This window comes from Cryptomeria japonica, chromosome 3 (assembly GCF_030272615.1).
Source record: "Cryptomeria japonica chromosome 3, Sugi_1.0, whole genome shotgun sequence".
In the NCBI taxonomy this organism is placed as follows: Eukaryota; Viridiplantae; Streptophyta; class Pinopsida; order Cupressales; family Cupressaceae; genus Cryptomeria; species Cryptomeria japonica.
In genome coordinates this window covers 815,013,241-815,301,598 of record NC_081407.1, presented here as the reverse complement: position 1 = coordinate 815,301,598, position 288,358 = coordinate 815,013,241, and the positions used below count along the sequence as shown (strand labels likewise).

Sequence of the window (288,358 nt, the reverse complement as noted above, 5' to 3'; positions counted from 1 at the left end):
CTACTAGGCCTCCACTTGAAGGAATCAGGTGATAACTTTGGACACCCTGAGGATCTAAGAAAAAAAATTATATTTTCAAATAGCCTTTTGGGAGTTCTCAACAATATCTCATTTTCCGATACCGGACCAACTTGCAGATATCCCAACCAATACTGCACTAGCAGACCTAATCGGGCTTTTAGACCTATTTGACTGAATGCCTTTCACAAACTGGTTTGGTTCTCCTAATGGGTGACCATCACTAACCATGAATTTTTATGTAAACCTCCAAAGTACTCTTCTACCACATTCAAACCTCTTTCTTGTGCTCTACCACTCAATTCTCATGCACTGCACTCATCAAACCAATATGTCACATAGAGATACCAGACTTAGGGTTAGTTCTCCATCCTCTTCGCCTTGGTGTATCCTCTTAATGGCTTTTGGAAATGACATATGATAAAGTGGCCTATCATCTCCTATAATGGCAGAGTGTTCAATTAAGGGTTGATAGGCCAAAAGCCATTATTGCAGTCAAACCCTAGGGGTTTAAAGGTTTAGGCTACCCAATAGAGATTTTCTTGTAGAATGGGGCAAGGATCACCTCAAGACTTCACACTGAAATAAAAACAAAGGCAAAACAATCTAGTTACAGGAACTATACTATGAGAATTCTTGCCAATCTACCTTCTGTATGCAATCAATAGAATTTAGACAGTTTTTGGGGTTTCCAACAGTTCTTGATGCTTCAATTTCCTTTCCGAATCAACCAACTTACTACTAGTCCCTACCAATGACAGAGAAGGGGGGTGAATCAGTTACCGATCGGTTATACAGAATTTAAATCTTTTACTCAAGTCTGCACTAACTTAATATTCATCAATACAAACAGTTATTGTAGGAGAACATGCATGCATGAAAAGATACACAATAACACCAAGACTTATCTTGTGGAAACCCAAATGGGAGAAAACCACGGTGTGAGTTGATGCTCACAAAATTTGTACTCTTCTAGAGAATTCTCTATAAGGAGCCATCCCTGTTAGGAGATTACAAAAACTCTATTAGGTGCCACCCGGTTAAGGGATTTTCTTTAAGACCTATTAGTGCCTTTACCCTGTTAGAGGTAGCCTTGTTAAAGGACTTAGGATCATCAATTAAGATGTCACCCATTTAAGGGATTTTACAAAGGACCTATTAAAGTCCACTTGATTAAGGGATTTTTAGTTGCAATGGTTAGAAAGCAACAAGAAGTTGATCTACTGGAATAGCTACTAATAGCTTGATTAGATCATAATGAAACTCATACTCTATATGCACCAGTTGTGTCTTCTTTGTACTTTGTCAGTGTACTTCACACACACTCTGCTCTACTAAATCACTTAGCACTTCCTCGATCTTCAATCTGCACTTTGGATCGCCTCTCATAGGATTTGCACTTTGCAAATTTTTCAATCAATCATTTTGGTTTCGCCCAACACGTACCCATTGATTCCTCAATTAGTTTACACCTAACACTCGGTAGATTTAAAATTTAAATCTTTCCAAATTTTCTTGCACTCTCTCTATGCGCTCTCCATCAATCTCACAAGCAACTCATCCTTTATTGCCTCTGCAATTCATAATTTCACCAACCTCTAGGTCATGTCTATCTTTTTAATGCAAACCAAAAAATCTGCACAAATCTCACCTTAACTGGTTGTTAACTATTGTATACTTCACTATCTATTTGTTTGATAATATCTCACCATGACTAACTCACCTTTGGTCATCGCATCCATCTTACTGGTCACTGCTCTGAGATTCCCGGTGGATATCATCCTTCAACCTGTATCATTGATTCACTGGTGTAACTTTGTTATATTCTGGCACCGGTCATTGATCACTAAGCACATTGATCACATGTTTGTCCAGAGAGCTTCGGTCATGCATAAGACTACTAAACTTTAGTCTAAGTCAACTCCTATGACCACATCATCATGTCAACTACTTATGATGACTGCTTCTTTATCCGGTGGGAGTCCTATTGTTTCTTATCCAAACATCCTTCAGCATATCGGTTGCCAGTAGACACTAACTCACTTGTCAGTTGGAAACAATGCACTGTCAGCATATCCTATACTGCTCTACAGTCCTTGCACAGGTCAACACTAACTTGTGTACTGGTGACTCCAAAGGTCTTTGTGTTGAATGACATTTCCTCACTTATCGATGAATATCAAAGACATCTCATTAAGTGTGCAATAATAACAGTACCACACAAACATTTCTTATACCAGTAACCATCCTATACCGGTTGACATCAATGACAATCACAATGCCAACACTTACATCCATTTGTGTTTGGGGCTTTTAAAGGTGTTTCTCAAATGACCACAACCTCCTCCAACTATTTTTCAAATTGAAACTGACCGTTGGAGAATCCTGACTTACAAAAGGTGCAAAATTGGCATGGCAACAAATTGACAAAATGACAACTTTTGCATAACTCAACCAACTTAGACTCCTAAGTATCATAGTCCCCCAAATTTATTATATTTGATTCTAAAATATAAAAAATGACTCAAATAGACTTGTGGTCACTTGATCCCTCAATTTAGACCAGTGTGACCCTTATTGACTCAATTTGCTCTATAAGACCCTAGATGACAATTTGACCCAAACATGGAAAAACTTGTCACACTCCTAGGACATTGAAATACAAAAAAAGACGCATAGGATCTTATTACATTCCTTCTAGGCTAATAGAAAATCATCTTTTTATTGGTTCATTTTTTCATAGGTAGGTGCTTCTACATCATAATCCCTCGGTGAAATTTATCTCAAGTCCTCTTAGAGACCAATTACTACAAATCACCACCTTTCTTTTTGATATCTTTTTGCAACATCTAGGTAGCTTCTGAGTCAAGAAGGCCTTGCCATTTAACTAAGTGCTCAAAATAGGTCATGTGCCTTATTTTATTGGCTTCCCTAATATCCCAAATGCACTCCATCTTATGTGTCTCCTTATATGGTAAGTGTTTTATCCATTCCTCACTTTCCTGAACAGATTCACCTGCACATTCTCCTGCAGTAGGACTCCTATAAAATGTTATATCAGACATAGTAAATATAGGTGAAATAGAAATATCATCAAGGAGTTCAATTTTGTAAGCATTAGGACCATATTTATCCAAATTTTACAGGGTCCAATCCTTCTCATCATCAACTCGCTATGGCTTCCCTTGGGCACCTTGTCCTTGCTAAGATGAACCATGACCATGTCACCCACTTGGTACTACACATCTCTCCTTCTTTGATCCACTCTTACTTTAATCTTTTGACTGTTATGTTGTAAGGTATCTCTGACTTGTTGGTGCACCTCCTTCATAGCCTCTACAAATTCATCAGCATGCCCACTCCTCTTGTCCAACCCCTAGACATCTCTCAATTCAAAAACTCCTCTTGGATGAATACCATACACAATCTCAAAAGGACTCAGACCTATACTTCTATTTGTTGAATCATTATAGGCATACTTTGCTTGAGGTATCACCACATCCCAACTACTGTGATGATCCTTTGTCAAACACCTAAGAAGATTTCTCAATGACCTATTCACAACCTCAGTTTGGCCATTGGTCTGAGGGTGATAGGCTGAGATAAAAGACAAATTTTTACCCAACCTTTTCCAAAAGGATCTCCAAAACTTCCCTACAAACTTGTTGTCCTTGTCAGATACAATACTCAAAAGCAACCCATGTATTCTAACAATCTCTCTGAAAAACAATCCTACAATATAGCTAGCATCATTTGTGGTTTTACAATGAATAAAGTGAGCCATCATGTTGAACCTCTCTACCACAACAAACACACTGTCATGACCTATCTTTTTCTTGGGTAATCCCCATCACAAAGTCCATACTCAAACTTTCCTATGGTATACTTGGTAGAGGCAAAGGTTCGTACAACCCTTCATTGGTTGAGACCCCCTTTTCTCTCTGACACATAGTAAAACTCTCCACAAAAATTTTGATATCAATCTGCATCTTTGGACAAAAGTAAAATCTCCTAACTAGGTCCAAAGTCTTATTTATCCCAAAGTGACCTCCTAAACCACCACTATGTTTCTCCTTTACTACATTATCCCTCATTGAACACCTAGGGATACATAACTAACACACCTTGAACAAAAGACCATCCTGCAAGGTGTAGTCAGAAAAATATCCATGAAAAGAATTTGCAAACTCACAGCATACCTTATATATTTCCTTGAAATCTTGGTCCTCTTCATACAATCCCTTGAGTGCTTCAACACCCATACTCTGCAACTGCACTTCTTGCACTGTCAACACCCTCCTACTTAGAGCATCTACAACCTTATTGGCTACCCCTTTCTTATGCTTGATGATGAAGGTGTATGCTTGAAGAATTTTGACCCATTTCATATGCCTATGACTGAGCTTCTCCTATCCATTCAAAAAACTAAGAGCATGATTGTCAGTATATACAATAAACTCCTTAGGAAGCAAGTAATTCCTCCATGTTTTCTGAGCTTGTACCATGGCATACAACTCTAAATCATATGATGAATACTTCCTCTTTGCTTCATTTAGTTTTTCACTTAAAATGCCACCAGTCTCCCCTCTTGGCTCAATACTCCTCCTATAGCCAATCCACTTGCATCACATTCAATGGTGAAGACCTTACTGAAATTCGGCAATATTAGGACTGGGTACTTGGAAACTTTTTGTTTTAAACACTCAAAACTCTTATCTACTTATTTGGTCCACACAATCTTCACCTTACCACCACCCTTGATGGTTTCTAACATACGTGCACAAATATCACTATAATGTCTAATGAATTTCCTATAAAATGTTGCCAAACCATGAAAACTTCTAACCTCTCTAGCTGTCTTAGGTGTAGGTCAGTTCAAAATAGCCTCTACCTTGGAAGAATCCATCTTCAAGTCACCCTTAGATATGACAAATCCTAAGTACACTAACTCTTGCTTCATGAAGTCACACTTTTCTAAATTTATCATCAACTTCTGCTCTTGCAGCCACTTCAAGACTACCTCCAAGTTTTTAAAGTGCTCCTCCTTGCTCTTACTGAACACCAATATTTCATCAATGTAGACTACCACAAATTTCCGTATAAACTCCTGCAACACTTCATTCATTAGTCTCATAAAGGTGCTAGGGGCATTTGAAAGACCAAAAGGCATCACAAGCCACTCATACAACCCTTCATTGGTTTTAAATGTAGTCTTCCATTCATCCACATCTCTTATCCTTATCTGACGGTACCCACTCTTGAGGTCAATTTTAGAGAAATATGTAGCTTCCCTAAATAATCCATTAGATCCTCTATCCTTGGAATAGGAAACCTATATCTGATGGTTATCCTATTGATAGCCCTAGAATCAGTACAAAGTCACCATTTCCCATCCTTCTTTGGGGCTAAAATAGTAGGTATTGCACATGGGCTAAGGCTCTTTCTCACCAACCCTTTATCTAGGAGCTCTTGAATTTGCCTATCTATCTCTTCATTTTGTTGTGGGGTCATTTTATATGTTGCCTTGTTAGGAAGTACCGCTCCTAGTATGAGGTCAATCTGATGACTAATATCTCTAATAGGTGGCAAGGAATCAAGTATGTCTTCTGCAACCACTCTCTTTGTACCGGTCTAGCAGTTCCCTGACCTCCTTAAGTACTACCTTACTCACACCCTTCTTCCTTTCTTCCTTGGGCTTCACAATCAAAGAAAAGCCTACTCCACCTTCCTCCTTTAGTGTATCAAGGAATTATTTTTCCCCTACCATTATCACACTAGATCCTACATGTTGTCTATCCCCTTCTACCACTGACTGTATCCTAAAAGTCACACCATCCTTTTGGAAAGAGTAGGCATTATTTTCTCCATCATGATGAGCCTTTATGTCAAACTACCATGGTCTGCCAAGCAAAAGATGGCAAGAATCCATTAGAAGGATGTCACACAAAATTTTATCCTTGGACTCCCCAATACTGAACTCTACCCATGCTTGTTCATTGATGAGTATGTGTTTCCCTTTGTTCAACCAACTGACCCTATATGGACAAATATGGGGTATCCTTTCCAAGTTAAACTTGTTTACTGCTTCCAAAGATATAATGTTATCAGTAGACCCTGAATCTATGACAACTTTACAAACCTTATTTTGAATCTTGCAGTTGACTCTTGTAGTATCATAAAAGTGCACACCTTGCAATTTTGACCATGTTTTAGGCCCTTTACCTTGGAAAAATCATCTCCTATGCTTGATCGAGACCCACCTATGCCTCCACCATGGAACTGGGCCTCATTTCCACACTTTGCAACTTGTTTTGACCCTGTTTTGGGCCCCAAAAATGGGAAGGACTATGGTGTGGTACCCGGGTCCTCCTTGGGACCACAGTGTAGCACCATGGTCCTCCTTAGGTCCATGGTGTGGTGCCTTGGTCCTCCTTCCGAGGGTTTCCCCAAGATAGGTACCCCCAACCCTATCTGCACTTCAGGATCCTAAATCTCCCCAATGTCGATCTTTGGTGAGATGAGTTAATCTTCTAAGGCATGTATAAAATGGGATGTAGTCTTCTCATTTGCATAAGTGAAGATAAGGAGGAAGTGGATAATAAGAAAGCATAGGAAAAGATATACATCATTAGGCATTCAAGCATTCAAATCTTCTTCATTCATCCATTGGAGAAATATTTCAACATTCATTTGCAAGCATGTATATGTGTTAGGGTTTTGTCATGTTACATGCCATTCCACGCAACACTTGTGATTACATTCAAGAAGCAAAGTAATCATCATCAACAAGTTGCAGATCTACAAGGTGTTATCACTGTTTAGGAAATGGGTTTTCTTTTCCCATAATTGGCCAAGTTTTCAAAATTTTGAGTCAGGCACACTATCAGCTACTTCAAATCTATGTTAAATCTTTAAGGGTTTAGGGTTTTTGGTTTTAAATCGCTCAAGTGTCTGATCAAAACCCTCTGGTTTCTATTCATACATTACTTTAATTCACTTAAGTAATGGGTCTTGGGGTCATATGAAGTGTCCCCCCTTGTCATTTACCTAGGTGGTCGTTGAATAATTGTTAAAAATCTATGCCTTATGCCTTTTTCCTTCTAATGTTGTTGGGCCCAATAAGTGTCACACAACTTCCAGATGAATCTACAACTTTCGCTATTTCGTTAGGCGAAGTAGCGGGTGTGTTAAGCTATGTGAAATAGCGAAAGGGAAACGCATGTTCAAATGTGTGCATTTGGTCTAGTTTAACAAGACTCCATCTCGTTCAAGATCTAACGGCTGGCGTTGATTCGCAACCGAAACTAGCAAGTGAAATACCTTTCATGAAATGGAAAAAAGGCTTGGTCGGACCTGATGGGGAAGACTTTTCAAATGGCTAAAAGGTGATCAAGTTCAAGAGAAATCGACGATTCATGTTGTTTTGTAGCCAATAGATGCTCATGTGTTATGCCCTGCGAAGCAGCGAAAGGTTTTTTGGCCCGGGAAAAGGGAGTTTTAATAGGATCATAACAGATGCACAAGTCTCATCTGATCTTATGGCTAGCGCAGTTTTGCAGGAGGAAGATTCTTGAAAGATAGCTTTCGCGAAACAACCAAATGACATGGTGTTCCAAGAAAGCAGTCTAGCTGGTTGAGATGGCGAGTAGGATAATGGCACGTGGCCAAAAATCAAAATGGTCAGCGAATCAGATTTAAGGAATAAATGGTGGGTCCAAGAAGATGAGTCATGTTGCAGGATAAGAAATGACCTGGAAGATACAGGTGGCAAGGAAAACGTGGATCTCGATGTTTCTTCTCAGCAAGTAGAAAGTTGACACGTCAGCTCAGGAATGACTAGATGTCAGGTGGATAATGTTGAGTCAGAAAACCCATGTCGACTGGATTTGAGTAGGTTGTTAAGCATCGAACAAGTTCGATATAATCTAATGGCCCGTGTGTGTTCACAAGGGTAAGATGCTTGTATTTTAAAGCCCACGAAATGGTGAAAGGAAAAGGTCAGCCCCAAGAACAGGTAATGCATAAAGGTAAAAGGGGATCAACTCTGTTTTGATCCAAGGGTTCTCGTCATTTCGTGACTGCAAATCAAACAAATGTTAAGGCCTGTGAAATGGTGAAAGAGAAAAAGAGATTCTTCTTGGCATGACGTGGAGCGAAAGCTATTACTTCTGGTAAAGCTTGATGGTGATGTGTCAGTTGACACGTAGTTTCAAAAGGTGATTTAGGACCCGCCAAGGTGTAACCGGCAGTTATGTAGGAAATAGGACACGTAGTTGATTCTGAACTAAACTTGAAGAGTTTCCCAAGGCTAATGGCTAAATGCCACGTGCCATTTGTTAACCGGTGAATAAGTGGGGTAAGCAATAAAGGTCTCACTTAAAAGGTGGTCATCTCAAGATTGATCCAACGCTTCTCATTGTTTCGTGGCCCGAAGATGCAAATGGATTAACCCCTGCGAAATAGTGAAAAACCATTAGCCGTCAAGATGAGGCGCGGTTAGTGAAAAGGTTGACGGTCCCGGTAAGGATTAAAGGCCGAGCGGTTAGAGTTCCATCTAACGCTTGGCGTAGCTTCGCAAAAGGAAAGTGCTCGCGGGATAAAGCTTGCGAAGTGGTGAAAAGAGGTAGGGCCCGATGCAAAGGTAGAGATGTTAAGACTATTGGCATTTTTTATGTTTATGTTGTGATTGTCATTGATGGACACACACTTGTATTGAGATCCCCTTTATATGTATGAGCTAGAGCTCAATCGGTATTTGTTCCAACTGGTATGTAGTATTCTAGTCTTTAGACTAATGATTTTGCAGAATGTGTTTCCTAGTCTGAAGTGGCATAACGACCCCAAGCACTTCATAGATCTCAACCAGTACAAGGGAGAATAGTGGTATAACACATTCTTACCAGTCTTCATTTTTGCCAAACCGGCAACCGGTAATTTGTATGAACCAGTAATACTCTATGATGAGTTACCAACCGGCATTTTTTGATGAGTTACCAACCGGCATTTTGTGATGAGTTACCAATCCACTGATTGTTTGATGGTGCCGACACATTGACGGTGCTTTTTGTGTCATGTTACTGAGTATGTCTAGATTCATTGAACCTAGGAAATTGTAATGTAATCCTATTGGACCGACATGAAATCAAATTCCTTTAAAAGGACATCATGTCTAGGGTTTTAAGTTATTGTTGAAAGGGTTTATGTCGTTCTAGGGTTTAAGGTGGTTGATGAGCTGTAGCAAGAGTGATCTTATCTGAGAAGAACAAGTTGTAACTGAGTGAGAGAAAGAGAAGACTGAAGTAATGCTGGAATGCATTAGAAGCGAGCTATCAAGGATCTAACCAAGTAGTTTGTGTTGTTTGATAGATCATATACTTGTTGATTACTCACATATTTGACAAGTCTATAGCCCTTAACCGGGTAGGCCTCAAAGCCTTTGTAAAATCCTCTAACAAGGTGGTTCACTTTTGTGAATCTAAAATCCTCTAACAAGGTAGTCTTTAATCAGACTTATCTCCTAACAGAGATTGAGATTCCTAATAGGATCTATTCTGGTGAAGAACATTGTAAGACCTTAACCGATCTAACCTTAACCAGTCTGATTTCTATTCTGTAGATAGTGACTTGTGAGTTCCATCTCACCGTGCTTTTTCCCAGTTGGGTTTCCACGTCAAATATCTTGTGTTATGGTTGTATTGCTATTGTGGGTGAATGCTTTATTTGCATTTTCGTTTGCATGTGTGGTAACCAGTTTGTCTGTTAGACTATTTTACCAGTTTATCTTTAGACTATGTAAGTGTTTTAGTGCAGTGATTTTTGGCATACTAATTCACCCCCCCTCTTAGTATTCATCAATTGGTATCAGAGCCTACCTTTCTATAAGTTTAACCACTTGGAAAGAGATATGGGGGAATACACCATGAGGGAACTTACTCAATGGCTCACTTAGTTTGAGCAAGCCTATGATGATCTTATGGTCAAATACAAGGCATCTCAAGCAAAAAGGAGAGAACATGCAGAGAGGTTGATGGAGCTATCTAAAAGTAGTTCTGAAGATGAAGCTAACATGGAAGCCATGATTGCAGAAGTGGACAAGCTGAATGATTCATACTCCAATCTGAGAAAGGAGTTGGAAGGACTGACTATTTGGTTTAGCCATGAGCTTGAGAACCAGAGAAAAGCTAAAGATCTGGTAAAGGACAGAGATCATGAGATCTCCAAGTTGAAACAAGAGATTAGTGCACTGACTACTCGCCTTCATGAGAGCAGAATGGAAAAGGAAGACATGCAAGGTGAACTGAACATAGCCATCTCTAAAAATGCAAGTCTAATGGAGACAAATACTACTATTTCCAAAGAACTCTCTGAGTCAAAGGAAATACTTGCTAAGTTTGGCAAAAGTACTATCAAGCTAGAGCAAAAGCTTGAGTCATCTAGACCAGCAAAGAATACCAATGGTCTTGGTTTCTCTGGACATGAGGAAGGAGAATCCTCAGGAACAAATGCTGAAGCATCAAAGAAGCAACCGGCACTCAAAGGAAAAGGTAAGCAAAGATTCAAACCTGTTTGCTTTAACTGTCTTAAAGAGGGACACACTGCCAATGTATATAGGAGAAAAGCGTACAATAATTTTCCATATTTTATCAACAATGTACCTAGATCCAATAAGTTCAATGGTCATTGTTATGCATGCAACAAGTTTGGGCATAGAGCATCTGAATGCAGGTCTGACATGAACAATACCAGAAGATATCCTCAGAGGACCCAAGGAGCTGGTCTGGAATCTTTTGTAAACCGGAACCCTAACTGGTTTAATGCCTACAATTATCAGTCAAGCAACAATGGTTATCAACTAGCAAGAGGATGGAGAGCAAATTTTTGGATTTGTCATGGACATGGAAACATTATGGCAACATGCAGAAGGAAGAATGGAAATATGAACAATGGACCTTGGAGAGCACCTGGATTGGTTTGCTATCACTGCAACAAACCGGGTCACATTGCAAGATTCTGCAGAAGCAGAAAGAGTATATCTGATGATATACCGGTCACTCAGAAAGGAGAAGTTGATATTGAAAAAGTTCAAGTGGACATGAACAAAACCTGGAGGAAGAAAACAACAATGTTGGAAGAGGAACCGGTTTCTGCACCTAGTGTGGAAATATCGGAACCAGCAAACTAAGCTCCAAAGAGGCTTAGGGGGAGCTGACAGTGAAATGATTGTGAACCCCTGGTTACACTGGTAAAAAACCTTAACCGGTACATAATACCTGTCACTTGGCAGAAGACCGGAAATGATAAAGGAGGCAAATTAGGATTTTTGCCCTAATAGAGGAGCATTAATGGCGGTTGGTGAGAGACATGTATAAAAGCACATTTCAAATCATTTCTCACTATTTGTTTTCGAGAAAAGAAAAGTTTTTCAAGTGCAGAGCGAAGAAAAGGTGATTTGAGAGAAGATTTCAAGAAGTTGATAAAACTTGAAGGAGATTAAAATCCAGTTTGCAAGCGATCGTGAAGAACACAAAGCGGTGATTTGGCAACCGACGGAGAGTGGAGTGAAGCAGAATCAGGAAGCCCTAAATTCGCGTTGTAAAGGTATTTTTCGTGTTCTTGAAAATACTCAACAATGGCTTCCGCATCTCATACCAGTTCCAGTACATCCATTGAGTCAGAAAGTTTTATTCAGAGGAAGTCCAAATATAATGCCTTATCATAAGTTCCGACTGGAGTCATAGTTGAAGAAGGAATTTCTGATTACATTGATTACAAAATAGAAGACCTAGGGTCTTTAGCTATTCACACCCAGTTAGGTTTATTTTGCGGCAAGGACAAAAACATCAAACCAGAGTTTAGTATCTTAGAGAAGAAGAAACTCCATAATGCAGTATACTTTCTAGAAGATTTTATGGAGGATCACATCAAGATCATTTTGAGCAGAGTCCACGGTGACAAGATGTACCTCGAGAGGACGCATGATATCATGCCTCAGGAAATTCATGCAGTCACCAGTTTTTACGACATAGGGGAAGTGCTAGCCCTAAGAACGGTAAGCAAAACCGAAATGGCCAAGCTCACCGGTTCTACAAGTGACTCACGGGGTATGATAGTTAATCCTATCAAGGATGATCTGGTGAAATACGCCTGCATGGTGATAGGCTACAGAACATTTTCAGCCAGTAGGATCAATTTCGTATCTACTGCAGTGGTAAATGTCGCTTACCAGATGATTAAAGAGGATGCATCATTTGACCTATGCACCGGTATGTAGAGGCAACTCCTGTCTAATCTGAAGTTGATTAAACAGGATAATGCACTGAGATTCAAGTTCAGACAACTATTGATCGGGTTGTTCTTCTATTTTCAAGGCTACTTTCCTGGAGTAGGAGATGTTCAGTGGTCTCTTGACCAACCGATAACCAAACAGATCAAGGAAAGCATTCAATCCATTGGAACTGGTTACCCTGAAGTACTGAACAAATTTTTTGATGAGTTCAAAAGAAAGATGAGTCAAAGGGTAAGGATCTCAGGTGTTATCGTTAAGAAATATGAAGATGACATCTGTTTCACCATTCAGGTGGACAAATGCTTAATGGAGGTTGTTGAGCCTAGAATGGAGGAAGTGGAGCCAATGGGCTATGAAGTTATGTATGATATGCTAGAAGGGTATGCCTCAACCCTTATTGCCTCACATCTTGATCCAAAGGCTAAAAGGATCGAAACCTACTTGGAGAGGATTGCACCAGCTGAAGAACCATCGGTTAAGAAAGGAAGAGAAGAGAAAAGAGGAAGAGGAGAAACGAAAAGATGAAGAGAAGAAGAAGCAAGAAGATGATAGGAAGAAGAAAGAAGAAGAGGATAAGGAAGAAAAGAAGAAGAAGGAAGAGGAAGAGAAGAAGAAGAAGAAGGAAGAGGAAGAAAAGAGAAAGAAAGAAGAGGAAGAGAAGAAGAAGAAGGAAGAGGAAGAAAAGAGAAAGAAGGAAGAGGAAGAGAAGAAGAAGAAGGAAGAGGAAGAAAAGAGAAAGAAGGAAGAAGAAGAACAGAAGAAGAAGGAAGAGGAAGAAAAGAAGAAAGAAGAAGCAGAGAAGAAGAAGAAGGAAGAGGAAGAGAAAGAAGAAGAGAAGAGGAAGGAAACAAAGAGGAAAAAGAAAGTTGAGGAAGACAAGGCACAAGAATAGAAGCAGGAAGCTGAGAAAAAGAAGAAGGAAGAAGCAGACAAGGCAACTAAAGCAATGAAGAGCACACAGATGGAGACCCCTAAGGCAACCAGGAGCCAAGCCAAACCGGCTGATATCTTGAGTCCTATTGATCTCCAGTCTACAAGTGAGTCAAAGCTGATGTAGAGCATCAAGGTTGCCCAAGAGCGCCTTGAAATCATACGAAGGAAAAAGGAGCAAGATATCATTCAAGCTGTTGTAGACACCCTTACTAGTTTGATCCCCAAGACCAATCTTCCTAACACTGAATCATCACTAGCATAGCTCAAACTACTATGTACTGTAGTGGATGATCAGGTGCAGAGCCTGGAAGAAGCAGCTGAGGCCAATGTCAAGAAAGAGCACCAAAAGGCTCTTAACGTTGCTCTGGTGAAAAAGATAAATGAGCTTAGGACTGAACTATTGAAAGACCAAAAGGACATAAGGAATGCCTTGGATGAGGGAAACTTGCTACTAAGCAAAATTTGTCAACCTCATCTGTTCTGCAATGATGTGCTAGCCAAGAAGTAAAAGCTTCAAATGGACTTACAGTCCTACTTGGGCACATTTAAGACACCTTATGATTCCTTTGCAACATATGGGCAAACCGTTCACCGATTCCAGATCCAGTCAGCCAAGATGGAGCAAGAGATCAGTACACGATCTAGGGATTTGCAGGAGCTTCAACTGGTTTTACTTCCATGATCGCAAATTCTTCAGAAGTGTTATCTGAACCTGGATGCCCTGACAGTCATGCAGCAACTGAGCACAGTTGATGCCATGGAGGAACAGGTATCCCAGATGCAAATAGAGAAAGAAGTGGCAACCTCCCTACTTGAGTCCTGGTCTCTATCCATGAAACAATTTTTGCAAGACTATAAATTGGTTTTTGACAAATATTATTCATTGTTGTCATAAACTCTTTTATATATCAAATGGAAACAAGGTTGTTCAGTTGTACTTTGTCATTGTTGGCAAAAGGAGAGAAGTATCTGTTTTTGGTTTTAAAATTTTGATCTTCTGATACAGGGGGAGAAGTACTCTATCTATTTTGAAAACATGTATTTGTTTTTGAAATTTTGATATATGCTATATGCTCTAATGTCTCAATGATTATGCTCTGTATGCAAATTTTCTATACATTGTGTTGATTAAGGGATAGTGTATATGCTTAAGGGGAGCAATTTTGTTAATGGCAACTTTTTGTTGTAAAACACTTAGATGTCAAAATTTTATTTTCCTAAATGTTGCCATCAATGCCAAAGGGGGAGATTGTTGGCATTTTCTATGTTTATGTTGTGATTGTCATTGATGGACACACACTTGTATTGAGATCCCCTTTACATGTATGAGCTAGAGCTCAACCGGTATTTGTTCCAACCAGTATCTTGTATTCTAGTCTTTAGACTAATGATTTTGCAGAATGTGTTTCCCGGTCTGAAGCGGCATAACGACCCCAAGCGGTTCGTAGATCTCAACCGGTACAAGGGAGCAAAGTGGTATAACACATTCTTACCAGTCTTCATTTTTGCCAAACCTGCAACTGGTACTTTCTATGAGCCGGTAATACTCTGTGATGAGTTACCAACCGGCATTTTGTGATGAGTTACCAATCCACCGATTGTTTGACGGTGCCAACACATTGATGATGCTTTTTGTGTCATGTTACTAAGTATGTCTAGATTCATTGAACCTAAGAAATTGTAATGTAATCCTATTGGACCGACATGAAATCAAATTCCTTTAAAAGGACATCATGTCTAGGGTTTTTCAGTTGTTGCTGAAAGGGTTTATGTCGTGCTAGGGTTTAAGGTGGTTGATGAGCTGTAGCAAGAGTGATCTTATCTGAGAAGAACAAGTTGTAATTGAGTGAGAGAAAGAGAAGACTAAAGTAATGCTAGAATGCATTAGAAGTGAGCTATCAAGGATCTAACCAAGCAGTTTGTGCTATCTAATAGATCATATACTTGTTGATTACTCACATCTTTGACAAGTCTGTAGCCCTTAACTGGGTAGGCCTCAAAGCCTTTGTAAAATCCTCTAACAAGGTAGTTCACTTTTGTGAATCTAAAATCCTCTAACAAGGTAGTCTTTAATCAGACTTATCTCCTAACAGAGATTGAGATTCCTAATAGGATCTATTCTGGTGAAGAACATTGTAAGACCTTAACCAATCTAACCTTAACCAGTCTGATTTCTATTCTGTAGATAGTGACTTGTGAGTTCCATCTCACCGTGCTTTTTCCCAGTTGGGTTTCCACGTCAAATATCTTGTGTTATGGTTGTATTACTTTTGTGGGTGAATGCTTTATTCGCATTTTCGTTTGCATGTGTGGTAACCAGTTTGTCTGTTAGACTATTTTACCAGTTTATCTTTAGACTATGTAAGTGTTTTAGTGCAGTGATTTTTGGCATACTAATTCACCCCCCCTCTTAGTATTCATCAATTGGTATCAGAGCCTACCTTTCTATAAGTTTAACCACTTGGAAAGAGATATGGGGGAATACACCATGAGCCAAAAGCTCCTCACCTAAAAATAGGAGAGGGATTATATGACAAGGGTAACTGGCTAAGAGACCCTCAAATTGGGTTGTCTAGGTTGGGACTATTTAAAGTTGGATTTGGCATGAGAAACTCCCCAGCTCCGTAGAACAGTATCTGGGAGTTGGATGTAGGCAAATTAGTGGTCCCTGGAGTATTCATGGATGTGGATCTCCTAACTCAGATTGCACACAACTATGACCCAATTACAAGAAGTGTCAAGGATATAAGTGGGAAAACTCTCATTGAAATAAATGATGAGGAGTTCAGAAATGCTTTTGGGCTTAGTGAATTTACCAATTTTTTAGAGCCTATTAATTTTAAATCGCTAGCTCAGGTTTACAGTGTGCAGAGGAACCACCTTAGAAATGGGCCTCTTAAAGAATTCTTTGTGAAGATAGGCGGGTTAACAGTTGTAGGACCTAACACTGAGGAACCTTTCTCTTTAAATTTGTTTACCCTTAGGGCCAAAGGATTATATTGGTCACTCTGCCAAATTCTAGGAGAGGATGTTGAGGCAAATATGCCAACTCATTACATGCTAATGGTTGCTCAAATTTTGAATCCCTCTTTGGCAGTGACCTTTCACTATGCTTCCTTTATCACTGATGCTATCCATGAAGGATTGATAGGAATAAAGAATGGGAAAGTGGATAGGCCTTTTGGGTGGTATTCCCTCCTCATGCATTTTTTTTTATTCAAAGGTAGTGACTATTTTGCAAGTGGGATGGATATTGTGAAAGAGAAAAATGGAGAGAAAATGCCAGTGCAGTTATGGAGTACAGTGTTGTCATGGGATAGAGAAGATGCAAGCTTCTTAAAGTTTGATAAATGTTTTGCATATAAGATTAGGACTCTTATCTATTCAGAGAATCCAAGAGTCCCTAAGGTTCTTTTGGAATTCATTAGGCCAAAAGAGTTTGTTGAGAATGTTAAAATTGTCCGCAATTGGGGTGATATTTACTTATACCCTATCTCCACAGTTTTCATAGTATATGGCTTCAAAGGCACTCCATTTTTGTTACCCTATCAGGTCCCTCTTAAAGTAGGAATTGCACAGATCCTCTGGCAGATTGGTGGTGTGCAGGAGGCAGAGTTAACAGGCAGAGGTAAAGGGACCATTTTCCCTATAGTTACCATAGCACACCAATTTGTGATAATTAAAGGAGGTTGGAAGTGTTTTGAAGATTTCCTTAAACCATACCATTTATCAACTGTAGTATCTCAATGTACTGACCTGAAGACTTCTTGAACGACATGTTCAGAAAGAGGGCAATATGCAGAGGTAGACCCCACCAATTCCAGTTTCCTGAAGATCTCATTAGGAATGAGTTTGATTTGGATGAACAAGAGCTAAGGAAGGAGAAGTGGCTGGCCTACAAAAAGTCTTTGGACTTTGTACACCAATTTGACACTAACTATGACCCTTTGTCTAGCTTTTACCCTTTTGAGGAGAAGATAAAGTTCTTGATTCTTTGCTTTGAGGATGTGATGCAAACATTGAAAGAAAAGAGAGAAGTTGTAATAAAGAACAACCCTGAGAAAGCAAGACTGGTTCTGAATAGGTCTGCATCTGCCAGAGTAATCCCTCCTGGTGATTACATGTTGCATAAGAAGTCCAATTACAGTGTGTTGATGCCTACAGCAGGGGAGCCCTCTACCTCTAGAGGAAAGAGGAAGATACAAGATGTCATTGACATTCAAGATAGCCCAAAGAAACAAAGAGTGGGAAAAGAAGTACAAAATGATAAACCTTTGTACTCTCCATCTCAATCCCCTATTCATATAGGAGATAAATAGGCAGCAGCTGAGCAACTTTGACACTTAGGCAGTCTTGGAGAGATATCCTACACATATGATGAAGTGGAGGAGGGAATGCGAGAGGAGCCCCTTACTGCTGAAATGAACATCACTGCTAATGAATTCAAAGGCCAAGAGTGGGACCTTGAGATCAAGCAAGCCAGTGAAGATTTCTTGGCTGATAATAACTTTGTCACCTCAGGAGCTTTCCTGCAATTTGTGTGGAAGTAGAACATTGATAAATTTAATGCTAGGTGTGAAAAGAGGAAAAGTGAGCAGCCCCATAGAGATCCAGTTGTGGTAGAGGAAGAGATAAAGCAAGAAATGGTTGATGAGTTTAAGAACATCACTCCTGAGCAAGGAAGAGACATGGTAGCATAGGCTGGGGTACTCATTCTCCCCAAATGGGACATAGCAGATGCCTTAGTTTTAGAGGCAGTAAGAAAAGAGACTAAACCTATGGAGGGAGTCACTTTCAGCAAAGATAATGTTGCACTGGTCATGTGGTCTCTTAAGAGAGATGAAAATAAGAGGAATAAGGATACCCCAGGGTCAAGTTACCTTGGAGGAATGATAGTGAAAAGAGTGCAGAGCACTGGGGTAGAGGAAGCTACTAGCACTGTGCTAGAGACTACAAAGTTTAGTGTTGCAGTAGCAGAAAGGGAGGCCAAGGAAAAGGCAGATCTCCAAGTTAAGTTGGAGATAGTTCTAAAAGCTTACAACAATGCCAAGGAAGAGGTAAGAGGTAAAGATAGTATCATCGCCAAGCTACAAAGCCATTTGGTAGGAGAATACCATCAAGGTGAGTCCTCAACATTGATGATCTCCTCTTCTCCTACAAGACCTCCACCTACCAGCCCCATTATTGAGTTCCCACCATCTCTGACACCTTCTAGTTCTCAGTTGATTGAGATCACTCCCCATGAGTTGGAGAATTTAAAATAGGCTCAAGCCTTATATGCAAAGAAGTATGAAGAGAGGGTAAAGGCTACAATTTTAAGTTTTGCTGACACTATAGGGTCTTCACTAATGTACAATAACATGAGTAAAATCTTGGAAATGTGGAATGAACTAAATGGGGACAAGGTTGTGTTAACGCCTATTTTTGATAAATGGAGACCCAGAGAGCAGGATATAGAATTGATTTGTGTATACTATGATGAGGCAGGGGTTGACCCTATCATTAAATCTACAAATGATATGACTAAGGATTTAGTAAAGTTGGTAGAAGGAGTAGATAATGCCGACAGAAAGACCAATTTGTACAAGAAAGAGTACATTGGTCAGGTTTTTGAATTGCTCCCAAGAGGTTTTGTTAGCCCAAACCAATTAAAGGACAAACAAATATGGCTTAAGGAATTAGAAGCCAAATTGTCATTACGGATAAAAGGAATTGTTAAATCAGAGGATGCCTCCATATTTGTTAAAACAATTGAAGAGATTGAGAAAATCAAATCTCATTATGGTTTCCTGAATTCAAAGGTTAATAAAATGAGAAATTATTGGAAAAGATTAGCCAAGACAAAAGCAAAAGTAATTAACTTCTCATGGCCCACTGATGAGGTGTATCAGGAATGGACAAACAAATATGCAGTGCTTGATGTGGAGCAGTTAGAAGATGTTGCAACAGAGCAACAAGAAGAAGTCGCAGATATTGAAAAAAACTTGTAACCACATTTGTAAAAGATTTTGTAACTTCTTCTTGAAAAGTAATGATTGTAACAAATTGTCCTAGGAAAGTCTGAAGCTTTGTATGCATCCATATTGTTATAAATGGATACTAGGACTAGTAGAAATGGATCCCAAAAGAATTGTAAGAAAACACTACAGAAATTTATTTGGCCTTTTCCAAGTTCTAATGGAGAATATTCGAAGGTTTCTTGTAATACTTTCTTGAAGAAAATATCAATATACAGACCATTGGCTTTGAGTTAAAACTTTGTGTTGTCTTCAAAATATGTTTGCAAGTGTTTACTGTTTCATTTTGAATAATCTAGGGTTATTTCATTTGAATAGGGGTTGTAAGGCAACTTTCAATAGATATGTTTCTTAGCTTTTCTCTTCAGGAGGGGAATTAAATATGCAAGAATCGTCTCTACCAGTAAATTATTTGTGGGATACTTTGAATCTTGATGAGCGCAGTTTAATTTGAAATGAATAAGTTCTTATGTGTGTCAGGCATATATAGGGATCTGCAGAAGCCAAACTAATGGGATATGTGGAGATATTTGATTGTGGGAGTATTGTTTGAACTTGGACGACTTTGTGACCTCGGATAAGGCACTGGTATAGATCAAGGTTGTTTATTACATATTTTGTAGGTCAATACTGAACATGAATACAATTTTCATTCCTTTGTTTCAGTTAGTTTTAAGGTGATTGAATCCACTGGTTTTTGGACTGGTTTGCTGTGGATTTATCTTTTACAAGTGTGGATTTAGTTCAAAAAGGTATACACGCCTGGACTTTGAATAAGTCTGAAGTGTAGAAGGTTAATCAAACCTTGTCACATGTTGTCCTAGAAGTTTCCTTCTCTTTAATGTCTCTTCTACGTACAGAGTTATCATGTCATTATAAGGATGTTAAAGTGAATCAGATTTTGAGAACAACACAAGGCATGCATTACCATTGTTTACATTCAAGCATTTGCAATTACTTTCTTTCAAGGTTGATTCCTCAACCTGGGTTTGATTGAGGTAAACCCCTATCCAGAACCCCCTTTTCCTCTCTTTTCTATGTGTAGGTTACAGGTGCGCAGCTATAATTGTAGGTTTGGGCTTCATTTGCAGAGAGAGAAGAACCCTTTTCATTTCATGAATTTTGTGGAGGACTGTGTACATTCCCGCCATGGTCTTGACGAATTTTCTCCAAATTTACAGGGAAGATTTGTATTAGTCTAATTAGCTCATGTCCAAAGTTATAGAGCCATCCTGAACTGGTAGCTCTTCATTTCGCTCATTTTCTCTCTCTTTTCCACATAGTCAACAAGTCAACTTTCTCATTTACAAAAGAGGGAAAATCATACTTCAACCCTTGGAATCCACTTAGTATTCAGATCCTTGTTTCGCTTAGATTTGGATCTAGTAGATTCAACCCCTCTTTTAAATTTAAATTTCTCCCAAGTGAAAATCATCCTAGTGGCTTCCTTTCTCTCTCCTAGGTGGGGAGTCACTAAGATCCAATTTTCCACTTTACAACTAAACAAATCCTTTCTTTGGGGTGGCTCAGACTTCACTGGTTCCTTGAGAAGTGTCCTCTTGATCATCAGGTTCTCTCCCATCTCTGATGTCAAATTCACTTCAGGAGATGTCACACTCCTTGCATCTTCTTGAGTCAAAGTGGTTCTCCTCTCACCACCATGAGAACTTGAGGCCTTCTTTGGACACTTGTAGGTCGGGTGCCCCATCTGATTGCAATTATAGAATCTCATACTGGAGAACTTGGATCCTCTCCCTGATCCATTTGTCCCACTTCTTCCATTGGGTCATCTCCCATAGTAGCCTCCTCTGCTACTTGAGTCCTCAACTTGCTCTCCTTGTCTATACTCACCACTAGACCTTTGGTTAGGACTTCTTCCTCCAAAACTGCCTTTGCCTCTAAAAATTTTACTCCGGTGACCTCTCCCGACCCCCAACCCCCATACAAACACTAGTGGACCACACCAACCTTTCGAAAGGACAAGATTGGTATAAATCAATCCAAACTTGTCTCTACTTACCTCGGCCCTAAACAAGAACCCAACTGTAAGAGAGGAAACAAAAGATTAATCTTTATTAATGTGAGCTAACTACCCATCACAATTCTTTATATTATGTTATCACATGATTACAAACTTCCATTGAGTTACCCTAGCGACCACTTCGGGTCTCGGTCCCCAATGAAAGCCACTCCCCCAAGATTGCATCTAGGAATCCAAACAACACTAAAATCAAACCGGAAATCACAGGATGATTAAACACCAAAATACCTTAGCAAGGCTTGGCTCTCTTGCTAGAAAAAGATAACATACATGCAGTATCCAAAGTAGGCTAGGAAACACCATCTAGCTACGAACACATGCAAGGCTTGAACTTTAATTCAACAAAAGAGAAGCATGGTTATACAATAAATAAACCATAAACTCCCTCCCTAAGCCTCTAGAAACCAATATCATAGAGCAACTCATCTGAATATCCCCACAAGGATAGAAAAGATTCAGTTGCCAAGGACAAAGAATGTATTCCAAATTACTAAGAAGACCACAATAACACTAAAGGATCTATACCAATCATTAATTTTCCAATAAATCAACTCAAATTCCTTAAGACACATTTTATTCCTAATAATTACATATTAATAAATAAACTCATATTTTAATATTCAAACATTTAAGAAGACGAAGCTTCCTCTAGTAAATTTTGTTAACACAATTTGATTAACAACTAATTAGATCAAGAATTATCTAGTCCTTAAGAAATTATAAATACAATATATATATATATATATAAAATTACAAATATTTACAACTCAATCTGAAATGTGTCTCGGATTTATTTCTTCATAGTCACGTTACATTGAAATATGCATACATACATACATACATAAACACACAAATTTTATTTTGGCCGAAAAATCCAAGCATGTCAAAGGCATGAGGAAGGTCGTGGGGGTTTCACCCACAACTGTGGGTGACTCCCCATAGTCATGGGCTCTCCCACGGTTGTGGGGGATGCTTCCCATGGTCGTGGGCCTTCCCACGGCTATGGGAGATGCTCCCCACAGTCATGCACCTACTCTTGGTTGTGGGTAGAGCCCCAACAGAACAATTTGTAGACACAAGAAATATATTGCACATAGTTGGAAAACAATGAATTTACATTTCGTTAAAAAAATATATAAACACACACACACACACACACATATATATATATATATAATTTGTTTTCATGAATCCATAGATATAGTTTTCTCAGATTATTTCACAAAATGAAATTAACTATTAGCAAATTATGATCAAGATCACAAATTGAAAATCGTTTTTATTTAAACCCCAATTTTTCAATCACCCAAAAAATTCCTACTACCAAATAGTCTATGAGAATTATTCTTTTTCAAAGCAACCACAGACAAAATTTCTTCATGGAAATAGAGAAATATTTTATCATGCAAGCATGGATCTGAAAACCCTACCACATAAACGTTGTCTGGGAAAAAGTGTATGGAGGCAGAAGTAGCAATCTTCTAGGTGATGCTCAGCGGTTGAATCTAGAGGACACTAATTTTTGGAAGCTATAACAAAATTATTTCAAACCCCCTTCTCAGATTCCTTAGCAAAATTTCCATCCAAATCCCTTGATTTCCTAAGAACTAGATAATTTTTCTTGTACAGAGCTCCCCCGCCCCAAAAAAAATTCTTTATGAGAAGAGCTTCCCCCCTTTCCCCCAAAAAAACTAAGAGAAACAATTTCCCACAACACGTAACTCCCAATGCATGCGAGGAATTTCTTTTTCCATAAACCAAGATATTAATTGTTCATAACTCGCCACACACAATATAAAATCAAATTAATTAAATATTAAAATTATATTATTATTTATACTTTTCTTTTATAAAAAGGGTAAAATAGATTATTTAATGAGTGCCAAATATACCAAATAATTACTTTAAAAAATTGATTCCTTTGAGAACAAAAATACCAAATTAAATGTTTTAATGTAATTAATTTAATTTTAGTCTATCTCAATTGCCTTTCTTTAATTAAATAATTAATCAAGAAAACTCAAATACTATTTGATTATAAAATTAATCTTTTTTTGCCATAATATTTAATCAAACATTAACCAACTCTAAGATGACAAACTGCAATTAACATAACACGAGAACACATGGACATGATCGTCAATACCAAGCCAACTATGACCACAAGGATACTTGACAAGAAGGTTATGTCTAGGATCTAACTAATATCTCCATTTACCACTTTACCATTGGGTTGGAGAGCATGCTCAGACCTAAAGACTCAAGTGGAGTCATTGCTCGATACCTGCAATTGCATAAGCAAACCATTTAACATGTGCATATAAATGATATAATAACTCATCGTGAAAAGGAATAGAAGCGACGTAGCTTTCCCATAGAGAGTAATGCAGCACTTTTCCCCTTCACCCAAGCACGTCAGAGATAAAATGTAGTGTATGATCAAAATAAATAATCATCAATAAACATAAAGATTAAATCCTACAATCAAATATAAAATTCATCCCATTAAACATCTGACTAACTGAGTATAAATATCATCATATAATCATATCATAGACATCAACATGAAAAACATCATCGATGCTTAAAGAATATATCTACAACAAAGGTCATCTAGAGTCAAAATAGGTTAAATCAAGTCTAACCAAGGGAGGGGTATTACATCCTCCCCCCCTAGGGTTTGACTTACTCCTGGAAGTCACAAGGCTAAGATAGGAGAAGAAGAACATGTTATTCATAACACGTACATTAAGTAATCCTAAAATCCTCGTTCCATAAGTATTCTTGCAAAACAGAAATATTCTACTGAATTGTTTATCGAAAAGTGGACATATCATAATGTATAAATCTCAAAACTTACACTCTCATAGATGAGAACACTTCCTTAACATCTATGCACACTTCAAAAATATATATATATTCATCTAATTCAACACCCTACACATACACTTCTTCCTGTTAGGAACTGGGAAGGACAACTGAGAGGGGGAGTGAATCAGTTGTCAATAAATTGCAACCCAAAACAAATTATTCCAACTTAAAACTCAGTGTTGGTAAAACAGATTAGCAATTATAGTATTACTGATACAACTTATTGCATGAAACAAAAAGAAAAACAACATCCACAGCACATGACACAGAGATTTTGACGTGGAAACCCTATAAGGGGAGAAACCACGGTGGGAAACCTAACCCACAATCAGATGATACTACTACAGATAGTAAGTGAATATAATAATGAGGTCTACACATGCAGAAAGGCCAACCGCCTAGAGCTCACTACTCAATCACAAAATTAGGAGTCTCATCGACTACACAGTTGGATGGTTAAATCCAATAATCAATGTACTACTTCAATTTATCATTTTCAATGTCGGATTCAGTACCAGTTTAAGATCTATGCATGAGGACCAAACACCTTCATAACCTTTCCTTCAACCTTCAGATAATATATGTGTGATTCGCACAAGGATCTGCTTGTTTTCGCTCTTCACAATAATCTTCAATATACGCACACTTCTTCCAAATAAGATCTTATAATTATTTATACAAAACCTAATACCTAATCATTAGGTTGGCTCCCAAAAGATATTACATTTAAATAATTACAAAATAAGTCTTGGTGCAATACAATATGTCGGCCTTAATACATTTACATATTATCCAATCAATACACCATTTCCAAAACATGTCGTGCAGATCTGGAACATGATTTCTTATGTCGGTTCATAACCTGGACCTATCTATCGATTAAGGCAAATATGTGAACCCGATCAGTCTAATATGCAAAACACCAAATGCAAACATCCAATCCATGTCTTTGACATAACCAAATGATCTCTAGATGATAACAAGTCATCATCAACTTCCTGATTTGTCAGTGAAACATATACCGGTAACTGTGCATAAGCCAATATCCATACCGAGACCACAATGTTGGTTCATCAACAAACCAATATAACCAAAGTGCCAAATCAACAATGTAGACCTCCAGAAAGATAAGTCTTGACATCAATGACAAAATCAATGCAACACATGATGAATTCATCCATAATACCAACAATCTCCCCCTTCGGCATTAATGGAAACTGAAGATAAAGCATTAAAATGCTTGAAGACTTTGAGGGAAACCATTAAAGGCTTGAAGACTTTAAGGAAAACCATTAAAGTCTTAAGAAGACTATAGAAGGAAGCCATCAAGTTTGAAGACTTTAAAGCCATCAAGTTTGAATACTTTAAGGGAAACCATTAAAGGTTTCAAGTGGGTGAGGATAAATAGGATTTTAAATAAATAATTTATTTAAAATAGTTGTGCAACTTGCTTTTGTAGGAAAATACAAGTGGGTGGAGGATAAAGGTGATTTAAATAAATTATTTATTTAAAATAATTGTGCAATTTGCATTTGTAGGAAAATGCAAGTGGGTGGAGGATAAAGGTGATTTAAATAAATTATTTATTTAAAATAATTGTGCAATTTGCATTTGTAGGAAAATGCAAGTGGGTGGAGGATAAAGGTGATTTAAATAAATGATTTATTTATTTAAATGTGAGAGGTGGGATTTTGGGGGTTCTAAATAAATATTAATTTATTTAAATGTGAGAGAAGATTTAATTAAATAAATATGATTTATTTATTTAATTAATGGTCTGAATTTGGTTAAGTGAATTAAATCAAATAAATTGAATAATTTATTTAATTAATAGGAGAATAGGGTTAAGATGAATTAATTAAATATTAATTTAATTAATTATTAATTGATGGTTAAATAATCAAATAAATACTAAGTATTCATTTAATTAAGTGGACAGATTTATGTGACTACAGAAACACTAGATGGAAAAATATCTAAGTGCCAAAAATAGAATGCCAACAATCTCCATTAAACAGATCAACACAAAGTTCTATACCAAAAAAAGAAACAGTATAACCAAAACCAAAATACATCTTCAAAGTACTATGTTTTTCCATAGACATCTCTCCCCCTTTGACATCAAATGCCAAAATAGTTAAAAATCAAAACATAACATACAACTAACTACTCCCCCTGAGCAGTAGCTCTCCATCAAAACCAGAAAAAAGATTTTTTTGTTAGTCCCTATCAGTTTGATGCCAATCTGCATCATTTAAGTCTCTATCAGTGGGGTGATTGGCCTAAGCTTCTCTCTGAGATATTCAAACGTTTCCTTAGGCAAAGGCTTTGTAAAAATATCTGCAATTTGCTCTTTAGTGTTCACATAAACCAATCTCACTTCATTTGCTTCAACGTTTTCTTTTAGAAAATTACACTTTATAGAAACATGCTTTGTTTTAGAGTGAAATATCAGACTCTTTGATATATCTATTGTTACTAAGTTATCACAGTAAATAATTACCGGTTCATTGCATTTTACCTTGATATCCTTCAGCATTTGCTTGATCCATAATACCTGAGTGCAATTAGTTATTTCTGCAACATATTTTGCTTCTGTTGTAGATAGTGATGTACAGGTTTGCTTCTTGCTAATCCATGAAATTAATCTTCTACCAAGAAATAATGCTCCATCAGTAGTACTCTTTTTGTCATCCACATCTCCTGCCCAATTTGCATCTATATATGCACATAACTCAAAAATGTCATCCTTAGGATACCATAAACCAAGATTTGTTGTGTCTTCCAGGTACCGGAAAATCCTTTTTACTGAAGTTTCATGATTTTCTTTAGGATTGCTTTGAAATCTTGAAGCGATACATACAACATTCATTAAATTAGGCTTGGTTTGTGTCAAATACAGTAACCCTCCAATCATAGATTTGTACCTTGTCAGATTTATAAGAGTTGAATCATCCTTTGATGTCAATTTATCTGTTGTAGTCATAGGAGTGCTTACCAGTTTGGAGCTTTCCATTCCAAATTTCCTTCAAGTATTTTGTTTGACAAATGAATATACCTTTATCTGTTTGAGAAATTTGCAAACCTAGAAAAATAATTATCTCTCCAATCATAGACATTTCAAATCTTATTAGCAAAGTCTTTGCATAGCTCTTCTTCTCCTTCAAAAATGATATCATCCACAAATACTTCAATAACCAAAATGTCATCATTGGTAATTTTGTAATACAAAATACTGTCAGTATTACCTTTTGTGTATCCTAGCTTTAAAATATATTTATCCAATCTAGCATACCAAGCTCTGGAAGCTTGCTTCAATCTATATAAAAAAAATCTTAATCTACAAACCATATCCTTATCATCTATTAATGAAAATCCATCAAGTTGCTCAATGTAAACTTCTTCTTCAAGATCTCCATTAAAAAATGCACATTTTACACCCATCTAATAAACCTTATAGTTTTTGTGAGCTGCAAATGCAAGAAACAGTCTTACTACTTCAATTCTAGCTACCGGTGCAAAGGTTTCATTATAATCAATTCCTTCTTTCTGAGAATAACCTATACAAACTAATCTTGATTTGTTTCTGATTACTTCACCATCTTCATTAAGTTTATTTCTAAATACTCATTTAGTCCCAATTACATTTTTGTCTTTAGACCGGGGAACTAATGTCCAAGTATTATTCTTTTCAATCTATTCTAATTCTTCTTCCATTGCTTTTATCCAATGTTTATCTTGACATGCTTCAAGAACTGATGTTGGTTCAACTTGAGAAATTAAACATACCTCTTCATTTACCAATCTTCCTCTTGCCATAACACCTTGATTTGTATTTCCAATTATCTGATTTTTTGAACGATTCAATCTTACATACCTGGGTTTATTCTAATTTCCATTCACAGGCTGTTGTTCTTCAATCACAGTTGAGTTCTCTGATGATGCCGGTGTGACTGGTTCTTCATTTTGTTCTGTTGCAATCCGTGTTGGTTCATTTATAATAATTTCTACTATCGGTTTAGAACCTATAGATCTTGATTCTCCTCTAAAATGTTCATCTATCTTCACATTAGTACTTTCAATGATTTTCTACAATCTTCTATTAAACATCTATATGTTTTGCTTCTAGTGGAATAACTAAGAAATATTCCTTAATCACTTCTAGGATCAAATTTGCCAATAGACTCATCTCTCCTAATATAGAATTTTCTTCCAAATATTATGAAATATTTAAGAGTAGGAATATGACCGAACCATAGTTCATAAGGGGTCTTACCTGTTTCACCTTTGATGCTAACTCTATTGAAAGTATAAACCGTTGTATTTACTGGTTCTCTCTAGTACATATGAGTTAGATTTGCTTCCATCATCATGGTTCTTGTTGCATCCAGTATAGTTATTTTCTTCCTTTCCACAACTCCATTCTGTTGGGGTGTCTGGGGTGTTGATAGTTGTCTTTTGATTCCATTCTCTTCACAGTATGCATTGAATTCCCTAGATGTGAATTATCCTCCTTGATCAGATCTCAAACATTTGATTTTCTTTTTGGTTTCATTCTCTACCATTGCCTTGTATATCTTGAATCTCCCAAAAGCTTATGATTTCTCTCAGAGAAGTAACCCAACACATTCTATAATAATCATCAATTATTAGCATAAAGTATCTATCACCTTGAGGACTCCTTGTTCTTTTTGGACCACATAAATTAGTATGAATTAAATCAAGAATATTGTTGGATTTCTCAAAAATGCTCTTAAATGTTGTTCTAACTTTCTTCCATATTTGACATTCCTTACATACCGGATTATGAGGTTTCATAGTCTTAGGTAAATCCCTTACTACCTTGGTTGAACTGATCTTTACAATGCAATCAAAATTCACATGACAGAGTCTTTTATGCCATAACCAACTTTCATCTATCTGAGCAATCAAACATGTCTTATCGTTGGTATTCAAATCAAAGATATTACCTTTAGTTTGATTACCGATTGCAATCTCCAATCTAGTTTGATTTATGATTTTGCATTTTTCATTCTTGAATTGTAATTGAAATCCTTTTTCCACTAACTGACCAACACTCAAAAGATTATGCTTTAAACCTTCAACATAATAAACACATAATAAACATTGTCAATATTGTGCTTACCATCCAAATATATAGTGCCTCTTCCTTTGATTAAACAAGCTTTGTCATCTCCAAACCTTACTTGAACTCTATGATATTCCTGTAATGATAAGAATTTTCTTTTATCACCAATCATATGATGCGAGCATCCACTATCAATGATCCATTCATCCTTTTCTTCAATTTTTGTTGCTAATGCCTACTCTATTGGTTTAAAAATAGGTTCCAGTTGATCTTCTTTTATTGCAACAAATGCCCATCCACTATCTACTGGATCTTCATCAGAATCATTTGTAACACCTTCATCTGCATAGTAACATGACTTATCTTTGTTTTTCTTAAATCTGTATCTCTGATATATTGAGGGTTATGCTTATATGTTCTCTTTGCCTTATCTCTTAGTCTTGAATGTCTATCAAGAAACATAGACACCATATGACCAACTTTATTGCAATTAAAACATTTGAAAGGTGCTTTACCTTCATACTTACTTCCTGCTGGACCTTTAGGCATCTTCCTTGCAAATAGTGCTTCAAGTTCTTCAAGTTCTTCATTTTCTCTTCTAATATCTTCAAGTTCTTTTTCATAAAGTGCTTTCCAATCAGATTTTTCAGATGATGATGATGATGTTGATGCTTTGAAGGCTATATCAGTCTTGACTGTAGCAACATGACCAAATTCTTCAAGCTCAAATGCTGAAAGTTTTCCAACCAATGTATCTCTAGATACTGATGTATTAGGCATTGTTCTCAACTCATTAATAGTTGTTACTTTCATTTTGTAATCTGGTGGCAAAGCTCTTAAAACTTTAGAAACAATTTCATCTTCACTTAAAGATCCTCCACAACATTGTATTCCTAAAACAATTTCATTAACTCTCTCCATAAATGCAGAAATTGTTTCATCCTCTTCCATTTTTAAATTTTCATACCTGACTCGATAAACTTCCAGATTTGCAATTTTGATAGTGGAATCTCTTTCATTCAATGTTTCTAGTCTATCCCAAATAGCTTTTGTTGTAGATTTGTCTGATAATCCCATGATTTGTTGACCTGATAATATGCTCAGAAGTGCTTCTCTTGCTTTGCAATCATTCTCCAAGTCTTTAGCCAAGGTCGGTGGATTAGGGTTATTCTGATTAGGAGCAACCTAGTCATTCTTTGTAACATCCCATATATCTCTTCCAATACAGTTCAGATGTGTCTTCATTCTGATCTTCCATATACCATAGTTAGTTCCATCAAGTTTGGGACTGTCCTTCATGGAGATATTTGTTGCCATAGGATCTCCTCAAGCTTTTACGCTTCCACAAAAAGGGGACTGGGCTCTGATACCAATTGTTAGGAACCGGGAAGGACAACTGAGAGGGGGGGTGAATCAGTTGTCAATAAATTGCAACCCAAAACAAACTATTAGAGCTTCAAGAAAAAATGATAGAAATAACACTTAACACACAACTAGGGCTAGTTATAACAAACATTCAAAGTGAGCACCAAAACTTTAAGGAGAAAATAATCCAAGACACAAAACTATCAAGCTCAACATTAAATATTGAGAAGAGTTGGCAATTCGACAACCAACTATCACCAAAAACATGACAAGTATCATAAATTAAATTGAAAGAAGAGAGAATTTAGTGGTCATCCCTTTCAAAAGAAATTTCAAAAGAATAATTCTAGCCCCATAATCACAAAACACAATACATAAGCAAGTCAAAGAAATCACAGTCACAACAAAATCTTAATACGAGGTGACCAATTTTGGCCACACTGTAGGGAGCAACTGCTACACAACACCCCAGATCGCATGTCTTGAGTTTGTTAGAGAATGTATAATAAACGCCTTAGACTATTAAGTTATCTACATATATCTTACTACAATGCAATCTTTTCTACACATGAAAGTTCATGTAATTATCCTTTATAATAAGTTATCGAGGATTTAATGTTGGGATCCAAGAACACTGAGAGGGGGGGGACGAATCAGTGTTCTGCCGGAATGGAGAAATTCAACCTTTTTAATATAACAACTCAACAACCAGTAAATATAAAAACATATAACAATAAGAAATAATGCAACCACAAAGATGAACACCATACCACCATAGATTTATACATGGAAAACCTCAAAGAGGAAAAACCACAGTGGGATTGGAGCCCACAATATCTATCCATTGATCAGATGAATAAATATTACAATAAGGGTCCTGCACATGCAGGAAGGGCAACAACCTAGAGCACACTGCTCATCACAAAAGGAGTCTCACTAAATACAGAAAACATCGAACAACAATCTGGAATGAAGATTGAACTGCAAGTATAGCATCTCCCATGCCTGAGTACAGTCCCGAGTGAGCTCAATATTGGAGGCCTAAAACCTCTTCCACAAACCCAATTCGATCACTTATGATTGACCAAATTCTCTACATGAATGATTACAACATTCTTCGCATAGAGATAATACCATATCCCATACCATACACGATCTCATCGATCTACAAAGAGATCTTACATCATATTTATACCAACCCAGGACCTAAACAATTAGGTCAGCCACCTAAAAGATAATACAATAAATTCATAACTTAAACCCACAATCTAATGCTCAACCAAGATGGCCTAAAACCGAAACAATATAATCCAATCAATGAATCTAACCGGTAATGCATTAGGAGCATCAACCTACACGTTACATAAACTAGTCCATAACCTAGCAGAATAACCACCAGACCTATAATAGGTCGCCATAAGCCAAATGAAACACTAGGAACAACTGGAAAACAAACATAATAACCATCAGCATCCTGAATTCTTTCTAGAAGCCGCACCAACACCACTTATGCATAATATCAAAAGATCTTCAACAAAGCTCTGCCAATGAAAGCCTCACCGGATCAACAAACCAGGCTTACCAGCATATAAGATAGCATCAGATGACCAAATCAATAACAACTAACTGAACATGTATCTGAGTAGCATGAATAGAAGATCTAAGCTAATTCCATAAGACAAAGCATATCGGAGTATAAAGGATCAACATGATCTTACCAACCAGAAACCAATCATCCTACCAGGACAAACCAGATACCGGTAAACAACCAAAGCAGCTAGTGTTGACATCAATGACAAATATCATTGCAACACATAATCGATTCCTCCAAATTGCCAACATTTAATACCTCATAAAAGTAATCAAAAGCATATGCACTCATATAACAAGAACTATCATCAAGAAGGCAAGAACCAGAAGTGAATAAACATGTTATACACAATTAGAATCTACAAGAGGAAAGAGGCAAGAGACCCAAAGCACAAAACACACATGACTTACAAGGTCCTATACATCAATCCCAAGCATACTCTAGAAGGAAAAGCATATGACAAGAAGTCTATATAAACCAACCATTCTAAGGGCACAATCTTATCCATTGAATTTCTCATGAAACTTCTAGGGTAGATTCTAAGTAGCATTCTAGTTTTGAATCAATAAAATTGGTTTGCATATGACATTCAAGGGTCAAATTTTCTTGGAGATACTTTGTCCCAATTTTTTGGGCCCACTTTCTAGTCACAACTTCCATTAGTCTTCTTAATCTCTACTCTGTGATTACATCTTTATATCTGGCCTACAACACCCTACTCATGTTCATTTATGTCAATTTTCCATCTTTAACCCTAGATCTAGCATTCAACTTTCATGTTTTCAATATTCAATTCAACCACACACAAAAGAGCAAATTTAATCAACATTTAGCCATTTTCATACAAAAGAGGTTGAATCTATTGATTTCATCTCCTCTTTAAAGTAATGTTGTAGAAATAGGTCTAGGTTGTATGTGTAAACATAGAAACACCTACGTTTCCCCTCATTACATTTTGGTGAACACAACATAGTGCTTGCATTATTTCTATTTTTTCATTTTAGATCTGACTCATATGCATCTAATTCAATTAAATTTGCATCACTTTTTAATTACGTGATTTCTACAATTAATTTACATAAATTTCAAGATCTAATCCAAAACAACCCTAAAATTTTAGATAAAATTCATTTATGGTTTGAATAATTTCTGATTTGTATGCTCATATATGATTGTTATTGCATGTTATTTTTAATTTAGAAGCATTAATTATTCATTTCTTTAGTGCATTTTATTTTTTAATCAATCATTTCTTGGCATGATTGGCATAATTGATGCAGGTGAAGAATGGTCACTGAATCGATAAAGAACTATTAGTGATGACATTGTGATGAAGAAATTGAGGTTGCATGATCGGATGACTTTGATCAGTTATTTGTGTTGTCATTGATGGCAACTGATGTTTACTATGTTGTATTTTGTCATCTAAGTCTTTTTGGTCTACCGGAAATGCCTTACTAGTATTATACACAGTGAACTAGGAATTAGAACCTTAACTGGTAAACGAGGAATGTTTTTATTTTATCTGGTGATTGGTGATGATTGATGTGTTGAGGTTTGGAATGTGAGCTTGTATCATTGTAATATGTATCTGACTGGAACCAAATAATGTGTTGATTATTGAAAATCATGTTTATGATTTCTGTTGTATTTTTTATAGGATTTAAGAAGGATTTAAGGACCGGTAAAGAATTCTCTTAATCGGTAATGATTTTTGGTTTGGCGGTGATCTATATCAAGTTCAAATGATTGGTGATGATGTGGCACAAACCGCGTGAAATGTTTAAAAGATGTTTTGGCGCGTTTGGAGAGTGAATTTCTTGGGAATATGCAAAGTGCTTAGCAGAGTGTTTTAAGGGTTTGACTTTGTATGAGATCGAGATGTGGTGATCATTCAATGGTTGTAATTCATTTGTAGTTGATTGTAATGAGCCATATGATGATCTCTAATGAGTTGTAAAAGATCTATGATGATCTATGTTGTAATTCTTAGGGTTTTGTAACTGACTAAGTTGAAAAGGTTATTTATGTTGGTACAGTTGATGTTTGTTGTGTCGATGGTTTTTAGAAAAGTGTGAAGCCGAACCAGAGTATGAGATCTACCAGAGAGTAGCATATTTGGAGCTTAATTGGATCTGATCAAGCAAGCAGTTAATTTTTGTACCCAGATCATTCACTATTGTTCTCTAACAATTGCAGCAGTCAAAATACCTTAACCAGGTAGGTCCTAATAGGCCTTACATTGTAAATCCCTTAACTGGGTAGCTCAATATCTGAGTGTTAAATCCTCTTGCAAGGTTGATCCTAATAGGTCAAAGCTCTTAACAGGGCTCATCATCTAAATCTATTAACCGGATCACTCCTAACAGGGCATCATTGTAAGATTATAACTAGGCTAGGCTCCTAAAAGGGCACATTCTGAAAGCGTGCACAATTTTTGTGGGTACCAATTCCCACTGTGGTTTTTCCCTATTTGGGTTTCCACGTGAAAAACATGGTGTTCATATGGTGAATGTTTTTATGTGTTGTTATGTTTTACTTTGAGTTTATGCATATTGATGAACACTTAATAAGTTGTTCTGATAAATCGGTATAAAAGTTGGTTATTAGTGATTATCGGTAATGGTAAAGAGTTTATTACTGGTTTATGTTTGATTTAAAGATGTTTTATAAGTTCAAGTTTTGAGTTTGAAATTATTGTTAATACTGATTCACCCCCTCTCTCAGTATTAACCGGATCCTCTAAGTTTAACAATTGGTATCAAAGCATTGGTCCTCTGTGTGCAGAAAGCTTAACAACTTGAGGGACAGATCCTGAAGAAAGATGATGAAGAAGGAGGATCCCAAGTTTACCAAGGACAACTACTAGAAATGGAAAGACCGGATGATGATATGCATTAAAGGATTGGGTGCTCAGTATTGGAATCATGTGTTAACTAAGTATGTTGCTCCTACTACCAGCCCCTTGACACCGGATGAGCTTAAAGAACAACAAGAAAACATTCAAGCCTTGGAAGCAATTGTGAGTACTTTATCTGATTATGAGTATATAGATGTTCATGGATTAGAAACCGCATTTGAGGTATGGGAGAAATTAGAATTGATTTATGGAGATGAACATGTTCAAAGAGCAAAAGAAGAAATTTTAAGAGGCAAATTTGATGACATGAAAATGGATGATGGTGAGAACATTGCACAATATGGTCAAAGGATTAAAGAAGTTGTAGGTGGCATTAAGAGTGTTGGAGGTAAGATTGATGATGATATTGTTGTTAGTAAAATGCTTAGAAGTCTCCTACCACAGTATGCTATTAGAGTTTCTGCAATTCAAGAACTGAGATCTATCTCTAAAGATAAAGTCATTGTTGATTCTCTAATTGGAAAGTTGATTGTGTATGAGTTAAACAATTTTGATAACAGTGTTTCAAAACCATCTGAATCTGTTTTTAAAGCTTTTGTTACTGGTACATCTATTAGAAAAGGGAAGGATATTTGGCATAATCATGACTGCAGGTCTAGTCATGGTAGTAGCAAAGGTGAGGATGATAATAAAGATCATCTAATGGAACTTGAGGCACTATTGGCTAAAAGATTTCCTAGAGGAACCAGTAAATATAAAGGTAAATTACCCTTGAAGTTTTTCTCTTGCAATAAATTAGATGCATAGCTGCTAACTGTCCTAACACTGATAACAAAGGCAAGTTCAGAAAATTTAAAGGAAAAGGACATAAACATTGCTATGTTGTAGTTGATGAAGGTGTGACTGATGAAGAATTAGAAGAGAATGACAATGAGAAGATAGTGTTTGTTGTTGTGAAGGAAGATCTGACTGGTGAAAAGGCATTGGTGTCTCACATGGATAGCAATGATGAATGGATAATAGATAGTGGTTGCTCACACCACATGACCGGTGATAGAAACAAGTTCTTATCCCTTGAAGAATTTGATGGCGATGTGGTAAGATTTGGTAACAACTCACCCTGTATGGTTAAAGGTAAATGAACTATTTCATTAAATGGAAAAAGCAATGCAGATGATATCTTTTGGGTTGATGGATTGAAACATAACCTTTTGAGTGTTGGTCAATTAAATGATAAGGGTTATCTTTTAGAATTTAAAAGTGGAGTGTGCAGGATTCTTGGAAATAATGGAAAATTGATTGCTACTGGAAAGAAGACGAGGTAATATTTTTCATCTGAATACTTATGTGAATAGTTGTTTGGGGGCAAAGATTGAAGACAACTGGTTATGGCACAAGAGGTTTTGTCATGTTAATTTTGACAATTTGATAAAGGTTAGTAAATCAAGTATCCTGAGAAGTTTGCCCCAGCTTGTTAAACCAAATAATGTGTTATGTAAGGATTGTCAAATGGGTAAGATGACTTTTGTATCTTTTAAGAGTAAGTTTTTCTCTTCAAAAAATATTCTAAGTTTGGTTCATACTGAGGTCCTATGAGGACTAAGAGTTATTTTGGTGATAGATATTTCATGATTTTCACTAATGATTTTTCCAAGATGATGTGGGTAATTTTTTTGAGAGAAAATTAAGAAGCATTCAGTAAATTCAAAGCATTCAAAGCTTTAGTTTAGAAAGAAACCGAGAAGAATTTGAAATGTTTGAGATCTGACCGGGGAGGAGAATTTACTTCTAATGAGTTTGTGAAGTTTTGTGATGAACAGGGAATCAAGAGGCAGATGTCAACTCCTAGAACGCCACAATAGAATGGGATAGCAGAGAGGATGAATAGAACAATTGTTGAAGTTGCTAGAACCATGTTGATTCAAGGTGAAGTACCGAAAATGTTTTGGAGAGAAGCAGTTAGCACTGTTGTTTACACTTTGAACTGAGTACTTGTCAAGAGGGGTAACAACAAAACACCTTATGAATTATGGCATGGAAAGACTCCTACTGTAAGTTACTTTAAAAAAATTGGGAGTAGATGTTTCATTAAATGTGATGATTACACTGGAAAGTTTGATGCAATGTGTGATGAAGGTATTTTTCTTGGTTACTCTACAAAGAGTAAGGCTTTCATATGTTATAACAAGAGAACAAAAAAGATCATTGAGAGTGCTAATGTGAAGGTAGATGAACTCTTTGAGAAATCTTATGAAACCAGCAAATTTGAACCTGAAAAAGATGAAGATAAACTTGTGTTTATTGAACCAGAGGTACAAAAGAATGATGAGCAGAACAATGCAAAAATAGGTGCTCAATCGGTAAATGAAGATAGCGATGAAGAAGATGAAGAACGTGAAGCAAAAGGCCCAGCACCGGAACTAGTAATACCAAGGTATGTCAGACTGAATCATTCAGAAGAACAAATTATAGCAGATAAAATGCCGGTGTACAAACAAGAAGGAAAATCAGAGAAAACTCATGTCTGATTTCAACTATAGAGCCTAAAACAATAAGAGAGGAATTGAAGGATGATGATTGGATTAAAGTTATGAATGAGGAACAAGATTAGATAGAGAATAACAAAACATGGACACTTTTGGCCATATGATGGAATTGATTATGGGTTGCATTGATGTTTTGTCGTTGATGTCAACATTTGTTGTTATGGTTGTTTACCAACTTCCGGTAGATGGATTGGATTGGGAAGATAATCAGTTGATTGCCACTGATAAGATCTGGTTGATGGAATATGTTTGTATGGATGGTTCATATGCTTCTGAAGTATGTGTCAGTCAGTTGGTATTGACTTGAAGATCGGATGCTATCTTATGTTCTAGTAAGCTTGCTTTATTGGTCTGGTAAGGGTTTCACCGACATATCTTTATCGAAGATCTTTGATGTAATGCATAAGTGGTGTCGGTGAAGATTCTAGAAGGGAATCAGGATACTAATGGTGATCATGTTTGTGCCTCGTCTGATTGGTGTCATTTCTTTGGCATGTGTGGATCTAACTTAAGTCTGGTGCTATCTAGGTTATGGACCAGTTTGCATGAAACGTGTTGGTGGATTATCTGATGCTTTTCTGGATGTTTCATTGATTGGATGTTGTTTGTTTGGCCTTAGGCCGACATGTGTTATAATTTTATTTCAAGATTATGTAATAGATCTATTGTATTGTCATTTGTATGGCTGACCTAATTGGTTAGGTCTCGGGTTGGTATAAATGTATGCAAGATCTCATTGTAGATCATGTATGATGTGTACGGAGTGAATAATGTAATAATCATTTGTGCAGAGGATTTGGTCAATCATGGTTGATCGAGTTGGGTTTATGTAAGAGGTTTTAGACCTCTGGTATTGAACTTAACTAGAACAGTAATATGATATGTTTGATGCTATCACCAATAGTTCTTCTTTCTGGATTGTAATCCAAACATCTTGAGGTGGTTGACATCTCTGTCGTCAGTGAGACTCCATTGTGATGAGAAGTACACTCTAGGCAGTGCACCTTCCTGCATGTGCAGACCCCTATTGTAATCATATACTTGCTGCAGAAGTATCATCTTACTGTGGGTAGGGTTTCCCACCATGGTTTTTCCTCAGTGAGGTTTTCCACGTACAAATCATGGTGTTATGCATTATGGTTGCATGGTATTGATTCTCTGGTTTTCATTTATGCTTTAATACTTAATCAGTTATATCGGTATAAGGTTTTAAGTGCTTTAATTCATAAATCTGTTAACAAAAGATTCATCCCCCCCCCTCTCAATTGTTCATTGATTATCCTAACAGACACTTGTTCCCAGACCAGAAGACAAGAATATGATTGGCACTAAATGGGTCTTTAGAAACAAGTTGAATGAAGAAGGCAAGGTTGTGAGGAATAAAGCAAGGTTAGTATGCAAAGGCTATGCATAAGAAGAAGGATAAGACTATGGAGAAACCTTTTGCACCGATAGCAAGATTAGAAGGAGTGAGAATGTTACTTGCTTATGCTACATTTAAAGGATTTAAGGTCTACCAGATGGATAATAAATCTTCTTTTCTTAATGGCATCCTTGAGGAAGCAGTGTACATAGAACAACCGGATGGATTTGCTTTAACTGAAGATAAAGATTGTTGATCTTAGAGGATCCAATTAATACTGAAAGGGGGGTGACTCGGTATTAACAAAAACTGAAACTTTCAACACCAAAACAAACTTATCTCAGATCTAAAAATAATCAACACTTAAACCAATTCTTCATAACAAATTTTCTTATCAGATATAGATAATCATTCCCACTTATGCAAACTTATTAATCAGATTACCCATCAACTCAATATCATATCAACAAACACTATTATCAACTTATTAACTGATCAGAATGCTTCATCAACCATTTAACCATCAATACCGGTAACCAATTTAAGATCTTTGATAAACAAACATAAATTGTCTTAACCAGTAATCAGAAATAAAACATGAACGTCACAAGAAAAGCATTCCACGCATGAACACCATGATTTTTACGTGGAAACCCAAATAGGGAAAAACCACAGTGGGAATTGGTACCCACAAATATTTTGTACTCTTTCGGAATGCGCCTTCTTAGGAGCCAAGCCCAGTTAGAAGCTTACAATGATGCCATGTTAGGAGCAGACCCTGTTAGGAGTCACCTGATTAAGGGATTTACCTAAGTCCTGTTAGGAGCTTTGATCTGTTAATATCAACCTCGCAAGAGGATTTTGAACTCAAATATTGAGTCACACTGTTAGGGGATTTTACAATATGAGACATGTTAGGATCTACCCGGTTAAGGGAGTATAGTTGTTGTAATTGTTAGAGAACAATAGTGAATGATCTATGTATAGCACTCAACTGCTTACTTGATAAGATCCAATTAAGTTCTAAGTTTGCATCACTCTGGTAGATCTTCTCACACACTTCTCAAAATCACTGACACTCCAAAACATCAACCTTACCGACATAAATAACCTTTACAACTAAGTTGGCATCAAAAACCCTAAGACTTACTACATGGATCATCACAAATATTTACGACTCATTATAGATCATCATATGGATCATTACAGTCAATTAAAAATCAATATCAATCGTTGAATGATCATAAATCGTCACAGCAAGTCGATCTGGTACAAAGTCAAACCCTTAGCTCATTCCACTAAGCACTTTGCACAATCCCAAGAAATTCGCTCTCCAAACACGCCAAATCATCTTTCAAACACATCATGTAGTTTGTGTCGCATTATCATCAACATGTGAACTTTTTGTAGATCACCGCCAAACCAAAAACCATTACCGGTCAAGAGAATTCTTTGTCGATCCTTAAACCCTAGCAAAACTTCATCAGAAATTCAAAACATGCCTTCTAGTAATCATCTTAGGATGCGATTCTGGTTAAATACTCAAATCCATCATAAAAGCTTATGTTTCAAACCACAAGTCACCAAACATCGCCAATCACCTGATTCCATCAAAACTTATCTGCTTTACCGATTACGGTCCTTATTCCCAGTCTTGCCGATAAACCCTATCAAACTGTCAAACTCTAACTCTGGTAGAACAAATCACTTAGCCAACAAGTCAATCACCGAAAACTATATGTAAACATCATCAAACATCAGTTGACTTTGGTTGCCATCAATGACAACACAAATAAGTGATCATGTCATCTTTCCTCTATTGGTATAGTCATCATTCTCCATCTGTATCAGTTATGCCAAACATGCCAACAATCTCCCATTTTAACATTGATGGCAACACTAAACATCAAAATACTCAACTCATAATGTTTCTCTCTAATCTGGACCTTGTTTGCAACTCTTCTCTTCTCTATTGCACCTCATCTGTTGGTTACACTTTATCTTCAATTAAACATCTTCTCCTCCTGATCATATGCCTTCTCTTATGACTAATCATAGTTCTTCTCCCCCTTTGACAGCAATGCCAAAGGTGCATAAGCATCACAAATCAACAAATTTGTTGCGGTTGTCTTCCACGTATCTGTAAACACATCTAAGTTGCTCCCCCTACGAAGTAGCTTGCATCTCTTCAATCCAAAGTGAAAAATAGTCATGAAGACCACTGAATTGATGCATCTTGCATTCTAGTTCTTTTTGAGTAAGTGTATGACCCCTAATTTACCTCTGAGATACTCAAAGTTTGTCTTCGGCAATGGTTTTGTGAAAATGTCTGCTAGCTGCTCTTTGCTTGTTACATACTCCATTCTAACGTGTTTTTCCTGTACTCTTTCCCTTAGAAAATGGTATTTCAATTCTATGTGCTTTGTTCTTGCATGTAATACATGATTTTTTGAAATATTAATTGCACTAGTATTATCACAGTAAGTAGTTACTAGTTCAGACATATCAAATCTAAATCCTTCAAGCACGTGTCTCATCCAGATTGCCTACGTGCAATTCATTGATGTTGCAGCATACTTTGCCTTTGTTGTTGACTCGGAAACACAAGTTTGCTTCTTACTTGTCCAAGCAACCAATCTGGCTCCAAGAAGAAAAGCTCCACCGGTAGTGCTTTTTGGGTCATCAACATTGCCTGCCCAATCTGCATCAGTAAACACATTCAAAGAAAAAATTCCTTTATAAGGATGCCATAAACTATAATCTATTATGCCTTTCAAGTACTGAAATATCCTTTTCACCGCTACCAAGTGAGTCTCCTTAAGATCCTTTTCAAATATAGCAACCAATCCAACAATATGTGCAATATTCAGTCTTCTATGAACGACATAATGCAATTTACCAATCATAGAACTATAATCTTTCTCATCAACAAATGGTGAATCATCTTGTTTGGACAACTTGCAGTCTACCACCATCGGAGTACCAACCAATTTACAATTTTCATGCCAAATTTTTTCAACACCTCTTTGACATACTTACTCTGACAAATAAAAATTCCACCATCCAATTGTTGGACCTACAACCCAATAAAAAATTTAATTTCACCAATAAGAGACATCTCAAATTCCTTTTTCATCTCCTCAGCAAAATCCATGCGTAAGTCATCATTACCACCAAAAATTATGTCATCCACAAATACTTCAACTATCAATACTTTCTCTCCATCGGGCTTTAGATAAATGTTATTGTCCTCACTGGTACCCTGGAATCCATCTTGATCAGGTGTACATGCAACCTTTCAAACCATGCTCATGGTGTTTACTTCAATCCATGCAGTGCCTTATGTAGTTTGCAAACCATATATTTGTCTTCAATCAAAGCAAATCCATCTGGTTGTTCTATGTATACTTCTTCTTCAAGGCTGACATTAAGAAAATTTGATTTGACATCCATCTGATAGACTTTAAATCCTTTAAATGCAGCATAAGCAAGTAGCATTCTTACTCCTTCCAATCTCACCATAGGTGCAAAGGTTTCACCATAATATTCTCCTTCTTCTTGTGCATAGCCTTTGCAAACCAATCTTGCTTTATTTCTCACAACCTTGCCTTCTTCATTCAACTTGTTTCTAAAGGCCCATTTAGTTCCAATCACATTCTTGTCTTCCGATCTTGGAACAAGTGTACATGTCTTGTTCTTCTCTTTTGGATCCAACTCCTCATTCATTGCATTAATCCAGTCATCATCCTTTAATGCATCTCTTACTGTTTTCAGTTCAATAGTAGAAATCGGACAAGAATTTTCTCTTATTTTCATCCTTGTTTGTACTCCAATATTTTTATCTCCAATTATTTGTTCTTCTGATTGATTTAGTCTGACATACGTTGGAATAACCGGTTTTGGTTCTGTGCTTCATGTTTCATGTTCTTCATCGCTCTTTGCATTTACTGGTTGAGCACCTATTTCTGCAACATTTTGCTCATCAATCTTCTGCACTTCCCGTTCTATAAACACAAGTCTTTCTTCATCTTTCTTAGGCTCAAATCTGTTGGTATCTCCAGATTTATCAGAGAGCTCATATATCTTCACACCAGCACTCTCAATGATCTTCTTAATTCTCTTGTTATAACATTTAAATGCCTTACTCTTTGTAAAGTAACCAAGAAAAATGCCTTCATCACACTTAGCATCAAACTTTTCAGTGTAATCATCTCTCTTAATATAACATTTGCTCCCAAATTTTTTGAAATAACTTACACTAGGAGTCTTTCTATGCCATAATTCATAAGGTGTTTTGTTATTACCTTTTTTGACAAGTACCTAGTTCAAAGTATAAACAACGGTGTTGACTTCTTCTCTCCAAAACATCTTTGGTACTTCACCTTGAATCATCATGGTTCTAGCAACTTCAACAATTGTTCTATTCATTATCTCTGCTATCCCATTTTGTTGTGGAGTTCTAGGAGCTGACATCTACCTCTTAATTCCATGTTCATCACAGAACTTCACAAACTCATCAGAAGTAAATTCACCTCCCCGCTCAGATCTCAAACAGTTTAGATTCTTCCTGGTATATTTCTCAACGAGAGTTTTAAATGCTTTAAACTTACTGAATGCCTCAGACTTTTCTCTCAGAAAAGTTACCCACATCATTTTGGAATAATCATCAATAAAAATCATAAAATACTTATCACCTTATATCTTGGAATCCTAGATCAGGACATATAACGTTCTTAGAATGGCATTATCTTCTGCTCTCCCCCCTTCCTGCTCCCCTCTCCCTCGCCCCTCCCATGACTGCACTATGTTGGACTGATGGCACACCTCTCCCTTCCCTAAAAGCCCAATGCATATACTCTACACTCACTGAGTCCGATTCCATTTTCCTACACCTTAATAAATGTTGGGACCTAAACTGGGAACCGAAGACCTGGAAAGATTGTCTGAGTAGGTTTTGGATGGCCCATAAAGAACCAAAAAAACAATTCTTTGGCTGGTGCCTACTGCTAAATAAACTCCCCGTAAAAAACAAGGAAGGTGCTTTAATAAGTTGTAGCATATGCAGAGTGCTTGAATATGTGAAACATATCTTTTTTGAATTCCATTTTGCTAAAGAAATATGGAGACTATTTGGTTTTAACTTAGAATCTGTTTCTCTTGATTACATAGATTTTATTATAGGCTATATCAAGGGTTGTAGGAGAATTGCAAATGTCTTTTGGTCTTGTTTTTCTTTGGAAGTTCTTTGGCTCATATGGAAGTATCGCAATGATGACATCTTTAATAGCAATACCAGGCACCTCACTAAGTCTCTTAGGAGACTCATTGCTCATTCTATTTCCATGCAGGACATTGTTGTGCTTAAACTCGACTCGGACAAGTTTGACAGGTGGATCAAGGAGGGGGCCACTACGGTGTACATCTGTGAACTATCACACGAATTCACTTGGGAGAGGGATGAACCAAGCAAAACAGTTTTTGAACAAGCCTTGATGGCCTTCATGAGGCGAATGGATCGTAGACAGATGCATATGGAGATCATTCAGGAGGAGGCGGACCTAATCAGTGAGCGCACATCCCATCCTCATAAAAAATATATACTTGATGGTCGGGTGGAAGTGTGGCAGGAAGGAAGTATGGGTTAGGTGGCATGGCTCCCCCCGCTAAGAAACAACAGTTCACCAGATGTTGAAATCTCAATTCCCTAGTTGATGATTAGTATGTTTTAATGTTAATTTTGTCTATAAGTATGTATATCAATTGTAATCATCCCTGATTTTGGAGGTGCCCGTTAACTGTGTATTTTGTATATGCACCTTCTATTGGTGCCCCGGCTACTGCTGAACTCAGTCTTTTTGCTGATGCTATGTATGTTTTTTTAATATCTAATCCAAAAAATACTTATCACCAAAATCGCTCTTAGTCCTCATAGGACCACAAAGATCAATAAGAACCAAATCAAGAATATTTTCTAAAGAGAAAGACTTACTCTTAAAAGATACAAAGGTCATCTTATCCATCTAACAATCCTTGCATAACACATTGTTCGATTTCACAAGCTGAGGCAAACCTCTCACAATACTTGACTTACTAACTTTAATCAAATTGTCAAAATTGACATGACAAAATCTCTTGTGCCACAACTAGTTGTCTTCAATCTTTGCTACCAGACAATCATTTACATTAGTATTCAGATGAAATAGATTACCTCTAGTCTGCTTCCCAATAGAAATCAATTCTCCATTATTTCCAAGAATCCTGCACACTCCACTTTTGAATTCAAGTAGATATCCCTTATCATTAAGTTGTCCAACACTCAAGAGGTTATGTTTTAGTCCTTCAACCCAAAAGACATCATCTGCATTACTCTTCCCATTTAATGAAATTGATCCTTTACCTTTGACCATGTAGGGAGAGTTATTACCAAATCTTACAACACCTCCATCAAACTCTTCAAGGGATAAGAACTTACTTTTGTCACCGGTTATGTGGTGTGAGCAACCACTATCTATTATCCATTCATCGTTGTTATCCATGCGAGACACCAAAGCCTTCTCATCAGTCAAATCCTCCTTCACAACAACAAATACTATCTCCTCATTGTCGTCTTCTTCTGATTCGTCATTGGTCACACCTTCATCCACTGCAACATAACAATGTTTCTTGCTTTTTCCTTTGAATCTCCTAAACTTCTCTTTCTTATTAGTGTTAGGGCAGTTAGCAGCTATGTGTCCAGTTTTACTACAAGAGAAACACTTCAAGGGTAATTTACCTTTATATTTACCTGTTCCTCTAGGGAATCTTTTAACCAGTAATGTCTCAAGTTCCATCAGATGTTCTTCATCATCACCATCACCTCTACTACCGCCATGACTAGACCTGCAATCATGATTATGACAAACATCTTTTCCTTTCCTTGCTGATGTACCGGTTATAGAAGCCTTAAAAAAAGATTCATTAGGTTTGAAAACATTATTATCAAAACTATTTAGTTCAAATATAGTTAACTTTCCAGTTAGAAAATCAACAGTGACTTTATATTTTGAAATGGATCTCAGTTCTTGAATAGTAGACACTCTAATAGAATACTGTGGTAAAAGAGTTCTAAGCATTTTACTAATAAAAGTATCATCTTCAATCTTACCTCCGACACTCTTAAAACACCTACAACTTCCTTAATCTTTTGTCCATATTGAGCTATGTTCTCATTGTCAACCATTTTCATATCATCAAATTTTCCTCTCAAACTCTCTTCCTTTGCCCTTTGTACATGTTTATCTCCTCCATAAATTTAATTTAATTTCTCCCATACCTCATTTGCAGTTTCTAATCCATGAACATCAATATACTCAAAGTCAGACAAAGTACTTACAATTGCTTCAAGAGCCTGAATGTTTTCCTATTGTTCTTTGAGTTCATCTAGTGTCAAGGACTAGTAGTAGGAGCAACAAATTTAATTATCACATGATTCCAATACTGTGAACCCATTTCTTTAATGTAGATCTCCATCCGATCACTCCATATTCGGTAGTTGTCCTTGGTAAACTTGGGACCCTCCTTCATCATCTTTCACAGAATCTTTCCCTCAAGTTGTTAGGTTTTCTGCACAAAGAGGACCAATGCTTTGATACCAATTGTTAATCTTAGAGGATCTGGTTAATACTGAGAGGGGGGTGAATTAGTATTAACAAAAACTGAAACTTTCAACACCAAAATAGACTTATCTCAAATCTGAAAACATTCAACACTTAAACCAATTCTTCATAACAGATTTCCTTATCAGATCTAGATAATCATTTCCACTTATGCAAACTTATTAATCAAATTACCCATCAACTCAATACCAGATCAATAAACACTATTATCAACTTATTAACTGATCAGAATGCTTCATCAACCATTTAACCATCAATAACAGTAACCACTTTAAGATCTTTGATAAACAAACAATAACTATCTTAACCGGTAATTAGAAGTAAAACATGAACATCACAAGAAAAACATTCCACACATGAACACCATGATTTTTACGTGGAAACTCAAATAGGGAAAAACCACGGTGGGAATTGGTACCCACAAATATTTTGTACTCTTTCGGAATGTGCCCTCTTAAGAGCCAAGCCCGATTAGAAGCTTACAATGATGCCCAGATAGGAGCAGACCATGTTAGAACTCACCCGATTAAGGGATTTACCTCAACCCTATTAGGAGCCTTGATCTGTTAGGATCAACCTAGCAAGAGGATTTAGAACTCAAATATTGAGTTACCCTGTTAGGGGATTTTACAATGTGATGTCTATTAGGACCCACCCGGTTAAGGGATTATAGTTGTTGTAGTTGTTAGAGAACAACAGTGAATGATCTGTGTATAGCACTCAATTGCTTGCTTGATCAGATCCAATTAAGTTCTAAGTCTGCATCACTCTGGCAAATCTTCTCACACACCCTGGTTCGGCTTCACACATTTCTCAAAATCACCAACACTCCAAAACATCAACCTTACTGACATAAATAACCATTACAACAAGGTCGACATCAAAAACATTAAGACTTACTACATGGATCATCACAAATCTTTACAACTCATTGCAAATCATCATATGGATCATTACAATCAATTACAAATCAATATCAGTCGTTGAATGATCATAAATCGTCACAGCAAGTCGATCTGGTACAAGGTCAAACCCCTAGCTCATTTTGCTAAGCACTTTGCACATTCCCAAGAAATTCATTCTCCAAACATGCCAAAACATCTTTCAAACACATCACGCAGTTTGTGTTGCACTATCATCAACATGTGAACTTCATGTAGATCACCGCCAAACCAAAAATTATTACCAGTCGAGAATTCTTTGTCGGTCCTTAAACCCTTCTTAAACCCTAGCAAAACTTCTTCAGAAATTCAAAACATGCCTTTCGATAATCATCATAGGATGCAATTCCAGTTGCATACTCAAATCTATCATAAAAGCTTATGTTTCAAACCACAAGTCACAAAACATCGCCAATCACCCAATTCCATCAAAACTTATCTACTTTACCGATTACGGTCCTCGTTCCCAGTCTTGTCGGTAAACCCTGTCAAACTCTAATTCCGATAGACCAAATCACTTAGCCAACAAGTCAATCATCGAAACCATCTGTAAACATCATCAAACATCAGTTGACCTTACTTGCCATCAATGACAACACAAATAATTGATCATGTCATTTTTCCTCTACTAGTACAATCATCATTCTCCATCTGTATCAATTATGCCAAACATGCCAACAAAGATATGGTTTGCAAGTTACATAAAGCACTGTATGGATTGAAGCAAGCACCGAGGGCATGGTTTGAAAGATTGCATCCACACCTGATCAAGATAGGATTCCAACGTACTAGTGAGAACAGTAACATATATCTTAAAACTAATGGAGACATAATGTTGATAGCTGAAGTATTTGTAGATGATATAATTTTTGGAGGTGATGATGATTTATGTATGGCAATTGGATGGTGGAATATTTATCTAACAAAGTATGTAAAGGAAGTGTTGAAAACATTTGGCATGGAAGATTGTAAACCAATTGGTACTCCGATAGTGACATGTTGTAAACCATCTAAACAAGATGATTCACCCTCTATTGATGAAAAAGAATACAAGTCAATGATTGGTAAGTTGCATTATGTTGTTCACAGTAGGCCTAATATTGCACATGTTGTTGGTTCGGTTGCTAGATTTCAAAAGGATCCCAAAGAGAATCATAGCAGTGAAAAGGATATTCTGGTACTTGAAAGGCACAATAGATTATGGTTTATGATATCCTTATAAAAGTATTTTTACTTTGGAAGAGTTTACTGATGCAGATTGGGCAAGCAATGTTGATGACCTGAAAAAGCATTATCGGTGGAGCTTTTCTTCTTGGAGGTAGATTGGTTGCTTGGACAAGTAAGAAGCAAACATGTGTATCACAATCAACAGTAGAGGCAGAGTATGTTGCACCATCAATGAATTGCAAGCATGCAATCTGTATGAGACATGTATTAGAAGGTTTTAAACTTGATATGTATGAACCGGTAACTATTTATTGCGACAATACAAGTGCTATTAATATTTCAAAAAATCTTGTGTTACATGCATGGACAAAACACACAAAATTGAAATATCACTTTATGAGGGAGAGAGTCCAGGAGAAGCAAGTCAAAATGGAGTATGTGTCCAGCAAAGAACAGTTAGCAGACATTTTTACTAAACCATTGCCAAAGACTACCTTTGAGTACCTCAGAAATAAATTAAGGCTCAGACGCCTACTCAAGAACTAAGATGCAAGAGATGCATCAATCCAGTGGGCTTATTGAATATTTTTCACTGAGGATTGATGAAATGGTGGCTACTCCATAAGGGGAGCAACTTAGATGAGATTTGATGACCGGCGATGCATATGCACCTTTAGCATTGCTCTCAAAGGGGGAGAAGAAATATATTAGCCTAAGGAGGAGATAGAAAGGGGGAGAAGAAATGAAGATGCAGTTTCACATGAAGAAGAAAAGAGAAGAACCGACAGAAGAGTGAATACAACAAAGAAGTTTCAGAACTGAGTAGCATGATTTTAGTTGAATATGTTGAAGTTTATGTTGTTGGTGTCATCAACGCCAAAGGGGGAGAATGTTGGCATACTTGGCATAACAGGTGCAAATGAATAATGGTGACTGAACCAGTAAATGATTGTTTGCGATGACATTGTGATGAAGAGATTGAGATTGCATGATCGAATGACTTTGATCAATTATTTGTGTTGTCATTGATGACAACTAATGTTTACTATGTTGTATTTTGTCATATAAGTCTTTTTGGTCTACCGGAAATGCCTTTCCGGTATTATAGACAGTGAACTGAGAATTAGGACCTTAACCGGTAAATGAGGAATGTTTTGATTTGATCTAACGATTGGTGATGATTGATGTGTTGCGGTTTGGAATGTGAACTTGTATCATTGTAACATGTATCTGACCGGAACCGCATCATGTTTTGGTTATCGAAAATCATGTTTATGATTTTTGTTGTATTTTTGCTAGGGTTTAAGAAGAGTGTAAGGACCGGTAAAGAATTCTCTTAACCGGTAATGATTTTTGGTTTGGCGGTGATCTACATCAAGTTCAAATGATTGGTGATGACATGGCACAAACCGCATGAAATATTTGAAAGTTGTGGCGCGTTTGGAGAGCAAATTTCTTGAAAATATGCTAAGTGTTTAGCGGAGTGTTCTAAAGGTTTGACTTTGTATCAAATTGAGATGCGATGATCATTCAACGGTTTAATTTATTTGTAATTGATTGTAATGATCCATATGATGATCAATGATCTGTAACGAGTTGTAAAAGATTTGTGATGATCTATGTTGTAAGTCTTAGGGTTTTGTAACTGACTAAGTTGGAAAGGTTATTTATGTCAGTACAATTAATGTTTGTTGTGTCAGTGGTTTTGAGAAAAGTGTGAAACCGAACCAAAGTATGAGATCTGCCAGAGAGTAGCAGATTTGGAGCTTAATTGGATCTAATCAAGCAAGCAGTTAAGTGGTGTACCCAAATCATTCACTAGTCAAAATCCCTTAACCGGGTAGGTCCTAACAAGCCTTACATTGTAAATCCCTTAACCGGGTAGCTCAATATACGAGTGTTAAATCATCTTGCGAGGTTGATCCTAACAGGTCAAAGCTCTTAACAAGGCTCACCATCTAAATCTCTTAACTGGATGACTCCTAACAGGATATGCTCCGAACAAGGCATCATTGTAAGCTTCTAACCGAGCTAAGCTCCTAACAAGACACATTTCAAAAGAGTGCACATTTTTTGTGGGTACCAATTCCCACCATGGTTTTTCCCTATTTGGGTTTCCACATGAAAAACATGGTGTTCATATGGTGAATGTTTTTATGTGTTATTATGTTTTACTTTCAGTTTATGCATATTGATGAACACTTAGTGAGTTGTTCTGATAAACTGGTTTAACAGTTGGTTATCAGTGATTACCGCTAATGGTAAAGAGCTTATTACCGGTTTATGTTTGATTTGAAAAAGTTTTATAAGTTCAAGTTTTGAGTTTGAAATTATTGTTAATACGGATTCACCCCCTATCAGTATTAACCGGATCCTCTAAGTTTAACATCATTCTATTGATAAATTACATTGTTTAATCATATATTTTACTTGCATTTTCAATTGCATAAGAAGCATTGTGAATACAAATCTATTCCATTAGCTTTGTTGTCTGTGTATGAGTTTCACTGCGCTTTCACTACCCTTTCACCTACATCTAATATATTAGTGAAAAAAAGTTAACTTATGACTTCCACAAGTTCACTAATTGAAAGCCAAAAATAGAAATTTTGAACCTTCTGCACACATGTATTTCTTCGCTATACTCTACCGGGAAGCCACAACAGTTTTTTTTTTCAATCTATCAATGGTACTTTTAGGGTCATGGAAAGAATTACAAGAATAAAATAAAGTATTAAAATAAAATAGAGATTACTTTTAAGATGACCTAACATCAGGATATACAGAAGTTTCATCAAATATAAATCTTTCTGACATGAAAGTACGAATGCTGCTGGGACTTAATCTTTTATATATTGAAGAATTTTTCACCATGGTAACGATTACATTTTTTATCCTATAGGCTGGATAAATTGCATCAGAATGTTGGACTACATAATTGCAAATAAGCAATAATTTCTATGGGCACAACTAAAGATTTTCCCTATAGCCAACAAATATTAGAAAATTGTTTTCAAATGGCTAATGTGAGCAATGCAAGAACAGCGCACTAGATTCAAAATCATTACTATGCTGGTTGCTTCATCTATAGCATGGAACAGGAACCCATTACTGCCAAAAGTTTGCAATTTCCCTTCAACCAAAGATAATTTACTAGCCTGATGGAACTCATTCCAAGGCTAATATAAACATTCTTCTGTCCAATCAATTTAATTTAAAGAAAGCTCACATTCATGGAGGCGTCCAAAAATTTCCTCATAGTATGGCCTAGCATTAGGGTCTTCTGCCCAGCAGTCTGCCACATTATTAAAAATTTAGTAAAATGTAAAACACAAATGAGATACAGAAAATCAACACACATACAATGATATTCATATTGATACCTGAGATCAACTTCCCGATTGGGACATCAGGAATATCCAGCCTTGCCCCTTCATGGGCAACAGCATAAACCACCTAGCAAAACATGCCATAAAATGAGAAAACACATAATACCAAACTTCAGATTTAATCAATGATGTTTACAAATGGACCCCTCACAAATATTAGATTACTTCGATGAAATAATTATCTGTTTAGAGGGTAAATTGATGACGCGAAATATTTTTTCTAACAAATGAAAAAATACTTCTCAACTAAAATTTGATATGGAAAATATTCGGCATGTAAAATATTTTATACTGACTTGCATTGGCTTCACACTGTCCCAAGGGCGCTTTAATGTGCACAGCTCCCACATTATAACACCAAAACTGAATACATCACACTTCTCTGTGAAGGGTTCGTTACGTAGAAGTTCTGGTGCCATCCACTCAGGGGTTCCAGCAGCATTCAAATCCTTGATAGGGGCATTGGTCATTATTCGTGATAGACCAAAATCACATATTTTTACTCTCCAGTGTTTGTCAACAAGACAATTCGCACTTTTCAGATCTCGATGGACTATGTTCATTCGTTGTATGCACATCATGCCCCTTTTATATGGAGAACACGCCATAGGTGGCAATCCACAATTTGCAGCGTAGGCAAAACCAAAATATGGAAGACAGGGTCAGGTATGTTACAAATGAGTTTTAGTCGATACAATGTTCAAACACAATTAGAAAGAATACGACTATAGAAAATCAAAGAATTGGAGACAGCCAACAACCCCAAGCCCTAACACTAAGAAAAACGATATTTTACCGCATCACCTCATAACCCCATGCTCGTCCAGGCATGTAAGGGGAAGGTAGCAAATAAGCGTTGATAAAGCATATTTATGCAGAACATACACATGAAAAAGCACAGGAATTCCCAAAGTTGCATCTCAACAACAGCAAAGAATAGGCAAATTTGAGTATGGAAAACACTACGATGAGTCCACAGTTTTCCTTGGCTCGTAGATCACAAACACATCTATAATGTATGGACAAAAACAAAGTGATGAAATAACCACACCACATACAAAATAAATTTGACTGTTGTATGTTTCAAATACTCCTTTTAATAAATTTAAAGATTTTAGATTTTTGCAAATAAAAATATCATGTATCTAGATACCAGTGTGTAGTGTTTTCAATTTTGACATTTCAAGTCTCTTTTGAGACCTCTTTGAGTCTCCTTAATAAATTGAACACCTGAACTATAAATTTCATCATTAACTTCTGAACTACAATTTGAACCAGACAACAAGTCCTGAGCCAAAGCCTGGACCAGTTTAAGGCATCCTCCTTGTGGAGGTCATGGCCTCTTCCCAGCCCACATTATCAAACCCAAGTGATGCACTCTAGGAAAGGGGGTCAACCAAACAACCACCTAAACCTAGCAGCTTAAGAACACCACCAACAAGTTCTTATGCCACATAACACTGCATTTGCATAATAGTTGAAAATTCACCTAACATGCAATTGGAAAAAATCATCTGTAAATTAAATTTCCAATAATCTCTGATATTAGTTGCAATCTGCATTGATGAAGGAGGTTGAGCACTACGATGACAGTTACATTTGACTTTGGACTCACTAAATACATTACCTTAATTCTAGGTGTTGGGATTGAGAGAAGTTGCCATATCAAAAATGAGACCCACATGAGATGGCTTCTCCACAATGGAACACTATGTGAGGATGTGAGGCATCGGGGAGTTATGAATCAAAGATGCCTTGCGGCTATATTAAGGACTCATGATTGAGTACATGTTATGTCTGTGTGGAGTCATAATCGAATTTACTATTCTTGGAAGATGGTCTCCAAGGTGGACATGAGAATTTTACAATATATCATGGTTTTAATACCTATGGTTTTGGTAAATCCATTTGTGGTTTTGGGTCCTAGCCTATATATTGGAGGTATGAGAGTGGTTTCGTATCATTGTTTATGGTTTACACAGCTGCTGCTGAAATGCTATTAGAGTTCGTAGTGGTAAATCTGGTGATACGTTGATTTTGTATAATGTACATTTAAGATTAATGCATATTTGTCCTCGTTCTTTGGTGGAGTTTTCTTTTCAAGTAGAGATAGGTTTCTCTAAGTAAATCATGTATTCATATGGTTTGCAGATTTCAATTTGTTATTTGTTAATTTATGCATCTATATATAATCTTTATGGTAATCTCATGAAATGAAACAAATTTCAGATTTGCATACACTTTGTAGAAGTTGTTATTGCTATATAGTTTCCCCTTGTTTCTCAATAGAATTTGCAAACACAAACATTGCTAGACTAAACCATATTACAGAGAATAACACGAAATATTACATTATGCTATATTCATTTGGGATTCACTCATAGATTTTTACATTGAATTGGCTTATAAAGATTTATTTTCCTATAACAAGCATTATTTATTTCTAACTATTAAACAGACAGCTATTTATTTAATCCAATGAAGCAATAGTCTGCAAAAAATCGCGATTATACCTGATTAATCCTGAATCCTGGAGCTAGCCAATTTATTCCTCGAAAAAATCGTTGACCAAACGTTGACCCTTTTTTCAAAGATTTTTGCATTTAAATCATGTTAAAAACCCCCAAAATGACAAAAAAGTGAAAAACATCATTGTAAAAACTTGCAAAACCCTAAAAAAACGCGTGAAATTACTGAATTGCTTAGAAATAGGGTTGGTCTGAGACAAAATCAGAGTAAATGTGGAATCAATGTCGAAAAAGTTAGTTATTTTGTCCATTTTCGAGGGGTTCATCATTCCCCACACTTGTTCAAACCCACGAGCTCAACGACCCAACAAAGGTAGAAAGCCCACAAACTCAATGGCCCAGTAGGGGTTTGAACCTTGGTGGCTACCTCACCAATGGAGTTTTTCTACCACAACACTAAACGTTCAGAGACATATTTAATATATGTAGATATGGATATATGATTTTTAATTTATAATTGATATAGTTAATTTTTGCTCAAACAAAGACATACAATTCATTATGTGGGCAATATATCTAAAGTGCTCCACGAAATAAATCTGAATGACAACAAACAAGCTTACATAGTTGTAATAAAAGAGCCTCCAACACACAATCACTAAAATTTGTCTCTACCTAAAATAGTAGTTGCAAGCTAGGTATTGCCAAAATAGTAGTTGCAAGCTAGGTATTGCCAAAATAGTAGTTGCAAGCTAGGTATTGCCAAACCAATGGCTTGCTAGTCTTTTACTTCAGCTAAACAAATGCCTTTTGTTGAATTCTACCCCATATAAAAGACTTCCCAATTGCCATCACAGAATATAAAGCATTGCAACTATGGAATATGATTTGATAAGCTTTCTCAAATATTGAACTACCCCTAGAAAACTCCTTGCCTCAATCACAATGAAAGTCTTGGATCACTTCAAAATGGCTTCCACTTTTACTAAATCCTAACGATTATTGGATCTCTGTCTAATAAATTTTGATCTCAGCTACTTCATAGACTTGGCTAATCTTTGATCTCAGACTTGGACAACTATTTGGTGTATTTGGTGACTGCCCTTTTAAAAAGTTAAATGAATATTTTCCTATGTAATCAGCAATATGAATATAAACAACAAAAATCTATTTTCTACAATTCATGGGTTAAACTCCTTGTCTCAATCACAATGAAAGTCTTGGATCACTTCAAAATGGCTTCCAATTTTACTAAGTTCCTAACAATAGTTCGATCTTTGTCTAATAAATTTTGATCTCAGCTACTTCATAGACTTAGCTAATACCCCTAGAAAACTCCTTGCCTCAATCACAATGAAAGCCTTGGATCACTTCAAAATGGCTTCCACTTTTACTAAATTCCTAACAATAGTTGGATCTCAGTCTAATAAAGCCTTGGATCACTTCAAAATGGCTTCCACTTTTACTAAATTCCTAACAATAGTTGGATCTCAGTCTAATAAAATTTGATCTTAGCTACTTCATAGACTTAGCTAATCTTTGATCTCAGACTCAGACAACTATTTGGTGTATTTGGTGACTGCCCTTTTAAAAAGTTAAATGAATATTTGCCTATGTAATCAGCAATATGAATACAAACAACAAAATCTATTTTCTATAATTCATGGGTTAAACTCTATTTTATTTACTCTCTATATCTCTATGCTATGGAAATGCCCTTAAGTTTTAGTAGTTTGTGTCTATTTTTCTACAAATTTTTACGATTTTTTAAAATCCAATTTCTTACCCATTTTTTTCAAAAATTTTTATACTTTTGGTTTGCCGATTTTTTCCCCAAATGATTTTTGTTACTATGGTATAAAGCATTGCAATTGTGGAATATGACTTGATAAGATTTCTAAAATATTGAATTAACCCTACAAAACTCCTTACCTCAATCACAATGAAATTCTTGGATCACTTCAAAATGGCTTTCACTTTTACTATTTGTCTGTTAACTTTTGATCTCTGTTACTTCATAGACTTAGTTAATATTTGATATGACTTAGACAACTATTTGGTGTATTTGGTGACTGCCCTCTTAAAAAGTTAACTGATTATTTGCCTAGGTAATCAGTAATATGAATATAAACAACAAAAAATTATTTTCTATAATTCACGAGTTAAACTCTATTTTATTTTCTCTTTATATCTCTATGCTATGGAAATGCCCTGAAGTTATTTAAAAAAAAGTAGTTTTTGTCTCTTTTTCTACAATTTTTTATGTTTTCTTTAAATCCGATTTTTACCAGATTTTTTGCCAATTTTTTCAAAAAAAAAACAATTTTTGCTATAAGATTTAATCTATTCACTAACATGAGATGCAATATAAAATCTTCAACAAGAATTGTAGCTTCCTTCACAATTGAAACTTTTGAATAAGTGAAATGATAAATGTTCCTCATTTTTTGAGAAATAAAATTTTATACTAAATATGTTGTAAATCATGTTAGTAAAGAGGAAACTACACTAGAAATCCATGGCATTATTTCTTTTGATGAGTATCGCATGGAGCAAAGTTTTAAAGCGCCCAAATAAATTCAGCTGCAGTGTATAAATTTATTTTAGTACTAAAAGAGGTAAGATATTGCATGGAGATGGTTTCTTAAGTTCATATAAAACAAAACCCTAAACCTCTTCTATGTATCACTATTTAACAATAGGAAAAGTAAACAACTTATACTATCAAATTCCAACCTGCAAATATCACAAAGCATCCTTAATCTCCTTCTCCAACTAAGTGTTTTGCCCTGGCCGCTTGTATGTATTAAGTGATACAAAGAACCCATGTGCATATATTCTGTAACCATTGAAAGACGAGGCGGTGTTGTGCAAGCTCCAAGAAATAATATGACTGGGTTTACATTATCACATCCAAAAGGAAACCAATTTAGCAAACTATTACACTTATGATCCATACTCATGTTAGTGACTAATGAAATTAATTTTGCAGAAGACACAATAAGTTCACAAATGGGACCTTCAGATTTAGCATAATATTTTCAGCCACACCATAATGATAAAAAATAAAAATTGCATACGTTCGTTCAATAAACCAATGGTTTTGTTTAATAAGAAAGTGCAATGCATATTCTAAGGCTTATCCTTTAGATAAAGATTATTTTGAATAAAAAATTCAATTCAGGTCTTCCATTTAACTCAAATGAGTGAAATAACTTAATTAGTGAAACTATTTTTCTTAGTGACACTTGGACTGCATGTCAAAATCTGTTCACAAAATCCCAAAACATGAGTTAAGGCGGGCACAAATCATTCTTCACTACCCACAACACATACAAATAAAAACATTTTACGAGATTGCTTATTTAATCCAAATCCATTGCGTCCAGAGATACTTAAAGTTATCATGAAAAAGCAATATACATAGTAACAAAGAAATATGCAATTAAGATACCACATTTATGGTTGAAGAAAACAAACTAGTGTTTGTACACACCCTCAATTAGAAAATGACATCTTTATTTTTTACTTTCTTCTTTGGTTCCGTCCTTTTGGAATTTGCCTAAAGCTTTTCAATTTGATGTTTTCATTTTTACATCATAACCCCTTTTCAATCATGTTTATTCTTTCATGTATTTGGTCGTTTTATTAAGAATACAAAGTCTAGGCAATATATTTTCCTCCAATTACAGGAAAAAGTATTAATTTTACTCCCTTCTAAATTATATTTTTTACAGATTTTAATCTTCATGATTAAAATAATCTACATATATGAAAGAACAAATGTTATCATGGAAGGATGGAGTTTGACATTAACTAATGTGATGACAAGAGGCCAATAAGACAATTACATGGATTGTGAGGATTGCCTCCTTATAGGTTAGGAACAATGAGAAGATCGCACTCTTGGAACTTGTTACAAATACTGGAAATAGTAAAGGAGATTATCTTCAGATCCTTGTTAATTAAATCTTATCATAACCTGCTACTAATATTCATGATTAAAAAAAATTACATATATGGAAGAAGAAGAGTCATCACGGAAGAATGGAACTTGACATTGACTAATGAGATGACAAGAGATCATAAGACAATATACTGCTTATGAAAATTCCCCCCTTATGAGTTAGGAAAAAGGAGAATGTCATGTCACATTTTTTATTAATTTAATTTCATGGATAAATCACTCAAATCAAATAAGATGATTAGTTTCTTGTCAGGCCTTTAGGGCTGACCTTGTAATAACTTGTAATTTTTAAAATTTTGCCCAAGCACCCATTTAGGATTAGACCAACGGTTTTGAAGTGTTATTTTAATTTATTTTCCCTCCAAAATGAGGCATGGGATTTTGGGTGCCAAAGTTTTGAGTTGCAACATATAAAACTTGTAACATTCTGTCGTGATGTATTCACACATCGTCCCATTGCAAATGGGGACCCCTACTTTTTGCTTTCTAGGGTTTGTTTTTTTTAGGTCTTTTAGGGTTTTGTCTATTAGCCTTTGCATTTTGAGTGTTGCCAGAGGGATCACTAAGATAGCAAGCTCTGTTTTAGCTATAGGTGAGTCAATGGATGCTCCGAGTTAGGGTCATCTTTGAAAGTCTTCCTTAGGATAAAGTTGTGCTCTTGTTGCTAATTGTGTCTTGTTTGAGTTTCAGGAGGTCAATGAAGCTTAGTGAGTGAATATCATCTTTGAAGGTCTGAGTTAGGTCAAATTGGTGAGTGATGAAGTCTGGAATGTCATCCTGATCTTCAAATGTCCTGAAATTTGGCTAAGTCTGGAATGTCATCCTAATCCTGAAATTTGACTACTAAGTCTGGAATGTCATCCTAATCCTGAAATTTGACTAAGTTTGGAAAATTGAAGAATCCTCCAAAAACTAGATTTTGCATTATAACTCTTGGAGGTCCAAAACCACTCTCAAACATCCTGACAGTATATATGGAATATAACTTAAAAGTGTCACTTATACTTAAATGTTATATTCCATATATAAATCCTGACGGAGAGACCAAAATGTCAAATTTCGCCCCTGACCCTTCCAAAGGGTCCAAAGCGAATTTCAATTTCGCTCCTGGCCCTTCCAAAGGGTCCAAAGCGAAATTCTCCATAAGACATTCTACTTTGACAAAAACTTAGAACTAACTCATTCCCAGGCATTATTGAGGGCAAAACACTTGTTTGGATGAAGAAATGTGAGAAATGAAGTCAAGATTTGAGCCTAAATGTGAATTTTGCTCCTGACCCTTCTAAAGGGTCCAGAGCGAAATTCTCCCTAGACACCTTTGTTCTCCTTGTTTGCACTAAAAGTCTTGTTCCTTGGACATGGTAAGGGTAAATTGGTATGTTCTAGCCCTAGGAAGTGAATGAAAGCATCAAAATGTGAAGATTTTGTCCAAGATCAAGAATTTCGCTCCTGACCCTTCCAAATGGTCCAGGGCGAAATTCTTGCAATCACCTATTTTTTCCTTAGAGGAGGTCAAGTCCTTGGTCTTTATGGCGTGGATGGAAGTGAGATAACATGTCTTTGCCTTTTGAGGTGGTTTGGAGTTAGAGAAATGAAGAATAAAGCCTAGAACATGATTTCCGCTCCTAACCCTTCCAAAGGGTCCAAAGCGAAAACCCTAAAATCCATCTTATCCTTCAAATTTTGTGTTAAGTCAGGCCTAGATCTAGGTGAGAGAAACCCTTTGGATTGCCTTTGAATGATTTTTGATCACCAAAAATGCAAATTTTAAGCTTGGACAAGGATTTCGCTCCTAACCCTTCCAAAGGGTCCAAGGCGAAATCCTAAATAGGTCCTATCCCTGGCCATAGTTTTTGGCGAAATTCTCCTTATTAGCCATTTTTGAGGCCAAGTAAGTGTTGTCAAGTTGAGCAATGGATTCAAATGAGGAAATCTAGAGGAAACAAAATGAAAGGAATGGAGTTGAGTGAGAGAAGACAAGCAAAACATGAATTTCGCTCCTGACCCTTCCAAAAGGGTCCAGAGCGAAATTCTTCAAACTACCTATTTCCTCCTTGTGTGAAGCCATGACTTTGATTCCTAGGGCGTGGTTGAGGTTGGAATGATATTTACTTTGCCCTGCAAGATGAATTGAGGTGAAGGAAATGGAGAATTAATCCTAAGCCTTGAATTTCGCTCCTGACCCTTCCAAAGGGTCCAGAGCGAAATTCACAAAATCTCATGCTTCCTCCAAGATTGTGTTGAGCCAAGATAGTGATCAAGGTGGATTAGACTTGAAGATTGCCACGAGCTTGCATTTGAGTAAGTTTTGAGTTCAAGAAGGGTGAATTTTGACCTAAAGGATGAATTTCACTCTTGACCCTTCCAAAGGGTCCAGAGCGAAATTCTCATGATCACCTAATTCACCCATGGTGGAAGCTATAAATGGAATTTCTAGGCTCTGTTGAAATAAAACTAGCATATGCTCACCTTTAAGAGCAATCCGGAGTAAAGAATTGAGACAATTGAGACAATCATGGAAATCGCTCCTGACCCTTCTAGAGGGTCCAGGGCAAAATCCTTTGAAACTCCTATTTTTTCACCTTGTTTGAGCCAGGCAAAGGGCTAGTTGTGAGATTATGATGAAATGAGGTCTAAATTGGCCAGGAATGCAAATTTCGCTCCTAACCCTTCCAAAGGGTCCAGGGCAAAATTCTTATAGGGCCTGTCTCTGGGGAAAATCTTGAGCAAAATTCCATTTTGATGTCTTCTCATTAATGATTTAAGGTGGAAAATGCTATGTTGAAATGAATATGTCATATGTATCCTTAATCATCTTTTGGTTTGTTTTGTAGATGAAAGAAGACCAGGCCAGGACAAAGACGACCTCTTCTAGTCCATCATCATCAAGGACGTTCCACAGGCAAAAGGGAAGACTCAAGGCGCTTTGAAGCATTGGAAGACTCAATGTGTTCAAGGAATTGCCAGCTACCTCCAGAACCTTCACTTCGCCACACTAAGGAACCACAAGATGACAAAGAAAGGCGATGCCAGCATTTCAAGGAAAGGTACACTATCCATCCAACACATCAAAGACAAAGGAGGTCAAAGCAAGGGTCCGTCGAAAAAGCAGATCGTTTCAGAGCATCATCAAATTGAACATCAACCAAGTTACAAGTGTCAAACAAGGTGGCATCCCAGTCATCACTCCTCTAGTCGGATTGGTCCACCTCAGCATGACCAGATTCAATGTACCTAATTTACCGGAGGCGGCACAAACTTCGAGACACCTACCCCTGCTTCCTATTGGTCCTCACTCTTGGAATGTAATTTTCTCATTGGCTAGAGGAAGTTTGTTGTAACAAACCCTAATTAGGGTTTCTATCTTGTAATCCTAGCCTTTGATTCTAAGTCAATCAGAGTCGTTTGTTCGTAAAGGGACTCTCTATATAAAACCCTAGCTCCTCATTTGTAAAGGTTAATAGTTGGTTAATAGAGAATAGATAGTAGTGAATAGTCAGAGAGTAGGAAATAGTTAGAGTAGAATAGAAAGAGAAGGCAAAGATTGTTGCCAAGATGTTGTTGTAAAGGACTTGTAAACTTCATTGAAGAAATGGTGAATTCTATGGGTCGATTCAACAATTTGCATGGTCTCTATACTTCTTAAATTTGATTTCATGTTATTAGATGAGTGGAAGAAATGTGTATGATTGATGGTGAAATTTGTATATCCATACTACTAGCAGTTTGTTGATTGCAGACTTGCCTTGTGTAGTCAATTGGAATCATTCAGCTTAAGCTTAACTTCAATTGTCGCTTCTTCATTGATATGCATCGACCTGATGGTGTCCATGCCTGTAGCAGTGATCTGAACATCATAAAGCTTTCCTCAAAAGATCGCACTAACCTTGTGGAGATGGTCCTGGGATGTCAAAGCAAGACTTAGTTGGAATTTCATCAAAGGTCATTCATTGCTCTTACATTCTTAGTATTAGAAATAGATCCCGTTTCAACCCTTCTCCTTTTTCCTTTTTTCCAAAATCTAGGACCCGTAAAATCTCACGTTCCAGCAATATCCAAAGCAAATCATACGTTCAGGTCGTCGAATGTAAGTCCCCTTGTGATTCCAGCAAAATCACATTGTACCGCAAAGAGCTTATCCACAAGTAGAGAACCTACATAACAAAGCCTTGGAGTTTCTCCGATTGATCCTTCTGTGATATCTTCAGCATTCGGGAAACTTTGTTCAAGAGAGGATAAGGTACCTTAAGGTATTTATTCTGTGTTTGGTCGTGTACAAAAGACACATCAACACATTCCCATTTGGGAAATCATTTGGGAGCACTTTATGTTCAACTGTATTTCCGTGGACAAACCCACAGAGGATTGTGTAAGATCCCTTATCAATTTGCACCCGATCTTTTGCAGTTTTTTCCACTCAGCATTTGGTCAAACACTTGCATACATATTGCTAAAATGGGTTTTCTATTATAGCTTACTGGTTTTTGCAAGAACTTATATTATAATGTAAATTCCTTATTGTTGTAATCAGCTTTGACACTCAACCTTGTGAGAAGTAACTCAGAAATTCGCCCTTTTTGTGGTAGTTGACATAAAACATTGCAGATATCCAATTCCATGTGGACAGCAATGATGGTGTAGTGTCCAGACTCCATACTGACTTTGGGGCTGCAGCCTTTCACGCCAATGCCCAAAATGACCATCCACACCTCCTTCAACACATATATGCCCTCAAGATTCCCACGACCTACCAGGTCAATCAATGGCATTTATATAGAGACCTAGAAATGCCATGTCTAACTTCTAATATCCCTGCTTGGCTGTTATGCATGGTTTCCTTCACCTATAGCATCAATAAAACCTATAATTTATTTAGCATCTTGTCGCCCAGCACAAGACTATTACGATAATTGCCCAACAACTATCACAAACTCTCCAATGGTAATGTTGAATCATCCAAAAGCACTTAAATTAAATGGGAGCAATATTGACATCCTCAATGTTTGTCACCAACACATGACCCCACAGAAATTATTATTGCTCAGCTTTTTAATTCTCATGCCAATTGTATTATTGCATTCCAATACTATCAACCATATTATTGTAAAATATGGCGATCTTATTTAAACAACAATCACACAAATTTTCAAATAATTCCCACACTCAAACAATATAACATGATCAATCAATTTTGTGAAAATAAAATATTCAGCATCACCTAGCATTAAGAGGTGACTAACAACCATTTATTTTACTCAGCAATAGTCTTCAACCACCTCAAGGCAATGAATATATCCTTGAAATTGTTGTCCAAGAACTGAGCAAACACCATCAATCAAAAATTTGTCTCCATAGAAGACCACAAATTTCTACAACTTTCAAAATGTCAACCTGCAGAAAATTATTCTTTGAAAATCCAAGCCTCCACAAACCGATCAAATAAGCTCAATGTGAGTTCTGATGTGAACTCACCCAAATTGGTTGAAATGAGTTCTTTGTAATATGCTGCCCTATTTTGCATTGGTTTTTTTTTTGTTTTGAATGTGTTTTGCAATGGGTTTGAGATGATAAACAAAGTGCACGTAATAAAGTAACTTGTAGCAATTTAACAACTCAAAAAATTGACAAAACTCAAAAATATATGAAGCTGAAAATTCCAGATTTTAGTTTTTGACTTGAAAATACACATTTTCCCAAAAGTAAGAGCAACCCAGATCATTAAATAACATTACATATCTAAATTCAAACATACTCAAAAAATGCAGCAATGAAATAGACTGAACTGGTATTAAAATCAGCTAACTGACACTTGTAGTTTGGACACCAATCTTCAATAACTTCTCCAAAGGTCATGAAATGGATAGAAATGGTAGTGCGAACCCTAAACACCTCTAAACAGCAATTGAAACCTCTTCAAACCCCAAGCACCACTCTCCTCTATGCTCTTGCCACTCCCTACGTTGAAAGGCCAGCAAATATAGGAAATAAGCATTCAAATAATTCTTTCAATCTGCTCCTAAAGACTGTAAATACAACTGAAATCTTTTATGATGAAGCCCAGCTGTGACCTCTATGTGAAACAACCAAGTAATCCTCCGAATTGGATCTTTCACCAACGTAGAAGATGTTCCTTGCAAGGGTTTTCGTCCTCACAAAGCTTGAGCTGGACCAAATTCAACTTAAGAACCCACGTAGGGTTTTCTCACAAAGAAATATTACAAATAATAAACTCAACATACCAAATGAGCTCTCGATTCCCCTCTTTGTAAGCCTTTTAGGGATCTTTTTAAAAACTCCTTTTTAAAATCACTTTATTAATTTATTAAGCCTTTTAACACTCCAAAAACTGATTTAATTTACTTCTAAAACATTCCCAGCACTTCAACCACTTTTACAAGTCCCATCATTTAAAACTTTCCATTCTCTTTCCAGCAAGCTATAACACTAAGGTGCCCGATAAATACATTTAATCAAAAAGGCAACCTTAGTGAAAATAATCGAATATATCTCAATAATGCACCCAATTAGTGACAATGATCAAAATGCATCGGAATTGAAATCTGACTGCATAGGAGTGATCCCAATGATGAAAGATGATAAACAAATTTGACTGGATAACTTACCAAAAATAGACACTCCCTCCAAGAATCTTGGAGCCCAAACCAGAAGTTGGAAATAACATCTAAAAGTGTCATGTGACTCCTCTAAACCATTTCAGCTCATTGGTAGCATTTACCCTTTGATTAACTTGACAAAAACCCAAAAAGTCAGTGACTACACTATTAGAGAACCTGAAAATGGGAACATTACGTGCTCGTCCAATCAACCAAGAACCCAAGGGTTTTCATCCTAAGGGTTGTTGAACCTACAAACACAAGCTCTCAAAGAAACTCTCTAGAAAATAACAAATCAAGGATACCAAAAGGACTTGCCTTCATCTCCTATTATAGTCCAAATTGAATCCTCTAGAAGAATATGATTTAACCTGTTTTGAAACTTCTAGAAGAAATACTTTGTTTAATAAAGTGACTTTATATATTTATTTTGTTTTCACTTAAGTCAATTAGATTGATTAAAATAAAGTTATCCTTGAGATTTAATTTATTAACAATCATGCAAATCTCAAAGCCTTAGAATCATTATATATACTCAAAGTGAAAGGATAAGCTTAACTCATCAAGTCACCAACAATAATCACATATACATCCCAAAAGCTGCTGGTACAAAAGATGATAGTAGTGTCAAATCTGATTTAAATATATAATTACCCCAAGATGCTTCCGCTATCATAAATTATAGTGCCTCATCAACACTCAAACTCCAAAGTGACAATCTTGTGCACACAAACCCGTGAGAACAACCACTAAACATCAATGTGTAAGTTGAAACTATTCAACCAAGTCGAAAAACACTCCCACAATTCGCTGCATACTATTGAAATTTTACCATCTCAGCTGTTATGTGACTTTTTCCCTCAAGGAAGAATGAAGTTATGAAACATTCCTTTAGAATTAAAAGGGAGATTAAAGTAAATGTTATTATGATCCTAAGCTTAAAAGTGGGATTAATAAAGAGAAGTTATTAAAACCATTTAAAAAGGGAGAGGAATAATTAGCTCTATTAAATCATTATTAAAAAGAAACTCTTATGAAAGGGTGTGACTTTTGTAACCACCCTTGGGATATTACTAAAACCTGAAAATAAAAAATAGAGAGGAGACACACAAAAACAAGAAAAGGAATTGTTAAGAGAGGTTGAACAAGTGAGATCTCTAGTTAGCAGGCTATGGGCATTGGAGAAGGGGGCACACAAAGAGTGTGTCCAACTCAAGGTACAAGAGTGTGCACTCACGACCGTCCTGGCCAAGGCTTGGGTAGTGGCACTTGTGTTGAGCAACGTTCCTGATGGAACCAGCACTTGTGTAGAGCGGCAAAGTACACTTATTCCTCCTTTATTGCCCATAAATGGAAGAGGTTGAACCAAGGATCTTCTCTAGCCAATCTATTGGACGTTCTGCATATTAAATTAAAGATAAGTATTTTATGGCATTACTAATGGAGTAATTTATTGTGATGTCTATTCATATATTTGTGATGCTTATTCATTAATTATTTGGTTTGATTGAATGAATGAAATCAATATACTTTTTATTAACTGCATTTTAGTTTAAAGAGATACATTAAATTGCTGCATTTAATTTTGGAAAATAGTTCGGTCACATCAGCAATCTTAGGATATGAATACTTGGTCATTGGCTCGGTCACATCACCAATCTTAGGATATGAATACTTGGTCATTGGCTAAAAATGAATGCAAAATAACAAGTTCAAAGTTGGAAACCATCAATGTCTCATTTGATAACCATTTCAAAAGAGTGATGTCAATTGCAAACCACACATTATCAACATGGAGTGTCATACTTAAAGGTAATCTCTTGGTTACCATGGTAAGCCCTTCAATAAGATGTCTCCAATGTAAGCTATACCTTCTCACTATATCTATGATATGTGAAAACAAAATCTTTACATACATTGTGTCCTTCCAATGTGATAACCAATAGTGATGTCTTCATAAAGCAAAGGATAGTAAATCCAATATGGAATGTCATACCTTGTGTATACACTGGATCCACCAACACTATCTCATACATGGCTATAAATCTTAAATATCATCCACATGGTATTGCCTGTCATCCTGTTGGTGTGTTTTCTATGCACGCACAACTTAAAATAAAATACCGAGAGATATCCTATTCTCTCTTGAACAAAATCTTTTATGTGCTAAACAAATGGACTGTGTGATCACAAAGACGGCTCCAAGGTTCCAGATTCAATGCAAATAGTCTCAGTTGGTTCATTGTGAAATGTTGGTAATCTCGAGGGGGACTTACACAATTGTTCAAGGAGTGAATCAATCAAAGGATTCTATTGATCGCCAACACTTGTAACTTTCTCTTTTATTTGAAATAATTTTTCGATAAGTTCTCTTTTCGATCCTACTTCTATGAAGACTTGGAAAAAAACGGAAAAGGGTGAGGGTTTAGGAAGATACTTTTGATCATAATCTAATCCTATGAACTCGGGAGACGTGTTGATGTGTGTTTTATGCACATGCAAGCATCAAAATAAAATACTAAAGTACTTTACCCTCTCTTGAACAAAATCACCTCAAATGCTAAGGATAAGATCAACTAAAATGATTCCAAGGTTTCTACAGTCAGGTATTGACGAGCTGGTAACTCAATGGTCGATGTGAATTGTTGTTTTCACTTGGGGACTTACACAATTGTTCAAATCAACTTTGTATAGAGTGAATGTGGAATGGGTGTGCTAATAACTTAGGATTAGGCAATGTAGTTTTTGACTTAATTCTAACAAGACATTCTAAAAAAAATGGCAAAAGGGAATAGGGTTCAAGAAGTCTATTCTAAGCCTAGGAATGTAGGAAATGATGAACAAATTTAGTGGAATCAAACTAGTCAAGGTCTCACCATCAAGTCGAACAGATTTTGACACAAGCTTAGTGCAATCATCTAAGGTGTATTTCATAGATTTTCAAATTACTACCATCAAACATTGAGACCATCCAAGATGATGCATAACAAAGGACGTATAATAATTGAAATTAAGCTTGCATAAATTTCCAGTTGACCATGCACGGCGCACTTACAATCAACAAGAGGCTAGTGGTATGGATTAATAGATTCAACACAAATATACTTAACAATTCTTTCATTCAATCTAACAAACATTGAAATTCTAATCTAACTTGGAGGAATTGAGAACCTTGAAAGCAAGACAACACTTGAAAAACAAAATCACCATCAAGTCGAACAATGATTTATATTCAAAAGTTGCAGCATATACAAACAATTCTACAAAATCTCTCCCTTACAAATGAGAGGCAATGAGGTATATATAGAGTCTCATACAAAATGGATAGCCAAGATTCAAACAAAATCAAAAGCCAAGATCATGCCAACAAAACCCTAGAGTTGCCCTAATTAGGGTTTACATCAAAAATGGTGCCACCAACATATGGCCCAATAGAAAGATACCTAGTCATCAAATAGGGAATCTTCTAGAAGATTTTGTCTTGCATCTCTTTCTCTCACAGCATAATCCAAGAATCTAGCCAATACAAAATCTAACTCCATGGAAATGTTGGGTAAGGTATCCTGCTATAAATCAATCACGTCCAATGCATCTGACAAGCATCCAAAGTGTTCTCCCAATCTGGCATGAGCTTCAACGAATTATGAACATGATTCAACAAAGAGACCAAGTCATCCATCTGACTCTTCTTCAAAGAGTCCAATTGATTGAAATACATAAATTTCATTTTGTCTTTCAATTCTGCTAAGTGCAACCCACTGGCTTCACTAACATCAACTCCCAATAACTCCTCAATTGAGGCAAGGATCTTCGACTGAATATCATGAATAGATCCTTCCATCTCTGCACAACTCTTTTATGCACTCTCATAAGTCAATTTCTTCATGGCCAATGAACAATAAAAGCCATGAAAATCGTAACTATCTCCATCGTGTATAATATTCTCTCTGATCAATGTGGACATAGGAATCTTCTTCAAAGCTCTAAGGCGTGGAATAGTATTCTCTTGAATGGGTCGGAATTCTTCCCAAACTCCCTCTAAATATTGTATCCTAAATATAAGCTCGGTTGTCCTGTCAAAAGCCTAGACAAAATGAGTAAGGAAATCATTCGCCTGTCTCTTTGTATCTTCAATCCATTTCTCCACCTCCAAGAGTGCATCTCTCGTTGCCTCATAATGTCTACGTAGTCCATGATCAATTGCAATAGGGGAAATAAGGGTGGGATTCTCACGCCTTATCCCTGCAATATACTCTCTAAGTCTGATATTCTCTACTTCGTACTTCTCTCTTTTCTCTATCTCTCAGTCCTGTCTTGCATTGATTGCCTTGAGGGTATCACCAACCTTCTGAAATTCCTGCTCTTTTGTAGTACGACCAAGGGCAACTGAAGTAATCTAGAAATCCATGGGAGTAGCAATGTTCATCATCACATCTCCAATAGGAACAACCACCTGTGCAATCCGCATCCCTATCTCATCTCTAGCTATGTGTGACAAAATCTCAACTCTCTTAGGTTCTTTCTCCTTGTTGCTTCTAGCTAAGTAGTCATCAATAGGTAGCACCTCTACCATCTTCTTACTTTTCTCCATACTATTCATCAGCCAATCAAGAATAGTGGCCATCTCCATACCATCATCGAGACACATCTCTCAATCAAGCTCTCTCAATGCCAAGATAACATCATCATCATCATCATCATCATCATCGGGATTATCCCTGGTCAAATCATATAAATTCTTCCCCAAACTAACCTCCAAAAGGACAATATGAGATCTCGGCTAATCATCATCCTCATTAGGTGGATCAGATGTAGTTGTGGCATGTAAATCCTGAACATTTTCTGGTAATATCACTATGTTGGAACATTGCTCAGCCTCTTTGTTCTATTCTAGCATTTCAACTTCCTTGATTGATGAGACACTGAGGGGTGGTGAAGGAATGATAGGCGAAGGAATGATAGTCTTTTGCTTCTTCTTCTTCTTGACCTCCTCAATCTTCTTCCCTCTAGCCTTGATTTTTCCAACTATGTTCTTCCTTCATTTGGGAGCTTCACTCTCCTCATCTGCATGAATCCTAATATCACTGATAGTCCTTTGATCATACTCGGAAGCGGATTCTTCTGGTTTCATCCTTTCATAAGTGAAGGTAACACCCATGTCAACTAACTTGTTCATCTGATGGTCTACCCATCCTCTGGGGAAACTCAAGACCTCTCTCATCAACACATTCAAATTTGTTTCTTCTAGTTCTGACCAATTGAATTGCCTTCTTCATTTCATTCTCATATAGTGGATGTGTATGATCCTTATCATCTAATACTTGATCAGGAATGAGGAAAAGTCCACACTTCCTCATGAAATCCACTGACATTCTGGACCACATTCTTCTTTTTACTACCTGCTCGTCCATCAGGTTGGCCCAATAATCTTCTATGTCTACCTTGTGGATGAACTTATCTCCCTTGATCCTTCCAACTTTCTTACCTAGATCAAATCTTTCTCTTCTCTTGTATGTTGCAAATCGATAGAATGCAAGCTCTTCAACTATTGTGCTAGTTGCTACGGTGGATTGGCAAACCTCCAATGTCTTCCCCACTGAAATAGGAAATGACATGCCTGTTCTATGCTTTTCCTTCTGCATAGAATCATATTCCAGAAGCTGTCTCACCACTTCCAACAAGATCATTTTGTCAGTAGGATACCTAGGAAGCCTGTAAGGTTCGGATTGAAATCCATGAATCCTTAGGTATGTAAAAGTGGGGAATTGTATATACCACGATCCATATTTCTCTATCAACTTTGTTGCCTCCTTGAACAACTTCCTGTGGATTCCGCCTTGCAACATTTGTGTTATGTACATAGTGAGTGCATCATTCACTCTCTTATAATCTTCAATTCGATACATGTTCAACTATGGATAGCACTAATAACTTCTGAATTGTCCTTGTCCATTCCTGACTTCACCTCTACATATCAATCCCTTGTATGTAACAAATCGTGCAAGCAAGTACACTAAATAGGAAGTCATGGTGAATGACCTGGATTGCTCCACATTCCTCAGCTGAAAATCTAGATTGTCACTTATGATTTTAGACCAATTAATTAGCGTTCCTTTTAGACAATCCTGGATGAAATAGAACATCCATCCATCGTATATTGCACCCTGCGCATCCCCATCACTCGGTTAAGTAGGAATATTAAATCACTATATTCATTTTTGAAGTTTGTGCACATGAGTCTCTTGGGAGCCTTGGAATGATGAGTCCTACGATCAATCATCCACTCCTTGTTCACTATGGTCTTGCACGCATCCATCTTCTTCTTATATCTTCCTTCATATTCATCCTTAGTTATATCTTTCGTGTCTGCTCCATGTGGAATTCCAAACACCTCAACAATTGCATCCTCAGCAAAGTAGGCAATGATGGCACCCTTAGGAGTCTTGATCATTCGGGAGCGAGGATCATAACATCATGCACACTCCAGAATAAGCTCGCTACACTGTATGGATTGCGGGAATCCGGCGTCCTGATAAATACCACTCTTCATAATGTTCACATAAGTTGGGGAAGGAATATGGCTTCCAACAACGAACATCCGCTATCGCATCTGGCCCATGTTCAGGAAATGCATGTCCGTGTCCCTAATCTCCTTCCATCTAGATGACATCTTGGATTCCGGATAGAATCCCGTCTCAACTATCCTTTGTTGTTCCCTCCTTTCCTCGATTCCGGACTTCGACATCGTACCTATACAAAGCTAGAAGTTAGAACTTCGAAAAATCAATCCTAATAAGCTATTTTCAGAATCAAGAAAGTTTCGATTTCTTAAAATGTAGACAAATTTGGGAATGGAAATCAAGAATTTTGCCCATATTTAAAATGAATTCTAAAAATAGAATGTAAATTCATAAAATTAGGGCACAAAACCCTCATGAAAGCTCATAAAATTAATCATTTTCAGACTTAAGAAAGTTTGAAGACACCTCCTTACACTTAGGAAATTTACCAAAAATAGAGCGCAAAGGAGTATACCAGATCAAGAAATGACTACGGAAAGGTATGAAAAGGATAACTTTCACACGAAAAATGTCTGAGGACACCCTTCCAAAGTCAACAATCGCTGCCAAGAGTCTAAAGACAACCTGCAACTGTGTAAATTAGTCCTTTAAATTATGTTGCAATCACTCAAAATGCAAAATATATGATGAAAATCGATTTCTCAAGGCAAACATGGGTAAATCTGAGTATGTATGTAGGGCTGGAAATGCAAGTTAAGTCTAAAGACAAATCTGAAAATGGAATTTTCAGACCTACCAGCACCCCTAGGAATGAAGATAAACTCGAAAAAATGGCCCCAGAATGAAGCAAAAAATGCTTCCCAAGTGAGATCGCCTAGTTGACAAGTAGCTGGAAATGATGATTTTCTGAAGACAGCCCTTTATCAATGGAGTTTCAGACCTGTAACAGCATGTAAATGGTCTGAAAATACACACAAAACTCCACAAAATCCTTCCAAAAGCAAATCGTCCAAGTTGGAATTGGCTGGGCAATGAAGAATGAAGTCTGAAAATTAATTACCAGCCAACAATGGAGGTCACATAATTCTGAAAAAATGATGTAAATCAGGTCTGAGAACAATTATCAGCAAGTTCCCAACAATGGCGCCACCACCCAAGGAGATTCAATCGCCAAAATGGAGGTAAATCCTCCCAAAACAAAAATCGCCTAACTCTGAAAATGGCACCACCCTCCCAAAATCGCCAAAGTCTGAAAAATGATGCTTCAAACACACTCAAATGGCAGCTAAGAAAAATCGCCTTGGCTGGGAATAGAGGAAAAATGAACAATAAAACCAATCTTCTGTTAAAATAATATTAGTATCTGCTATAATGGCAATCTTCTATTTTTAGTGATCATCTTCTATTTCAAATTGTCGACTCATTTAGCTTTTTAGTTAATTAGCTTTTAAGCTTTATTTAGCATTTAGCTTTTTCTTTTTAGTTAATTAGCTTTTAAGCTTTATTTAGCATTTAGCTTTTTCGTTTTAGTTAATTAGCTTTTAAGCTTTATTTAGTTTTTCTGCTTTATTTAGCTTTCACGCTTAATTTCGTGTTTAGCTCTTTAATCTTTTACTTTAATGTTATGTTCTAATTATAGAACATCGTCTTGTAACCTCTATATATACGTGGGTATATTGTTCAATGTAATTATCTGATTATTGAATCATTCATTCAATTTATTTGTCATGGTATCAGAGCATGGAAATTAAAAATTTCGAAAGTTTTTGTTATTAAAAATATTCGAAATTTTTCTTGATGAGATTTTTTTTTAAACTGTTTTTTTTGGTTCTTTTCCTCTTCCTAGGCGGATTTTTTTTGCAGGTTGAAAATTTTCCTAGGGTTTTTGCAATTTTCGACTAGGGTTTTGAACCTTCAATTCAAGTCAAAATTTTATTCTGGTTGCAGATTCTTGGTGGGTTTTTCGAAACCTCAACTGGGTCGTCATCAAATTTTTCCAGGTGCATCGTTTTTTGTGCCTCAATTTTTGAGTTGTCGGATCTGCATTCTGTTTTCAAATTCTTGGTGGGTTTCAAGAGCTTTTTTGTGTTGGTCTCATATTTTTCTAGGTGCCTCATTTTCTATGCCTCGAATTTGTGCCAACAAATTTGCCTTGGAATTTAAAAACAGTTCGCAATTTCTGCTAATTTTGTGGACGTTGGGAATTTTGTTGTTTTCTGGGCACCGTTTATGTTGTTTTAAGTTTGCAAAAAAAAAATTCATTTCTGGGTTTCTTCCAAACCTCGAAATTTGTGCCTTGGAATTTGTGCCAGAACTCTCCTGTAGGGTTTCAGTTTTCTCAATAGCTGCTTCTATTCTGATTTTTAATTAGAATCTTTTGTCTCATTCTTTGTGCCTTCACTAGGTTGACCACGTTCAACCTCAGTTTCTGTGATGGCATCTTTGACCAACATCATGTTGGAACACAGTCAGAATTTCAACGACCTCAACTACAAGACCTGGAAACAGCGCATGTTATCGATCTTTGAGTATCGTTGCCTTGATCAGCTTGTTTTGGGCAAGGAATCTCGTCCTACAACAGCAGGTTATGATCAAGACAAACATGATGTGAAGAATCAAGAAGTTGTCATGCTTATCAAACTCTTTGTCACAGAAGATCAACTCTCACAAGTGCCTTCAGGTAAAATAGCAAAAGAGATCTGGGATCTCTTGAAGGATCTTCATGAAACGTTCGATAAGAGCCGAGCTTTCTTTTTGAAGAATATGTTGTTTTCTATCATGATGGATGAGAAGTCATCTATCCAGGCACATCTCACGAAGATCAAGGAGATCCATGACCAGTTGGAAGCTATAGGCCGAACCATGGTGGAAGAGGATATGGTAGTGATCACGTTGAAAAGCCTTCCAAGATCCTACGAGCATTTCATTGATACTCTCAATATCTCATCTACTAGTGTTGATATGAAGTTTCCTGATCTCTACAACAAGCTTCTACAGCAGGATCGATGGAAGCAACAGTTTGGAAGCAACGCTAGTTCGTCCACTGAACAAGCCTTCGCAGCTGAAGTTTTGGATAAGAAAAAGGGTAAAGGTCAGTCCTTCCAGCAAAAGGGGCAAGGTCAATATACGTAGTCTTCGAAGAAGAAAAGTGTACAATGTAACTACTATCACCAATTTGGCCATATGAAGAAAGATTGCAGGAAATTGTTGGCATCCGTGCAATCTAGGCTGGGAGGGTCTCAGGAACAAGAGAATGCTCATGTTGCAGAGCATTCTGGAGAGAAGGAGTCAGCCTTCTATGCTTTGTGATAAGCAAATTTCCTGTTTGGTTGGTTTTCACATTTTTTTCCTCAAAAATTGTTTGCAGGGTTTTGAATTTTTTTTCCTTAAAAATTATTATCTATCATCTGCAAAGCTTGCGTGGGATTTCTAGGTTTTCACGATTTTTTCTTCAAAAATTGTTTGCTTGTTTTTACAATTTTTTCCTCAAAAATCATCTATAATACACGAAGTTTGTGTGGGATCTGTGATTCGCGAAGTTCTCTGGTTTTGATTGATTTTTCTCCTCAAAAATCGAGCTTTGTTGTAGTCAGTTTGGGTCGCACCTGCCAGGGCAAACATCTGCAATCGTGGTATCTTGTAGTCAGTTTTGGAGTTGGTACTCTTCTGCAAAAGGGTTTGCTGATTTTTTCCTCAAAATCATTGTTTCAAGATTCAGTAATTCGTGTGTGCCAGATCTCTAATTCGTGTGTGAAGGCTACATTCACTTGGTTGGCTTTTCGTACTCTTGGTCATTTACATTCTGCGGATCCTAGGAGGGTCTCCGTAGCAGCAGAGTGTTCTTTGCATCTATGATCATAACACCTGCAGTGTTTTCTGTAGGGTATTGAGTATGATGACCATTAGGGAGGGTGTTAAAATAATATTAGTATCTTCTATAATGGTCATCTTCTATTTTATGTTGTCGACTCATTTAGCTTTTTAGTTAATTAGCTTTTAAGCTTTATTTAGCTTTTAAGCTTAATTTAGCTTTCACGCTTCATTTAGCATTTAGCTCTTTAATCTTTTACTTTAATGTTATGTTCTAATTATAGAACATCATCTTGTAACCTCTATATATACGTGTATATCGTTCAATGTAATTATCCGATTATTGAATCATTAATTCAATTTATTTTTCATCTTCAGCCCAATGTGTCAACTTGACACCTCACCAAAATTCGCCAGCTTGAGGAAAGATCGCCTAAGTAAGCACACACTTGGCAAATATAATAATATTATAATGCTTGCCTACCTCTTTTAAACTTGCTTTCACCTTGAACTTTCACCACACAAGCAATGTGGAATAAAACATTTGTACTTTTACACACTTGTGGGGAAAATCAACTTGCCTAGGAAATAATTAATTTTTTAATTTTAAATTGCAAGTCATTTATTAATTGTTAATTGTTTTTAATTTTTTAAATAATCGTCAACATCATTAAAAACAATTGAATTTGGGTCACATCATTAAAAAGATTTTAAAATTTTATCCAAAATTGGACCCATGGGGAAAATCGATCCCTATTTGGATTAAAAATCCAAATAAAAAATAATTAAAAATTTTCAAAAAAAAATGCACATTGGGGAAATTTAACCCATGTCTGGATAAAAATCCGGACAAAATTTCATCATAAATTGCACAAAATTGCCTTCAAGGGAAAATCAACCCATGTTAGGAGTCAAAATCCCGACTAAAATCGTCACATTGGCCAAAAAAAACACTCTGGGGTAAAATCAACCCAAGTTTGGATAGCAATCCGGACTTAAAAATCTTCAATTTACACTCGGTGGAAATTCGCACCAAGTATGGAATCACTTTCCGCACTGAAATGCACAAAAAGTTATCATGAAAGCTCTGGTGGAAAATCGATTGTCATTAGGAATCCTCACGTAAGTCATCCGCAACTTCATCCACACTCCCTAGGGGAAATTTAAAGGTAGTCAAGAAAATTCCCAACACAAAATTAAATCATCCTGGTGGAAAATCGTCCCTAGTCTGGAATTTTAATGGGGAAAAAATAAGGCATGTCTAGATTTCAAGGGAAATCCATGTCCAGACTAGATTTTGAGTGGGTAAAATCATGGGTAGTCAAGAATATGTGGAGAAAAGCACCTCTTGTCTAGAATTTTGACCCTTAGAATGTGGATTTTTATCCGAAATATGATGATTTTTCCACTCAAAACAACTAGGAAACTTCAAAATTCAATAAAACTCATCTGGACTTCACCAACATTTGAGTGAAACACAAGGAAACCTATCAGGATAAAGTGCAAAATCCACTTGAATAACTTCCTAGGAGCAAGAAAACAACTCCAAAAGGTCTAAAACACCTTAGTACTTAAGAAGCACCGGCGTAGACGTTCAAAAACACGTTAACGCTCAAAGGGTCTACACTTAGACAAAATTAGGATCATTTAAAATCTCAACTTTGCGTGCTTGATCCTATAACTTCAAAACCCTAAACGACAATTAGGCATGGTCAAAAAACTCTGAGACTCGGGCACGAGAAATCAAAATTGTCCATTATGTTGCCAAAACCCTAAACTAACCAATGCAGAAAGCAGGATAGAGGAGATCCTTGTTTGCAATGGGGCAATGTGTGAAAAGGTCACAACAAGACGAAAATTGCAAAAGTGGAATCCAAAACAAATTCTTGCTTCGCCAAATTCAACAACTACACAAGAACGGTGCAAACTTCTAAGGAGATCAAATATTTTCATATCACTCATATTCACCAACATCTTGAACAATGAATAAAGCAATAGAAGTTAAATTTCATTTACTGGTTCAGGCTAACTTTGAACGATAACTGAAAATCATCCAATTATCAAAACTATGAACACATTATTGCACATTGAGCAATTCTATCAAAATCCTTAATTCAATCTAACAACTTGGAAATGAAATCTATTCTATTGAAAGCCAAGAAACCATGCAAACGTACAAAAGTACACAAAATTCACCAACAGTTGAACAATGAATTATGTCTCAGCACTTAAGTATCACTTCTCAAAAATCTCTCTTTACAAATGAGAGGAGGGATTATATAGGTACCCCATTACAAAGCAATAGCCCCGATTGATTTAAGATCAATGGCCAAGATTAACAGATAAAACCCTAATTAGGGTTACTTGCAAAAAAAACTCCTTTCGGCCAATGGGAAATTACAACACTTTGGATAACCAATGAGAAAATAGGAGCCGCTTGTTGAGTCTGGTTCGTTGCACCTTGACATGTTTGACTTGGAACCCTTGGATTGGTTGATTGATGACTAGCATGCCACCTCAGCTTGCCTTGTAGATTTGATTCTCCATCATGAAGAAGTGTTGACATTTTACTCTTGGATTTTCGAAGGGAATTCAAGATGAATTTCTTCATTCTCATTGTGTATTGAACTTATTGCTCCTTGGCGTGGAATCTTTTGATTTTGGATTTTCAAAAGAAATCCAAGGTCAATGTAGAGCCTTTCATCCTTGGATGACTTGATCTTCTTGAATTTCTTGATGAAGTGTAAGCCCTTCTTCTTTGTTCCATTCATCTTTGGATTCCACCTTGAAGTGTGAATGTTGTCCTTCCATCATTTCTTCAACTAGTTCCTTGTTTCATCGGCACCTTTCTGGAAATCCATCCTTGGGTTGACATCTACCACCTGAAAATCATAAAAAACTTTCTAAGTTGGGGAAATAGGCATGATGTTATATGACAAGTTTCAAAAGATAACTCTGATTTTCTGATTAAATTCTCGAATCAAACTCAAAATCAGACTAGGTAAAGTCTGAGAAATGAAAATCAGAGTTAGAACAACTTTGAAATTATGAAATTTATGTATGCTAATGAACTTAGAAATGCAAACCAGACTTTAAGAAGATTCTGGAAATTTGAAATCAGACTTAGAAAACTTTTGAGTTTGTGAAGCATAGTCTGATTTTATTTTATTTTATTTTCAGAATTTCTGCCTTTGAGATTGTAAAAACATAAAAAGCAACCCTGCTCTTCTAATGAAATTCAAGAATTTTGATGCAAAGAACCCAGGCATAGGTCTGGTAATCAGAATCTAGAAATGAAAGAAGGAGATTTGAAGACCAAAATCTGCAAATTCTGCCTTAAAAATGCTTCAGACCTACAAGAGTTGAAGAAAAGCTTCTGATCTGAATTTGAATGCCTGAATTCTTCCTCAAAACTCGCTGTGAACCTGCAATTACACTTTAAATTGCCTAACAACTTTGAAAAGATGCTAACAAAAGTTCAAACTTCCTAAGGATGGAAGGAAAATTGTGTATAGTGAGTTGCCAAGACTGGTGTCTTATAGGAAATTCGAACTTAAACCTGCATTGTTTTTCTGTTTTAATGAATTTTTGAAGGCAATGAATGTAGTCATGTTTCAAGTCTTGAATCGAATTCTCCTTGTGTTTTATTGTTTTTGTGCTTTAAAACTCATCGGTAATTTCCTTTATTTCCTTCTAGAAGCCTTCATCTTTGGCGAATTCCTCCTGTTCAACTTTTTTGTGGTTTAATTGTTTTTTGCTTCTTTTCTTTTTTTCAAAACTTTACTCCTCATGGGTTAGGCAAATTCCTTCATGTGCCTTGCTTTTATGTTTTAAGTCGCGTTAACTCTTTGCCAAACTTCTCTTCATACTAGGCGAATTGCTTTTCTTGCTTTACTTTGACTTTGCCTAGTTCAAAATTTTCAAATTCCTCTCAAGTTGGGCGAATTCTTTCTTGGACTTGAGCCTTTGACTTTTATTGATTTTTTGCCCCAACACTTAGACGAATCTTACTCTTGCCTTGTTGAGTGAATTGTTTTATTTTTTACCTTGCTTTATTCACCTTTTCTCATTGCCAATACTTTTTTTCTCCTAGGGTGGACTTTGCAAGTGTGCAAGTATGATTGCCCACCTAGAGAGGGCAGACTTTGCACGTGCACACGCAACATTTATATTATACTTGGTCTTCAATTGAAAAATTTGTCCTTTCCAGGCGACCTCCATAACTTGAACAAAGAAATTCTTGATTTTTTATTCCAAACTTGAACATTTCGCCATGATCTTCAACTTAGCTTTTTAGGAACACATCTTCTGAATCCGAAAGATATTTCACGCTTGGTCTGTTCTGGATGAATTTTTCCAACCTAACACTTCCTCTGACTCTGAAACCATCCATGATCAAAAAGGCAAAAAAAAACATTTAGCAAAAAGTAGGTCGAAAAAGCAAGTTCCCGAATTGGCTCCAAAATGCCAAAAACAAAAAAATTTAAATTTAGATAAAAAGAAAAAAAAAGAAAAATTCCTAAAAAAAGCAAGTTGTCAAAATTGACCCTGGCAAATTGCGATTTTTCTCCTTTGACCTATTTGAGCCCATTTGTAGCATCAAAACATCCATTTGACCATCCCTTCTCCTTATTGATTTTGGATGACTCCTCCAAATTCCGAAAAACTTGACTCATTTGCAAAGGCAAGGAATCGGAGACAACACCCTAGGATGTCAAAACACTAACCTAAAAAGAAAAAACTAAGGGGTCCCCATTTGCAATATGGCGATGTGTGAAAACATCACAACATCTAGCGGCAGGTCGAATAAATGTTCCTGAACATTCCAAAGACAAAACCCATTCCAAACCAGGAATCTAAGATTAATTTTAACTAAGTTAGCCATTGGCTAAGAAGGGTACTCAAAAAGGAAGAGGAATCCTAAACTATATCAAGACACTTCATCTTCCAATCACAAGTGTGTGCAAATGCGTTTATTTTTGTCCCATGAGAACAAGGTGACTCTTTGGTTCCATCATGAGGAGTTGTACAGTTTATCTTAACTTCAAAAGCATCTTGGATAGAGCCTCGCTACCAGCGAGCATCCATAGCCCCGGCGAGGTTATCGCTATAATCTCACGGAGATTGCTATACTTCTGCCAAATTTTCTCTTTATACCTGTAGAGATTTTTGCACACCCAAATCCAAGTACTTTTATATTTCATTTCATTTGAATTTTCTCTTTTGTTTTCTTCACTTTATTTTCAATTTTTTTTCTTTTCACATATTTTCACACTTTGTGTAATGTCCTCTTTCTAGGCGATAGGAGATGAGCAGGGGTTAACCTATCATTCAAGTTCCCATAGGTCAACGATATTGTTAGGGGACTCATTCTGAGGGTCATGGAGCTTTGCAGGGGCTCTGTGAGCATTTTTGAACCTTCAAACGACAGTTCCTACTTTTTAGGGAGAACTGGCAGTTGACTAGATGACCACCCAGAGGACCAGGGAGCAGAGCAGGAACCTTTTGAGAAATTACAAATGTTTGGAGAGAGGTTCCTATTTTTTAGGAGGAACTGTCAGTTAGCCTGCACGAATTAGGTAACATCAATGATCACGATGCTTCAAACGGAATTCAGATCTGAGTCTCGGATTGCATTTTATGAATAAATTAGGAAAGTTGGATTAAATAAATAATAATAAAGTAAAATAATATAATCACTTTATATTAATAAAGTGGCCCCTTGACACATTTTCCTATAAGTTATAACTTAATAATATGGCCACTTTTAATGAGGAATTAGACCCTCAATGGGTCAAACCATTTAGGGGAAGTTTTTTTTTAATAAAAAGAAACATTTTAACATGTTTTATGATGCCAAAAGTACAACCCTAACCCCAAATTTGAATTAGGGTTTGAGGCATGTTAAAAAGACATTTTGGAGGCTCATTTTGGCATTATTGTTATTCATTGTTATGGAGATTACTTCTCATCAGCAAGTCTACAATGTGGTTGACAGAGATCTGAGAACAAATTGGAGACGAAAACCTCCATCTTTGGTGACAGGATGTAACCCCTTTCACTAATTCAGCATTTGGAGACACAAAGAACTTCATTTCAAGCCATTAGGGGCCAAAAATCAGAAGTTTGTAAGGTTAGACAGCAATTACAGGACTTTTACATCAGGTCTGAGCATATTTGGATGATCTTACCAGCAATTTAGACATTATTCAAGCAGATTGTACCATTCCTAGCTGAGCCATACATGGAATTCTTACTTCGAGTTTGTAAAAAAAAATTACAAGGGTTTTAACTCAGCCAATTGCACTAAAATTCATTGTTTGCAATTAGGATTAGCAAATAGGAAGTTATTTTGGAGAAATAAGGTCATATGTGATCAGCATATTCAATAATACAAGGAAATTCTTCATTCCTGGAGGGCCATGCCTGGCAAAGAGTTAGAATTCCATCTGAGTCTACTTAGTTCTTCCCCAATCATTTTTGGTAATTCATTTTAGATCCAATAAAGTCTTTTGGAGCTAATTCCACACTGGGAGCTCCTACATCAGATTGTATTGAATTTCAGTCAAATAAGGAGGCTCAACCAAGCAAGCTCAGGACTCCTAGTATGCAAATTTGCACCTTGAGGAAAACAAATTGTCTTTCCTTCCCGAATTGCACTACTGTAATAAAAATCAGAGTGCTGATTTTCAATTTTCAGAATTAGTTTAGTTTTCTATTTGTATTGTATCTTTTGTGCAACATTCTAGAAGTCAATAACACGCAAGTTATCCTCAAAATCTCTTCAAAACCCAAAACATCTACACGCTGGTCAAAGAATTTTATAGAAACCAACCTGTCAAGGTGTGCCAATCAGCTAGTTGGCATCTTTCACTTTGGCTTGCAAACAATGGAGCTCACATGGGTTTGAGAATAAACTTGTTATAATCATCTTTATATGCATTTCATATTCCAAGCATCGGATTGCACATTTCGACACTTGGACATCATTACAAATCTGTCATCGATCGTGCTATGACCATATTTCTTATGTTGTGGTGTGATTATAATTAAGCAGATCAGATTTATGTTATCTATCATAATTGTCATATGATAACACCGATTGATGTTATCATATGATAACTATGATAGTTATCGTATTAAACTTGCTCTTGCTTTGATACCGATATGTTATCGATCTACATTATAATCGTATTACACTTGCATCATACCGATTTGTTATCGGTTATCATAATAATAAAATAGCATTAGAAACATACCGATTTGTTATCGGTTAATATAACAATTAAATAGCATTTGATTTGATCCGATAGTTATCGGTAAACACCTTAATGAATCGGCGCTTGTGAACCAATCAAGACATGTACTGACAATGGATTGGTCCAAGAGGGGCTAGTAGCTCAGTGGTAGAGCACTCCAGCAGCATATGGAAGGTCCTAGGTTCGAGTCCTAGCTGATCCATGTCTCAACATGGTATCAGAGCGAGTTCCTTCCATAGAGCCTAACCGCTTGAAGGTAGATCATGTGCTTTTGAGGGAGTTCAATCAAAGTAATTTGCAGAGTGAGAAATCTAAGTGCACGCAAAAGTCGATTACTGAGCCTCTCAACTCAGTCGTGAGCATCGCATATGCTTTGCAGTGAGTAATGATGTGATAACCCCTACGGTATCACGAGATGTAAAATTATTTGCGTGGATAAGGATATTGTAAATGAATAAATTAAAATAATAATCTAAGTAATCTATGAAAATTAAAGGAAATATATTTAATTGTTTTAAAGGAAATGTTATTTAAATAATTAATAGATATTTAAATGGAAAGATATTTAAATATATTTTGATGTGTAATATTGAATATATTTAATGAAATGTTATGTAATATAAACGTTATGTAATATTTATTATATTTAAAAAGAAATAATATATATATTTAAAATGAAATGTAATTAATATTTAATACATTAAAAGGAAATAATATATAGTATTTTATATATTTAAAATGAAACATAATTAATATTTAATATACTAAAAAGGAAGCAAGATATAATATTTAATATATTATATATAAAACATAGTAAAAGATAATCCCAAATGGGGTTGGGTTACCTCCGCATGAAGTGGTGCGTGGGTAACTGCAACCTAGGCTACGATTACCCCCACACCCTAGGCTGCGATTACCCCCACACCCCTTCATGCAGAAGGGGCCGGTGGAGGGGCACAACCCCTCACGGGTTATAAAGGAGGCAGCGGTAAGACTTAAAGGCAAGGAGGAAGGTGGGGAGCAGACTGCGGAAAAAGGTAAGGAAGAGCAGACTGCGGAAGAAAGGTAAGAAACCGAGTTCCCACTTATATTAAACAATATAAGTATAGTATATGAAATGTCATTCTTACTAATAGTAATAGGTGATGTTAATTATAAAGGTTCATTAATATTAGTTAATATTAATTAATGAGTAATGGATAATGAATAAGGTTCATTAATAGGTGATGTTAATTGTAGTCTAGTGGATATTTATACATATATTAATGTATAATATTCGCTAGTCATTAAAAATACGTAAAAGATAAAATCTTGTTAATTGTTGTATACATAAGTTTGCATATTAAGAAGGATTATGAATACAAGGGTATTCTAAGAAATGTAATGCATATGTAAAAGATGGAAAATCATATTGATATATAAATTAATTTAAGAATACATTAAGAATTCATGTTAACACAAGGGATAGTTTATGAACTGAAACTGTTATGCAAATGTATGGCTTGGTTGACTAAAACTCAACCAAGAAGAGAAGGATCTGGTCAATTCCCTTTGAGGACTTAGAGGATGGAGGCATCACCCAAGACAAGGAAAAGGCAAGGGTCTTCCTTGGATGGCTTGAGTATAAGAGGTTATACCCAAGACAGGACTCAAAGGTCGGGTCGATCTCCTCTGAAGACTTGGATGATGAAGGCATCACCCAAGGCAAGGAATAGACAAGGGTCTTCCTTGGATGGCTTGGGTGTAAGAGGTTACACCCAAGACAAGATTCAAATTCATCTTTGAATTCCTGGAGGGCTTGGGACCAAGGGGTTCCAAGAAGGCGAGCCTCGCGGCCGCCTAAGGACATACTTACATATGGCATTGTATCCTTTTTTAGATGAAAATTATGATTATGTTAATTAAGCATTGAAGTTAGATTGCAATTTAGATTACTTATACATACATACATATATATATATATATATATATATATATATATATATATGTTTGTTATGTTCTAACAATCTGTTTTGCAGGTTAATGATCTCTAAATAGTTGCCGATGATCGCCATAGCTCTGTCGTTAGTGCTCAATGACAGATTCAGTCCGATGCCTTGGCGTTGAAAGTCGCCAAGCCTGGTATCGAAATGTTGATGGTAAGTGGAGTCGCTATAGACATCTTTGTCCGTTTTAACATTCTATATTCGAATTCCTCATTCGGGGAGGAGAACATGTTGTGGAGGGTTCTCTCCGGCAATCGTAACATTTTACTAGCAAATGAAAGTGACGGAGTTCGCTCGCTTCACGGCGCTTGTGGCTAGAGACATCGACAAGGTGGCAGCAAGCATACTGAGGATTCAACGAAGCGACGCGAGTCAGTACGCGTGCTATTGGCTGCTTAGTATAATGGAAGGTTGAGATCAAGCAACAGCATAGTGGTGAGTTTTGTGATGATCACATTAAGCCGTACACAAATGTGAAATGTGTGCGTATGGGGACGAAAGTGAATGGAGGCACCTAACGATCAAGAATGGTGGAGAAGGCCTCCATGCAATAACGCCTTGCAACAACTCTCACATCATCCTAGAAGCTTCGAGAGTCACATGAAGCATTTGTTTCGCTGAAGCCTACATAGGCATCAGATGATATTGCCACTAAAGGTCCAGTTATTCGAGTTCTTACTTATGTCGCTCTTGAAGATCATCTGAAGTTTGTCCTAGGATGGGCACTGCAACTTAGCATTCTAGCACACCCTGCTACAAGTGGTATCAGAGCCAGGTCCAGGCTAGGAGCCCCAAGCACACGAGAGGTGTGGCTTAAGGGGGGATGTTGGTGTTGGAAATAAGCCACACCCGAACCAACAATGGACTAGTCCAAGAGGGGCCAGTAGCTCAGTGGTAGAGCACTCCAGCAGCATAAGGAAGGTCCTAGGTTCGAGTCCTAGCTGGTCCATGTCTCAATAGTAAGATTTTAATTTTTAAATTAGCCACGACTTCACCTAAGAAACTACAATGACTCAGAGAAAATGATTAAATGTGTAAGATATAATGATCATAAAATTCAGTGTCAAGACACAGTAGATGATTCTTTTCACCTACTTTACTCCACTCTCTAGGAACATAGACAAACAATATTGATTCAAAATTTGTGACCAGGAAAAGAATTTTCCTAGCCACCTACCAAGATCATAGAATCTATCGAAACATATAACCCTTTGCCATCATAGCTCATTGGCCTTCTCCAATGCCTTAGTTATTTCCCAAGCCGCCTCCATCTAGTTCCTTCTATGCAATCCCATTTAAGTAGAGAGAAAAAAGTGGACAAAGCCTTCACAATTTTGACCAATTCCACCAATCTCTACTAAACCTCGATTGCCTTGAGCAAAGCCATCTATGTTAATCTTAAAAAAAAACACTAGGATGAGCCCACTTCCCAAACCTATCCGCCTTTCGTGAAGGTCGCATTCTATGACCAAGCCTAGTCTATGTGGCAACAAAGGGGAACAACTCCAAGAGTTTAGCAACACAACCATCTGAGGAAGACAAAGGATCCTCAATGCTAAACTTGAACTCAATATTTTCTTTAAGCCTACTCCTAATCTTATGCCAAACTTGCATAACTATATTCCAACACTCTTGGAAAACGCATCGGTTTTGCTCTAGTCAAATCTACAAAAGGATAAAAGAGGGATCAATATCCAACATTGCCACAAGGAAAGACACAGAAGTTTAGGGTTGGCCCATATTAACCCAAAACTCCAACAAGGAGGTAGATATATGATGCAGAGAGTCTTGGAGCCTTGTTTGTTTCACCTTCTTGAGTGACTTGTCCTACTCAACCCTACAACTACTCAAGTCCTTCCTATGGCACTTGGTAAGGGTTATGACAAAGAGACCTCCAAGGTCTGAACCTTCTTGACTTGCCTCCTACGTATAGCCAATGGTTTCTGGACAATCAACTCCTCCACTTGAGGTTGTCCCCTCAGCTACTCACACTCACCTCTCCCTAGCTCCAACCACTCCTGCTGGGATCTTAACACACCAACTCTCCTTATGGTTTCTCAATGTATTAATAAGGTGTCTTCATTGTGTTTTGAAGTTTAAGACTCACCAATTCTATCGCCATGGTTTTCAAGCCTTCTAGGTCTCTACCGGCACCTAAATAGGCCTAATTGCATTAGCCCTCCTTAAGCGGTTTTTGGGGTTTAATTTGCAAAAGTCCCAAACAAGCCTAGGAATAAATCATGGATTTGGATACCCTTTTGGAAGTTGTAGACAATACTGGAAAACTGCATCTGGGTTATCCGTACAGGTGTGGTTTCCAATGCTGCACTATTTTGTGGGGTTTTAGGCTTAACCAGTGGATTGACAAACTTGGTCTAGAACCTTTCACCAGTCAAAACTCCTACTCTAAACACCTTGGGAACCTTCAAGGACACTCTGAGGGCTTTCCATACATATGCCACTTGGGCCTACATCAATCTCCAAGTGCTCACAAATCGCACTTTGCTTACTGTCCTAACTCACCTACTCCCAGCGGTGAGCCTAGGTCTTCATTGTTTCTCCTCCTCCTGGACCTGCAACATCACACACCCTATTCCAAAACTATATGCAGACCCTAACCTAGCATTCTTAATGATTACAACAAGTGCCATCAAAGAATGCCTAAGCTAAAGCCATTTCTTGCTCTTAAACCCTACTTGCAAGGGTTTTGCTCCTAGTTGCAAAGAACAACAGAAATCTTCACAACCTGGAACAATCAAACCTGCAAATCAACCTTATTGAAAGCAAACACAATGAACATACAAAGATGGCAATGCGTTTACATCATCTAGTCCGTACTGGACCATACAAGCAATGAAAACAAGACAAAACTATCAAAAACCCGATGGAAACAAGATTGTTTCACAAACCAAAAACTTGCTCTTGCATTTCCAATCCTCCAACCCATGCAATGAAGTGAAATTTGGCTTATATCCACTAGTTTAGTCGGTTCAACCAACTACCTAACGCCCGTAACCAAAAAATGCAACTTTTGCAAGAAATTGCAAAATGTTGCTCAGCAACTTTTGACAACTTCTGCTGCAGGATGTAATTTTGTATTCTATTGCATTCTAAGACTCTTGAAGGTCCTTAAACACCTTACAAGACCTAAACACAACTCAATTGACTCCTAATCCATGAATACATTCATCTGGAGTATTTGCCTGTGACCTACCTAAGCAACTCACTTCTCAAGCTAGCAGCACCCTGAGCACAATTGACTCAAACCAAAATTTGGACAACTCAACCATGGCTCTACTGAGTCCTCAATGGTTGGTCCATTATTACATCACACATTAACACACAAACTAAAAGCAAATCAAAGCTTACATTCTTGGAGTGTTAGGTGCCCTGCACCAATATAGTTCCCTATTTGTTCCAAATATTCCACCATAAGCTCCAAATCATTGTGGATTTGGGCAATGACACATGATGTAAGATCTCTACAAATGGAAGTTGTTCACAACAATCTTATGGGCATTCCAGAAATTTGGTCAACAATAGCCTTGCAATGCTATGAAAGTCGTTCCATAACAAAAAATTGTTGTTGCCAAAGTTGTTCTGCAGTGGCTTTCCAATGCTGTTGCAACTATCTATGGCAATGACGCAGTTGTTTCAAAAAGTTGTTCAGTGGTATCCATGCATTGCTGCAAAGCAAAGGACTTCTCTTGATACAAAGGGTAAAGGGTATATGCTCAATAGCAGATGGAAAATCCCCTTTTACAAAAGATATTGCAGGAAGCCAGAGATGAAAGGTACACAGAATTGAAGATAAAAAGGACAGACATTTCTTGGGTTAGTACACAGGTTGTGTTCCTTTCCATTTCATAAGATGCTCTAGTGTGTGCAAACTAAGTCAAGGATACTATTAGTCAAATCTCTTTATAATAATGGATCCTTATTGTCATAAGCACACAATCATGGTTACTACATTCCACATGAAATTTGAAAGACCAAAAAGGCAGCAGTTATATTTGATGGCTTTAGAACACTTTAAATGATTATTGATTCCAATGGCCTAACGCCAAACAACAGTTACATTATCATTTCAACTCTAAGAAGTGGATGAAGGCAAAGAGTCATCATATGGAAGGAAGAAGTCAGCCAAACAGAAAAAAGACAAATGACTGTTGAAAAACTAATCTTTAAAAATGATTCTCAATAGGAAGAAAGGGAACTTCTTCTGGGTTAAAAAGAGAACTATTAGGGAGAAGAGGAGGAAAAGTAAACAGTTTGTAGTAGTTTCTGTATCTACTCATAGTATGATATATAACTGCCTATGGTGATTTTGTTATGCAGCAACAGAACATCAGCCTGTAGTAATCTAGTTTGCAACAAAAATGCTTGCCTATAGCATTTTTATCTTTCCTATAATTAATAAATAAATCTATAAATTTATTAAATGAATCGTGTGTTCATTTGGATCCATCAAGGAACCCAGGACATGGTTACAGGGATGGACCATCATTAACTTGACCCCCCATCCTAGTTTGCATTAAATGCTCTCTGTATTTTCAAATCTCAATAAGATCATTGCCATCCTTCTATAACTGCATGTTATAACGTTTATAAAATAACAAAATGGTAATACTTGGATCTTTTCAGCATCATTTTTTTGTGACTATCTATAAAATGGAGTCTGTTGTCATGGAGCCAGTGCTACACTTTCAATTTGTCGATGCAACAAAATAAATTTCAAGGGTGAGATCACAGTGTCAACAATAAAGTGTTCTTTCTGCAACAAGATGCTAATTTTTTGATACGGGTACGGGTACATTGGTACAACAATTTTTTTCCTTGGGTACAGTGTATATATATATATATATATATATATATATATATATATATATATATATATATATATATATAAAGCTAAATATGTTTGATAGTATGATACTTCATCATTGATCAATGCCCAATGCCAAAATGGTAGTGATAAAGATAAATATTAAATGCCAATTGATAGTTCAAAATTTCAATATTATGTCATATGCCATATAATATATATCAGCTACCCTTCAAAATGCCAAAATTAGAAAAGAGAGAGTGAATAGAAAAAAATGGTCTTTATTTGGGTGAAATGATGCTTTTATGTGATATCCCCCATATTGTGAAATTACAATTTACATCTTCATGTCGTCCTGTAATATAAATATAGCAATTAAATTACAATTAAATTATTAATTAATAAATAACTTAATAATTATTTAAATATAAAATAAATTTTACATTAAAAACTAATTATTTAATTATATTTATTAATAAGTATTATTATCAATTAATTAATATTAATTCGATTTATTAATAAATGTTATTATTAAATAATTACATTTATTGCTGAGTAGTATTATTCAATATTTATCAAATATTTAATTGATATATAATGTTTAGTGGGGCCCGATCCATTGAGGACCCCACGGTCACCTCCTTTCACATGGTAGGTGACTCCTCCCCATGGCCTCGTATAAGGCATGTATGTTAATCGGCAAATGGGGGAAGGGGGAGAAAAACCTCAGCAAGGGATAACAAGGGAGAAGCTAGTAATAAGTGCCACCTCCGCAAGGGATAACCCACGTGGAGGCTTCGTACTCCCTATAGACCATACTGCAAGTATCACAGATTGATATTAGCCAGCCGCCGACTCAATAATGAGGAGTCAACACTAGCATCAAGCCATTGATAGTCGATGAAAGAATTACGGTGAATATAATTATGGAGGTTGTGCGTGAATAATTACGTGGAAGGAATTGGATTAGAACATCTCTGTTATAAGCAACCTGTGGTCTAATACGACAATCTAGTAATATTAATATAGACCGCAGTATGTATGACAGATATATATATATATATAAGTTTGTATATAATATTTGTTACTACTGTCATTATTTAAGAAAGTTTGGGGGGCATTCAGGAAACAGCAGCCAGGAAGATTTAGCAAGTAATTTGTAGGCAATAAGGATCAAGCAATTTGAGATCTGATCTAGATTTGAAAGATCAGCAATTGCAGTTCTGAGCAGAATTCAGAATTGAGACAGCCATCGATAGAAAGCAGATCAGAATTATTATAAGTGGCAGATGGTAACATCCTTATTTTAGTGGTATGCATGGGATGTGCTTAATATGTATTGCTTAATATATGGGAGCCCGATAGTGTTCTTATGCAGGATATTAATAAATAACTACTAACAGTCATATAATAATTATATTAATAACAACATAATAATTAAATGAATAGACAAATATTTATAATAGTATTACTATATTAAATACTGATAACAGTATAATCATTATAATAGATAGATGAATCCTGATAATAGTATAATAATCATTATTCCTATATTATCTTATAAGAACTGTTCTACAGTAAAACATACATTATAATATTATTGAAAATAAATAAATATATAAATATAAATATAGAAATAATGGTTGATCCGATAGATAGATTTTAGAGTGTAAATCAGAAAGAATTCTCGAGTGAATATTAGAAGGAGAATGTGTTTATATACATAAATCTAGTTTAAAGAATATCAGAATGGATTAATTATGGTTGAAACAGGCCTAAACTCGGTAGGGGGCATTACATTTTAGGGGCATTTTAGGGTTTTTGGATGCAAAAGCAAATGTTAGAAAATGTCTTTTTTTGTTATTTTTTGGTACCGCTACCTTTGGGTACCTACAGGCATGTCTAGGTATGCCTAGGTCAAACCTATACCAGGATGCACTCGGTTTGAGTGTGGGATGGGTTTTGTGTGTACTCAGTAACATAGACAAGATGAAGGAATGGTTACTATCATTAAGATTTTTTGGAAGGGATTATGTCGAGAGTGAAACCAAGCATCGGATAAATATTGAAATCTCTTCTATGTTCGTAGAGAATTTATTAATATTAATAAGGAACAAAGAGATGTCAAAAGCTTTGGGAAAAGTTTAGGGTTGGTTTATAGCAAGTGTACAAAATGCCGATTGAAAAGCTTGTCTCTTATGTTCTTGGGTTATGAATTTTGTGACCTCAACTTTGTTTGTTCAATCAGGAGCACTGAATAAAGTTTGGAGAAATTGGTTTGTGAGGTGGTGAATATACAATCTTTATCTCTTTTGGGAAAGGGATGGAGGTGTGCAAACCTAGTTTTGATGTGCTTGATCTCCTCAAACCAGTAAAGTTTCCACCTCAACAATAGAGATTCAATGTGACCTGGGCTGAGAATTCAATCAATTTTTTGGCTAAGAGGATTGCGCTAGTAAAGATGGAGGATGGTTCTTATGTTGTAGATGTAATTGGTCGTATTTAGTTTGTTGTCAATCTTGGTTGCAGTTGGTTTTTGCTTTTTCTGCCTAGTGCTATTTAATCTTTGTTTTTTGAAAGGTATATGGTCTTTCTACTATTAAAAATCAAGGTGGGTTTGTGGTTGGCAATAGTGGTTATCAGTATACTAAATAGAGGTTTATATCTATTGCCAGTCTTTGGGTATAGTTATGGGTTGCTCAATCTCCTATTTTATGGGACATACTATATAGTCTTCTTAAAAAATTATATAAATATATGGGATAGGGCTCAAATCTCTCACTTGAATGATCCAAAACAAAAATATTTGATGCATTCAATTAAGGTTTAATTATAAACATGTGAATCTTTTCCTTTGCAACTAACTGGTGGGTCAATTATCGTGCAAAATCTCCAAATTTTTAAGAGCTAGCCCTTCAAATTTAATCTCAACCTTGCAGCACTTTTATGCTGGGTAAGTGCATAAATTTGGGGACCCAAAAAGTGGTCAAACAAGTTTTAAAACAAAACTTGACATATCTTTAGAAATTCTAATCCATAATTTACTAATGTTATAATGTGAGAACATTATGAACACCTCGAAAACAAAGGGAAATGTTATTCTATACTTATTTTTTAATTTATAACATGTGTGTATTATTGAACAGGCATGTTGCAACATGGACACATTTCATTTGAAGTTTCTTTGGAATCCCACCCTTGGGCTTAGATCAAAGGGTTGGACCTACAAGTAATGTGCCCAAAGATGTGAATTGCACAAAACAGGAAAAAAACGAAAATGTCAAACATGCTCTACATTAGGTTTGGACAATTTTCAGACATTATTCCAGAAAAAATCTATAGCAATGTGAAGCTCTCAATTAACTTTCCACTAGTACATCTTTTTCTACAATTCAAATACAATAAGGTTTTGATCTTCAATTACTTTTGCTAATGTCTTCAATTTTTCCCAAAAACCTATGTATAGCATTTTTGGTATCATTTCTTATGTGCTCATCAGAATTTGAAATAAATTACATTTTTATATTCTAGACTCCATTTCATACATATTCATAAAAATTGATTTTTTTAGTTTCCTCAAAATTAAGGGGGGTAGCATGTTCAATTTTTCACTTTTCAAGATGTGTATTTTGAAATTAGTTAAAAACCATTTATTAAAAAAAAAACAGCAAAAAAATTAGGCATAAACTATGTGATGTTAGGTAACTTTCCACCAAAGGAATTCATGAAATTATGAAAAAACAAATCAAAATTTTAGGGAGAGCACACCTCACACTATGTTATAATATTTGGACAAAAATAGGACCACTTTATGGGCTCTTCTATTTGAACCTCTCAATCTCCACCCATTTTTTTAAAGAATGCGTAGTTCAGAAACAATTATCTGAGCAATGCTAATCTTATTTTATTAGATCTTAAGATTTTGAATCTAGGTTACTTGAATTATTTGTCAAAAATCATTTTTTTTATTTCAAAAGAAAAAAAGGCCACTTTTGACCCCCTTTTGCCCTCCATTTCCATGCACACACCCTATGAGAAAATGAAATAGATTGATATGAAAGTGCCTCAATGACCTCATATTCATGCAATACAACCTTCACCCACTCTCAAAAAAGATGGAGGACTCAATCAGTCATCAGGTGATTGACTTGGATGATACTAAACCATTTAGAAACAAGAGTACCCCCAATAAAAACTCGATGCCTAGACAACATGAGATTGCCAAACTTGAGAAACAAGTAGGGTGCAGCCAAAAACGAGGCATTGGGTTAGAGGAGATTGTAGACGAGGATTAGGGTAGTCCTAAGGAAAGTCATTGCCTTCTAGTTCAAGGGAAAAGTTGGAACAACAATTGACATGAAGGAGCAAGACCCCAACCATCAACAGCATTTATACAGGGAAAAGAAAACACAAATGTTTTTTTTCTTTCTAAAGTTCCGGGTAAACTTGTTGATGTGGTCTTCAACATCTTTTTATTCAGATCTAAAAGAAAACACCATTTTTTGTATTCACATGTTGATGTGATCTTCTACACCTTTTTATTCAGATCTAAAAGAAAACAGTTCCCTGTCATTCTACAAACTCACCTCCCATGCTTTGTAACTATGGTTTGCATGAGATTTATATTTTTTAAATAAGTTTTGAGTATTTTTCTGATTTTGCCAAGTCACCAAGTTAGAGTCAAAATCAGGTATGCTGAACCTTGCTGAGTTGCAAATTTTGAAACATTGATCAAGAGAAATAGATTTTGATAATACTTATAATTTTCTTCAAATTTTAACCACATTTTGCAAACAATCAATTTGGAATAAAAACTTATTTTAATGAGCCTTGAAACCATACAAATCTTATGTGTTGCATTATGTGCTTTTCTACTTCATGCAAGAATTATGATTAAATAATCATAAGCAATTTTTATTTAATATTAATCAAGAAATTCTTATATTTATTTAATAAAACAAACATTTTTAGATGAGATGCATGTAAATTTAAATTGAACAATCATACAATGTAAAGGATTAGTAACAAAAAAATTTAACAAGTAACATTTTAAAGTAGTTTAAGGAAATGTATAATACCATTTGGATGTCTCAATCGGCTGAATAGGATGCACACACAAAAAAAAGTAACATGAGATCAAAATATTGCACATCTTCCAAAAGAGAAAAAATTATTAGCATTAATTTTTATTTCATTATATACCTCAAAAAAAGTAACATGAGATCAAAATATTGCACATCTTCCAAAAGAAAGAAAAAATTATTAGCATTAATTTTTATTTCATTATATACCTCAAAACAGATATTTCATTGCAAAAATCCTCCACATTCTCCACTGTCAAATCTTGCTCAAGCAAGATCTTTATTGCAACTTCTGTTCCTCTCCACACACCACGGAATACTTCTCCGAAGGAACCTTTAGAGAAATAATTAAACAAAATCAAAGACTAAAACTTGATATTAAGATCTTTGAGCCAAACAACTTAATTTCAATAGCTATATAATTCCAAACAAACAATTAGCCACTAAATAAATGATCACCTCAAAACCACTGATATTTGAAAACCTTACAGGATAAGGAATGCAGACCATGACTATACACGTCATTCATTCCTCAACTATCCATTATCTGTGCATATTCCACCATAAATACAGAATACTACATGTGACAGCAACAAAATAAGAATGAAAAACCCCAAAATGCCTTATTAGAGGCCACCGATTTTACAGTAAGCTGTCCAAGTTGACCATTGTCCGAGAGGTTTGGTGTTAACCAAACTGCTACAACCTTAATTGCACCATAAACATAAAAGCAGCATACTTGTCGAGAAATACAGGATAGACAATCAAAAATCCACTTCAAAATAGACATGACTCCTCAAGAAAGGTAATTTGCTTCAAATGCTTCCCCACTAAGTTACTGACCTCTAAATGCAATTGACTTCCCCTTAGAATATCTAAAACTTAGTTGTTTCCAATCCTTACCTGTTTCAAATCTGATATCTAGTATGAGAATGTCAGGTAAGGATGATGATATATTTGGGAAAGGTTGTTATGCCTTGACTATCAATTGTGAAACCTATTTGATCAAAAATGACGAGCCATTGGTCAACCAACCTTGTCATTTATCTAATTGCATGGAATGTAGTTCTGACATCACCTTCTGAGCTTATAAAAATCTTTTAATGTATTTTTGGTCTGTTTATGGGGCCTTCTCGACCATTATAGTTCCTTTTTATGAAGTTAAACTGTTATGCACTTAGAAACACCAGTTGTTCCTAATGAAAGCCAATTTGTAATTAATTAACATATTTGAAGCTGCGAGAATATAATTTATTACCAAAATTCGCAGTTATAAAACGCAGTACCCAGTTTAGGGTGCTAATGGAAATAAACATTGTGGGTATTGAGTGGTCATAAAAATGTAACGAATGAATGTTGAAATTAGGAATACCTGCATGAATTTTATGCCACAGAATGATGTAACTATGCCATTGTGGTTTCAAAAATTGCCATTTTTTTACTAGGCTTATGAACACCCCCCACAACAATGATGTTATACACTATTGTAGGCTTTGTTTTGGATAATTTTAATTAAAGGCCTTCTAATTATATAAAGAACTAAAATATACTAATGTACATAAATGACCAATAATTGATCGATGGGATTGAAATGTACAATAGGTATGATAGCAAAGTAATGGAAAAAAAGACATCCTAGGAAAAAGAATAAAACACACAAATGGGGTCTAAAATAAAAAAGGCAAACCCTTATGCAAGTACAATAATAAAAGAGGAGAGGAAAGACCTGTAAGTTGATAAACAAAAGAAGACCATCTAGGTGAGCAACCAAAATCCTCAAGTGTGTGTGTTCCCAAGTGCATTAAAAGAGCCAAAAAAAAATTCATTGATCGTGGTGAGAATATCAATGCAGGATCTAAGAATATTTGTTAGTGAGAGTCTAAAGTTAAGAGGTATATCCTGGACAATACTAGGAGGTAGTTAATATCGTGTAGAAAACTTGCTAGCAATCAAGGTTGAAGAACTATGGGTAGTGGCAAAAAAAAAGATGCTAAAGTGAGCCTACCGCTGAAATCTGGATTGTGGATGGAAGGTCAGAGAGCGTCCTTAATGCCAAGAAGAGGTAGAGCCACAACTAGAGTGAAACCCAAGATGTCAAGGAGAACTAACATAGCAAAAAGCAAGGAAGAGCACTACCTCACCAATTTGTATTTTACACAAATAAAAATAATGTTGACATATGAAATGTAGTTGTCCATAACATGAATGACAAATCTTACGAGTATAGCTCACTCATAGCAAGTCAATCACAGGTGGCAAGTGGCTTGCTGTAAAAATTATCCATTTAGTTTTGAGTAAGTACTCCCCTATCAACTTCCCAAATACTCACATGTAACCTTGAGCAACATTCCAAAACTTGCCTTCATATGATTTCGACACAATTGCAAGTTAAATAGTAAATATATCAATTTTCTCAACATTTTAACATTTGCTCTTCAGCTCTTATAGTTTTTACTTCATTGCATCATTTTTCAGTTGATTGGAGTAAACTACATCCAAAGTGATGATTTTTTTACTACCTTTAAAAGGAAATTAGCTCTTCTTTTCTCTAACATATTTGCTACTTCTTCATTTAGCCACAGTGGATTGTCATCTGTGCACTTCTGGTGGTTGGAAAGTTGTGTTTTTTTCCCTTACATTGTAGTTCTATTTCCTCAGTGACAATGCAGCAGCAATGATTGTCTAATCTAAGTTTGATATGGGTTCAGCATGTAATTTGGTTGGTTTAAGAAAGTTCTACTATTGTGATATTCATTTGGGTGATTGTAAATTGGTAGACGAGCTTGATGTAACATTTTATTTTATCTTAATTCTCATAGTGATTTTGAATTTTTTTTCAAGGCACAATTTCCTTATATTTATGCCTACGTATTCCTGAATTAAAGATCAATAAATGTTGTAAGACCACATAAATAAATTAATGGGGAATGGTTAAAAATATCAATAGTAACACTCAGGTGGAGGCAAAAGAGCCTTGTAGGATTTTGTCTAGTGAACAAATCAAAAACCCATTACCAGCTTTGCTTTCCCCAAAATAAAACTCTAATGGCAAAATTCTTAATCAAGTTTTGTAATGTCCCCACTGTGGAATAGAATTTAATAATAAATAATAATAATTAAACTAAAAATTAAAATATAACTAAATATAATTAAAATTTAATTAAGTTAATGAAGGGTCAAAAGACATGGAAGGAAATGTTGTGACTCTCTCAAACATGAGATATAAAAGGGAGAAGAGAACCTCATTTGAGGAGGGATAATTTGGAAAAAAGAAGTGCAGATCTAATTTAAATAGGAGGGGCAGACACGATTGTGAAAGGTTGTGTCCCTTTCAAAGGGTAGGAATAATGAAGGGTTCCACTCTTTCAAAGGGTGCTAATGGTGAAAGGGTGTGTCTCTTGCCAAAGGGCATACATGATGAAGAGGTGTGACCCCTCCCTCACATTGAGAGATATAAACGAAAGGCATGAATACGATCCCTATCCCATGGCAGATCAAACAGCATCAGAAGTTCTCATACTCACAGCAGTTAGTGATTACTATAAGCAGATTGCAAGATCTCAAAAAGGAGAAATACCTAAGAAGAAGATCAGACGGAATAAAGAAAGAAAAAAGGAAAGACTTCAAGCAGTAACCTGGTCACACAAACCTGGTACGAATTTCCATTGCTACCATCATGGATATAATAAACTTATGCACATTGGCAAATGTAATATATCACTGCTTTCATAAGTATTTTTGCGCATGTTGAATGTTAGCAAATTCTAAGGAATCCTTGTTGATAATATATTGAATTCATATATGTAGAATAGTACTGTGTATCTGTTCTAGAAAATTTCTGAGTATGATCGAAGGAGAGGAATTATAGTGAGGAAAATGGTGCTGACGTTATCTTGTAGGCACGCCACCTCATGGTTTAAGACCGGGGAGTGCTATGAGGCTGTTGTGACGTATTCACACATCGCCCCATTGCAAATGGGGACCCTTGCTTTTTGCTTTTTAGGGTTTGTTTTCTAGGTCTTTTAGGGTTTTGTTAGTTAGCCTTTGCATTTTGAGTGTTGTCGGGGAGATCAATAGGATAGCAAGTTTGGCTTGAGTGAAGTCCTGATCCTGAAATTTGGCTAAGTCTGGAATGTCCTGATCCTGAAATTTGACTAAGTCTGGAAACTGAAAAACCTCAAAAAACTAGATTTCGCAATATAACTCCTGGAGGTCTGAAACCACTCTCAAACATCCTGAAAGTATATATGGAATATAACTTAAAGTATAATGTCACTTATACTTAAATGTTATATTCCATTAAAATTGTCCTAATTGAGAGTTCGAAAAGTCAAATTTCGCTCCTGTCCTTCACTGAGGGTCCAAAGCGAAAAGCGCTCCTGTCCCTCTCCAAGGGTCCAAGGCGAATCGCTCATGTGCCTCACCAAGGGTCCAGAGCGAAAATACTTATTTGAGCCATTCCTAGCCTTGTTTGGTTAAATTGAGACATCAAAAGCATGATGGAGGACGAAATGAGCATGATAGAGCATCCAAACTTGATCAAAACGATGAAATGATGAAGTTTTTGCCTAGAAGGTCAAATTCGCTCCTGTCCCCCAGCCAGGGACCAGAGCGATTTCTTCCCTAGACAAATTTCTCGCCAAGATGAAACGAATTCCATGTCAAAGGTGAATGAAAGGAAGCATGACAAGTCCGTTGAAGATAGTTTTAAGCATTGGCAAAAAGTGATTGAGCCTACAAATGCAAATTCGCTCCTGTCCCTCAGCCAAGGACCAGGGCGAAATCTTGGTTATTTAGACTTCCCCTTCGAATTTTAATAAATCCAGGCCAAGGTACAAGGGGGCGATGATGTTTGGAACGCTTCGAAGAAGAACAAAGTTGCAAGGACCATGAAAAGTGATGAAATTACCCAAGTTCGCTCCTGTCCCTCTCCTAGGGACCAGAGCGAAATGTCCAAGTATACTTAATTTTGAGATGTCACTTCCATTTCAAACGTTCAAGAAGGAGTAAGAGACACCATTTTATACTTTGAAGACAATCGAAAGTTGATAAGAACAAGGATTAGCCTAGAAATCAGGTTTTTTGTTACCTTCAATGGGGGGAGTCCCCTTATTTTGACTCAATGGAGTGACATACCAATGGCTGCGTTGAAGAGTATACCATACTTCACTGGTGAAACGGCTACTACGCCCATTGAGCACATTCAAGACATTGCAAACATCCGCTCCATCCATAATATCACTCAGGATGATGTTGTTGTCAGACTATTAGCCACATCTTTGAAAGGCAAATCTTAGCAGTGGTATAGAGGGTTGTCGGCTAGCTCCATTCACAATTGGGATGAATTGGGGGAGAGGTTGTGCAACCATTTTGAAGACAAAAGTGATCACTTATCACTTGTGGAGCAGTTGACTACGATCAAGAGGGCACCCCAAGAGTTCATGGGAGATTTCAATTTCAGATTCCATAAGACATGGAATAGAATTCCTGCTCTAGTGAAGCCATCTCCAAATCATACCTTCTTGTATTATCTTAGAGCTCTCAACAGCGATATAGCTGTTATGGTACAATCAATGGGTGGAGCCTCTCTACCGGGTGCGTATGACATAGCCATAAGAGCAGAAAATTGTTTGATTCAGGCTGGAAAGATAGCTCCAAGGCCTCCAATGCCTCTCTTCCCAGAAGCTCCTACTCAACAACCCAACTTGGCTCCTATCCCTATGGCTCCCGCAGGACAATCATCCACACCCTCTACATCCTCCAACGAGCTCCATGAGGTCAAGGCTCTACTGCAAAACTCTGGCAATGAATTGGTGGCACTAAGAAGACAACAAACTTAGTATAGCAAACCTTACCAAGCACAAGGTCAGAATTATCAACAAAATAGGCCATCCAAGGGCAAAACCAATGACGGAATGCCAGGCCGTTGAATAGTGTGAACACCACAACCACAAGAAACTCAAAGGCGATAGTTCCAATGCAAAATAACCTCGCCCAAGAGCAAGATTGGTGTCAACCATGCAATCAACCACACAACCAAAGTGCATGCCAAAATGGAGGGTTTGTCCAAACCTTAGTAGTACAAGATGAGCCGACCACTTCTGGCCAGCAATATGACCCAAATCAGCCTAGTATGGGTACTCAGGCTCACTTACAAGGGGATTCTACCTTTGTCAATTGGCAGGAGGCAGACTTCTGTGGTTTGAGCCAAACAAATGGTGAGTCCATGTTGCAGTATGCAAGGTCAAAGAATAGAGCCATGGAGGCTGCCTCACCTTCAACATCAACCTAAACTCCAACACCCAAGGTAGCTGTCCATGATACAAGCCAAAGTACCATGCAAGGGAACAAGAGGCAGGAGGAGGCCCAAGTCGTCCAAAGAGCAAAGGCAGACCTTGTAACCTCAAAGGGGCCTCTAAAGTCGGTGTTCCTTTCAACATAGTTGATCAGATGAAGAAGGCCAACCTCAATGTCACTATGTCGGAGGCCCTTTCAATCCCATCTCAAATGGATTTGCTTAAGTAGGCATTGAAGGATGTCAATCAATCAGGTGATGAGGCAGCAGTCAGAGAAAAGGCAGTCTCCACCAGTTTGGTGCAACCCAAGGAGAAGGAAGATTCAAGCAAGATCAGCAAGCCTCCCCCCTTCTATTTCTCCTTGATCATAGGAGATAGCTTGGTTCACAATTGCATGATAGATTCGGGAGCTAGTAGCTCAGTCATGCCTAAGAAGGTAGCTTATCTTCTTAGCATAGAATACGAGCCTGTGACCAAAGGGGTGGCCCAATTAGATGGCACTTCTATTAAGATAGTAGGGTTGGTAAAAAATTTGAAGTTAACCTTGCATGCATGCCCTGGTTGCACTGTCTTGCAAGACATATTGATCATCAACCTCCCTGCCTTCTTTGCCATCTGCCTATCTAGAGACTTCACAGCCAAGATAGGTGGGTACCTGTCTTCTGACAGGTCCCATATGCTATTTCGAACAAGGTATGTTACCAAGGTCACCATAAGGGCAGAACCCATTGCCCAAAACCACATAGAGCCCTACACCCCCAGCCCTATAAACATGAATTACACTTTTCACGAAGAGGAGGAGGAGTGTATTGTCCGTGAGCCCGCTACTCTTTTGCAGGAGGTCCCTGATTGCTTGTTGGACGAATGGGCCAATGCTTTTCAGTTTGATCCATTAGCTGAGATTGAAGAGACTGGGCTTGGCACCTATTGTATCCATGAAGAGGATACTCCTATCCCTAACCTCATCAAGACACAAGGAGACTCAGAGGGGTTAGGGAACATGTTTTTTGATGGTTCAAGAAACAAGAATGGTGTAGGTGACGGGGTGATGCTTGTTTCTCCTGAGCAGGAGAAATACTTCTTCTCCTTTAGGCTTCAAATTGGTTGCACCAACAATGTCGCTGAGTATGAAGCCTTGATCCAAGGTCTCCAACTTGCACAAAGCAGAAAGATTAGATCTTTGCAAGTATTTGGAGATCGTGAGTTGGTTGTTAACCACATCTGAACCCAAAGTGTAGCAAAGAACAACCTACTCAAATCATACAAACACAGGGTTTGGGATTTGATTGAAGGATTTGAGGCCTTCAATATCCAAAGGATTCCTAGAGGTCAGAACAAGCATGCTAATAGGCTTGCAGCGGTTGGTGCTCAATTCGACATACCAGCGTATCTTGCAAGTGAGAAGGAGAAACACATCAGGCTTGTTGTGAGGCTGTCCCAAACAATCAAGTGAATTGGCAAGTGTTTGAAAGCAATCAGCAGATCGTCAACTTCTTGCAAAATGAAGCAGAATTTTCTGCTCAAAATCAGTCTAAGCTACAAGACCAGTATGGAGATCAAATCATGCAGCTCAACTCCAACAAGTTGACTAAAGGTCTAGTTACCTTGGAGGGCATTTTCAAGTCAGATGATCAGTTGAAGAAGAAGATGAACTTGGCTGCAAAGAGGGGTTGATTACAAGCCAGTTGTTGTTGCTGAGGGTAGGTCCTTAAACTTGGGCAAGGTGTGTTCCTCAACCGAGCAAGAGGCCTTTGTTGAGCTTTGCCAACAATATGATGACACAGTTGCTTGGACCTACGAAGACTTGAAGGGTTTTGACCTGTTGGTGTCTGTTTTATCATCTACCAAACATTAGGATAGGATACCCGAAGCTATTCTATCCTCTCCTGAAAAATCACTACTGATTCCAAGGTCTATATGTGCGAACAAGCGACTTTAGTGGAATAGCTTCTTGGGTAGTGTATGCTGAAATTTTCAAGGGGGACTTACGTTTGACAAGTATTCTTTTGAACTGCTGAACTTAGATGGATTTAGCAATTTAGGCTCTTCTTTTTTTGGGGGAATTTTCTGCGATTTAGACTTTCAAAAGAAAGGGAAAAAGAGATAGGGTTCAGGAAGGCTAATCTAATCCTACAAATTCGGGAGACGGTATCAACTGGGTGCTCTCGAGAAACCAAACCTTGCTTCGCCACACTAGAGACAACTACACAAGGCCGGTGCAATCTTCAATGGGTTGTGCTTATGATCGAGATGTTGGGATGCATAGGGGATGGGCTCAGACCAACTTTGCACGGTAGAATGGAAATCATCCATTCACCAAAAGTATGAGCGGAAATACACCATCAATTGATACTTATCAAATCCTTCATTCAAATTAACAACAATGAAAGCAAATCTAAGTTAATTTTAACTAAGTGTTGAGGCAATTGAAACAATGCAAATCATTCAAATAATAGAGATTACAAAGCAGCGCACATGCAATATATTATCTGGAAATGACCTTAAGCAATAATACATCAAAAACCTCACCCTTTTCAAATGAGAGGAGGCAACCTTAAATAGTTCAAAAATAAATGAATGGCCGAGATCAAACAGTGATCAAGGGCCAAGATTGAAAGTCCTAAACCCTAATTAGGGTTTCCCGAAATACTATCAGTTCAAGCAAATGAAAGAGTGACAAGTGGCGCAACTACTAATTTTACTGAGGTGAGTGGCCACTTTCCTCTTTCAGAGATTCAACGTATCTGGACACCACGAGCTTGACCTCCTCCATGGTGACACTTGGCAAACAGACAATTTGGAAGTCGACGAGATCCACATCGTCGGCGCATGTAGCAAGGATGCCTTCCCACTCCACTGCTTGGGTGAGGAAGTTGTCATCGATGGAGAGGAAGTTTGCAATCTTAGAAAGATCGCCTTTGTCAATCATCCCTGAATCTCGGAAGAAGCTTGTTTGAATCCTGGCTCTCAGGTTCTCTGCTTGTAAATGCTTCTCCCTTAGGCTTTCCTTTTGCCAGATCTCTGACGCCACCCGGAATACCTTGCCCAGGATCTCTCTAACCCTTGCCTCTGTCTCAAAACACTTGGTCTTGGATTTCTTCAGAACCTCAATCCGAGTGACCAAAGCATAGTACCATGTGCCGAAGTCGTACCTGTATCCTGTCTGTATAACGCCTGCATCCACTAAGCTCTTCTTTGACATGCCTCGAATAACCTTTAGGTGAGGGAGTATTTCATTCTGAATTTCATCCACTTCTTCTCAATTGGATGATAGATCCTGGATACGATCAATTAACAAAGAAGTTGCTTCATGCACTGATACTAAGTTTTCTACCAGGGTGTCAGCACGTATCACAGCATCTGAAATCCACTCCTTTTCTTGAGTGTATGATCCCTTCATCTCATCATAGTCCTTCATTGATCCTTGCTGAAGAGGCTGTGGTGGAGTAGCTAGGACTTCATGGTTGAGTGGGCTGGTAAGATGGAGAACATACTTCCTCCACTACTGATTCTCTTCTTCCACTTTCTTTCTCTTTTCTTTCTCATGAGCCAGCCTTGTCTTTAGAACATTACAGGAGTCATCAAAATATTGGATCTCCTGGTCCTGGGTAGGCTTACCCATCTCTATGGTGGTGATCTTGTAGTCATCTGCGGTGACATTGTCCCTAGTCTTCCCTTCTTTGGGTACTGCTATCTGGACTGTCCTGAATCTGGCACTGTCTCTCTGAATCAGGGAGAACTTCCTAGCTGGTTTGGGTGGTTTAGCTGCGGCGGGCTCATTCACTTTCTCCAGGAATGCTGCGGTAGCCTCCTCGGCTGAGTGGACCTCCTTGGGAACCTTGGCCTTTACCCTTGCTCTCAGCCAATTAGGAATGGTTGATTGTTCTAGAGTATTCCAATCAAATTCATCGTCTGCTTCTCCTGGGTTCGCTGGTATGCCATCCAAGAAAATTGTAGGGGCTTCATCCTGCCCCCTGTCTGGAGTTCGGAAGACCTTCTCCATCACCTCCTCAACTGGCTGAGAAAGCACTCACATAGATGTTAATCTCTTGTTCTCCAATTGTACTTTGATCAGGCGCAATGGAAGCAGCACTTAGGATGGAGTGACTTTCGCTGGATTCTCTTCTCTCAACTACAACCCTTTTCCCTGTGCACTTTGTGGAGCTTCCACCCAACTCCTTTCTCTTTCGAGATCCAACACTTTCCGGATTCCGAGCATCACCGAAAGAGGTACAAGGGTGGACGGACAGAGTATCATCCACTCCCATTAATTCATTAGTTAGAACCATACCTTTGGCCTTCAACTCTTTTGTCTTTTCAAATGCCCACCACCTTGAGTATTCAACCACTGACCTCATGAGGTATGCTAGATCTGATTTTTCTCCCTCTGTCCAATCTATCAAGACTAAAGGTTCATTCTTCATCTTCTCAAAACCCGGCTGCTGAAGTTCTAGGCTTTCTTCCACCTGATTGGCAACTTTGAACACTTCCGTTGCTCTCACCATACTTAAAGGAATTCTTGACCAGAACCTCTTCCGGATCTCAAAACTATCGGCTGCATTAGCCCAGTAGTCTTCCAGATCCAGTTTGTGCTCAAACGTTGTCCCTTCGATCTTCTTTATCCTCTGGAATGGATCAAAATCTTTTCTTGCCTTGTATTGGTAAAAGGGATACCAGGCCAGTTCTTTCTCAGCGGTAGCTGCAGCTTGTGATGATGGACATGTTTCCTACCCATTACCAATTGTAAGTGAGGATGTGCCTGCCTTCTTCTGCTTATCCCTTTGAATCACTATATACTCCTCCCATTGTCTCACAACCTTGAGCAAGACCACTCGGTTGGTAGGGTAAGCTGGAAGCTTGTATGGAGGACCAGAGAATCCCTGAATTCGGAGGTAAGTGAACTTTGGATATTGGATGTACCAACACCCGAACCGACCGATGAAGTCCATAGACTTTTGAGAGAGCCTCTGGTGCAGGCCACCTTGAAGGGTCCGGGTAATGTGCATCAAGAAGGCATCATTCACCCTTTTGAAATGGAACTTCTCCTCCATATGGAGCTGGGGATAGCAATCATATATCGGAAATTGGTTCTCCTTGTTCCCAACTTCTCCTCTACAAGTGAGACCTCTGTACCTGTAGGTCCTGGCTAAAGAATAGAACAAGTAAGAACTCATGAAGAAAGTCCTATTTGCCCCCAGATTCCTTAGCTGGCTGTCTAAACTGTCGCTGATCATACGGGCCCAGTCTATCATTTTTACTCCATTGATTATTTCATTAATGAAATAATACATCCAGGGTTCGAATGGAGCTCCCTGAGGATTTCCTATTATTCTATTGAGTAAGACAATCATGTCCCCAATGTCCTCCTTGAAGTATGCTCGCACTAGGCTTTTTCTCTGGAGTTTAAAGGCGCCCTTCCTCGGCTTGTCTAGCCAGGAATGATCAACTATGGCATCATATTCTTCCAAGTGATCATGGTACAAACTGTCAGCTTCATCCTTGGTCATATATACTGTGTTGTGGTACTCAGGGATCCTGAAGACCTCTCTGATGGCCTCAACGCTGACATTCGCCAACACTCTTCCATCAGATGCAACAATATCCTTACTGATGGGGTTGTAGTGTTTGGCACATTCAACTACTAGTTCATTGCACTGCATGGTGGGGAGGAAGCCGGCAGCGTGCACGATACCACTCTTCATCATTTTCCGGGCAATGGTGGTAGGCACGAGGTTGTCCAGACCAAACATTCGCTTCTTAAACTCCCATAGATTGATGTGTCCGGGGTTGGTGTCGCTGATGTTCTTCCACTTGGAAGTCATCCTTGACTCTGGAGGAGCATCTTTATCTACCTGGAACTTCATGGTGCTCAAGACCTGCAGATGAATGATAAAAACTTTAAGTTAGAAAAAATTCTGCAAAATTTCGAAAAAAATAACGGGGCTGCGAAATGGCCAAGTGTTGGAAAATTTTCCATTTTTTCACCCTCATTACTTAGTCACAAAAGTTGAATTTTCACCTCCAAACCCTCAACCTTGAAGCTGGTTGAAGTCACCATCAAGTGTTAAAACTTTCGAAAATTTTCATACTTAGCCAAAAAAAATTGAATTTTCACCTCCAGACCCTCAGCCTTGAAGCTGGTTGAAGTCACCATCAAGTGTTAAAACTTTCGAAAATTTTCATACTTACCAAAAAAATTGAATTTTCACCTCCAGACCCTCAGCCTTAAAGCTGGTTGAAGTCACCATCAAGTGTTAAAACTTTCGAAAATTTTCATACTTGACCAAAAAAATTGAATTTTCACCTCCAAACCCTCAGCCTTAAAGCTGGTTGAAGTACCCATCAAGTGTTAAAATTTTCAAAAAAAAATTTCATACTTAGCCAAAAAATTGAATTTCCTTTCTCCAAAATCATTTATTAAATTCTAGAAAATATTTAGAAAATTCACAATTTTAATTTTACCTCTGACTTGGATAGGAATAAGGCTAGACTTTTCTCCAAAATATTGAGAAAATTCAAAAAAGATGCCTTTCTCCAGAAATCTGTAAGCCTTCTGCAAAAAATTATCCCACTTCCAACAATATCTAGAATTTCCTCCAGATGATCTTCAAACTGACATACTTTACTAAGCTCTCCTTAGTAATTTTGAACTTCTTGGTGTAATAATGAATTTGATAATGAAGTATTTGTAGACAAGTTTTAAGCAAAACCCCTAAAATCGTCAACTCATACTTCTAATTCTAAAAAAAAACTTTCCATTTTGATTTAAGTTTGAAGATATTCATTAATCCTCCAATATTCCCTTTCAAAAAAAACTTTCCATTTTGAATTAATATCTCAATAATTCTTTAATATTCCATTTTGATGTTGACTCCTCCATGGCCTCCTTTACCTTGGCAGAATTTGTAGTAGGCACCTTCAAGGTCTCCATCATCCTGGCGGACTTTGGAGTTTGCTCCCAACACTTGGCAAGCTTGGGCAGACTTTGTTGTTAGCTCCTTCATAGCCCCTCTTCTTGCTTGGGCGGACTTTAGGCTACACTCCCACCTTGAGCGGACTTTGGAGACATCTCCTAGGGCGGACTTTAGGCATCCCTCCTCCTTGGGCGGACTTCAACCTTAGCACCCATGTGACCTCTCCAACCTTGGGCGGACTTCAACCTTAGCCCCCACATAGCCTCTTCAGCCTTGGGCGGACTTTTACCCTTGCTCCTCCATGGTCTCCATCAAGGTGGGGCGGACTATGGCCTTAGTGCCTTCATGGTCTCCTTCCTCCTTGGGCGGACTTTGACCTTAGCGCCTTCATGGTCTCCTTCCTCCTTGGGCAGACTTCAACCCTTGCTCCTCTATGGTCTCCTAAGGCATGGCGGACTTTGACCCTTGCTCCTCCATGGTCTCCTTAGGTGGGGCGGACTTTGGAGTGGGCACCCATGTGACCTCCAAACTCATGGCGGACTTTAGGCAAGGCGCCCACATGACCTCCATTGGCATGGCGAACTTTAACCTCAGCACCCACATGACCTCCCTTGGCATGGCGGACTTTGAGTTTGGCACCTTCATGGCCTCTTCAACCTTCGTGATGGGGTTTGAACCTGCAGAAACACTTCAAAACCCTTGTTAGCCAGACTAATCTAATTTAACCGGATTAACAGTTTAATCTAATTTAACCGGATTAACTTGAAATTTGAAATCCGTGCTTAGGTGGATCATCTAAAAAAGCAAAAAGCCTAAAATCTAGGGATTTCAGCTTTATAGGTCAAAACTTGGAATTTTCGAGTTCCGATCGAAGCTGGCCAGTAGTACAAGTGTAAACCCTAGGTTTGCATCCCGGAAAAAGCAAAAAGCCTAAAATCTAGGGATTTAGCTTTTTTAGATCAAAACTTGGAATTTTCGAATTCTGGTCGAAGCTGGTCGATGGTGCAAGTGTAAACCCTAGGTTTGCATCCCAGAAAAAGCAAAAAGCCTAAAATCTAGGAATTCAACTTTTTTAGGTCAAAACTTGGAATTTTCGAGTTTCGGTCAAGGCAGGTCAGTATTACAAGTGTAAACCCTAGGTTTGCATCCCGGAAAAAACAAAAAGCCTAAAATCTAGGGATTCAACTTTTTTAGGTCAAAACTTGGAATTTTCGAGATCTGGTCGAAGATGGTCGATGGTGCAAGTGTAAACCCTAGGTTTGCATCCCGAAAAAGCAAAAAGCACACATCCCTAAAAAATAGGAAAAACTTTCTAAAAATAGCCATACCGGGGATCGGGCTAAAAATGCCAACAACGAAACTTCCTAAAAATAGGAAAAAGCAAAAAAGCTACCTTTCTAAAAATAGAAAGCTGTCCAAATTCATCCAAATCAATTGCAATCTTCATCCTTTGGCCTCTCTAAGCACTCTGGTGGTGTTCACACTTCGGAATCACATAACTTGCAAAAACTAACTTTCAATTGTCAGGGCCTGAAATGCTCTGAACTGGACAAGGCTTGGTGAAACTACAGCAAAAGGTCACAGGATACTAACAAAATCCTAGAAAGTAGGAAAAGAGAGGGTCCCCATTTGCAGTGGGGCGATGTGTGAAAAAGGTCACAACATGACCCTAGCTTAGCCTAGCATACCATAGAGCTAGACCCAGATGCAAAGCCAGTTAGACAAAAGCAAAGGCCTATAAACCCCAAAATTGAGCCACTAATGAGGAAAGAGTTGACCAAGCTCATAGAAGCCAATATCATCTTCCCTATTGTTGACGTGTATTTTGTACACTATCAAACACAGAATAAAATACCTAAAGGTACCTTATCCTCTCTTGAGTAAAGCCTCTGAATGCTGAAGATGTCGCAAAAAGGATCAATCGGGATGACTTCAAGGTTCTTGTATGTAGCCTCTCTACGTGTGGATAAGCTCTCTGTGGTATGATGTGATTTGCTGGAATCACAAGGGGACTTACATTTGATGATTGAACGTCTCATCTGCTTTGAATATTGCTGGAACACAGGCTCTTACTAGCTTAGACTTGAAAAAAAAGGAAAAAAGATGAGGGCGAGGAAAGGATCTAATCCTAACACTAAGAATGTAAGAACAATGAATGATCTTTGATGAAATTCTAACTAAGTCTTGTTTTGACATCACAGGAACATCTCCACAAGGTTAGTGCGATCTTCGAAGGAAAACTTTATGATGTTCAAATCATCACTGCAGGCATAGACACCATCAGGTTGATGCATATCAATGAAGAAGCGACAATTGAAGTTAAGCTTAAGCTGAATGATTCCAGTTGACTACGCAAGGCAAGTCTGCAATCAACAAACTGCTAGTAGTATGGATGTACGAATTCCACCATCAATCAAGCGCATTTCTTCCACTCATCTAATAACATGAAATCAAATATGAGAAGTATAAAGACCATGCAAATTGTCGAATCGACCCATAAATTTCACCATTTCTTCAATGAAGTTACAAGTCTTTTACAACAACATCTTGGCAACAATCTTTGCCTTCTCTCTCTACTCTACTCTAATTGCTATTCTATCAATATCCTAACTATCCCCTTCTAACTACTCTCTATCTGTCTTCTAACTGCTTCCAACTATATTCTAACTGCCTATTCCTTTACAAAATGAAGAGTCGGGGTTTATATAGTGCCCTCAATACAATTCGATGGCTTAGATCAATTCGAGATCAATGGCCAAGATTCAACAATGAAAACCCTAATTAGGGTTTGTTACAACCATTACATAACATTTAATGCTTGACCAATGATAAAATTGTATTGCTTGGACACATGTCCTCTCTAGAAAATTCCACCAATGGATAGCTGGGGTAGGTACATCGGAGTTTGTGCCACCTTCCATGAGTTAGGTACATTGAATCTGGAAATGCTGAGGTGGACTACACTGACTGGAGAAGTGATGACTAGGATGCCACCTCGTCTGACACTTGTAACTTGGTAGATATTCAACTTGATGTTGTTGAGAAGCTAGCTTTAATTAATTCATCTGGAACTATCTGCTTCTTCAACGAACCCTTTGCTCTGACTTCTTGTGTCCTTGATGTGCAGGATGATTGATGTACCTCGCCTTGGAATACTGGATTGGAGAAGTCGCCCTTGATGACGTTAGTCCAAAGAAGGTCGTCCTTGTCGATGCTAGGCTGGAGGAGGTCGCCCTTGTCCTTGCTTGATCGTCCTTGATCTGGCTTGATTTTACAACTCCGGGATCTCCATTTGATGCCTACACAAAATATTAAAGTTAGTCTTTTGAGCATCAAACCTCAAAGCATAATGAAGGAAGAGGACCGGATTTTGTTGGGCAAGATTTATAGTCCTTCCTTGGATGAAGTACGCCTCCTCTAGTTTGAAAAAGAATAAACTCCACTAGCCTCTTCAAAAATCTGGAAATTTGCCTTCAAATGTCTTCAAAAAATCTAAAAATTATCCTCCAATCTAGCTAGAAATTCGCCTCTCCAATGGCTTTCAAGATGAATTTTGCCCTCCACTAGCTTCTCCACACTTAGTAGAAATTCGCTCCACTGCTCTGGATTTCGCTCCTCAAATTGCTCTCCAATTTCGCACTTGAAAGGATGATTGAATGATTTGAATTGTGAAACAACACCTCCAATATATAGAGCGCTCACCTTCTACATCTCTCCATAGGCCGACTTGGCAAAATAGGCCAAAAAATAAATAAATTTGTAAAAACAAGAGGCCGACCTAATAAAATAATAAAACATGATACCTCAAGCGCCCTATTTTCAATTTTAATTTAATAAAAATTAATTTTAAATGCCTTCACAATAAAAGTTCGATTTTTTTTAAGGCCTAAAATCAATTTATTAAATGCCAATTTAATTAATTTTTTCAAATATTTCGAAGTTGATGATTTTGGCATTTCATGCGATTTGGAGGATATTAACGCCAAAGTAGAAAATAGTGAATGCCAATAACTTCACTCTGGTCCCTTGGAGAGGGACAGGAGCGCCTTTTCACTTTTGTCCTCAATCCTTCATTTTTTAATTGCCAATTCACGTTGTGGGGCTAGCAATGATCCCTTTCGTCCCTTCAGCGCATGTTCAACTCGTTTTTTGCAAGGCAAAATTGATGTTCTAGAGATTTTCGCCCTGGTCCTTCAGTGAGGGACAGGAGCGCCTTTTGCATCCATTGCGCAAATTCTTGATCATATCAACCTCAAGGCATTTTAAACATCATTTCAAATTTGCGCCTTGGCCTAGATTTGTCCAAACTTGGCAAGAAGGACTGGATTTTAGGCTTTTCGCCCTGGTCCCTTGGAGAGGGACAGGAGCGATTTTGCAAATCCAAGCTTATCCGTCCTTTGTTAGCCTTCCAAATTATATTCAATGGATAAATCATGTTTTCCTTGGTCTCTTCAAATCATAAAATTGTCTTGATCCTGCAAGAACAGTGCAAATTTGAAATTCAAGCTCCGGTCCTTCAGTGAGGGACAGGAGCGAATTTTGTCTTCTAGGTCAAAAAGCTTCACTTTTCACCATGAAATGTCTTGGCTAAGGAAGATATCATCTTGTTACACGCCATGAATAAAAGTTCAAGTCTAAGAAAGGTCTAAAAATGTGTATATAAAGAAAATCGCTCTGGTCCTTCAGTGAGGGACAGGAGCGCTTTTAGCTTTGTAGACAAAAACTCCATCATTTCATTGTCTTTGATCAAGTCTGGATGCTCTATCACGTTCATTTCGTCCTTCATCATGCCTTTGATGTTCCAATTTGACCAAACAAGGTCAGGAATGACTCAAATAAGTCTTTTCGCCCTGGTCCCTTGGTGAGGGACAGGAGCGCTTTGCCTTGGTCCCTTGGAGAGGGACAGGAGCGAAATTCGCTCTGGATCCTCAGTGAAGGACAGGAGCGAAATTTGACTTTTTGAACTCTCTATCAGGATAATTTTTATGGAATATAACATTTAAGTATCTTATACTTTAAGTTATATTCCATATATACTTTCAGGATGTTTGAGAGTGGTTTCAGACCTCCAGGAGTTATATTGCAAAATCTAGTTTTTTGAGGTTTTTCAGTTTCCAAACTTAGTCAAATTTCGGGATCAGGACATTCCAAACTTAGCTAAATTTCAAGATCAGGACTTTCAGACTTAGCCAAATTTCAGGATCAGCACTTTCAAACTTAGCCAAATTTTCAGGATCAGGACTTCACTCCAGCAGGACCTGCTATCCTATTGATCTCCTCGACAGCACTCAAAAATGCAAAAGCCAACTGACAAAACCCTAAAAGACAAAAAAAAACCCTAAAAAGCAAAAAAAAAGGGGTCCCCATTTGCCATGGGGCGATGTGTGAAAACGTCACAACACCTATCAAGCACTCGTCCTAGGTGGCCAACCTTGTCCCTATAAGGAAGAAGAATGGGGAAATCAAACTATGTGTAGACTTTAGGGACCTCAATAGAGCCTCCCTCAAGGATCACTATCCCCTTCCCTCTATGGAGCAGATTCTCCAAAAGGTCAGTGGCTCGGAAAGATTTTCATTCTTCGATGGATATTCAAGCTACAATCAGATCTTGGTCCAAGAATCAGACCAATACAAGACTGCATTTACTACTAAGTGGGGTACCTATGCTTATTGTAAAATGCCCTTTGGGCTAACCAATGCAGGTGCCACGTTCCAAAGAGCAATGGACATGGCTTTCAAGGGTGTATTAGCAAAGTTTGTGCTTGTATACCTTGATGACATAACTATTTATTCGAAGCATGCAGCTGACCATCTTGGTCATCTTGAGCAGGTTTTCATTAAATGCAGGGAGTATGGTGTGTCCTTGAACCCTAGCAAGTGTGTATTCGCTACTAATCAAGGAAGATTGCTAGGACACATCGTATCCAAGGAGGGTTTGACTATTGATCCAGAGCGAGTGGAGGCTATTCTTTCTCTTCCACTCCCCAATCACAAGAAAGGATTGCAAAGTTTCCTTGGTAAGATCAACTTTGTGAGGAGGTTCATTCCCAACCTTGGCACCATGGTAAAACCACTCACTTCCATGTTGAAGAAAAACTTGTCTTTCAGTTGGACCAAGGAAGGAAGGGTCGATTTTGAAGAGATCAAACAAGCAATTGCTCAAGCCCCTACCCTTGTCAATCCTACTTATGAAAGGGATTTTATCCTCTATACCTTCGGAGGAGAATCCAGCATCTCAGTTGTCCTAACACAGCTGAACGATGACAATTTGGAGCAACCTATTGCTTTCTTTAGTGAGGGGCTAAAGGACTATGAGCTTAAGTATAGCTATGTAGAAAAGCAAGTCCTCACTATTATAAGGGCATTAAAACAGTTCAGGCACATGTTGTCCAACAACAGGATCTAGCTCTTAGTTCCACATGCAAGTGTCAAAGATTTCCTTCTAAACAAGGACATCAGTGAGAAGAGGGATGGGTGGATAACCAAGGTCATGGAGTATGACATCAATATCAAGATCACAAAGCTTGTAAGAGGCAGGGGCCTATGTGAACAACTTGTCTCATCTTCTGAGACTACTTCAGAGGTCACCCTTGTGTTACAAGAGGATCGACAAACTGGCAACAACACTCAATTCAATTGGGTAGGTGACATGACCACCTTCTTAATGGAAGGTAGATACCCCCAAGGTCTGGACCGGACCAAAAGAAGGCATTTCAGGTTGAAGTCCATTCCCTATGTCTTGGTGAATGGCACTCTTTTCTGAAAAGACTCCAATGGAGTCTTGCTAAGATGCATCAAACCAAGTCAGCAGACTGTTAGAGGAATTTCATGATGGCTCCTCAGGGGGGCAGTTCTCTGCAAGGACTACGGCTATCAAAATAATGAGGGTTGGTTATTACTGGCCATCCTTATTTAGTGACTCACATAGATGGGTGAAGAATTGCAAGAAATGTGCTCTCTTCTCTGGGAAACAAAGACAAGCTGCCCTACCTCTTCATCCCATCCAAGCAGATCAACTGTTCGCCCAATGGGGTTTAGACTTCATTGGCATGATAAATCCACCTTCCAGTGCTGGCCATAAGTGGATCTTGGCCGCAACGGATTACTTCACTAGGTGGACAGAGGCAGTTGCATTGAGGGATGCCACTGAGGCCTCAGTGTTGGAATTCCTTGAGGGAATTGTGACAAGATTCGGTATCCCCTCCACCATCATATCAGACAATGCCAGGGCATTTGTTGGAACCCAAATCAGTTCTTGGGCAGTGCAGTTAAGCATGGTGTATACTTGAAGAAATCATCCAACTATTACCCTCAGGGTAACAGCTTAGCTGAATCTTCCAACAAGAACCTCATCAGGATAGTTAAAAGGACAACTGAAGACAATCGGAGGGCATGGCATATTAAGTTGAAGACAACCTTATGGGCTGACAGGATCACACCTAAGAGGGCGATTGGTAACTCCCCTTTCATGCTAGTATATGGGAAGGAAGCAAGACTCCCAACTTCCCTAGAGTTACCCTCTCTTCAACTAGCACATCAGCTGGAATTGATAGAAAATGATGCCATGACAATAAGGCTAGCAGAGCTGATGGAGCTAGAGAAGGTTAGAAGTCAGGCTATGCAAACACTTAAAGACTCATCAAGAGAAAGTCAAGAAAGTTTTTGACAAAAAGGCAACTAATAGCGTCTTCAAAGAGGGAGATCTAGTTCTCAAGTGGGATGCAGACAGAACCAAAGTTGGGCGACACTCCAAATTTGATGCTATCTGGAGTGGTCCATATGTCATCACTAGTTGCAAGGAGGCCAATGCATTTCATCTCTCCAAGCTTGATGGCGAAGTTCTTCCAATCCCAGTGAATGGGATTCATCTCAAGCCCTACTTCTGAAGAGGGTGTTGATAAGTATGTAAATATTAGACTAGAAGTTCTTTTGCTTTCATAAGTGCTTATGCACATGCCACATTCTCCTTAAGAGGGTGTGCGCTCTAGTTTCCAGTTTTCCTCCAAGTGATGGCACACACATGTTTGGGTCTTTCGATGACTCAGTGTCCAGTGGATGCTCAAGGCTTCTGGACTTCATACTGAGCAGGCAAGCATCCCACAGAAATCGCCAAAAATGTTGTCATTTTATGACACCTTTGGTCCATCAATAAGAATCGATCAAAGATATGTTTCATCGACCAGTGCTGCCCCAGTTGATCAAGGATAAAAGCAGTGGAATCATGGTTTGAATTGTTGCCTTGTCGGAAGTTCCTAGGCCCTCTATTTCTCTTCCCCCGGAACTTTGAAACCCTGAGGTTCCGAAGTTCTTTGCCTTAGCCGCTTTCTTTCCTGCTCCGAAATTTTGGAACCCCGAGGTTCCAAAGTTCCCTTCCTTCCCTTAGCTTTTCTCCAGTTTCTCTGTTACTTCGGAACACCGAGGTTTCAAAGTTCCCTTCCCTAGCTTAGCCCCTCCGGAACTTCGAAAGAAGTTCCTTCTTTTCTTCTCCCCTTTCCTGGAACTCCGAAACCCCGCGGTTCTGAAGTTCCTTTGCACAATTCCCAGGAACTCCAGAACCCTGAGGTTCCTAAGTTCCCTTCCCTTGCCTTCCCCGGAACTCCAGAACCCCGAGGTTCCGAAGTCCTCTTCCTCGCTTCCCCTTCTTCTCTCCGGAACTCCGGAACCCCGAGGTTCTGAAGTTCCTTCCCCTTTTGCCTTCTCTCTCTAGTTCCTCCGGAACTTCAGAACCTCGATGTTCCAAAGTTCCTTTTCTTCTCTTCCTCTCTCTATCTCAGAACTCCAGAACCCCGAGGTTCCGAAGTTCTTTCCTTAGCCTTTTGAAGTTCTTCGAAACTTTGGAACCCCGAGGTTTCGAAGTTCCTTGCTCCTTCCCCTTGTCTTCCTCACTTCGAGAGTCCAAGCTTCCAAAGTCTTTGGACTTCCTTCCGACTGGCGACACTTCTGGATGGCGTGGTCGACCCTCAAGGCTTTTAATGCTCCGATAGTTTTGGTGACTTGTGCACTTTCTTTTGTGGAGCCACACGGGTGCATTAAATTTTTTTGGCAGGATTTCCATCAAGGGAGGTACAGGGCCATGCTTGGTGACTTATGTCATGTCTGACTTTGGAAGGTTAGTCAATCCACCTTCTCAGAATTGCCCCTTGTAGGTATGGCTAGGTTGCTTGCATGTACAAGTCAAGTGCATGAACTTCCAGACTGACATGCAGGGGTCATGATCACCCTTGTAACCTTTTTATTCTATATAAAGGTTGTTAAGCCTCATTGTAAAGGGTTCTCTCCCTACTGACTTGAGCTATTCCATGCTCTCCCACTTCTCTTGTATTTATCTTGCATTTATGTAACTATAAGTTTTGCCATTGGCCTTATAATTAATTGAAAATCACCATTCTTGCCTTCTCTCAGCCTATGTACGTTGTGTATGTTTTCTTACCTTCATTATAGGTGTATGTCTTGTGGCTTTTCTCTCCATATATACTGTGTTAACTTGTTTTTTGAGTGTGACTTGTGGGAATCCTTCTCCCCTCTTGACACTTAGCGAATTCTAAGCTTCATACATGCATTGGAGTCACTCATGCAACTAAAGTTTGTGCATCTCCTGGGTGTTTCAGTTAATTCCTTGTGTTATCTCGGTGGGAGAAGAACAATCTCTTCTTGGTGCATCACCCCCTTCTATTTCAAGCATTCTCTCTTCCCTTTACCTCTGCAAGTTGTTTAGGTAGGCTTAGGAATTAGTTTTAAAGTGTTGAGTTGGTTCAATACCTGCACCTAATTGAAGAAGGAAGCTGACCTTCTCCGGAGATTCAACCCCTTGCGCAAGGTCCCACACTTCGAGGTTGTTTCCATGTTTCACAAGGTTGCTGAGTTGATAGCTTAGGAAGGGTGCAAGCTTTTGTGATAAGAATTACATTTTACAAAATTACAAGCAACAATTCAATTGTAAACATGACTTCTGACATTACATTGAACTTGTCGAAAACGAAATGCATCTACAAAAAGTATGTGTCAAAGCACATTTTTATTCTTTTTCATTTCTGGTCATGACGGACTAGAAATTGTTGATGGATTTCTGCAATTCATTAGGATCCAAACCCGTTGTATTTCTAGCAATTGCAACAGTCTTGATGGTGACATCAAAATATCTAACTATTGCCTCTTTGTGTTCCTCAAGAGTGGTTTGCATCTTATCCAAGAACACTTGGTAATTCACGAACTTGTGAATCAATGCTACAACAAACTGCTTCAATTCCAACTCCTGACCAAGGTTACACACTAAGTCAGCAAGAATCAAATTTTCAGTGAGCAATTCTCCATCACGACTTAAGATTTTGCAATATATTTTGTCAAAACTGGAGATGATATCCTGCTTAGCTTCATCACTCATTTCAAGAGTGTCCTGCACATCTTTGATGAGATATTTGATGACCAATGACTTATTTGTCATGAGTTCTTCAAATTCTATGTATCTTTCCCTGTTTGGAATTACCATATTGTCGCATAGAATTTCTAGTTTGATCTGATCCATCTCATGCCAATTCTTCAAATCTTTCTCAACTGAAACTAGACTCTGGTTGAAAGTTTCCAAGGTCTGATTCAGCTTCAACTTCGCTACTCTTACATTGCTCAACACGTGCAACGCTTTCTTCACTACTTGAGTACTCTGATTGATCGATTCATCTACCCAAGAATCAATTGCCTTGGCCTTTTGAGCAGCTCTCTCCAATTGTTTTATAGATTCTTTAGAGGTGGACGAGGTCAAAGGATCAACCTACTTTGAAGAATTTGTAATCTTTTGGATCACTGCAATGAGCTGCGAATTCTTCTCTTTGAGCTCATTCTTCTTTGCTAGCATCTCATCATAACTTTGGACCAAAGAGGCTATTGAATTTGTGGCATCATGCATGATACTTGTCTGTGTCTGCTTCCCAAGTTCTATCCTGGTGAGCCTGTAATCTGACAGCTACATCTCTTCTGGAGGTTTCTCAACTAGAGGCTCTACCACCTCCGCATATTTCATTTTGTTGCTATCTACCACCACGTGTGAAACTGCCTTAGCTTTCTTACTGGCCTTTGGCTTAGGTTTTTTGAGCTGCTGAAAATCAAATATGTCTAGAGAGACCTCTTACTTTTGCCTTTTAGGTGTGATCGAACTCAACCAAGGGGGTAGTTCTAATGAGCTCGCACCTGTGATAGTGACTATCGTTTCTATTGAAACAGACTCAACCTGTACCACAGTTGTCACTCTAGGAGGAGCTTTTGTCTGGACAGCAACAAGTGTCTGTTTTGATGACAAATCATGGCTTGCTTCTGCATGAACTTATCAAAACTCATGGCAGAAGTATCAACCTATTGGTAAACAGATTTGTCTCTTTTCTAAAATCTTAATATAAAACACAAAATATGACTCTTATTCACCCTTTGTGAAAAGAAAACAAATTACCAACAGTTGGATGAATTAATTGAAATTCAACCTCTGCATTAGAGGGCAGCTCCTCATTTGATTTGCAATGAATTTATTATATATACTAACACTTTTAACCAGAAAGCATTGAAAGGCTCCAACGTTTATCCATCAACACAAATAAACGCCTTCAAAACTGCAACATAGGTAAATGTCTCAAAGAATATTCAAAGGAGAGTTCACAGACTCTGATTCATAACATTCTTGCTGCATACATTCAAAAACAAAATGGGGACTCAGCAAGAGAAACTAAGAGTTCAATCGAGACTCTCTCATGCCTCACATGGCAAGGGGGATCAAGCAAATCAATACAATCACGTGAGTTGTCCAACATCCAATGGTAAACATGAATTGAAAGGAATTACAAAGGTAACTGATCATCAAATTATATTGTGCCCATAGTCAACTTAAGAAAGATTGCAGATCTAAGAACGCACAGATTCAAAAATAACACAACATTTCATTAATAACCAGTCATTGTATCATCCAGACAATTCATATCAAAATTTTATCTGCCGCTCCCAAAATCACAATTTTCGGAACCCTTTCAAAGGCAAGTTTTTCAGCTTAAATAGCCACCAGGCCATAGTTTTTTTGCATGCTTAACAAATAACATTCACTTTCACTTCGGTGAAAGAAACCGTTGAAATAACATAAAAGAGAACTAAACTAATAGCCACTAAAAGGCCGACATTTCATTGTAAAACAACTAAGCATCCACCGCAGCTGAGGAAGTTACGGGCTTGTCCTGCTTTGTCCCGGATCCACGCCATTCTAGGTGTGCTGCCGAAAAGTTCACGATAACCTGGAAATAGGGCAGGCCAATGCGTATGATCCTCTGCTTCCACACTTCTTTGTCCATATTCACTTGCGTGACCTTCTCCTTATGAACCTCTAAGTGATCCGAACAGACAATGAGCATTGATTCAATCCTTGCTACTTTTGAAAAGTCATCAGTAGTTAAGGATTTTGTGGTCTGAATGGAATGAACTCTGTCTTGAAAGACTTTAATCATGTCTGCAACTTCCTCAATTACCTTGGCTCACTCCTTCATGAGTTGGATATCAATACATTTAAGGTCCTTCTGTATAGTGTCAATCAAGTCAGTCAATCCCCTGAGTAGCTTGGTGGCCTCTTCATGGCCCTGCCCGATAATTGAATTGCGCCATTCCACGTTCTTTGATACGTATAGCACATTATCATCTAGGTTCTCCACCAGTTTCTCAACTAGGAACTTCATCACTCCATACTTTTGGACATCATTCATTTGTGTGAGAACCACTACCCACTTAATTCTTTCCTTTACCTAGGCGACTGTCTCCAGCTCGAGCTCTCTACTCACGGTTTTTGCATCCTTATAAACCTAAACCAGATTAATGATATATTCTGATCCTTGTTGAATTATCAGGTCCAACCACTTGTTAAACATCTCCGTCACCACCCTGTTTCTTTGAACTTGATCGAGCATCTTCTTGTTTGCTGGAGACCTGGGGTCAAATGACACTAGTATCTGCGACAATGGTTGAGGATCTGGATTGTGAATAGCATTGATGTATTCTGCCATTTGTGTGACCATTTGCTTCATTTTTCTCGTCTTTTTCATCTTTCCAAGTCCTTGAGATTATCCTCTTTGAGAGGATTCCAAATGTTTTACATCCACAGCCCTCGATGCAACCCCCAAATCTATCTTCTCCACAATAAAATCTTCCTCTGTGGCCTTATCTACGTCTCTCCCAAGAATGGGCTTGGCCACTTCAGTTGTCCAGTGTCCTGTGGTGTCATCCACATCAAGCATTGCTCGCGTTTTGAGCTTTTTGGGCTTTAACGCTTTTCCTAAGCATTTACTAACCATGTCTTCCAGTGGAATGGTGACTGGCACCACGCTCCTCTTCTTTCCAATGGCGGCTTCCAGCCATCTTGGTGCCTGGGTAGATTCTTTAGGTGGTAGGGTGATCTGTGCATCTAAGGAAGTAACGATTGCCAAGGTATTCATGGGATTCTGTTGAATTCCCACTTCCTCATTTGTATCCATTTCTTACATCCCGGGCTCACCTTGATCCTGTGAGTTCATTGTTTGTTCAAGCTCTTCACTGGGGTCTAAGTCCACCACGACCTGTTGCAAAACAGGCTCCCTAGGCTCCCTACTCTTCTTTTTGCTCCTTGATCGAGTCACTCGAGTAGCTGTAAGACTGGATGATGACGTTCCTGACCTTCTTGGCAGTATTTTCTCTACAGCGGGCTTTGAGACACCTGCAACATCAGCAATTTCATTAGTGGCAAAAACAGGGGATTGAACCACAATGTGTGAATCACTTCTTGATTCGTGTGAGGACATATGAGGACCCTCCTTGAATCTCAGTTTCATTAACCATCTCTCTGTTCTCCTAACAACATTGAAGGTCCTTGCTTGGATGCTATCATCTTCTTTTTTGCTCCAGTCAATTTCTGGAATCGGTTTCCCTTCAATCTTAGTACCAAACTCAGGATCCAAGATGTCTTCCTCAATATCTTCTAATACACCTAATGTATTAATCGGGAGCCTCAAGATAGCTATCTGCCGTAAAGTGAATCTTGACCACAGCCTCTTTCTCACTTCCTGATCATCCTTACAGTTTTCCCAATAATCCTCTATCTGAGGTTCATGGCAGAAATGACTGTCTATATTAAGGTTCTCCCTTGCATAACCTTTGATGTTGAATCTTCGCCTAGCCACATAAGGCTGCAGGTTCATCCTTTTGAACTCCAGTTCCAGATTCAAGGCATCTGATACTGATTTGCAACTATAATACCCAAGTTCAACGAGAAATGCCACCCCAGATTCGCCCTTTGCCCCTAATCTTTTATCTATACAAGCCAACTGCCTGCTCACTTCTGTAAGCACATAGCTATCAAAGGCATGCCTGGGTAATTTGAATGGTTGGCCTTCAAAACCACCTACCCATATGTAAGTAAACCGTGGAAATTGGATAAAGAAACTCCCGTAGATACTCACAAATTCCATAGCCTCAACGGACATTCTCTTGTTTACATCACCCTAAAGCTCAAAGGTTAGTCTTCCTGCAAAGACTCCATTCCATCTATCAATTTGTTCAATATATATTTGTTGTTGCAACAAAGGGTAATAATTGTAAACCCTCATTCCATCAATTCAAGGTTCATTGGGTAATCCAGGCCAATCTCTTGTGCAAGCTAAAATATAAAACAAGTAAGAAGACATGTAAAACCCACTCATCCCCACAAAATTGCATAGTCCTTCATGAAGCCTCTCTGCAATTACCTGAGACCAATCCAAAAATCTGTCACCAGATAGAACCACTTGGACGAAGAAGTACATCCAGTCTTCCCAGTAGAAGGAATGCGAATTCCCCTTTACTCTGTTCAAAAGCACGACGATGTCTCGCACCTCTGTGATGAGGTGTTCTTTGGTTAGGGGTTTGGGTAGTCGTGACCCTCCTTTCCAAACCCTCAATAGCCAATTTCTTGCAATTACACTTCTATATTTGCTCTTCTTCTCAGAGAAATAGCCGTATGAATTTCCAATGGTCCAATCCTCATACTCCTCTTTATGCGGAATGCCCATTGTCGCAATCACCATTTCCCTATTAATGTTGACTAATACCCCACCATCACTATTTCTGATGCACCTGTTCTCAGAGTCATATCTGTTCATGCAAGCCAACACTAAATCTGGACACGGCGCGACGAGTGGGAATGCAACAGCGTCCACAAGACCACTCTTAACTATTTTCTCCATTAATGAACCAGCCTGAGGATTCTTAGTCCTTTCAAGGAAATCCCCCAGATCCACATGAACTAAGGAGGTGTCTTCCATTTCCGGCAAGATACTCACCAAACATGAGGTTCAGTCAAGCTTTGGCAGCACTGGCCTCGTTTTTACTAACTATTTCCTTTACAAAGAAAATTTAACAACAATACAGTATGCTACCCCAACAATTTTCAAATTTCCCCCTTTTCTATACTAATAAAACTCCAGTACACAAAGAAACACAACATAGGAGAAAACAATTGAACTTACCCGATAACACCATGAAAACTGGAAATTCTTCCGAAGAACAGACTTGGATTTACCTTCGGCACCTCCAATTTATTGAAGTATGGCAACTGCGACCTTTCTAAATACGCAAATAAACTCATACATCTTTTCCTTTGATCAGATGAGTAAATATCTATAGGACCACACGTGTTTCATCATGATTTACCCAAGCGTGCGAAGTAATGGTGAAATGACAAACCTAACACCTTCTTAATTATCCATCACTTTTGCACAAGCAATTTAATGTTTGCATGATTGCTTTCCTCATTTAGAATTTTAAAAAGTCGAAAAGGGAATATTCCTTCTTGTCGCGCCGCTTTTATTTCCACTAAAAAGCTTTCGAGTTAGTTGAAATGAACTTATGAACCTTGAACCTCTTTGAACAAAAGGTTCAACGGTTCAAGTTCACTTAAGAAATATAGCAGTAATGGTCGACACATAAACAACACCGAGAACGAGCGGCAAAAGAAAAGGACTATTTAAAGTGAACCTTGAACATCTTGTGCCGCTTGAAATTTGGTTCAAGGTTCAAGACCACATATTACTCAACGCAAAAAGGAAAGAAGACTCACGCTCGTCATATAACAATACATTGCCGCGACTCACAAAAGGGCATTTCGAACCTTGAACCTTGAACCTTTTTTGAAAATTTGGTTCAAGGGGTTCAAAACTTCAATGACCAAAAACAAAACAAATCAACAAAAAACGCGCTTGCTCACACCGTGACAAAGACCAAAACAACTTTCTTTTAAAAGCACGCTTTGAACCTTGAACCATATGAACCTTTGACAAAAGAGTTCAACGGTTCAAGTACGAGGAGAACAAAGGACCTGACAGAACAAAGGCACAAAGGCAACCCGTGAATTGGAATATTTAAACGGGAAAAAATTGCAGGTGGACTAACACAACCTTAGGGAAATAAACACTAGACAAGATGGCATACGAGGGATTCACATCGAAGACATTCTCTAAGCCACCATGAGAGGTCTCAATAGGTAGAGAAAGAATCCACATTCGTATCAATTGGAGACATGGGTACATCCAACGATAATTGAGGAAGGGCTAAATGAGGAGAATCCAAGCCAATAAAAGGAGGTGACCTTGTTGTATTATCCTCATGGGTATCATTGTCAGCATCCATAACGTGTATTTCCCTTCTACCTTTTCCTTTCCTTTTAGTGACACTTCTAGTGGAGGAATAACCAAAGCTATATTAACCCTCAATTTGACTCTTATGCCGGAAGAGGAAGCACCTTCTTTAGAATTAATCCTAACCTCAGACTTTCACCCAACAGGTCCAGCTGAATCAACTTTCGCTCCACCTTTGATCTTGATAGTCTTGACATTATTGTTCTTCAACTGAGCATTGGTGTTTGCAAGAACAGGCTGAGATCTATCAAAGATAGAGTCACATTCCTTCTTTGACCGTTGAGGAGAAGGAAGAGGGGCTTCAGAAACTCTTTGCTCTATAATACTATATATTCTGGGTCAAGTATTTTACCATCATCTACCATGCCTTCTGGAATACTAGTTAAATCAAGATCAACAATTTGCTCCAAGGTGAACCTACTGTAATCCATTCTCCTGATTTCGTCTTCAATGCGAAGATCAATCCAAATATCCTCTAGACAATGGATGTGTGTGCAGGCCCTCTTGATTTTGTCCTTCATCCCTCGGTAATCAAAATCCTCCCTTGCTATGAACTTCTTCAACTTAATCTCCTGAAGTTCAATTTCCATTGCTTTGGCTCTTGTAGAAGTGTTCAAGGAATATTGACCAATTTGCAATAGAATGTGAAGAAATATTGATACCCAACTTATGATTGGCAAGTTGTATTGCATGAACTGCCATCAACTGTCTTGCCAACTCCATCAAAAGGATCTTGTCAGTGGAATACCAGGGTAACATGTATGGCTATACTTCAAAATATCCAACCCTCATGTAGGTGAAAGTTGGGAACTGCAGAAATAAGTACCCGTATTCATTCACTTTCTTCCAAGCCGCCTCAGAGACTCTTGTTCTTGAGTGTCTGGTCAAAGAGGCACATGAAGTGTCCGAAGAACGCATCTTGCACCCTTCTATAATGAATCCTGCTAGGCCTCAAAGTCAGTTGCTCGTAGTACTTCCACACTGGCAACAGCGACCTGTCACCCTTGGTAGAAAGACCAAGAAATTGTCTGAGTGACGCCACGATATACACCAAGTATGAATTCATATAAAAGGTGAGAGCAGTAGGGACATGTGACAGCTGCTCGCACAGGTTATCACTGATGACTTCTCCACAAAAAATGTGAGATTGCCCTTTCCTCATGATCACAATATACTTATACATCCAGATCTCAAACACGTTAAAGTGTCTCACACCCATTATCCTGTTGAGAAGAGTGAATGAAGTCGCATCGATACAACTTGGGCCATCTGGAAAAGCAAGTCCTGGGAATAGTAAGCCACTTGGCATTGATGTGTCCAATACAATCAGATCTTCTCTGATTATAATGATCCAAGGCACTTTTTATTGTGATATCTACATACACAGCAGCTGCGGGAACTTTGAAAATCTTATCAATGGTCTCTGCATCCAACCTGATAATGACATTCCCATCATCATCTCTGATGGTTCTACTTTCTCTATCAAGATGAGATGTGCATGCCAACACAAACTCAAGTTCTATGGCAGCCACTGAGAATGATGAGACCAAATGAATATGACCATTCAGGAGCAACTGCATCCCATGTGTTGGCAAGCCCTCTGTTCATTCCAAGAACTCAGACATGTCCACATGTCCGATTTTTGTGTCTCGGATCTCATCAATGAGAGAGACCACCTGAGTGGGAGCAATCTCATTCTGGTATTTGTCATATTTATATTTCATTTCCTTGTTTGGAGGAGATGTCAGCTCTTCTGACATCGAACAAGAATCTGCAACACTGTGATGAAAACTTAAAGAGGGTGAGAACATCTTCAGCAACAATCGGAGATTCCATAGTCTTCAAGCCTTGAAAACCAATGCTCACACCACAACTTGGGAAGGATTTTATCATGAAACAACTTGGACTGACTCAAAGATGCTTTATGGATGAGCTTGGACAGTGATGGGAAGAAAAATAGTATCTCATGGGGGTGACTACAAGTGGAAAAACTTTCACAGTTCGCACTTGTAATTGGGTCTCCAAGACCCGACTGCAAGTGGAATGGTAAGGTTTGAAAGCAAATGATGATAAATACTTGTAAGCAAGTCATGGAATCTCGATTACAAGTGGCTAATATGTGGCATGACGTCTCGGAAAGCATCTTGGAAAAGTGTTATGACTGCAAATGAAAGGAGCTCACCAAGTTAAGGGGTAATGATAATTTTCATACTTGCAGTCAGGTCTTAAATGTTGATGTAATAGCGTTGGTCGAGATTCTTCTGAACCAACTTAGGCAACTAAATTGTCTAATTGGCCTAATCGGCCTTGGACAATTTAGTTTCACCAATTTGCTTACTTTATGTTGAATCGAACTTGTTATAAAATAATAATTAAAACGTACTTGTAATAAACTGATTAAGATGTGAATCGGTTCTATCATAAAACATGTTAACATAACAATTTCATAATTATGTTCAATAAGACATGTTGATTGGAGCATAATCAATTTGTGTGAAGAGACATGATGTTTTATGTGAGGACCAACTCTTGGAGAAAGTCGTGCTGGTTGAAGGGACTTATTATCGGGTATATATGATTTGTCTCTCCCTCCAAAAAGGGTTGAATCATTGAGACACAAGCAGATCGAACCATCTTCATCCATCAGCAGTTCGGATTCTATAAGCAAATCAAATAACAAATATACTTCAGCAGATCGGGCATCATCATCTAGAGCAGACCAAATCAATACAATCATTCTTGGATCTAGCAGATTGATGATCTTGTTAGAAGATCCAGCAGTTTGTATGGTGTCTTCCATACCTTGCTTTGGCATCTACAGTTCGTGCATTATCTTGTGCAAGCAAATTGGCTTCATCTCCAGCCCTTACATTCTCAGTTCCTATGAAATCAATCCGCCTCCATCTGCAGTTCGAATATTGTGTTTGTCATCAGTTGTTCGGGCATCATCATTTTCAGTTTGTGGATTGACATTTAATTCATCTAAAGGAGCAGATCGATCACATCTCATTATGTAGAGATCGATTACATATTGCATGCTCGGGGGAGACAATAGCAGTATATCGTCTATGGTTGGGAGGGCAACCATGATCTGAATCATTGCCCGTGGTTAATCGAGCACACTCTATGATTACTGTGCATGGTCATCTTCTTGTGATCCTAGTATTGTAAGAAAATCAACATTAGAGACCCGATTGCAAGTATGCAAGGGTAAAATGATGTTATTCAAACTTGTAGTCCGGTCTTGAAGACCCGACTACAAGTGTATTTCCTTTGCGACAAGAGTTTCATGGGCAAATAATATGCAAAAGCTATAGTTGTAGTCAGGTCTTGAGGACCCAATTACACTTGAAGCGAAATGGGGAATGAAAATCCGACTAGCATCTTTATTGCAAAAAAACTAAGGACACTTGTAATCGGGTTATGAAAACCCAACCAAAACAAAACGGAGCAAAGGGAAAGACACGAAATCGACTACAAGACTATGCACAAAAATGAAGCAAGGAAAGCTACTGTCATTCAAACAAAATGATAAATCGCAGAAACCCTAACATAAATCACCAAAGAAATGGCAAGAGATGCCCATACCCGAAAGAGAAAGACGCTTAACCAAAAACACGAACTTTGAAAGAAGAACAATGATTCCTGGAGATGCAACTTCCAAAGACTCTTATAACTGATTTAGAAAGGAAGACTCCCATTAGAATGCAAACTCCTCACTCATAAATGCAAAACCACTCCTCCAATGAAATCGGAATTTGCCATAGAATGAAAAGAAAAATGATCTTTTCACAAATTCTTAGGGTCGGGTTATAAATGACCCGATACAAGTAGATGAAGATTCTACTTTTCAAAACAATGAGATGAAACTCATGATCAGGTTATAAGCGGCCAGATACAAGTGCATTTAGAAACACTAATTTTCATTAAAAAGTGACTTAAATTGTAATCGGGCCATAGGGACCCAATTGCAAGCTAAGCACTTTATATTTAGTAATGCAAAGAAGCACTTGTAATCGGGCTTTGAACCCCCGTTTACAAGTGAAGTCACTTTTAAAACCTTATCTCTAAAATCGGGTTTTAAAAGACTGATTACAAGTGAAGTCACTACAACTTGTTAAGAGGGAAAGACCCCCAACTTGCACTCCAGGACTACAAACCAGATTTTGCACTAAGAGGTGCAAAAACAAGACTTAAAACAATCAAAAACTAACCAAGGAGAACCAAAGGGAAGCACACACTCAAAATAGGCATAATTTGGGACAAATTACAACCTTAGAAAGCGTGCAAAAGGATACGAAAGCATGAATTCTAATGAAAAATTCAGGGGGTTGTCCACATTTTTGAAAACCAAAAATGAGGACAACATCCTGTACATAGAAAAACTTTAAAATTTGATATTTTCATTGTCATCACTTTGTAAGACTGATGTGATGCAAAATGATCATATATGAGTATACAAATGGATCAAAGGTACAGATGAAATGTTTCCATATGATATGTGTACTTTAATTGTGTATGTTCTTATGTCTTCCTGTCAATCCCTCATACAAATTGCATCTCATCTTCCTTCTACCCACACACTAAAATTATATTGCAGCATTCTCTCGCTGAGCCATCTTTGAAGGCAATCAAATGAAAAACAGAGCCACAGTGGGTCTTAAAAACAATTCATCAACATTTAAGGAAAAAATGACACATAAAACAAATCCTTGCACTTAAAATATGATGAAACTAATAAAATAATGACATTTCCCAAGAATTGAATCCTAAAATATAAAATTTCTTGCATGTTCAACCCAATACTACATATCTAACAGAAAATCTAAAGGATACATACCAATGCCAACACGAGCCCCAGTTTTTAACTCAGAAGAATCAATATTCCATTCTGAAAATGGTAACAATGACTTGCACTCAAGTTTTTTAATCAATTGAACTGCCTCTGATGGTACCGAACTCGATCTGGCTGACACACTTCTCTTATACTCTATTGGGCATGACGGTAACTGTGGAGCCTCCTGAGATGATTTTCCAATATTCTTAAGGGAACCAAACTCAACCTTTCTTTGACTAGACATGCTTATTTGGTTGGCAGAGCCAGAAATTGCTACCTGAAGACTTAACAATGTTAGCTCCCCCAGAATATCATTATTATGAACCTGAACAAATATCAAGATAATCTAACTTCAAACAAAGAAATCTATTCATTAAAATCATTTTCTAATCATATTATGTTTTAATAGGGTTCCAAAAGCAGTCATTTTCTCATTCATTTACTTATGTGGGGTTCTAGAATAAAAATCACATCAGAAGATAAACACATGAATATCACTTAATTTGTTCCTGGCAGCCAACAGGCACAAAAACATTGAGCATTCTTCCATCTGCAATAATTTAAATTTGTCACTCGATGTACATTTCTGGGTGCACACACCAACCTTTGCAAGAAGCTTCCATCTTTTAAATATCTAGAATCTAGGCTGCATGTACAATATCATTTCCTACCTGCAATTTAGATATAATATTCTCTTGGAACCTTCCCTGTGTGTAAGTTGGCTTCATTCTCTTGCAGATTCTATCTTTTTTTCAGGGCTATTTGGTACCCAATGTGTTCTTCTCTTTAAAGATTATCTATTTTATCTGCAAAAATCTGTAGCTTTGTTCTCGTATGTGTGTGTGTGTGTGAGACATCAATTTAGGCTTAGAAGCAAGAAAAAATCTACACATATTCATTAGTGTTGGACACATGTGAACCTTCAAGTTCTAAATATAACAGTGCTACTAACAAGTTAGTTCATTTATGAACAGTTACAAAAACATTTGTTTCTTTTTCTTGAAGTTCCCATATTTTATCCTACCCATTTTTGAAGGGCTGCCCTTTTAGAATTCAATTTTCTTTTTTAAGACAGATAGATTATAAAGCTTCTATAATCCAGCAACATGTATAGTTCTTTACTCCTGATTTTAAAGGATATAGTCAGTTCAATCAAAATTAATAGCTACAAGTATTTAAAAACTCAAGTGTTTCTGGTGTGAACTAAAATAATATGGATTAAATCCATATGGATATAAATTAAAATTGTTATCAGTAATATTTTTCTTTGTCATGGTTACAGGTCTACCAAGGTCTCTCAATTCTCCTAATTCCCGTTTTTTTTTTTTTGAGCTTATCAATTATGGATGGTGATATGGACAAACAAAAAGAAATACACATTGTACACATTTCATTGTTTGACAAATATGCTCACAAACATTCAATTACCAGCTCCAGATTTTGAACAAAGCAATACAAGTAATTATTTGGCCTTGTAATATGCCAATTTCATTAGCTAATTCTCAGGTTCTAATTGTCCTAATAGTTTCACAGAGCCAATATATAGTTATTGATAAAAAATATTAATTAAACCAACTAAACACAACCTTATTTGGCTACAGACCACTTACATGACTTTTAAGTTTTATCAAAAATTATCTCATCCACTAAAACTAAAATCTAATCTGATGCATCTCCATTATTGAAAAGAACTCCACTTTGTTGTCTAGAATTTATGAGCTTTGAATTAATCGTGACTCTCTCATATATAGAAAACCTCAACTTCACTAGTCTTAATTTAGTTGACCAGCTTGGAATATAACCATCCTTTAAGAAACAAGCATTTAATTTATTTAGGAAAGGCAGAACTAGAAGAAATATCAATGACTAGCATAGAAGATGACAAACTAAGAAGCCATCACAAAGGCACACCTATGATGAATATTCAAAGAGAGTTACAAGAATCTGTTGGAATTGCTGACTCCAGCCGATTCCCGAGGCGAGGCAGCCTGGCAGAGTCCAGGAGCCTCAAGACTAGGAATTGCCAAGGCTGGAGAGTCTCGGCAGACTCACTGAGTGTGCTAGAATCATTGATTCCAGCAGATTCCTGAGCCTAAGAAACTGTCGTCCCAGCAAGATGAAAAAGTCAAAAAAAATATAAAAAATAATGAGTTAAAGTTAAAAGTTAAACACTTATATTTGTTTCCCCAACCCCTAAAAGGCATTATTGTTATCAAGCACAAGGAGAGAAAAAAAAGGCTTTGAGCAAAAATAGTTGCCATTGAAAAAAAAAACAGCAAGCTGATTGAAGACAAAATATTGATTGAAGATCATTTGGGTAGGTTAGTAGCTTGCATTGACGTATTTAGAATTTTAGAGGATCTCAAGAAGGATTTGGAGAAGGCCACAACTAATTTGGAGCTGCATTTCTTCATTTTTGGAGCAAATTTGAAGAGGTAAGTTAATATTTTTTGCTTTTGATTAAGGAAAAAACAGGTTTTGAGGGGACCCGAAACCCCATACAACAAGTTTTGAAGGGACCTAAAACCCTCGGATTTTTCATAGATCCGGAACCAACAATGGAATGCTGCAGTAAGATACAACATAGACATTCAGCAACCCACCACAACCTAACAATACAGATTAAGCGTTACAGTACTGGTGGCAAAAGAAGGCGGCCTAAACCACCCCTAAAGACTTTAGACAAACATGAACATAGGGAACAAGACTCCCTTAGCCATAATCATGGGTTTTATCCAGGCTCCCACAACCTTATCCTTGAGAGTGATCCCCACTGTGAGCAGCTTGCTTTTCAATATCTCCACCTCCATAGGAGATAAAGGAAGAAGACGGCAAAAAGGCCATCATCAGCTCCCTTGCAGCCAAAAGACGAGATTTCATAAACCCCCCAACAGCACTCTCAGGCATATCCAGTAGCATCCAACTCCACCTCAATAGGAGAAAGGTCACCTCCAGCCACATCCATCTCCCCCTCCATAAAAGATATGACCACCTCTATAGGAAAAACCAAAGTAACCCCAAGATGCAGAAAATGAAGCACAACGAACAATGCCATGGAACCAAGAAGGAGAGGGACAAAATAACCCTCATCACAAAGAGACCCAGGAGTTAAAAGATATAAACATAGAAAACCAAACCCCATCATTAGGAAAACCACATACCAAAGAGATTTCACAGGAATCCATAACAAAAAACCTCTCCCAAAAGATCAATATAAACATAGAAGCGCAAGGAGAGAAGAGAAACAAAGAAACCACCATATTTCTGCCACAAGGGCTAAGAAAAAGCTGAGACATTTAAAGAAGCCCTCAAAAAACAAACGTGAAGCTCTCCTAGTCAAGGTAGAAACAACTTCCATACAACCCCTCAAAAATATGAACAACAAAACCCCAAAAGAAAAAAATGAATCTAGAAAAGAGCAGGGGCCAAAGATCAAGCGAACAACAAACCCTCATGAGGTCCAAGACCTTCATCAGGCAACCAAACAGGATCCAAGCCCCATCCTGACCCGGGGGATTCAATCCATAGGTGGCTGGAGGATGAGATCGAGATTGAGTTCCATCCGGAGCCCCTACTATTCAATGGGCAATAAATTGCCCACACGGAGATAATCTGTCACAGTTATAAACCAAAATGGGTCAGAAAGCACCAACGAAATCTCCCATCAAAAGCATATCAAAGCAAAAGACAAAGACCTCCATCCAGAGGAAAACCGAATGCTGAGCCAATCCAACATGACAAGGAAAGAAAATCTCCAAGGAAATGGGCCTCCAAGAGTCTACAAAATCAACATGATGAACACCCCACACAAGAGCCTCCTCTAGAAAGTGAAACAGAGGAGTAGCCACCCACTCTAGAAAACCCAGCACATACTGTAAAGCAGCAGAGGGGAAAGGGGAGCTTGATAGAGCCAAGGAGCCACCTCACTAGCACCACTGCAATCCTCTCAATCACCAAAATCAACCCCAATGCCTGTGTCCTCCAAAACCTCAGACAAAGCCCTCGAGTCACACTTTTGCCCACTCTAGCAAGCCAACCGAGAAATAAGGCCGAAAAAAGGACAGGAAAGGCGAGGCAGCCCACACCATCCACCTCACCATCACGATCTCCTTCATCTTCGCTGCTTGCATCTTCCCCTGTAGCCCTAGTCATTCCCGCTCTACGCGCATGCTCTCCCATTTCAAACTTCACATTGAATGTTACACAAGACATTACAAGTAAAACTTTATGGTTTGAACCAAGGATGTAGGCTCTACAAACAAGAAGCCCCACCATTTCTCCAAGGTTCTCCCCATGGACAAGCATGCTCCATTGTTAACACGGTAGAGATGAACACGTGGGGTTTGAACCTAGGTTGTAGACACTGCAAGCAAGAAGCCCCACCATTTCACCAAAGGGTCATCCCCTAGGTCTCAAAAAGTTAGATCTAGCTTGGTGTGCAATAAATGGAGACAAAGGCACTCTGAGCAACCCTATCCAATGAAATCAGCTCTAGATTCTGGATACCAGTTAATATTTTATGTTGTTTTTAGTTTTTTTTGTAACTTCAAAGTATCAAACTTCCATTTTTTGGTACATTTGTTTTATTATATTTCAGTTTAGGTTAATGGGAAAAAAAAGAAACCCTAGCTTTCACATGATCAAACCCTAGCTTTGTTTTCCCTTAATTCTTTAGTTGCAAACCCTAAGTGTAAATGCTAAATTTTTATTATTTATAATTTATTGCAGCTTACCATTCATTTATACATTGATCCAAAATTTGAAGTATAATGTCTAGTTCTACTTGGCATGGATTGATCAAGTGGATTGAGAGGCAGAGACAGTAGCCATGGCAAAGGAAAAGGTTAGAGCACGAGGAGACCCATTGCACGAGGATGATGATGTGGATATCACTGAGCCTGAGCCTCAGACACAAGTAGATATCATGGTATAGCATCATCAAAGATCTATCTTAGGCGCACATGTAGGAGGGTTGGGGTGTCGAGTGATATAGGCTCCTCTGAGCAACAAACTTTTGGCTTTTACTTTGATATTTGTTTGGAATTTTTGGTGCCATGGATTTCATATTCCATGACTTTTGTAAACATTTGACACTATTTATATATCTAATGTGTTATTTCCTTCAGCTAAAATTTTCATTTATACTTATGTGATCAATGTATACTTGTGTGTGTTCAAAGTAGCTTCTAATTCATGAGATTATTGTGTATTTAATGTTTATTTATTAAAGGGTGCATGAAACAAGTTTTAAATCCTTAAAAATCTCTGAATTTCTTTAGTTTTTCAATTTACCGAGTTTTTCCCGAGTCTAGGCATCGAGTTCAAGTCCGCGTCCAAAGTCAACTTGCCAAGTCTGAGGTGATTCCAAGTCTTGTAACACTACAATATGATTCATTTACATAAATCTTCACCACCTTGGAGGGTTAGTGGATAACAAAAGACACATAGTAGTGTGCCTTCTTTCTTTGGGTGCAAATCACTCGATGATTGGATTGCTAACTCATATCATGACAAACAAAATTTGCACTTGGCAAAAGACTCCTCCCAATGTAATGTCCCCGATATAATTAAATAATATTAATTATTGTAAGGCCCAAAATTTAATAACACATCTTTCGGGCCCTTTATTTAATTAGATTAGTCAAGTCTTAGTTTGGTCGTGTTGGCCCATTTGTAACCCTTCGGGAAAGTTCTCGGAGCCCATATTTATGGCCGAGTTTGTCATTTGCATTGGTATGCGAATTTTTGGTATCCTTTCTCTATTGTGCGAATTCCTGTTGGAAATCTGTTATCTGCCATTTCGGAGGTGAAAGATCCTCCCTATTTGGTTTCCGCAGTTTCGGTGGGATCCATCCCTCACCCTATTCTGCTTCTATTTGGAGTGTGTAATCTATTGTGCGAATCTTATCAATATAATCTCTCTTTGTGTGTGCAAATCTTCATCTGGATCTCTTGTGTCTGGCATAACAATAATTCATTCCACGCCTCTGTGCAACATCGAATTGTTGAAGTATCCGGAGGGCTCTGAGGGCGGAACTCAGCGGGTATTCATCCACCGTACGAACCCCTACCCTACACCCCGTACGGCCAAACAACATCTACCGGCAGGTATTCACCCACCGTTCCTACACCCCGTACGACAACATCTACCGTACGGTTGCACCACCCTCACCGTACAGCTGACACAAACATTTTGTACGGCCTACACCACCCTCACCGTATGGTTGGCACAAACATTCTGTACGGCCTGCACCACCCTCACCGTATGGTTGGCACAAACATTCTGTATGGCCTACACCACCCTCATCGTACGGCTGGCACAAACACCCATACGGCCTACTCCACCCTCACCGTATGGCTGGCCCAAACACCACCGTACAACTAGTGACAACCTCTAGTACGTCCGGCACCGTACACCTCTTAGTTGTTTCCACTTCTGGCAGGGGGGGTTTGTGCACCGACCAATTTAGGTACATTACACCCAATAGCATTACTTTATCCCTTTCACCACCAATTTCAGAAAATGACAAACAAAATCAAAAAGTGCACTATGTTTAGAGCTTTATCTTAGGCGCAACTTTAATACTTGCAAGGTTTTAAGAAAATTGCATTGAAATCCTCCTTTTTCTTTTTTATGCACTAACTCATCAAGTTTGATTAAGATATTATTTGTCTCATCTAAAGTGCAAATTTACTAAGGAAATCTATCACTTTGTGAGTTTGCTAAGCAATGATATCAACCAATCATTTCCTTTGCATTTCCTACATTATCTTCTTCATTTGTCAAATAACTTCTTTGTAGTGCGATTTTAAATTTTTAATCTTTTGTATCTAGCAAAAGTCCATATCTCCACTTCAATCTTAGACACAATTTTATTAGACTAATCACAACTTCGTTGACAAGCTAGGTTTTTTTGTATGTTTTTGTGGTTTGATTCGTTATTTTCCGTGGCTTCAATTCCCTTTGAATAATCTTCTTTTCTTTTATGGCATGACTAATACCATTGACTATCACTTTGTTTGGGATGAGTTTTCTATGCTAGCACCACAATATCTGTTTTTTAATAGGAACGATTTTCCTTCGTTAATAGTTACTTTGCAAAGTGACTAAATCTCCTAAAAAGTGCACTCTATCTTTCCTTTTATCCTACGCATGATCACTCATGTTGACCACATTCCATGAGCTGACTTTTGCATTTGATATTTCTTGTAATTTTCCTATGGTTCAATTTCCTTTGGCACAAATTATTTTCCTTTCATGCTAGGTAGTTTCCTTGTCATATTCTATGGTTCTTGCCTCTAGCAATAAAAAGGAAAATGACAAACACTTTTAGAAAATGTGCTTGACATTTCTAAAAAGAATCATCTTCACTAATACAGTAGCATCTTCACTTCTTGGCACCATCCACTTGACATTGATGGGGATAAAATCTTATCGAGCATGGATCTCTAGTGGGTTTTGTATACATTTTACTTTGTATTAACTACTCAAATATTCATAAAAAATAAAACACATTTTTCTCAAGCAAACATGAGCTAAAATTTATCAAGAAAAAGACTCCTTAAATCTGCCATGCTCACTGACTATATTACAGATATGACATTAACACTTTAAAATTGTGCTTCTTAGGCTTGTCTCCTATCTCTTTGTTTGCCAATATACTCTTTTTGGCTCGAAGTAATTTGTCCCATCAATCAAGAGCTTATTCATCTTCAATCTCGAAATAAATAGAACTATGAGCAATCTGCAATAATTCACTAGTAGAAATACTAGACTAAGACATCCTAAAATGTATACAAAACCCACTAGAGATCCATGCTCGATAAGATTTTATCCCCATCAATGTCAAGTGGATAGTGCCATTTGACCAAAAATAAATATTACTAAACTAAACTTAAACACAATGATTGAAAAATCAACAACAAAAAATGGTATCGAGTATACCAACATCAAGCTTTAAATGGGTACGACAATTGGCTATGTTTGGAGACTATGGCATATACTTACATCATAGGAGAATTACATAAACCCCAACTTAATTGTAAGGTCGTACTTTATCAATTGGGCAATAGACTTAGATTATTCCTGTTGTCATTTTATGACACCCTTGGTCCATCAGCGAGAACCGATCAGAGATATGTTCCATGGACCAGAGCGACCCCAGTTGATCAAAGAGGAAGTTCTGCCCTTGGCCTTTTCTTCTTCCCCGGAACTCCGGAATCCCGAGGTTCCAAAGTTCTTTGCCTTAGCCGCTTTCTTTCCTTCTCCAAAACTTTGGAACCCCGAGGTTCTGAAGTTCCCTTCCTTCCCTTAGCTTTTCTCCAGTTCCTTCCCCTTTTCGCCTTCTCTCCCTAGTTCCTCCGGAACTCTGGAACCCTGAGGTTCCGAAGTTCCTTGTCCCTTTTCTCCTTTATCTCCTGAACTCCAAAACCTCGAGGTTCCGAAGTTCCTAGCCTTCCTTTCCTTCGCCTCTTCTCTTAAGTTTCTCCTTCGCCCGAAACTCCGGCACCCCAGGTTCTAAAGTTCCCCTTCTCTCTTTAGCCCTTTCCCTTTTTGAAACTCCGAAACCCCAAGGTTCCAAAGTTCCTTTGCACAATTCCCTTCCCTTGCCTTTCCCGGAACCCCGAGGTTCCGAGGTTCCCTCCTCCCCCTTCTTCCTTCTCCTCCCCAGAACTCCAGAATCCCGAGGTTCCAAAGTTCCTTCCCCTTTTGCTTTCTCTCTCTAGTTCCTTCGGAACTCTGGAACCCCGAGGTTCCAAAGGCCTTTTCCTTCTCTTCTTCTCTCTATCCTGGAACTCCGAAACCCCTGGAACTCCGAAACCCCGAGGTTCTGAGGTTCTTCCCTTGTCTTCCTCACTTCGGGAGTCCGAGCTTCCGAAGTCTCCAAGCTTCCTTCCAACTAGCAATACTTGTGGATGGCGTGACGGACACTCAAGGCTTTTAATGCTCCAACAGCTTGGTGACTTGTGCAATTTCTTTTGTGGAGCCACAAGGGTGCATTAAATGTTTTTGGCAAGATTTCCATCAAGGGGGTACGGGGCCATGCTTGGTGACTTATGTCATAACCAACTTTGGAAGGTTAGTCAATCCACCTTCTCAGGATTGCCTTTGGTGGTATGGCTAGGTTGCTTACATATACAAGCCAAGTGCATGCACTTCCCTGCACTCCCAGACTGACATGCAGGGGTCATGATCACCATTGTAACCCATTTTTCTATATAAGGTTGTTAAGCCTCATTGTAAAGGGTTATCTCCCTACTGGCTTGAGCTTTCTTATGCTCTTCTCTTCTCTTAAAGACTTGTAATTATTTTTGCATTTCTGCAGCTGTAAGATTGGCTTTTGGCCTTATGATAAAATTGAAAATCACCATTCTTGCCTCCTTCTAAACTATGAATGTTGCGTATGCTTTCTTACCTTCATTATAGGTGTATGTCTTCTGGCTTTTCTCTCCATATATGTTGTGTTGACTTGTTTTTCTGAGTGTGACTTGTGGGAATCCTTCTCCCCTCTTGACACTTAGCAAACTCTAACCTCCATACATGCGTTCGGGTCACTTATGCAATTGAAGTTGTGCATCTCTTGGGTGTTTCAGTTAATTCTTTGTGTCATTTCGGTAGGGAGAGGAACTATCTCTTCTTGGTGCATCACCTCATTTTACTTCAAGCATTCTCTCTTCCCTTTACCTCAGAAAATTGTTAGGATAGGCTTAGGAGTTAGTTTTGAAGTGTGAGTTGGTTCGACACTTGCACCTGGATTGAGAAGGAAGTCGGCCTTCTCCGGAGATTCAACCCCCTTGCGCAAGGTCCCACACTTCGGGGTCGTTTCCATGTTTCACAAGGTTGCTGAGTTGATAGCTCAGCAAGGGTGCGAGCTTTTGTGATAACAATTCCCAAACCACCTAAAGACAAGCATTCCTCAATCTCCAACTCATAGTTCCACGGAGTTCCCTGACAGGGGGATGTGGGGATGTAGAGACCAGGAAACCAAGAGCCTAAATTTGGATTCGGTGAGGGGAAGGCAACAAAGTGGTGGTGAGGAGGTGGTATTGATATAAAAATACTAGTAAATTGAAATCTTCAAGGCAAAATCTGTAATATATTGTGCTTAATAGCAAAAAACCATCTAAAAATATTGATAGTAGAATAGATAGTTGAAGACTTTGACCTTTCTTTCTGTTTTCCCGTCCCAGGGAAGTAACGGAGGTCTTTGTGCTTTCATGGAAACTTTGCTTCCCTTTATGTACCAAAAATCCTACAAAAAAGTCTCATTTATGTATTTGTTGTTATTTATTTCCAATTGATATTACTTTTTTGTGAAAAGAAAAGAGTATAGTTTTTCTTGAAAGAAGAAGAAAGGTTGTTGTCCCACCCATATTAGATTAGTTTAGTTTGTAGATAGGGGGAACCTTCCCTAAATTAGGAGAGTATCATAATCACACACTGTGGCTGAAACCACAATTTTGCACATCCCCCAGGTGTACAAAATTTTCAACCAACAAATGTATTCAGAAATATACTAAAAATCGTTCATTGTTGTAAAACTTTATTAATAAAATGTTGTTTGAAATTCATAGATTGTTCATCATTGCTTATATAGATTTTTCGTCATTGTATAGCCGTATTACTAAAATTTTGTTTGAAATATACTGAAAAATGATTAAAACCTGGTAACTTAGTGCATAGGGCATTTTTCCTGTTATTGTGCCCTATTCGCGTCACCGGCATCACAAGTACTCTTTGTCACAGTGGAAAAAGACAAAATATATAATATAAATTAGGTTTTCGACGAAATAAAATTAAATTTTTTTACCACCGATTTTTTCTACAATTTTCAACAATTTTTGGCGATTTTTTGGGTTTTAAATCGCTACGGATTTTTTAAAAACTCTTGCTGAGTTTACCTGCTACTAACTCGCAGGCAACTAGAGCTCGCAAGTCTGTGAAAAGCTCGCAGAGTTTTTCATCACTGATATCAATATTACAATATTATTTTAATACACTCCCTTAATGATCATTCTACTAACTACCTGTTGTGACCTTTTCACACATCGCCCCATTGCTAACGGGGACCCCCTCTTTGCCAGCTTTCTGCGTTGTTAGATTAGGGTTTTGGCTGCTTGGTGGGCAATTTTGCATTTCCCGTGCCCGAGTCTCGGAGTTTTGATCATGCCTATTGTCGTCTAGGGTTTTTGAAGTTATAGGATCAAGTTGCAAAAAGTTGATATTTTAATGATCCTAAGTTTTGTCTAAGTGTAGACCTATTTGAGCGTTAACGTGTTTTTAAACACACGCATCAGTGATTTTAAAGTGCCAAGATATTCACAGACCTTTTGGAGTTGTTTTCTCACTCCTAAGGTATTATTTAAGTTGGTTTTGCACTTTATTCCAATATTTCCTAGCGCATCGCTCATATTTTGGGAAAATTAGCATAAGTCCAGTTTAAATTTAATGTTTCTAAGTGATTTTGAGTGGTTAAAATGATAAAATCCTAAGGGAAATTCATATTCCAAGGGTTAAAGGGTCAAATTCCATGCTAGAGGTGCTTTTCCCCTCACATTCCAAACTACCCAACCCATTCCCCCACTCAAATTCCATACTATACATGGGTTTCCCCTGAAATCCATACTGGCTACTATTTTCCCGCACTGTTTATCCATACCTGGGTCGAATTTCCCCTGGGAGTGTTAAAATTTGGCTATGTCAGGATTTATCCAAACTGCCATCGATTTTCCACCAGGAGTGCGGACTGGAGTCCGGACTGGAGTGCGAGGATAATTCCATGCCTAGGTCGATTTTCCACCAAGATTTTGTGACAACTAAGTGAGGATTTTTGTCCGGATTTTCATCCAGACAGGGATCAAATTTCCCCTGAGAGCATTTGTAAGGATTTTTGTCCGGATTTTCATCCAGACAGGGATCGATTTTCCACTAGGAATATTTTGAAGGGTTTTGAGTCTAGATTTTCATCCAGACTGAGGTCGAAATTGCACCAAGGAGGTTTTTTCCAAGATAAGTGAGTTTTGAGTGTGGATTTTTGTCTAGACTAATATCGAATTTCCCCTTGGGGGTGATTTTTTGCAAATAGAGTGCATTTTTGTGTGGATTTTTGTCCAAGCTCATATCGATTTTCCCCTGGGAGGTTTTTTGTGCGCATTTTGATGAAATTGAGCATGGATTTTTATCCAAGCATGGGTCGAATTTCCCTTATGGGGTAAATTTTGACATTTTAATGATTTTTGAAGGGATTTTTCAATCCCATCCTATATCGATTTTCCCTTGGAGGCTTATTTTGGATTTAATTTGCAATATTTTAATAGATAAGCCCCATTTTTAATTGCTTTTAAATAATTATTAATGATTATTTAAAATTTAAAAGCAAAATTTAATAACTTGCAATGATCATTTAATGTTTGAACCTTCTAGAAGCAAGTTAGGTTTTCACCAAGCAAGTATTTATACAAGTGTTTTATCCCACATTGCTTGTGTGGTGAAAGTGAGAGGTGAAAGCAAGTATATGAGAGGAGACTTAGCATTATTTTATTATTAAATCTGCCGAGTGTCTCCATGAAAGCGATTTTTCTCCAAGTTGGGCGAATTTTTTAGCAAGGTATTTTTGAGAAGTGTGGGATTGAGGATTTATTTTCCTCCATTTTTTCCAGCTTGCTGATCTATTCCTCTTGGCTGCCATTAAAGACCAGTTTCAAAATTTCGACTTTGCCAAGTTTGGCAATTTTTTCAAACTTTAGCATTTTTGGTGAAAATTGGCGATTTTATGTTTGGAGATTTAGGCGATTTTTCCTCCACCATTTTTGCTTGCTGTTCAGACCTTCATTGCTATAGATTGCTGCCATTAAAAAAGAATTCTGAAAATTTCGATTTTTACTAAGGTGGGCGATTTTTTGTGTTTGGGGTATCCAACCCCAACTTGGGTGATTTTTCAGATTGCTGCCATCCTTGCTACTGCAGATCAAGGCTGCCATTGACATCAATTTGGCACCATAGTTGAGAGAATTCAATTTTGCTAAGGAGGTGATTTGGTGCCACATTTTGATGATGTTCGTGCATTCTTGTTGGCTGCCATCATTACCAGCCTGCTGATTCACTTCAGATCTGAGGTTTGCTTCAGATTTCGACCTCCATTAATGGCTGCCAATAATTTTCAGACTTAAGTTTTTATTGCGCAGCCAATTCCAACTTAAACATTTAGCATTTGGAGGTGTTTTATGGAGTTTTTTGTGCATTATTTTCAGGCCATTTTATCGCTGTTGCAGATCTGAAACTCCATTGTTAGGCGGTTGTCCTCAGAAATTTTCATTTCCAGTCACCTAACCAATTTTGGCAAATTTGCTTGGGGTTGTTTCCTTAGCAATTTTTTATCATTTTCAGGTATTTAAACCACTTTGCAAGGTGTTGGTAAGTCTGAAGTATCCGATTTTAAGACTTGTCCTCAGAAAACTAAATTTTACCAGCCATACTTACATTTCAGAAAATGATTGTTTTGATCATTAGAACTGATTTTTATCAAGATTATGCACATTTTGAAGATTACAACGTGTTTTAAAAAGTTTGATTTTCAAGTTGTCTTCAAAATTTTTGACCTCCATTGTTGACTGAGGAAGGTGTCTTCAGACATTCATTGTGTGAAAACACAAACCTTTCACACTTTTCCTTAATCATCATTTGTCTGGTATACTCCTTTGTCACGTCCCCTTTCTAGAGTGGACATCAGAGATAGAGGAGTTGGCCTATCATTGGAGTCTCGTAGGCTAACAGAGGTTGATTGGGACTCATTCAGTGCATATAGTGACTGGATTTTGGCTTTACAAATAGTTTGAGGGCCATTTGGAGCAATTCCTTGATTTTAGGGAGATTCCCTATTTTTTAGGAGGTTGTGGCAGTTCCCATATTGGAGGTTCCACGGGACCATGTCATGGTTTCAGTTTCAAGAAGTTTGGGTGTGTTTCCTAGTGTCTAGGAGCATCCCTAGATTTTAGGGATGGGATTGCCAGTTAGTTCAACTTTTCCGGCATCGGTCACAGATAGGTGACAAAGTTATATTCATGATTGTTTGTTCATTTTGGGCTATTATTGGATATCTGGAGATATTTTAATATATTTAAATATTTCCTAAGTTTGCGATTAAATAAATTAAAATAAGGTTATGTATTAGTCATTTTGGAGTAATAAGGGATTTTTGGCTTCATTTGGGTTGATATGCTTATGTGTTATAGCTCGTTGGAAAGGTCTTGAACTTTGCTACATGATTCTCACCTTCCGGAGTCTTTTTGGATGCCTGAAGCTATTTATTTGCAATTTAGTGTTATTTTCCTATAGTTGACACCATAATTAGAAAATAACACTCTTTTCATAATGCGCCAACTTTACTCCCTTTTAGGGTTTGGCTTGGAAAGGAAAGGAGATATAAGGAAATGAAGATCAAATTGTTCATTGTATTTTTACACAATCAAACTTATTTTTGTGAATTAGCTCTGAGTGGGCGATTCTTCATCTGGGACGCAGACCCCAAGATCTGGACTGGCTGGGACGTAGCCCTCAGCAGTTATTGGCATTGGATTCTTCAGGCAGAGTGCACTATTGACAGAGATTGAGTATGCCATTCTTCATTGTGGATTCAGGTTGCAGAGTAAGGGTTTCAGCATGGCAGATCGATTCTTCAACTTGGGCGTGATCCTTGCAGCCTTAGGGCAGCCATTTACATCAGGTACATCCCACGTGGAATGTAAGGAATGCATGTATTCAGCCTTAGAGATATTCTTGATTCATGATCACCATTCACCTTTCAGTTTGGCATCATTGTTGGATGTAAGTTCCTTGGATCTGCATTGGAATTATTATTTGGTTTTACAATTTAGAAATTTGTCTGGTACAGCTTGTAGCAATTCTGAATTTGGCTGTATGTTCTTATTTATTTTCAATCTCATTTCATGTTTACTATTCATTATTCATTACTTGTTTGAAAACTATCAAAATACACAAAAAGAAACAAACCTTCTGCAACTTCTGTCTATTCTCTAAAACAAATCAAAGACATCACAGGAAGATACAGTTTATTAATTTAAAAACTACAGCAGATCAGCAAGGGGATCCATCAGGGATCTTTCAGTACTCCTTTGCATTTTAGCTTGCATATTTTCTAAGCATAAGGAGGTATTAAATGAATTTTATGGAAGGCTTCCATGCCTTAGTGTTGTCACACTTTGAACTTAATTGCTAAAATTTACCAAGTGTATGGATTATTTTCCTGACTCCATGCTCTAAATTAGCTAAATCTTTAGAAAGTCAGGAATTTTATTACGAATATTTTCCTAAGTCTAACTTTGAGCTTCATACAGGTGCGATGTCAAAGTCAGGATACAAGGAAAGGAAAGAATTGATGAAGACGCTCGAGACTAGATTTTATCCAAAGTTTAAGATTTCATCCAGATGGAAGGAGATCGTTGATACAAACATGCATTTCTTGGACTTCGACCAAATGCAGTGTCGAATGTTCGGAGTCAGAGATCAGGTTCCTTCCCTAGCATATGCGAATATTATGAAGAGTGGCATTTTCCATGCCGCTGGATTTCCACAGTCCATACAGTGCAGTGAGCTTATCCTGGAATGTGCACGATGTTACGACCCTCTCACAAGAATGATTAAGAGTCCTAAAGGCGTTGTCATCGCCTACCTTGCTGAGGATGCCATTGCTGAGGTGTTTGGAATTCCACGCAAAACAGACACGAAGGATGTGACCAAGGAGGATTATGCAGAAAGATACACAAAGAAGATGGGTGTATGTAAGAATTTAATTAACAAAGAGTGGATGATTGAGCCTAGGTCTCATCATTCCAAGGCTCCCAAGACACTTATGTGCATAGATTTTAAGAAGGAATATAGTGATTTGATATTCCTACTCAACAGAGTGATGGGGATGCCGCAGGGAGCAATATTTGATGGATGGATGTTCTACCTCATCCAGGATTGTCTTAGAGGAACACTAGTGAATTGGTCCAAGATTATAAGTGACAATCTGGATTTTCAGCTAAGGAATGTAGAACGGTCCAAGTCATTCGCCATGACTTCTTACCTGGTGTACTTGCTTGCACGATTTGTTTCATACAGAGGATTAATATGCAAAGGTGAAGTCGGGAATGGGCAAGGACAATTTAAGAGTTATGAATGCTACCCCCAACTAAGCATGCATAAAATTGAAGACCATAAGAGAGTGAATGATGCATTCACTATGTACATCACACGGATGTTGCAAGGCGGAATCCACAGAAGATTGTCCAAGGAGGCAACAGAGTTAATAGAAAAATATGGATCGTGGTATATACAGTTTCCCACTTTCACATAATTCAGGATTCATGGGTTTCAATCTGAACCCTAAAGACTTCCTAGGTATCCAACCGACAGAATGATATTGTTGGAAGTGGTAAGACAGCTTCTAGAGTTCGATGTTATCCAAAGAGAGAAGCACAAGACAGGAATGATATTCCCTATTTCAGTTGGAAAGACGTCATAGGTTTGCCAGTCCGCCATAGCCACCAGCACTAGGAGTGAGGAGCTTGCATTCTATCGATTTGCTACATATAAGAAGAGAGAAAGATTCGATCCAGACAAGAAGGTCGGAAGGATCAGAGGAGATAAGTTCACTCATAAGATTATTGGGCTAACCTGATGGACGAGCAAACAGTGAAGAGAAGAATGTGGTCCAAAATGTCAGTGGATTTCATGAGAAAGTGTGGACTTTTCCTCATTCCTGATCAGGTATTAGATGATAGAGATCATACACATCCACAGTATGAGAGTGAAATGAAGAAGGCAATCCTATTGCCAAATTGGTCAGAGTCGAAAGAGATTGACCTGAATATATTGACGTGAGAGGTCTTGAATTTCTCCTGCCTATGGGTGGATATACAGATGAATAAGATAGTTGACATGGGTGTTCCCTTCACTTATGAAAAGATGAAACCGGAAGAGTATTTCCGAGGATGATCAAAGGACTGTCAGTGATGTCAGGATTCATGCAGACAAAGAGAGTCAAGCTCCCAAGAGAAGGAAGAACACGCCAGGAGAAGTCAAGGCCAAAGGGAAGAAGATTGAGGATGTGAAGAAGAAACAGAAGACTATCATTCCTTCAACCCCTCCCAGTGTCTCATCAATCGAAGTGATTGAAGTAACAGAACAGAATAAGGAGACTCAACAGTGTTCCAACACAGTGATAGTACCAAAGAATATTCAAGAGTTCCATGCCACAGCGACATCTGCACCTCCTGATGAGAATAATGATCAGCCGGACTCCCCTACTGTCCCTTTGGAAGTTAGTTTGGGAAATGAGGTATATGATTGGACCAGGGATAATCCTAATGACAATGAGGATGTTATCTCGGCATTGAAAGGGCTTGATCAAGAAATGTCTCGATGATGGTATGGAAATGGCCGCTATTCCTGAATGGCTGAGAAGAAGTATGGAGAAAAGTAAACAAATGATAGAGGTACAGCCTATTGATGATATTGATGACTACCTAGCTAGGAGTTCTAAGAAGAAGGAGCCCAAGAGAGCGGAGATTTTGTTGCACATAGCTAGAGATGAGACAGGAATGCAGATTGCGCAGATTGTTGTTCCTATTGCAGCCGTGACAGCAAACATTGCTACTCCTATGGATTGCTAGATCACTTCAGTCGCCCTTGGTCGTACATCCACATAGCAGGAATTCCAGGAGATTGGTGACAACCTCCAAGCAATCAATGCAAGGTTAGACAAAGCGGTTGCGGAAAATGAAAAGTACAGAGAAGAAAATATTAGACTCAGAGAGTATATTGCAGGGACAAGGTATGGAGATCCCACCCTTATTTCCCCTATTGCGGTTGACCATGGAATACATTCACACTGCGAGGTAGCGAGAGGTACATGCTCAAAGGTGGAAAAATGGATTCAAAGCACAAGAGAGCAGGCAGATGATTTCCTTACTCAGTTTGTTCATGCATATGATAGGACAACAGGGCTTATATTCAAAATCCAGTATTTTGAGGGAGTTTGGGAAGAATCCCGGCCTATTCAAGACAAGACTATTCCATGCCTCCAGGCATTGAAAAAGGTTCCTAATTCCACCTTGGTTAGCGAGAACATTGTGCACAGTGGAGACAGATATGATTTCCATGGCTGGTATTGTTCACTAGCCGTGAAGAAATCAACTTATGAGAACGCCCAATCGAGTTGCATGGAGTTGGAAGGATTAATTCAGGACATTCAGATGAAGATCCTTGCCTCGATTGAGGAATTATTGGGTGTTGATGTTAGTGATGCTAGTGGTTTACACTTAGCCGAATTAAGAGACAAGATGAAATTTATGTATTTTTGCCAGTTGGACTCTTTGAAGAAGAGTCAGATAGATGAATTGGTCTCTTTGTTGATTCATGTTCATAGTTCGCAGAAGCTCATGCCAGAATGGGAGAACACTTTGAATGCTTGCTCGGATTCACTGGACGTGATTGATTTACAGCAGGATACCTTGCCTAGCATTTCCATGGAGAAGTTAGATTCAGTATTGGCTAGATTCTTGGAGTATGCTAGGAGAGAGAGAGATGCAGGGAGGAATCTTCTAGAAGATTCCCTATATGATGACTAGGTATCTTTTCATTGGGGCCATATGTTGGTGGCGCCATTTTTGATGTAACCCTAGTTAGGGCAATTCTAGGGTTTTGTTGGCATGATCTCGATCGTTTATCTTAGATCAATCTGGGCCATCCATTTTGTAAGAGACTCTATATATGCCTCCTTGTCTCTCATTTGTAAGAGAGAGTTTTTGTAGAATTGTTGGTATATGCTACAACTATTTGAATCCTAATCATTGTTCAATTGTTGGTGATTTTGCTCTTCTAGTGTTGTATTTGCATTCATGGTTCTCAATTCCTCCAATTCCTCCAAGTTAGATTAGAATTTAGATTAGAATTTATTTTCATGTATGTTAGATTGAGTGGAAGATTTGTTGAATTCATTTGTGTGGAATCCTTAATCCATACCACTAGCCTCTTGCCGCTGGTAAGTGCCCCTTGTGTGGTCAACTGGAATTTGAGTAAGCATAACTTCAACTATTACACATCCGTTGACAAGCATCAACTTGGATGGTGTCTACGTTTGATGGTGATAGCCTGAAAATCTTTTAAGTATAACTTAGACGATTGCACTAAGCTTGTGTCAATACCTGATTGTGAGACCTTGCCTGGTTTGATTCCACTAGATCCATTCATCATTTCCTACATTCCTAGGCTTAGAATAGATTTCTTGAACCCTATTCTTTTTCCCCCTTTTTTAGTAAGAAGTAAATCCAGAGCCTTATTGATAAATCTTAAGTTGTCAGCACACCTATTCCGCATCATTCATGATAATCCAAACATTTGCGTAAGCCCCCAAGTGAAACACACCAATTCACATCAACCATTGCACTTACCCACTCGTCAGGACCTAACATGTAGAAACCTTGGAATCATTTTAGTTGATCTCATTCTTAGCATCTGAGGTGATTTTGTTCAAGAGAGGGTAAATTACCTTGGTACTTTATTCTGAAATGTTTTGTGCATAAAAAACACATCAACACTACCCTACAGAATAATTGACATAATGTATAAGTCATTTGGGCATGAATGCAAAGAAGACTACCCCCTTCTCCTCTGAATACTTGTTGTACTCGCACACACACCCCGTCAGTTGACAGGGGACCCCCCCCCTAATTTTTGTCTGCCTGTGCGAGAGAAATGGATGCTTCTGCAAATACCTTTCATACCTCAAAGCCAAATCACCCGAGTTTGCTATGGTTAAAAATCAAATCGTCCATAGTCTTCAAGTTCGCGAAACTCCAGAAGTTGAAAACTAGCAAAATACGCCATTTGCCCAAAAATCATTCAAGGCTTTCCTAAACTTACCCGAGTGTCGAAACTCGTACTTTTTTGCATGAAAACGCAGTAAAAAGTGAAAAGTTGGCAAAAATGCCCCAAATGGCCAAATTCGGACCTTTTAGCCAAAATGTTAAAAAGTGAAAGTTGGCAAAAGTGCCCAAAGGGCCGAATTTGGACCTTTAAGTGAAAATCTGAAAAGTGAAAAGTTGGCAAAAATGCCCCAAATGGCCAAATTTGGACCTTTTAGCCAAAATGTTAAAAAGTGAAAGTTGGCAAAAGTGCCCAAAGGGCCGAATTTGGACCTTCAAGTGAAAATTTGAAAAGTGAAAAGTTGGCAAAAATGCCTCAAATGGCCAAAATTCGGACCTTTTAGCCAAAATGTTAAAAAGTGAAAGTTGGCAAAAGTGCCCAAAGGGCCGAATTTGGACCTTTAAGTGAAAATCTGAAAAGTGAAAAGTTGGCAAAAATGCCCCAAATGGCCAAATTCGGACCTTTTAGCCAAAATGTTAAAAAGTGAAAGTTGGCAAAGCACTCCAAAATCCCAAAGTTTGCAAAAGTGCCCAAAATCCCGAATTTCACCATTAAGGGGTAAAAATGTCAAAGTTTTTAAAACTTTTCGAACGCCCCTCTTGCCTGAAACTGCCAGGAACAACTAAATTCACAGGAGTAAAAGCATTAAAACTTGGGAAATTTTCAAATGACCCTCCAGGCGTTAAATTTTAATATTTGTTAAATTAAATTAATTAATTTTTCAAATTGATTTATTGAAATGAAATTGATCGTTCGCAGGTCGCAGGACGTCATTAGAGAACCAGGAGAAAGACCTGAAACGCAAATCGAAGAAGGATCGCAATCAAGGCCAGGCACTGAAGACTGGAAAAGAAAAAAGATGTGGGAACGCGCTGCAGGAGCACAAGAGCAACCAAACATTGGGAACCGTGCCACTGAACAAAGATGAAGTCCACCACCGGGACCAAAGACCAAAGAACACTCTGAATGCTGCAAGTTTATGCCTTCTCGAGAAAAAGCACACAGCTAGATTTAATTCCAAGAATTCAATTTCTAAAAAGCTAAAATTGTTTTATTGTAAAACTGCTTGTAGGTCCCACTCAAATATTTTGAAAGAAAGGGGAAACAAGTCAGTTGTGGACAGTTATGTCCAACTACCGGATAGACTCAAATTGAAGCCAAATAGTGACAGGTAGTTGAAATTGTGGTTGAATGGATGAGTGAGAATTTAATGGGCATGGGTTAAGGTTGCTAGTTTCTGGAAGGCATATCAGGACCCTTGGATGCAGTCCATCCTGGCCTCTGATTCAAAATTGTAAAACTATAAAAGGCAGAGGCCTTTCTTTTGTAAAGGGTTAGATAATTAGAGATTGTTAGATAGTTAGACTCTGGTGAGAGAGTTAGATTTTAGAGTTAGAATAGGTTAGATTTTAAGCAGTAGCATAGAGATGTTGCAGAAATTGTTGTAATAGGCAGCTGAAATCAATATATAGACATTGATTTGGTGTTTATTGTCTTGTTTTCATCCTGTTTGCATGGTTTTTCTCAGCATTTTAGATAGATATTTCTATTTTGGATGTGCAGGTATTTGATAGATTCAGGCTCATACCATTGAGGATATACTGATTGTGTATCCTTTTATATGGTTAACCTGAGCCTTTAATTGTGCTTAGTTCAATTGCAGGTGTCCGTCTGAGCTGCGCCAAAATTGGGTGCTTAGCCATGCATCTCCAGTCTGAAAATCTTCCAAGTCCCTTTGAAGATTGCACTGTTCTTGCAAGGTTGTGAGCTATTCTGGCCAAGCAGGAATTGGTTATGTTGAATCCGTCTACCCGCATACCCTATTGTTAGTTTTAGATCTCCTAACCCTTTCCTTTTGCTCTTTATTATGTAATTTGAGAATCACAGCAGACTAGCTTGTTGCAAATCATAAGTCCCCTTGTGCTCCCAGCAAAACACATCGATCCACTGAGTAATCCCGCAGTCAAGACCTGACAATCAAAACCTTGAGGTCGTCCCCTTTGATCAAACAAAAAATAGCATTAGGGATTTCCTTATCTCAAGAGAAGATACGATACTCAACCAGTTTATTCTATTCTGCGTTGGCCGTATGGAGTTTGCAGCAATGCGATTTCAGACACGTCAACAATACTCTGCGACATGAGCCTACTGGTGAGACCCTCCCCAGTTCGACTTCTAATCAGCCAACCGTTTTCTAGAAAACTTATTCATATGACCAAGAAACGAAAACCATTCCTCCAACATATGATGTTGAGTAACGAAGCCATCCCTCTCGCTATCTAGAGACACGAAAAACAAGATCAACTTCTCAAAAAACTTGACAATTCTTAAAAAAATGATTTTGCCAAAAAAGTCAAAAGTAGCAACACCCACAATTTGTAAAAAAATTGTCAAAAACTTTTGCAACGAAACATCATTTCGCTAGAAACCCCAAGCACAACCCAAAACAAGTTGCAAGAAACCACGATTTTGTGGAAAAATCATCAAACCCTAGATGCAATGCTGAAATCACACGATTTTGTGAAGAAAGCAGCAAAACCTTCGTTTTGTGCAAAAAAATGGTAAACAACCACGATTTTTAGGAGATAAATCATGCAAAACCCTCCTTGGAAAAAAAAATAGAAAACCCGAAAACAAAAAAACAGATCCACGATTTTTAAGAAAAAAGTTGATCAAAATAATCTTTTGAAAATTTCTCACGAAAAATTCAAGAAAACCCACTATTTTTCATAAAAAATCGTTTCAAAAAAATTCTGGAAATAAATTCCAGGTAAAGAAAACACGAATTAAAAATTCGTCAAACACCTATGCTCTGAAACATTAAATGATAATTGATATTCGATTTACAAAAGGAGATGAAAGCTCCTTAAACGATGTTTCTATAAAAGAAACAATCAAAAAACGAAAGATAGAATCGAAACTTCCTTAAACTAACGAAAGACAAGACATAAAAGGAAGTTTCTAAGAACCAACTAAGATGACCATTATATCAATATTACAATATTATTTTAATAGTTTCTGAAACATATGTTCAATAGTTTTGCTGCTTGCATATTATCTTTCATGGAATTCACTTGTTTGTTCATAAATAAACGGCAAAGAATAAATCTGAAACATAATAATAACAAGCAATGGCTGGAAACTGTTACTCTTAATTTCAGATATTATCTAATTACTTACAGTTACAGCAGTTTCAATACAAAGGATTTTTTTTAAGGCAGAAATTACATTTTGCACCTTATTTCCCACACTCAGGAGTATATGACAGCAATAAACAGTGTTCTGGTATTTTGCCTAAAGGAAGTGATAAAGGAAAAAGAGGACTAATACGTAAGACAAATCTGAAGACTGTCTAAGAAGATACAGAGGGGAGGTGCGAGAGAGAGAGAGAGAGAGAGAGAGAGAGAGATGCAAGGTCAAACGAACTGATGATCTCCAAATTCAAAGCTCACAAGAATCAGCTAATAACCATCATGAGGAAGAGTGTAGAGAGGACTATAACTCTCAAAAGGTCCAACAGACAAGGAAAAAGGAAATAAAATAAATATTGTGAAAGCCGGTGAAGAAATTAGAGTACCCAATGATATAGAGTTTGTGGCTGACATAGTCAAACCAAAATCAGTGTTGGCTTTAATCAAAATGACATCAATTGAAATACCTAACAAAATGCAAAAGACCAACTATGAGAGAACTGATGACAAAGACAAAATATACATACTTAACAAGAAGAAGGCCAACAACAGAAGAAATGTCAAACAAAGTGATGGCTGACAACAAAGCAAGGACCAAGGTCAATACATCTACAATGCCAAAAGAAAACTTGGTGGAGGAAGTGGCAAGTATTTCTCAAACCGTGGGAATCAAGTGTGAAAAAAATGTATTAAATAGAAATTTATGTTTTAAAATATCAACTTTTAAAGTTAAAAAGCACATTATAGACGTTCAAAAATTATAAGAGGGACATAGGTGATGTTAGTAAGGGACATAGGCCATTATAAGAAATACATATAAAAAGAAGCACTACCAAGAGATTGTTGAAAGCAGGTTAAAAAATAACAGAAAGTACTTTGAGAAAAGCATCTGATTTATATGTTTATAAGGATGTGTTCCAGAAACTATTGTATAATCCCAAGTATTTTTCTTAGCAGATAAATGCATTCAACATCAATTGCTCTCTAGGAGGAAAGAGATTTACACTTTGAGATTCATTGTCTTGGATGTCTTCATTATTTTGCACAATACAGATACCCTTATCTCTATTCACATGTTGCAACCCCTTAGCATGGCACCTCTCCCTCTTGACTGCTTCATTCATTGCACAAACAACTCTATAAAACAAGATCCAGCAGACAAACTTGAATCAATAATGGCAATGAAACTTAGTAAATTTAGAGTATATGGAGAAAACTTCCCAGAAGTAAGAGCACAATTTTCACTTTGTGAAGGATTTTGTGACTAATACTGATTTTATCTCAACGCAAAAATAATAATTAGCATAAGAAAACATAATAAGTTGATAACCCAAAAGGGCATCTTAGCCATTATAATTTCTTTTGTAAGGAAATGAAGCACAAAATTAGAGGACAACATCAACTGTTGAATTAAAAGTGTTAATGAAGACATTCCCATCAAGAATGTGATTTTTGGAAAACAAGCAAGCTTCTGAAAATCAATTAGCTAATTCTTTGACTCACCACAATCCTACAGCCTGCGATTATACATGATGGCAAGCAAATATTGAGATGAAATCTAATAGTTATAAACGTCTTCCACCGGTATGTTCTATCATTATCAAGAGCAAATTAAATAAGGTAAGATATTATCCAATAATAGAGATAAGATATGTAGACAACAATAATAACAGGAAATATGATTTTAAAAAATAATATTAGAATTTAGAATATATGAGAAAAGATCGGTAAACAAAATGAAATAACCAAAGATAACTTCATAAAGAGGAAAAGGTACTTCATGAACAGGAAAAAATCTTGCACTATACATAGTTATCAGTTGATTTCCAGAAAGTTCATAAGGATTTCAAGAGATTTACAAGAATTCTAGAGGAGATGGGCAAAAAAATCTTTACTTCTAAATCAAAGACAAGAAGAATCTTCTTATGCTATAAGTAGCAAAAGTATATTAGCAGCATACGTGTTATTTTTTGCTATGACATTTTTACCATGATAAGTGTAATGGACACCCTAGAATGCCCAAAAACTAACCCCACTGCTGATAGGAATTTAGTCAAACAGTTTGCAGCCAATTCCTTATTCCTCCGTTTAATGTTTCAATGTTTTTTGTTTTTTTTTGTTTTAAGTCTTTGCACAGGTATGAAACCACATAACATGAACTAAAAAGAATTTACAATAATAGGCAAGCTGGAAATTGAACTACTGCTGTTATAATATTATTTCCAGAATTAACAAACTCAAATACAAAGCAGGTTATTTTCAACTCACTAAATACTCCAGCATTTTGACATAATGTTCCAACAAAAGTTTCTAATTCTGCTGCTACAGTAACATGAATAGTGCTGCATGAATAGTGCCAGATGAATAGTGCCAAGTGAATAGTACCAGCGTGAATAGTGCCGCATGAATAGTGTCGCGTGATTAGTACCCGCGTGAATAGTGTCGCGTGAATAGTGCCGCGTGAATAGTGTCGCGACCTGTAGCTGGAAATGCAACCAAATAATGCTGCTGCTTGTAGCTGGAAATGCAACCAAATAATGCTGCTGCCTGTGGCTGAAAAATGCACCCAATCTGCCTGTAAATGAAGCTGATCGCAAAGGATTCCAAAGGCCAAACCCCAAGGGAATGACGTCTAGAATGTCACAAGAGAGGATGGACGTCCTCTAATGCCAAGAACGGATCTGCAACTCACACACCAAATTCTTCTCATATTCCACCTGCCCAATGAAGCCACAAAAGCTCCCTTTTATTCTTTCTCCAAGGGGCGACCCAACTCACTCAAACAATGTGGGATAAAACATGTTCAATATAAAACATATTAAAATATTCACTTATGTCTCCCTTGGTTGCCCCTTTGATTTACACATATCTCCATAAAATAAATATTAAAGTAACACTTTAATATTTTACAATTAAATTAAATGTTACTTTAATAAAACTTCAGGCATTAAAATATATTAGCAATCGGACTCCGAATAGCGTGAGTGATAGCTCGTCGGAAAGCTCTCGCCAAGGAGTATCAAATCCAATCACCAAAACTAGCCTCCGTTGTGTCCTGCTGACTTACTAAAAATAGTAAGTATGCCTGAAACTAAGTAAATCAACTTCGTTTTGGCCCAAACTGGAAATGACTAGGCCAAAACACTCCAGGATCCCTTAAAACCCTTCGTTAGCCCTCGGGACCATGTAGAGCTAGGCTAACACACATATGCTTGGTCAATCTGCTAGAGTGGGGACATTACAGTCCGCCCCCCTTGAAATTGCTTGTCCTCAAGCAATCTCAGTCCAGCCTGCTGTATCACCTGCTCATTCTCCCATGTAGCATCTTCCTCCGGCAGGTCTCTCCATCTGACCAAATACTCCTTCACTATCCTGTTTCTGAGTTTCCTCACTCTGGTGTCCAGAATAGCCTCAGGTACTAACACGAGCTTCCCCTCCTCATCCAAAGGGGGTAAATCGCAGAAGGTACTACACTCTGACCAATAGCTTTCTTAAGCCTAGACACATGAAATACATTGTGTACTCGACTGCCCTCTGGAAGCTCAAGCTCATAGGCGACTTCGCCCACTCTGTGAATCACCCTGTAGGGACCATAAAATCTAGGCTTCAGCTTCTCTGCCCCACTCCTCTTGAGAGATGACTGCCTATATCGCTGTAGCCTCAAGTATACCATATCCCCTACCTCGAAACTGCGCTCTACCCTGTGCTGATCAGCATACAACTTTTGTTGATTCTGAGCTTGCTGTATGTTCTCCTTGAGCACTCTCAGGATATCCTGACTATCCTGCAATAAGTCTTTCGCTTTGGGCACCCTGCTGTCCCCCAAAACCAAATCCATGAAGCTTGGTGCTTCATAACCATAAAGTGCCATGAAGGGTGTCATCCTGATGGACATATGACATGTAGTGTTGTAACAGTATTCTCCCATATGCAACCATCTAACCCAAGCCTTCTGCTGTGTAGTCACATAGTTCCTCAAATATCCCTCCACCCATTTATTCACAATCTCCGTCTGCCCATCTGTTTGCGGATGATAACTAGTGCTGGGTGTAAGATCTGTGCCACACAACGTAAACAACTCTTGCCAAAAAATACTCATAAATTTACTATCCCGATCACTGATAATGAATCTAGGTAGCCCATGTAACCTGAATATCTCTCTGAAGAAAAGATCTGCCACCTGTGCTGCTGTGTAAGTGGACGGAATAGCAAAGAAGTGAGCGAACTTCGTTAAGCGGTCTACCACCACATAGATGCAATCCCTCCCTTGCACTCGTGGCAACCCAGTGATAAAGTCCATTGAAATACTTTCCCATTTCCTATCTGGGATGGGTAAGGGCTGTAGTAAACCTGCAGGGAACGTGTGCTCTCCCTTATTCTGCTGGCAAATTGCACACTCCCTGACATACCTCTGAACATCATCCTTGAGCCCTATCCATGAGAATCGCTCTCGGATCTGCCTATAGGTCTTGAAGACCCCCGGATGCCCAGCTGTAGGTGCATCATGAAATGCCCTAAGTATCGCTTCTCTCAACTGTGATGACGGAATCAAGTAAACTCTATCCTGAAATCTGATCAATCCATCTATCACCTCATAGCGATCATCCTGCGTAGTACCTGAAATCAAACCAGACGCCCAAGTATCCCCGACATACTCTGCTATAATCTTATCCCTCCAATCTCCTGTAATCTCTGCAAGAGCACAAATGTGAGGTCTTCTGGATAAGGCATCAGCTACTACATTCCTCTTCCCTTTGACAAACTCAATGTCAAAGTCATAAGCCTGCAATTTAGTGACCCACTTCTGCTGCTTGTCATTCAAGTCTCGCTGGCTCATGAAATACTTTATGCTATTGTGATCCGTCTTGATCACAAACTTCCCTCCAACCAAGTAGGATCGGAATTTGGCCAAGGCATGCATGATGGCCAACATCTCACGATCATAAATAGAATAGCTCCTCTCCACACCTCGGAGCTTCCTACTCTCAAAAGCAATGGGGTGCTTCTCCTGCATCAATACTGCTCCAATCCCATCACCCGATGCATCACAATGAAGCTCAAAGGGCTTCGTGAAGTCTGGTAGAGCTAGAACTGGACACGAAGACATTACCTGCTTGAAATGCTCAAAACACCTCTGTGCTGCCTCTGTCCACATGAAGGCCCCCTTCTTAGTAAGATCTGTCAAGGGAGCAGCTGTCTGAGAAAACCCCTTAACAAATCTCCTATAAAAACCACATAAGCCAAAGAACCCCTTAAGCTGAGTAAGGTTCGTAGGTGTGGGCCAATCAACAATAGCTCTAATCTTTTCAGGATCCACCCGAACTCCCTTTGCACTGATAATATGACCAAGGTACAAAAGCTCTGTCATCCCGAACTCACACTTAAGACTCCTTGGCATACAGGGACTCTCTCTCCAAAATAGATAGCAGCTCCTCAAGATGTTGTAAATGCTCCCCCCATGTCTTGCTAAAGATCAAAATATCATCAAAGAAAATCAAAACGTATCTCCTCAAATGCCCCCTAAACACCTGGTTCATGCAACTCTGAAAAGTAGCAGGAGCATTGGTTAGCCCAAATGGCATAACCAGAAACTCAAAATGACCATAGTGACACCGAAAAGCTGTTTTCTCAATGTCCTCTGCTCTCATACTGATCTGATGATACCCTGATCTCAAATCTATCTTTGTGAATACACATGCCCCATGTAGCTCATCTATCAGCTCATCTATCCGCGGAATGGGGTACCTGTTCTTAATGGTTTTTTTGTTCAAGGCCCTGTAGTCAATGCACATGCGCATTGTTCCATCCTTCTTCTTAACCAAGACAACTGCTGAAGCAAATGGGCTTTTGCTTGGCCTGATGTGCCCCATTTCCAACAACTCCTTAATTGCCTTCTCTATCTCATCCTTATGTTTCTTAGGATGACAATAGGGAGTGATCATCACTGGTTTGGCTCCCTCCTCGAGCTCAATAACATGCTCTGCACCCCTATCGGGAGGAACCCCATGAGGAATATCACCAAATACCTTGGCATGCCTGTCAAGTATCTCCTGTATATCTGGTGGATGACTCTTCACTCGAGGCTCCGGTGAAGCTGGCATAACTAAGCACTCTATTGCCCACTCTATGTCATTATGTCGAAAAAGTCTCTCCATTCTCCTCAAAGACACTACCCTGCAACTCCCATCTGAAAGTCCCCTGAGCACAACAGTCCTACCCTCATGCTGAAACCTCATCTCCAACTTCGCTAGATTGAAAGTGAACTCAACCAGCGATGCCATCCATGTCATACCGAGGATGACGTCGTAATCTCCCATGTCCACAACATAGAAATCATCCTCCAACTCATAACCATCTCCAAATCTAATGTGAAGATTCGAAACCTTCTGAGTACATAATAGCTTTTGGCCATTAGCCACCATGACTCTAAAACCATCATGCTCCTCTGTCTGTAAGCCTCTCCTGGCTACCAACTGTGTATCAATAAAGTTATGCGTAGCCCCAGTGTCAATAAGGGAAGTCACCTTCTGTCCCTGGATAGTACCTCTCACCTTAAAGGTGATTGCCTTCTGAACCCCGATTAAACGTGCCAATGATCTGTCATCCTCAGCAGTTCTGCTCCTCTCTGTAGTACTACTCTCATCTGAATCGGAGTGCTGATCCTCCCCCTCTGACTCTGACTCCTCTGCTGAAAAATACTCCATTTGATTTGCCTTAGCCTTGAGAGGGCATTTATGAGATAAGTCCCAAGGCTCTCTACACTGGAAGCACAGTTTCTTCTTTCGAAGTTCATTCAAGGTTTCACTGTCTAGTCCTTTTGATCCTTCTTTGGGTTTGTTATACTCTTTCTGAAATGGTTTTTTGTCTTTGTCCTTGCGGTAGGAAGAATCTGTTGAATGGTATTTTCCTTTGTATACCGAAGGGGCTAAATCTCATGCCTTTTTAGTTGCTTCTGCTAAGGTGAGTGGATCATGTCCCTTCACCCAACCACGTAATGGATCAGCAAGCCCATCACAAAATAACACCACCAATCTCCTAGGAGAGATATCAGTAACAAGTACAGACAACCGCTGAAACTCGACGATGTAAGCATCCACCGAACCTGTTTGTTTTAACTATGCTAGCTCCTTGAAATGTAACTCGGGATCCCTAGTGTCAAATCTCTCAATCAATCTTTCTGTGAATTCCTCATAGGATGTAATCTGATTATGCCCCAGAGTCACCATGCCATGATGCCACCATTCATGCGCAACGCCATCCAAATGCATAGCCGCATACTTGATAGCCTCCTCCTCAGGCATAGGATTAAGCTGTAAGTATGTATCTACCTTCTGCACCCAAGCTCGTGCAGTCATCTTCCCTGAAGCATCATAATAAGGCAAGGAAAGTTTTCCAACTTTCTTTCTTAGCTCAAAATTCTGATTCCTCCCTCCTGCTCTAGGCATATGTCTCATCCTCAAGTCCATATAATCTCTGAGGGAAATATCCGCCTAAAACTCGGGTCCACTGGCCTCCCAGTCCCTCCTGAACTGACCCTGTAACTCAGTAATCTGCGGTTCGTTCACTGGTTGAATCGGATCCCTAGGTGGAAAGGTGGGTAGAAGAGGTCTCGAGCTCGTTGTTCGAGCTGGGTGTGCAATGTGTCTAAAGTTATCCGCCTCAATCCCATTGTTGCCATGTCCATTATTACCATTAATGTTATTCTCAGGGCCATTGTTGTTGCCTCGGCCTCCATTATTATCATTGCCCCTATTGTTATCGTTTCCCCCATTGTTATTGTTTCCATTGTTGGCATCACCTGGATTAATATTAACGCCCATCTGTCTAGCCATAAGCTACAACATCATGTCCATTCGCCTATTCTGCTCCTGCTGCATACGCTGCCCTTGCTCTAACGTACCCAGTAACTGTCTGAACATTACCTCCCCCTGATCTGGAACGATATTCCTCTCATCTCGGTCACCCATACTGCTGTCCTGATCGAAGAATATTTCCTCTATGTCTGTATGACTGGATTCTATGTCCACCTGCACGGATGAACTAGACTGCTCACTCTGACTATCCGGATTTCTATTTTGTTTGGCCCTGGTATTGCGAAAATTATAATGCCCCTGTCGCATGCTCAATCATACATTCTGGACCTGTTTTATTTCTGCAATATGTTTTGGTGAAAGTTTCCCACAAGATGGCAGAATCTTCTGCTCTGATACCACTGTAATGGACACCCTAGAATGCCCAAAAACCAACCCCACTGCTGATAGGAATTTAGTCAAACAGTTTGCAGCCAATTCCTTATTCCTCCGTTTAATGTTTCAATGTTTTTTTTGTTTTAAGTCTTTGCACAGGTATGAAACCACATAACATGAACTAAAAAGAATTTACAATAATAGGCAAGCTGGAAATTGAACTACTGTTGTTATAATATTATTTCGAGAATTAACAAACTCAAATACAAAGCAGGTTATTTTCAACTCACTAAATACTCCAGCATTTTGACATAATGTTCCAACAAAAGTTTCTAATTCTGCTGCTACAGTAACATGAATAGTGCTGCATGAATAGTGCCAGATGAATAGTGCCAAGTGAATAGTACCAGCGTGAATAGTGCCGCATGAATAGTACCCGCGTGAATAGTGTCGCGTGAATAGTACCCGCGTGAATAGTGTCGCGGCCTGTAGCTGGAAATGCAACCAAATACTGCTGCTGCTTGTAGCTGGAAATGCAACCAAATAATGCTGCTGCCTGTGGCTGAAAAATGCACCCAATCTGCCTGTAAATGAAGCTGATCGCAAAGGATTCCAAAGGCCAAACCCCAAGGGAATGACGTCTAGAATGTCACAAGAGAGGATGGACGTCCTCTAATGCCAAGAACGGATCTGCAACTCACACACCAAATTCTTCTCATATTCCACCTGCCCAATGAAGCCACAAAAGCTCCCTTTTATTCTTTCTCCAAGGGGCGACCCAACTCACTCAAACAATGTGGGATAAAACATGTTCAATATAAAACATATTAAAATATTCACTTATGTCTCCCTTGGTTGCCCCTTTGATTTACACATATCTCCATAAAATAAATATTAAAGTAACACTTTAATATTTTACAATTAAATTAAATGTTACTTTAATAAAACTTCAGGCATTAAAATATATTAGCAATCGGACTCCGAATAGCGTGAGTGATAGCTCGTCGGAAAGCTCTCGCCAAGGAGTATCAAATCCAATCACCAAAACTAGCCTCCGTTGTGTCCTGCTGACTTACTAAAAATAGTAAGTATGCCTGAAACTAAGTAAATCAACTTCGTTTTGGCCCAAACTGGAAATGACTAGGCCAAAACACTCCAGGATCCCTTTAAACCCTTCGTTAGCCCTCGGGACCATGTAGAGCTAGGCTAACGCACATATGCTTGGTCAATCTGCTAGAGTGGGGACATTACAATAAGCCAGGAATAAATTCGTCAAAAAGGCACCTATCAGCAGCAAAAATAGATGTGAATAGAGAATAAGCGGTTCAGCAAGTAACAGGGAAGAGGCTTTACAATGAGTTTTGATCAAGATGTAATGTAATAACATGCACTCAGTTGATCAATTAAAATTGCAAATAAAGGATCAAACACAAAAGAAATGATACTATTACAAACCACTAAATTTTTCATTTTTTATATTTTTAATTTTTTATTGCTTGTGACATGACTGTATTCTAACAACCATCCACATACCTATTACATATATAAATGATAGCATAATAATATAATAAAAGTTCCTTGCTGTATGACATGTAAGATTTGTTTGGCATAGAAGTAGATTGTCTGCCATACAAATGCATATCATACATGGACACCCTGCACGACACGATGTAAGCATTCCTACTTTGCAGCATGTGTAAAATGCTATGTTGTAGATAATTGTCAATTTTGAGGGGAAAACGCATCTTATATTAGACTATAGAACATGGGAGTGATATTAGCTGAGCTTCAGAACTACATGGAAAGTATCATCCTCAGCAACCTAGAGAGGCATAAATTTGTGCCTTTGCTCCAAAGGATAAAGGGTCTGAATCTTTACAATAACAATTAATTGTAGCTTTATTTATAAAGAAAAATCCCTTTTGAAAGTATCCAAGCCTTTTAAGTAGATTGGGTACTACCCCTATGAAAAGTTGCCTTGCATCAAATCTTCCAACGGAAACAAATGGTAGACAGCCTTCTAGTCATTATTGATTATTCCTATATCATACCAATCAAAATTGGCTGTCCAGAAATGAATGTCAAAAGAGAAAGGACAGTGACTATATTTCCTTCACGTTACAAGCCATGCTATTGCATGCCATACCATTCAAAAAAATCATACAAGGAAGATCATTCTGTAAGATTTTTTTGGGCAATTAATACTGATTGCAGGTTCTTAAGGGATATTTTAGCTTATCCAACTAACCATACTTATTTTTAGGCCATACCTTGAAATATCCCTTGCTGTTGATAGACTGAATATACAAGGAATATTGACGAATAGTTGGCTGTCAACCTGCATGTTATGAGGATTTTATAACTTGCGTGTTATGCTGTATGATTGTCACAGAATTTTCAGACTTGTTTTGGAGGTATCAACCACAAGTTTACTTCGAAGTATGACTTACAAACAACTACTCAATGATAGCATAATTCCCTGGGATGAATGTGCGACTAGTTCTCATAGTAATTACACCAATTTGGAAACAAAATCACACTTTTACAGTTGACTGTAATTTAATCAAACAGTTGGCATGTAATCACAAACAATGAACAATGATGTGCAAACTAATTACTCCTTTATATAAGAGTCAAATATGCTCTTTACAATAGCCAAACCAATGCCCAAAACACTTAGCAATGTTCAATGATTTACTAAAAAATCTGAGGACTCATGACCAAAGTTCCCAGACTCGAACTCGGCTCGGACTCGGCAAGGCCAACTCGGCTATGACTCGGCAACGACTCAGCTATGACTCGGCAACGACTCAAAAAAACCCTCGAAATTTAGATATTTTTGCTATGGACTCCTTAATGTTCTCAATGCAAGCCTATGGCCTCCCCAATATGATTTATGGTCTCCTTGATGCTCTTCTTCCCTGCTGGTTGCAAACCTATGGCCTCTTGTTTTCCTTCCTCTCTCACTTTTCCTCTCTTCTTCTCACAAGTGGCAATTAGAAGACCTTTTAGGGTTAAATGAAAAAGAAATACAAAAAAAACATTTCAAAAAACTTTTTTTTTTTTTGGTTTTTGCAAGTCAAAACGTGACCTGCCGCGGCGCGAGTCCTGGAGCTTGGACTCGGCGAGTTTGTCCATAACTCGCCTGACTCGCGAGTCATGCGAGTTATGCGAAAAACTCACCAAGTCCGAGTCACGAGCTACCAAACCTCGTCGAGCTTCACTCGACTAACTCAGGAAACTCGCCTGACTCATGGCGAGTTTTGATACTCTGCTCATGACAGCCATAGACACATACATATAACTGATTAATACAAGGAAGTATGATGCCAAAGGAACCTGATATAAATCGCCTAGCCTTTAGATTGATGAAGCAATCAATATCCTTTGCTTTGGAGCCCTTACAATGCCAAATCAATTTGTCTTCAAAATCAACCCTGCAGCAAGTATGAAGGTCTGAGAATAATCAATTATCAGCTCTTAAGTCTTCCATTAACCCCTGCAAATGTTCACTGACCTCCTCCAAATACAGCGCTGTCACCAATTGCCAAGTTCGATGCTAAAATAGGTAGACAGGAGCAAAATCATGGGTAGTGATGGTCTAGTACAAACTTGTTCTCAGATCTGATTTGGCTCTTGCAACCTTCTTATTTCCTTTCCCAAGTGCTTCTAAATGAATTGCCTTATGTCCCCAATGTTTGTGCTGTCCTCAAATGAAGGTCTTGATGCTTCCACAAGGTGATAATAGCAAAGTCATGGGAATGAAGGATGGAACTCAATATGTTTCAGACCTGCACAAATCGTCTAACATGAGATGCACAAGAAACTCAATAAGCACAATGTGAAGGACTGAATTATCCTCCACTCTCAGCTGCAACCCCTCAGAGGATCTCTCACTACCTCAGTTATGCAAATCATAGGGAGGTTTCGTTCCCAATGATTGAGTCTGCAGAAACCCTTGGCTCCACAAGTCTACACAAGAGAAGATATCAAATAACCAATGATGAACAATGAACCAACCCCCTCTATTTATTCTTTTTTCCTCCAATCGATTGGTTCCTTCTAGAAGATGCTTCTCTGACAAACTCATATTCTCTTATTACACTTTATTATTTTATTACACATTAGTTAATTTAATTGCACTTTTAAAATATTATTATATTATAATTAAAGTGCACATGTGACTTCATACATGTAATCTCCTTATATTTCCATAGAATCAAGTAGACACAAAATGTGAAGCCGTAAGCTGCTGCCAAAACGACCCCCTTATCCATCCCCTTGGCCTACAAGGGTCAAATGATAGGCCAACCTCGTGAATGTCTATGAACTAAGGAAAAGGGGACATTAGATACCTATACCCTTCAGTCTTAGTCATACCATTTGAAAATTCCCGAAGTATGGAATGTTGAAGTCTAACAGATCATATGGATTCGTACCATTATGTTTGAGAGTCATAAACCAGACATACTATTTATGATATAGAGGTTGTACAAATCATGATTATGATTTTCTGAGTAGCATTCTCTATGCCACAGCATACAAACATTGATGTTTGGTAAACAGTACCCAATCAGCAAGTGGGTTAGGATAGGATAGGGGGAGGAGGTAGAGTGGTAGGTAAGGGAAAGGGTAGGCTAAGGGAAGTAGAAGGGTAAGGGGGTGTGAGATGGAGGGTAGAGGATATAGGTGTGAGTGTAGGTGAAGGGTAGGGGATGAGTATGCTAGGATGGGAAGAGGGTTAGGTAGATAAAGGTATAGGTTAGAAGATGGGAGGTGAATGAGATGAAAGGGGTGATCGAGGTAAAGGCAAAGGTAGTGGTAGGGGTAGGTTGAGGATGTGGGATTGGAGTTAGGAAATATAAGGTAGGTTATCTAGGAAGTAGGTTAGGATATGGGGATGGGTGGAAGGAATGGTAGATGGAGTGGTGTAATGGTGATGGCGATAATGAGAAATGGAAATGGGAGTGATCGGGTTTGGGAACTGTTGATGTGTCTTTTGTACACGACCAAACACAGAATAAAATACCTAAAGGTACCTTATCCTCTCTTGAATAAAGCTCCCGAATGCTGAAGATATCGCAGAAGGATCAATCGGAGAAGCTTCAAGGTTCCTATTATGTAGGATCTCTACTCGTGGATAAGCTCTTTGTGGTATGATGTGATTTTGCTGGAATCACAAGGGGACTTACACTTGATGACTGAACGTCTGATTTGCTTTGAATGTTACTGGAACACAGGATTTCACTAGTCTAGATTTTGAAAAAAAGAAAAAGGATTAGGGCGAGGAAAGGATCTAATTCTGACACTAAGAATGTAGGAGCAATGAATAACCTTTAATGAAATTCTAACTAAGTCTTGTTTTGACATCCCAGGACCATCTCCACAAGGTTAGTGCGATCTTCGGAGGAAAGGCTTTATGATGTTCAGATCATCGCTACAGGCATAGACACCATCAGGCTGATGCATATCAGTGAAGAAGCGACAATTGAAGTTTAGCTTAAGCTGAACGATTCCAATTGACTACACAAGGCAAGTCTGCAATCAACAAACTGCTAGTAGTATGGATATACGAATTTCACCATCAATCAAACACATTTCTTTCACTCATCTAATAACATGAAATCAAATCTGAGAAGTATAGAGACCATGCAAATTGTTGAATCAACCCATAGATTTCACCATTTCTTCAATGAAGTTTACAAGTCTTTTACAACAACATCTTGGCAACAATCTTTGCCTTCTCTTTCAATTCTACTCTAATTGCTATTCTATCAACTGACTATTCACTATTAGCTAACTATTCACCTTCTAACTACTGACTATTGACTAACTATTAGCCTTTACAAATGAGGAGCCAAGGCTTATATAGTGCGCACAAAACAATTCAATGGCTAAGATCAATTTGAGATCAATGGCCAAGATTCTATAATGAAACCCTAATTAGGGTTTGTTACAACAAACTTAATTCTGACCAATGAAATAATTGCATTATTTGGACATGTCTTCTCTGGAATATTCGACCAATGGATAACCGAGGTAGGTACATCGAAGTTTGTGCCATCTTTAATGAGCCAGGTACATTGAATCTGGACATGCTGGGGTGGACCAATCCGAATGGAGGAGTGATGACTGGGATGCCACCTTATCTAACACTTGGTTGATGCCAATTTGGTGATGCCTTCTTTCAAATGTTGGACTGGAAGATAGATGGAGAAGGTCATCCTTATCCTGACTTGATCTTCTTTGATGAGGGTCTGCCAAGTAGTTGATCCTCCGGCTTTGGGGTCGTCATTTGATGCCTACACAAAAGATTAAAGTTAGTCTTTGAGTATAATATCTTATAGCATAGGATCTAAGACCTTTCAAGGGAACATATTAGACATTAATTTGAAAATGACAAAATAAATTCAAGAATTCTAAATTTTCAAATTAATTATGAATAGAAATTTGATTTTTCAAGACTTAGACTTTAAAAGATTGCTATGAAATCAAAACAAGTCTTGAATAAGAACTTCAAAAAAGGATTCTTCATACCTTCTCCTTGAAAGCCTAACTATGAACCTTGAAAAATGAAGAAAGAAGATCAGATTTTGCTGGATAAGGATTGAATTGTGGTCTTCCTTTGGATGAATTACGCCTCAATTAGCCTTTAGAAAGCTTCGCCTTCTACTAGCTTCTCAAAATCTGGGAATTCGCCTTCAAACACCTTCCAAAATCTGGAAATTATCCTCCAACTTGCTCAATTTCGCACCTCCAAATCTGCTCTTCAAGTTCGCATGAGAGATAATGAAAGAATGATTTGAATGTGCTACCATACACCTCCCTTATATGGGGCGCTCACCTTGATTTCCCTCAAGGCCGACTTGGCAAATAGGGAATAAAATAAAATAAAACTCCTCTCAAAAGATGGCTGACTTGTTTGTAAAAGCAAGTAAATGCATTTTGAGCGCTCACCTATATTTTTTTTATTTTAAAATTGATTTTAAGGCCTCCAAGGTGGATTTTATATTTATATTAAGGCTTTAAAAATTAATTAATTCAATTGTAATGGCCTTAATTCATGCGGATTTAATTTAGACTCCCCAAATGTCTTGAATTTGGCTAATTTAGTGAAAATTGAGGAACATCAAGGTTCGATCAAGGCTTAATGAAGGCTCTTTGCTTCTTAGGCACTGAAATATCCAAAGTGATGAAGGCCTAAATTATTTCAAGACTTGTTTGAATTCTCATCTAGGCTAGTTTGCTTCATGAATCAAAATCTTCACAACCTAGGTTTGCCATCCCAATTTTGGCATTTTGCCTTCAACTTAGCCTAAACAAGGGGAATAATAGGTTTTTTTCAAGAATTTCGCCCTGAACCCTTTGGAAGGGTCAGGAGCGATTTTTCAAATTAGGTCCTATATACCTTGTTTTCGACTCCAAAATCTCCCGGAGGGCGAACTTATATTTGTTTTGACCTAATCAAAGTCTTGCATTTCAAACTTTTATCATTTCCCATGAGGAAATTAGGTGAAAATGTAAATTTCGCCCTGGACCCTTTGGAAGGGTTAGGAGCGATTTTTGCTTATTAGGTCAAAATTCACCTTAATTTGATCGTTGACCTCCTCCAAGGCAATTTCCAGGGTTCATTTATCTCCATTACTGGGTTAGCTCATCAAAACTTTGAAGGAAATATTGCATTTTTGGGAATTTCGCCCTGGACCCTTTGGAAGGGTCAGGAGCAAAATTCTCTCCTGAGCTCAAAATTCTCATTTTTGAAGGTCCAAAACCTCTTCAAGGCATTCCAAATAGATTCTTTCCTTGTAGTTCAGGCTTAGTCTCACTCAAATCTGGAAGAAAAAGGTGAATTTAGGGTTTTTCGCCCTGGGCCCTCTGGAAGGGTCAGGAGCGATTTTTCTTGTTAGGCTTACTCCATCATTTTGTCTTGAATCCACCCCTCAAGGCTAGGCAATGGTCTTCTTCATTCACTCCATCCAAGCTTGGTTTGTTCCTGCAAGGTAAAATAGGGGATTTTGAGATTTTCGCCCTGGACCCTTTGGAAGGGTCAGGAGCGAAAATCCTTCTCTGACCTAGAATCATCATTTTTTGGAACAAACATCCACTCAAAGGTGGTCTCAAGGGCAATTTCTAGCTTGGTTTAGCCTTGTCTTAGCACAAACTTGAAAGGAATGCACTGGTTTTGGATTTTTCGCTCTAGACCCTTTGGAAGGGTCAAGAGCGATTTTTAGGTTTTAGAGCAATTCCTTCATTCTTTCAACTTCAAATCATTTTCAAGGTATAGAACATCACGCCTCACTCCCATCCAAGTCATGAATAGCAAAATCTTGTCTTAAATTTGCAAGAAAAAGGGAGAATTTGGAAATTTTGCTCTGGACCCTCTGGAAGGGTCAGGCGCGAATTTCCCTCTTGGCTTCAAAATTTTCATTCTTAGCAATCCAATTCAACTTCAAGGCAATTCAATAGTCCTCTCAAACCCATGTCTAAGCTTGGTCTAGTCTGATCTTTGGAAGAAAAGATAGGTTTTAGGATTTTCACCCTAGACCCTCTGGAAGGGTCAGGAGCGAAAATCATTCTCTAGGCTTAATTGCTTCCTCCTGACAATTTCAATCATCTTCAAAAGGCAAAACACACTTCCTCACACCCACTCAAGCCATAAAAACTAAAAAGTTGCTCTGACCTTGCAAGGAAATAGGTGTTTTTAGGAATTTCGCTCTAGACCCTCTGGAAGGGTCAGGAGCGAAAATTCTCCTTTTGGGCAAAATCCTTCATTTTTTCAATTTGAAACTTCTTCAGGAGGCAAAAACAAGCTATTCTTCTTCCATTCATGTCAAAAACTTGACCTTCTTCATTGCAAAATAAGAGCCTTTTGGGAATTTCGCCCTGGACCCTTTGGAAGGGTCAAGAGCGAAAATCCTTTCTTGGCCAAAATTCTCCATTTACTCATGCTTCCAAATCAACAAGGACGTCCAATCTTCCTTCCAAGATACCCCGCAAGTCAAAACTTAGTCAATCTTAGGAAAAAAAATGAGCTTTAAGAAGATTTTCGCTCTAGACCCTTTGGAAGGGTCAGGAGCGAAATTCATGTTTTAGGCTAGAATTCCTCATCTTTCAATCTTTACAAGGCTAGAACATTCAGAAAACACCTCCAAGCATGCCTTAGAAACTATGAACTTGGTCTTGACAAGTGATAAATTGAGGTGTATAAGGATTTTTGCTCTGGACCCTTTGGAAGGGTCAAGAGCGAAATTCCTAATCTTGGCCAAAATTTTGACTTCATTTTCACATTTCTCCATCCAAACAAGTGTTTTGCCCTCAAAAATGCCTGGGAACGAGTTGGTTCTAAGCTCGGGTCAAACTAGAATGTCTTATGGAGAATTTCGCTCTGGACCCTTTGGAAGGGTCAGGAGCGAAATTTGACATTTTGGTCTCTCCGTCAGGATTCATGTATGGAATATAACATTTAAGTATAAGAAGAAATGCCACTTATACTTTAAGTTATATTCCATATATACTGTTAGGATGTTTGAGAGTGGTTTCGGACCTCCAGGAGTTATATTGCAAAATCTAGTTTTTGGAGGATTCTTCAGTTTTCCAGACTTAGTCAAATTTCAGGATCAAGAAGACATTCCAGCCTTAGCCAAATTTCAGGGCATTTGAAGATCAGGATGACATTCCAGACTTCATCACTCACCAACTTGACCTAACTCAGACCTTCAAGGATGATACTCACTCACCAAGCAAGACACAGTTAGCAACAAGAGCAAAACCAAGCCCTAAGGAAGACTCTCAAAGAAACCTTAATTCTGGGGCCCTGTGGACTCACCCCGGCTCAAGCAAAGCCTGCCATCCAACGATCCTCCTGAAAGCACTCATCCTGCAAAGGCTAACAAACAAAACCCTAAAAGACCCAAAAAACAAACCCTAGAAGGCAAAAAAAAACAAGGGTCCCCATTTGCAATGGGGCGATGTGGGAATACGTCACAACAAGAACCCACTGATAGGACTGGGAGAAGTGGAAGGGATTATGTTTTGGCTGGGCAAAGGGAATGTTGAATCTCACTTCATTCTTAAGAGGGAGACTTGATCAGCTCTTGAGCAACTACAAACAAAAGGTTAATAGCAAAGACTCAACAACAACTAACAACTAAACTAAGACGACTAACCTAGAAAGCGAAAAGTGGAGGTCCCCATTTGCGATGGGGCAATGTGTGAATACCTCACAACAAGTAGTTGAGTTACACACCCTCTTTTGGCTTGTTGTGCCACCTCTCATAACCACTATTTTGTCATTTGCTAAGTGGGTTATGGGGTAGTTGGGTTTCTCACCCTCTTTTGGCCTTATGTGCCAACTTTCTCAACTCCTTTCCTGTCTTCATGTAAGGAGGTTATGCCACATGTTTTGGCATTTACCAAGAAGGTAAAACCTCCCACTTTTTATGGGGAATAGGAGTTAATGCACCCCTCGGATGTATACGCTATTATTTTTCTATATAATAAGCACTATACTCTCACCTTCACTAGTTCAGTGATAGCTTGGTGAGAGTCTTCTCCAAATTCTCTTTTGTATCTACTTTTTCTTCCATATCAGATTTATCTTCATTCAACTATTTTGATCTTCGATCATCTCTTGCTTGGAGTTGCATGTGATCTACGACCAACATCAGATCCTAGCTCACTTCTCGGTTCTCGCATAATCTAACACCATGACTTAGCCATTTACATACTTTTCCTTTTTTATCAATGCCATCGACAACTTTTGTTTACTTGTGTTATGGTAAACCAATTAACAATGTACAATAAACAAAATTATTGATGAAGAATTCAACTAGAACATATGAATTGAGAGAGTAAACAAGTATATTTTATTCATCAATGCACTCCATACAAAATTTGGGATTAAGAACTCGTTTGCACAAAGTGGTCCCTTCTCCCAACTACAAGGAGATATTTAAACTTGCTAACAATTGCTAAGGAGTTGCCAACCGTTGACAACTACCCAACTACTCAACCCAACCAATGAGTCTTAACTATTCTCATCGAGTGTACAAAATAACAAAAGCAACTAATATCTCACTTATCTATCTGCATCATCCCCCCCCCCCTCCCCCCCAATCAAGAAAAGTCATCTTCCAAATGACAGAAAGTAAACTAATCATGTCTATGATTGAGGAGTGGGGTGAGAAGATTTCCCTAGTTGCTAGAAAACAAAAAAGGAAGGAGTGAAGTGTGTAGAAACTGTGTGGCGTAATTTGTAAGCTTCCTTTGTCTATTGCTTCATCTAATGGGCTACCAAGACTAATTGTTCTCATGAAAGATTCTCCATTTGAATTGCTTCTAGAAGTTGAGATTTGGCCTTCGTATTATCTAGCTTCAACTCGACAATTTCCTTGTCCTCTACCAATTGTGTGTCCTTGTCTACAATATCTAGATCCTTTTAAGCAATGCTCTGCTCCCTGTCTACCAATTTTAGTTTCTCAAACTCCATGAGAAGTGATGGTTGGGAAAATTAAGTTTGAATCTTTGACTTTAATCATCCAATTCATCTTTGACCTTTTGGGAAATGCAAGTAGAGTCCTTAATTTTGGCTTCAATGGTCTAATGAGTGACTATTCCCTGTTGTAGTAATAGGTATAAGGAGATAAATTTGGATCCCATTGAGTAAAGTACTCCTAAGACCTAACCATCCGAGCCTCCAAAGGCAAGGGCAATCCTTGTAGGATTCCAAGACTCAGTTATCTCATGTGTCTCCATGACAAGCCATCCAAGAGAAAAATATTCTAGTAAATTTTTGGTGGAACTCTCCCACAATAAAAGATTAAATGGGTACTATCCAATTTGTGAGCCGTGCCCACTACCTTGTTCAAAATGCATGCCATCAGCTCCAAGTTTAGAATATAGCACTCGATACTTGCCAATCGATTACTTGGATCAGTTTTGGAGAGTTGTATGGTAATGTCCTCACTTGACTGAATCAAACTAGACGATTCCTCATCAAACTATGGGCCAACATGCAATGTTGGGGGAATACCTACTAGTAATGGCGCAATACTTGTCTCTAGCTGTGGTAAAATACCCTCTGGCTGTTGTAGGTCTCTCTCAGGCTATCGGAGATTGAACTCGAGCTGCTCCTACTACTCCTCCTACAAAGAACTCAAAGGTGTGTATTCCATGACCTCAATGGGAGGCCCAAGTAAGCTAAGCCATGTACCAATCGGGTCTAACGTAACTTTTGAAAGCTCAATAAGTGTAGTTTGTCTAGGAATCTCTAGGATTCGAATGCCAAAAGGAGGAGACACTTCAATAATATCAACTTCCTTGTCTTCATCACTATTGCCTCCCTCTATAGGTCATCTTCAAAAGAGGAGTCTATCTATCTCTTTCCTCTACCTCAAGATTGTTTTGGCTTCTCCACCCTTTCTGGTCAGAACCTATATGCCAAGATACTTCCATATAAAATAAGATGGTCAAGACGAATCATATTCTGCACAAAGGTTGTGCATATAGATTCAAGTGATAATGGCATAACCCTTACAGGAAGTTCTTAAAAGGGGCCAAACTCTAAATATTGTTGGATTACAAGATATCCTATTAAAAAGTCTTTTGAAGCAACACTCCTTCCATGAGCTAAAAAAATTTAAGATACACAAGCAAACACCTACAGTACAATAACTGATCCATAAATCAGATCAACTCCTTTTAATGCTAATCATAACACAAAAGCACTTGTGGCATGCTCATCAGCTAACGCAAGTGTGAAATCAGACAGCACACTAAGTAGCCAATCCTTGTCTAATCTTGTATGACAGACATCTAATAATGTAGCCATATACTCAGCACAAGCTTCATAAATGAATACGAGAAGCACAATCTAAATGTATATGGACTAATCCCATCTTGTGCCATTTTAGGAGTTCAGCCTGAGATCTAAAAGGCAAAATGACCAGACAAACACCAGAGTCTTTCACCATCATATCAGCCTCGGATTGCTAAATGGAATTAAACATTTTACCATGTAACTTATTTTCTGTGTAGATATCTGTCTTTATATTTTCTGGAAATTCAAATAGACCTTACTCATTATAAAGGATTTCTCCTCGAAGTTGACAAAGAGTTTGGATATTAACTGGGGTAGAGCTTGAAGCACCAACTGATGTTTGACAATCATGATGGCTCTTTTAGGCATGAGAATCAGTCACTCGTTCACAATGGTAATCTCCAACAATAGGTAGCTTAGCAAAGACTTCGCAAGAAACAATCAATCTTTTACATGGCATAACATCTAGTAGTCCAACTTTACGTTATATCTAAAAAAAATCTTCTACTAGAGGATTTTTCATCAAAAATTTGGTCTCTTTGTTGTGTGTCTACTTGTGCTATATAATCTTTGCATTTGGTTTCCTTTGTTTTTCTTTTATAAGTGAATGAAAACTGAGCAAAGAGTTCAAAACTTTCAACTATGCTTACAACAGCTCCAGTCATATAAAATTAATTGATTTCAGAAATCAAAACATTGAAAGAATCTGTTTGGTGAATTGTTTCAGTCATGAGAAATCACATATCAAAAACTAATCATTTGCAAAGCCTTTCTTTGGTTTTTGGCAGTCTGCATGCATTCATATGAGTATAGACAGACAGACAGGCGTGTACACCCATGTAAGTACTATATAATCTTATATAGGTATATTCACATGCTCAAACCAACTGCAATTGCCATAATAAACTTTCTAGGTTCCCAAACAGAAACCTATTCTTTTTATGGAAACCAGATATGAAACTTCTAAAAACAGAATCTTAAAACTCTGAAACAATATCCTCTGTATTCAAAATATCGAAATGGACGAAAGTTCTTGAGGATTTTGTCCTACATCTGTAATCAAAAAATTATAGAACTAGAAAAGACTTTGATAAAATATTGAGGTAAAGAAATGCACAATCAAAAGTAAGAAAAGGAACCTAGATGGAAAGCTTCGTACTCCCTCCAAATTATGCCTTCTTTGGACCCAAACAGGCTCCGTGAGTTGCTCTGGGCTGAATAGTCATAAAAGATTCCATCAATCTAACACTAACAAATGAAAGAGTAAACATTGAACCAAAGCAGAAATAATTCACATTGAATCACTACAAATTTCATGGGAAAGTTAGAAGCACTTTTATGTGCAACTGAAACTAATAAAAAATCTGAATAAGAAAAATGAAACAAGACTATCATGGACATGATACAGTGCATAATGCACAACAAAAACATGTCATTTAGATACTGGGGAAAAGCTGAGAGTATGTTAGTGCCAAAATTAGTACCCATAAGAAACTTTGTCCATAGAAATGTTTGTAGTCTTTGAACTAAGACAATTCTTGTCAAGTTATTGATAACCACTGATTCCTTCCGCTATCAAGTTTCTAGATTGTCTGACTATGATCTAGACTTTTAACTAATGAGTCTTGCAGGTTGTCCAAGATCCGGCTATTCCAATTAATTGAATTAAAAAATGAAAATATCACATGATGGATGATGGCTGTGACAATAGAATGTAGAATTGAAGAATGTAAACTAGGGTCCACAATCATCAAAATTATTGTTTCAGCATACTCTTCAAGCAATGCTGCTAGTATAAGATAGCAAATGACAGTTAAATGATTAGACGTGAAGGCAACAATATCATTTTTCAGCAAGGTACCAAGAGAAACATGTCTAAAAAATAGAAGACAAAGAATTTGTTGATAGTTTCTGTCATTGATGTCAACGGCCTGCTACTGAGTTTCAGAATTTGTATTTGAGCTGCCTGGCTGTTTTCTTGCTCAAGGTACTTGGTTGGCTGTGTGTATACTCTTTTGTCTCCTTAATGGATCGAAGGTGTTCTTTAATTGCCAGGTGTACATTTTTGCAGAGTTTTTAACTGTTTCTCCACATATGACTTAAGTTGGTATGTTTGCTGAATCATTGGGTGTGTTGGCACGTCTTTCTTTGAGAATCGTATTCTCTATAATCTAGTTGATGTGCATTTTTTCTTAAGCAAACACAGCTCAGGCAAATCTTCCATTTTTATTTTTTTCTGAGTATTGCAGAACCATTTTGGGTTGCAATCATCTATGTACTTCTTTTCTGCGAACCATGTGGTCGTCTGGAGAGTTTGGTGGCAGAATCGATTTGAAATGATCATATATTTTTCAAGAAAGGTTATGCCGGATCTGTTTTTAACAAATATTGCTGTGTAAAGTTTGGATGAAAAACGTGTTTGGAATATATCGGGCTGTTACTAGCATGATATTTTGCAGTCAATCATCTACACAGAATCGAACAAATGTGGCCTTGTGTGGTCGTTAAGATTTCTGCAGACAACCGTTTCCTTATTCATTCAGGCTGTTCGTGTTTTTACAGAAAAGGATAGGGCCATTTTTAACTGGCTGTATCGAATTTCATTGGTTGTTTTCTACAGTTTTGTTCTGGATAGCAGTCGTTTTTTTTTTGGATGTGTGAAAGTCTTTTTTACCAAGTGCGAATATGGTGTTTTTTATTCTTATTTGATGTACATGTGTCACAGACATTTTTCATGAAGCGCTGAATTTCTGATGTTCCAACAGAGTTCTTATGATTTGTTTTTGTTGGATGATATGGTGTGTGTCGTATTTTGTATGCCGTCTTTGTTTTTTGGCTGAGCCATTTTGTGTGGTGGTTATTGTGAAGGAATCATAGATGAAGACAGATTTACGAAGGCTCAAGAAATCTGGTGACATTGGGTGTAAAAAAAATTTATTAAAAGTATAAAGCTCTTGGTATATGTTTGAACACAGAGTCATATATACGTATCCATCTCAACAGCATAGGAAGAATGATTATTGTTATGAGTCGATATGTTGGGTTTAAGGCTATGGAATGTTTTTGAAGATTTTGTGTTTGGATGCTGAAAGTGGTAAAAAGGGAATCTTCTCGATTGAAAGAGAATATTATCTTTGTATAATGTCTGGTTTAAAGTAGATCAAGATTGAATGATGTTTATAGTATTCTGAGACTCATTTGAAATTTGTGATGCTCATACAGCTAAAAGTGTTTTGTTTTGAGTATGATATTCTTATTCAGGTTGAAATGTTGTTCTCTGCTACAAAAGGTACAAATAGAGTGTTGCTGAACAGTGCTACGGAAATTTCCAAGTGCTGTATGAATTCTCAAAAGTACATTAAATGTTCAGAACTTGTGAGTTTGTGCTGAAACTGAGGTTGGTGCCTCAGTAAATGGGAAATGGAGCTTCACGTTTCTCAAAGTTGGTGGTTGGTGCCCTCTTTTGTAATTCTGAGTTGGTGCTCATTGGGTTGGTGCCCATTTGTATTAATGAAAGCATTTGATGACATGGTTTTTTAACCGAGAGGGTTTTCCACAAGATAACTTTTGTCTTCTTGTTGAGTATTCATCTGCCTACTTTGTGTGACTTCATTTTTTAAATACTGATCCTTCCATCTCTGCACAATCTTGTCTTGCATGATCATAGGTGGACTTCCACATAGCCAAGGAACAATACCATCCCTGAAAAATCATAAACATCACTTGCATGTACAACTCCCTCCTGGATCAACGTGGGCATCGAGATTCACTTCAACGCCCTAAGACGAGAATTGTCTTCTGCACTGGCTGGAAATCATCCCAAACTCCTACAAAATATTGTATCCTAAATATGAGCATTGACAATTTGTCAAATGCCAAGACAAATTGAGCTAGGACATTATCTACTTGTTTTGCAACATCCTCGATCCACTTTCCAACCTCCAAATGTGTATTCCTCGCTACCTCATAATCAAAGGGAAATCCACAATCGATAGCAATAGGTGAGGCAAAAGTAGGATCCTCACGCCTTTGGGAATTCATCCCTTCAATGTACTCCTTGAGTCTCCTGTTTTCATTTTCAAGCATCTCCTTCTCAATAGTCCTATCCAATCGTGCCCGGATTGCCTTAACCGTATCATCAAGTTCCTAGAACACCTGCTTCTTCAAAGTAGTGTGATGTCCCCGATATAATTAAATAATAAATCTAATTACTTTGTTGTAAGGCCCCAAATTTAATAACAAATCTTTCGGGCCCTTTTATTTAATTAGATTAGGCAAGTTTTGGTTGGTCGTGTTGGCCTATTTGTAAACCCTTTGGGAAGTATCCTGGAGTCCATATATATGGCCCTGTTAGTCATTGTTGTAGGCATGCGAATTTTTGGTATCCTTTCTCTATTGTGCGAATTCCTATTGAAGTTCTGTTATCCGCCATTTCGGAGGTGAAAGATCCTCCTGATTTGGTATTTGCAGTTTCGGTGAGGTTCACCTCTCACCCTATTCTGTCTTTGTACTTGTTTCGGATCTGGCAATCTGGAACCTTATCATTGTTGAATCAAATGTTACTTCTAGCGTCATTTCTGGTATACATGCATGTTATCACTTAGAGTTCAATACTTGGTATGCGCGCAGAAGATCAATTTGTGAAACCAAAGGTAACCCATTGAACTGTCGTACCACTCGGCAGATCCTCCACACGTACGGCCACTCCTCCCTCACACTATCGTACAATCTCTCCATTGTACATCATACAACCCCTTCACCGTATGGACATTCTTGCCACCGTACGGCCTACTCTCGCCACCATACGACCTGCGTGGACTCCTCCATACGGCTTGCCTTGACACATCGTACGTCCTATTTCACCCCACCGTACAGCATCTACACCATACGACCTCCTCCTTGACACACCGTACGTCCTATTTCACCCCACCGTACGACCTCCTTCTCATACACCATACAGCCACTCCTCTCCCACTGTACGGTCTATCCACCGTACGATCCTTCCCTGCCAGTTCAATAATCCCTTCTCCTTTGCCGGTTATACTGTACCGTATGGTCAAGGAACATTACAGTGGTATCAGAGCTTGTGATCTTGCCAGCCTGTCGTGTAGCGGATGCAAGTGTATACCAAAAGGAGGTACCTTTCAGCCGATCGGATGGGGGAACCACAGGAGCCTACAAGAGAAGTCATGGCACTATTAAGGGAGCTAACCAAAAGCCAAGCTCAGCTCAACGAAACCCTAACCAGAGGAGAGCAACGACAACAAATCATGGAGGAAACCTTACGACAGTTGCCCTTGGGAAAAATGAATGGAGAACAGAATGGACAGGGCGATGATTCAGTCACAGGAAGGTCAAACATCCAACGCTCAGATTCATGGCCGTTGATGCCGACTTTTCCTCAAAAATCAGAAGCACCACAGGGAGAGCAAGAACCCACCTTTCAGGAGATGCAAGCACAGTTGAGTCAAGATTGGAGGGATGCAAATCTCGAGGGGGACATATCCTTCAAGGATTATGTGGAGCTCCGGATGAAATACTCGGGTAGCAAAAGTCGGGGCCATTATGGACACTATAACAATGACATCAAGCGGAAGGTAGGTAAGATCAACCTGTCATCCTTTGATGGGGCCGGAGCGACCTCGGCACGTGCCTGGGTTCAAAAGGCAGATACTTACTTCCAACTCAACCCGATGCCAAGAGATGAAGCTATCAAGTTTGTAGCACTCCACCTGGAAGGGGTCGCGCATGAATGGTGGTATCAAGGGAATGGTCACTCTTGGCCATGACCAGATAACTTCCTATGTTGAATTCACAAAGAAGCTCATAGATCGATTTAACAAGAAGGATCCAGAACTCAATTTCAAGGAGTTGGCGCAACTAAAGTAGTCAAGATCTGTGGACAGTTACATCACAGAATTCCAGAGACTATCTGTGTTGGTGACTGACATCTCAGAGCGGAGATTGGTGGTCTTGTTCATAGATGGATTGATGGAACCACTGAAAGGTTGGGTGAAAGGGTTCAACCCCAGCACGCTCACAGAAGCAATAAAAAAGGCCTGTAACATGGCAACATCTTCCTTTTCCAAAAGTTTTGCAAATACCAAACCACCTTTTGTTCCGAGGGAGAAGGATAATAAACTCTATCCGAAGGGGTCATCACTCAATGAAGCCACAAGACAGCAACTCAGAAGCAAGAAGTTGTGTTTCACCTGCAAAGAACCATGGGAACCAAGACACCGATGTTTGGGCAAAGGAAAGATTCACTATATTGAAGTGATGTCCGATGGTCTAGAGCGAAATACTTCATCTTAAACTTCATTTGCCACCTCGCTTGAATTTGAAACCTTGTTCCTGGCCTTGAAAATGATCTTACCTTGCCCTATGAAGTGATTTGAAACTAAAAGATTGAGCAATTTAGCCTAGATTGTAAAAATCGCTCTTGACCCTTGCTGAGGGTCCAGGGCGAAAATATGGTTCAAGTTTATTTCTCGCTAATTTTAGCTAACTTGTTTTGTGCAGGGTTTCCCGGAGTGAAGATTGGACGTTACTGGATGCATTTGAAAGTTTGAAAGTTTGAAAATTGTTGAATTTTGGGCAACAAGGATAATTTCACCCTTGACCATTACTAAAGGCCCAAGGCGAAATTCTCCATGAAGGTCATTTTTAGCATTGTTGTGGTCAAGATGAGGTATTAAAGGCAAGAAGAGTGCTGGAATGAGCATGATGAAGCCCCAAACCCGTTTCAAGACCAAAGGATGAAGAAGTTTTGCCTAGAGAAGGCAAATTCGCTCCTGACCCTCTCTGAGGGTCCAGGGCGAATTTCTTGTGGACACTATTTTATCCCTTGTTGGATATAAAAACCTATTCATAACACAAAACAAGGTGAAGTCTTCCCTAACAAAGAGGTTTCAGCGAGAAAAGTGAAGAAATCAAGCTTAAGAATGAAAAATCGCTCCTAACCCTCAGTGAAGGCCCAAGGCGAAATCCACATGAAAACTCATTAAGCCTTGTTTTAAAACTTAATATTTTCCAAATTGCATTAGATCGCCAAAAATGCTAATTTTGAGGCATTTGGGAAATCAGAATTAAATTAAAAACATTTTGGTATTTAATAAATTAATTTTAGGCCTTGAGAAAATCGAAATTTTACTTTGGAGGCATTTAAAATTAATTTTTATTAAATTAAAATTAAATATGGAGCGCACAAGGCCTTATTTTCACTTATTTTGCCAAGTCGGCCCCATTTTTTTTTTGGAAATTTATTTATTTTTAACCTCTTTTTGCCAAGTCGGCCTAGAGGGAGCAAAGGGGTGAGCGCTCTATATATTGGAGGTGTTTTTTCACAATTCAAATCATTCAATCATCCTTTCAAGTGTGAATTTGGAGAGCTAATTGACGGTGCGAAATCTAGCTGGAGTGGAGCGAATTTCTACTAAGTGTGGAGACTAAGGAGGGCGAAATTCATCTTGAAGGCTATTGGAGAGGCGAATTTCTTGCTAGATTGGAGGATAATTTCCAGATTTTTTTAAGGTATTTGAAGGCGAATTTCCAGATTTTTGAAGAGGCTAGTGGAGTTTATTCTTTTCCAAGCTAGAGGAGGCGCAATTTGTTCAAGAGAAGGCTTTGATCTACACTTTGCCTAGCGAAATCTTTTTTTTTTTTACATCATTTCTTAGATTTTAAAACTCAAGAGGAGGTATGGTGAAATCGTCTTTACACCCTTGTTCAATGTTTGATTTTTAGACATTTTTTAGAAAAGTCTAAGTATTGCATGGTTAATTAGGCAATGATAACTCAAGATTTATCATGAAGTTTCCTAAATTAAAATCTTAAATCTTCCTCTTGAATCTTAATTTCTACACTTCAAGATATAATGCTTAAGAACTAATTTTGAAATGTTGTGTAGGTATCAAGATGGCGACTCCAGAGCCCGGAGGATCTACAAGTCGACAGGTTCTCATCAAAGAAGATCAAGCGAGGATAAGGGCGACCTCCTCCAACCTAGCATCGACAAGGACGGCCTTCTTCGGTCAAGTATCATCAAGAATGACTTCTTCCAATCCAGCATTCCAAGGCGACGTACATCATCATCCTGCACATCAAAGACGAGAAGTTAGAGCAAGGGTTCGTTGAAGAAGCAGATAGTTTCAGAAGAGTTAATTAAAGCTAGCTTCTCAGCAACATCAAGTTGAATATCTACCAAATTACAAGTGTCAGATGAGGTGGCGTCCTAGTCATCACTTCTCCAATTAGATTGGTCCACCTCAGCATGTCCAGATTCAATATACCTAACTCATGGGAGGTGGCACAAACTTCGATGTACCTACCCCAACTATCTATTGGTCGAATTTTCCAGAGAAGACATGTGTCCTAAAGATATAATTTTATCATTGGTCTAGCATTAAATGTTGTGTAATGGTTGTAACAAACCCTAATTAGGGTTTTCATTGTTGAATCTTGGCCATTGATCTCGAATTGATCTAAGCCATCGAATTGTATTGAGGGCACTATATAAGCCCTGGCATTTCATTTGTGAAAGGAGTTGGAAAGAAGTTAGCAGATAGAGAGTAGTTAGAAGGTGATTAGCTAGTGGATAGAATAGCAATTAGAGTAGAGTAGAGAAAGAAGGCAAAGATTGTTGCCAAGATGTTGTTGTAAAAGACTTGTAAAACTTCATTGAAGAAATGGTGAAATTTATGGGTCGATTCGACAATTTGCATGGTCTCTATACTTCTCATATTTGATTTCATGTTATTAGATGAGTGGAAGAAATGTGCTTGATTGATGGTGAAATTCGTATATCCATACTACGAGCAGTTTGTTGATTGCAGACTTGCCTTGTGTAGTCAACTGGAATCATTCAGCTTAAGCTTAACTTCAATTGTCGCTTCTTCATTGATATGCATCAGCCTGATGGTGTCTATGCCTGCAATGATGATTTGAACATCACAAAGCTTTCCTTTGAAGATCGCACTAACCTTGTGGAGATGGTCCTGGGATGTCAAAACAAGACTTAGTTAGAATTCCATCAAAGATCATTCATTGCTCTTACATTCTTAGTGTTAGGATTAGATCCTTTCCTCGCCCTGGTCTTTTTTCCTTTTTTTCAAATCTAAGGCAATAAAATCCTGTGTTCCAGCAATATTCAAAGCAAATTAGAAGTTTAGTCATTGAGTGTAAGTCCCCTTGTGATTCCAGCAAAATCACATCATACCACAAAGAGCTTATCCACACGTAGAGATCCTACAGCAAAGAACCTTGAAGTCATCCCGATTGATCCTTTTCGCGACATCTTCAGCAATCGGAGACTTTATTCAAGAGAGGATAAGGTACCTTTAGGTATTTTATTCTATGTTTGGTCGTGTACAAAATACAAGTCAACAGGATTCCAAACATTTTCGCGTCTACATCCTCGACTAAGTTCGCAAGACTGTCCCCTTGGGTGACTTGATCATTATGGTTCTTGGATCATAGTGCTTCGCACACTCGACAATATGTTCACTGCATTGTACGGATGGTGGAAAGCCAGCTGATTGGTAAATTTCACTCTTCATGATATTGGCCGATAGGGTGAAAGGAAGATGGTTCTTCACTCCAAACACTCTTTGTCGCATCTGCCTCATGTCCAAGAATTCCATGTTTGTATCCGTGATCCTCTTCCATTGGGACGATAGCAATGAATCCGGATAGAAACCCTCTTATACGATCTTCAACTGTTCCTTCCTCGCTGCTATTCCAGCCTTAGACATGGTACCTGTACGAAGCTAGAAGTCAATATAATGGAAAAGTAACTTGAATAGTTTGTTTTCAGAATTTCCTAAGTTCTGATTTCTAATGATTTTGTTAATTTAAAGGGTCTAAAATCATAAATTTTAACAATTTGTAACATAAACCCTAAAAACAATTTGAATTTGGATCAAAATAGGGTATAAACCCTCCTAAAACCTTAATTTTCAGACTTATTTAAGGTCTAATCATGAAGTACAAGTCTGGGAACACCCTGGTATACTCAAAAAATGATAAATTTGAGGCTCAAAAGGTATACCCCAGGTCTGAAAACACTCTGAAAATGGTGTATATAAGTCTGATTTTCTGATACTAAGTCTGAATACACCCCTTTGAAAGTCTGAAAATGGCCTCCAAAAGTCCAAAGACACACTGAAAATGATTGAAATCAGTGGATGGAAGTGGACACGGCCATGGCACACACTCACACTTGAATTACTTCGTCTTCCAAAACTCTAAAATAGCCAAGCCTGGACGCTATCAAGGGGCTGGAAGTGTTGTTTCAGTCTGAAGACGATGCTGGTAAATGGAGTTTCAGACTTGTAGCAGCAATGGTGTCTTCATAAAATACCCTTGATTCATCAAAAAAGATATCCAAGACAAAATCGCCCTTCCAATGATAGCTGGAAATGAAGTTAAGACCTCGAAATTAATGTCCCAGGCAAGGATCAGCAATGGCCCCCAAATGATGATGTCCAAACTCTCCCAACTATGGCGTCAAACTCAAACTTGAATGAAATCACTCCCCCCTACCAGCAATGGCGTCAAAGCTGAAGTCACTCCAAATCGCCAAAAATGTGGCACAACTAGCCACAAAAAAAAAAAATTGATGTCAATCCCCTTCAATGGTGGTGCTAAAGCATGATTGGGCAAAATCGCCCCCCTTCAATCTGCAACTCCTCCAATAATGGTGTCCAAATGACACCTAGACAACAAACACCTTTCAATCTGCTGTAATATAATAATATTCCTTCAATCAGCTTCTTCAAGTGTCACATCAAGGCAAATATAATAATATTATAATGCTGACTGGGCATAATTATTCATGTTTTTACCTCAACAATTCACCACACAAGCAATGTGGGATAAAAAACTTGCTTTATAACAGCCTGGTGGAAAATCGATTTGCCTTGGGATAACATATTTGTCATTAAATGATTGTTGTTTGTGAAGACCCCTTGTCCTCTGTGTCGGTTATTTGATGTTTTAATTGCAATTGAGGGTCTGTTTTTGTTTTGTATTTTCCGATTTTTTATTTGCTTTTTGGGAATTTTCAGATATAATGAATGCAGAATATATATAGATGCTCAAATACATAGAACTCCAACAAAGATGCATATATAAATACCTAAATTTCATAGTCATAGCATAGAGCCAACAGTTGAGACCTTTTTAAATGATTGAAATCAAAAAAAAAACTACAATGGATAATAGGAACCTGAAATACTGATCCGATCTGCTACATAAGCTTCCCTTACACTTCCATAGGCTGCTTTTGGTCTTCCTTGGTATGCCACTGCCTCCAAAATTTATTTCAGAATTTATTATGCCTTCAAACAAGAAATCGCACCTTAATGAATAGCGCCCTTATTGCTGCCTGCAGCTGTCAAAAAGCAGGTCGTGGCTGAGTGTTGTTGGCTCCCAAGATCCTCTAAATGCTAACATATAATAGCCTGCAACCTGGTTCCTCAAATCTGGTTGAAACACACCGACTTCTCATTCCAATTCGTCCAATATTGACCTCTGCCTGAAGCCAATCAATTTAGCAATCTTCAGAAGTTATTTCACAACCTCAGATAGCTGTTGCAGAGAAGATGCTACGCTCTCCAATGCCAAAAAGCATAAGGAATTGCCGTTTTTCCCAAAGCTTAGAGAGTAAATGAGTTAACAAAATGCTCAAAAATGAATGAAGTTCGATTCATTTGCACTTATATATTCTTCCCATAAGTTCGGCCCCGTCCAAAAAACATTTAAATCATTAAAAATGAAATAATAGTTCATTAAGTTCATTACTTAATAGTCACCTTGGGTTAGATGCCAATAAAATTAATTGTATAATTGGCCCCCTTTCTAATGATGACTTGACCCTCAATTATAAAGTTAAGTTATAACTTTATAATAACCCCTTTAATAAATTTAATATCATTTTGGCGACTTAACATGAATAACTCCCAAAATACTTAATAATTCACTAAGCCATCTAGAATGAGAGTCAACACTGCTTAACCCCACGTAACCAAATGCTCTGCTAAAAATAGAAAGCGTCCAACTCGATCACCACCGAACTTACTATAAATAGCAAGTATGAAGAACTGAGCTCTAAAACCAAAACCAATGCTAATTCTGCATCTACCAAACTCTGGAGAGGAAGAATATCCCATTCTTTGACTGAATCACTGCCACAACTGACCCTCTATCCAACCTCATTAGCCTACGAAGGTTGACTGATAGGCTAATCCTACCAAACTGATGTTTCTAACTAGAAGGGGACATCACATTATTGATTACTAAATAATTGTAACAAGGCAAAAATAATTTAATTTGGGCACACTCGTCATTTAAAACCTTCACTTGCATTAAATTATGACCACTTGAGGAAAATCGAACCTTATTGGGATAACAATTTGCATTAAATTTCATCATAATTCATCACATAAGGCCTTTGGGGAAAAACGTGGGCCATCTAGAAACATAAAAGTTCATTATTTCTCTTGCCTTTGTCCAAAAATCTCATTTTGGGGAAAATCGATCTCCATCTAGACACAAAAATATCATTCATTTCATCAACTTTGTCCACAAATCAAGCTCTGGAGAAAAACAACCCTCATCAGGACACATAAAACTTGTCAAAATTCATCATAATAGACTCCAGGGGAAATTCAAACTCCATCTAGACAATAATCACATTGACACTCCACTAATTCATCCAAAGGAAAAACACACTTCATCGGGACAATGCAATTTTTTCTACACTTAACTTCGTCACACTCATCCTCTTCCTTGGGGGAAATTCAAACTTCATCTGGACAACTTGTAGCACTTAAGTTAGTCATTTTTACCTCTGGTGGAAAAACGTGGTCCATCGAGACAACTATGGTGGAGAATCCTGATGCATTGAGATTTTCCTCAAAAAGCACCCCATGAGGGGAAAAACGCACCTCATCGAGACTAAGACCATTTTATCATTAACATCAACCTAGTTGTACCTTAAGCATGATCACTTCAAAACTGAGACGCAGTAACTGAAAGCTCAAAACTTTGCCACCTGACTGCCAAAACCCTAGACTAACATGACATGGAAAGCAAGAAAGAGGGTGTCCTCATTTGCAATGGGGCGACATGTGAAAAGGTCACAACAAGACTTTAACTGAAAATCACGAAGAAGACTATTTTGATGAAGAAAAGGTTGAAGTTGATCTTGAGCAAGAACTTATCAGTGCTCTTAATGAGATCAAAAAGTTGAGAAAGAAAAATCAGAATTTAAAGTTACTTCTACAAGAAGAGAATAACAAAACTACTGAAAAATCTCTTGCATTAGAGGCTGCTGAAAAAATGATTGCTGATTTAAATGTTAAAATTGCTGAAGCAAAGAAAATTGAAGATGACCTTAGAAGACAGCTTATAGATAAAGAACAAAACTGCGAGAAGCTTGAAGCTGAAGTTGTTTCTTTAAGAAAGTTCGATAAATCTACAAAGTTATTGAATCATGAAAACACTTATCAAGAGTGTACTTTGTTTTTGGATGGATTGTTAAATTCTCAAAAACAATCTCTTGATAAAAGTGGAGTTGGCCATGAGGAAAGTCAATGCTCAAAATCTACAAAAGTAGAACAGCAGAAGTTTGATGTTGATAACATGAGATACTCACTCTCCAAAATCAAAAATGGTGCCTTCAATAGGTTTTCTACTTTTGGACAAACTCATATGAACAGGTCTAACAACTCTTTCTTTTATGGTTACTGATTTACTTGCAATTATTTCGGTCATAAAACCATAAATTGTAGAGTGTTCTCTAGGAGAAATTTTAGTTTTACGAATAAAAATCCTTTTGCACCACTAAGGAATTACAACATTATTTGTTACAAATGCAATAACTTTGGTCATACTACAAAAGTATGTAAAAGTGGCATGACAAATTTCTCTAAGAAGGATGTTGCAAAGGGAAAAGCAAAGGAGAGCACTAAAGTGTGGAGGAAAAAGTAGAAGCAAAGTACAGAAACGTCCTTGGTTGTGCAAACTGGCTTTCTTGCACAGAATGAAAAAGACATCTGGTATGTTGACAATGGCTGCTCAAGACATATGACTAGAGACAAGGGAAAAATTTTGACTCTCAAAAGGATGAATGGAGATAAAGTTTGATTTCGTGGCAATTCTTCTGCAAGAGTTGCAGGTAAAGGTAGATTGTTTTGAATTGAGGGGGAAACCAAGGTTGAAAATGTATTGTATGTTAAAGGGTTGAAAAAAATTTCTTTTGAGTGTTAGCCAGCTGTGTGATTAAGGATATAACTTGGTTTTCAATTTAGATTGTTGTGTTATTAGTAAAAATGGAAAGCATGTTGTTGATGCAAGTAGAGCTGCAAACAATCTATATATTCCAGTGTTCCACGGATGGTGGGGATGGGGAGACGCGGGGACGCGGGGACGGGCTTCGGGGATTGGGGGACTTGGGCCTGGGAGAGGGAAACGCGTTTCTGTGGAACACTGATATATTCTTGATGATACTAATGGTGAAAAGTGTTGTTTAAGTCAGCTTGATGAAGCTTGGTTGTGGCATAGAAGATTTCGGCACATTAACTTTGATAATCTGATTCAAATCAACAAGAAGGAAGTTGTTAGAGACATGTCACAGCTTGCTAAGCTTTCAGATATTGTTTGCAAAGATTGTCAGATGGGTCAACAAACTAGAACAAGTTTCAAATCAAAGGAATTATCCAGTACTAGACCTCTAGAGCTTGTACACACAAATTTGTGTGGTCCTACAAGGACTGCGAGTTTGCAAGGTGAGAAATATTTCATGCTTTTGATTGACGACTTTTCACGCATGACTTGGGTGACTTTTTTGAAAGAAAAATCAGAAGCATTAGAGAGGTTTGAAGTTTCAAAGCTCTAGTTGAAAATGAAATAGATCTGAAAATTAAATGCTTATGTTCAAGTAATGGAGATGAGTTTACTTCTAACGATTTTATCAGTTTCTATGAGAAAAATGATATTAAAAGACAGTTTTCAGCAACTAAGACACCTCAACAAAATGGTGTTGTTGAGAGAAAGAACAAACCAGTTCAAGAAATAGCTCAAAGTATGATGAATGAGTCAAAGGTAAGAGACACATTTTGGAGAGAAGCAATCCATACTACTGTTTACATTCAGAACAAAGGAATAATGAGAGCAAAGCACAATAAGACACCATATGAATTGTGCAAAGGTAAGCCCGCTACGGTAAAGTACTTTAAAGTTTTTGGTAATCCATGTTACATCAAAAGAGAAGAAGACAGCCTAGGTAAATTTGATGCTAGGGCAGATGAAGGTGTCTTTTTGGGCTATTCTTCTAAAAGTAAGCCTTACAAATACTTCATAAAAGGTTACATAAGATTGTAGAAAGTGTTAATATAAAAATTCATGAGATTACTAATTCTTGTGACAAGCATGAAAATGGTGACAATAGTCCTCAAAAAGATGAAATAGAAGGTGTTGTTCATATTACAATAATATCTTGGTCATTGTGTTATTAATGGTCATTTAAGTGGTTTCTAATTTCGCCTCTAGTTAATGATTGTTTCTTTTAGAAACATCATCTTTGTAACTCTATAAAAAGGAGCTTTGTCTCCTTGATTAATTGAACAACATCGATTCTTTGAAATCCATATGCTTTTGCATTTGTATTAGTTCAACCTTCTTCCTGTTAATGTAGATTAGAATCGATTCTTTGAAATCCATATGCTTTTGCATCTGTATTAGTTCAACCTTCTTCCTGTTAATGTAGATTAGATTTCTCAGTAGATAAAATAGAAGTATCTTTTAATTTTATAATCTCACAAATGATTATCTCACTAACCTATGAATCTTGTAGGTTGCTGCAAGTATAAGGGAAGATAGTATGTCCACAAACTATGTTGATTTCCTAAATTTTGATAATGCTTCAAGTGCTGCTGATTATATCACAAATATTGTTGTGTTGAGGATGAGATCGATCTTCCAAGGCTTGCACTAATAGATTGCGGTACTACCTTCATCGATCTATTTGTGAATTATATATATCTAAATGGGGAGGCATATCGGTGGAGAGACATCTCTCCACATCTTCCAAGGCTTGCACTAATAGATTGTGGTACTACCTTCATTGATCTATTTGTGAATTATATATATCTAAATGGGGAGGCACATCGATGGATAGACATGTCTCCACACGTGTGGAGACATGTCTCTCCACCGATATGTCTGTCCATTTAATATTGCAAATACCAATTCATAATCGGTGGCATTAACAAACCGTTTGTTATTATAAACAAATACCGATTCACAATTGATACTTAACTATTCAGTTAACACAACCGATTCACAAACGGTATGTTAAATTGAAGAATCAGTTAATCAATATACATTATTGATTAAGGTAAATCAATACACATTATTGATTTATGGTAAATCGAAAAAGATAGTCGATACACTCTATCAACGGGTATGGATCATGCATGAACACAGATTTACACTTGGAAGATGATGATCGATATATGATCAGCCATTAGATCAATTAATCAGATTTAATTTATTCATGAAAAGAATATGTATTTATATTAATAATAAAAATACATAGTAATAATAAACTCAATGATTATTACTATGTATATTGGTATACATATATGAATTATTCTAATGATGTAAGTCTCATTCATGATCATATTTATCTGACCGAAACTATCATCTTTAACACTTCCTCTCATACACAAGCTGGGACAGCAAGTGGTAATGCAAAGAATACTTCATAAAATGATCAACCCAAGGTAACAAACACTTCTTCAAGTATTCAGCTTGGGACAGCAAATACTCTTTCTAAAAATGAATCTAAAATTGATCTTGGTAAGATTACTTATAAGACTCCTAAGTTTGTGCAAAGGAATCATCCTACTAGTCAGATTTTACCTGAGAATAGAACTAGAGCAACTAAAAGAAATGTGAATTATTATGAAGATGAGGATATTTCTTTGTTGTCCATGTTTGAACCTGAGTGTTTTGAAGAAGCAGTTGACGATAAATTTTGGATAGCACCCATGAAAGAAGAGCTTGATCAAATACAGAAAAGTGAAACATGGGAACTTGTGCCTAGACCAAAGGATAAAAATTTAATAGGCACAAAATGGGCCTTCAGGAACAAATTAAATGAAGAAGGTCAAGTGGTAAGGAACAAAGCAAGGCTTGTTTGCAAAGGGTATGCACAAGTAGAAGGTATTGATTTTGATGAGACCTTTGCTCCTGTTGCACGTCTTGAAGCAATTAGAATGTTTTCCACTTTTGCTTCTTTCAAAGGTTTCAAGATTTTTCAAATGGATGTGAAATTTGTTTTTCTTAATGGAAATCTGAATGAAGAGGTGTATATAGAACAATCTGATGGATTTGTTTTATCAGAGAATCATGACTATGTATGCAAGCTGAAAAAGGCACTTTATGGCCTTAAACAAGCCTCACATGCTTGGTATGACAGGTTGGATAAGTATCTACAACAACAAGGTTTTAAAAGAGGAATGGCGGACATCAACCTTTATGTGAAAGAAGAAGGTAAACATATTTTGGTTCTAAGTCACCGCATTCGAATTCGTATTCGAATTCGGAAACCATGAAATTGGGATGAAGTTCGGCAAGGGCAAAAAAAATTGGAAAAAAAATTCAGCATTAAATTCGCCTTATATAATTTTTATTTTTTTAAAAAATATAAGTAATATTTCAAATAACTTATCAAATAGTTTAAGATGCAACATTCAGATACCATAAGAAACATTTGAAATCACAATAATCACGATTGCTGATATGTTTTTTGTCAAAAAGATACAATCAAAAGTCGAGACTTAAGAACTTCAAAAAGGCTACAAGTCATCAAGAGTGTGAAGAAGTCTTTAAGTCAAAAAGGTACAATCAAAAGACAAGATTATAGAACGTCAAAAAAGTTCCAAGTCATCAAGAGCACATGGCTGAGTTGCTGTAGCATCATCATCGGTATCACTGCCCAATTCATCATCCAAAAAGTCAGGCTCATCTTCAACTTCGGCTGCTATGTCTTCTGAAATTTGTTGTTGTGAAGAAGATGTGGAATCATTTGCTGATCTGTTCATGAACAATTTTAGATTGTTGCGAATGTAGACAAGATCTCCTAGCTTTCCGGACAGCAACTTATTCCTCTTTTTGGAATGGATGTGGTCAAAGCAACTCCAATTCCTCTCACAAGCTGATGAACTTGCTCCCTGACTCAAAATTCGAATGGCAAAGCATTGTAGTTCAAGAGTATGTGCTCCATAGCTCATCCACCATCTATACGCAGAAACCTCAACTCGCAACATATCTTCTTGGGCTGCTTCTATTCCAAACAACCCTTCTCCTCTCTTGTATTTCCATCACTGGTCTCTAATTAGAGTTGAAGTTGTTCGATTTTGTTCAAACTTGCTAATGGCTTCATAAAGCCCTAACATAATTTCAGAGTCACTTTGTCTATCAATACGAAATAACTTAGGCTCCAAATAGCAAGCTGCTGCATGCAAAGGTGTGTGCATCATTTTCCATCTGGCATCAACTATCTCCCATATCTCCATGTACTCTGCTTCTACATTATTGAGTGCTCTCTGAATAGATTCCTTGCAACGGTCCATGTTTTCATAAAGCATGCCAAGGCAAGGAGTGTCACCATCCACCATACAAAGAACATCAACAATTGGCCCACATATATTCAAAACCTTTGCTCCACTTTCCCAAAAGCTAGTGTTGGAAATGATTTGCTCTATGTTCTTTCCCTTGGCACTTTTAGAAAGCACTAAACTTTCCCACTCATTGGAACAAATCACTGATCTCAAAGCTGCTTTCTCTTCAATCACTCTTTTCAAAGTGATATAAGATGAAGCAAACCTTGTGTCACAAGGCCTCAACAACTCCCTGGTTGCATGTTGCCTGTACAAGCTCAATGTGAGGCGATGATTTCTAATAAAATTTGCAACTGCTCTTCCTCAATGAATTGCTTTATGTATCCATGGGAATTTGGCCAAGTCATGAAGCAACAAATCTAGACAATGGGCTGCACATGGGCTCCAATATATTTGTGGATATTTCTCTACAATCAACCTCCCAGCTCCCACACAATTTGCTGCACTATCAGTGACCACCTGAACCACATTTTCTGCCCCTACTTACAGAATGGCTTCCTCTAATATCTGAAAAATATACTCTGAAGTTTTCTTATGGTTCATGGTGTCAATCACTTTCAAAAACACAACATCTTCAGGGGAAGCTACTAAAACATTAATCAATGGCCTTTGACATATATCTGACCATCCATCACTCAAGATAGTGCAACCTGTTACCTTCCAAGAGGCTTTGACCTCAGCTAATTTTGTTGTCACTCTATCTTTTGAGCTCTCTAAAAGAGTTGTCCTAAAAGCCTCTGAACTTGGAGGCGTGTACCCTTTGCCAAACTCTGCAACTTTCTGGATTGCATTACGAAAATGAGGGTTTCTTGCCACATTGAATGGGATGGCACTTGTATAGAACAAATCAGCTAGTGCATCATCCACCAGTTGTTTTTCTATTGGTTTCCAAAAGTTGTTCAATGTTCGATTTTCTTTTGATGCACCTGTGGCCTTAGAAAAAGTAGAAGAAGACATAGTAGAGGTGAACTTGGACACATCCTCTTCAATTCTTTGTTTTTTTTGTCTTCTTCATCATTCCTACAATTGAAGAGGATTGTTCTCTCTCTAAAACACCTCTTAGATTGTCAGGCATGTCTGGACATGCTTCAACACCTCCACCTGTATCTGCAGTAAGACCAAGCAAGTGGTCTCTTGCCCTTGTTTTACTTCCAGTAAAAATTTTCTTACACCTGTTACAAATGAGATGAACACCATTTCGAGCCACATGTTTCCATACTTCGGAATCTGATTTTTTTGGAGCCATTTAATTATGATCTGCACGAGTCAATAAAAAAATAATATTCAATATTTAAATCATTAACTGCATTTTATTTTAAAAACATTAAAATGCAATATATATGAAATTTACATTTTTAACTCTAAAAACAAAATAAATAATACATTCTTTATTAATAAACATAAAAACATAAATTTAATACATTTTTTATTTTAAATTAAAAAACAAAATAAACACTACATTTATTTCAAACTTTCAAAATAAAAATATTAAATTTTAATATAAACATTTATTAATATATTTATATTTTAACAAAAAATAAACAAATACTAATTTTTATTTTTGGTTACAAAATAAAATAGTACAGTACAATTTTTTAAACAATATTATAAAAATGTATTAATTTTTTATTTTAACTTTATAAAACAATTAAATAACTAAAAATAAAAAAATATAATAATAAACAATATAATAAAAAACCATTAATATAATATTAAATAAAATATTTTGTTTTAATTAAAAACTAAAAAAATAAACAATCTAATATTACATTGTATAACAATAATTTATGTCTTAATAAAACCTAAAAATAAATTTTAAAAAATTTACAGAGATCTGAAACGGACGACTACATAATAATAAATAATATAATAAAAAATCATTAATATAAATTATAATATAAAACAATATATATTGTTTTAAATTTTTAATAAATAGCTAAAAAATTAACAATTTAGTATTACATAATGATAATACATTTTAAAACAATAATTCGTCTTAATAAAACCTAAATTTAAAAAAAAAAAAAAAAAAAATTCAGAGATGAAGCCGAAGCCTACCTGGGCAAGTCGGCTTTCCGAGGATGAAGTGACGGAAGGCAAGGAGCATTTGAAGGGCGGCTTCAACGGGCGGCGTGTAGCGGCTTCAAAGGGCTGCGTGTTGCGGCTTCAAAGGGCCGTGTGTTGTGGCGGCGTGTTGCGGCTTCGAAGGGCTAACTGTGAGAACCCTGCGGCTTCAACGGATTGACAAAGGCAGTGATTCGCCAAAAAACCAGATCGAGCGATTGAGATGCGTGTTGCATGAAGTTCCAGGCCATATTTATTAAAAAAAATAGACGAAACCCTAAAAAGCGTGACACAAAAAAACAATTTCGGAAAACACGTCATTTATTCCCTCCGTAGGAATTTCATCCGAATTTATGTGATTTTTTGAAGTTCGGCAAATTTCGAACTTGAAGGCAGAAATTCGCTAAATACGGTGACTTAGTTTTGGTTGTAGTGGTCTATGTAGATGATCTAATTTTTAGAAGTGATTGTGTATGTTAGGGTTTCAAGCAAATCCGAAGCAAATATGAACTAACAATTATATGCAGATTTAAATACAAAAAATAAAGAAATAAAACAGGACACAGATAACACCGAGATTTAACGTGGTTCACCCAGAATGGGTTACGTCCACCATACACAGCCGTCCAATCTTTCTTATTATCCAGCAAAAATAGTACATCAACCTTCCAATGCCTTAAGCATCCCAGCCACTTATAACATGCGTTTTTAGGGCAACAAACAAAGTCGGCCTTTTTTAGGGTTTTATTACAATGTCGGTTTTCATCAACAAAAAACGGCGAGGATACGTGCTGAGTGTACAGTACTTTGCTGATCAGTTGCCACATTTCAACAATCTCCCACTTGGAGACTGATACTACACGACACCATTGTACATGCAACATCCGCTGGATAAAACACTAGGACTTGACTAGTATAAATTCCACAATTATCAATCAAGAAGACCAACAGAAACTGATGAAGAAATCAGCTTCTCCTGTGGAACTGCCTTTGTGAACATATCGGCAGGATTCTCACTTGTGAGAATCTTCTCAAGCCGTAACTGACCCTCCTCCAAAATAGTCCGGATGAAGTGGTACCTGAACTGAATGTGCTTTGTCTTTGAATGAAAAGCAGAGTTCTTCGCAAGATGAATGGCACTCTGGCTATCAGTATACAATGGGCTATCCTCTTGTGTCTGACCCAATTCCTTCAGAAAACATTGCAACCAAATCATCTCTTTGCTGGCTTCTGTAGCAGCAACATACTCAGCTTCAGTGGTTGAAAGTGCAACAACCTTTTGCAGCATAGAAATCCAACTGACTGCAGTTCCCCCTATAGTAAAAACATACCCTGTAGTACTCCTCCGTGAATCAATATCACCCGCCAGATCAGAGTCAACAAATCCACTTAGAGCAGCATTAGATCCTTTGAAACATAATGCCTTCATAGTAGTTCCTTTCAAATACCGAAGAATCCATTTCACAGCATTCCAATGTTCCATACCCGAATTACTCATAAACCTGCTCACAACTCCCACTGCATGTGCAATATCTGGCCTTGTGCATACCATTGCATACATCAGACTCCCAACAGCTGATGAATACGGGATGTTAGACATTTTATTAACCTCTTCCTGTGCCTTTGGGCACATCTCCTTAGTCAATTTGAAATGACTAGCCAAAGGTGTACTAACTGCTTTTGCATCCTGCATGTTAAATCTTTTCAACACCTTCTTTATATGCTCACTTTGGGACAAATTCAAGGTTCTATTTTTCCTGTCCCGTGTAATCCTCATACCGAGAATTTGCTTAGCTGCACCCAAATCCTTCATAGCAAATGACCTGGCTAACTTCTGTTTAAGATCATTTATATGTTGCATGTTAGACCCAGCAACAAGCATGTCGTCAACATAAAGCAACAGGATAATATAACTGCCATTATCAAATCTCTTAAAATATACACAATGATCAGAATGACATCTATGATAACTGTGTTTAGCCATGAAACTATCAAATTTTAAATACCATTGTCGGGGTGCTTGCTTTAGGCCATACAGACTTTTCTTCAACCTGCACACCAAGTTCTCCTTACCTTTGACCTCATATCCCTGTGGTTGCAACATGTAAATTTCCTCCTCCAAATCTCCATGGAGAAAAGCTGTTTTGACATCTAATTGTTCAAGATGTAAATCATCTGCAGCCACAAGACTAAGTACAGTTCTAATTGAAGTCATTTTTACAACTGGAGAAAATATTTCATCATAATCTATACCCTTTTTCTGTGCAAAACCTTTTACCACAAGTCTGGCCTTATATCTTTTCTGACCTCCTTCCTCCTCCTTCAGTCGATAAACCCATTTGTTAGGCAATGCTCTTTTTTCTGCAGGTAAAGGAACTAAGTCCCAAGTCTTATTTTTCATCAGGGAGTCCATCTCCTCTTTCATGCCTAGCTACCACTGTTGTTTGGCATCCACCTGCATTGCTTCTTCATATTCTTCTGGTTCACCAGAATCTGTTAATAAAATAGAATACAAAGAAGGAGAAAATCTTTCAGGGGGTCTACTTGTCCTCGTAGAATGTCTAACACTTGCAGGAGTTTGTGGGACAATCTGTTGTTGCTGAGCATCAGGTACCTGTGGCATTTCATTTTCAGGAATCTCATCCAACACAACATATTCTTGTTTGTCATGTTCATGCTTCTTTTCCTGCATCTGTTCTTTATACATAACCTTCTCATTGAATATAACATCTCTACTTCTAATTATTTTCTTATTTTCAAAATCCCATAACCGATAGCCATATTCATCTATCCCATATCCAATGAAGGTACATTTTTGAGATTTAGCATCAAGCTTGGTTCTGTTTTCTTTATCAACATGGACAAAAGCTTCGCAACCAAAAGTTTTTAGAAAAGAATAATTTACCTTTTTACCAGTCCATGCCTCCTCTGGAATACCACCATCCAAAGGGGTTGAAGGTCCTCTATTTATCAAATAGACAGCAGTATGTACAGCATCTGCCCAAAAATGTAAGGGCAATCCAGCATGCAATCTCATGCTCCTCGCACGTTCCATGATGGTCCTATTCATTCTCTCTGACACACCATTTCCTGTGGAGTTCCTGGAACTGTCTTCTGCTTTCGAATCCCATTTAAGGAACAGTAATCTTCAAATGCTTTGCTGCAATACTCACCTCCATTATCCGATCTGAGACACCTCAACTTTTTTCCTGTCTCATTCTCAACCAAAGCTTTCCATTTCTTAAAAGTTTCAAAAACATCTGATTTTTGTTTTAGGAAATATACCCATGTTTTTCTGGTTGAGTCATCAATAAAAATAACATAATAACAAGAGCCACCAAGAGATGATACCTGAGCTGGTCTCCATACATCTGAATGTACAAGCTCTAACTTCTCACTCTTCTTCTCTTTCCCAACCTTGAGAAATCTGACTCTTTTCTGTTTACCATAAACACAGTTTTCACAGAACTCTAAATCAATCTTCTTTAGTCCTGGCAATAGATTTTTGGAGTGAAGGATTTTCATCCCTTTCTCACTCATGTGCCCAAGCCTATGGTGCCCCATTATCGAATCTGTTCTTGCAACATTTATTGTCGTTGTCCCTGCAATAACTTTATCTGTAGCAGCTAAGGTAGAGTAAGTGTTACCAGTACACAAATATAATGTGCCTACCTTCGCACCTTTAGCTACTACTAATGATCCTTTAGTGACCTTCCACATACTGTCTGAGAAGGTAACTATGCAACCTTCACCACCTAGTTGCCCTGCAGAAATTAAATTTCTTCTTAAATTAGGAACATGTCTTACCTCCTGCAGAAACCAATCATTACCATTCTGCAACTTGATCTTTATCTTTCATTTTCCAACAATTTGACAGGGCTCATCATCACCCAAATATACTTGTCCAAAATCACCTTGAACATAATCTAGAAAATATTTTCTATGGGATGTAGCATGAAATGAAGCCCCAGAATCTATTATCGAGGAATCATTAACATTATCCAAACATAAGATTAAAGCATCTTGTAAAGTATTACTTGCAATATTAGATTCCTTACTGTCATTTTCATTTTTGTCTCCTTCTTTGTTTTTCCGAGACCAACAATCTTTCTTTAGATGACCAGGCTTTCCGCAGTACCAGCAATCTTGTAAAGTATTACTTGCAATATTAGCTTCCTTACTGTCATTTTCATTTTTGTCTCCTTCTTTGTACCAGCAATCTTCCTTAAAGTATTACTTGCAATATTAGCTTCCTTACTGAAATATTAGCTTCCTTACAATTGAAATTAAGCTTAAGCTGAATGATTCCAGTTGACTACACAAGGCAAGTCTGCAATCAACAAACTGCTCGTAGTATGGATATACGAATTTCACCATCAATCAAGCACATTTCTTCCACTCATCTAATAACATGAAATCAAATATGAGAAATATAGAGACCATGCAAATTGTCGAATTGACCCATAAATTTCACCATTTCTTCAATGAAGTTTTACAAGTCTTTTACAACAACATCTTGGCAACAATCTTTGCCTTCTCTCTCTACTCTACTCTAATTGCTATTCTATCCACTAGCTAATCACCTTCTAACTACTCTCTATCTGCTAACTTCTTTCCAACCCCTTTTACAAATGAAATGTCAGGGCTTATATAGTGCCCTCAATACAATTCGATGGCTTAGATCAATTCGAGATCAATGGCCAAGATTCAACAATGAAAACCCTAATTAGGGTTTGTTACAACCATTACACAACATTTAATGCTAGACCAATGATAAAATTATATCTTTAGGACACATGTCTTCTCTGGAAAATTCGACCAATAGATAGCTGGGGTAGGTACATCGAAGTTTGTGCCACCTCCCATGAGTTAGGTATATTGAATCTGGACATGCTGAGGTGGACCAATCTAATTGGAGAAGTGATGACTAGGACGCCACCTCATCTGACACTTGTAATTTGGTAGATATTCAACTTGATGTTGCTGAGAAGCTGGCTTTAATTAACTCTTCTAAAACTATCTGCTTCTTCAACGAACCCTTGCTCTAACTTCTCTTGTCTTTGATGTGCAGGATGATGATGTACGTCGCCTTGGAATGCTGGATTGGAAGAAGTCATTCTTGATGATACTTGACCGAAGAAGGCCGTCCTTGTCGATGCTAGGTTGGAGGAGGTCGCCCTTATCCTCGCTTGATCTTCTTTGATGAGAACCTGTCGACTTGTAGATCCTCCGGGCTCTGGAGTCGCCATCTTGATACCTACACAACATTTCAAAATTAGTTCTTAAGCATTATATCTTTAAGTGTAGAAATTAAGATTCAAGAGGAAGATTTAAGATTTTAATTTAGGAAACTTCATGATAAATCTTGAGTTATCATTGCCTAATTAACCATGCAATACTTAGACTTTTCTAAAAAATGTCTAAAAATCAAACATTGAACAAGGGTGTAAAGACGATTTCACCATACCTCCTCTTGAGTTTTAAAATCTAAGAAATGATGTAAAAAAAAAATAGATTTCGCTAGGCAAAGTGTAGATCAAAGCCTTCTCTTGAACAAATTGCGCCTCCTCTAGCTTGGAAAAGAATAAACTCCACTAGCCTCTTCAAAAATCTGGAAATTCGCCTTCAAATACCTTAAAAAAATCTGGAAATTATCCTCCAATCTAGCAAGAAATTCGCCTCTCCAATAGCCTTCAAGATGAATTTCGCCCTCCTTAGTCTCCACACTTAGTAGAAATTCGCTCCACTCCAGCTAGATTTCGCACCGTCACTTAGCTCTCCAAATTCACACTTGAAAGGATGATTGAATGATTTGAATTGTGAAAAAACACCTCCAATATATAGAGCGCTCACCCCTCACCCCTTTGCTCCCTCTAGGCCGACTTGGCAAAAAGAGGTTAAAAATAAATAAATTTAAAAAAAAAAAAGGGGGCCGACTTGGCAAAATAAGTGAAAATAAGGCCTTGTGCGCTCCACATTTAATTTTAAATGCCTCCAAAGTAAAATTTCAATTTTCTCAAGGCCTAAAATTAATTTATTAAATGCCAAAATGTTTTTAATTTAATTCTGATTTCCCAAATACCTAAAAATTAGCATTTTTGGCGATCTAATGCAATTTGGAAAATATTAATTTTTAAAACAAGGCTTAATGAGTTTTCATGAGGATTTCGCCTTGGGCCTTCACTGAGGGTCAGGAGCGATTTTTCATTTTTAAGCTTGATTTCTTCACTTTTCTCGCTGAAACCTCTTTGTTAGGGAAGACTTCACCTTGTTTTGTGTTATGAATAGGTTTTTATATCCAACAAGGGATAAAATAGTGTGTCCACAAGAAATTCGCCCTGGACCCTCAAAGAGGGTCAGGAGCGAATTTGCCTTCTCTAGGCAAAACTCCTTCATCCTTTGGTCTTCAAACGGGTTTGGGGTTTCATCATGCTCATTCCACCGCTCTTCTTGCCTTTAATACCTCATCTTGACCACAACAATGCTAAAAATGACCTTCATGGAGAATTTCGCCCTGGGCCTTTAGTAAGGGTCAAGGGCGAAATTATCCTTGTTGCCCAAAATTCAACAATTTTCAAACTTTCAAATGCATCCAGTAACGTCCAATCTTCACTCGGGGAAACCCTGCACAAAACAAGTTAGCCAAAATTATCGAGAAATAAACTTGAACCACATTTTCGCCCGGGACCCTCAGCAAGGGTCAGGAGCGATTTTTACAATCTAGGCTAAATTGATCAATCTTTTAGTTTCAAATCACTTCACAGGGCAAGGTAAGATCATTTTCAAGGCCAGGAACAAGGTTTCAAATTCAAGCGAGGTGGCAAATGAAGTTTAAGATGAATTTCGCTCTGGACCCTCAGCAAGGGTCAGGAGCAAAATTCCCAATCTTGGCCAAAATTCATCATTTTCTTCAAGGTTTTCAACCAATCCCAAAGTCCAAACAAAATGCTTTGCAAATCAAAATTTGGTCAAATAAGGCAAGGAATGAGTCCTAGATTGATTTTCGCCTTGAACCCTCTGGAAGGGTCAGGGGCGAGATTCGCTTTGGACCTCCTGAGAGGGTCAGGAGCGAAATTTGACTTTTTGAACTCTCTGTCAGGATAATTTTATGGAATATAACATTTAAATGTCACTTATACTTTATGTTATATTCCATATATACTTTCAGGATGTTTGAGAGTGGTTTCAGACCTCCAGGAGCTATATTGCAAAATCTAGTTTTTGGAGGTTTTTCAGTTTTCAGACTTAGCCAAATTTCAAGATCAGGGCATTGCAGACTTAGAAAAATTTCAAGATCGGGACTTTCAGACTTAGCCAAATTTCAAGATCAGGGCATTGCAGACTTAGAAAAATTTCAAGATCGGGACTTTCAGACTTAGCCAAATTTCAAGATCAGGACTTCACTCCAGCAGGACCTACCATCCAGGTGATCCCCTTGGCGACACTCAAAACGCAAAGGCTAACGGACAAAACCCTAAAAGACCTAGAAAACAAACCGTAAAAAGCAAAAAAAGCGGGGGTCCCCATTTGCAATGGGGCGATGTGTGAAATGGTCACAACACATCCAAGAAGAGTCTCGCCTCATCACAAGAGGGCAAACCAAAAGTTCCCATGTAGATGATCATCTCATGCTTGTAGCTCAACGCAAAAAGGGGGGAAATTGAAAGAAACCTTATCCAAAAAGAAATAGGGAATTCAAACCTTTTAGTTCCCAACACCCTTGGAAGAAACCAAGAGATACCTCGCGTGTCCGATGCTTTAGATGTGACAAATTTGGTCACTATGCTAAAGAATGTTAGAATAACCCTAACCAAAGTGAAGCCAACCTAAATGAAGTCTCAAATCAAAATAATGACTTCTTATTCATCTCCGCTCTGTCTAGCAGTGTTCCTTCAGATAGTAATACATGGTTGATTGACAGTGGTGCCTCCAGACACATCACAGGCTACTGTAATCACCTTTCAGACTTAGTAGAAAAGGATACCAGCCTTCACGTGGTAATTGGTGATGACGCTCATTATTCGGTAAGAGGTTCTGGGTCTACTTCTCTAAATTTAGACTCTGGTATTTCCTTGCACCTCAATGATATCTTGTTTGTTCCTGGAATTATAAGAAACCTAATTTCCATTTCTGCTCTAGAAGATAAAGGTTATCAAATTGCATTTTCTGAGGGAAAAGTTCTTGCTTGGCCTAAGAAAGCTAGTTTTAAATCTGCTCGTATAATTGGTCATAAATATGATAGTCTTTATAAGCTCTCTACTAACCCTATTCAAGCCCTTATTAATGAGGTTCCTGAATCCTGTGAGTTATGGCATAGAAGACTTGGACACTTGCATTATCAAGCTCTTCCATCCCTTGAAAGGCTTGTCAAAGGTATGCCTAAACTCAGTCAAATCCATGATAACACTTGTAAAGGTTGTGCTATAGGTAAAAATGTTAAAAGTCCATTTCATAAAAGTGAAAATAGAGCTAAAGACAAACTAGAACTTGTTCACTCTGATTTATGTGGTCCTATGTCTATAGCATCTCCTAGTGGATTTCTTTATTATGTAATCTTCATAGATGATTTCTCTAGGAAAACTTGGATCTACTTCTTGAAATCTAACGAATCTGATGAAGTCTTAAGTAAATTTAAGAGTTTAAAGCATTAACTGAAAACTCCTTTGGCAAAAGAATTAAATGTTTAAGATCTGACAATGGAGGTGAGTACACCTCCGGTAACTTTCATGACTTTTGTGTTGAGTCAGGAATTAAGAGAGTTTTGTGTTCCTTACAATCCTCAACAAAATGGTGTTGCTGAAAGGAAGAATAGGACTATTGTTGAGGCTGCAAAGGCTATTATTCACGATCAAGATTTGCAGACCTTCCTATGGGCTGAGGCTTCTAGAACAGCAGTGTATATCCAGAATAGATGTCCTCACCGTGTTCTAAAGAACATGACCCCTGAAGAAGTCTTCACAGGATCCAAACCAGACATCAATCACCTCAGAATTTTTGGAAGTCCCGTTTATATTCATGTGCCCAAGGAAAAGCGATCCAAGTTGGATCCCTCCGGAAAGAAAGGCATGCTAGTCGGCTACAGCGAGTCCTCCAAGGCATTTAGGATATACATCCCTGGTCAAAGGTACGTTGAGGTAAGTAGGGATGTTACATTTGAAGAAAATATTGTTTTTAAGAAATCAAAAGGTTCTTGTGTTATTGATGAAGCTAACGAAAATCAAGATATGAATGTTGATACTAACTCTGAGATTCAGAGGGAGCTGGTGGAACCTTCACCTCAAGATGAACATCATGATCCACCAGAGCCCATGAATCCCACTGATATTCCTAGTGACATTGTCGTTACCAAAAAGAGGCCTCTTTGGGTAAGAAACACCATTCAAGAAGCCGAAAGATTTGCTGCCCCCAGTGGCACCTTCTATGAAACTAAGAGACCACAAGTATTCTCCAACTATGTTACATTGATGTGCAATCTCATTGAAACTGAACCTTGCAATGTTGAAGAAGCCTTGAATCATCATGCTTGGAAGATTGCTATGGATGAAGAATATCAGTCAATCATCAAGAATGATGTTTGGGATATTGTGCCCAGACCCAAAGGTAAATCTGTTGTTTCCTCTAAATGGTTATTTAAAATCAAACATAATGCTGATGGTAGTATTGAAAAATATAAAGCTAGATTTGTTGCTCGTGGTTTTTCTCAAAAGGAAGGCATAGACTATGAAGAAACTTTTGCTCCTGTTGCTAGATATACTTCTATTAGAACAATAATAGCTATTGCTGCTAATAGAGGCTGGAAACTACATCAAATGGATGTTAAGACTACCTTCCTTAATGGTGTCATTGAGGAAGAGGTCTATATTGAACAACCTGAGGGTTATGAGATTCGGGATAGATTAACTCATGTGTGCAGGTTGAAGAAAGCTCTGTATGGCCTTAAACAAGCTCCTCGTGCTTGGTATGAAAGAATTGATAAATACTTGTTAAGTCTAGGTTTTCATAAAAATGATGTTGACTCTAACATATACTTTAAGTTAGTCAATGATGAAATGCTAATTCTAGTTCTATATGTGGATGACTTATTCCTTACTGGTAAAAATGAACTTATTGTTAGATGCAAGGAAGATCTAGCTTCAGAATTTGAAATGAAAGACTTGGGTCTAATGCATTATTTTCTAGGTCTAGAAGTATGGCAAAGATCTAACGAAATTTTTCTAAGTCAAGGAAAGTATACTATTGACATTTTGAAAAGATTTAGAATGATGGATTGTAAACCTATGTCTACTCCTATGGAATCTAACTTAAAGAAGTTAAGTGTTTCTGCAGCTAACTCTAATTTTACAGATCCATCAAAATACCGGCAGTTGATTGGATCACTGATGTATCTAGTTAACACTAGACCAAACATATGTTTTGCTATGAATGCTCTCAGCCAGTTTATGAGCATGCCCAAACATGTTCATCTTGTCGCAGCCAAGCACATCCTAAGGTACCTGCGAGGCACAATTGGTTTTGGGCTGAAGTATCCACTTAACACTTCAATAACCTTGAAAGGTTATTCAGATGCAGACTGGGCTGGAAGTGTCAAAGACAGGAAAAGAACCTCTGGTATTTGCTTTAGCTTGGGATCTGCAGTGATCTCTTGGGCTAGCAGAAAACAATGCTCAGTGGCATTGAGTACTACTGAAGCCGAGTATATTGCAGCAAGTGTAGCTTCTAGAGAAGCTGTGTGGCTTCGTAAGCTTCTTGCTAGGCTGTTTGGTCAGCCTTGGGATCCTACAGTTATTCACTGTGATAATCAGAGTTGTATCAAAATGTTTGTCAATCCAATGTTTTATGACAGGTCAAAACACGTGGAAACCCATTATCATTTCATTCGGGATATGGTGCAAAGAGGTGCTATTCAGCTGAAGTATGTCAACACTGATGAGCAGGTTGCAGATATCCTCACCAAGCCTCTATCCAAAGTGAAGTTTGTGTACTTCAGGAACAGACTTGGTGTTGTGGAAAATGAATCCCTAATTGAGAGGGAGTCTCAATCTCAGTAATTCATTATGTTGTATCTAACCACCCTCTGCGGGCAATGTAAGGTGGTATTGTAGTCCTCTAAAAGGGAAGTGTAAATATTAACCATCCTCTGCGGGCAATGTAAGATGGTATTGTAATCTCCTCATGGAAAAGTATAAACCATCCTTTGCGGGCAATGTAAGATGGCATTGTAATCTTCTCAGGGAGAAGTGTAATTGTTAACCATCCTCTGCAGGCAATGTAAGATGGTGTTGTAATCTTTTCAGGGAGAAGTGTACTTGTTAACCATCCTCTGCGGGCAATGTAAGATGGTATTGTAATCTTCTCAGGGAGAAGAGTAATTATTGACCATCCTCTGCGGGCAATGTAAGATGGTAGAAAAGATCCTCTCCACCCTCTGCGGGCAATGTAAGGTGGATCCAGTCTATGTTTGTGTGCAAGCTGGAAGATTATATTATGCAATTTCATTCTTTGCTTGTGTGCAAGATGGAAGATTATAGTTATGGTTCTCCTCCCTAATTAAGAGGGAGTGTTGATATTAATTAGGGAATGGCGGATTCCAATTGCCTTAGGCAAAATTAGAATCCGCCCTAAAGGGCTGGGCCCTTTTCCCAAAAGTATAGGGCAGAGCCCTATCCCACAACAACCTTAAACTGCACCTCACAAAGCCTAAAATACTCATCGTGTTGCTAATAGGGCCGACCCTACTTACAAGGGATTTAAGTAAAACAAATACAATTAATCAATTAAAGGAAGCCGACCTACACAAAAGGGTTCTCGCCACATATAAGTAAAGGAAATATCTTATCATTATCACATCAATTCAATCTGCTTCTTCATGTGAAACCTACATGCCTAATGCGAACTCCAAGGAATCACAAGAGATCTGCACTTAAAGCAATCTGCATATTGAAGGTGGTGTGAAATACATGATAGCTACAGCAACATACATATATAGGAGGTGCGAAATCATGACAGCAACAGCAATATACATCTGTCATTAGAAGGAGGTGCGAAATCCATCACAAGGAATCAGTGAACTTCTTAAAGGTCTGCAATTTAGGTTAAGACAACATCAGCATCCATCTCTCACATAATAGCAAGTAAATGTTGAAGGCAGCCACTGTGATCTACCATACCTCCAGTGACAGCAAAATCTGAACCTACAAAGCACATGAGATAAGTGTTGTATTGTTTGCATAACTATAATCCATAATCAGATCTAAGGATCTTTTCTGGCTGGGTTTTTCCTCCTAGGAGGTTTTCCCAGGGTAATTGTGTCTTGTCCCTATTTCTTTATTTTCTTTGCTGTGTTAAATCTGAAACTATAAATCTCTAAATCTAATGAATCTAATTAGCAAATAAATTCTGATTTTCTGAGTCTTAGTTAATCTGAAAGTGTTAAAATTAACGAAGGGTACAATGGATTTTAGTTTATGGTATCCTGGAGGTAAAGATTTTACACTCACAGCTTTCACTAATGCAGATTGAGGAGGTTTGGTTGATGATAGAAAAAGCACACGTGGTGGTGCTTTCTTTCTTGAAAGCTATTTGGTTTCTTGGTTAAGTAAAAAACAGACTTCCATTTCTTTATCCACAGCAGAAGCTGAATATATTGCAGTCATACCATGTTGCACTCAGGCAATTTGGATGAAGCAAACGTTAAAAGATATAAAAGTTTGAGTATGATCACCCAATTCCCATTTTTTGTGAAAATATGAGTGCCATCAATATTTCAAAAAATCCAGTTTTTTTGTAATAATACAACTTGTGATTTTCTATTTTTTGCATAAAAAAAATTCAAGTTTTTTGTAGCACAATTTTCTTATCAAATCCGAAAGAGAAAGAGAAACAATAACAAGACTTAAGATGGGTATGTGCATTGAAGTTTTATCAATTGATTGAAAATATAGTCATCTCCAAGGATCCTACTACCAAGTTTTTAAAATAATGCCATTCGCCTCCCAAACTCTATCCGCCATTTCCAAGTGATGACAATATAAAATTCAATTTTTGATATCATGAAGATGTTTATGGGATATCAATATGATTAACCTTTGCCTTTGTGGCATCTTTTTTGTTAACTAAAAATATTTTTTATTTTTATTTTTTTTAAATCATTTTAGCATTTTGTATTCTTTAAAGTTGCACACCCATCATATATCTTTTTTAATACTAAAATTACATATAACTTTTTTTCTATCTCCAAGTACCCACCTACAAAAAAAAATTATAGTAAATCAGTACCCATCCCAGTTTCTTATACCAGTACGAGTATACATGTGTGTGTGTGTGTGTGTGTGGAGAGAGAGAGAGCGAGAGAGAGAGAGAGAGAGAGAGAGAGAGAGAGAGAGAGAGAGAGAGAGAGAGAGATCACCTGGAATTTGTTGTATGACATTCACCAATGGATTTCCTCCTGCTCCTACGCAAGAAAAAGTTTGCAATGTCTGGTTCGCTTTTTGATACACTGTATGCATAGAAAAGCTAACTCAGAAATATTTTGTGTTAAATAAAGATGCAAGTGTACATTTTAACTAACAATTTCAAGTTTTTATGGACTTTTCCTGATTTAAAAAAATATAGGGTTAACTCAATTACAAGTACACACATGCATCATCTTCAGTAAATTGGCAGTTCATGTGGATAATAAGCTGTTGCCATCTTAAATTGTTTTGCATGCATGTAGTTAGCCTTTGCTTAATTTCTGAAGATGTTGGATCTGATAAAGTATAGAAATTTTAAATAAATAAACTTAAAACTGTTCTCTTTGCTTTGGGATTTAAATGTCATCGTATCAAATAGTTAGCAAAGAAGAATCCACTATGAAACAAAATAAAATATGCGCCATAGTCAAAGATTAAGAGATTCCACTTAGTGAATGCAACACTTAGATTACATAAGTACCAACACGTGTAAGTTAATATTTTACATTCACAAGTATTCTTGCTTTCAATTTAATATAAGGGAGTTGTCAATCAAAGAAGTAAAGTCAAAACTAGCTTACAAAACTTGTAAAAGAGGTTGACCAAGTGCTTATACTATTCCAAATTTGAGTCACACTTAAACAAATGTTAGCAGTCACAAACAAAGAACTTAAAATTTGTGAAATTCAAATTACCAAAAAGGCAGGCAGAATGCCAGCATAGATCAGGTACACTGATGGAAAAGGAATGCCAGATTTTAAATAATTTTGGTAATATTTCTGGGATGAATAAAGTCAAAAATCCATGCCAGTCTCTGAGATGCATACTAATAACTTGCAGAGTTTGAATGCTCGTACAGAGGATGAACAGAGGAACCTGTGCATGTCTTGTAAGCTCCTTCAAACTTTTGTTTTCATTCCCTAAGTCACTATACTATATGCTCCAAAAGGCCTGGCTGTTTAATGGTACACTAAATCCAGTTTTCTGAGCTTCTAGAAGATCCATAGACTGCTAGTATTTGCTACTTTGTTTATGCCTATGTTTTTTTCTTTCTCTTAGGAGACCTAATTTTTCATCTCTAGTATATGTTCTGCATTGTGGCCTATTGTTTTAGAGGAGAATTCAGATCCAGGTACAACACAGATCAAACACCAAACTAAACCTAAGCCAAAGCTTAAGCTTTTTATCATACAAGAAGAATCTCCAGCATTGGGGAGGCAACAGCATGGTTGTCTGCAACATACAGTGTGCAGGTGGTGGTGCTAGACTCTAGGCCAGCCCAAGACTATCTCACCCCCATATCCAGAGCCAAACAATAGATGGCATACGAGTGCCAAACCAAATAACATAGCATACAGGAGTACTAAAAGAAAACTCAAACAATTAAAACAATATAATTAAAACTAAATCAAGGAAGCTGTTAACTCAAAATGATGGGGGTAAACCCAAACAGGTAAAACCTGGGCGAGTCAAAATATATAATAAAAATGAAATACAAATACATGTTTGAAGCAAATGCTTCTTGTCAGAAAAACTAAGATGGAGAACAATGCCTCTACTCTGCATCATACTCGAGAAGAACAAGAACCAACGTCCATGTTGAACACTGCAATAAGTCCAATACACACCATGATATGTTCTCAAGATAGTAGCTCAATCACTTTCAAATCAGAAAACAAGGCACTCATTACAATGCCTCTCCTACCTTCTGGGACTGACAGTCCTCTAAATATTGAGAGAAAATAGACAATGCAATGCATATTTGCCTCTATAGTCTAGGATATGAATAGAAGAAGATAGTTTTCAGTCCATGCCAAGTGTGAGAAATCTATGATGCATTTGTTTCCACAAAGAGAAGTCTCGTATCACAGATTTATCATATCTGCACTAGTGATTATAACAACCAAAGGCACTAGACACCCTCTCCCAAAACCTGAAACAAGTTGATTGAAGGAAGAAATCAATCTGGCGATCCTAAACTACTTTGTAGAATCCATTGTTTGAAAGTAATGTTCTTGCAGGTAAAGCACCAAGCTCCCCTAATTTGGAAAATGTAAAAGGTAATAAGGGACCCCTATCAGTCTTGCTGTAAATAGCATCATCTCTCTTGGATCTTATAATAGATATGATACCTTAAAGTAAAGTCCTCCCCACACTTGAGCATGTGGTGCAACAGTTGGTTGATAAGCAAGTGATCCCATTTTCAAGTCCTGTGGTGGACATTAGTTGTGTTGATTAGGTTGGTCCTTAGTAGATGTTGTGTTCTGTTGTATAGGATGTGGACCCCATTAAAAAACTCTCACAGATTAATCAAAAAATTATATAGATAAATAAATGCACAAACAGAAATCCATCATAGGGATGAAAGCTATAATTTGTAATGTCCCCTTCTTTGACCTAAGCATTTGGGGAAGCATCAATAGCCTATTTTATTCCTGTAGGCTAATTCAGAGAATTAAAAAGAGAATATTTTAATTAATTAAATTAAGTTGTTATAAGGTAAGGTTGCAGGCAACTTGTTAATTAATTTTTATAAAGTGCTTTTTTTTTATGAGTCAAAGCCAAAGCTGTATTTTTTTAGCTTTTCCCTGGAGCTAAGAACCAGTCGAGTAGACTCAAACCCAAGACCTCCCATGTAAGAAGCTCGCAGCTAACCGCTGCATTGTGGGGTCATCCCCAAATTTTTATAAAGTGTTTTGAGTCAAAAGCAAAAATAAAATAAAGTCACTTTATGTGGGTCAAAAGGTTATTATTTTAATAAAGGTGAATTTAAAATATAACTTCTTAAAAGCTATTTTGGAAGTTATAAAAGAGGAATGAAGGAGCTCATTTTCACAAGTTGGACATTTTATCTCTCATTAAAAAGTTTGGACTGCAAGTTGGACTGCATTTGGCTTTGGAGATGAAAGATTTCTTCAGATCTATGTTGCATTCACACAGGATTCACAATTGTGCTTAAACGGAGAAATAAGGGATTTTGTTTGCAGTTGCCAGCTTCAACTTTTCCAAGTACAAAGTTATTGAAATTTGCAGGCAAATAATAAATTTGTTGTTGTTGTGTGTGCAAAGGTGAGAAACTAGAAGATACCAATGTTGTGTGTGCAGAGATTGAATAGATTAAAATAAATTATAATTGAACCAACTAGGTTTACCCAGCTGTAAGATTTCCAGCCCCTATAAAATGTTGTACCACACCATAGTTTCCAGAAAAAGGCAGCGATAATATTTGAAGGCTTATGAGTCTTATCATTCCTCAACGCCACTTAGATGAATGCAACTTATTGGAGATTCAAAAACATGGCACAGCAGGTAAAAAAGGAATCGCTACCCCATATGAAGTTGTCATACTTCATTACTATTGTATGTTCCTTTGAGAATGTCGTACATGTTGGTGGAGGCATAAGGAGTATTTGGGAACCAAATTTGATTGCTGTTTGGACTGTGGAAATTTGTAATGAGGTCAGCAGTTTTAATATTATATTATTTTTGTGATTTCAAAGTCTTGTGTAATTTTTCTGTAATCTTCAGTTTGCTGTAGCAACTAATAAACTGATCATTTAATATTTGTTGTGAACATTTGATTTGGAATTTAATTGAGAAAAGAAACGTTGTCAATACTGGTATTGGAGAAATCGATTTTATCATGATTATTTATAAAATTATGACAAGGCACCATTACATGCAAACTGTTTAAAAAAATGTTTGTGCCAAAAAACTTGTTAAAATTGCAATGTTTTGGTATTAAAAAAATGGCAGTTCATTACACAATTCCTACAAAGTAGATGCCTGAATGACTTGAATTTATTGCCAATATCAATATCTGTCATCACTGACAGCTATATTCAATCTTATCCTGTCCTAGTGACTTGAATATATACTTGCTAGCCTGAGTGTAAAGATTTGTGTTGCTTAACACTTCTACTAAATCCATTTATAACTTGTTCCCCTAGCCAATTATAGTAATCAGTAAATTCAGTTCCCTAGAAAATGGGTTGGATGAAGCCATGTAATCAAAAAGTATATATCATGTTGCAATTGTTTTGCTTAAATAAATTACCTATAGGATCAGCTTTACCTATCTGTCTTTGTAAGGTCTATAAAAATTGAATCTGTAATGGTTGTGGTCTTAAATGTAAGTTTGCCAGTTTGGTTTGAAGGAGATTGCCGTTTGCCTAGGACACTATAAATTATGCTAGTCATTTTTCATGTTTCATTTTTAATTACTTGTTTCACTTTAGGATTTAAGGCTAACACGGCCATTTTGTATCAAAAAATTACAAAACAGATCTGGTTTACTTAAGTGGAGAGGAAATAGTTTTATTGGTTATTGCATAGGTATGTATAAACATGTAAGGTATACAGAAAATGATATGAGAAGGTTTTAAAGAGAAATTATAAAGAATAATAGAGACAAGTATAGAAAACACTTTCCATAGACACATTAGGACACATGGATCTATTAAGAATGATAGCAAATATCAGTTTGCTAACTCCTCCCAAAAGATGCTGGAGTGAAGACCCTTCCGAACACCATGATTCAAATGAATGGCTTGTTTATGGTAGGTTGAAAAACATTCTTGTCCTGCTGCTTGGTGTTGGTTCCCATAACAGAATTCCCCTCGCTCATGATTATTAGATGGGGAACTCCCCTTCATGAAGCTAACAACCCTCAAGAATCAGAATATACAATTGCTCAAATGGACCGTAAACAAGATAGATTTGTTAATATTGTGGAGCTAAGTTGTCAGTTTTGGTATGGCGTACGTGTTGATGGTGCTTTTATGCACAATGCAACACGGAATAAAATACTAAGTATTCTATCCTCTCTTGAACAAAATCCTCCCAAGTGCTAAATTGTGAGATCAAATGGGATGACTCCAAGGTTCCGAATGTCAGGTCTTGACGTGCTCTTGGATAGACTAAATGTGTATGATGTGATATAGCTAGAATCACAAGGGGGACTTACGTTGAATCTTGAATGCTCGAATGTCATTGGGATGTGGGATTTTACTTAACTTGAAAAAAGAGCAAAAGAGATAAGGTTGAGAGAGCTAATCTAATCCTAGGAATGCAAGAGCGATGGACAATCTTTGGTGGAACTCAACTAAGCTTTGCTTTAACATGCAGCGAACATCTCCACAAGGCTAGTGCGATCTTCTAAGGATAGCTAATGATTTTCAAATCACCACTACAAGCATAGAGACCCTCAAGGTGAAGCATATCGATGGAGTGATAATTGAAGTTAAGCTTGGCTAAGATGAATCTAGTTGACTACGCAAGGCACTTTACAATCAGCAAGGCGTTGGTAGTATGGATGTACGAATTTCACCATTGAGCATGCACAAAGTCCATTTAAACAACATATAAATTAAATGAGAAGTAGAGACCATGCAAATTGTTATATCAACACAGAGTTCACCATATCTTTAATGAAGTTTGCATGCTTCTTACAACAAAGTCTTGGCAACAATATTTGCCTTCTCCTACTACTCCTCTCTAACTATTTGCTAATTATTATTTGCTACTTTCTACTATCTATTAACCTTTACAAATGAAGAAGTGGAGCCTTACATAGTGTTGTCATTACAATGAAGGTCTAGGATCAAATCCTCATCAATGGCCAAGATTGAAAGATAGAAACCCTAATTAGGGTTTTCTACACCCATTACAAAGCATTTAATGCTTGATCAATGATAAAATTACCTTGAGTGGGACACATGTCCTTTGAATTATTTGACCAATAGAAGGTGAGGGTAGGTGCACCGAAGTTTGTACCTTCATGTGGTAGTTATTCTTTGTTGGATAAGTCAGGTGCATTGAACCTGGACGCCATATCTTGGAATGATGTGATTCGATAAGTGATGACTAGATGCCACCTCAACTTGCTTGATCTTTGTAACTCATCACAAAGGTAGGTGATGGAGGCATATCTCTTGATACTCATCATTATCCAAGAGCCTACAGTCAAGAATGGGATGATGGTGAGAGATACTCCCAAATTGCATCGCCTCTGTGTCTTGATCACCTCCACCCTGGAGTTTCCATCTTGCTATACTAGAAATGATTCTTGGATTTCTGGAGGGAATTCAAGATTGTGCAAAATTTCTTCCTTGAGTATTTGTCCTTGTACAATGATGTCTTCTTCATGCGGTGGAAATCTTTCATTCCAAGCTCGAAGTCTTCTTGTGCTCCCCTTGATCTCTTCTCCTTGCATTGCAGTGCTTTGTGCTTGATCCTTCAAGCCTTGATTCGCCCTCTTGCATGTGAATGATGTTCCTTTCACGCCATGAAGTCTTGACCTTCTTCACATTCTTTTGTATTGTCATCCCATTTGCATCAAATCTGGAAAAAAAAATAATTTGAATCAAAACATTGTTAAAAAAACACTTAATCAAGCTTCCTACTACCTTCTCTAAATCTAGAAATGAATTTTTTTATCATGAAACATCTGATTTTAAGTCTGATTTCCCTTTTTTGGCTTAATTCTCATCAATTTGAATCTGATTTTGTGTCTCAGGCCTGATTTGTCTGGTTTCTCACTTTTGTATGCCTGATTTGATAGGTTTCAGGTGCAAAGGAAGTGGAATGTCGCAGAATTGGGAAGGCATAGGAAGTGGAAGTGGAAGGAAGTGGAAGTGGAAGGAAGTGAAAGAGGAAGGAAGAGATTCATCACTTGCTGATTGGCTTGGTATTCCATTCATCCCCTTCACTTGCCATGGATTAGGCTTGTGATAACTTCTTAGCAACATTCTAGCAATGTTAATCTTCAAGCAAAGGAAATGTGAGGTGAAAGTTCGCTGATTTAAGACCCCACAGGAAGTGTTAATTCGCACATTTGGAGTCCAACTGGAAGTGATTAGTGAAAGTTCGCACTTTTGCATGGACACTGGAAGTCTTAGGTCGCACTTTGGAGGCCCGACGGGAAGTCTTAATGACTAAGTTCGCAGATTGAAGGCCTCATTGGAAGTCGTCAATCCTTAGTTCACTGATTGAAGGCCTCATTGGAAGTTGTCAATCCTTAGTTCGCTAATTGGAGGCTTGACCGGAAATACCAATGCTTAGTTCTCTCTTTAAGGGGGCAACTGGAAATGTTAGTTCGTGTTTTTGAGGCCCAACTGGAACTGGAAATTGAAAGATTAATCAGCTTGCTACACATTCCCCTCCTTGACTTGCTATTGATTAAGTTTGCAACAACTTCTTGACAAGGTATTTAGCAAGATCATGGTCTCTTTTCAAGCAATGAAATACACAAGGGTTAGTTCGCTGATTTAGAGCTTAACTGGAAGTGTTCACACATTTTGGGCTCCACTAGAAGTGTCCTCAAAATGTCAACCTTGATAACTTAATCATTTCTCCTTGAGCCTTTTCATGATGATTCGGACTTCTAGCCTATCCTTCCTTAAAATAGTGACTTTCTAAACAAGTTTTCCTTAGCCAAATTTCAGCACTTCATTTCTGATTCAGCAAGTAAAAGATGATGATCAAATGGAATGATCATCATGAAATCGTTCATTTCCTAAGCCCTGAGAACTGACTGACCTCACTTCATCCTAAAGAAAGAGACTTGACTCGATTACCTCCTGGCCACCTAAGATACTACGCCTCTTCCAATTGCAAGGTTAATAGCTAAAGACACAACAACTATCCTAGAAAGCAAAAAAGTGGGGGGGTCCCCATTTGCAATGAGGTGATGTGTGAAAACATCAAAATAGTACAGATACCAATAAAGTTTTGGTATTGTCGATAAGAAAACTTATTTCTCTTGGGTATGGCTGTATTATATATGTGTGTGTTGTGATCATTGGAGCTTTGTTGTAATTGTGTACTTGAACAATAGTGGTTCTGTGGTTTGGCCCATATTGCACCACCACTCTTGAGAATTTGACAAGAGCTTGAGGTCTAGTGGAGCTTGAAGAAGTTGATCCTACTGGAATGTTGATGAGGTTTTGAGCTATTGCATGTTTGAATATGAGATAGTAAATCTGAGAAAGTGTTGTGTGTATCTATCAATGTCAAAGACCCTAGTCTTGAGTGGAGGATTGGATGCACTAGTTAACTATAATACCTAGTAATCACTGTAAATGCAGATGAAACCCGAGATGGAAATAGTAATTTATATCACTGTTTCAATTTTTCCTTATCAGTTAAGGCATGGTCATTCAAATCTAGTTTGTGATCAAAATCCTTGTATAACACCAAGGTAAGGTTAAAGGGTTTTGATCAAACAAACCCTAGCAAGAGAGAAACATTTAACTCTGAAGGAAACATTCAACAACATTAACAACTCCCAAACCAAATACAGTCACAAGATTAATTTACAACTAACAACCCTGCTAAATTTTTATTTTCGACTAAAACAGAACAAACATTAGTAGACAATACTTACCTAGATTAACATCTCAATTTACCTTTACAACCCACAATCCCAACACTTAGATTACAAGAACTGTTACACGAAAATAGAATGGTTTGTGTAGGCTTACTCATGCGAAAAGAGTAAAGCATCATTAATACAATGAAACTAAACTCAAAACTTACAAGATAACCTTGACAGTCTTAATACCTTTGCATCGTCTCATCAACTTTAATATAGAAGCCCAAATTGTCACAAATTCACAGTCACAATAGCATAAAATCTTTCACGAAAGCCAATACTTCTCTAAGGCAATCATCAATTTTTATGTTTTAGAGTTTAAAAACCACTGTTTAAAGCATTTTTGGATGTGCTTTGTCTTTGCCTGCATATGGGAGCACCTGAGCTCTTTTGGGATTGTCCCATGCTCCCAAGGCACTCCTGTTGCTGCTCCCGAACCCAGCCTGTTTGGGTACAGGAATGAACCCGGATCCAGAGAACCTGATAACATAGCTGTGGAGGATTCTCGAGCTACTCCTCAGATTGATACCTCAGATATGGATAAAATCAAGTCAGCACGAATGAGACCTGGATCCAGATAATCTGATAACATAGCCGTGGAGGATTCTCGAGCCACTCCTCAGATTGATATCTCAGATATGGATAAAATCAAGTCTTTGCATCTGAGTTGTCACAGTTGATGCTGGTATCATAATATTTCTCTGCCTATACATTTAGGGGAAAAGAAGCATCCTTCACAAGTTCTGAATGCATTTTGTGGAGAGAATCTCAGACCTCAGCTACACAACTCTTATCTATAAGAAGTTATAAAATAAGCAAGACCTGTTTTAACAGCACTCACTTGATCTTAGCTCTGCAATTTATTACCTAATTTCTTTCAAAGACAGTTCACTGTATAGACAAGTTTGTGCCTGCTAAGGGTATAAGTTTGTACATAAAGCATTTTCATAAATTTAAGGAAAAAAAAAAGAATTAAAATCAACTAAATAATTGTGCTTTTTAACTACTTACCTTTCACTGTAGTATTTTTCTGACACACCAAACATGGGACTGCTTGGCTCTAAAGGAGAATCACAAGAATCATAGTCTGCTGAGTCACTCTCTACAGCTCCTGAAAAATGGTGCATAATAAGAGATTTTACCGAGAATGGTATTAACTGCCCGGGAGAGCGCATGACATCAACCAGTAGCTCGGTAGAATTCAGTCCAACCAAAAGTGACATATGCCTATCAGGGTCTGCCTGAAGAATCACCTTATCATATACCTGTAATCCCTGAATACACAACATTTACACATTAATTAGACAAGAGACAACCTTACATAAAACTAACATACAGAACCTCATTCAATTTTTGACAAAACTAGTATTGCTGATGTCTATCAGTACTATTTATTTCAAGCCATGATATACAACAAATATTCTTGTAAAAATGACTTTTAAGTAACACCGAAATGATAACACCTCTATTATATAGTCTTGATTATACATACATATTTTAATAAAAAAATACCTCCCCTCAGTCCACCCAAACCTCAAGGAACATGCTTCCTAAGGATCCCTCCTACATTCTTCTCAAAACTTTTCTTAAGCAAGCTTCTTAGGGATTTTTCCATGCAGGCATCTCTGGCCACTAAAGACCCTTCCCCAAAGAGATGTGCTTGTCAAGGATGCTTTTCAAAAACATGCACATCATATTTGCTATTTGAATAACGAAATTATAATAATAGAAGTAATATAGATTTAGGGCATAAATATCAAATCATAGTTGGGTATATTATTAGAATTAATGAATACAAAAATTATACAGGATTTATATTCGTCTGAACTTTGAGATATTTCTATTCATGCACACATAGCAACATTCAAATGTATGCATGTACGATAAAGGTATTTTACAAGAAAATTCAAATGGCTTCTATCGATCCTATGAAAAACTATCCTTGACATTTATTGAATGGATCGTTAAAGATGATGTGAGCAAAATCACAGTTGTCTGCTTGACCTTTTTATGCATAAAATCTAAGTTACTGGTTCGGGTTCAGGCACCAGTTCGGGTTCGAAGAACCTGGTTCGCCGGTACAGCAAAATTTTGAAAAGGGGTTTGGGTTCGTTTGGGTTCATTAGTACAAAAACATGTAAATTATATATATATGCAACCTATAAGCATGAATTAAGATTAGCATGTCACATAGCATCATATAAACAACAAAACCAACATAAACTTGTAATCATAGCATCATGATCATACCATAACAGCATCATATACATCAAGTTTAATATCAAAATGATAAAATATTCAAGTATCATTGTTACAACTTTCAACAATTTAAAGTTTGATCATTAAATGGATTCTCTAATGGGGGTTTGGGGCAACGCCCCCAACGGGGTCAAGGGGCAGCGCCGCCAGCGGGGTCAGGGGCAGAGCCCCTTGCGGGGTCGAGGGGCAGCGCCCCTCGCAGGGTCCCGGAGCAGCACCCAGGGCGTGCTCCCTGTCGCGGTACAGGGCGGGGTCGAGGGGCAGCGCTCCTGCCGCCAACACCAAATCACAACCTTCAAACCCACAGGGAACTCCATGGCGTGCATCAATTTTCTGCTTTTTTAAGACATCTAATTTTCTGCTATTTTAGGTTATAACTTTCACTTTTTACAAGGCGGAATTGAAAAAAAAATTAAATTTGCATTGTTTTTTGACTTTACGGGCCGCCCAGCCGCCCGGGTTCGATTGGGTCCGCCCAGGTTCGACTGGGTTCGACCCCAGGTTCGACTACTCTGGGTTTTTCGAACCCAGGTCGAACCAGACCCGTACCACGGACCCGGTCGAACCCGGACCCATACCAGGGGGGCCCAAAGGCGAACCCAGTAACCTAGCATAAAATGATAAAGTTTAAACTGAACTGGTAGACTCCCAACTTTGAAACTTTAACATTAAATATCTGTACTTTTTCTAGAAAATAATAATATCAGTTTCTCAACCAAAACCTCAAAAACGACCATGTGATGTTTTCATTATCTAAGAAACTACAAAAATGTTAAATTCATGTAATCAAACTTGAATATTTATGTCTCAAGGCCATCTCATTCTTCTAGCTACCATTCAACAAACAAAATCTCCAAAGAAAAACACCATGTCATGTTTTCATTATCTAATGAGATTGTTAAATTCCTTTAACCATACTTGACTATTTAAATCATAAGTACATGCCATTCTTCTATCTATCATTCAAAGATGGGTTTTTCTTACAGTAACTAAGTGTTCTAAAGGGTGGGTGCATGCAATACAAACTCAATATACATCCAGCATGATGTGTATGTGTATTGCACTGAAAGTATATTTGAAAATTTATCTGACAGATCAAGAATATGTTTGTGATTTTGTCTCTCCATCACTGTCTTGTGTGAAAAGGATTTGTGTACCAGTGAAGTGTAAAGAAGTGTTAAACAAAGTCAAATCCATTTTCCAATCATACTCTCTATTAAAAGTTGATTCATGTTTACAGAAATCAGCTCAACTTTACAAATACATTGATGCCTCTATTAGCAGACACATTATAGCAGTTCATCTCTGCTCTGGCTGAAGAGAAAAAGCAAATTAGCTACAATCTCATTTCAAAATGTCTGCCAACTGCATAAGAATATAATAAGCTTTTTGAAATTTGAAAGTGAGTACTATATTCTGGGCAGGAAGGAACGCACTGATACACAATAACGAGCAGGTTATCAGTTGGGCTTAAACTTCAAAGAGCCTAATCAACATGATCAAAATAATAGTAGTATGACTGAAGTGGAAGCTAAAATCACATAATAATTCAAAATTGTAAGACCTGTCAGAAGTAATAGTAATTTGGCCAAAAATTCTCTTATGGAGCTTGCCATTTCACTTGTCTATTACTTGTCTTTTTCACTAATAAACCATTAATGGTGAGGTAAAATTAACTGATTACTAATAAACATAATATAAATTTTGTGATTGTTTTAGCAGCACGTTTCCATAACAACAAAGCATATATGGGGGTTGATCAGATTATGGTTGATGTTGATGGCTGTTATCCCGAAGATTTTCAGGTTTGTGCTGCAAAAGCTTGTGTGTTGTCATTTTCTTCTGGAGTTGCTGTTATCCCAAAGATTTTCAGGTTTGAGCTGCAAAAGCTTGTGTGTTGTCATTTTCTTCTAGATTTGCTATTATCCCGAAGATTTTCAGGTTTGAGCTGCAATAGCTTGTGTGTTGTCATTTTCTTCTAGGTTTCTAGTGTCTTTTCCTGCCGTGACATGGATAGGTTCTAGCTTTTCTGGAACAATTCCCCCTTGTCATTTCCTAGTCTCATGTGTTAACAAAACCCTCTCAACTTCATTTCTCTCTCCACACTTTCCTGCCGGGCAATCTTGTGGGATCCCCATTGGCTTTTCCTTCAATTTCAAGAGTGACTCCCACAATGGCTTCGAGTGGAGTTCAATCTAGGCATGGATTAGTAAATGAGAATCTGCCAATCCTTTTTTCAAAGAGGCTTTGTGAGGAGAATCTAGACTCCAACTACCAAGCCGTAATCTTCAAAAGAAGCCCCTGAAGATGCCCATAACTGATCCTCAAAAAAATGAAAATGGATGCATGAAACCAACAAAAAGATCATTGGTGATAAGATTGAAAACCAATGTGCAAGGTGGGATCGACGAACTTTGAGAATTGAGGATTGATTGTTTGATTTCTTGGACTTCGTCCTTCATTGGCAGCTTTCAAAGACTAGACTAGGAAGTTTTGGCGCATAAAAGGTGGGTTTACGATCTCTATTCATCCAAATTTCAATGGGAACCATGGCTTTTTGGAATGGCGAGCCTTTTTATGAAACCCTAGCACCCAATCTTTAAGGCAGACAAAGAACTTCCTTCTGTGGCTCCTGTATAGGTGAGGCTGTTTAGGCTCCACACAGAAAATTGGAATAACATAGTCTTCTCTTGGATTGTGGCAATACTCTTGACACATACATGATGACAGCAGACTCCTCGTTACAACTGAAACAAATGATCTATACCTGCATTTGTGAGTTGATAGATCTTACTAAACCTTTGCTAACCATTTTTCTTTTAAGATGGAGGAGGCTCATTGGGATTAGGTGGTGGATTATGAAAATATAGCCTTCCCTATTGTCGTATTTGTCATGAGTATGGGCACTTGCTGAAAGACTGCCCACTTAAACCCTAGAGGCTTAAGTGGAAAAGAAACCCTGAAATGATTTTGTTATTCCAAAAAAAAAAGAAACATGAAAACCTGTTCATGGGAACATTGCTAGCAACAAAAACAAAAGGTTTGTTAGCCTCAAACAAGAAAATGAAGACAAAGCTAATGAGGACATCAAGAATTCCCAAATTCTAGAGACGGAAATGAAAACACAAGACACAATAGTTGTTCAACCTATAATGGAAGAGTAGAACCAGCTTGCAAATTTTCAAGCTCCACATAAATAGCATGAAGCTCACTCTACAATAAAAAAATTATCATCATAAACCTAAGTTTCAAGAACATTTTGATAATCAAAATCAGCAAGCAAGAGGAAGGAACAACTGTTGAAGTTGATGGCCAATCCTATGGAGCAACAACAAAGAAATTTATCGATAGGCATTGCTCAGGAAAAAAGAAAAAAAACTCAAGATGGATACAAATATTAAGGCCGGACATAAATCAATCAAACAAACCTCCAAAAAGGTAAAAAATTTAGCAATGTAGGTACAATCAAGGACTTGTCCCTAATCTATACTCAATCCTCCCAATGAAGGTGATCACATGGAACATAAGGTAGCTGAAAGGATGTCCCTCTATGATTCAAACTCAGCATCCTCTGATGGTGTTTATTCAAGAAAAAAGGCTCACTGGAGGTTATGACTATTTCAGTGGAGAGGATTTGATCAAATGTCCAATCCTTATCTTAGTTCTCAAGGAGAATCTAGAGGAATTATGTGTATGGGATCCAAAATAATTATAGTGCTAAGTTCTTGTGGTGCCAAAGGTGTTCTACTCCTGCATGCTTACTCTCTAGTGGATTCTCAACAATTTCAATCTATAAATGTTTATGCTCCTAATGCCACGGAAGAAAAGATGTTGCAATGGTAGCATATAGACTCTATGATTTGCTCTTATCTTGATATTCCTATCATCCATAGAGGAGATTTCAACACCATCCTTAATTTATATGAAAAACAAGGAGGCACTTCACACTTGGACTCCAGCCCATCCAATATGGTTAGATACATACAATTGCTTAACTCAGTGGATGTTCCAACTAGTAATGAGCTAATGACATGATCCAATAAAAGACAAGGCCAAAATGCATCCTGGAATATCTAAACCGATTCCTTTTGTCTAAAGAATGGTGGTTAAAGGAGTACATCCTAAGGCTCAAATTCTAAACAACATTAGTTCTAATCACTAGCTAGTGTGTTTGGAAATGGACAAATCAGTTCCATGTCTAGTTCCAATTGATGTGGCTTCAGCATGAAAATATAGGTCAGCTCATTCAACAATTGTGGTTGGAAGGAACACCAAGGTACAGAGTACAAATGCTCGTTCTCCTTTGTCTAATATTTAAATTATCTAAAGACCAGAGGTCAAATTGAAAAAATGGAACTAGACTGAGTTTGGAAACATCAAGGAGTAAAAACAAATCCTTGAACAACTAAAAGAGCTCAATTGGAACCATAGAAATTCCAGAAGTACAGATGGTTTGCTTCAAAAGAACCCCTTTTGAAAGTTGTTCTTCAGGAATAGGAAACTAGAGAAGAAATTATGTGGACACAAAAATCTAGAATAAAAATTCTACCTAGTTCCATAAATCATTGTTGACTAAACGAACCATAACCACATAAACACTCTAACTATAACTCTTTGTCAACCTAAGCAGGAAGGTGGCTTAGATTTCAAATCCTCCACCAAGCACAATAAGGCTTTGGCAACTAAACTTTGATGGAGAATGTCTATGGCTCTATCTTACTTGTGGATAGCTAATATTCAAGCCAAGCATGTGGAGAATAACGCCCCTAAGAGTATCATTAGTTTGTCTCTTCCCTCCAAGGGATCACCCATTCTATCTATTCTAATAGTGGGGGAAGTTCTTATAAAAAAGCATTTGTTTTGGGTCATCCATAAATATGAGAGTGCCAACTTCTAGACTGATTGTACAGTTGGTCTGGCATAATTGCTGTCTACAGTTGCTGACTACTCTCAGCCCATTTCTCATCCCTGGGAGATAGAGAAATGTTGGATTCCCTCTCTAGAATGGCCAATCCACGTAGGGGAAGTGGAGCAATCTCAGATAAATAAAATCCTCTTTGCATCGTCCTCTATCAACTTCACCAATAACTGACTCCCTAGCTTAGGGAAACTGTTGCCAGGAATAATCATTATGTTATGTTGTCATATTATGTTTATGTTGTCGTCAGTAATAATGAGTTACGGTCAGTTAGTTAGTCGTCCCGAAGAGCAGTTGGACGCGACTGTTGGTCGCACCCCTTCGAGTATTATATATTGCATACCTTTCCTTCAAAGTAGGATCATGATAGTCGTGTCTGATGGAATGTTATAAGCACTTGATGTACATGGACTGCTGAATGAATACAGAAACTGGTTCTTTAATATATGTCAATTATGTTCTGTGCATTTACTTTCTGCATTTAATCATGGCAAACATTTGGTGTCGTTGCCTAGACATACTTGGGAAAGGAAGGAACGGATGGCATACGGACACGATGGGCCTACCCGTCGGTGAGATTAACCCAGAGGCCGACGACGCGCAAACGGAACAATCGTCGTGGGACGCAGAGCGTGATGGCAAGACGCGAGGGGGAAATTGAACCCTGTAATAATCTCGGCACACTGTTGATATAAATCGTGGCCGAAAGGCAAAATAATAAAATAAAAATAAAAAAAAGTTTTTTTTGTGTACATGGTGTGCTTGCTATGTACGGAAGTGATTTATGCCAAATATACTAAATAAGAATAAAAATAAAAAGATACAAAGTGACGAATGGGAAGTGGCACAAAGAGCGTTGAATCTCAGACAGCAAATAGAACGAAGGCGTAGGCTAAGGCAGCTGGCCGAGGGACGACCGGCCGAGGGGTTGCTCGAAGGGAACTCAGGAGGTGTCACGAAGGTTGCGGAGGCAGAGATAGACGGAGAGAATTACACTCTCTACACTGTCATAGGGTTGCCCGAAGGGAACCTAGGAGTCACGGAGGGTGTCGAAGGAGAACTTTACAGTTCGCCAGAATACCACCATAGGGTAAGAAGTCGCGAAGAGTTGGTGGAACAAACAAGGCGAAGTCTAAACCTGATCGACACTGCCAGAGACCTACTAAAGGACTTGTCCATTTCGAAGGACAACCGGAGGGAGACGACCAAAGGTGACGGTACGGCCGACGGTGCCGAGGGAGCACAAGGGCACCGTACAGGAGGTAATTTGTTTGGTTTGGGGTCAACAACCTTCTCCAAAGGACCCACGAGTGGAGGGTCAGGTGCAAGAGGCGAAGGCGGAGGATCACCAGGTACAAGCACACAAGGCACCAGAAAGCTGCCGAAGTTCAACGACGACGGGAAGGAAGATCCCATCCGCCATTGCCGCACTTGCGAAACCATATGGTCAGCGAACGGTGTTACCGACCAGGACGAATGGGTAACACAATTTCCAGCAACCTTAAGGGGAGTGGCCATTGACTGGTACTCAGATATGGATAAGGCCAAAGTCGGCACATGGCCCAACGTGAAGAAGGAGTTCGAGATAGAGTTTCGCCTCCTCATAGACGTCAATGAAATAGTAACCGAAATCTATGGCACAAAGCAGAACAAGAACGAGACTGTCCGAGCCTATAGTCGGCGGCTCAAGGAACTGTTGGGGAAAATGGAGAGTCAACCAACGGATGGGTTGACAAAGAGATGGTTCGTGGAGGGACTAAAACACTCCATCCGGAAGAAGATGAAAATTGTTCCACCAACCTCGTACGAAGATGCATATAATAGAGCGATGGATCTCAAGAGCAAGACCAAGACATCCAAGAAGAAAAAGAAGAAGGATAGCTCGTCCGAGGATAATGACTCTTCCGAGGAAAGCGGTAGCGATGGCGAGTCTGGCAAAAAGGTGCAAGCCCTGCAGAAGGACATGCTGAGGATGATGAAAGAGCTAAAGGTTATGAAGGGAGGTCCGCGCAAGACCGACGAAGGGGAGCTTTGGTTCACGGAATGTAAGACGGACGGCCACAAGAAAGGCTCCCGCCAAAAGAAGGCCTATTGTGATATATGCCAATTGGTGGGGCATCTCACCAGGGAATGCCCCTACAACACGAAAACACGGAACCAACAAGTATTGCTTACGCAGGAACAACCAACTACATCGAGCGGTATCGGCAGCCCCCAGGCGAACAACAATGCAACATCGGGAGGCTACCGAGATAACCGGTGGGGAGGACGAAACAACAATAACAATACAAGGAGCCGAATCCAATACGACTCCAAAGGCTGACCGATGGTACAATTTAGAGCGTGCAACTAGTGAGGGCACTTCGCCCGAGACTACCCGAAGGGAGAGGCCACACAATATTTGTGCAAATGGTGCGGACCGGGAGAGCACGAAGATGCCACCTGCCCGAAGTCCGGCGTCAACTTGCTCAATATCGAGGAAACCAAGGACGAGGAAGTGTTGGCCGTAACCCGCGCCCAAGCCAGACAAGCAATGTGCCCAGACCCGGAGACGGAGAAGCGAAGGGTACGGGAAGCACGAGAAGAAATTGAGAAAGAGATACGAGAAAGGGAGAAGGCGAAGGGTACGCCGAGTACTTCAAGCCGACCGAAGGCGGAGGAGGCTATACTAAATCAAATTTTAAAACTGGAGGTGCCTGTGAAGGTACACGACCTCCTCCAGACGATGCCTCAAGTACGAACGGCATTGCTAAATAATCTCTCCCAACCACGCACCAATACCAACCACCGCACAGATGTTCCTGGGGGGGTCTGCAATAGACCCCATGCTGCTGGCAGTTAACACTGGAAGGAACCCGGCAATTGTGGAGAGGGGTATCCTTGGCACCATTCTAACCGATACCATCGTCGATGGTGGATCAGGAGTGAATGTTCTTCCAAAAGAAACCTAGCGGAAGCTGGGGAAGCCGACATTGTGGCCATCTACATTCAATCTGCTGGGAGCAGATCAACATGGAATCAAACCCATCGGGACACTGATGGGCCAGCAAGTTACCATCGGAACGCAACCCTTCATACTGGACTTCGTAGTAATCCCACTAAAGAAAAAAGGGTATGATGCGATCTTAGGGAGAGGGTGGCTAGTGGCAGCCAAGGCCACCCACAATTGGAAGAAGAACAATCTGTCTCAGGAGAATGGAGGAAGGAAGTTTATCATAGACCTTGGGACGCAGTTGGTTAGTGAGGAACTAGCATCATCTTCGAAATCGGAGGGTGAAGGAGAAGGCGACTTGAGGGACGAAGGATAGGGCTGCAAGGAGCCCAACGACGAAGGGATTCTCAAACTAGGAGAGTGCTCCGAGGATGAGACAGGGTCATTGAACGGGCTCTTCCACTGGCAGATGGAGGATTCTGAAATGTTCCAGAGCTACAGGCTCGAAGTAGAGGAACCAGAGCAAGTATCAGTGGAGGTGTACCTGCCGGAATACAGAGATTATTGGAAGGGAGACGCCCCAAACCTCGGTGACGTAGATAATCCCAAGATCATTCGTGTCGGCAACGATAGGAACCCTGTGTGGAAGGCCGCAGCCTTCAAAATCTTTATTCTTCTTCTTCTTCTTATGTACGGGAAGGAGATTGTGGTCCCTGTAGAATTTATGGTTCCAGGTCTTCAGATAGCCATGGAAAATAGACTTGCCATCAACGAGTCCAAATTGAAACCCTACCACGAGAAGCGTGCATGAGACCCGAGAGTTCGAAGGGGGACCCAAGAGGATGGAAGGGGACTCAAGAGGCCGGGCAGGCAACTCGAGAGGCACGGAACCAAAGCAGGAGACTCTCGGGCGAGGCAAACCGAGAAGGATGAAGGGCGATCCCAGAGGCATGGGACCTGAGCCGACAACTCTTGACAATTAGATTAGGAAAAAGAAAAAAAAATTAAAAATTGAGAAAAAAAAGTGGTGGTGGAACCACCGTGCAGTGGGGGCACCGTGCGGCAAGACACCGTGCGGTGAGGCACCGTGTGGTGGAACCACTGTGCGGTGGGGCACTGCACGGCAAACCACCATGCGGTGGGGCACCGCACGACAAACCGTCGTGCGGTGGGACGCCGTGCGGTGGGACACCGTACGGAGCACCACCGTGCGGTGGGACACCATACGGTGGACCGCTGTCAACGAAGGTCATCGGCCTTGGAGGGTGTTCACTACCGTTCACCTGCACGGCCAAACAGTATCCACCGTACGACCTTCCCAGACACCGTATGACACCAAGCTTCGGGTGACCCTAGTCGTGGTACGGCTCAGCCACCGTACGACAGACCACTCTATCATACGATAGATAACCTTTGTACGGGCTCAGGACATTACAGTACGTAGGCCTGAAGGAGCATGGCGACAGCAGCAGCGGTTTAAAAGAGGGTGAAAGGAAAAATACCACGGCACGACAAAGATAAACGGTGGTGATGGGTGGTAAAAAAGAAAAAGAAAAAAACGATGACCAAATTTAAAATCATTCGATGGAGTCTAGAGCCAGGACACTAAAATATTAGAGTGGAGAAGCAGGTTTTTGGCATCTTAAAATATCACAGATTTGGAGGTTGCGAACAAGCAAAGTTTCAAGGAAGGCATTACAAGAACGCGAAGTCGTACAGCACCAGGGAGTTATGCAGTTCAGTTATCAACCTTTGGGGAGTGTGATGGAGGATTTGAGGCATCTCCTAGCCTTTGTACCAAAGGGTTGTGGCCACCTCCACGTAGGAATGGTACGCTTGAGGAACTTGGAGTATATCTCGGCTGGATGTGAGGTTGCCTTGGTGGATGCACAGAGGGCTCGGGAGGAGCTGACCACCAGGTTGGAGGCAGTAGTAGCGTTGGACTTAGCTCAGCATACCCAGGAGTTGGATGCCGCGAGGGCAGCGCGGGTGGCTATCGAGGACAAATTGGCTAGGGAGACAACATCATTTGAGTAGCAGTTGGTGGAGGCTGAGACTGAAAAGTGTGTTTTGCAGACAAGTTTGGTTTAGGCACAAGAGGACTGTGATGTCAAAGGAAGCACTAATGGGGTAATCTGCACTGGAGCATCGGATGGTAGCAGAAAAGAGTTTTTAGGCGAGGACGCAGCAGGTGCATTAGTTCCAGGCTCGACTAGCATTCGCAATTCCTGCAATTCTCTACCTTGGTTTTGTTTGATGCATAGTTGAACTACTCGCGACTCGGCTCGACTCGCCAAACCCCTGGGAAAAAAACTCAGCAAAAACTCGGCGAAAAACTCGGCAACTTAAAAACACACTTAAACTTAGCAAAAAATGCATTTTTTTTGCAAAATTTAATGAGAAGATGCATCCAATGAGTCAATAAATGATAACACAAAAGAAACAAGCTGATTCTAGATATATTTAAATGCAAAGTGTCTACAAAATCGCATCCTCATGAGGAATGCTGATGGCTAGAAGCCTGGAAGCAAAATAGTAAATTACTAAATAGTTTTTGTAAAAACAAAAGTAAATACATCATTACAAATTACAATTACAACTTCCTCTTCCCAACTCTAGCAAAAACATGGGGAGAGGTAGAACTAGAGGGTCTAGACTGTCTAGTCGTATAAGTCTGCTATGGGACTGGGCGTGACTGTGCCTCCTCGCTCGGTATGGTTGATTGAGACTCATCCTCCATCCTGGATGAAGCTATGTCTCCACCTGCCTCTGGCACTGGCAATGAATCATCATCCTCATCCTCCTCAATGTCATCTAGCTTGAAACCAAATCCACCCCCCTCCTCCATAGCCTGCCTCTCCAAATCAATGATGTCAGTGTCGAAAAACAATGGAGGCTGCTCCTCTGATGTCCAATCACTGTAAGGATCTATATCATCCAAGTCAATTGGACCACCTTGTAGTTCCTCTACCATCTTTACACGCAATCAAAGATTATATTGCACGTAGACAAGGTCATTGAGTCGTTTCTGCGCTAACTTGCTCCTCTTCTTCGTGTGGATTGCTTCAAACAAGCTCCAATTGCGCTCACAATTGGATGAACTGCAAGGCTGACATAAGACTCTGAGGGCAAATTTCTTGAGATGTGGGGTGTTTCCGCTCCAATTTTGCCACCAAGCATCTACAAAATAAATAAAATGGAAAAGTTAGAAAGCAAAGAGAAAAGAGAAAACATAATTTATCAATCATTTTAGTCTTTAGATCCCAAAATCCAAATGGCAAATGTTATACCTGGGGTTTGAGTGGTTCTTCCTCTCCTAGCCAACTCTGAAGAGAATAGCTTACCCCTTCCTCCCTCATAATTTTGGAGCTCACTCACAATGAGGTCTCTCTCCTCAACATCAAGTACCATCCTCTCAATGCATGTACTGAGGCCCTCCATGACTTCTCCATTCAAATCTGAGTAAGAACCCCCAAACCTAAAACGAGGGTTGAGGAAGTACCCTGCTACATGAATGGGTTGGTGGAGTTGATTGTTCCACCTCCTATCAACAATTTCCCAAATGGGATCAAATTTGAGCCTATCCCCCTTGTAGTAATTTTTGATAGACTCCTTGGCCCTATCCATGGCCTCATGAAGATATCCCATTGGGGTTTTATCCCCATCCACCAAGCGAAGAACTCGAACAAGGGCTCCGACACCTACAATTGAAAAATACAAATTACATAAAGATTAAAATTTAAATAATGAAGTTACAAATTAGTAATGAGAGACTTGAATCAAGAATAACTAAAATTTAAAAATTAAAGTTTTAAGTAACAACCTTCACAATCTCTGCAGCCCTTTGTGCAAATTGGCTGTTGAAGACTATGCATGCGACAACCTCTCCTTCAGGCTTCTTTGAATAAAGTGAGTTAAGCCATTCTCCACTCACAAACATTTGTTTCAAAGAAGTCAATGCAGCAAGAAGGCTTTGCAACGTCAAGAAAATCGCTGCAAACCTTGTGACACCAGCTCTCACCAAATCTTTCCCTTGGGTGTGTTGTCTCATCAAATGTAGGACCCAGGGGTGATTGTAAATATATTTGGTGATCCTCCTTGCATCTTCCACAACTGGAGTCACCCACTCAAGTTTTCCTATGTCCTCCAAGAGAAGGTCAAGGACATGTGCTGCACAAGGTGTCCAAAAAAGAGTGGGGTGCCTCTCTTGGAGGATTCTTCCTACAAAAGAAGAATTTATTCTTAAGAAATATGCAACCAAGTAAAACAAAGCCACAACAAATGAAAATATTGCTAACGCCTAAAGGTGATAATTTAAAAGGATTCTACCTGCTGACACATGCTGTTGCATTATCTGTGATGATTTGTACCACATTCTCTACCCCCACCTCCATGACGACATGCTCCAACATTCCAGCCAATGTTTTTGCATTTTTCACCTTGTTCGAGGCATCAACAGATTTCAAGAATACTACATTCTCCTTGCAAGCAACCAAAAAATTGATGATGGTGCAGTTCTTACCATCTGTCCACCCATCAGAAAGAATGGTGCAGCCACAATTTGCCCATTCAATTTTTTGATCCTCCATCACTTCTCTTGTCCTACCAACTGCCATTGTGAGCAACTTGTAAGTGCAAAATGAAATTAGGTCTTACTACACAATTTTGATTTAATAAACAAGAAATCTAAAAAATAATTAAAAATGAAATCAAGTGGACTATGTAGTAATTTACGAACCTCCCACTCAAATCCTTGCGAGAAAGGGCCTTGTACCCCTTTCCTGAAAGTGTCATAGCAGTCACCAAATTCAGCCAATAAGCATTCTCCGTCACATTGAATGCAATGTTGTTGAAGTACCAAAAATCAACTACTGCAATGTCAGTTTTCTCATGTACCTCCTTATTCCATCCAGTGGCCTCTAATTATGGTTGTGCTCCAAGTGTGTTCCTGGGCACATAATAATCACCTATGGACCCTGCTCGTGGTGATGGAAGTGGAACAGTGCCAGGTACTCTACTAGAGGAAGCAGAAGCAATGGGCGAGGTGATGGTGGGTTTGCAGATACGTGGGCCACGCCGAGAGCCCACTATGCCCTCAAGTGCTTCTTGTTCCTCTTTAAGGTCAACAAAAACACCTTGAGATTCAGCTATGGCTGATCTCATGGCTAGCTTTGCCCTCTCCCTTTGCAATTTCTTCTCTTCCCCAGCTGCAAGTAGGGCATTTATTTGTCTTTTTATTTTTTCATTGGTCCCAGGGCATGCTCTAGCATCATGCCTATCTATTCCTGCAAGGTGGTATTTGAGGCGATTGATGCCCCCATGAAGTATTTTCTCACATTTTATGCATATAACTGACCCAGGATTGGGTCCCTCATAGGCATACCTCCATGCCCCATCTCTAGCACCTCTAGGACGGGTGCCTATATATCCAAATGGGCATGGATCTAGTGGCCATTGCTCCCTTGCCATGATAAATGCTTACTTAACCTACACATACAAAGTGAAAAAAAAAATTAACATTTTAGTTAAACAATTTAGCAAACTATCTACATTAATTTAAATAAATTTAGACATCATTCAAAGTTTTTTTTCAAAAAAAGTAGGGTTTGAATTTTTTTTTGAAAACTAGATTCTTCAAAAAAATTATGAAAATTCAACAAAACTTGTCAAATCTAGTGTTAAATCTTGTGCAAATAACTTAGAAATGATTTAGATTACCTAGGAATCATTTCTAATCCATCTAAATGCAACAAAAAATAAACAAATTGTTTTAAAAAAGCATAGAAAAAAAATGCAAAAACTTACTTGGGAATCTGATTTTCCCTGCAAATCCCCTTCAAATCCACTTGGAATCACTCCAAATCACCTTGCAACTCACTACAAGTCCACTTCCCCCTTCTTAGCCCAAAACACAATCAAAAAACAAAAAATGCATTACTGTTTTGCCGTTTTTGGCTAAGAGACCCAGGCGGCCGAGTTTTTAACTCGGACTCGCCGAGTTTTTGCCAAAAACTCGGCGAGTTTTCTGACGAGTAGAAGTAGTAACTACTCGCCAGGCTCAAAAACTCGATGAGTTTTTGAAACTCGCTGAGTTTTCGGCGATCTATGGTTTAATGTCATCTCTATTTTGTATTAAGTCGTCCGGAGACTTCTTTTCTTGGGGGGGATGATGTTGCCGAGAATAATCATTATGTTATGTTGTCATATTATGTTTATGTTGTCGTCGGTAATAATGAATTACGGCGGTCAGTTAGTTAGTCGTCCCAAAGGGCAGTTGGACGCGACGGTTGGTCGCACCCCTTCGAGTATTATATATTGCATACCTTTCCTTCGAAGTAGGATCATGATAGTCGTGTCTGATGTAATGTTATAAGCACTTGATGTACATGGACTGCTGAATGAATACATAAACTGGTTCTTTAATATATGTCAATTATGTTCTGTGCATTTACTTTCTGCATTTAATCGTTTACCCGCATGTGGCAAACAGAAACAACCCTACAAGTGAATATACAGACTCTTCAGGCTATGCCACTATAAGCAGGAATACTTACCATATGTTGAAGGATGTCTTCAAACTCATATGGAAGCCTACCTTATGGCCCAAGGTGAGCTTCTTTGTGTGGTTGGTGTTAAAGGCAAGACTTTTAACTGGAGATAGACTCAGGAGACGTGGCTTTTATGGCCCCTTTCGCTATCTTTTGTGTTTGGACAATGAGAAAATGATCGCACATCTATTTTTCCAATGCACATGGGTGGTCTCCTTATGGAAGTTTTTATCCAAAGTGATTAATCTGCCATGGGTCAACATTCAATCTTTTGAACAACAAATTAAAGCATGGCAAAGTTATATGCCTACGAGTTAGAACCTCCTCCCTGTTGATTTTGTAACTAGGTTAGGAAAATAAATAGGATTCGGATTGCCTTAACGCATCATCCGAATCCTTATAGGGCAGGGCCCTATCTATTGTATTTATATGTAATGTGTAAAACAAATAGGGTTGGGCCCTATTCCAATGTTGTCCGAATCCCAAAAGGGGGCTGGGCCCTGCTTCATTAAGGAGGCGTGTAAATAGGGCTGGGCCCTATCTGTATGTGCACAAACTCGAATAGGGCTGAGCCCTTTATCTCCTACACGCCAAGCAACATGAAATATGTTCATCATATTATAGGGCCGACCCTATATCACTTCATGTAACGTGTGGCCCTAAATAGGTGCGCTCCCCTTGCAATATAACTTAATCATTATTAGTACGCCAAAATAGGGCAAGACATAAGGTAATGTGTAAGCCCTATAATTGAAATTAAGTCTTGGCACAAAACTTAAGGTGAAGCCGACTTGAATTGGTCTCCACGCCAAATATAAATAGAGATTAATGTGTATGCATTCATCACTCAGTTTTCATCATCAATGTGAAGTTAGCTCTGCAAGATCTGCCCACTCATTCTGGAGGTTAGCGAATCCTCATTGAAGGCAAGCGAACCACTTCTGATCAAGGAATCAGCGAATGCCATCAGCATTTGCCATACATGCGATCTTGGACAGTGAATACATTGAAGAGGATAGCGAGTTCCTCTTGAAGATCTACAAACATCATTAGGTCTGCAATCTTCAGTGAAGAACTACGAAGAGCTGGAAGCTGTACGCTGATGATATTCTTATATAAGAAAGAGATAAGTCTGCTATCTTCTGCTGTTACATTGTGCCCTAGCTGGGTTCTGCCCTAGGTTGACAGTTATATCAGATAAGTAATCTGATCTTTATTGCCATTGTATTCTACAATTAATAAAAGGATCTAGATCTGATTTGTTGCTGGGTTTTTCCTCCAAGAGGGAGGTTTTCCCAGGGTAGTCTTGTGTTGTGTGATCCTCTATTTGCATGCTTTACTGTGCAACTTTAGTTTTCTGTTTATTGTGGATAATCTGATCATGAAAACTAACACTCCCGACAATGTGGTCTGGCATCACCCTTATGCTCTAGAACATTTGGAAGGAGAGAAACAGCAGAATTTTCAAACGGGAAAGGATATCATTTATGTTTGGGAGAAGATAAAAATGAATATAGTTAAATCTATCAAGCATAGGATTTGTCTAGCTCAGATTCTCACTCTAGAATGGGAATATTTATGTAAACTGCTCTCTTTGCAACCCAGGACTTCAATAATGCGTACTAAAAATCAGTTGAATAGATCTTAAACAACTCCTCCTTTTGGGTACGCAGATGGTACCTCAAAAGGGCAATCCAAGTCAAGCTAGTACAGGAAGCATTGGTAGATATTCAGACAAATTTGTAGCCTTCTTCTTTGTTGAAAAATTGGGACATATAGCCAATAATTTGGTGGAGACCAAAGATGTTTATAAAGGGATACAAGAGGCTTTCAAAATTGTGTGGCAAAAACTGAATCTAATCCAAAGATAATTGTCAACTTGTTAATTGTAACTAAGGAGTTCCTTAACAAAAATTGGCAAATGACGAGAATTGGGGTAGGTTTTAAAGCTTGCAGGACAAGTTCCAGGAGGTTCAATTCAGCCATATTGCCAAAGCATGCAATAAAGTAGCGGATGGGCTAGCCAATTGTGCTCTTAACAGCTGCAACCTCATTCAAGAGGATCTGGAAAGGATTTTGGATTCTGATTTGTCCTAATGAATTCTAATATGTATAGTTTTCTGATTCTCTATATTGCCCAGACTTGGACTAACAGCTTTCAGCCCTGGCATACTCGATTATGTACACTTTGATTTCTATCTATATTCTGAGATTCTTTTTTTTTTAAGTTGTAGCAGTTTATTATTTTCACTAAAACCTATCCCATTAGAACAAAGAGATATGTCATGGAGAGCACAGACAGCTACAAAGGGACCATGGAACATTTGAACCAGTAGCATTTAAGCAGAATGTGTACATAATATTTTCACAGAGGAGGGTTACTGAGTAAATCTCCATTTCCCTATAAATATTTCCATCTAATTTTTAAAAATATGTATTTCAATTATAAGATCTCATAACCTGGATGGTATTTCCTCTCACTAGTAGTAAGATATACAGGTTGATTTAAGATGAGATGGTTGTTTTCTGGATACAGGAATTGAAACTTGAAACAATGAGTCTAATACTAATAACAAGCCATTGTAAATGTACAGCTGCAGGTAAGAGTAAGTTTCCTGTACAAGGATGGTCCAGATCCAAGTACAGAAATCTCATTTGAGTGTGATGGGTGTCTTCATGAATTAAACTAACAGTACTCAACAATAAGCAGGAGTGAAGACAAATATAGAATCAAAAATTAATTTAGATGATATTGTCCTTAAAGCAAATGTCAAAACTGTTTACCACAAGAAGTTTACTTCTAAGTCCTACAGCATCTGCAAGTACTTTAAATAGCATTGCTCGAGGTCGACATAATCCATTTTTTATTTTTCCCAGCAATTGAAATTCAAAGCTATCTGCTAGTGAAGCACCATCATCTATTAAATACTTTCCAACACCGGCTTCAGAAACAGGTCCTCCATAGAAATCAGAAACCTGCAGAGTGTAAATTACAAACATATAAATAAATCAATGTTAAGTCTGAAAGAAAAATATGAAATCAAACTCGATATCACAGCTTTAATAATAAATCAATGTTAAGTCTGAAAAAAAAATATTAAATCAAACTCGATATCACAGCTTTAATAATTTCAAAGGAAAATATTACTGTAATGTCATCAAATATTAAAAAGAAACAATTGCAAGCTGTAACCAAAAAATTTAGTCCTGCATCTAAGCACCCTATTGTGACTTGTCTATGTTTAGGAGATCATGCCCACCTCCTCTGAATCTAGAATTGATAAGAATATGAGAGGGGAGCGCTGCTGCAATTCAAATCTCATCAATATACTCTTAATTCCTTCTTTAGAGAACATTAACTATTCATGAACACGTGATGAGTAAATGATAAGGAGATAAAATAATAAAAATGAAAAAATTAGTATTTATGGCAATCTATCTGGTCCTTAGAAAATATGCATCACCTAAGATCAATTCCTTCCCAACATTACAGCTAAATAAGAGGCTTTTGTCCCAAGGAACTAAAACTATGACTTCAATATAGCTGAGAGTTTCTTTTGAGATAAATATGGTCCGTCCTGCTCATATCAAATCTGTGACTAATCAAACTCAAGACATACACAGTAAATATGGTTCCAATTTTCCTTCTCCCCTAGTTCATTATATTCCTTGGACCTCAACATCATATACTTGTCCTTGACAACTAAACCACCATCTATAGGTACAACATATAACAGACCACTTGCTTGTGCACATGACCCAGTGCATCCTTGTGTGCCAATAGCTCTAATACAAGTGACCATTTTGGTATACCTCTTTTGATTACTAGTAGTCAAATAACAAACTTTGATTTCCGGCCAAAAGTCCTTCGCATAATTTACCTATGGCATTCCCGTCTTTTGATATCCAGGTACAATATTATTGCCTGCAAGTATGGATTTTGTAAACAACTCATTTTAAAATAGGATCAGAGGGCATGCTTAGTGATAGAAAGCATCCAGGGGTAGTTTTTTCATGTAGGACCTTACAGACCAACTTCCTTATGCTGACATATATGTGTCTGTGTGTGTGTGTGGAAATACAGCTATATCCCAAGTAATTAGCATGTAGTGCATCCTACTAGATGAATAAGTATTGTACTAAACTTTCAAAGAAAAGATATGTATGTGGCCATTGTCAAACCTAAAATGGGGAACTAGCATGCCACTTAACATCGTTAGCACCATCCCATTGGAAAATAGGTCCGCTAGTTAATGGCTTCCATATTTATCCTAACCAACAGTAGCTAGAGTATGTCATTGACATTCCCTTCAAGTAAGCATTCACAAGATGCCAAGTATTCTCTAAGAAAGATTAAGTTTCTGATTTTGTACATTGATTTGATCGATTTAACATTAGACTTCACATATGCACTCTTCCAGTTACATCCATTCACAAATCTCTCCATTGATTAATTTTCTGCATTGATCATCAAATCTTTCCAGCCCCAAGGAGGCCATCATATCCTCATTGACTCCTCTGTTTCAACCAGTCCAAACAATGTCAAAAATATGCTCAATGAAACTACTTATAAAAGCAATACACATCTACAAACAAATTCTACAACAGCAAGTATTCAAAGATACATTTCAACATTCTCCCCCTTCAGAAAAAGGAAAATAACAGTAACTCGAAATAAAAACCTTCCCAAAATATATTTCATGGTTGATGAGATGGAACACAAAATCTCAGTTTTCAAGGTAAATCTCATCAGTCTGGACAAAGTATTGACCAACAGTTTTTCGAAGCATTGATCATGACAGATTTCACTGTGATGATTGCCATGTGTCTTTTACCAATTTCACCAAGTTCTCATGCTAGCATTTTGAAATATTATTGAGAAGTTAAACTATGGCTTTACAACTTTTGTCATAACCTGTGGCAAATGTTTTCACAGTTTGCAGATGAATTTACATAGCTAGGGTTTTTCGAAATCATCATCGAAGGATATTTTAGATTTCGAACTGAAAAGTGTTTTACACTTGTGGGGGCTACTCACGTGCAAATTGCTAATTTAGGAGTGGCTATTTCCAGCGTTCTATTTCCAAGCAGCAGATGAGGGCCTACTCTTAGGTCACTTTAGTGAGTTTATATTTATTAGTTGTTTTAGAATAGTTTTGCTTTTAAGTATCTTTCTTTCCACTTTTCTGCAAATTTTGGAGAGGCTTCTTTAAAATATTTCTTTTTGGGATATTTAATTATTGTTCTTAGATCCCTAAAAGCTATTCATTGTAACCTATAAATAACTGCCTTGTGCATACAATATTTTTAATGAGAATTAACACTAAGGTTATGCAATAGAAACCATTATTCATATCGGAGTTAAAGTAGAACTTGTGTTTATAATTGAACAATGAATTGAACGTAAATTGCAATGCCCAGGTTTGTATTGGCAATATAGTCTACCAAGGTTGTGACTTTGCATACAGCTTAACTACTTAATTCTTAAAATCATGTGGCCTGTGATGTCCCCTTTGAAGGCATAGCGACTGGCGGAGACCATTGGCTTATTTTGATTCCAGTAGACTTATTGAGACATAAAAAGGGTAGTTAATTAAATTAAGTTGTCTAAATTTCAGATTGTAATGTCCCCTATTCAAGCAAAATCAGTTTGCGAACAATTAGTCTATTTTCTGAGTTTTTTTGTAGGCTAATTAGTGGGTAAGGGAGAACTCCAACTTTCTTAGAGAACAAGAGATTTGTCAAGTAAAGGTTTTGTTCATGGCAGTGAGTTCAAATGGTCTTGGTGGGCCTCATGATGCTTTTAGAATGACATTCCAACCTTTTGAGAGCTCTCCCAACTTCTTGGAGAAGCATGCTATTTTTAAGCAGTCACCAAGTTGCTTCAACTCTTCATCTTCAATGACATATCATTTCAATACTTTTCGCAACTTCGGTGACTTATTTAATTATTAGATAATTATGTCTTAAGTTGTCCAAAGGAGGAAATATTTAAAAGGCAATTATGGTATAATTATTTATTTAAAAGTTTTTTAAATTGTGCCTAAAAGGGGGCACCTAGGCACATGGGGGTATTTTCTCTCATAAAAAAGTTCATTATTTGATTTAAAATGAGAGTTTGTGTTGGAAAAAGGAAATTATTATTTTCCTTCCAAAAAGTTATAAAAGGAGGTTGAGAGCTCATTGTTGAGGTTATACATGATATGATATTTGCTTAGGCATTTAGGAGAACATGTTCTTCTCCGTTTTCTTGAGGACAATAATTCTCTTGAAAATATTGGTTTTGGGACGAAAACCACCCTTAGTCAGAGTGATTTCATCCAAGAATCACCTATGAGCTGCAAGTGAAGTTTTACAATTATTGTTGAAGATGGACAATTTTGATGTATTTTGAAGGGTTATTTATTGCTAATCTTTGTGATGTGGAGTTTTAGATTGAAAAAGACTTTGGCTTATAGAAGGAGGCCATATGTTTTCCTTGGTGCAAGTCATACTCATTTCCTTTGCTGGGGGTTGGATTTTGTGTGAACTGTAGTATATTTTTTCTAAGAACAAGCTCTTTCTGGGTGTAGGCTGCAATATTTCCTTTGGCTTCATCACACTGTTTAAAGTGTAAATCTTGTTGAGACGCATACTTATTTGCTAGTCGTATTTTTTGTAACGGTGAACTCTTTCTAGGAGCAAGTTGCAATCTTTCCTTCGGTTTCATCAACCATTTGAAATGTAAATATTGTCTGGAAGCAAACTTATTTGTTGGTCATATCATAAAAAGTTGTACATGAAATAAGCATTCAAGTATAAGTGACATTTACATATGGGCATTTACTTCCTTACACTTTTAAGTTTTAGGATGTTTTAGATGGGTTTTGAATTTTCAGGAGTTACATTGCAAATTCCAGTTTTGGCTATGTTCCACTAAGTTTCCAAGATGTGGGGACAGGGGGGACAGGCGGACATATTTCGAGGATGAGATTTTTTAGGCACTTTTTTGGGACTGCAGGGGACAGCTATATAAAAATATAGGTATTATATAAATTTTCAAAATAGATAAAAATTTCAAATGTTCATATGATAACATTGACAAAGCTGCAAACGCCAAAGCATTAATCATATTGACATATACATTATAGAATCAAAACACAACAATACAGTTCATGTGACAGTCAAACAAATTAACAGTTAATTGCTTCCATAATTCATGTCAATGTGCATATGATATAAAATTAAAAAAATAGTAATACTTCATACACAAAAATGCCCAAAGGCTACAAGTTTGCACTACAAATGTCAAAATGACAGTCTCACAAATGCCAAAAACTGTAAAACATAGTAAAGGAAAGTACGATGGCTGCCTCTAATCAACATCTTCCAACATTGCATCAAAATCGGAGTCTGGATCACCGCCACTATGAGTATGAGGGGTCGTCTCATCTAGTGGAACTCCAACCAATCCCTCCTATATATCCTCAACAATCTAGGCGATATCCTTTGGATCAACATCACACTAAAATGTTGGATTCTAACGATACTCTCAAGTCTGATGATCTTGGACTCGCAAAGCACTATGCATGGCTACCAATTTCTCTGCACGTCTAGAGGTCAACCTATTCTTCTTGATAGAGGGAATAAGGTTGTATGTGAACCAATTCCTCTCTGCAATAGAGGAACTAGTGACATGTGAAAGGAGGCAAAAAGTAAATTACTAATTAGGACATTCAATTTTATGATTAAATAAATGTACAACACTAATTAATAGTATTAGAAAATAATGTATATTTCATTATAAATAAAAATATCCAATGGATGCAACCTATGATAGGCAAGCATCTTTCCCATGCTACCACGTCCACCAAGTAGGATCCATTTGAGCTAATGTAGCTCTATCTATTTTTGCCTCTGGTTTGCCGAATGTTGGACCACAAAGATTAGTAAAGTCAAGCCATTGTGTGAGAAGTACACTTGACTCCTCAATTGAATACATTTTTCCAAGGGCCTTCATGAAACCCTTCTTTCACCTCTTTGTCATCACAAGGAGGCAACTTACCAAGTTTTGGTGCATACCATTTGGGATTGAGGGCAAAGGTTGCCATATGAAGCGGCGTCATAACGTTCCACCGCCACATCAAGATGGACTTAATTTCTTGTCCATATAATCCCGAATTAGGATCCCTATTAGAAATTGCTTCCTTCATTTTTCCAAGCATGTTGTCAAATGTCTCATAAATCTCTCCAAGACTTGGAGAGTCTGTATCAAAATATCTAATGACATCCACAACTAGTGAAATGAAGGAGAAAATATATCTGCAAACAAAAATTTGAAAAAACATAAGTTAAAAAATTAAAATAAGATTTTTTTTAATAAATTCAGCAATCAAATTATAAATTTAAAATTTATTAATAAAATGAAAATCAGCAAGATATTAACAAATAGTAATAACAATTTTTTTACCTCACATTGGACCAAAAATCATCATTAAGAATTTTTTGTTTGGGGTTTTTCCCTTCTGTAGTGTTTGCATTAGACCATCTACTCCACTTTGAATGAGCCATCATCAACTGTAGAGCCTCATGGCACCTAAAGCATCCTCTCTAACAATATAAAAAAGCTAACATATATTGTCTCTATGGCCTTAAGGAATTCCTTTGTGAAAATGTCCTAAAAAGAGCAAGTGAGGTCTAATGGTTGCAAAAAAACATTTGAATATCTCTAGCCTCTACAACCACCTATTGCACCCAATCTATCTCACCTATGTCTTTCAATGCATTGTTCAATGCATGAACACAACATTGGATGCCCCAACCTCCTCTATGGCATCTCTCAAAGTATGAAACTAGAATTCCACATCCTTGCGCTTCCCAAAACAATCAATAGCTCTAAGGAAATATGAGCCAGATGAGCATGTGACTATTATGTTGAAAAGTGGTTGATTCTAATATCAGTCCACCCATCCATGACAATAGAGAACCCATCCTAATCCGACACTGTCTCGTGACCTCCATCACCACACTCACCTTGGAATATTCTTTGTCATGGAGTGTAGTGTGAATATTCTCCAGGGGGAAGTGAATGAGGAACCGACAAAAACTACATCTTTGAACATTTGTTTGAAGCAAGGAGAAGGTACTACATGGAATGGGATGGCATAGGCATAGAAAATTTGGCTATGGGGGCCTCTACCACATCTCATGCTTGCACATTGAAGAAATTTGCAACTGTATTCAACTGCTCACTAAGAGTAATCTTCCTCTTTCCTCTTGTGGAAACATGAATATCACCAGTAGTACTACCACTAGGACTACCAAACATAGAGGGCATATATGTAGTTAATTGTACACATTGTGTTTGCATTGAGAGCCCTATAACTTTGATTCTACCTACATGTGCAATCTATAACACTCTACCCTTTCACTGTCTTTTATCACTTTACAAACCTTGACCCCTTGGCCTGTAAAAGCCAACGGATGAGAATACACTCTTGTGTAGCTCTCATTGAATTTTTCTTTACAAATGTGAAACAATCACCATCTACTACCCCCTATATGTTTCTTTTTCTCTTTGTCTGGGGCTGTCACCAATTGAAGAAAAGGTTTTTTAGAGTTAAAGGAGCCTTTAGCATGTTTCTATAGGGCTTCAGAAGGGCATTCAAATGGATTTTTATGAGGCTATACCCCTTCACCCGATTGGTTTTCATTTTGTTCTCCCCTCACATCATGCCCACTATTTTCACTACTACTGCTCATATTGTTTTGTTTTGGTATTTGCAAACTGGAAATTTAAAAAAAAAACCCAAAAAATCATACATTTCATCATTTAAACTTTGAAAAAAATTGAAAAACAAAGACAAATGGATGTTTAACATACCTCTTTCACTTCTCTTGCTGGTCTCTACCTCACTCCTCTCCTTTGTTGATAAACAATGCTGGTTTTTCTAACAGCACCTTCAAATCCTCCTCTTTGTCTTTCTAACTTGGGCCTTAGCAACAAATTTTTATTTCATGTAAAAATGAAGTCAAATGCCTAAAATGGAGTGTTTTATGTTTGTTGGTTTTTGGTTGGTCCTCTTCTCTAATCCACAACTGCTCTAGAATCAAGAATATCATTGATTTTGTAGGGTCATAGCCAGTGAACTTTAAGTTTACCCTACTTCTTACACTTAATGTCATACAATAGTACCGTGTCTCCAAGCTGGAAATGTTTTATCCTGATGTTTCTATCATGCCAGGCTTTTTGCCTTCCTTAAGTGTGATTCTCCTAGTTGTCTGTCTTCATCTAATTTCTCCAATTCTTCCAATCTTTTCTTAATGGAGTCCTCATCAGTTAGTATGTGTCAAAGTCATTCAGAGATTATTGACTATAAAGTTTACCGGTAGGATTGCTTCCAATCCATAGACTAAGTCAAAGGGTGTGTGTGAGGTAGATCTTTTGTATGTTGTCTGGTAGGCCCATAGTACTGCAAGTATCTTGGTATCCCAATCTGTCCTATTAACATTGCACATTTTGGCCAGTGCAGTGCCCAAGATTTTATTTAATGCTTCACTCGCACCATTTGCCCATGGATGGTAAGGACTCAGGAGTACTCCAATTATGTGTGATCATGAAATTTGCTAATAGCTCTTTTATGGTTTTGATGACAAAGTGCTTGCCTTGATCATTGGTAATACTTAGAGGGCATCCAAATCTAGTGATGATAATGTTATACAAGAAATTGGCAATGGTGTGTGCAGTACAATCTTCTGTTGGTTCAGCTTTTGCCCTTTTGTAAGGTAGTCGATATCGGTAATGATGAATCTAGCTATGGAAAGTTTTGTCAATGGATCAACAAGGCCAATGAAATCAATTGCTCATTATTCAAAGGGGTTTTGTACTTAGACTGGATGTAATAGCATTTATGAACAAGCAGTCAGTCATCTAGTTCTCTATCGCCTCATTGCAAATGGGGACCCCCACTTTTTTTTGCTTTCTAGGTTAGTTGTGGAATATTTAGCTATTAGCCTTTCACTTGGAAGAGGTGTAGTATCTTAGGTGGCTAGGAGGTAATCAAGTCATGTCTCTCTCTTTAGGATGAAGTGAGGTCAATTAGTTTTCAAGGCTTAGGAAATGAATGATTCACGATGATCATTCCATTTGATCATCATCATTTGCTTTTTTAAACAGAAATGAAAGCTAAATTTAGCTAAGGCAAGTTTGTTTCAAGGGTCAAAATTCTAAGGAAAGAAAGGGCTAGAAGTCTAAATTATCATGAAAAGGCTCAAAGAAGTGATCAAGTCATTGAAGTTGCCATTTTGGGAAGACTTCCTAATGAGGCCCCAAAAGCACAAACTAAGCCTTGGGACTTCCTTTGACCCCTCAAATCAGCGAACTAAGCTTTGTGCATCTTATTACATGAAATAAGGTCATGATCTTGCTAAGAACGCTGTTGCAAGCTTAGTCGGTAGCAAGTCAAGAAGAGGATTGATTGCTTCCAATGAAGGTACAAATCCATGAACTAAGGAAATGATGACTTCCAATGAAGCCTCAAAAGCATGACCTAAGGATTTTCACTTCCAAAGAGGCCTTCAATGTGCAACCTAAGGCTTCCAGTACCAAAGCAAAAGTGTGATCTTCCTTCCACTTCCTACCTTTCCACTTCATCTTTCACTCCCATCTCTTTCCACTTACCCTTCACCTACCATTACTACCTCACCTACATCTTCTATCCCTTCATCCTCCATTACTTTATCCTTCACCTTCTATCCATCTCCCCTTCCATTTCTACTTCCCCTCACCTCCTTCCACTCACCCTTCCTTCCTTTCATCTTTACTTCCTTATTCTCACCTTCACCCCCACTTCCTACCTATCTTCCATCCCTTATACCTCCCAACTTCCCTTCCCTACGCCCTTCCTTCCTTTCACCTTCACCCTTCAACTTCTTACCTTCTACCCACCTTCCTTTCCACCCTTCATAATCCCAATCCTATCCTAACCTACCTCCCTCAATCCCTTCCCTTAGCCACAGTATCCCTTTATCCCTTCCATCCCTACCCACCGTGGCACTCATCCTATCCCACATCCTTCATCTACCTTACCCCCGCAGCACCTTCCTTACCACCCCTTCTTCATCCCACATCCCTTCCAATTTATTGTCTTCGACCCCTCCCCACTACCACGACACTTGCTTGGGCCCTACGAACTCTAGGATGGAGATCGAAAGTTTGTGAGGCATTAACAATGTCATTTCACAAGCCAGATCATCATTTCCTTTGACCGCTTCAAAGCATAAACTAAAGATTTCTATTTCCTATGCCTTCAAAAAAGCACGAACTAACATTTCGGGTTCCCCTCTCAAGGCAGGACCTAAGAATTTGACTCTTTCGATTACCCCTTCAAAACATGAACTAAGACTTCCTTTGATGCCTCTAAAGCGCAATCTAAGTCTTGTTACTTCCAATGCCTAGCCAAATCAGCGAACTAGTGTGAACTTATTGTGTTGTCTATCACCCACAATAAAGGGAGAGACATTTAAACATTAGTGCCAGCTTGTAAGAAGGGGCCCACGTAGGAAGAAGAAATATTACATGCTAAAATTAAAATTTCAAATAAAATTTGAAATTGCCAATCATTAAATAAAATGGGGCAAGTCGGCTTTGTCTATCAAAAGATGCATCCTTTCAAGCGAATATAAGGGATGGTTGATCGTTACATTTGATCAACCATCATTTGTAAAGAGATTCAACTCCTTCAAACAAGCGAGTTTATCCTTGAAAATGCAGCAAAATTTGTGTCTTAACAAGACAGTGAACTTGACAATCGGCATAAGCCTTTCAAAAGGACAGCGAACTTATTCCTCACAGGGACAGCAAACTCCATTGTCATCAATCAGGAGCAACCAATCCTAAATTCAGACTTAAAACATCAGGAAATCAGATTTGGAATTTTATTTTTAAATGGAAAAGGTCATTTCTAGGCCCGAAGTGAGAGTGTTTCAAAGTCATTTTCCAGATTTAAAGCCTCGCTCTAGATTTGGAATAAAAAATTCTGAGTTTGAAGTACCATTTCCAGATGTGTATAAACACTCTCAGTGGGGTTTGTTCCAGTGTTTCACAATGATTATCAATATGAATTTGAATACAAACTCTCAGTTCTAGTCATAACTATTTTGATGTTTCATCCACAATCATAATTTAAGCCATGTCTTCTTTGTCTTTCAGAATTAATGAAGGAGAGATACATGGAGAACAATCCGGCATTCATCATCATTGCAAGATGAGGACCAACCTCATGAACAAAGAGAGGATCCAGCATAGATATCATGGAAGTCTACATCAAAAAACATGTAGGGAAGACTTCGTCACTTGAGAGAACTTCTCATCACAAGGAAAAGAACTACAAGGCAAAGAGTAGCAATCAACATCAAGCACTTAAGGAAGAAATTTTGCACTATCTTGAATTTCCTCCAGAAATCCAAAAATCATTGCCAGTATAGCCAAACGAAAGCTCCAGGGTGGAGGTGATCAAGACAGGAGATAGTTTCAAAAAAGTTAGCCAAAGTCATAAGATGATGCAATTTGGGAATATCTCCTACCTTCGTCTCATTCATGCAGGCACTTGGATAATGTTGAGTATCAAGAGATATGCCTCATTCATCCACACACTTGTGATGAGTTACAAAGATCAATCAAGCTAAGGTGGCACCCAATGATCACTTATCCAATCACACTGTTTCAAAACAAGGTGTCCAGATTCAATGTATCTGACTCATCCATCAAAGAGGATAACTACCACATGTGGGCACAAAGTCCAATGCACCTACCCTCATCGTCTATTGGTCAATTATTCAAGAAAAGACATGTGTCCCATCAAATGTAATTTTGTAATTGGTCAGGCATTAAATGTTTTGTAATGGATGTAACAAACCCTAATTAGGGTTTCCATCTTGTAATCTCGGTCATTGATTGTGAATCAATCCAAGCCATTAAATTGTATTGAGAGCACTATGGAAGGATCAAAACACTCATTTGTAAAGGGTTAACAACACTAGAGAAATAGAGAATAAATAGCAATTAGATCATTAGGAGTAGAGTAGAGTAGGAGAAAAAGAGATTGTTGCCAAGACTTTGTTGTAAGAAGCATGTAAACATCATTGAAGATATGGTGAAATTCATATGTTGATTCAGCAATTTGCATGGTCTCTACTTCTCATTTAATTTTCATGCTGTTTAGATGAATGGAAGAACTTTGTGTATGATCAATGGTGAAATTCATACATTCATACTCCTAACACCTAGTTGATTGCAAAGTGCCTTGTGTAGTCAATTGGATCCATCTCAGCCAAGCTTAACTTCAATTGCTATTCCATCATTAATATTCTTCATCTTGAAGGTGTCTATGCTTGTAGTGGTGAATTGAAAATCATTAGCTATCCCTAAAATATCACACTAACCATGTGGAGATGTTCGTTGCATGTCAAAGCAAAGCTTAGTTTAGTTTCACCAAAGATTGTCCATTGCTCTTGCATTCCTAGGATTAGATTAGCTTTCTCAACCCTCATACACTTTCCTTTTTTTAAGTGAAATTCCACATTCCAGCGACATTCAAGCATTCAAGATTCAACATAAGTCCCCCTTGTGAATCCAGCAATATCACATCAAAAAACTGAGTCTATCCAAGAGCACGTCAAGACCTGACATTCGGAACCTTGGAGTCATCCCATTTGATCACGCAGTTCAGCATTTGGGAGGATTTTGTTCAAGAGAGGATAGAATACTTAGTATTTTATTCTGTGTTGCATCGTGTGTAAAAACACCATCAATAGATCCCTGCAGTTTACATTAAGGCAACGTGGGAGTTTGAGAGAGAAAAGCAGTGATTAAGGAAATATTTTTGGGCTCCTTCCTGCCAGTCAGAACAGCAGCAATAATATTTATTTGTTAGCAGAGATGCGTGGATAAATGAGGTAATAAGACAGTATTTACAATTACTCACTAGGTTGCAGTCATTCACAGACCTTGGTGATAGGCGCCTACCTGAAAAATCAGTCTAAACAGGCCATGCCCCTTAGCTGGACAGTATAGCTGGATGCTGCAACAAACAAGGGTAATGACAGCAGATCCAGGGCCTTCTTGAGTTAAGGAAACAAATGCAGATGCAAGTTGCTGTCGTCTCAGAGTTAGTATTGGTCTATCCTCTCAATCATAGTCCATTTACAAACTATATGAATTTTATACCTACGATTAGAATGTGAACCACAATAATTAAAGTAATCATTTCATATATTGCATTCAAAAACATCAAACAAGGATTCATGCAAAGGATTTGTGTTAGCCTCTTATATGAAAACTTAAACAAATATTTTAGCTACCTAGCCAATATAAAACAAAAATCTAGCTCGGGAACTTTACATGGCCAAACACTTAATGCAGCAGATTTCACTAGAAAAAAATATATAAAAAACAGAATCATCCTATATGGGTCTATTCCCTCATTGATTTGCAAGTTCCTCCATCTCCCATTCCATCTATCGATATAACTCTTCATCCATTCAACTCCAACTTCTCATAATCTTTTCAATGTACCAAATATTCCTAAAGTCTCCAGCTATAAATACCAAATGTCAAGTTCACATCCTCCAAAACGTTATTCAACAACCATCCAACAAACCATCCCTTGAATCCCTTTAAACCAGGCTCAAATTGACGGCTCTAAAAGCTCATGCCAGTCCCTTCGGAGAGCCCGAAGAGAAAGTACACGCCCCAAAAACCCAAACCCCAGCAAACCACCTTTAGCAAGCATTTCTGAAATATGTCACCCTAATCAAATCCTTCAACATCCTGGATAGTGATCTCAATATTCGGGTCTGACATCAGGTGAACATGGAGCCTATAAAACTCTATTAAGAGAATATATTGTGAAACTAGCAAATTCAAACTCAATAGTCCATCCTTCAAGCTCAACAGACAGAATGCATGGCCCTGCTACAAAAGTGTCAAGGTTTCTAACAATATGCAAAATATGGAAAAGATTCTATTAAATGATCCCATCGGAAAATTGATCAAAGGGATAATCACAGAAATGTCAGTCAACGGTCCAAATATACAGGAGGTAAACCCCCACATGAATCGCCAGCCAGATGACTGCTAAGGATTGGCAAGTTCTCCTCTTTTAAACATCTGCAATGTTCCAAGACTAACACCTTGCAACACTTTGGTATGCCCACACCTAAATGACAAAGCAACCTCAATGGAATTCGAGGTTCAGAAACCTATTAAGTGAATTCTATTAAGTGTCTTTCCTATGGTTTTCTTCTTTTCCTAACAGGCAAGGCTCTCTGCTGATCACTAACAGATTGTTGTAGCTTCAGTTGGCTGCATTTCGTAGCACCATACTTTTATCAATATATTTACTTTTTTCTCAAAAATAAAATAAGAGGCTATTCCCTATCAATAGGAAACATAGGTGCAATGCTTGTTGTTCAGAAATGTTTATTTCCATAAAAACCCTACTTTGAGAACAAAACCTAGGACAAAGATAGGAACAATAGCAGAGTTCAATATTATCTAAATTGCGCAAATTGCTCAGTTGCCACACAAACAAGTTAAATTAAGCAATTGAAAAGGCTAATACAACATCGCAAAATTGAAGATACTGATATAATTAGAATACTTTACTCAGGGAACAATACAGTCCTTGATAAGTAGAAAATTCAGAGATATTCAATGACTCACCACTTCAGCAATCTTCCTTATTATTAATGCTGGGTTTGAACTCAGGCCCTTCACTAGTGCTACAGTAAGCTCCTTCAACTTTGCAAGTTTAATGTCCTTTTCTGAGTCCACAAGAATAGCATCAGCTCTCACACCCTCTGGACCCAATGCAGACAATTCTTCAGGAGATGGAATGGTATCAAACTGTTCTTTCAAAGTTTTAATCTGCAAAATAAGTTAGAGCCATTATGGTATAAACCATTTACTGTTCAATACTAATCATACAAACAAATAATATCAACACAACATTTTGTTTTATTTTAAATACTATGCCTTTAGACAAGCACACACATGTTGGGAAATTGAAATCTACATTACATTCAGAAGATTGCATGGGAGCGTGAAGTGCACACTTTTAGAGACAAAAACAAAAAGTGCAAGTTCAAAGTCTGATTTCTGCAGGTGTAAGCCAAAAGGTCACACCTATAAAAGGGCTTCAAGCTCAAGTTTCAAACTGTTATTACAATTGACAGGGGCACACCAATGAATGAAAGGAAGCTGACAAGACCTAATTATAGTGAAAAGTTATTAATAAGAAAGGGTTCACCCATGAAAGCTTCTGAACGGCATTCACAAAAAGACATCCTCTATTAGTGTGAAGAGGGAACCTGATTTAGCTGGAACTTTATGATTGAAGCAACTTAATTCCTCAACATAAAGCATTGTAGAAATCCAATTCAATGCAGGTCGTGGCAAAAAAAATTACAGCAGAATACTAAAATCAGACTTTTTTACCAATAGCTCAACACCAAGTACAGCAGCAGATTTATTCTTTTTTACACAGTTTTGACAGTCTTATACAGCAGCAGGGTGTCATTTTTCAAGGAAAGTAGATCAATAGAGCAGAAAAGAGCAGTCTTTTTCTTCTAAAATATACTTCTTCTATCCTTTGCTGGTCCTTTCAAGGTGATAATCGGTACAGTAGAATGCCAAAATGAAACCAAAAGTCAGTCATAAGAACAGTTTTGCAGCAGGGTTTTGAAAGAGATTTTGTTACAAAAGGCAGTTAATTTCCTCCAAATTAAAATTATCCTATTATTCGTTGGAAAAATCAGTTATAGCAGTATTTCGAAGAGAATTTTCATCAAAGATTTTTGGTCAAATCCTACAGAGTCTTGGTTTTGGTGTAGAGAGGTCAATAAAAGAGAATTTTGAGATTCAAGAATCAAATCATAGTTCCAACGTATCTATCATGATCAAAGCAGGAGAAAAGCTTCATAAAGATCATCCAAAGCCACCTATACAATACTCTATTTTTGGCAATCACTATTTTCAAAGAAAAGAGCATATTCTAAGATTTGCTATTTTTAGTGAACTCTATTTATAACCCATGTTTTTAGCTTTTCTCTAAATTTTGGATACCCTATTTTTAGTCCAAATTCAGCTATTTTAGGTGATTTATATTTAGATATCTTGCCATGTGAGAGATGTGGACTTTCAGAGTTAATTTGTAATACTTTTAATCGACGACTTCCCTAGAAATTGCCAAAATCATATTTACTTTTAGTTGATAGGATTTTATAATAGTAGGACTTGCATGTCATGCAAACAGACAATAGTTAGAGGTGAAATGCAGTTCGTTTCATCCATTTATTTTCATGCATATAAATAAGGTTCATTGCACTTAGATGTTTTATGGTGGTTTTTACTCCTACTTGTTGCTAAAATTGCAGTTCACTAAGTGTTTAATTTTTGTTAATCCAAATTTCTTTATTCATTCAATAGAATTTAGCATGTTCGTCTTGCTTGTAAATGATTGTTTTAGTGTTTAATTGAGCCGTATTCTTCTATATAACTATGTCCCTTCCATGTTGATCTCTTTGCAACTAACAAGTCTAGATCTGCTACCATTGCTATTGTGCTATCACTATGAGAACACAAGCCAATCAACTTAAGGTAAAAGCTCTAACACAAGAGGAAGTGTTCCGCACCAATCCAAGTCTTTCTCTCAACGTCTAAAACTTCCCTCTAGCCAAGGGCTTCCTAAATATATCAAAACCTAGCAATCCAAGGGCACATATTCAAGTGCCATTACTCCCTTCTAACCTTTGGCATTGACAAACTAGTACCAAATATCCATATACTTAAGCAACCATCAAACAATGACTCTTAGAGAGCCTAACACAACTCTAATTCTCACAATACAAAATCGTTGACTCCAACATTTGACCAGTTACTTCTATTATCAACTTGTCAAACCAAAGAGCCTTGCAACTAGCAAATGAGACTACCATGTACTCTACCTTTATTGAACTCAATGCCACTACCATCTACTATTGATGTTTTAATTTGTCCTTTTCAAGACAAATCAGATCAAAGAATGTTTACGATTAAACCATTTGCAAATTATATGGGAACGCTTCCTAAAGCCTAGCTGAACTTAAAACCTGCAAATATAAACAAAACTCACAAGTATTTATACTGTACAATATTTAGGTGGAGGGTATTGCATTAAATGTAAAATTTTCATTTTACTATGTTTTTTGCCCCAAATGCAAGTGCACCTTGTCAACAATCAAAATTTGCAGCAAGATTTTCAGATTTAAAGTTAAAGAAGATAAAATAATTCAAGCATGAATGGAGACAATTTGTTGCTGGTTAAAGTAAGGATCATTATTCAACTCAGAACAAAGGTTTGAAGGAAAAACACAGACAAATGCTAACTTTTGGCAAAAATCGAGACCAACAAAACTATATCAATAGCAAAGAATTAAGCAGGTTGACACCACAAGAGTTCATGAAAAAAACAACTAACTTGCATAGAAAAGCTTACATTTTAGAAAGATGGGTTTTGTTCATACTAAGCTTGATGAATTCAATCTTCTATTTAAGTTAATTCATGGAATTACAAACATGCAATCATAGTGACAATAACTTCAACTTGAATAATAGCTTACATAGCATAAGCATGACTTCCACCAATATTTATTAACAAAAACACAATACTCTTTACTTCAAAAATTGAATGAAAAATTTTGCAGCTTAAGCTTGGCATCCAGTTACCATTCACAAAGACACAATAACTTTTGTAAGAATTGGCTAAGAAGGTAGCCACCCAAGATCTAGAGGCCAAATGGAAAGCACAACAACAAGAGAGAGAGAATATGACAAGAATAAACTGTATTCCTATCAATAATACAATATGATCAACTAGATAAGACAAATGTACATAAGAGATCCCTTGGTTACTTAGCCAAGATAAGTGCAAAGGAGAGAATGAGATAATGACAAGTGTCGTTATCTCATGACATGATTACACCACAAAAGGTGGATCACCCACCAAAAGTGGAAAAGTGCAATCACTATAAGTGGATATGATAAAGTAATAACATGATAAGTCCACCTAAAGTGGAAATGCTCCAACTGCTCCTATGTAATTCCCTAAGTAAAGTGTAATTAGGACCTAGGTGAGAAATAATCAAGATAAAATACCTTAATTACACCAACAATTTTTATTATTTTACTAGGAATTTCAGTGATTTAAGCTTGTTATCCACTATCATTACAAATTATGCACTCAAGACACATTTATAAGCTCTCAAAAGGCAGCTTTATGGGATAAAATAACAATTAAAATATTCTCACAAAATTGTTGCTTTAAAGCAATCTTATCCCTATCTACTAAGAATAGAAAATGAAACAACTTTTATTGCAATATAATCCTAAAACAAACAATTTATTTATATGCACCTTTTGCTATTTTAACCATCAATGCTCATGGGACTGTTGTGGTCCTAATCTATACTGTCTAGTTTGTAATAACTACCCTTTCAAAGGCTCTATGTATATTTCACTTCATCTATGACCTTGTTAAATATTGCATGTTAAAAATATGGAATAAAATCCTCCACAAAAACAGGAACATAGGAATTTCCCTGCATCCTTGAATCGGCCTACTAGTATTGGAAGCCGCAGCAATCACATCATCACTAAAGTTTTTTCTTCAATTGAATTTATCTGAGTTCCTAGCAAATGTAGGTCAAGAATGTCTTTAATCTTTTTCCAGACATAACAGATTTGATTTTAAAATATATAGAAAAACTTGATCAGATTATGTCTAGGGAACACAAAGCATCCAAAAGAAAGTATATTTTGTTGAACCTTATACAAAGCCAGTCAAGCACAAAAAGCAAAGGCAATCAACAATTTATAATGATGGGAAAAGGAGAATTTACTGGGATAACTGAGTAAAATCCATTAGGAATTTTATAATCATATGTTCCAGTTTTCCAGAGTATCTCTGAAGCAATTTGTGGTGAAATATCCCCATCTTGTAAACTATGCTCAGTGAATCCTGTATTGGGAGACTCTCCACGTGAATCCAAAACAATGGATTGCATTTTTTGAACCAATTGTAATGAACAGCAATTGCTAGAACTTGAAGCATCCATCTCTGATGGACCCGGGCTCCCAGCCGCTACCTCTATCTTTTTAACTTGATCCATTATATGTACCTAACATGTACAAAACATGGCTAACAAAATTAAATGAAATGCAGAAACAAATGGTAAATAATAATAGAAGCTAAAACTACATAAGAACAGCAACGGAGTTTGATTAAAATGAACATCATGAATTTATGCTGATAGGTAGTGTAAATCATTTCACTAATTTCCCATCAATGTAAACAAGCACTACTACAAATTCCATAGCTGTTAAGTCTAAAGTGCATTGCATTTCGCACAACAGAAGCTTTTCACAAATTGTTTCAAGCAGAGAAAAATGTCAAATGAATTTTGATTTAAAAATAGTGAGATATTGTTTCTAAAATGTATGTATCTATCCACTGTCTTCTAAACTGAAAAAAAAAATTGTAGCTATAGCCAATGTCTTCTCCATATTAAGACAACCTATCTCTCACTCATGAGAAGGCTTTAGCCACAACGAAGTATAAACTCACATAAAAGCAATGAAGATAGCTGACATACTTGTCAAGAGATTTGATTCAATAAAGAGAGTCAAATGATAGAACAACGCACAAATAAAGACAAAGGAGACAAAGTTGTGTCAAAGAAACCATGGTATAGGTCAAAGAATCAAGTTGGCACACACCCACACGCGCTAGTTAGAGAAAAGTAATAAGTTCACAATAGTTTCATACATCAGAAATCGGATGTTATTTCAGATTTCTTCATTTGAACAAAAATGTTGCCTATAATGTAATGACATTGAGGATTGTGAACACAAATTTATTGTAGAGAACTATAACATATATTTGATGTTTAGTGTACTATGCTTTCCATATGAACTGCAGACAAATAACTCGGTCCAATGCTGTTTGTTTCCCTAATTACCTATTTTACCTCTGATGGGTTTATTTGTGTTTTCTATAAACAAATGTCATGTTATTCAGCCTGCTTCTAGCACTAAAACTCATCATCTCCCAACTCTGGACAACAGTATCCATCAGCATCCTCACCGCAACACATCTTACAACACTCCTATTGCTGTTGATTTGTGAAACTTTTGGCTAAAGTGATAACTCACCACATCCACACCCTCTCTAAGTCCAAAATTGCTAAGCATACTCAACTGTTTACCCTGTACTCAACAGCAAGCTTGTGGATCAAAGATTGCTAACTTGTTTTAACAAATTCTAGTGGCTAAGAATCAGCCTGGCACACCTGTTCACTACAAAGAAAAAGGGCCTTTAAATCCTCCTGTGTTATACCTGAAATGTGCACAAAATTCTAGGAGCTTTCAAGCGTTCATGACTAAGTGTCCTCTCAAGACTTGTCTAAAATCAAAAAAATGGCCATTGTCTTCTTCGTTAAAATTCCAGTGAGTTTCATTAATTTTTTTCCCTTGTTGATTCTATGTCAGGGAATTCAAGACTATTTTATACATATTACATGTAATGAATTTCCACTTCCTCTGAGGTTATCCTCAATCAGAAATTCTACCTCCCGGATACATGTATGTTCTTTCTCAATACTCCATATTCTTTGCCATTCATTTGTAACTAACCAAACCTTGAGGAGTTTTGATACGAGCGCACTCTTGAGGGAACTTGTAAGAAAATTCTGATTTCCACAAAGAAAGGTAAAGAAAGGTGTTTTAACACATGACTTTTTTCAAAACCTGTAGACTTCATATTAGAGATCGGAAAATCGCCCAGGACTCACCAAACTCGGCGAGTCCGAGTACGATTTATGCCCCCCTGAGTCTGGCGAGCTTGGACTCAGACTCGTCCGAATCCAGGGGGCGAACTCGCCAGACTCGCCGAGTTGGCGAGTTTGGCATAAACTCAATGAGTCCCGTGCTTGAAACTCGGCTGCCGCTGGGTTAAATAAAATGACAAAAAAAAAACTTTTTAAAAAGGTTTTTTTTAAATGAATGATCTCGTCTTTGTTCACCACAACCTCCGCCTGAGAATGAGACAAATTAGGGTTATAACATGTCAGCCAATAGAAAAATAACACCCGACGCCTTTATTAAATAATAAAAGTCTTTTTGGCCTCGCAGGGCGCTGCCCCTCAACCCCGCCCTGCAAGGGGCGTTGCCCCTTGACCCCACCTTGGGGGCGCTGCCCCCAAACCCCTGCTGAAAAATATGGGGGGAAACTGCATCAATAGAAGTAGGGAAAATTTAACCTCTGAGTCTGACATTGATTGGATCGACCAAGTAGATATAGAGGCTGAGACTATAGCCATGGCAGAGGAGGAGCGAAGAGCACAAGCAGAGACAGGAGATTCAGAGGCAGATAGCGACACAAATGTTCCTGATGTTGGTGAGCATGGCATGGTGTCACGGGGAGCGGCTATGGTTGTCGAATCATCCAAGACCTACCTTAGACGCCTTCGCAAGGGGTCGGGGCCGGAGAGTGCAGGCTCCTCTGAGCCATAGGCTTGTAGTTGTATTTACCTTTGGTATTTGTATGGAACATTTGATGATGATCATATGACGACATGGATTTTTTATTCCATGAGTTTTGTAATATTGTATACATTTGACAATATTTATATATCTATGTTTGTTATTTCCTTCAGCTACAATTTGCATTTATGCTTATGTGATTGATGTATACTTGTGTATGTATTATGTAATCAACTAAACCGAGTTTGATGATGTTATTGTGTCTTTAAGCTGTATTCAATAAAGGGTGCATGAAACAAGTTTTAAATCTTTAAAAATCTCTAAATTTCTTGAGTTTTTCACTTTCCTGAGTCCAACTGAGTCTGACTCCAAGTCCCGAGTCCGAGTCCGGGTCGGCCTTGCCGAGTCTGAGCCGAGTCCGAGTCCCGTTTCTATGCTTCGTATACACAACCTATCATGCTTGATTGTATTAAAACTCTTACCTTCTTCCTTTCAAATTCAATCATAAAATTTGAATACTTTTACTGTCTCAAATCCTACACATCATATTTCTCCACTCCATTTCCTTCCATGGACCTGCACATCCTGTTGGATTTGCACATGCATTTATTGCCATCTTTCCCCTTTTCCTCACCCTTAAACCCTACAAAAACACACTACATCCTTTCATTTCCAAACATCCAGCAGTTCTACAATCTGATTTTCTTCACTTTTATCTTTGCATGTACATTCTACGAGGAGCTTGGCTGTCTATGTTGTTCAATTTCTATGTTTTCCTCCTCCCTAAACCACGCCATGAAATATAAGTTCAAAGTTGTAAAACAACCTCAAATATCAAGTCAAAGAAGGATGGACCCTCCAATACAGAGCTAGGGCACTTTTATTTGGAGGATCTTCGATTCTTGAGAGTGTAAGGTGATGTCCACTAGGTTGTACAATGGACTTGCAGACCATGGGCTGTCCCATATCAATTCAAAATATAGACCTAGTGACAATTATAATATTGGGACTATGAAGGTTAAAATCCCAACTATTGAACAAATAGCCTTGCTGAATACAAATTTCATCGATGAATTCCTCAAAATTCAACCTCGGAAGTTGTTGCTATAACACTTGAAGAATGCAAAAGTTACTAGGAGAAAAATATAGAGAAATGTCTTCATGACATTAAAAAGGCATAGTTGAAAATGAAAAGGTGATTACTCTAGAAAATGCATAAGAACCTCCATAAGAATGACTTTCATGACAAACTTGGGGAAATGATCACCCTAATCAATCAAGTGATTGCGTGTCTTGAAGCAAGGCAATTTCATCCCTAGATGTACCCAAAACAGTAATTAGTTATAAAGGGCACATATCATTAACTATGCAACCATAATCAACAATGCAATCAACAAACATTGGCATGGGGTTGGCATCATTGCAATCAAGAAACCTTGGCACAAGCATGAGATTTGATGCAGGTTGCAAATGGGGCACAACCATAATTTGGAAGGCAAAGTGCATCATCAGATTGGTGGTGGCATCACCACCAGTGTGGACCCCACCCTCTAGTAAAGGCACAAAATGTGCCAAAAGTGAAATGAGGCTTCGTGATGGTTTTAGCACCACCTCTGAAAAGTTGATAACCATTGTGGGCATAGCCAAATTTGTAATGAAGAGTTAATCACCAATGATAACTGCACATCTTCCTCTTCTTACCTTGATCAATGAAGTAATTCCAAATAAGAAAAGCTGGTTACTCTACCATGCATCCCTAATCAACTCCTCCAGCCTTGCACTCTCTCTCTCATTTATGCATTCATTACATTGCCTCAACTAGATATTTACATCATATTTATAATATTGCAAGTATCCTATCATGTACAAAAGGACTCCCAAAAATCTCAAAACTGAAGGGGCATTATTCTCCTACCATTACTCTTCCCTTCCAATTTCTCATGAAATTATGAGACTGCTGCTTTTACAAAACCACCACTAACAACAACAAAACTGCCCTTTAATGTTTACTGAGTCCTATAACTTGCAAAGACCATAACTTTCGCATACAGACTTAAAATTTGGTGTTAGAAATTAAATATGTCATAGTATTAGACTTTTAATGAAGAATAACTCATGTTTCAACCTTCTGAAGTTGGCAGTGTTTTCTAGGTGTAACAGTGAGCAGCGTTGCCTTTTGTCAACTTTCCTCTCTTTTGTCAATCTTGACATGTCTAGAAGCATATAGAGTATTTGTTATCGGGAAAAAGTGTATAGTTAGTAATGTTAATTATCAATAGTTAGTTAGCCGACGGGTAGGTAGTTGGAGTCGCGACGGTTGTGTCGCACCCCTTCGGCAGTCATATATTGTATCACCTCCGGGTGTTGGAGGACATGTAATGGTGACGACGGATATAGTATGAACATCTCTTGACATTAATGGAAAGCTTATTCTGGTACTTCTTTTATAATTGCATTGTACATTGCTGTTCGATTTCTGTATTCTTCCTGTTTACCCAGTGAGGTAAACAGTATTTTGATGGCTTTCTCGGATTCTTACAAATCACTAGCACCCCCATTAATCTACAATTTGCATTGTATATTTTACATAGAATCTTAGAATAGCACTCAGCATTGCACCGCCTTGCTATGCTCTACAAACATTTTCTAGTCTGACATTTCCTATTGAGTTATGGTGAATTTACAAATTGTTCTATTAAGTATCAAACCCAAATATTTGATGATGTTTGAGTATCAATCGATAAGGATGAAAGTTTAGTGGATGGTAATGGTCTTGGAGATTCCATTAGTGTGTCATATTTCTAAATATCGTAACTCTATTTCCAAATTTCATGGTTATATATCCTAGCCATTGCTTTCAATAACATCCAGTTCACAATCTAAAATGACTACAACCTCATATACTTGTCAAAGAAACTGATTTCCCCTATTATCAGCCTTCTCATCACAGATACTACACGTGCCCTTTTGACTATTCTAGATTAATTAAATCAGTCCAATCCTGCACAGTTGTACAAGTTGGCAGTTAAATTTATAACAATGGGCACATGATGCCTAAATTGAGCATGTCAAAAATGGGATTTTACTGCACATTTACACACTTGTTGCAAATTCTTGGTTGAGTTCCCTTGCAAGAATATCTTATATTTGGCCGGTGCCCTTAATACATAAAATTTACCAAAAGATGCCTCAAATCAGCTCGGCACATTTTCCAATGCCCTAGTATCATCTGATTTTACTCAATAGTTGCAACATAGATGAAAAAATCTGCAAAAAATCGTTTAACTCCCGATTATTGCAAGTCATTTATGGGCATGATTTGATCTGCAAAAAACTTTGGCAATTTTTTGAAAAAATCAGGACGATTTATTGGAAAAATCACAAAAGATTGAGAGAAAAACTCAAATAACTGTGTGTATGAGATGAGCTGAAAATCAATTTCTTCGTTCATCAATGTGTATGAGATAAGCTGAAAAATTTGAAAGGCTTTGTGTGCACATGCCAATGCCAGCTATTGAACAAAGTATTTATTTTATGGAAGATGTCAAGTAGAGGAGAACTTCAATTCTACAAAAAGGAGATTCAAGGAATGCAAATCCTCTATAATATGTATTTAACTCAAATTCATTTAGAGGTTGCACTTATTTTTTGGTATATGATATGTATTTAACTCAAACTTTGATTTATATATGAAGGAAATCAGTAATATATTCTACAAATTCAATGTAAATGTGAATTATATATTTTCAAATGTTCGATAAATTTGCCGGATTTTTCCTGATTTTTTGCTGGGTCCCGAGTTTTCAAAAATTTTGGGCCAAAAGAGTTAATGCTGAGTAAGATTTTTTCATCTTTGAGTTGCACTACAACATCCCATTCTGCATGTTCTTCATTACTTTTTTCTATCATCTTAGACCATTAATTCATTTTGTACACACCGAGAAAATTCTTCTCTAACAATGAAGTTGCAACTCATGCAGTAATGTTGTCATTCTCTGCAATATGTTGTCCCTTCATGAAGTTCACCCAATTTTTAAGAATCAATCTCGATCTTTCCTACAACAGCAAACATGCAACAGTTTTGAAACCATATTCAGCAACGGTTCTGCAATCAACATGTCCTACAATTTAAAAGTTCAAATATTCTCCAGAATGGTATTCAAATTTATCCATGGTACTGAAGAGGTTGTAGCCCATCTGGAGAGGATGATGGTATGTCCCACCATTCACCAAGGTACAAATTCCAGGAGGTACAGTGAATTCAATCCTTAGGTGACATTGACAGAATGGATCCCCCTGATTGTGTCACCTTAGCCAAAGAAAACTTCTGGTGTAAGTGTACACTCACTCAGTATGATGTAATCAGCTACTTATGGGCACAGATGCCAATATCTTGTAGGCAGGATGTATCCATCAAAAATGGTATTCAAACTACAAATCAGTTGGCAAAGCAGAGAATTGAACATTCATTACCCTTCGTTCAAGCGTTCTACTAATTTGATATGCAAAAATTAAGATAAAGATGTGATTCCACTCACAAAGTCGAAAAATTGATTTACTCCAATTCTCTTGTGGTTAGAAAGAAGCGCTATAATTTCCTTTCTGAAGTGCAAGAATATCAATTGAAGACCTACTCTCAGCCTTGTGGCTCATAAGATGAAAGAAATATAAACACCCACAGGTCTCTGCCATAAGCATGCCACTGTAAGCATAAAACCAGTAATTTCTTCTGCCCAGTGCCCCATCAACAATTCCCCAAAAGATTCTCCAACATGGCCTCTTGGATCAATCCTCAAACTCTGATTCTGAACCTGTTCCACATCAAGTTATTACTACTTCATAGTTTCTTGTATTCCTTGATAGAACCAAGGTTGCAGACCTCTATCCAAGTTGGTCCTAATCAAAAGCAATTACCCACAATTTTCAAGCAACTGCCAAACACATGCTAAGCAAACTCATGGTCCATTCCCAAAAATTTTGATCTTTACGAGAGGTACTTTAGAAAAGATATTCCAATTGCAATCTCTCATTGATTCTCCTTCTCCTTCCAGTTCTCTAGATGTTGGCATAGACAATGTTCGTATGCTTTTTGATGTCAATGTTTAAAGTGATTTTCAGGAATACGAAGTTGTTCAAGGCATCTGCTCGCATTTTGATATCATGATTTAATTCTTAGAATCTGCACAACCAATCTCTGACCTTTTTTCAGTCATTCTATACTCTTTCTTTTACCATTATTTCATCTATCCCTTTGCTTTAATTTCCATCCTGAACTTACATAAAAGACATAGCACCTTTCCTTCAAAGGACTCCACTTCCTTGGCAATTTGTAGCATCGATTGTAGGGTTTAGTTTTATTTACTATATTTTCAATTCCAGATGTGCTAGATTTTTCATAACATCAATTTTTCTACACAATCTGTAGCCCCTTGCATTATTCAACAAGTTAATCGGGCACTCTTTTTCATCTTGGCTTTTGTGCAAGATTAAGCAAACTCTGTTGCTACCAAACCTTTCAACATTTCTTCAATTCCACAATCTCACAACCTGGCTATCTGCAGGAAAGATCTAATGCCTTGAGCGGGAGAACAAAAGACTCCGGGTCAGTCTTGCAATAGACTCTTGTCAGTTTTGCTAAATTGTACAAAATGTCTTGGTCAGTTTTGCTATACCATTACCTAACACCTTCGTTTCATTCTCTGTAAAAAAATGATACCATTGCTCTAACATAATTGTTGCTCCAACAAACTGAATTTTTATTAACTCCATATGTAGAAAAAACATTGCATCGTACATGTAAATCCTAGGAGTCAAACAACATGAAAAGATTGCCCACGGGAACTAGCCTTGGCTGAAAAATGGGAAAGTCCCAAACGTGTAGAAGGTAGGTCAATGAGGGGTGCAAACTAAATCTCCCAAATGACTTGCAAAGCTGCAAGAAAACAATTCCCAAGATTGCAGATATATTGCACTGAAAAGCATCTTTAATTATAGAAAGAAAGAAAGAGCAAAAACAATAATATTACTGTCATTTGAACAGTATGATTAGCGTAGTTCAAAAGTACAGCTGGTTACAGAGAAAATAATAAACTCTAAAATGATTACAGCAGCCAAATACCTAAGCCTATTTCTAGAACTAGACCTAAGAAGGAAAGTATACCTCAGAAAAGAGGAGAAACCAAACAGGTCAGCACTGGTCAGGCGAATATAGACAAACCGACATAATCCTGTGACCACCTAATCTAACGTACCAGTTTAGCATTTTGGTGTGAATTTACATTTACTAGCAAATCGATCCCCAAGTTCAGACCCGCAGAATTGTAATCGGGCGCCTAACCAAGAAACTACTTGGATGTTCAATATAATCTGCATCATGTGTACGTATTCTTTTTTTCTCAACTGTGCCTTCAACTTTACAACTTCTATTTATTTGCTGTTGATTTCTTTCCATTGGCTGTGTATTTTTCTCTTCTGACTGTAAAGTTTCCTTTTGATTTCCTAGTAGATCCCTCTCTTTATTCTTGCCAAGGCCCCATTTACTCGCAAGCTTGTTCATGTAGCGAGCACAAAATGCAAGCAACTAGCAATATTTTTAAGGCAAACTAGAGAACTGCTCTTGTTCAAACAACAAGCCTCATCTGCCGAAATGGACTGCTGGCGAGGCAAAGACCTAAATATTTACAAATATGAAAACTATCCCGAAAGTGCAGAAAATGCCGACATAGATTTGAATTTCTTGATGAAATCAGTTTTGTGTTATATCTTTATTAGTTGTATTTTCTCCACCTATCTTATAATTCTAGAGTCACAGAGATCACAGCATATTCACAACCAACTCTTTCATTCCAGAAGCAACTCCTCATCCGTTGCATCTTTTTTACTTCTTGATTGTACAACACACTACTTTACAAATTTGATGCAATTTTATCGCAATCTTCGTTCGCTGTGCCAAATCTTTCACTACACAACTAAATAATTCTTTTAAAAAAATCAAAAAAAAAAATCACCTAACATTTCACGAATGTCTCGAAATGAGAAAACAGACTGAACTTGACGCTCAATTCATTGTACTGAAAACTGCAACTCCATGAAATTTAAAACCGCAACCACTCCTAAATTTATTTATTTTACAGCAAGAATTCTAAGCATTCGAAGAAACCTGGTAACGTAACTAGAAATGCAGGGTATTCAAGAAAATAAAGGACGCATTTCCGGAAAAAAATTATTTAAATTTTGTCGACTTACATGAGCCGCTTCCGTTTTAAAGCCGTGGAAAGTCAAAAAAAAAGCACAAATTAAAAATGGCGCCTCTGGAATCAACGGACTCCTTCCCTCTACATTTTTATCGTTTTGTTTTGTTGTGGTAAAAATTGCACCCGCATCCTGCGACGTGAGACGGAAGAGCAACCTTCCGCTTGTGAGTTGTGACATAAGCAAAACTTAGATTTGGTGAGAATTGGATAAATAAAACAAAGGAAGAGATCCCCAAAAAAAGGAGAAGTTCGTTAGGCTATGGTTGTGAGTGATGTTAAGAAAGTGAGGAGAATAAGGTTGTCTTGAGAATTTTTAAGTTAGTGGTTGAATGGATTTTATCATTTAGATGCTTTTTATTTATATTATATGAAATAAAATATATATAAATTATATATAAGATAAGATTCTAATTTATTTTGTGTAGTATTTTTTTATTTTATAGATATGTGGTTAGAATTACATATCTTAAAGTTCTTTTTTTATCAAAAGAAGTAAAATAATATAAAATAACTTCTTTCTTAATTTTTTATTTTTTTGGGTAACTCGAGTATTCCGTTGATCCAAACCAACATCTAACGTCCAACGTCCAACCTTGGTCTTACAAAATAACTTCTTTCTTAATTTAAGAAGTGAGAAATGTTAAATAAATATGGTCTGAATAATCTCCATAGTCATTCCGTGAACAATCTGGCAACAGGATCGGACTTGTAATACTCGTCAAACCGTTCCAAGGCAAAGATTGTGCCTCGAATATCTACAACACACTACAATCATCATGATTGTTGCATAACACGAAGAACTCCACCAGATCAAGAAAATGATCAACAACGGGCACAACAATCAGTGTGGACCATCAACACGGATAGAACATGATCTAGAAACATCCATAAGCAACGTGAATCACCACAACAACAACTGCAACATCACCTCTTACTAGAATCTTCATAATTATTATACCTAACCTCAAGAGCACCAACCAAATTGACTATCAAACTAAATGATTCACTTGTGGACCTCCACATCACGAACCATCTGAATTGAGGACACATATGAATGTCCCAAACATTCTGCCAAATCCGCAAACCAAGATATTGCAATTCCGAAGCAATACGGAGCACAATCCAGAATACCGAATAACATGAACAACTGAATATCAACCATAGTACCGGATCACACAACTTGATCAAATCATCATGCGGACCACTAAAACTTCTACTAAATCAACTAGAGATAAATATCTCTAAACCCATTAAACCGCAACAGCTCAACTACAGCACACTGACCAAACCAACTCATCCAATTTAACTGCAACACTAGAATATGTAATGTCCGCCAAAATACACTAACTAACATGCAAATAGAGATTAAAAAAAAAATTAAAACATCTACCAATGCTACATAAATAACTATCTTCTCATATCCATCAATTATCCAATAACAAGAATAGCATCTAATCATCGTAACATAAACTCAAGAACACAAAACGCAAGCTGAAATAAACACAATGCATGTAAGCATTCCCTAGGGTACTCCAGTGTCATTACTTACTATCAACACACGTAACACATCCACATCGAGAAGCCATTAACATCTATTACAACAATTACTTTTTTCCAATCAGAGTTTACTTTAGTGGCAAATATTTGCTAATGGTGAATATTTCACATCGGCAACCTGGAAAATGGCAAATATATTGTACCGATCGGAAGTGGTCATGTCGCCCGGACTTTATAAATATTCGTCAAATGCACGACCCAATCGCCCATTATTTTATGTAATTAATTGTATCCCTATCAAGATTTCACTAATAGAATCTATGTTTTCCACACAATAAATTCAATATTTTCGCCTACACTTTCCAAGGTTGTCTTAATAGACGGCCATAATTTGCCAATAGCCATATAAAGATTTATTGGCCAAGAGGACCCAATTCGCCTGGTGTTTTGCAGAAGCATGTCTCAATTAACCCCAATTTTTGCCAACTCTATCATAATTGCCAATTAATTGGACGACCCATAATCGCCTCGAAAATTACATAAGATGTGTTATAGTTAAGCATGATTTACCAAATACTTGTATATCATATAAAATTCCCGCCAAAATCGCTAAGGATTTGTATAAATACAGTCAAAGATCAGATTTATCTCTACACAAATTGGTCGGTTATGAGCTCTCAATTTGGATCACTAGCGAAGTTTTAGACCATGAACAACAATTGTTGTTAACTACATTGGCGATTGCTAGTGAGCTAAAGGTAAGTGATCATATTTTTGAAGTGTTATAATATTATTCTGAATTCATCTCTATTTGTTTGTATTGTTGAGTTCATTCTGTATTTCTCTCAGGAACTTGCCCAAAAATTTGAATTTGAAACGACTTTCTTGCTCCCTATATTAAAATCAAACCAAGTTACATAGAGATTAACTGTTGGCATTTGGCATTATAACAGACAAGGAGAGATTGTTGGCATTTCAATAAGGATATTGAGAAGGTTGTTGATGATTATGGATATAACTGATTAAGGATGTTTACTGTCTTAATATTATTATTTTGTCATTGATGTCAAGAAATTGATTTTCTAATTCAGTATGATGTTGCCATATCTTGAGAAGTATGATTTGATGAGTATAAAGATGTCGGTAAAAGACACAGAAAGAATATGATGAATAAGGGGAGAAATAAGTTATTCAATGGGCAACTATTACCGAGTTAGACAATGATGAGATCATGATGTTTAGATTGCTTTGATATCATACATGTGTTATTGATTGTAAGGTTAATACTATATGTTACCGAGCAAAGAACCTAGTCGGTAAACCCTAAGGTTATCGCTATCGGTTAATGAAGGCAGAATGTCTACCAAGTGAAGTTTAGTATTTACCGAGTTGCAACTGAGTAATAACAGAATGCATTGAATGAATAAAAGCATTATTTAATGAAGGAAGCTGATGAGCTGGCTATGATTACATGATTGGTATATCGTGAATGAAGTTTGTTAAAGAATCTATGGCAAAGGAAAATCGACAGGAAGATCTACAACTCAGATTGAACCGCAATACCCTAGCACAAGTTCCAAGAAATGTATGTAAGTTCCTAGGCGGGGAAAAACGTTTTCAGATCGAAGGATACATTGAACCTAGTCAAAGTTTGAAGATCTGATGGCTATGATTGATCATGGGAAATGTGATCAAGGAGATTAAGCGGTTGGCGAATTGTTTATAAATAAGGAACTGTTGATAAACAATACATGGGGGCAAGTGTATGCACAGGGATGCTACATAGTGATTACCGAGCACAAAAGCTTGAAGACCTATTTGAATAACAGAGTATAGAGCCTAGCAAATGGACAAGATTAGTTCTATGTCTATATTGTATTGAGCAAATAAGAATCTGCTTTAGCATTTTAGATGTGAAGTTGCAGATAGATTTTTATTACTGTTATTTTGTAAAGTGACAGAAAATCTCTTAACCGAGTGGACTTAACAATCTTATTTGTAAAACCCTCTAGCAAGGTGACATTCTGATTGAGTGTTTGAAATCCTTTAACAAGGTCACTTCTAACAAGGTGAAGATCCTAACAAATCTGAGGGAAATCCCTTAACCGGGTCACATCTAGCAATGTGTTTGTAATCTTTAATAGGATTTGTTTTTAACCGAGCATACTCTAGAAGAGTTTATTTCTTAGTGGGTCTGAAATCCCACAATGGTTTTTCCCTATTTGGGTTTCCACGTTAAATCTGGTGTTATGAGTGTTATGATGTTTTTATGCTTTTGAGTTTGCATGTTTAACAGTTTTGGCTATATTACTGAAGTATAAGTTACCGAGGTTGAATCTGATGTTTTTATGGAAGATTAAGTTTGTATGATTCACCCCCCCCCCTCTCATCTTATTAAGTTTGGCATATGTACTTAACATTAAGTATCAGAACTATCAATTGGTATCAGAGCTTTGGACTCCAAAAGAAAAGTTTAAAGGTACTTGAGGAAAAGATCCAAAGATGTATAAGAGGGATGCACCGAAGCTGAACAAGTCAAGTTTCTCTACATGGCAGAAAAGGATGAAGCTGCACCTATCAAGAGTTGGAGAATATGCTGCATATTATCTGGAGAATGATTTCATCACACCGAGCACATATCCATTGACAATGGAAGAGATAAAGGCAAAGCAAGGCTATGTAAGATTTGGTAATGATGCACCATGTCCGGTAAAAGGTAAAGGATCCATAACACTTCTTGACAATGCAAGATGCAATGATGTTTATTGGGTTGAAGGTTTGAAATATAATTTGTTGAGTGTAGCACAACTAAACAATACAGGATACCAAATAGAATTTCAGAAAGGAATTGTCAAAGTTCATGACAAGCATGGAAAGTTAGCTGCTACCGGGACACAAACAAAAGGTAACACATTTCACCTTGACTCAACTTAGAATAAATGTTTGTATGCAAAGATAGATGATACCTGGTTATGGCATAAAAGGTTTTGTCATGTAAATTTTGATAATCTGATCAAAATAAGTAAGAAGCACTGAGTAAGAGGTCTACCGAGTCTTGAAAAACCTGAGAATGCTATATGTTGAGGATGCCAGATGGGTAAAATGACAAGATCAAGCTTTACAAGTAAGTCTTACACTTCCAAAGGAATTTTAGATCTTGTGCACACTGATCTTTGTGGTCCTATGAAAGTTCAAAGTTATTATGGTGATAAATATTTCATATTATTTGTGGATGATTACTCAAGGATGATGTCAGTTATGTTTTTAAAAGAAAAATCAGAAGCTTTTCAAATGTTTAAATGGTATAAGGCAAGAGTTGAAAATGAAACAGGAAGACAACTGAAATATCTTAGATCAGATAGAGGAGGAGAGTCCACATCTGATGAGTTCAACTTATTCTGCAATGATCATGGTATAAAAAGACAAGTCTCTACACCGAGAACTCCACAACAAAATGGAATTACTGAGAGAAGAAATAGATCTATTGTGGATTGTGCCAGAACCCTAATGATTGAAAAGAAAGTGCCACAAACATTTTGGAGAGAAGCAATAAGCACAACAGTTTACACCCTGAACCGAGTACAAAGTGAAGAAGGAACATTTCTTGGTTATTCTTCTAGAACTAAAGCATTTAAATGTCTGATCAATTCATCTAACAAAATAGTAGAAAGTGCAAATGTGAAAGTTGATGAATTTGCAGAAAGAAATGATGAAGGAAATTCCAAAGAACCAGAAGATTATGATGAATTTGTCTATGTTCAACCGACAAGTCTTACCGAGAAAACTGCAGAAGGAAATGAAGAGAATATCCAGTTATCGAGTGATGAAGAAGATCATACAGAGCCTACCGAGCCTGTATTAGCCAAGTATGTCAGAAGACATCATGCATCAAGTCAGATTATAGGAGATAAGGATGATCCAGTGATGACAAGGAACAAACTGAGACAGAACACATGTCTGATATCTGAATTTGAATCGAGAATAGTGAAAGAGGCATTTAACAGTGAAGATTGGATAAAAGCTATGATAGAAGAGATTGATCAAATCAAGAAGAATGACACATGGACACTGGTCCCAAGACCGAAGGACAAAAATGTAATCGGTACAAAGTGGTAAAACCATGGTTAAAATTCATTTATTTATCTTTCTTTCTTTTATTAAAAACATTCATTTATTCATTTATTAAAACCTTTCATTCATGATAATGCTTGCACGTGTCTCTAAGTCTATTTCGGGGACTTTTTGAAGAAACTTGTGTCCTTCACAACTTCAACCCAGAATAGAGCCTATGTCGTCAATTAATTTTTAATTAAGTATAGACTTAGAGTTAATTAAGTATACAATTTATAATAGTCAATTAATATGTATATACCTATTATGTGATAGTTACACACACACACACACACACACATATATATAACACACACACACACACACACACAGATATAACACACACACACACACACACACACACACACACACACACACACACACACACACACACACACACACATATATATATATATATATATATATATATATATATATATGATGTTATAGAGGATTATGGATGTATTTATGATGTCTATATGTAATAATTTTAATCCATATGCTTGTGAATATGATACTATGGATTATGACCTAACCTTTATGTTGAAAACACCACAAGATTGAGAGGGGGGTAAATTAGTCTAAACCAAATCCTAAACTTCTTTAATCACAAGTACTTATCAATTATCATTAACAAATTAAACATCAATGCAAGATGACACAAAAAAACACCAAACACATGAAAACCATAATTTTTACCTGGAAAATCCAGTGTGGGAAAAACCATGGTGAGAATCACACTCACAATATAAATATAATAAAAAATAAAATTAATGACTTTCATATTTTACCTCGTCATGCACTTCCTTTGATATCAACAGTCCAAATCTTCATGCAATTGTGCATTTAGATCAAGATTCTCTTTCACCTTAACTTCGCAGACCTGTCGCACACATGGCACATGGGCCTTGCTGACATCAGGCTCTTCTTAAGTGGACCAATAAGATTATGCATGTTGGAGGTCAAAGGACACACCAGAAAGGGTTGGCACAATCTATCCTCCTCGTTAATCAAATATACAATTTATAATAGTTAATTAGATAATGCTCAAACCTATCTCTATTCCAGTGATTTTTTGAAGAAATCTTTGTCCTTCAAAACTTCAGGCCGAAATAGAGCTTATGTCGTTGATCTGTGATCCTCCAACTATCATTAAGTTGATTGATTAATTAATTACAGACTTATAGTTAACTAGCACTTGTAACTCATTATATAGATAGCCGAAATAAAATTAAAGATAAAATTTAATGTAGTTTAATATTACAAGTGAATAAATTAATCTAGTATTTAAATCCAAGTAATGAATAAATTTAAAATCGAAAAGTGCCTCATTCACACTTGTAGAGGAGGAATTAATGTTGAATCATGCAGATTGATTGTAGAACAAATCTCAGACAACACATTGATGGTAGAGCATTCATGAGCTTGGCTCTCAACAACAGAGTAGGACGTGAGGAGTATTGATTATTTATTCATTTCTGGTGCCCATTTCTATTAAACATGTTTGATAGTTCTTTGAGAGAATGTGTTGCAAAGAGTAGGGGCTAATACTGAATTGAAGGGGTGTCGACACTATTGCAGAGGGAACATGGAAGGCAGTTTCACATTCAAAATGGAGAAGAAATTGGTGCCCTTCATGGGCAAAGTGTTGGAAAAGAGATTGAAGGGTCTATTCCTATTCAAGGATGAAAGGCTTGTGGATGTGGTTCAGCTCTTGCTGGGAGGATATTGCTCATATTAGTCATAGATACAGGACTAATATGGAAATATATTCCCTTATTGTTGCATGGGGATTAGAATTTGAAGAGGATGCAGACAAGGTGAAGAGGGCCTTGCAAACTTTAATTGTGACAGAATACCTGGGAGGGATGGATTCAATTTGGGAGTGGGTTGTTCTGGGAGAGGTTTTCATCATTTCTAAAAGGTCGGCAGAGCCTGCTGACCCACTACCCTTTGCTCGTTGGCAAGAGGATGAGCTAAAGGCGAGATGCAGAGAGCTCGCAAGAAGAGGATGGGAGGCAAGTATTAGGGTTTGTTTCAGAGTTGGCTTCGGTGGTGGCGGGTATAGATAGATGGATTGGATGGAGGCTATTTGATGACTCCAATATTTTTGTAATATTTTTTAAAGCTTTAAATCAATAAAATATCATATTACCTATTGGTAGGTCCAGAAAGTGATAATCTGATAAACCCTAACAGTAAATAGTTGCGCAAGGCCAACACCCATTTTAATAAATTCCTCCAAAATAATGAAAGATTCACCAAAATAAATCATTTGAACAATTTTTTTGATAAGTGAATAGCTGGGTAGGGCCATCACCCATTATACTAAGATTAAAAAAAAACATACAACAGTATTTGGCTTGTAGCCAAAAATACATTCCCGATAGCATTTCCAATTATCACCCATAACAACCCATAACTCACAATACAAAATTCAAGCATCAAAATAGAACGAAGCATCTGCACCATACTTTAGGGCTAGGGGACATTCCCAGTTTGCCTTGCCGCCTCTACAGCTTCACGTTCCTCCCTAAATTTATTGGCTTGTAAGATGAGCGGGCAATCTTGTCCATAGTTAGTATGAGCTTCACCTGCAGCAATTTCCTCCACACCGCGTCTATCATCCTCGATCCATTCCTCTCCACTCCCTAGCTCTAGCGCCCCTACAATCTTAGCCACATCCTCCTCATCAATTTCATCTTCATATACCAACCCTTCAATGGTCAGGTACCCAATGCCAATCGTCCTCCTCAGGTTCCTTGGTTTTAGCTACATACACATGTGAGGAAATTGATACTGCATAGTATATCACTCCTTCATGCTTGCAACAATTGTGCATCTTGTATTTGCACAAGCAAAAATTTAAAAACCCTTTCAATGTAATAGTTTTATGGGAGGGGAGTGAGAAGGTTCTCATCCACATTGTCGATGATCGCATCAATGTCACGCAAATATGCATGCTCAAACACCATCTTGGTGAGTTTTTTTGCCCACTTCTTGGAAGCCCTGACATATAACAACATGGTAAGAAAAAAGGCCAGAATATCCGAACTAACCCTATGCTTGTGATATGCCATCAGAAACTCCAACCCTAGCACTGTCTTGATCGCATGCATTATGTATCGGTGGTCATTCACCAAGACTCTCTCTAACTGTTTATCTGTGAATTCAACTACAAACGATGCATGTGGTTTCATTGCCCTAAGCATAATTGGCGTGTCCATCACTCCCACCTCAGTGTTTCTAACTCGAATATGTAATGTGAAAATATGGTAATACCCCAATGCCCAATTTAAAGGCATTTGATCAGCTTCAGCATAAATGTCTCATTAAATGCACACTTACCATAAGTTATTAAGTTGCCTTACGTGATATATATTAATAGTATATATATCTTCTTCTTTTTTATTTTTCTAATTTTTGATACAAGTACATAAACCCACAAATAAAATTTCACTTTCACAAGAGTTCTGCAAAGACAAATAACAAAAGCATTGATATTATTATTCATGTGAGATCAAGAAGTACATTCTAAAAGTAGAGACTATATCTATAGTAATTGTCATGACAAATCATAAACTAATTAATATTGTTGAAGGAGTATATACATTCTTCACTGCGGAAGACTCCACATTCTAACTTACACACTACTACTATACCCTTTTCCAAAGAGACCAAGATTCCCTCCAAAAAACTCTCTTAATTACAGCCTTGGAATTCCTTTTATAAGAGTAAGGAATGCAACAAGCTTCAGGTTGTGTACAACTTCAATATTCTCATTTGACATATGTTTGTTTTATACGCATGGAAATGATATATTCCCGATATGAAACCTAAAATAGAACAGGATAACTTATCAAACCATATGACTAAAACTATCATGGACCACAGTGAAGAATCAAATACTGTTGAAATTCAACTGCTTGAGTCGTGCCACCATCGCATTATTGATAACTTTATGGATGCAAGATTCTAACTATAAAAACTAGAGGAGGAGTTTTATGGATGCAAGATTCTAGCTATAAAAACTAGTGGATGAGCTCCACAAAAACTAATGGACGAGCTCCAGTGATGGGTATTGTAATCAGAATAGGGATCCGACTTTAGTTATCAATTTTAACTAAATAGGCTCTTTGTTAGAGCTGACTCTTCCATGTCCTCATTTTTCTCCTCCCCACTCCCTCTCGCTCTTAGGCTTCAGGAGACGAGGGGAAAAATGTAGGCAGTCAGGGAAAGGCCTTTGAAAATCCCTTTAGCTACCTCCTCCGATTTGAAAGTCCCTTTAGCTACAAAGCAATTTGTTGTGCTGCTATAAACACAGCCTTCCTAAAATATTCTCCACCTGGTGTCATTAAACCTATATCTTATGAACACACAAGAAACATCTACATATGGGCATTCCATTTCTGATACTATTCTTGAACAAGTGTAGAGAGATATTTATAGTGCTCCTTGATCAACTCAACTGCTACCGATTTATGAAAAACCTCAAAGCTCTAAATTTAGAAGTTCTAAATATTCCTTTTCACCTTTTTGCCTTTCCAAAGAATCATAACTCTTCATGTTGGCATGCAACTCTTCATGCCACCTAATGAAAGGATCAAAACTCATCAATCTGATATAATCATTTAACCGCCAATTCAATATTTTCTTTGAGAACAAGCTAACATCCGTACCCATGCAACTCTTCATCAAAATGACAACCATAAAGTCCTCTGATAGGAGGAGTGTTTTCTATGTGAAAATATTGCTTAGAATCTGAGATGAAGATTTCATACGTGCTAAAAAGTACGTTTCTAATTCCAATGGATATGCAGTACACTTTCTATATTGGTTATTTTCCAAAAAAATTGTAAAAGATGTGCCTTGATTATTCTACATTTAATTGGAATTTGATTTTGATGTATTTCTGAAATAGATCTCAGAGTTGAATATGAGATCAAGAATGCAAACCCAAGCAGTAGATAATTTCATAATAGTGAGTCACTTGAGCATTAATGCCTAGCGTTAACACACCTTCATGTGTGGTTGCACTGTAAATTATTCTTATAGATCCATTAAATTACTCCACACTTACAGTAACTTGCAAATAGAATGTAATTCCTTCCTTGAAGGAAATCCACATTCACACTACATAGTCAAACATTGACAATGAAATTTCCAAGAAAAATCAAAATATCCTTAATATTATGATTCACCATTCATGTAACATCTAAAAGTACAAATGAAGATAATGTTAGCAACAATGATAAATATAGTAGTCTATTCATGAACTAATTGAAAAACTACTGAAATAAAGTGTACATTCTTTCACCATGAAACCATCCTACACACTAGACAAGACAAAGCCCCGTTTCTAGATCTACTCTCCTTGGAGATTAGAAAATTACAGAATCCTTCTTTAAGGCCTTGATATTCCTTTTATAATCATAAGGAATGCAACAAGATATCAACATTTTACAAGAATGTCTAACATGTATTGCAATGTCGTAAAACCTCCAGGTCAGTATTCATGAAAGCTTTGGTTTAGAGACACAAAAAGCTTCCATGAATGTGAACTACCTTATGAGCCATGCCACTATCATGCATTTGTGGTAATTGGTGCAAAGAATACTAGGATACAAGATTCTCATTGCGTTTCTTGGTATGGGAGAACTTTGAAAGTTTTGATCAAGCAGAGATGCTTGACTCAAAAACTGCATCTCCTATGTCTTCACCCAACTTTCTCTCTGCATTCTACCCATTATAAGGGGGACATGGTGGTTACTAGAGAGATCGGAGTTATTTGCAACTGTAGCTGAATACTCTAGTTGCACTCGAGCCTTTTAATAACCCTCTAGTTATCTTTGGCTATTTTAATAATCCTCTAGCTACAAGGTAAGTTATCAATTTGCTTTACTTCATGGCATCTGTAAACCTTCAGCCATATCTCCTTATGCCAGAATTTAGATGCACCTTCTATGCACTTCATTTAAAAATCTCTACAAGCAAAACAACAACACTTCCTAAAAACTTATCTCTAGAAAATGTCTATCTTCTGCATTTTGAAATGCAGCATGTGAATGATATAACTTCTTGTTGGCAATTGACACTCATTGGAATCATATGTTGTCATTGATGGCAACAAGATTCTATTGAAGGCATATATCGGCATTTGGAGGCATACATCGATGAATACAGACATTGAGTATTCAGGGTCATCACCAGCACCGACACCGACACCGACACCGACATCCAGTACTTCAGTGAAGCCGACATTAGTCTGATTCGAAAGGTTTTATTATAAAATTATTTTATAATTATAGTATTGGGTCGACATTGTATATCTTTTATATTGTAAGTCGACATAAGGCATATTGTTTGTAAGGGTATATAAGTCAGTCTATTAGGTCATTTGATGTAGGACATGAGATAGGATAGTATATGACATGGTAGCAGAATTGTGTGATGTGAAGGATATGTATATAGATCATTTGTATGCGAATGTAATATCATGCTATGATGAGTAGATAGTTTGTAAAACATTCTTGGAGGAGAGGAGATACCGATAGAAGGTTCAGGGTTTATGAACCGATACATAACAGAGCTTTAACCAGAACTCTTTTTGGCATTGTAGATGCATTTTGTGAGTTCACTAGTACTGTTTTATTTCAGCAGAAGCTTGTAGTCAATGAGACTCTTTTGTGTTGAGCAGTGTGCTCTAGGCAGTGTGCCTTCCTGCATGTGCAAGCCCCCATGCTATGTAATATCTTTCATATGGCCAGTGAATTGATATTGTGGGTCACAAATCCCACCGTGGTTTTTCCTCTTTGAGGTTTTCCATGTATAAATTTTGTTTGTTATGGTGTTCATTCATGTGGCTGGTTTATTTGGTTCATGTTATGTGTTTCTTCATTTACTGGTTTATATGTGTATGTTATAAAAGCTTAAAATCTTGTGATACTGGCAGAACACTAATTCACCCCCCCTCTCAGTGTTCTTGGGTTCATTGTATTCCAACACTTCTATCTTCTACATTCTTAATTGCAACATGCAAATAATGACCCTATTTCTCGATTTGTGAAGTGGCGGCAATTAACTGTCAGGTCTATACATTGGATTATTCCACATACTATATTAATCCGTGTGAGATGTACTTTTCTCTTGTTCCACGAGAAATTTTTCATTCCAATAGTCCTGACACCTGTACATGACTCACAGACCTCAACACATATTAATACTAGTAGCTTCTCATTGAATATTAATTATGTGCTATCCTCCGTATTTTTCTTCCTCTGACACACACAGCGTTTTGAGTTTTCTATGCAAAAGGATAGCAGATAATCCTCGATCAAGATTTCATACGTGCCAAAAAGCAGCTTTCTAAAAGATTTCATACAGATATGCAGGACACAATCAACTAAGATGTGATGTGTTTTCTATATTAGCTTTTTTTTCTAATTAGTAATGGAAGAATAGCCTTAATTATTCTACAATTTTTATGTGATTGAAAAACATTCGCCAATGTAATTATTATTTTCCCCCAAAAATAATGAATGATTCACCTTAATTTTCCCACATTTTTCATGCAATATGAACAAAATCGCCAGTGTAATTATTATTTTTCCCTAAAAATAATGAAATATTCACCTTAATTTTCGTACAATTCTTACGCAACTGAGAAAAATTTGCCAACGGAATTTAATACTTTTCCCCTATTAAAAAAAAATTGCCAAAAAAATTAATATTTTTCCCCAAAATATTGAAAAATTCGCCAGGATTTTACACCTTTTCCCAGGGGAGGTTTCTTAAAGTTATCCTTGTTCCTAATTAGTTACCATCTTCCTTATCATGAGAATCATTAGCTTTCAATGCATAATCTAACATAATCGATTATCCTTTTGGTTCATTTTAGGGCACCAAACCGAATGTTCCTAACTCCCATTTACTTATTCATTTCTAACATCATAATCGAATTCCAAGATGATCTACCACATTTCCAGTATTACATGAAACCAAATGCATAACAATATACCCAATGCCTTTATTGCCATTAATGAATCAATATCCAATATACTCACGATACTTCACTATGTTTACTTATACATCATCTACCATATACATGAATACAATATCCTTTTACAACAAGGAACATAACTCTCATTCAAATTACAATCACACTATGTATCCAATACATACATATGTCATATGAAAGGTTAAATAGGTTAACATCTAAACAATTTTAGAAAGGTATATCATACATGTAATAATGTTCAAGACATGAAAAAATACAATTGACACTAACATGTCATATGAAATTCTTTTTAGTAAAGCTCCAACACAAAAGGAGTCTCAATGTATACTCTATAATCAACAATGGTGTTGTTACATTACACTATCAAAGTATCACTCTCAATCCCAATCACCAAATATGTCTAGAAAAAATCCAACAACAAAACCCCTTACAAAATACAAGTGCTACATATCTCCATGTAACAACCACCCCTTGGTTGCTACTATTTTTATTTTATGTTTAATTTCACAACTACCTACTTAATCGACTAGAAACTTTTTCATCTATCTTAAAGTATTGACTTCTTAGATTCTTTAATTACCATAGTGGTGCCAATTCTACACCATCACTAATGCTTGCACTCAAAGGTGGTAAGCTCTTGAGGTCAGGATCCCCATTATACCTAGACCTACGTCTCAAGGGTTCATTATTGATAACTCTACCTATGTATCCCTTTGGGGGAAGTCAAAGGTTTCATAGTTCACCCTTCAAGGTTAAAGGGAGCTCATTCACTCCTCTTGTACGAGATCTTTGATATTTCTTTAAACAAGACTAATTATTTAAAATTAGTCCAATCATAGTATAATAATAACTAATTGCCATCAAGTAGTGTACAAACATGCTCGATTTATCAAGGGTCGTATTCTTCCATAATTCCCCAATTCCATAAAGAGTGACTTGAGCACGATTCTCATATACACATGACAACTAGCTCATACATATCACATGTTGATTACTAGCTATAGATTACGTCACATATAGATAGTGACTAGCTCTAGCATACATCACATATTCATATGCACTGGCTTCAACATACACCACTCATATATACTGGCAAGCTTCAACAGGCATCACATACATAGTGACTAGCATTTATGCAATAAGTGACTAACATATCCATAACGGCAAACTACCACTTGCCCATAGTGCAACCCAGATAAAAGGAATGTTGGTGCATTGTGCACTACATTGTGGGACAAATTCTTTTGCCTAGTCTTCTACACCAACAATTGAGATAAGAATTCGATGTATCCCATACGACACCAAGTGCACGTCCTCATCCTAATAAAGTCAAGGGTACCACTTTCACATAAATATATGCCCAAATTATTTAAGGGTAGTTTTGATCATTACCTACTTGTTTCTTCATTAAAAATCCACTTCTCTACAGTCCATCAAATGGCTATGCAACAAGAGCATCCATCATTGACATGTAACTGGCCCCTAGGCCCACATGTTCCTAGTAGAATATATCTAGAACCCTAGATCAATGTGAGGTATCCATCACTTGCGTGTAACTGGTGACATCCATCTGCTAACTAGGTGGTTTGACTAATAATCTATCGACATGGTATGATCCTTAACTACTATTAATCTTGAGCGGATAAGCTTATCTTAGTCAAGTCATAGGATTTATCCTTCGGTGATCGCCTCAAATAGAGAGAACTAGTCTACGTACTAGAGTTGTGCCCTTGTAGGGTCCTATCTCCATCCATTAATGTAAAAGTCAGTACATGTACTTGGCTTAGCACTATAACTAGAAGAGAGGTTCCTAATTCAAAACAGGTAGATCGTAATGGATTGATTTAAGAGTATATACACAAAGTATTATAGGTCTTGGATTCATTTTCACAACTGCATAAGATCATTTGGATCTAACATAATATAGCTTCTACTCAATAGATAAACAAACTGACTATATGGTAGTTGACCATTCACTTCCTTCAACCCACTGTATACACCTAAAAATGGTCTGAAGATAGTTAATTAAATACGCAGTTATTTGATTAATTCCCCTTCCCAATTAATTGAATTCACAAGCAATTTCATTAATTTCTCTATTCATCTACTAGTAAATAAATCTAAATGATTTATTTATATAGTTCATCTCATATCCCCCTTTGATTAATTAATTCTAAATTAATTAATGTCCCCCCATACTAATCAATTCTTCTAATCCCTAATTAAGGTTAACAAACTCAAGTTTGTTGAGATTAATTACCATTTTCCAATTATTTGAATTTCTAAATTCAAATGAGCACATGGCTCCTAACTTTAACCACCTAACCTAATCATCCCCTAACTTAACCCATTCAATCTAATCTTGGGTCTAACTAACCCTATCCTATCTTGCACATTCTAACCTCCTTATCCTAACCTCTCATGGTGTGGATATTCTCTCATTGAGACACATGGCACTTTTGCCACATGTCTCCTTCCTTTGACACTTGCCCTCTCATGAGCAAGGCTCCTTGACACTTGTCACCACAGAGATGACAAGTGTCCCCTCCTCCAACCTCTTCTCCAACTTCCTCGATCTTGGTCCTTGATATCTTCAGATCAAATATGGACCGTCGATTCCTGCCACCTTAGCTTTGGCCTTGGAATTCCTATAAATACCCCTCATTTTGGAGCAATAAGGATCCCGATCTCATCTCATCTTATGCATGGTTATTATAGGCATATCGATTCGATCTCATTTCATCTTATGCATTGTTACTATAGGCACATCCCATCTCATATCATTTTAGGCATTGCTACTATAGGCATTTTGCATTTCACTTATCTAGTAATTAGCTTTGGATTTATCATAGCATGTTCATCTAGGTTCTTAAATCATGCATTTCATATCATCTCCATAATCAATCATGATCAATTAGCTACTCAACTCTTGAGTTGTCATTTTGGAGGTCATTGCTCCGCTGAGAGCCCATCAATCCAACACCTTTAAGGTCCTCAAAAATAGAGGAAAATGGGACATTTCAAGGAAAACTTAGGGTTTGCATCTTTGATTTAGTTTTCAGTTAAGCTTTCAATTATGTTTTTATTGTCTCATTATATGTGTATGCCTATTGTACTAACCACACTTTTAGCATCACACCCACTATCCAAAAGCAAATTATATATCACATACAAGATATAATTTTTCCTTCTCTTTCATAATCTTATAATGCCTATTTCAACCTTATCTGAAGCCTACTAAAGAGGGATGGTTAAATAAATTGGGGACAACCCCTAAACTTGGTATTTATTTCTCCCCTAGACCCTCCCCTACAAATTTAAGGTCACAAGATCATCCTTCACCCGAGGAATGCCTACATTCCTACTTCCAAATAGGTCAAAGTTACTTGTAGTTCTCCTTACAAGCTCTCTCTCAAGGACACCTACACACAAGTTCCCAAGGTTTGTCACATTGACTTAGAGCTAGGCTTATTACTCAACACAAAGTTACCACAAGCCATAGGAAATTAGTTCCATTTAAAATTCATATAATATGTCCAATATTTAGGTTCTTATACTTAAGGGGTCAACAAATATCTTGTTGTAGTATTAAAGTCTTTACTCCAATACCCAAATACCATTCCAAAATTATATAGTATATCTTATTAACTTTTTGATGTATAGTAGTTGTTACCATTAATATAAAATAAAGTACACTATTCACAAAAAAAGGAAAGGGGATACAAGATCACCCCTTAGAATCCAAATGGGAAGACCCCTGAGATAAAATAACAAAAGCAACAATAAGAGCCGCTACGTAGCTAGAGTAGTGGTCAAGGGAGGTGGAGGTGGATCTCTATCATCCTTGGGTCCCCATACATCAACGAGGTCAACAGTGTCATCTAGAAGGGACCAACCCTCATCACAACAATATTCTCCTTGTCTTCATCTCTATGAACAAGTGAAATAGCTAGCTCAAGGTGTGGGAATAGATTATAAGAATTGGGCCAAACACTGTCATCTACACTAGCAAGCCAACTACTAGCACCACCAATGGGTGAAGCCATGCCACCCAAGCCCCAATCAGAGGTAAAAATTCCACGGGTCGAGAAAGAGGAGCATCACCTATTGAATTCATGACTGCCACCATAAAGGCGATAGGCTTGTGATCACGAGGTTTGAGAGCAGCGAGCGAAGGTGCTTTGGCCACGTTGGTGATTGTAGGCTAGAGACCAATCCTAGGAAGCTGAGGTGTCAAGAAGCACTTTGACAACTATACAAGGAGCACTACCCCAATTCTCTAGAATCTCTCAAAGGTGGCCCACCTCTAGAGGGAATTATAGTAGTTGCCGAACCTGCGGGTTCAGAGTCCTGGGGTGTCGATTAGATCTATAGACTAGAGTGTGGATTTGATCTCTATTCTCTATTTCCCCTCCTCTAGCTCCCCCTCAATGATATATGGGAGATCAGATCCACATGAATCTCTGAATCAACATATCTCCGGCATATGAATTAGATCTGCATGAATTGAGCACCTTTTTTTGGCATATAGATCAGATTCACATGAAACGATCATCTCTGCCCTATCTAATCTATATAAGGGTAGGCATATATATTAGATTGACATATAGATTAGGTTGTTTCTCTCAATAGATGATAGATGAGGAGCCATATAATATATAGATGTTTGGATCAGCCTCCTTATCGCCATATATATATATATATATATATATATAGGGAGTTCGGATGGGGGTTCGTCAGGAGAGGTCCCCCTATGGTCTTGAGGGTCCCTATAGGTATAGATATAGATATATGGAGGCCATCTATAGTTGGGGAGAAATCTATTCTCTATTATGGGGTATGTCCTCAGGGTCGACCGAATGAATTAATCTATATATGGGTGACGACCTATATACTTATCTGGGACACCTATCACCTATCTATATAGGGGTGCCCTATATAGATATCTGGGAGGGTTAAACAACCCTATATATAGAGTTGGTACCCCTATAGATTATAGATATATAGCCACCTTTCTCAATCTCTTCTTTATAGATAGGGGCATATATCTATCTGCAACAACTTTGTCCCCCTCTATCAAGAAATGTGATGCATCGTTACACAATGATTAGATTGGTAGATTGGATTAGTATCAACTTGACCTAATCATTAGTTAAGGCTGAGAGCCAGCTACTCTACTATAGCTTAGATTCCTCATCGTCGCCCAAGCGGGCTCCCCCTTTGTCAATTATTCTAGCAGGTGAGTTAATAAGGGTGGGGGTACATAAATGACTTCTGACCTAAAAGTTGAGTGATCAACTCATTCTCTCCTCCTCAAGCTTGCATTTGCACAAAACTCTAGATTGAAAAACTAGAGATACTATCTATCCATTATAGTAGTTGTGATATGATATGATATCAGTCATCAATCTTGCACTTGAATTAGGAGCAACACATTATTACAAATATAGGCTTTAGCATAAATGAAAACATTAACACTAAGAGAGTTGTGAGAAAATATAATAACATTTATATATTTCCAAAGAGGAAAAATAATCTCCACACTAAAAACATGCCAAATCTAAGAGAATTTAAAGGGGACACCAAGAGGATCCCTTAGAAGGGCCATATTCCAAGAAAAAGGCTTACACCTAAAAGGCCTAAAAAAATCATGGATCCAATTCCAAAAGGCTTGAATGTGTCTACGAAACCAAAAAAGGTGTATGAAAGATTTAGGTTGCCCACTAAAAGGGCAACACAAGTTAGGAATACCCAAGTGTCTCAGGCAACTGCCCAAAGGCAAGCCTTGAAAAATAATACACCAAGCAAAATGGGAAATCTTTGGTTTGGTAATAGTGGATCAAATAGTAAGAAATCAATGTCTCCAAGTGTCTGGAGAAGATTGCAAATGCTAGGATAACTTCAGAACTAGCACCATCTGAAGGTTCAAAGAAAGCCAACGGTAATCTAGATGAGGTTTATAACAACTAAATGTGGTTTTGGGATACCAATGCCAGTCTTTCCATTACAGTTTCACTGAGTGAATACCTAACTTGTGTAGCATATTCAGAGACAAAGCCAACACAACCAAAACAAATGTTTGTTGATATGATCGGATAAGCTGGTGTTGAGATTGCCACGAACTTCAGGCACTTTAGCCAACGAGAGCCCTTGAATTTGAATTAGAAGAGACTACCATGTATTTTGTTGATTGAAAGAGAGCCCATATGTAAATCCAAAACCATTCCAATGAAGCCATGGTTTGATAGCTTCCTAGGCATGCTTAATACTCTCGACAATGAAGGTGCCTTCAATGTGAACTACTTCTTTCATAATAAATAGGGTTTGAAACCCTATCCCCTTCCAATAAGGGCACTTCATAGGATGCCTTGACAAAATAAAATGCCCGAGAAGAACCTTTTAGGCCTTCGTGTCAGAGATCACATGTATGACCCACTTGGAGCATAAAGCAAGACCTTGCTTCCTAGTTAAAAGCAACCCGAGTCCACCAGAATCCTTGGAGAGATAGCAAAATTCTCAGGACACTTTATGAAAGATAGTGTGAGAGATCTAAGAGGCCCATAAAAAATCCCATGCAAGCTTTTCCAATTTTTGGTAAGAGGTTTTTGAAGGAGCCCACTAAAAGGGCAACATTGGCATGATTGGCATAATTGATGTAGATGAAGAATAGTGACTGAACCTGTAAAGGACTGTTTGTGATGACATTGTGATGAATAGATTAATATTGCATGATCAGACGACTTTGATCAGTTATTTGTGTTTTCATTGATGGGAACCGATATTTACTATGTTGTATTTTGTCATCTAAGTCTTTTTGGTCTACCGAAAATGCCTTGCCGGTATTATAGACAGTAAACTGGGAATTAGGACCTTAACCAGTAAACGAGGAATGTTTTGATTTGATTTGGCGATTGGTGATGATTGAAGTGTTGTGGTTTGGAATGTGAGCTTGTATCATTGTAATATGTATCTGACCAGAACCACATCATGGTTTGGTTATCGAAAATCATGTTTATGATTTCAGTTGCATTTTTGCTAGGGTTTAAGGACCGGTAAATAATTCTCTTAACTGGTAATAATTTTTGGTCTGGTGGTGATCTACATAAAGTTCAAATGTTGGTGAAGACATGGCACAAACCGCGTGAAGTGTTTGAAAGATGTTTTGGCGTGTTTGGAGAGAAAATTTCTTGGGAATATGCAAAGTGCTTAGCTGAGTGTTCTAAGGGTTTGACTTCGTATCATATTGAGATGCGATGATCATTCAATGGTTGTAATTGATTTGTAATTAATTTTAATGATCTATATGATGATTAATGGTTATCTATAATGAGTTATAAAATATCTATGATGATCTATGTTGTGAGTCTTAGGGTTTTGTAATAGACTAAGTTGAAAAGTTTATTTATGTCAGTACAGTTGATGTTTGTTGTGTCGGTGGTTTTGAGAAAAGTGTGAAGTTGAACCAAAGTATGAGATCTGCCAGAGAGTAATAGATTTGGAGCTTAATTGGATCTGATCAAGCAATAATTAAGTTTTGTACTAGATCATTCACTGTTGTTCTCTAACAATTCCAATAGTCAAAATCCCTTAACCGGGTAGGTCCTAACAATCCTTACATTGTAAATCCCTTAACCTGGTATCTCAACATCTGAGTGTTAAATCCTCTTGCGAGGTTGATCCTAACAAGTGAAAGCTCCTAACATGGCTCATCATCTAAATCCCTTAACTGAGTGACTCCTAACAGGGTCTGCTCCTAATAGGGCATCATTGTAAGCTTCTAACCGGGCTATGCTCCTAACAGGGCACATTCTAAAAGAGTGCACAATTTTTGTGGGTACCAATTCCCACTGTGGTTTTTCCCTATTTGGGTTTCCAGATGAAAAACATGGTGTTCATATGGTGAATGTTTTTATGTGTTGTTATATTTTACTTTCATTTTATGCATATTGATGAACACTTAATGAGTTGTTCTGATAAACCGGTTTAACAGTTGGTTATCAGTGATTATCAGTAATGGTAAAGAGTTTATTAGTGGTTTATGTTTGATTTGAAGAAGTTTTATAAGTTCAAGTTCTGAGTTTGAAATTATTATTAATATTGATTCACCCCTCCTCTCAGTATTAACCGGATCCTCTAAGATTAACAATTGGTATTAGAGTGTTGGTCCTCTGTGTGCACAAATATTAAGAGATTGAGAGAAAGATGATGAAGAAGGAGGATCCCAAGTTTACCAAGGACAACTATCGGATATGGAAAGACTAGATGAAGATATACATTAAAGGATTGGATGCTCAGTATTGGAATCATGTGTTAACCAAGTATGTTGCTCCTACTACTAGCCCCTTGACATCAGATGAGGTTAAAGAACAACAAGAAAACATTCAAGGCTTGGAAGCAATTGTAAGTACTTTGTCTGATTCTAAGTATATAGATGTTCATGGATTAGAAACTGCATTTGAGGTATGGGAGAAATTAGAATTGATTTATGGAGGAGATGAACATGTTCAAAGAGCAAAAGAAGAAAATTTAAGAGGCAAATTTGATGACATGAAAATGGTTGATGGTGAGAAAATTGTGCAATATGGTCAAAGGATGAAAGAAGTTGTAGGTGGTATTAAGAGTGTTGGAGGTAAGATTGATGATGATATTGTTGTTAGTAAAGTCATTAGAAATCTCCTAGCACAATATGCTATTAGAGTTTCTGCAATTCAAGAACTGAGATCTATCTCAAAAGTTAAAGTCACTGTTGATTCTCTTATTGGAAAGTTGACTACGTTTGAGTTAAACAACTTTGATAATAGTGTTTCAAAACCATCTGAATCTACTTTTAAAGCTCCTATAACTAGTACATCTATTAGGAAAGGAAAGGATATTTGTCATAATCATGACTGCAGATCTAGTCATGGTGGTAGCAGAGGTGAGGATGATAATGAAGATCATTTGATGGAGCTTGAGGCACTACTAGCTAAAAGATTTCCTAGAGGCACCGATAAGTATAAAGGTAAATTACCCTTGAAGTGTTTAACCTACAATAAGATTGGACACATTGTTGCGAATTGTCCTAACAGTGATAGAAAATAAAATTTCAGGAAATTCAAAAGAAAAGGACAACAACATTGCTATGTTGTAGTTGATGAAGGAGTAACTGATGAAGAATCAGAAGATGGTGACAATGAGGAGATAGTGTTTGTTGTTGTGAAGGAAGATTCGACTGATGAAAAGGCATTGGTGTCTCACATGGATAACAATGATGAATGGATAATAGATAGTTGTTGCTCACATCACATGACCAGTGATAGAAACAAGTTCTTATCCCTTGAAGAATTTGATGGTGGTGTGGTAAGATTTGGTAACAACACACCCTGCATGGTTAAAGGTAAAGGAACTATTTCATTAAATGGAAAAAATAATACAAATGATGTCTTTTGGGTTGATGGATTAAAACATAACCTTTTGAGTGTTGGTCAATTAAATGATAAGGGATATCTTCTAGAATTTAAAAGTGGAGTGTGCATGATTCTTGGAAGTAATGAAGAATTGATTGCTACTAGAAAGCAGACAGTAGGTAATCTATTTCATCTAAATACCAATGTGAATAGTTGTTTGGTGACAAATATTGAAGATAGTTGGTTATGGCACAAGAGGTTTTGTCATGTTAATTTTGACAATTTGATAAAGGCTAGTAAATCAAGTATTGTGAGAGGTTTACCCCAGCTTATTAAACCAGATAATGTGTTATGTAAGGATTGTTAGATGGGTAAGATGACTTATGTATCTTTCAAGAGTAAGTCTTTCTCTTTAGAAAATATTCTAGATTTGGTTCATAATAATCTTTGTGGTCCTATAAGGACTAAGAGCTATTTTGGTGATAGATATTTCATGATTTTCACTAATAGTTTTTCCAAGATGATGTGGGTAACTTTTCTAAAAGAAAAGACTGAGGTATTTGGTAAATTCAAAGCTTTAGTTGAGAAAGAAATCAGGAAGAATTTGAAATGTTTGAGATCTGATCGGGGAGGAGAATTTACTTCTGATGAGTTTGTGAAGTTTTGTGATGAACAAGGAATCAAGAGGCAAATGTCAACTCTGAGAACTCCACAATAGAATGGGATAATAGAGAGAATGAATAGAACAATTGTTGAAGCTGCTTGAACCATGTTGATTCAAGGTGAAGTACCGAAAATGTTTTGGAGAGAAGCAGTTAGCACTGTTATCTACACTTTAAACTAGGTACTTGTCAAGAGAGGTAACAATAAAACACCTTATGAATTATGGCATGGCAAGACTCCTAATGTAAGTTGCTTAAAAAATTTTGGGAGTAAATTTTTCATTAAACGTGATGATTACACTAGGAAGTTTGATTTAAAGTGTGATGAAGGTATTTTTCTTGGTTACTCTACAAAGAGTAAGGCTTTCAAATGTTATAACAAGAGAACAAAAAGGATCATTGAGAGTGCAAATGTGAAGGTAGATAAACTCTCCAAGAAATCTAATAAGACTAGCAGATTTGAACCTGAGAAAGATGAGGAAAAACTTGTGGTCATTGAACCGGAAGTACAAAAGAATGATGAGCAGGAAAATGCAGAAATAGGCGCTCAACCAATAAATGAAGAGAGCAATGAAGAAGATGAAGAACATGAAGCCGAAGGCACAACACCAAAATTGGTAATATGAAGATATGCCAGATTAAATCATTCAGAAGAACAAATTACTGGAGATAAAAATGCTTGTGTATAAACAAGAAGGAAAATTAGAGAAAACTCCCACCTGATTTCAACTATAGAGCCTAAAACAGTAAGAGAGGCATTTAAGGATGATGGTTAGATTAATGCCATGAACGATGAATTGGATCAGATAGAGAAGAATAAGACATGGACACTTATTCCCAGACCGGAAGACAAGAATGTGATTGCCACTAAATGGGTTTAAAAACAAGTTGAATGAAGAAGGCAAGGTTGTGAGGAATAAAACAAGGTTGGTATGCAAAGTGTTGGTTAACAAATTTTCCTTTCCTTTAATTTTTTTTTAATGATGACTCATGCATACCCTTGATGAAAAAGCAAATGAACCAATAGTTGGGTGAACCGAGTTTTGGTTTACCCTCTGCATAAGAGTGCAACTCCTTGTAAGATATGAAATGAATTTTTTATGTAAATAACTCAGAAAGAAACACACTTTTTACCAGAAAGCGAGAA

At 37.7% G+C, this 288,358-nt stretch overlaps 2 protein-coding genes across 8 annotated transcripts; both read right to left on the bottom strand.

Annotated features, from left to right (window-relative positions):
* Nucleotides 1-51,577: 51,577 nt before the first annotated feature.
* Nucleotides 51,578-263,798, bottom strand: LOC131068894 (serine/threonine-protein kinase CTR1). Of its 7 annotated transcripts, none has more exons than XM_058004171.2 (15): nt 263,532-263,795; nt 253,646-253,924; nt 249,432-249,635; nt 235,514-235,705; nt 217,084-217,346; nt 207,653-207,742; nt 174,634-174,708; nt 153,496-153,628; nt 129,374-129,647; nt 94,873-94,996; nt 94,660-94,679; nt 57,337-57,493; nt 52,429-52,717; nt 52,127-52,199; nt 51,578-52,038 (listed from the first exon to the last, which is right to left on the bottom strand). In XM_058004171.2, the coding sequence occupies exons 1-15, from the start codon at nt 263,715-263,717 to the stop codon at nt 51,953-51,955; spliced, it is 2,445 nt and encodes an 814-aa protein (XP_057860154.1). In that variant the 5' UTR covers nt 263,718-263,795; the 3' UTR covers nt 51,578-51,952. The 7 variants fall into 7 exon arrangements, with proteins under 7 accessions (XP_057860154.1, XP_057860157.1, XP_059074589.1 ...); XM_058004174.2 differs by lacking the exon at nt 263,532-263,795 and adding an exon at nt 263,294-263,442; XM_059218606.1 differs by lacking the exon at nt 235,514-235,705 and having other exon boundaries at nt 263,532-263,797.
* Nucleotides 229,168-230,396, bottom strand: LOC131068895 (uncharacterized). Its single transcript, XM_058004177.2, has 3 exons — nt 230,005-230,396; nt 229,472-229,882; nt 229,168-229,361 (listed from the first exon to the last, which is right to left on the bottom strand). The coding sequence occupies exons 1-3, from the start codon at nt 230,054-230,056 to the stop codon at nt 229,168-229,170; spliced, it is 657 nt and encodes a 218-aa protein (XP_057860160.1). The 5' UTR covers nt 230,057-230,396.
* Nucleotides 263,799-288,358: the final 24,560 nt, after the last annotated feature.

Coding starts and splice junctions, on each gene's coding strand:
- LOC131068895 (XM_058004177.2), bottom strand. CDS start 230,056: ATGCATAGTCTTCAACAGCCAATTTGCACAAAGGGCTGCAGAGATTGT. Junction 229,883..230,004: donor GGGCTGCAGAGATTGTGAAG/GTTGTTACTTAA, acceptor TTTCAATTGTAG/GTGTCGGAGCCCTTGTTCGA. Junction 229,362..229,471: donor AAGAACCACTCAAACCCCAG/GTATAACATTTG, acceptor TTTATTTTGTAG/ATGCTTGGTGGCAAAATTGG.
- LOC131068894 (XM_058004171.2), bottom strand. CDS start 263,717: ATGTCACAACTCACAAGCGGAAGGTTGCTCTTCCGTCTCACGTCGCAG. Junction 174,709..207,652: donor TGTCATACAACAAATTCCAG/GTGATCTCTCTC, acceptor ATGACTATTCAG/CCCAGAGCAACTCACGGAGC. Junction 153,629..174,633: donor GTACGAAGCTTTCCATCTAG/GTTCCTTTTCTT, acceptor CTTGTTTTATAG/AGTTGTTTGTGCAATGAATG.